The sequence below is a fragment of the Hippoglossus stenolepis genome, chromosome 11, assembly GCF_022539355.2.
Source record: "Hippoglossus stenolepis isolate QCI-W04-F060 chromosome 11, HSTE1.2, whole genome shotgun sequence".
In the NCBI taxonomy this organism is placed as follows: domain Eukaryota; kingdom Metazoa; phylum Chordata; class Actinopteri; order Pleuronectiformes; family Pleuronectidae; genus Hippoglossus; species Hippoglossus stenolepis.
Window position 1 is genome coordinate 6,573,516 of NC_061493.1, and position 246,442 is coordinate 6,819,957.

Genomic DNA, 246,442 nt, shown 5'->3' on the forward strand with positions numbered 1-246,442 from the left:
TTGTCCTTAACTAAACCTTAGACTATTATCTCTTAACGTGTAGGCAGTAAGTTAAATGGCTACAGATGTTTAATGGTGTAACAAGAGAGCGGTATTAACTTTCACTTAGTTGTCAAGGTTTTACATCTATATAACCTATTTAAAGCACCAACCAAATGTATAGTGTTTCTGTTTGCAAGGTGCAATGGTCATATGAACAACACAGTTAGCAGCTTTTACCTTACAGCTGTTCCTTGTAACCTTTTTGCTGCTGAAATCTTCACACACGTGCATATTTTTGTTGTTGAAAACCTCAAAAACACAGGTGAATACGTCTGGGTTAAAATTTCACCATCTACATTATGTTTAAAGATTACATTCTGGACTCCAGTCCAACCTCATGCCTTGATTACTGCAACAGAATGTTATCTGGTCTTAATCAGAAAACCCTGAAACAATTGCAATCTGTATCAAAGTCAAGAGCTATAGGATTTTAACTAGAACTATGCGATATGATCAGCTAACTTTGTAAGTTTCAAACTGCACACAAACCATTATGCAAAGATCAAACATACAACAATGAACAAAACACGTAGGCAGGAGAGGGACTTCAAAGGTGTAATTTTATCATAGATTATTTAATCATTATATTCATTCAAAGCAAATAATTTTCATATCAGCATATTCATTTTCCACGATGTATACAGAGCAGGCATTAGGCACAGAGCCACAGCATATCTAAAGCTGTAAACAATAACAATTTACATTCAATTTACTGTATGTGTGTGTTCTTTCTTTTGACCTCTTGTGTGTGAATGTGAGATCTCTTTGATTCAGTTGATCTTTGTATTAAGGGCACTGCTCTTAGCTCACTACGTTCATACCTCTCCAACAGAAATAAATCTGTAACTCTCAATAACTCTACTTAATAGATAGCTCAGCTGCAATGTGTCCCTCAGGGATCCATTCTTGGTCCTCTTTCATATTTATTCATGCTGCCTCTTAGCCAGGTTAACACTCAGTAACACATGTACATATGAATCTCCAAAGACTTTATTCAATTTAATAATGATAAGTCTGAGGTCATTCTGTTTGGTTCCCCAAATGCCATCAGACGTGCTGGTGCTAATCGTGGTGGTCTGTAAAATGATAAGAAGACTGATAGGAATTTAGGGGTAATATTTGATACTAACATCTGTTTTAATCATCAAATCAAAAATTATGTTCAGTCATGTGTCTTCGAGCTCAAGGCCATTTCTAAAATGTGGTAATTTTCTGTCAACTCCTGAATAACAGCAAGTTGTTAATTTTATTTTTGACTTGATTTTCATTGCATTATACTTTGGTATCAAGGTTGCTGATTGTAATAGTGGTAGTAGAAGTAGTATATTTGACAAATTATCTGATTACACTTAGTTATTACTCTTGACTCTCATCATTTATCACCTATGTATTCATGAGAAATAATATGTGCAGTTGCTTTTTTACACATTCATGTAAAATTCATTTTCGCAGCAGTAACATTGAGAAATATTTACCACATCATGTTAAAGTTACAAACTGTTTGAGTAAAATTACATTAATACCTCTATTAAACCAGTAAGTAGGTATAGGAATGTTTTTTAAACCCTGGTGAACCCTCTAAAAAAGGCGATTGACTCATTTCCCATTTCCAGTATTGGACTTTTCCTTTTTTTTTCTGGTGTGTCATGTTAAATATCACAAACATGCCAAAAACTGAGGCGCTCTCTCACCCTGCTGTCTTCCCAAATTAGCCTAATCACCAGGGTGTCATGTTTCTATCACAGCCGATTGGAGCTGACACAGGAGTGAATGCTGATTATATCCATTTCAAATGTAGACAAAAGCCTACGGAGCCCCTGGATTCCCAAAAGTTTATACTTTTTTATTTTGTACGCACAAGTTATTATCTTGCACGCACACAAGATAAATAAGTTGTTAATATCTGTTTAGTAAAGACATGTCTTTACTAAACAGATATGGCCGATGCTTTGAAGACATCACTGAGTTGCGTTTATATCTTATCTTGTTCGCACAAGATAAATATCTTGTGCTCACAAGAAAAAGTATATCAACTTACAGGTCTTCAGGGGCTCCGTAAAAGCCAGATGCTACTTGGTGACCAGTCGAAAAGGGCCTCGAAAACAATATTAGCTGTTATTGTAACATCATTTTCTTGTACTCAAGATGTGCTTTTTGAAACAATGTTAACATGATTTCTTTAATTCTCGAGACATTTAAAGTACTTTTTTTTATGATACCAAGAAAGTCTATCACCCAAGCAGATCATCCATCCAGCTGCTGTCTGTGACCGTGTTTCCTGCTGCTTTCTCAGTATTTTTGCTTTCTGACACCAACAGACTGTCCATAAAAAAAGCTGCATCACTTGCCTCAGAAACTGGCAGCAGCCCTGGTCCTGATGCAAAGATGTCATCACCAAATAGATCAACCTGAGCTGAAGGAGCGCCAGTGGAAAACACATCTGAACCAAGTATATCATGCAATGAATCAGAGGTGGCTGAACTGCTCTGTAGCGCTGCAAACACATCTGTACGGTTTGAGGTGTCACTCACTCCAAAGATATCATCGGACAAGGTGGATGTTTGGGTTATGGAAGCATTAGCAGGCGGCTGATTGAACAGAACATCATTAAGGCTGAATATGTCAAGATCAGTTCCCTGCTCCATTGTCTGGTTGTTTGTGAAGAAAGAATCTGAAGTTTGAGACTCATCTTGGTTTAGAGGTGCTGCGCTGGGGACAATCGGCTGATCTGCCGAGGTGAGAATCTCTTCATTCTCAGTTGATAATGGCTGCGAGTCAAGCAGGGTCGGACTTTCAGAAGAAGCACCTGTTGACAAAGGTGTGTCGCTCACAGAAGATGAGAACACATCACCAAGAGCATTCCCTAAACACCCCGGATATTCAGATGAGACAAAAAGTTGGGAGGAATCTCGAGGAGGTTCCTGGTTGTTACCAGAAAATGCTCCACACTCAGGTTTTCTTGCTTCATCGTCTGGTGTATCAAACAAGTCATTTGGACTTTGAACGCAGCCGTCAGTGTTTGTCTGAGTTACCACTGGGGGGACAGGGACAGGAGTGACACTGTCTCCAAAGATATCATGATCAAACATGTCACTCAAAACTTCTTCACCACTTTTCTCTGCTGTTATCTGACTGAGTGACTCCTCACATGATTGGTCGACTGACTGGACTCCTGCAGGATGATCTCCAGACTCAGTTATTCCTGGTTCAGTAACCTGCAGACCTTTAGTCTCACTTCTCTGTAAATCAGACTCTTGATTATTTGAAGCTGTATGATGATCACCTGTTTCCCCTGTTGATGTTGTGTGCTGGTTGGATGGCTCTGTAGATTTGTTTCTATCATCATCCTTGTCACTATCTAGTGTGTTCGGCTCAGCAGCATTTGATTTCAGATCCTCTTGTATCAAAGGTGGGACTTGCAAGTCATTTTCCTTCTGCATTTCTTCTATGATGACTTCCTTTACCTCCTCTGTCTTTTTGTTGTCATCATGTGTTTTGTCTTGCCTTTCACCTGCTGCAGCGGATTTTGTGATATCCTCAGGCTTCTCTGAGGATGACTGAAACAGTCTACCAAAAACTCCACCGCTCGGTTTGGTGTCTGGTCTCTTGGCATCTTTCTGTTCAACTTTGTTTGCAACACTCCCACCTGACGTAAAGAGCTTAGACAAAGGACTCTTTCCTTTGGACCAGGAGCCCAGTTTTCCCTTTGTCTTATCAGCAGGTTTTGCAGAACCCTTCAGAGAATCTGTTCTGGCAACAGGCTTCTTCTGAATATCGTAATTTTCTTGATCATTGGCTGAGTCACTCTTTTCATATGGATTTTCAATCGCCTCGTCTTTGTTTTTCTCTCCTGCAGAGCTGTACACAGTATTTGCTTCCTGTGATTCCCACGGATTAACTGAGCCCATTGGACTAACATCCAGTTGATCAGATGACTTTTGATGTGTCATAACATCTTGGATTGATTTAAAATCTTTCATATGACTTTCATGCAATTCGTTCTTGTTCCCATTTGGTATTGTAATATTATCTTGGGAACTCACTTGAATGCTCTCCACTTTAACATGAGGCTCCTGGTTCGATGTTCTGCTTGTTTCTTCGTGATATTTATCATCAGGGATTTCAAGGTTCGCCTCACATTTTTGATTCAAGTCATATGTCAAACGATCAAAGTTGTTTTTGTCGTCTTTATTATCCTGGGATATATTTTCTTGATTTTGCTCACGCTGATCTGAGACCTCCTCCTGGTGAGCCACTTCAACATGAGGAGAAAATCGTACAAACTTCCTGCTCTTGTCCAGCCTCTTAACTGTTGGATTATGGTTTGTTCTTGAGGTGGGTGCCGTGTTTGTCTGCTGTGCTTTCCAATTTGATACAGTAAAGCCCTTTACTATGGAGGGTGAAGAAAAGCTGGGCGCTGTTGGAGAGATGCTGTCCTGCTGGATGCTTCCAGCTCTGGTTGGCTCACTACAGGGGTTTGGTTTCTTTAAAGGTAATTCAGCTGAGTTAACTCCTGCCTTCTTTGATTGTTGCTCGACCCTCTTGTCTTTCATTTCTCCTCGTTGGTTGATCTTTGATTGGTTCTTCTCACTTTTAACATTCTCTGTAAAGCTCATACCACAAGTAGCTGCTGTACTAATGTCATGTATCTTATTCCTCAAAGTTGGTGTATGTGTTCTCTGTAAAGTATTCATGTCTGTATTCTTCTTCTCAGGTGGCCAGCTCATTTTGAGTTTGCCCTTAACATCAGCACCACTGTTAAACCCCGGCTCTCTCACAGATGACTTTGGAACAAACGCACCGGCCGAGAAATCCCTGGAGCCATCAGGAGTGTTTGAGTTGGGTTTTGTAGTTTTGGGAGTGGGCAAGTTGTCGGGCTCATCTATTCCTTTATTTTTCTGAATCCAGCGGTCTTTATGTTGTTTGTGACCAAATCCCTCATCATAATTTCCCTTTCTTTTAAAAAGCTGTTGAAAGTCAGTAATGCAGTAGAACTCGCCATAAAGAGATGAATAGTTGTGGATGCTGAAATAGAACAAAGCAATTGTGATATCAAACTAAATTTTTAATGAGATGGTGTTGATTTTTTTCATATGATTTGTTAACCACAGTAGATCAGATTCGTAAGTGTATTAATTTACAAAATCATCAATTACAATGTACCTCATATACGTTATAATTGCCAATATAATATATAAACTTTACTTGTGTTTAAAACTAGTGTGCTGATTAGGATGAGTATAGTGGATTTGAGTCATTTCATCATACTGTAAATAAACCTCACCTGAGTTTCTTCTGACAGTGTTTACAGCAAAAACACATGTTGTGCAGGATAAGTTTATTGGCCACCATTTTTTCCATTGGATAGACGGGTGTCAAACAGGCAGAGCACATTTCCTTGGCAGGTGACTGGAACTATGATATTGAAAACAAAGTCATGATTGTCATTACAAGAGCTTTCTGCCATGTTGTCATTTCTCCAGTTGTCACATTGGAATGATTTGTTATGATTTATTTTCCAAGAATAGATACTTGTGCAAGCTATTCACAATATTTATACATTTAAATATATAAATATAATAATATAAATTTACGTCAATCAAGAGAGAAGACTTTGGAACTGACCGTCTACTGAACGTGCGAAAATGACATTTATAGTGATGACACTGATATGTTAATTTAGATTCAAGACTTGATGCAAATTCATAATGCAAAAGAGTGATCATAGAAACACACAATGACAGCTTTGTCATCTGACTGAAGATATTTCTGTCCACATTTTGAGAATATTTCTTCAGACAACTTAAAGGAAAGGTTCAAAATTTTGGAAATAAATAACATCAGTCTATATTTTTTTAGTTTTTATTTCTCAATTTACACAACAGAACATACAATATTAACTTTATGCTAAGCTTTAATAAAAAGAACTTGGTTACAGTATAAAATCTATTGGACATGTTTTTTTTCAATAAAAAGTAAACATTTCGTGTTATTTTAGATCAACATTATGACTAACAAAAAAATTGTATTATCATAATGTGATGAACACACAACTGCATTCCTAAAAAAAAAAGGACTGGGAAATACACTGTCTGATAAGTGGCTAATTTAGTGCTTTTCTTTTGGTTGGCTGAATGTGACGAACACTGTCCCCTCCTCCTTGGGGTTGCTCAACACTTTGTCTTCAAAAGGGCGACCAGATCTTCGCATTAATGGGGATGTCATGACTTCATATCTGGTTGGACTCCCAACTACTTCAAACAGAGCAGATGATTTAGCCTCAGCTTGTTTGGTGACAAATGTGGAAGTTGTAGAGGAAACAAACACGTTGCCAAATCCATCCGTCTCTTCGTATGTTTCACTGACTGTCTTTGTGCCGACTACTCCTGCAGGTTGCTCTGGAACAGTTTTCACCTCAAGCACACTGACTTTGCGTTGTGCGGGACTGGGACTGTTTTTTGAGCATTCAGCAGCAGATTCCTGAGAACTTCCATCTGTTTTTGGTTTAAACGTTGAAACGGGCAGCTTTGGTTGTTCGGCAGGCTTTCTGGCAGCTGAGTGAATGGAGATGAATGAAGGGGAGGACTGGGAAGAGGACTGTCTGATGAGTGGCTTATTGTGCACTTGTCTGGGCACTTGTTGATTGGAAGGATTTGAATCCGAAACCATTTGCAGATTCACGTCAGCTGTCTCTTTGGTTAGACCTGATTTGGCCTTGCTTGACACAATACTTATTTTTCTGATGTTGTTGGCAGGTTGAAGGTTTTGCTCTGAGTTGAGAGATTCGTCAAATAGTCCTGACAATCCTGCGATGTCAGCCTCAGACTTCAGATTGGAGACAGAGTACAAAGCTTTTTTTATTGTCTCTTCAATCTCAATAAGTTTTGCTAAAGTCTCTTGCTTCAGATTTATTATTTCTTTACTTGCCTTTTCCAGGTCTTCAAACGCAGTCTCGACTGAGGAGATGCTTTCCAAATCATCTTCCTGCGTTTCTACTTCAACTTTCTTTTGCTGTGTTTTCCTTTGCTTTGCATTTGTGCTCGGTGTATCCATCCAATCAGGGACATTCTTGTACAATGTCTTCAAGGATCTATTGTCAACACTGCTGGTGTCTTCCTCTATCTCTTCAACCTGCGACAGGATTTCTTTGAGTTCCTCTCGTTTTCTCAAATTTTCAAAGATTTCCATGGCTGCCGTCACATTTCCTTTCATGATCTCCTCCTTGTGGACAGAAAGCCTCTGTCGCCGCTGGTCCTCTGTCTCTTTCACTTTCTTTTCTCTAAGAACAACTTTATCCTCAAGCTTGTGATGCTTTTCATTGAGGTCAGTATGCTGTGAATGACATGTGTCAACCAGACTCTTGGTCTCCGACGTTGGCACCTCAGTCTTGCTGCGTTGTTTTTTTGGATGTTCGGGATTTGATTTGTGTTGGTGAGTTGTGATTTTGTTGATATAGTTACTGTCACTATCATTTGTTACTTTTACCCTTTTGGATAACTGTGGGACTCGTCTGTCCAGAGCCTCACGCTCCTTTTGTTCAAAGTTCTGCAGCGCAGTGTGCAAGCTCACGTTCATTTCATGTTTACCTTCTTCTGCATAATTCTTCATACACATCTGAATCTCCTCAGCTGCATTAATTTTCTGTATTACATTTCTCTCCATTTCCACAGTGCTGTGTTTTACTTGGCAGTCTGATTTTTCCTCGGTATGTGGTGTTGTTATTTTTTTCTTCTTGGATTCCTTAGTCTTTGAGTCCATTGATTGACGTTCATTTGCTTGATTTGAATCTTTCACCATCACACATTTTTGGTGGTGTGTTTCCTTTAAGGTTTCCATGTTGATTTTGTTTTCTTGTAGTTTATCTGTAAAGGGCTTAGGAAACTGGTTGCTTTGGTTTGGAGGAATCATTGCACATTTTCCATTGTCTTTGATCAGGCAATCCAATTCGTGAGCAGAGGGAAGTGGAATATTTGGTTCCTCCACGGTCACTGATTTCATCCATAGAGGCTTGGGTGGTAAGGATGGCTTCTGCTCCGGTGGTTTCTCACTAATCTTTTGAGGGAGTGGTGGTGGAGTTACACTCTCAGATCTGGGTGATTTTGAGCTTCCATTTGCAACAGGGCTGGGTGTTGGGTTCTGTGTTGAAATGGATGGTTGTCCTTCACAGGTTACTGAAATTGAAGGAGACAGTTTTGTGTCAGATTGAGGCATAGACACCACAACACACTGCTCTTGAACAGTCTTGCTCCTCCCTGAACAAGCCCTACCTGAGTTCCTGTATATCATTGCAGCCTTATAGTCTCCCTTGGATACATTTACACTAGATTTCTCAAGAGACTGCAGAGCCAATTGAACATTTCCTCTTACAATATCTTCTTTATCTAGGAGCTTCTGCTCTGTCACTGCAGTCTGCAGCGACCTAATGGCTGCCTTCACATCTCCTCTGATTACTTCCTCTCTCTCTTCTTCTGTTGTTTGGCCATTGCATTCATAACTTACAAAAGGTGTCAGTGAGTCTGATGCACAATTACTGACTATAACTGCTCTTTGTTGACATGCCTCAAAGGGAATATGGCTTTCTTGATCTTTCACTGCATCACTGACCTTTGGATAAGTCCTGATTTGCTGACATCTGGTGGAGGATGAACTCGTGGATTGCTTCACTACTGATGAGCTCTCCTCTTGTGCGGAGACATTCAGGTTGTAAATATTTCCAGGAACAATGACTTCACGCTCCACATGCATGCTTTGCTGCTTCGCCATTTCAAGGGACCTTTTAGCCGCTTTCACATCTCCGGATATAATGATCTCTTTTTGTGATGTGCTTCCTTCTATTTCAGGACCTGCGGCTGACAAATCCATGTCATAGATAGTTCCAGGTTTAATGATCTCCCGCTCCACACTCATGCTCTGTTGCTTTGCACGTTCTAATGACTGCATTGTTGCCTTAACGTCCCCAGCAACTACTTCCTCTTTTTCTACCATGACAAGTTGCTTTACTGCAAGTTGTTGCTTTGCTGATGAGATATCTCCAGGAATTATTTCTTCCTTTGGAACACAGTTTTCAACACTGACAGTAGCCTCTGATGAAAACACTTTTTTGGCATTCTCTACATCTCCTGGCAAAACATCGGAAATGGTTCGCTCCACTTGATCTTTCTGCTGGCAGAGACTCCTCTTTGCTTCTTTCACATCCCCCTGAACTATTTCTATCTGTTCTTTAGCAAGAAGGCTACAATCAACTTCATCTCCAGACAACTCAGTATGAAGACTTTTCAGGTAGTGCAGATCTCCTTTCTCAATGCAGCTTTTGTACAAGTTCACGTTTCCCTTTTCAGTTTCATCCACTCTGCACGACACTGCAGTCCTCTGACTACTGGCAGTAGACAACAGATTTCCAATTGTAGACTTCACATCTCCTTTCTCTGTGGCGTGAGTCTTGGCTTTGGTTTCATCATTGCAGATGAGTGAATAAACGGTCATCTCTGCTTGTCCTCCTGCAGTCTCTTGCATTATGATTCCTTTTTTCAAAGCCTTATCTTGAACAAGCACTTCCTCAATCATCTGGACAATATTTTGTATCCGTTGATCCCTCTCAAGGTTGATTGTTGTGGCTGACTGGTAGACCGGAAGTTCTATTACAGTGGTGTTCACTTTCCCCTTCTCCACCTCTCTAAGAAGAGTAACTTGGGGCTTGAGAGTCGGTTTAAGTAGCAGTTGGAACATGATGTTCCTGATGTTCCCCCTGATAACCTCTTCCTTCTGGATTTGCACACCTTCATTACTTTCAACCAGATATTTAGCCATGTTAACATTTCTACTCTCATTTGCTTCTATTATGATGCCACTTGAGTGAACAAAGGACATTTGGTAGAGATATGATAGGTCGTCAGAAACACTGTTGGCAGTGATTTTGTCCAATGGAGTTGTCTCAAAGAGCCAGGTTGTGCACTCCACATCAGCTTTTGGTATCTCCTCCTCGACACCTTGCTCTGAGGTATCCTCTGGCTCCTTGATTTTGTCTAGTGGCTGGGATTCAAACAGCCAAGTGCAGCGCTTCACATCTCCTTTCTGGCTGTCTTCTCTGTGGACTGTTTTTACTGGACCTTGCTCCTGATGTTCACCTTTCAGACTGTCAATCGATTGGTTCTCGAAGAGCCAGGTGGAGGTCCTGACATCACCGTGTTGGACATCAGTGACACTAACCATTCGCACAAACTTGTTGGATGACTGTTCAGATTCAAATAACTCTTTATTGAGCCGCACGTTACTGCTTCCAAAGTCTTCAGTGACCCTGACAGAAGACTCCTCGTGGCTGGTGAGAGAGTCCAAAGGTTGCGTCTCAAACTTCCATCTGGCTGATTTGACATCGCCTTTCTTGACATCTTCTTGGGTGACCGCTCGGATGACAAAAACTTCATCCTCTGCCTTGATAGCATCAAGTGGTTTTGTTTCAAACATCCACCTCGCTCCTCTTACGTCAGCACTCATCACCTCCTCTTTTTTCACAGTTGTAACCTCATGGAACAGTCCCTCTTTGTCTCTGATGGCATAAAGCGGCAGGGACTCAAACATCATGGTGCTTGATTTCACATCCACATTGCTCACAGGCTCCTCTACAGGGCCCAATTTCTGCTCAAGGGGTTCGTTGTGGATTTTGTCCAGTGAGGAGGTTTCAAATATAAACTTTTTGTTCTGGACATCCCCACTCACAGCATCACTCACGCTCTGAATGTTTGCATCAACGTTTTCGTTATTAATGAGGTTCATGGGACAGTTCTCAAACATCCAAGTTAACTTATGTGCCGAACCTCTTTCAATTGGTTCACCTTGGTTCTGTTCATCACACGTTGTCTCCATTTCTAATCCTATTTCATCAAGTGACTGGGATTCAAAAAGTTCTTTGACTCGTGAGACATCTCCTGACTGGAAGTCGACGTGGCTGACACATCTCATGTCTTTGTCTGAATTTGCATCCTGTCTAATTCTGTCCAAGGTTTCTGTTTCAAAAAGATATTTGACTGTTTTAACACCAACCTCTGATTTAACAGAGTCCTGCACAGTGCTGCAGAGATTCAAATTGTACTCCTCCCCATCTTTAATGGTGTCAAGAGGTTGTGATTCAAAAAGCCAAGTAATGGACTTGACATTGGTGTTGTCAGTGGCTTCTTTATCTTTGACATTATCTGATTTGTTAGACACAATGCCCGTTGACTGTGTTTCAAATAACCATTTACAATTCTTGACATCACCTTTATGAGGCTCCTCTTCAACAGAGACATTTTGCTCTGTCTGGTTGAACTTAGAATGGATCCCATCTATTGTCTGCGTTTCAAAAAGCCACTTTGCCATCTTGACATCTCCCTTCGTATCCTCTTGTCTCGTGATGCCTTTGATAACCTCGACATTTCCTTTTCCTTCTGCAAGCTCGTCCAAAGGCTTGGTCTCAAACATCCACTTGTAGTTTTTGACCTTGCCTCTGATTAATTCTTCTCGGCTGACTGTTGTGACCTTGTGGAGGTTTCCAGAGCTGTCCTTTATTGCGTATAAATGAGGTGTCTCAAACATTGCTCCGTTACCTTTCATGTTTCCTGCTGTAGTGGCATTTTCCTTCTCAATAATCTCTTCATCAGAATGAGCAATTTTGCTCAAAGGAATTGTTTCAAAAAGATGTTTGAATCCCTTGACGTCCCCCTTTTCAATCTCTTGTTTTTCGAATGAGGTGTTCTTCTCAGTACTGCAGCTCTCAAACATCCTCTTTCTACCTTTTACTTCTCCTTGTTCATCAGCTGAAAGGGTAATTTTCTTCAGACGTCCAACTTCATAGGTATCACTAAGAGTCTCCATGGGTTGAGTTTCAAACAACCACAGAGAAGTTTTGATGTCCCCTCCAATTATTTCTTCCTTTTCCAAAGATTTTTCTGCTGAATCTCCTCTCAGTGACGCCAAAGGCTGTGTCTCAAAATACGTCCTCTTGTTGACAACATCTGCCTCTCCACTGCATTCATCCACTGTTCCTTCAAACTTGTCCACGCCTACAACCTCTTGTATTGTGCCAAATGGCTGAGTTTCAAACATCCACCTCTTTTGGTCAACTCCACCTCTGTGCCCCTCTTCCAGTGATATCCCTCGAATGATTTTCACTCCATCAGTTCCCTTATTAATCAGGTCCAAAGGCTGGGTTTCAAAAAGCCAACGGGTAGTGCTGATGTTGTTGCTGTTGATCTCTTCCCTGCAGATGGATTTAATTTCATGCATATTGCCACTGTTGTCTCTGATGGCACAGCAAGGTTCTGTCTGGAACAGTTTCACAGTCTTCTGGACGTCTCCTTTCTGCTCCTGGAGCTCAGATTTCAGTTTCAGGAAGCTATAATCTTCTATGGAGTTGCAGCGTCCCAAGTCACTCAGTGATTTTGACTCAAAAAGCAGCCGAGTCCCGGTTACGTCTCCTGGCTGGATGGGTTCTTTCAGCACTGCCTCCACCAGCTCACCTTCTTCTCTTTTTGATTTATTTAGAGAATCTAAGGGCTGGGTCTCAAACAGCCATGTTGATGTTCTCACATCACCTCTGACAGAGGTCTGTCTTTTAGCAGACATTTGTTGGGTGCTGTCAATCTGCTCAAACATAGAAGATGTGCCTCTGACATCTCCACCTTTTAACTCCTCATCATCCAACATCTTCTTGGTTGAATGAGGGTCCCCGATGTTGGCCAGATTCCAGTTCTCAAAAATCCACTTCATGGACTGCACTTCACACTGATAAGCTGCATCTGCTGCATCAGTGTTTTCTGACTGCACTGCCTCCATTATCTCATCATCCACTACATCATCGAGACTTGCCCGTAGGTCAGGGTGGATGTGTTTAAAGAGTCTCTTCAGTTCACTCTTCTGCCGTTGGTGGTAGAACGTGGAGAAGGTTTCTTTAGGTGGAAGGATAGGGAGGCTACCACATGTAGGAGGCCCTTCATAGTCCAGGGGTCTAGGTGGTACAGGAGGAGGTGGAGGGATAGGGAGGTCATCTTCATCATGAGAAGATTGTGAAACTGTGACTTTCCTGGCTGCGTCAGCCATCTTAAAGTGGAAAACAGATGGGAGTGATATTGTTAGGATTTAGTTTTCATAAACAGTATTAGTGATGTTACATGCAAATAATAGAATGGCATGCATTTGACAAGTAAAGCAATACTTTACCTTTCTCTGTGCTGACTTGCTGTTTTTCACTGCAAACCATCCTGTCACCACCATGCCATCATGTCACACCAGGATTAACGAAACACTTCATAGCTGTTAGTAGGCACACATTACCCGGACACATGCACTATAGCGTAAGTGTGTTAAGTTACTCTAATAACTTTTATCTCATCTTCTTTTTTTATCCACAGAAACACATGGATATACAAGTCTTGTAGTAGTTAAATTTGTAATTGTTTGGCAGGTTAATTTTGGCTCTGATTTCCAGGATTATAAATCCAAAATGAAACAAGAATTCTGAGGGTAAAGTGTTGACACATTTAGTCATTTGTTTAAACTTGCATATTGTTGGCCACTTGGGGGCAGCAAACACGACACTGAGATTTTATCACATTATTAATAAATTAGCAAACTGTTGCCTAACAGACCCAGTAGATCCAGAGAAACATAAACATTATTTTTTACTTTTATTAGAATACTCTCCTCTGATTTGTTCTGTAACCGTTGATCCATAACAATGTAGCATACATCACTATCCTAATACCCTTCCTTACAGACTGTGCATAATATTTGAAATATAAGGAAATTATTTGTCAGGCAGTCATTCTAATCTTCAGTTATTGCCGATTGAAACTTACATTTTCAGGTTTTAAAAAAATGATCTGCCCAGTGTGCTTTGATTAATCACTGAGAACACTGTTGTTTGTTTATTAAGAGGTTAATGTGAGATAAGTCACAGTTAATTTTAATGTGGTAAAAGAATATTGTGTAGACTAGATGGTAAATCTTTCTGTTTAATTTGATCAAAATGTATATTTTTGTCATTGCTTTGTTGATTCTTAATCACAAGGTCAAATGTTAAGTGTCTTTGATCATGCAAGCAAAGTAAAATAGTGAACTACCACAGCACACATTATTTAACAGCAACCACACTTTTTTAAGGGATGAAAATGAGACAGTACCTTAATGCTTTTCGACCTTGTTGCTGGAGCACTAATAAATTCCTGTTGAACAAAAGAAACATACAGTTAATAAGTAGTTATCTTCATTAAATAATATAAAGGTACTAATACTTTTCTATATCAGCACAGTTCTGCACATGTGCTATACATTTAAAGTATGCAGTAGATTAAGTGTAAAATGTTGAGTGGCTCCCATATTGTGACAGAGCATAGTGGCCATTCCCTGCTGACGCCCTTGACCTCGGTGTGTGGAAAGGAATGAGAGGAATGTTAGGAACTCACTGGCTGCGTTGAGCCTCCTGTGGAGTCGATGGCTGCTCTTGACAGATAAAGAGCGGATCTCTCTCTCACTGAGGAGGAAGTAGATATCTTGTCTCTGGCTGGTCTTGTCGGGGAGACCCCTGTTGTCGGCGGCAGACGGGTTTTATCACCTGTAATAGAAAAGACAAAGTAAATCCAACAAAAGTAATCTACTTAGTGATGCAACAGTTACTTACGGCTGGACAATATGGCCAAAAAAGGGCAAAAGTGTTCAGATCATTTGTTATTGATAATCATCACGATAACTGTCACATTATTACTTCTGTTAAGTTTAAAGACTGATTTTGGCCCATGAGTGAAGGTTGTAGATTTAAACTCCTTTTATGAGCAGAGAATGACAAACACTTGATAAACGGCAAAATATTTTACAAATCTGAGGACGATTAATTATGTGTTATACCTCCTCACTGTGCTTACACAATACATAAGCAATACATGAGTATATATTGGACTTTTGTTATATTGCTATTGATGAATATTATATTGTCATAGTTAATGATATTGCTTTATTACCCATCCCCACAATAAGTGTAATAAAAAAAAAATTGAATCACTTTTGCTTATGTATAGATTCATTACGCTTGTAAAAGCAGGACACATGCTGCATCCCAAAATAATCAAAGCAGAGTGTCTAGTGCCGGCAACAAGTTTATTGATAACACTGTGTGTGTGTGTGTGTGTGTGTGTGTGTGTGTGTGTGTGTGTGTGTGTGTGTGTGTGTGTGTGTGTGTGTGTGTGTGTGTGTGTGTGTGTGTGTGTGTGTGTGTGCCTGTGCCTGTGCCTGTGCCTGTGTGTGCCTGTGCCTGTGTGTGGGTGTGGGTGTATTTATAGTGATGCTCATAGTGTGTGTATTTATAGCGACATTTGAAGCTTTCTTATCACTGTTAACTTGTGGAAACAATTTCCTCTGCCGCAAGGCCGACAGTATGGCATCCTCACAGTGGCTTTGAGTAGGTCGGAGCACATTATAAATGGTTATAAATGGTTTGTATTTATATAGCACTTTATAGTCTTGAAGACCACTCAAAGCGCTTCTGATTTATTGTGATAAAGAAAAACCAATGTAGCAAACAAGTCAGTTTATGAAGGCTTTGATCCTGGAGGCTGACAAGACAAATAGACCCCCACAGCCTGCCTGCTGCCTGGGACCGCATCAGACCGCATGCCATGGACCGACCATGATGCCCAAGAAGACAGTGGGAAAAAAAACAGCAACTGCTAGCTCAGCTGGAGTGAAACAGATTGTTTGCACATTGTTTATGTGAGCTCCCTGCCTTCAAACCGTCAACCCCTGACCAAAGGAATGTGACTGCCTGACCCCATGAAAAACATGGAAACTATCTCAGCTTTAACCTGCTGCTGAATGTTGCTACTATAACACTGTCAGCAACTAAAAGCAAATGTCCCAAAAGCTGCTGAAACCATTTGGAATCTAATTGGTCAAGAAGGTAGCAGCAATGACACATGCAGAAGCTATTTGAACAACAGCACAGTGAACAATATGGCGAGAGCACAACAGCTCAGTATGTTGCACAGGCCACCCAGCTGTAACTAATGTCCAGATTTGAGCACACCTCTCCTTTTCACACACTAAGCCCTCATGGGACAAAAGGATGGACCAGCTAGCCGGCGCCTCTCACGAGTGCGGACTTAAAGCATTTTGTATAGATGGGCGAGCAGACAGAATGAGGCCCCGCACGTACGTCCTCGCCCACTAAACCGAGGGGTCAACTTCATCACTTGTCATCCATTCATCATATCATCAGTATCAACAGCTGACACTGATTCATAAGAAGTGAATCAGAGACATTTCCTGTTTCTTTTTTAACATCTCTTTGAGCTGGGTTAATTCTCATGAATGAAGAGGAGCTATTAGCAGCACAGTAATGTGAGGGCGTTTTGGGCTGAGCTGGCAGCTGTACAAATGATGGTGAAATGCAGTTGGTATTTGTTCTTCATCGCCACCACCTTCGCCGCCATCAGCTGTTGCAGATTGTTGCCACATTCACAGACTGTAATGAAAACCTGCACGCCAAAAGGTGGCTCATGCTGGAGGGTCTGAGACCCCCCAAACAGCACGCACCAGCAGACTATCAAACCCTTTTTTATATTTCCTTTTTTTAATAACCGCTTATTGGTCAGTGATTTACAATCAGACTTGTCTGATAATAGAAACAAGGGAAAAAACAACTATGCCAGCAATATAGTCACAACAGTCCAATTTTAGACCCTTTCAGAGGTGAAAAGAATTAGATGATACATCCATTCGTCAATCAACACAGATATCAAAGGCAACTGCTTTTATCATTCAGAATTTCAGAGTCAATTATTCCAGTGTCGTAACTGTCGGGATACGCTCCTTCTCTTTGTCATGTATCGTTATCACGTACAGATTGTTCACCTATTATTTTTACAATATACTTTGACATTTTATAGACCAAACGACTAATCAATAATCAAAGTAATCATTAGTTGCAAACTTAAATTGTTCCTTCTCAGTTTTTATCCTTGTAATTCATTTTTGTAATTTTATTTTAGTATAGTATAATAAAAGTAAAGAGAGTGTCGTGGACACTCTGCTTCACTACAGAATCAAACCATATTGGATGAACCACATGACTGAGAAACAAAACAATGTAATATAGTAGCCTTACTCTATTTCCATAAAGGTAATACTCACTGAAATACAATCCAGCGTCGCTCTCACTCCCGTCCCTGTGTATCTCCACTGTGTTGTGGATAAGTGACTCTCAAGGCCTCTGCGATGTGCGATACAGCCTGTCTCCTCTCTGCCCGTCACTTCTCTGTGACTGAACTCTTTCTAGTCCTGTGGCTTCAGTGACAGCTGATTTTTATCAGAGCCCACTGCCTCAGTGGAAGACTTTGGCTATTTTTGGGAGGGTGGGCTGGCGGCTGAGTCAATCACCACTGTTAGTCACTGAGAGACTGGGGCACCCCTCCACCTCCCATTCCCACAGATACATTGTCACGCACTATAACGGGCACTGGGTGGACTGACAATATGTGTGTCAGTGGGTGCTCCGAGGACAAAAAATAAAATGTGAACAGGCAAACACTAAAGGTCCTAATTTGGAAAGATCAGTGGAATAAATCTGGTTTAGGGACTGTTTTTTAACACTGTCATATTTTAATCTGTATTTTGTAAAGTACAAAATCAGTCAGTAATGAGTATCAGTAATCCAGTCAGTAATCTATTACACTCACATTCCTGCCTGTGTCTCAAAGGGTCAAAACATCAATAGTCTGCAGTGATATCAGTTCCAGGACGCAGTGGCACGGCTCAGGGGGCCAAGGTCTGCGTCATGGTCAGAACCGTCAGCGAGAGCCTCACTCCTATCTTAAGCATGTGTGCGCCAAACACATAGTTATGTATTTACACTCTGACATCCTTGTCTTTATTTAGCTTATTGAGGATGCATCTCAGGGCCGAAGAACACTCTGTCCGGATCTACAAGGTGACACTTCAAATACCATTTGTCTCTTTGGGAACTTAAAACAGATTCATGTGATATAGTGCATTTGTAGGGGTGCTCGAACACAGTTTTTTGACATATGCTGATGAATCTGTCATATCTCAGCCTATCTGTGTAACTCCTCAATAGTCTACCAGAAACAAAAAACTGGCAGGAATACAAACATTAAATGGCTGGAATGGCTTGATTTCACAAGTTTTCAATAGTGATTATGAAATATGGCCCCAAAATACAACAGTGACCTCACGTCTGTGACGGAGCCCTGGCACTGATCCCACCTGCCACATCTCAGTGACTGTTAACATGAAATACGGCACCGCTGCTCACCGTGTGAGTATCTCCACATTTTGCTGTTAGACTCTTGAGGTCCATTCCCGACCTTTCCCCTTTCCGCCTGGGTTGTTCCCTGTGGATCAACAATATATATTAATCACATATATTTTAGTTTTTCTTCAGTTTTAAGTGGGCATAGCCCCATAAACTGTGTTCCCCTGCCTCTGGTCTCTATGCTAAGCTAGGCTAACCACCTGCTGGCTCTAGGTATTAAGAGTTGATATAAGAATGGAATGAATCATCCAACTCCTAAAAATAGAACTATTCCTTTAAAAACATGTTGTGCTAGCTTGGTTTCAGATTTCAGAAAACATTTTTCTTTTTTCAGGAGCTGAAGGTATTAGTGTTTCATGACTAACTTCAAATTAATTTTAGAGCACCAAATCACAGTATACATTATTTCAAGGTCCTTTAAAAAGTAAAGTGAAGACCTTATTATAGAGAAACCCAACAGTTCCCACCACGAGCAAACGTGGCGACTGTGGAGAGAAAAAACTGTGTTAACTGGAAGTGTTAAATAAAGTGTTGGGGCCCTGAGCTGTCTGGTGCTGGAATTGGAAAGTTTTTGGCATGGATCTTCATCAGAACACTGATCACTAAATTATTGCAAACATCTGGTTGAGTAATGTTATGCGATCACATTATCTGTAAGTCATTTGTCTTTCTGTGGATCATTGAGTTGCTGTGACACTAAAGCACCAAGAACCACTGAGGACCATCAGTTCAGTTAAACACTGCATATAAAGCCCACATTACGTTCTCTCATGCATGAAGCAGTGGCCATAACTTCCACACCTGAATAGTGGCATCCTTTCCCGGGCTGTTATGGCCTCTCTGGTCCTGCAGAGGGCAGTCTCCCCTTGTTTTACTGCCAGCAGCAGACTTGGTGTCCAGCCTGGTGCTGCTGTGGAAGTTCTGCTGCAGCGAGGCCTTGGACTCAAACAGGGCACACAGAGCTCTGGTGCCTGAGGACTCCTTCTGAGGGAGGCAGTCCATGGAGCGACTCCTGGACCGATTGGAGCTTCTTCCTGATCCCCAGAGGGCCATGTTCTCCCTGCTCTCTGTCCTCCCCCGCTGACTGTCCACACTGCTTTCTGTCACCTGGAAGGCAGCAGCTGAGTTTTGTGTGTGTTTTTTGACTGGGTTGTAATTTTAGTGGTTGTCATATTATTACTAATGATAAAAAAAGAAATAAAGATATGCATTACCTGAAGTTTATGATCCGCTTTTTCAAGATTCCGTAGGTCACTACAGCTTTGGTATCTGTTTAAACAAATTTATTGGCAAATTTATTTACGATGCTCCTTGTGGTTTGAACTCAATGATCAGCTGGGAATTTGTAATAGGTAAAAATGAATTAAACTGTTTTCTGTGCCCTTATAAACAAAGGCAGTAATTCTTAACTTTCATTCCTCATTCCAGAAGAGGACAATACAGAGAAGCTGGAGGCAGCATGAGGCAGGACAACCTGAAGCACACTCAGTCAACTCAGCTTCTAAAGGTAAGTAACACTGAACATGTATTGTTTCAAACTCACTGTTGCACCAGCTGCGACACAGACTTCCTGTTCCAGTGGCTTGAAGCTGGCCTGACCCATGACGCCTCCTGAACCCCAGACAGACACCTCAGGGACTGGGTCCTCCTCAGCCCAAAAGTCTCCATAGTTGGTCCCTAATAGACAGATCAATGAGAGATCAATCACTCTATCGTAAACATGTTTGAGTTCACTAAGCCTACAACAGCATATTGTTATATTCAGAGCAGGAATAAAATAAATCCATAAAATCTTTATTCATTTATCTTTCTGAGAATTCCAGCACTCAGCTGAGCTTTAACTCAATTTCATTATGCAATAGATTGACACACTGACAGTCATAAGACTCTGTTAATGTTTATGAGGATCTGCACTCAGACAGCAAATGCTAAATGACACCTCAGTCTGACTCTGCTCTATTGTATGATAAATATATGATTATATTTTTAAAAGAAATATATATATATATACCCTGTCCTCTAAATAGAAAATATCTAACTTTAAACAGAGAAACTTATATTCTAACTTATATTTCACACATTTCTGCAGGTGAAGAAAACCACAAGTTACAAAGCAGAACACAGTTACAATATTATCATTTTAAATAGGTTGATGCTGTTCTGTTTGCAAAATTAAGAATAATATTCAACCATACCTGAAGAGAAGCAGAAGAAGTCACCTGTGCATATCGGTCTGTCTGGCAGTCTTGTGAGTTTAAGAGCATCTCTCACAAGACACAGCAGTTTGTGGCGAGCAAAGTCCTTCACAACTTGTGATTCAAGCCTTCCGGATATGAAGAATTGCTGCAATAACTTTACCTTATACATTTCTCTGACACACCAATAAAAGTCACAGTGACACAAGATTAGTTTATTATGCAAAGCACATCACAAACTAAATACATGGAATATGTTGTTTTCTGTCCAATGCTGGTGATGACAGTATGGGGCATGAAAAAATGCAGACAAACCAGAGAGCAGAGCTGGTGTGTACAATGACAGCTGGTTCAGTCAGATGTCAGTTTTGACATGCCTGGCATAGCCCCTCTGTTACTGTATCTCATGAGCAGCAGCATTTCATCTCCACCTCACATGCTTACTATGAGTGACCTTACTGCTGGAGCAGGAGTCACATTCATTCACTCATTCACTTCACGTGCCAGTATTTCTTGATGTGCGTAGACGATAGTGTGTTAAGCTGCTGGTGCTATTCTGCCGGCACAGGTCTCAAAGTACAGGAAAAAGATGATCACAGCCAGAGCTCAAACTGTCAAGTTACAATTCTGGCTTAATTGTGGCACAAGACGTTCAAAAGGGAACTTTATATTTTACTAAACTAGGTACACAGGAAACATGAGGTAGCCAATAACTTTAAAGATTCACTAGTGTGCTGTTTATTTAATCTGAAATATGACAGATAAAGTTCCTTTAATCCAGAATTAAGTAAATGTTTGTTTGGTTATTTTGATATACAGTTACAAAATGCAAATAAAAAATACTCATGGCCTGTTCATTGCATCCCCAAATCCTGTTGTGTAAGTTTTTATTGTATTGTATATGGTCATGTTAAGCAGCTCTATGCTGATTTCAGTTTTAGCCTAACCTTTCTAAGCTTTTTAAAGAACACTATTTGCTTGAAAAAGTTATTTTCAAAATATATTTATGATGTCTGGCTTTGCGCAAAGCCATATGGCCAATAGTAAACAAGGAATAACTTAAACTGAATCAGGAATTGTGTATGGATGTTGGACATATAACTGGCCCCTATCTGTAAGTTGTGGCCCCTTTATGGCGCCTGATTTAGAAAAATCCTAGATCCGCCACTGTGTAGACGAAGTGTGAGTATTGGGCTTAAGGTCATCAGGTACAGAGGAAGACGAGTTTCTTCTTGTGAGCTAGATGTGTATAAGCTACTGTTTGCTAACAAGTTATTATATGCTGATCATACAAAGGACATGGAAGGTGCTATCAGGCATCAGTTTATATAAGCTGTATTCTGACTTAGCTGCCACTTTCATGTTTTGTATTCTTAAAGGCCCTTTTAAAATTCTTACAAATTTAGACATTTTCATCAGTCCACTGATAACATTTATTTTATTTTATGTTATTGTTTTTTATATTAAAATTAACCATGCCATCATCGAGCATGGTTAATGACCTCATGTAAAAAAAAAAAAATACATCTATTTCCGTGTCAATGTTGTTTTAGAACCAGGAGATGGCACCAGAGCAACACACCTCCTGTCATCTACAAAAATGTGGTTAAAGTGGTCATAGCTGCTGGTTTGCTGACAGAACCTTTGTTGTTGCACTGACCACCGAGGTGAGCACACATGCACACATGGCAGCTGTTTGCAGCACTAAAGGATTATTGGATTGCATTTGTTCAAAACACATCTAATGCAACTTTAGAGTATCATAGTACACATTAGTGCTGTCAGACTCAGATATCAGTGATAGCAGAATATTGCAGCTGAGTTGTGTCTCAGTTGTGTTATCAGCCATTAATGCATGTGCTTTGCCAGCTGCGGTGGAAAAGAGGCAATCAGAGAGGGATTGAGTGTGTCGTGGGAGGGGTGGGGGGTGGGGGGGGGAGTCAGACAGTCTCACCCACACTGCTTTACAGAACAGTCAGTACTGGCCTGAACAGCTGAGAACAGAGCAGGTCTCCTTCCTCCTCCTGCTGCTGCTGCGTGCTCCTGCGAAAGCCTCACATGGAGTCACATGTGACAGCCAAACACCAACAGCAGAATACACTGTGCTGGAGCTCAGAGAGCACAGGAGCTCCCACTGCAGGGCTGACAGCCACACACAATCTGAGGCACAAGGAAAACAGGAACACACAATGTGTGTGCACACTTATACAACTTTGTTTGTCTGTTATTGTGAATGTGTAGTAAAGCAGCTACAACAGAGACATAAAGAGATGTACTCTGATACGTATATACAGATGATATATATATGGCTGAGCAGTGCAACATTGTACCATATGTTCCTTCAGGGAAAATGCATTTTGCATCCACATAGCGACACACAGGCTAGTTTGTTAGTGTGTAAGAAAGGTCACCACAGCTCCCTGGCTAATGTTGACAAGAGACTCATTGTTGAAGGGGGAATGTCAAAGCCAATCACACAGCTGCTTTGCTGTTACAGCTTGCACTGCTCACATGCAGAGACAGATAAGATCACTTCTGTTCAAAACTGTACTTGTGTAACCTACTTTGCACTCTCAGCTGCCGCTTGTCTTGCTTTTGCTAAAATACTGTAACAGTGATCACACATGGAGGATGTTTGAAGAGGCTAAAATGGGTAAAAAATGCCCCTTAATTAAGAAAATATGTAAATTAAATCATATTAGTTTTAAAATGCTATATCTAGAGTACATAGCCATATTGTGAGTGTAGCAGCTTTGAGCCCTTCTGTTCCTATAGCAATGACGAGGCTGAGAAGCGAAGGCATGTGAATTATACATTGAGGTTCATCTCAGTACATGCTCTGTGTATGCAGGTTACTCTGCGTTATATTACAGATCACTTACAGATACATTTTTCAGTCTACATGTTGCACAGAGGGCAGCTTCTTGGACTCCAGGTTGTTGAAGCCCCACAGAGATGTGATATCACCCCTGGAGAAGGGCCAGCATTAGGCAGCCGTACCATCGGCACAAGGCCAGGGCTTACCATTAGGGTGTCACAGGAAGTTCTCCGGTGTCACCCCCCCCTGAAATGATACCACAGCACAGACAAAAGGATGACCGTTCATGCATCACGTAAGGTGTCACTGTTGTGACATTTTCTTTATCTGATGGCATTTCCTCAGCAGAGAAAGTGAGGATGGTCTCTTTAATAGATGTTAGGCACAAAGTTAAGTTTAAAGCCCCTAATTCTAGTTTCTATTCAAGATTTGAACCACTCACAGGAGGATTCTACACGAACACAATGTTTTCTGCCAATGCGAGAGCAGTTTTCACAACATAACCATGTGCCTGGATTTACTTGCATTCTTCTCACTGGTTTGGGTTAGGGTTAAGTCAAGCAACATTTGATTCAAAATGTGATACCTGCTGTGAGGTAGGGCTGTAGAGATTATATGTGAGGAGGACAAATTCTCCATGTAATAAAATAAAGAAAGATCTTTCCAAGAACCCCTCTATCTTCCCCTGAACTCATGTGCCTCTTATGTGTGGCCCTCCTGTCTCCTGCTAAGTGAGGCATGTCAGTTGCTGTGAACACGTTTCTGAGGGCATGGTAAGAATGGAGCCCATTCATTGGTGCACTGATTGTGAAAGTGTATATTATATTATGCTATGTTTCTTCTATTTCAAAAAGATCTGTAAATAGACCAAACATGGACAACTAGTAGCTACACATCAGGCTTATTATCTGACATGAGGTGTTAGATGTTAGGGGTTTACAGGTGGGGAGTTGAGGTTTAACCCAATTGTCTGTTGTTATCTTGGCAGAAAAAAAGCAGTTAACATATTCTCTCCCTGAAACATGGCCACAACCAGAGCTCAATCTGTCCCCGATCACTTTCCTGCTTGAAGCCATCCACCATGTTTCCACACGGAAAGAATTAATTATATTATATATTATATTATATTAATGTTGTATAAAATACTTATTTAAAAAGGCTACATGTTCATTGACAGTGAAGCAACCGTGATTCGTAGTCAAAGCATCATTACATAAGCATTTGGTAGCTAACTGCCCCAAGCTCCCCCTGGCTACTGAAGTGATTTGCTGATTAATTCACCGTTACACATGACCTTACAGTTATTAACAGTTATTAAATATACCAACTTCCAAAGGATGGACCACAGTAAACTATGACTAGTCAGCAACATTTCAGCAAAAATGTCTTTCCCTTTAGGGACAAATAAGGCAGTTTATAGCATAATCAGATGTGACAATAATGATTTATGGAAGTACTGTTGTTTAGTTTTTCCAACGTTTATATGTGTTTGGAACTACTCTATTTTGGCTGTCCCAAAATGAAGTTTGATGTTATAATGAATTGCTTAAGATTTCATGGGCTTAAACCGGGAAAGTCTGCACATTTAAACGTTTTTAAAACTAGAAACATGACATAACTGCTTCAGACATATAAATGCACAAAGTAAAAAGATAAGTGAACCTGAATTCACATAAAGGATAATGCATAGAGCCAACACCTGTGACGTAAAAACTGTTAATAGCAGTTTTACTGCTGGTGATGATGATGATGATGATGATGATGATGATGATGATGATGATGATGATGATGATGATGATGATGATGATGATGATGATGAATACAAAAATACAGCTCCACTGCCTCCCTCTCAAGCCTCTAAAATAGAAACAGCTGGGCGATATTTGCCCCTGTGGCCATGGTGATGACTGTCAAGATATGACATCAGAGGCTATGTACAAAAAAAAAGGAGCAAGCGTGTGCACATGTGACATTTCCAAGAGAAGTTGTGGAGTAAGAGAGAGAGAGAGAGAGAGAGAGAGAGAGAGAGAGAGAGAGAGAGAGAGAGAGAGAGAGAGAGAGAGAGAGAGGGGGATGAGAGATAGATATCTGTCTATCTGTCTGTCTGTCTGTCTGTCTGTCTGTCTGTCTGTCTGTCTGTCTGTCTTTCTATCCATCCATCCATCCATCCATGCAGATATGGATATTACATAATCAAATGAATGTACATATATTATATATTGCATATAATATTCTATATTTTATCTATGATATACTGTATATAATAGTTATTCTATATACATTTATTCTAAATATACGACTGAAATTATGTTGAGTGTATTGATTGGTAATAATTTTAACCTCTTTTACTTTTTTTAAATGTTTCTACATTGTGTGCAGTTTTACTTCAATTGAGTACTTCTATCATGACTACTGTATATTTGTCTGTCATGTTTGATACTGTAGTCAAGGAAGTATGAATCAGGAAAACAAGATTATCTCCAGGCAGCACGTGGGTCCAGTTGGCACCTGACATTATTACCTGACTGGAAAGCAACAACGCACACACTCCGACACTACCTGATACTTCCTGCTGTGCCCAGGAAAACTGAGAGTGGTCATTAAAACGAGGCTTAAATCCCTGAGATAGAATCCATGGGAAGGAAGGAGAATCTGGGGCACAGTTTCACACGCCTGAAGCTTTGTCAAACTCCGTCAGTATATTGCTGTATGTGGGCCATTGCTGGCACAGCTTGACTTAGGAAACGGGGCCACGAGAGCCAGTGGCAGAAACCTGAGAGGCTGCCAGAATGTAGGTTAACCATAAGTTCAGTCAGACAACTCACGTTCAAATGTTTATTGCAACAGTAGAACAGGTTAGTGTTTGGCGTCTAGGCTCCGACTTAATCATTCCCCCAGATATGATTACATAGATATGATGGGAGTGATGAGCAAATACTTATAACCCCCCCAGCAATACTGACACAGCAGTAGGGCAACCAAAGGGGGTGATGTGAAATTTTTCTCTGCTTAAATAGACCGCCTAATAATGTGGGTGTGTATTATGGATGATTATGGAGAGTGAGGTATGTCACATGATGTATGTCACATGATTGGAGCAGCGCAGCTCGAGTTGGCTGCCTGAAGTAGCTCGCAGGCGTCGCTCCACTTGTGTAACACAGACTCTGGACCGAAATCAGAGTAATATTTTACTCTCACTGTTGTGTGATGGTACGAGCAGTGAAGAGGCGGGATCATCAGGCAGTGAATAATAAGTAATAAACCTGTTCTGTGGCGCATTATGTCACTTCTTCATTCTTATGACATGTGAATGGTATGATAAAGACCTCAGGTTAGTAAAGTGGGTCATGCAGACTTCGATAAAGTGATTAAAGATATAATCCATCTGTATTTACACTGCATGCTAAACTAAAAAAATGACCATTGCAGTGTTGTTCAAGTGAAATGTAAATTGTCCTCCATGACTCATCTCCATCTCTGTGAGTGCAGCGTGACGAAGAGTCTGGACCAACCTCCGGACACACAACAAAGTCCTGCTGTGCGTGGTAGCAGCCAGCAAAGGGAACAGGAAACTCCAACTGTATTGCACAAATGTATTTTTGTCCCCACAGTGTGATTGTGCCATAAATAGGCCCATAGCCTCACGTAGCACTTTGATCATGTGTTATGATGAGTAAGACACTCTGAGACCTCAGAGACTGATCATACCCTCAAGCTGCATGGAAAACTTACACACTCATCATTTATTCACAAAGTCCAAGTTTGGTTATATTTTGCTCTGTATTAATCCCTTCCTCTCTCCTCTGCTGTACATTCTCACTTGTGTTTACTACCCACACAGGGCAGTGGAATAGAAAACACACACATGCACTGCACTGACCCCAGCCAAAGTGGGTCGCACTATTCGTACACACTTCCACTCAGAGCTGAGGTCAGGACGAGCAGTCCCTCCTCCGGCCAGAGCCACAGACCCACAGGTATTTTGGTTTTAGTGCAGTTTTTGTTTTACTCCTCGCTGATGTGTGCCAACACAGGGGTCAAAGCTCAAGCTCAAGAGTGTTTTGGTCTGGTCTGTCTGTCCGTTCATCTGTCGGTCCATCTGTTAATCTGACGCTCTGTTGGTCTGCCCCTCTGTGCGCCAGGCGTCATGTCCATCCCAGTCGGGGACGCAGAGTAGCCTATGATTATCTTTAAAAGGAGAGACACTGGAATGTTAATCCAGCCGCTTTACTTTTTCTCGGACAGGAGACTCCCTGCAGAAACTCAGAGGTCAAAATGAGTGTGTGCATACATGTGCATTGATAAACTTCCGTTAATGCTGACATTTGTTTATAAGAAATGGAGTAAAAGCGTGGAAGCAGGGAGGAGGATTTTTTCTTTGAGCACAAGAGGCAGAGGCTTTTCACCCAAATCCATAATCCTGCCCATCTAAAGCTCCTCTTCGCCTCAGGGAGTTTCCTGGAGTTTAGGAGTGTCAGAATAAAATCTTCATCACAGAGGAACACCAATGAGTCATATTACAGTAATGTAAGATGAATACCAAGGAGTGTGTGTCACCTTTAATGGAGGTCTGAGCACCAGTTTCAAAAGAGGTTTAAAGGCCGTTTCTGCAGACATGAAACAGCAGACTGTCTATGGAAACAAAGAAAGGCCATAAAATAGGAGACTTACAGACAACTTAACACTTAATTGTTAAATTCAACCACAACTATTTTGTTCCGTTGAAAGTATTTCATCTTACTTTGGGGCCTTCTGCTCGCTTTGTCCACCCTCTAAGTTTAATTTGTTTCTTTTAATTTGAATAATGATAATAAAGGAAATGCCCCTCTAGCCCAATTACATGGGCCTCAAGTGGCAGTTCACATGTCCTTCCTCTTTTATAATTGTGCCTGATTTCCTTCTGATGATAATCACCAGCTGGATGTTTACATGTGATCTATTTACCACCATCATCACTGTTGGTAACAGTGCAGTGTGAGCACAACAGACAGGAATGTGTGGAGAGCAGCGTCAGTCATGATTTCTGCCTCTCAGTGTGTCACTGTCTGCGTCAAGACAGACAGGGGAGCTGCAGAGAGGAGGCGATGCAAGAGGAATCCCCCCCTAATCCCAAAGCTAGCATTAGCTTAGAGGATGTAGCATAGGAAATGTTTTGGAGGTATGTGGTTGTCTCATATTTGTACATGTTATCTGGACGATGTTCAGTTGTTAAGATTAATGAATTATGTTGTGTTTGAATCTGTACAAACAATGTTAATGTTTCATGAGGTGAACCATGTCCCTGTCATACAAAAAGAGCTCGACAGCAGGATTTTGAATCAAATGTTATATGGTCACAATTCATCTCGTAGCTGGTCGGCATGATTCCATACTTCCAACTCTTTTCATCAGTACTTCTTTTACACGTCAATGGAGAAAATAAATGGGAAATTTACACTTACACTCTATATAGCTGATGTCCAGAGGTGGGAAGTAACAAAGTACAAATACTTGGTTACAGTACTTAAGTATATTTTTTAGGTATCTGTACTTTACTTGAATATTACTTGGACTTATGTATTTACTTTTGCTCCCTACATTTTAACACAAATATCTGTACTATCGACTCCTAACATTGTCAAAACGGGCTTGTTAATTGTGTTTTTTGTGGTTAATTATTACCATTTCCAACATCAAGACAGATTTCAACCTTAATGGACATTAACACAGGAAAGACGACCTATCGGTGAATATCAAGCGCAACATACGTAACGACGTAAAGCACGTATCAAGACGAAACAGACAAGAGAGGGAGAATCTATCGCAGAGAAGAGGATCAGCACAAATGTCCTTGACAGGGAGTAATTACATGGAAGAGAGTAAAGAGTTTGCCATCATCACTGATAACGTTGATAACATCTATGACGAAGCAGAGCAACAAAACTTCCATCCCCTGAATACTTCATTCAATACCTCCTTGACAGTTTTTCATGCTCACAAATATTGTCTTGCTTTAACCCCTGTTGTAGTAATTTTTTATTTTTTATTTTAATTGAAGTAAGAGTGGTTCAAATAAATAGTCTTCAAACTGTATTAATGTGACATGAGTCTCAGTTTGCTTTGCACAGATAAAGCCGGAGGAAAAAACAAAGTGCATTTCAGAACCTGTACTTTTCTACTTTTACTTGAGTAAAGAGTTTGAATCAATACCAACACGTTCACTGGAGCCCTTTTTAACACAGGTATCTGCACTTATACTTGAGTACAGGTCGTGAGTACTTTTACCACCTCTGCTTATGTCCAACAGAAACTATAAGGAACTAACTTGTTTTACTGCCGGTTGTGCGCATGCGCGAGCTGTGTGTGTCGGGATCAGGGGTGAACTATCTTGCCTCTGCATGTTGTGTCTCTGGCAGCTCTCATGTACACACTAGTACAACTGTGTATCCTCATACACACACACACACACACACTCACACACACACACACACACTGCTCAGCTGCTCTGAGGACAGGACGATCAACCCGCGTCTCTTTCAGCTCCTCTGTTTATTATGCCTCTGCCCTGGACTTGGTGAGTTACTAACTGACTGATGGTTAATAATCAGCAGGAGATCGTTGTCTGATCACTTTGTGTTGACTTTGTGTGGGAAGCTGCTTTACTGTGGAACCTGGGAACTCGTGGACCTTCAGCACCAATGTTTCAACTGTGGATATTTCAGGTTCACGCGTTCTGTGTTGTTGTGTCACCAGAGACGGGAACGAGCTCTAGTGTCGGAGCGAGTCCGTGTTGTGGAGCAGCGGAGGAAGTTTACTGTGGTTGAAATGAGACTGTGGCTGTAAAGACAGACAGGAGGGAGACAGGAGGGAGACAGGAGGGAGAGAGACAGGGAGACAGGAGGGAGAGAGACAGTGGAGAGAGAGACAGGAGGGAGACAGGAGGGAGAGAGACAGGGGATAGAGAGACAGGAGGGAGAGAGGAGGGAGACAGGAGAGAGAGAGAGAGAGACAGAAGAGAGACAGGAGGGAGACAGGAGGGAGGGAGGAGGGAGACAGGAGGGAGAGAGGAGAGAGAGAGAGACAGGAGAGAGACAGGAAGGAGACAGGAGGGAGAGAGGAGGGAGACAGGAGGGAGAGAGACAGGGAGACAGGAGGGAGAGAGACAGGAGAGAGACAGTGAGACAGGAGGGGAGACAGGAGGGAGGGAGACAGGAGAGAGACAGGAGGGAGACAGGCGGCAGGAGGGAGACAGGAGAGAGACGGGAAGGAGAGAGGAGAGAGACAGGAGGGAGACAGGAGGGGAGACAGGAGAGAGGCAGGAGGGAGAGAGGAGGGAGAGAGGAGGGAGACAGGATGGAGAGAGGAGGGAGACAGGAGGGAGAGAGGAGGGAGACAGGAGGGAGACAGGAGGGAGACAAGAGGGAGACAGGAGGGAGACAGGAGGGAAACAAGAGGGAGACAGGAGGGAGACAGGAGACAGTCAGGAGGGAGGGAGGGAGGAGAGAGACAGGAGAGAGACAGGAGGGAGACCGGAGGAAGGGAGACAGTCAGGAGGCAGGAGGGAGACAGGAGGGAGACAGGAGGAGGCAGGAGGGAGACAAACGACAAACAGGAAACTCCCTCTCTCCTGTTTTTCTCCGCACCCCAACCGGACGAGGCACGTGGGTCCCGCTGGGTCTGGTTGTGCTGGAGGTTTCCACCTGTTTAAGAGGAGACCCGCTGGGTTTCTCTACCATTTTGTTGTTTACAATGTAAAGTGCTTAAGATAAAGTATGTTGCGATTTGGCGCCATACAAATAACAATGTATTGAACTTAATATAATTGAAGAGGACTCTGCTCTCCTCCAATCAAACCTCTAGGTGTGACACTCCTGTGGGGATTTAAAGATTGAACAAACACATCACTGATATTATTGTAAACATATTTTGCACTCATTTATCCCCCATAAAATAAGATAAGGTACAATGAGATAATCCTTTATTAGTCCCACATTAGGGATATTGGTGTTACAGTAGCAAAGAGGATAGTCAAAAAATAGACCAAAGTAATGAAAGGTAAAAATGCAATATAAACGCATGAAACACAAAAGAATTATAGAATATGAGTAATATATACATTGTAAACAGATTGCACATTGCACAAGACGCCTATTGTTAACTACTCCAGTACATTAATGCAGTATAACCCCACCACTACCTCCTGCTCCACGTGAACGCGCACGTGCACCAAGTGCTGCTGCTGCTGCTGCTGCTGCTGCTGCTGCTGCTTTGAACCTTTAAATTATTGATGTGGTCTCTGGGTACCCACATGCACAGTAGAGTCTCTCTGCTCTTGTCAGATATTACATGTAATACATGTGATGTAATTGGGACAGGAGACGGCCACTGCGGTGGAGAGCTAATTAGAAATGCTGTCATTTTCTTTTATTTTTAGGAACGCTGAAGAGTAGCGCGGATGTGTTTTCAGTGCAGATAAATCCCTTTACACCTCACTGTCTCTGCAGCGCAGGCTTCCACTGTGTAAACTGGGAAATGGCACAATAAGCTGTCTCTTGTTTCACCTCTTATTTGCTGATAGATCCAGGAAGTTGCTCACTCAGACTGCACACACGCACACATACACACACAAACACACACACACACACACACACACACACACACACACACACACACACACACACACACACACACACACACACACACACACACACACACACACACACACACACAGCCTCATTGGTTTTTAAGTATTTGCTTACTACAGATTATCAGAAACCCGCTTGTCTTGTAGATGCCTGTGTATTAGTGGCAGAGTACAGGCTGTCTTGTGCAAACACAAATGGCAGCCACTGGTTCATACCGCTTCCTCCTGACCAGGAGAAATGTCACTGGTCACCTGGCGTGCTCTTTCTTCATTTAGTAAATGCACAAGCTGTACTGTTTTCCGTGGCTCATGTTAAGTTGAACGTTCTCTTCCCTTCTCTCAGGGACTTAACAGAGGGTCAGTCTGAATCCGGGTCAGCTGCTTGTATTATTGTTGCCTATACTGGAACGAGTCCACACAGATTTGTCAGTATCACTTCCAATGAAAAATCTAAACCAAACTAGAGCTGAATTGATTAGGCGATTGACAGGAAATAAAATACCAAGAAATGTGATGAACAATTGTTTAATTTATTTTTGAGGCAAAATGCCTAAAGCTCTAATTCCAGCTTCCAAAATCTTTATTCTTATTCCCTTACATTACTGTGATATTTATCTTTGTGTTTTGGATCACATTTGAAAAAGGTTATACTAGTCTAATAACAGTTTTTTTTTGCTCTGCTTAGATTTTCTTTGACTAAGTAACTTTCAGCAGTCCTGCTTAGCTTTGTAACCCTGAAAATGACTCTTCTTTGGATTTATTTTCCCTGTACACATCCAAAAATAGCAGCCAGTTGAACATTACACCTCCCAGCCCTCAGCATATAGCCATTGGACGGTCTGTTTCCACATATTCTTCACAAAAAAAACTTGAGGAATCATTGGAATGTTAATTACTCTACAGGGGAAAGAAAAAGAGCTGTTGATTTTTTTTTCCTGTTCTCAAGTGCTCAGCTGGTTGTATGTGAAAGCAGGATTTCAGCTCACACTTGCACACTCATGAAACATCAGTTTGTAGGATAATCACTATCAAGATATAATTAGCCTAAACAAACTCGTGGCCTGAAACCGGCTCGACCAGCAGAGCTGCGGCTTTCAAGGGGAAAGATCTGTCATTCCTCCGGTTGTCATTTTCAATAGATGTTTTAGAGTACAGACTTGTTCATGTGTTACTCAGTTGTTATGTATTATCAATTTGTTGATTTGTTTAATGTTTCATTTTATGATCTTGCTGCCTGGATAGAGACACACAATGTCAGACTTATATATTTTGCCCCTCAAAATATTGATCTGTGGATTTATCACCATATAATGTGTTAAATGTCTAAACCTTTTTTCTTTGTGTTCTTGCAGAATGTATATCAACCACCACAGCCAAACAATGAGAGGCATACTTAAGAGGAAGTATGCCGAGGTGGATGACAACCCCTGCTACTCCTCCTCCTCCTCCTCCTCCTCCTCCTCCTCCTCCTCCTCCTCCTCTCCTCTGTCCTCCCTCTCCTCCCCTGCCAACTCGGAGTGGGAGTCCGACGGGGAGAGCAGCTCCTCCAACAACCAGGATTTCACCCCTCATAGATTGTCTTCCATAACCAGTCCAACCAGTAAGTCCCCAACGGCCGCTGTCCCCCCCCCCCCTTTCCAAATAATGCAAACCTCCTTATCTGGCCGTTCTCCCATCAGTGTTTAATAGGAGTGTCTCTTATCGCCCTGCAGCAGCACCGCGATGACTCGCTGATATGAAAACGCTAACCTAAGGGGCAGTTCTAGATAATGCGCCCAGAATGACTTGTCTCTGGACTGTCTGTCCAGTGGCGTGGAAGATCATTTGCCTGGGCGATAGAGCATTGTGGAATTGATTTGAATAGCAAGCTCCCTTTGAAGAACTCATATCAAATGGCCTGATACTGATATCACAAAGCCGCACACAAGGGCTGCAATGACAAAATACTCAGGTATTGTTGTGCACTCTGAGTGTGGTACAGTTTCAGTCTTATTTGTTTGAGTTACCAGGACTCACAACCGGTGCAAACAGTGCCCCAGTGTGGAGCAGCTCGGACAGACAGAGCAGCTGAGACAAGATTAGTCAGCTGCTCTCTGTTGTTTACTGACCTTTGCAACGTGAGTTCAGCCTCAGTAATATGTGAAGGTTGGACAGTTTGTCTTCAACAAACTGTTAAACCAAAACAGTAACCTGGGGGATATTAACAACTAAACCAGCAGAAAGAGTCTGATTACGTTCTGGTAAACCTCCAAAGAAGAGCAGGTATAGCCTGGTTCAATCCGGTTGATCCGTCCCATAGAAGGCTGTTTTTCAGTCTTTCTTTTCCTCATACATGTTCAACTATTGACCCAAGTGACTCTCGTGAAGTAACTAGTGTGTCACCTAGTGGCCATATGCACGTCATGATTCTTTCACACATTAACTACTGTATGACAGGTGAATCGCATCACAACCTGTACAAATAAAATTTGTATTGGATTAAAAAAAATCGAATGCTTATCATCATTGCGAAATGTTTAAATGAATATGTTATTTAAATTTGATGATCTGTTTTAGTTTCTTTCTGATTATTAAATTATTATGCTTTTAACTTTTAAAGTAGCAGATGATCAATCCTGACAGTGGTTCACTTTTTCTGATGATATGTGTCTTTCTTCTTACCCAACCAGTATGCTCCATCCTGAAGAGGCCAAAGCTCGGGGGTTCACAGAGCAATGTGCGCTTTGACCGGGTGACAGTGTTCAGTTTCCCACGCTGCCAGGGCTTCACCAGTGTGCCCAGGCGAGGAGGTGCCACCCTGGGTATGGTGCGGACGCACAGCACTCTTCAAAGCTACACCGTGGCTGAGCATGCACTGGAGCAACAGCACAGACGTGGAGAGAGGCTCCGAGAAAACCGAAGAGAAGAGATGTTCCAGGCATTAAAGCACACAGTAAGTGCACTGCCTTTTTACATTAGTTTGTATTAGAAGGCTCATCTATGCTTCAGTCTTCTCACTCTACCAGTTGTTTTGATTCCAGCTGATCACCAGCGGAGCCATGGACCAGATAGAAGCAGACAGGCTGACTGTGGATCAAATCCCAGAGGAAGACAGCGACATCCACATCAGTGATGCAGAGCTCAAGGACGGAGGTTTCCTTCAGCCGTACTCCTCCAAACAGCGGCAGGCGCTCCTCCAGGCGGCGGGGGTGAAGCGCGTCGACAGGGAGGAGAAGAGACAGCTTCACTTCCTGCGTCTTTCTAGAGAGGCGTGTGGATGTGACTGTCAGGGCTTCTGTGAGCCAGAGACCTGTGCGTGCAGTCTAGCAGGAATCAAGTGCCAGGTACGACTCTTATAGATACACATGATTACTTGCAGTGAGGAGGATTGATGTTTTCTGCACCTGAAATTTGGACAAATGATACCTCTGTTACATTAAAACTAGCAGGTTTTTAAAAAACAATATGTTTTTATGTAACTGAGCATGTTTTGGTTGGTGTGGGTCTGTTTGCTTTCATTCTAAGAGTAGCAGAAACTGGAGAGACTGGACTGTTTATTTATTCACATCTTTTAGTTATCTATTCCAAACCTTTTTACTTTACTTTTAGTGTTTTGGCCATTTATCCATTACTTTATATCTTGTTATGCTAAACTAACATCTTAATCTAATTTCTGACTATATATTAATTTTGTGGTGTAATATTGCATATACTGTAAATTTATTGGATCCAAATCGCAGTTTAAAACTTATTTTACCGTACCACAATCCCTGATTTTACCTAATCAGTCACACGTTTTTATATATTTACTTATTCTTCTATGACTCTGTTATTATTTGTTTTCAAGCGCTATACAAATAAAGATATTATTATTTTAATCACCCATCCCACTGGGTAATATTAGTTTTTTTCTAGGAGTTTTACTAAAAGTATTTTACTTTATAGTGTCAGTAAACGTTTGATTTATCAGCAAAAAACACATTTCACAAGCATCTGTTTTTCATCATTTAACATTGTATGCATTAAAGTACCCACAACACTCTTTTTTTTACACATACAGGTGGACCGCTTAAACTTCCCATGTGGCTGCACTAAAGACGGCTGCGGAAACACTCATGGACGCATTGAGTTTGACTCCAGACGCGTGCAGACCCATTACATCCACACTGGTATGAGGCTCGAACTGGAGAGACGCCTGCCCGATGAAACACTGTGCCGAGAGGACCAGGCGGAGCTTCCTGAGGACCTAGTGGAGTATGAGGACCAGGGTGAGGCTTGTGCAGTGCAGAGTCCACAGGAAAAGAGCTGCCCCTTTGGGTTCACCATGGAGGAAGACGGCCTTCCTCTCACTCTGCCACCCACCCCTTCCTTCCCTTTCATCCCCGAGCGGTTAGTCGTGGAGGAGAACAGCTGCAGCAGTGACATGACCGAATCCTCCTGCACCTCCTCTGACTCTGACGCAGGAGGACGCCTCCCTGGGAGTCAGAGTCACTCTAAGACATATCCCTGTTCCCATAGTATCTGTGAGTCTGAAAACAATAACTACTCTATGTGCAATCAGCTGAGGCACACAGGGGAACCACTGACACAGCACAGCGGCAACATGGCCACACACAGCACAACTACTGACAGTACGGGACCACTTACAACCAACACACTCACAGACAATGTAAGCAGGGCCTCGCTGACAGATTACCTCGACGAGAACGCAAACCAAGCCACAGACTTCTTTGACAACGATTCTCTCGAGGGCTTCCCCAACACGCCCTCCCCCACCCTGGACTATTCCTCAGGGAGGTACATGGACCTGAGTCTGTCCTCCGACTCCGACCTGGAGTTCTTCGACAGCGACTACCCCTCTGGACTGCTGCACAGCTCCTTTAAAGGATACAGACACCCCGACAGCATTTGCAGCCTACAGCTGTTCAGCTCTGTGAATCTGCCACAGTACGAGTCGAGCACCTACCTCCTGGAGTCTTTGATCGGCCTGAACGAACCGAGCCCAGATCAGGTTTACTCAGTCGCAGAAAATCAGCTTTTTTAGGCGATAAGAAACTCTAAACATAACAAAAATCTATGTGAGAGAATTTTATGTACAGAGCACTGCTTTTATATATTTGTAAGAATATTTCAATGTACAAAGAATGATATATAAAATATTTTTTTCCAAGTTAGATATTTTCTCTATTGCCTAAAAATGATTTGCCTTTGTTTCAGAGAAACTACACTTAAGTAATCTAATATATGTTCTGTTTTTTGTATTTTATTTAATGAATCTATCAAATGAAATGATATTAATATCTTCCATGGCCACTAAGAATATTGGTGAATATTCGATGAATGAAGGGTGCACATTAATTTTCAAAGTTAGTGTTACGCAAAGTTACCAAAGGGTCAATGCAGAGATACAATTTCAAGACCATATTTCTCAAGACATCATTAAAATCATATGTATTGTAATTGGCTGTTTGCCGTGGTGCAAACAGGATCATCCACTTTGACTAGTGGTTCCAGCCTTTATTTTGTGAATTAGTTTAAATAATTGCCACGTCACATTGTGTTAAGAGTCCCTGTATTGCAGTAATAAAAGGAAACTGTTTTATTTATTTTTTCACTGATTTCAGATTTGTTTGATGAGTGGTAATTTTGTATCCTCAGTTCTTAGGTGAGGAAACTAATACTGCACAGACATAAACACACACACATAACAAATATTAATGGAATCAGTTCAGTCTTCAGCATCTTCAGCATCTAGGTTTGGCAAGTGCAACAAAACATTACTGATTTTTCCATGGTTAAAAGTTCCATGACACTCACAAACAAAAACAAAGTAATTCTCAGCAGAGGTGCAGCAGATTCAAGCAACAGAAGTGATGCCCGACCGACCTGACCCGCTCTCCGTCTGACGCTCTCCCCTGCTTTCACACCTGGCATTTCAATTTACAGCAAAGTCTGTACAGGCAGCACCAGCACCATTAAACAGGGAGGCCACATCGATGCTCCCACAATGCATTTAGACAGGATATTTACAATTCAGCCTGACCAATACCTACACTTTCAAATAACAAATTATTGATCCTTAATACAGATTAAATAAATTGCAGAATAAACAGAAGACTGGATGCAGTGCAGGTGTAGCATGTCTAATATTGTTGATAATATTACCATTATTTTAAGACTTTGTTTTACATCAAATATAAACATAATACATTAGGTTCTATATAGAACCTAATGTATAACAAATTATTTTAATTATAAATATAAATTATATGTACTTTGTAGTATTGAATGTAACAAAACTAAATACATTTAGGCTGTAGGTCTCTGTCTTGACTCCTCAGCAAAATGGTGTTGAAAGCTTTTCATAAATGTAGTTTTTGATTGATATTTGTCTGTGATAAAACGATATATATATATATATATATATATATATATATATATATATATATATATACAGTCTATTGTTTTAGGTCATTGTGTCAGCTGATACGTTGAGCACTGTAACTACGTGCACGCCAACGCGCACTCTCACTATGTTCGATGGCAGCAGTGATCGATTGGTTTGGACTCCAGACAAGATGGCCGCCAGCTGTGAGCCTTGATCATTCTTACGCTCCTGTTATCTTCTTGCAATATTCATATTTTAGAGGAGTGAGTGACAGAAATGGGTTTGTCTCAGAGTTCAGAGGTACCTGAAGGAGGAACGTATGGATACCACGTACACGGAGTAAGTATTATTCTTCTGGTGCTGGAGCAGCGTGTGCAGCAGCTTATCATGAAATCTTACTGTATGCTAACAGATAGCTTAGCTGCTGCTGCTCACCCACCGGTTCTACCTGACGATGTGGCGACTTGACCTGTTTGTACAAGCGGGCAGATTAATGCCAGTGCAGCTTTCACTGGTTTATTTAATGTTTTAAGGAATGCGCTTTAATCCAGACTATAACTCGCCTCAAAGAGCTTCTTCCTGCAGGTCCGATACATTAAACTACTTCACTGACCAACATGAAACAAAGAGGTTTCCAGGAGCTGATGTTTCGACTGATTCAATGAATTACAGAAAATACGTTTAACTGATGAATCTCCTTGCTGCAACTCTTCCTAGTAGCTTAGTGACGTTATTAGTCGACTAACTGAACGATCGATCAAGAGAGATTAATCGAAAAATGCCAAAGGTTCATTGGTTCAATCTTTATAGGAAACATTCTTTGCTTTTCTGTGTTTTATGACATTGTAAATAGAACCGGTAATGTGACGTTCTTGGCCCCTGGGAAACTAAATGATGATTTGAATCACGGGGCGGAGCCAAATTACTACATGTAGTACCTGAGTGAAGGCTGTGGTTTTAAACTCTTCTTTATCAGGATGACAAACACTCGATAAACAGCAAAACATTTTACTAATCTGAGATAGATGATTTGATATACCTCCTCACTGTGCTTACCCAATGTATAATCAAAATATATATATATTGTATAATTCATATACTTTTTTTATCTTGATATTATTTCACTCAGCACATCAACAAAATATGTATACATGAATCTTTAATAAATAGCAATAAATTGTTCATTGATTTTAACAATTTGACAATTATTTCCCCAAATAATATTTAATATTTAATATTTTAAGAAATTAAATTATGTAAAGATGAAGCTCAACGTGTTATCTAAATGTTTGTGTCTGGTTTTGACAGGTGCAGCCGGATTCCCCTGCAGAGTCGGCCGGCCTGCAGCCCTTCTTTGACTTCATTCTGTCTCTGGACAATAGGAGACTTGTAAGTTTATTGATTACATTTTAATAAGCACTGAGGTCACTTAGCACAATGATGGTGATACATTAAGCATGTACAGATATACATGATAATTAAAAATGCATGCGTACACTATACTGCGTAGGAGCAGTATAATAGATAGTTTTACTCTTGACCCCTTCCACGACAGAATGAGGAAAACGACCTGCTGAAGGAGCTCCTGAAGACCAACATGGAGAAAGCAGTGAAGATGGAGGTGTACAGCACCAAAAGCACGAGGGTCCGTGAGGTGGAGGTGGTGCCCAGCAACATGTGGGGAGGACAGGGGCTGCTGGGGGCCAGTGTACGCTTCTGCAGCTACCAAGGAGCCAGTGAGAACGTGTGGCACGTCCTGGTCAGTAGCTTCAATGAGAACCAGTAAAACCCACTGACCTTTCTCTGAACTGAGCCTCTTTCCTCATGACCTCATCACATAGTAGCTTCATATTTTGTTCACTCTGTAACTGAAGTGTCTTTTCTCCATAGGATGTGGAAGTTAGTTCACCTGCTGTTCTGGCAGGGCTCCAGCCACACACTGACTACATTGTTGGAGCGGATCAATTGTTGCAAGATGTAAGACTTGTTTTGATATCATACATCAGTGCATTAGGAGATCATTTGTGGGATTTTAAAAGTTGTGTTTAATGTGATCTTTGAAAGCTGAGTTGAAGTTAATTCAGAGCTTCTGATTTCCAGTCAGAAGACTTCTTTTCACTGATTGAGGCTCATGAAGGGAAACCCCTGAAGCTGCTGGTGTACAACATACAAACGGATGCCTGCAGAGAGGTGGTGGTCACACCGAATGGAGCGTGGGGAGGAGAGGGCAGGTATGAGGCAGCACACAGATCAATAAGCGTGGATAAGTCACAGTGACACCCTGGAGAATACCAGTGAATTCATCTTCAATAAATTCATCTTTGTGGTTCAGGAGTATTTGATGGATCAAGATGGCACTCGCCACTAAAAATAGATAAGAACTTTCTTCACAACATTGTTGTGATGCTAAATGAAGACAACGGTGAATCCAGATTCATTCTTGTGTTTGCTTCCTAATGTTTACAGTTGATTTATTTTATTTTTTAAATCATTCATCATGAACAAAGTCAGTTGTCCTTTTATTTACATTGAGTCTGTTTATGGTTACTTATACATCATTACTTAATATGTTGTAAAAATGTGTATATATGAAATTGTAATATGTATTGGTATAAAAATGTTTCCTCCTAGTTTGGGTTGTGGCATCGGTTATGGTTACCTGCACCGAATCCCTGCAAATCCAGACATATCAACTGCAAATCCTCCCATCCCTGTTCCTGAGGAGAATCCCTCTCCAACACTGCCTGCACATGGATTCACAGAGGTGAATGTTAAATTCACGTCATTTTTATTTATGTATCTGTTTTGATTGAGTAAATGTTTAATTTCAAAAAAGTCAAAAAAATATTCCAAGAGGCGAAGATTACATTTTTAGATAGTTTAATATGTTTTATTATTATTATTATAGTTTCCTGAAGAAACAACGCTCTAGATATTCATACTAATTGTTTAGTTCATTTCTGTTCTGTTTTATTCCAGATTAATCAATTTGCAGATTAAATGTATTTAATAGATTTCAGAGACAAGATAATAAAAGTTATGATCTATGTTGGTATTTCCTCAGTTTCCCTAAACAACCACATTGATTTTCTGATAATGTTCAATGAGATCGAACAGTTAACCCATGTTTGTTTCCAGGCGCCTTTAATGGCACCTTCAGGCCAGAGTGAAGATGTGTTAGATGTGGAGCAGGTCACCCTGCAGGAAGCTCCTCTACCTCCTCCCATCCAGACAGTCCCAGACCCTGGTCAGTTCAGATTATACAGAATTTATGAGTAATAAGAACGATAATTTGCTGTCATCTGATGGTGTTGCCCGTGTATTTAGGAAAATCACAGCAGCCGTTGCCTTGTTTGTTTTTACCTGCTTTCTCAGAGTCTGAAGTGGCAGTGATGAACCCTGATGCTGCAGATGTGCTGGACAGGCTGGATCTGTCCATGTCATCCATAGACATGACCAACACGTCACTGACTATGCATGAGGAGAAGGACACTGACATCTCTGGCATTGGTGAGTTATCACAGCAGCAGCTCATTAAATTGTCCAGCTGCTTTCATGTAAACCTTTGTCAGATGAAAATGCTGTTCTGTCAGCCACCTATTCCTGACTATATTTGTTTCCCTGTTGTACAGAGGAGCTGGAGGACAGTGTACTGCTGTCATCATCAGCAGACGACCAGAATGATTCACAAGAGCTGAGCTCGCAGGTAGTCATGGAGCTCACCTCTGCTCTCGCTGCCACTGACATTATGTCTGATTCAGGCATCCCACCAGCGGAACCACATCACCCGGTCACAGAGTCCACTGAACCACAAAGCTTTCTCATGGAGTCTAATGAGAGCCCAAGTCCACCTATGGGTGCGTTGTCTCTCCCTGTAGACACACCCGAACCTTCCGTTGAGCCGTCTGTCCCCACTGAAGACCCTCCCTCCCCACTTCCCGTTGATCTCCTCCAATCCCCGGCCGCTGATGAGTCGACAGCAGACGATTCACCTGCTCAGGCTGTCGAGGATGCAGCACAGTCAGCGGAGGAGCCAGCGGAGGAGCCTGTGGAGGAGCCTGCGGAGGAGCCAGCCGAGGAGCCAGCCGAGGAGCCAGCCGAGGAGCCCGCCGAGGAGTCATCCAAGGAGCCTGCGGAGCCTCTAGATGTGGCTCCTGCTCAGCCGTGCAGCCATGAGCACGATGAGGAGGAACCAGAAGAGACACCCGCTGAGTAAGCTTGTATCAGGCTTCAACACAAAGTACAAAAATGCAAAGTAAGCTGACAATCACCTTTCTAAGAAACACTAGAGCGGGAATTCAGGACAGACAAGGGAAAGCTTCCTGATTGTACACTGATAATCTGACAGGACTGTATACCATCAGGTTAGTTTCACTACAGGAACCAGCTACGGCATTAACATGTAGACACATACTTTGAATCACTGTAGGAATATCCTGGTTTTTTTTTTACATGTGAGAAGTTTAAGTTACAGCAAATTTTTTTAGCCAAAAAGGATGTAATGTTGTCAACTCTTTAATTTATCTAGTGCAAGATTAGATTTTACTTTGTGACAAGTTTTTTTTCTGGGACGCTAATGTGATGAATACTTGAATACTTCCAAAGATAAGCATGTAATATATGAAAAAACACGTCAGGCATCTACTACAGTAAAAACAGCTGTACTTTAATATTCGTAAAAGGTTTTCAAGCTACAATATCATTTACAGTTTAGATAAATTGCAACTCTCAAGGTGCAGAGTTATATCTATTGTTGGTGTGCTTTAAAGAAGCATTATCTATTAAATGAGTCTCATAATAGAGCTTTTAAAAATGGCAAATTTTAAGAGGAACATGTACAATCGTTGGGTTTTAGAGTGTTCAGTCTGGGGATGAGGGAAATATCTGTCCACTTAAATGATGTTTAACCAGTTAGCACAAGCTTTTACAACAGATCTGATGATGTACATTTTATATGCTTGTCTTTTATTTTATTTAATCTTCCATAGTCTGTGATCAGTTTAAAAAACATTTGACTGCTGATATTATGTCCCCCATGTTTTACTTTACACTATTTTCACCTTGTAAACTATGCAACAGTACACAAGAACTGACTGTGACTTTACAATGTGTTTTATCATGTAAATTCAATAGATAAGTCTTTTGAGATATGTATCTGGTAACGTGGTAATTCTGCTGTTGGGTAATAGTTAGTTTTTTTCTAGGGAGCTACTTCATGTTTTTCACTGTCAAAATAGGTGCTAGTGTGTAAAATAAGGAAAAGTATTTTTGCAGATATTATCAATGGTTTGTATGTTTTATTAGGAATGAGTGCAGAGTCTTTTGATGAATGTGAGATGGGTGAATCTTAAAAGGTTAAACAATCATATCACTTAAAAAAAAAAAAAGGAATTCGTTTGTTCTTATTTCACACTCATCAGCTGAACACATTACAACTCAAGAAAACATCCATTTATAATTACCATAAATCTGTCATTGTTAAACCATTCCAATTTATTTCTCTGAATGCCTAAAATATACATATTTCACAAGTTATTACAACAGGGATATTGCAGTGTTATGGCCTAATTATGGTACCCATCCTGTTTTGGCCAATTAGAGCTCACTCTACGCGTCCCCCCACGACAGCTTTACACACACTCACTCCTCATTACAAAATTAACTCCAGAAAATGTACAATGAAAGGATCTGTTGTTCTGCTTGGTGACACACCAAGAGAAATGGGAAGTTGCGTTTATTTCACTTTGGTGAATTTCCCACAGTGGTTGAATGTTCATATATTCTCTTGGATGAGATTCCCCCTTCAAGTTACATATATTTATGTTTCATTGAACTCCTATTGAATCTAAAGGAAATGTACATTAGGAAAAACCCTCACTGTCAGCAGAGTCACTGCTCCTGAGCTGAGTACAGAGTGAGGAGTAAGCATTAGTTATTGTTTAAGATATAATATGCCTTATATATAATTTCCCAATCGCTTAGATGACTTGAACGACTACCGACATTCTTAAAGAGTAAACTGCAATTTCTGGGTTGTAGCGAATACAACAAATGCAATTCATAACATCCAAGTAAAATTTACCTTCATGACCACGAATGTGCTCTAGGGATTTTGAAAAATAACTAATTTTTTTTCTTTTTTTTAAAGTAAACTGTACATCAACAGAATAAAACTGCAGCAACCCCCTTACACCTCCGAACAAAATCAAAAAAATGTGGTACATATATTTACAAAAAAGAACATTCAGTCCATTGAGAACAGCACAGCTAACAGAAAAGACAAAGACAAGTGCTGCTGTCAGCAAAGTTCAATGATTAGACGTCTAAGCCAAGGTTAAGTTCAAGTTCAGATGTACGATGTCGACAACAGAACGAAAGGATTGATTTTGAGGGATTGTGATGCTACCCAGAGACCAAGTGTACTCCTAAAGTGGTGACACTGCTGAGACGGCTGTGGAGTGTTTGTAGAACAAGGACAGTTTCTGGAATGTACTAAAACAGTCTACTACATCCATGTGCATATACACACGCACGCACTCACAAACATGATCGCTTCAAAACAAAATGGCAGTCAGGAGGAATGAAACAAACTTAGCGGTCAAATTGAGAGAAGAAAAAAAACCAAACCAAAAGAAATAACCCAGTAGAGTCCGTTCTTCAAACTTTAAAAAAAGAAACATGGACCACTTGTTTCCCCAGGTGTCTGTTGGCTGCTCGGGCCTGTTCTGGTCAGTTCCCTATGATACACCATGAGCCACGTCCTCACATATGTTACTGGATTCTCATTGATACGGCGACTCTTGACCACACAATGGGGTTTAGGGTACTACATGTCAGAGGAGGGTGGTGATTGGCAAATGACAGAGTTCTTGTTTCAAAAATGATGACTTTCACGTGGACTTCTGCCTATAGTGAAGCGTCAAGTCCCCGCCACTCTTCCAGATAAAATGTTTAACTGTTCGCAGGTCCATGTTGGGATCCAGAACCTGGGTCAGAGATGAAAAACAAATAGGTTAATGAATGAACTAAAATTCAGGGTGCACCAAATCTACTCATATCAACAGCTGTGTCTCAATTCAGGGGCCGCATCCATAGTCCCATTTCGAAGGCTCCTTCAAATGCAGCTGACAAATGCATCCTTTCATCCCAGAGAAACAAAGGCTCCAATGGGTGGACCCTATCCCAGGATTGCGACATTGATTATCATGCTTCTACTTAACCACACAGCCAACGCGTTATAAAACCAAGGGGCATTAAAACGTTCTCATGTTGTTGAACTGCAGCTCTGTCTCTAGGCAACAGCAATCAGGGTGGGACAAGCTGGTGATGCCGATCACGAAAATCCCCTGTAGAGCAGACCATCTCGTTTCAGACCGTCAACATGGCCCACTAAGACGGCCTCCTTCACGGGCCAGGTAGACCGCATCCTCTGAAGGATGCAGCCCCGATATGGACACTCAGCAAGTATGTAATGTCAAGGACGTTTTTGTGCTCACCTGGTCTTGACACATTAGCTCAATCTTCTCCTCGGCGAGCATGGCCATGTCCTCCTCCTTCTCCTGCTCCCCGGGTTTGTCATTGGCCGTGGAGCTGGTGGTCTGCGACTCGTTGTCAAGGTTAATGATTTTTTCGTAAACATGCTCCATCACCTTCCTAACCTGGAGCATGTCACTGGCCGAGAGACGGTCTCTGCAGAGTGCACAGGAGGTAAAATCAGCTCTCAGCAGACCTGGTGTAACATGCTGTAGACCTTTGTGGTTCTGCTCAGTGCTTCACGTGTTAGAAGAAACACACATTTTTACAAATTCCACAACAACGAAAAACAACGAGGAAAAGAACTCACTTCTTCAGAGTTTTTGCACCAGAAGAGGAATGGGGCTGGAGGTAGAATGGGATTTTATTGAACTTGGGCATATTTTTCTGCAATAGAAGGATAAAACAGTACATGTAAATATAATGCATTAAAACATGACAAGCATGTGGAAGGCCTTAGAAAATAGGGCCTTCCACCTAGAGAGAAACCCCCCTTCATGTTTAAATTTCAGATTCGCAATTTTTCAAGATGAAGGCAATTCATAGAATTTCAGAGAAGTACAGCTGTAATATTCAAAATCGACTTAACATTGCTGCATTTATGGCTAAAATCGTAACACAGTAACTGAAAGTCAATTTGGCCCCCCCATTTAAATCTCAAAACTTAGTAATTATTTGTCTTGCATACATAGCCCTGAGAGTTTTCCCATAAACAACATAAATAGCGCCAGATTTTCTCTGTAGTTAACATGAAATTAATAATAAATCTGATACAAGATTGTTTCAACCTTTGCTGGAATTTGAAACTATAAATGCCAATTTTTAAATCGCCCTCTGTGTAAAATAAGCTTCATACATCAAATATCTGTAGAATACACACAAAACAGTATGCACACAATGTATAAACACACATTAGCGTCCTCATTTAAATGATAGGTCGCACAAGCCATCTAAAAAAGAAAGAAGGGAGCAGAGAAAGAAGTTGGAAGTTCAAGCATTTCGCAGAAGGTGAAGTTAGAGGAATAGAAAGAAAGAAAAGAAAAGCAGATGCCACACATTTTCTGAAGAGACTGTACCTTATTAACATGTGTAAGGAGACAGAAATAATACTCACATCTACAGTTATGTCAATAACCCACTGTGGGACTGTCTCATTCAGCAGCATAGATTCAGTCTCTCCACCGGAATCTCTACATAGCAACCTGAAAAACACAAGACATGACATGAGAGACATTTAGGAGCTGATGCCATCAGCGAGTCAACTATTAACATTAGAAAAACAGTCAATATGACAAGTGGGAGAACAAGATGATACAAGGTGACACAATGAAGTGCACAGCAGCACTTTTACATTTATTCTGCATTGACAGGGGAAAGTCTAACTGAACAAATACCTAAACAGTGTTCTGCCTCCTGCTTCACCAAAGATTACTGGTGTGTGTGGTGGCACCTGGAAATATCCATTTCCTTTCTGGACCCGGTTCTCCTGCTCTCCGTTCACTGTGGACACAAGAACAATCCTGCTGTAAGTAAAACTGAAAGTATGCTTGGACAACCAGCATTCATTGACGAAAGTAGGGAGTGTGTGTGTGTTTGAGGCAAAGAAGAACAATGAAAGAAAAAGCCGATTTAATTTATAAGATCTCCTTACCATGGTTCACCTCGTTCTCTTCCTCGTCCATGGGGTTGATGCGAGTTCTGGGCCAGAACTCCAGCAGAGCCTGCAGCAGCAGTCCACCCAGGTTCACTGTGAAGACCAAGAGTTAAAGTCATGTGAGTTACAACCTTGGTTCTGCACTATTTCATATGCATTTGCATATAACATGTGATTTCATCAGATATCTTACATTTTGGATCAGATCCATCAGAGCTTGAAAACCCTGCATCCTTTGCAGACACCCAGGCAGCAAAGCAGTCGCTCTCATCCAATGTGATAGTGAGCATCTATTCAGCACCAAACAAACAACACACAAATGTAAGACTATAAACCAGGTTCAGAGAGGAGCTGCAACTGCTTGACAGATGAAAACTTCTATTGTAACCAGGTTTGTAACTCACCCCAGTTTTCAGGTCAACAGAGAACCAATTTGGCACATAGACCATCTTGAAACGCTTTTTAATCTCTTCATCAAACTCCACTTTCCCCAAGTCTTCGCCCTTGCAAGCCTGAAGGTAAAAGAAAAAAGTAACATCAATTAAAACCACAGATATCACCAGGTTGTTAGATAGCGAGTTTGTTTGTTAGTTTGTTTTATCATTTCGAACACGTTTAAAATAAAAAATATTTATACAGGCAAATAAGGTAAAAAAGCACAGCAAACAAGTGAACTTAAACAACAAACGTTGAAATAAATAAAGTGTCTGAAAAGGTATAGAAAGAATGAACACTTATCAAGTACGACCCGCTTTTTCATATATCATAATATTTTGTGAAATGCCGCAATATTCCAGCTTTCATCCTTAACAGCTGAATCACGATCAGCAAACTTATACTTTCATGAGTTAGTGAGAGCAGATAAGTACAATTAAAGCAAACTAAGAATTTATACATCGTACATCCTATTCCCTGTCGTAATGTGATACTTCCCCTCCACAATCATCCATTTCACACGTTTTTAGTATATTGGTTTTAAACAATTATTATAATGTATTAGGGCTGTCAAAATTAACGCGGGATGATTAATTTGTGGAATTAACGCCCCCACTCACCCGCTCAGAGCGACACACGCAGTGAGATCAGAGCTCGTTCACGTGAAGCAGCCGGTCAGTGACTTTGTAGAAGAACAGTGAAATACAGAGTTTCTCTGGACTCAGTTTCTGGTGTTTGTTTGATTCGCTCCAGAGTTTGAGGAACCATCGATTCATCACCAAACACATGACCGTACATTTGTCACCTAAATCATCCCAATAAAAAATGAACTATGAATGTGAACTAGTTCATTTTCGTCTGCATGAACTGAACTTGGAACTCGTTCTTTTTAAGTGTGAACTGGCTCAACACTGCTTCTAAAGATGGGCTCAGATTCAGATTTCACTTTTAATTGTGTAAAGGTTTGGTTGTTTGTTTGATTTAAAAAAGAAAAGAAAAAGGTTTTATTCAACCATCCTATATTTGGTTAAAAAAAAAAAAGAGCAAAGGCTAAGATGTCCCAATTGTTTAGGATAAAGGTTCTTTGAGTTTGATAAAAAAAAATAAAGTTCTAAATAACATCATCCTATGTTTGCTCTGAGGCAAAGCAAAGAGACAGCCACATTTATTTATGGTGTGGTATGTTTTAGTTTGATTTGATTTGATTTTTCAATCTTAATAACTATCATTTGGACTTTATAACAAATGTATATATCTGCATTCTGTCATTTATCTTTCCGTTCCCACAACAATATAAATAGAAAATGGGGCTTTTTCAGGCATTTAGAAATGGTGATTAATCAGATTAATCACAGCTACCCTGTGATTAATCTGATTAAAAATATTAATCGTTTGACAGCCCATAATGTATTTAATGTTAGCCATGTTTTCATTTTGTCATCAGTTGTTCCATACTCTAACCCCTTTGATTGTAATATACGACTTTTAGTATTAGTTCTCACCAATTGTTTTCTTGAAGATATTGATTCCTCTCAGAGTGGCATGTGTTGTGATTAACAATAATGTTATTGTAAGTTTCATTATGAATTGGATGAAAGCATGAGAGATGCAATCACGCTCTAAAATACTTAGAATAGCATGGATTTACCTTTAGAACATCCCAGAATGCCACGTTGTTGTTGGTATCTTTGGTAAGTATGTGTCTCTTGTCATTGAGAATGTGGCACTGGATAATACTGGCACCTCCTGTGAACGCAACAGACAATTCTACTAAAAAAAACAAAGACTGATTTAGAGAAAACTAGTTTCAGATAGAAGAAAAACACACGTTTACCTTTAATGACTTGCTCTGGCTGAGTACACAGTGGTGTCAGAGGGGTAGTGCAGTCATTGTCATACTCCCCTGATGATCTGAAGTTGTGCATTCCCTTTAATGACTGCACACAGAACATAATAATTATCAGAGATTGTCCTGGATTTTAACAATCGCTTCCTCTCTCTCTCTTCTTTCGGCAATATCTGTGATTAATGTAATGCAATTATCCTCCGTGTATAACCCCCCACTAGCAAATCTGGTTTAAATATCTACACACATTACAAGAGGATTACAGCCAAAGAGCATTAGGTGTTGCCACATGCACGAGTCTGTATCTACACTGTGTTCAGGTCATTACGTTGACAGTTGCCCAGTGATCCCAGAGGTGTCACGCATGCTTACCCATTTATTAACGGATGACTTAGTGGTAGAGACCCAGATTGCAGGAGGTGGGTCAGCAGATCTGTCCAGTTCCATCTGAGCAAAACAGAAAGGCAGCAAAAAGGTTGGATGACTCCTAACGGTTAGCTACGAACACACAAATGACGGAGGAGAATCCCAGGTTTATTATTCTGACTTCTTTTTATCTTAAAAATGCAAGTCAGCACAACTTTCTTTAAAACAAGTGCTCTAATTGCCCTCAAAGCACAGATATGACAAGCCTCACTGAAAAAACAAGAAATCCATTCATTTGAAATGAATACCTGTCCAGTTACATGCACTTGTGGGTTTCTATTGCTTAACCCATTTTGACCAGATGAAACATATGCATGTACGAGACATGTTTGAGGAGGAGGATGAGAAGGAGGAGATCTTGGCAAGTTTGCCGGCTTTATTGGTTTTTGAAGATGTTCCTGAAGTTCAGTAAAAAAACGATTTACAAAGAAAGCCAAACATGAAATAAAAAAAGGTCATCAGAAAACCCTCCGGTTTTAGATGGTAGTTTTTTAACAACGCTCAGGTTTTAGAGTATGTTTTTACTCCGCGCCTTAGGTCTTAGTAGGTTAAGAAAGAGCAAGTAACTTGTAGCAGACAACGCATGCTAAAATGCAGATATAATTAAAGGATAAAACTCAAAACTATCAGACTCAGTATTTACATCAACCCTGTGCACAGACACCAGCTGAAAGCAATGGTCAGCATATAAACAAGACCTGTACATGTTACTAATAAAATTCTAGAAAAGTTACTTAATATTAGTCCATTAAATACTGTATTTTATTTACACCATTTTTGCACAACAGATCATTTGTTGCAGGTTAGTGTGTTATGTTCTCTTACTTTGAGCACTGGGGCCTTTTCCTCACAGATGAGCACACGGATGTCTGGGTTACGCAGGTCAGTGCAGTAGATCTTTTTGTCCCTGCCTCCAGAGTAGACGTGTGTAAAGGCCTCGTTGACCTGCAGGGCCCACACCCCTTCATCGTGCACCCGGTAGGTGGCGATACACCTCTGCTGGCCGAGGGACCAAAGGCGGATGGTCCCGTCTGAGCTGCCTGACAAGCACTAAGGGGAAAACAGACAGGAGCTGATTAACATTCAGAATATCTTTGTTAAGCCGCTGCCAACCACTGGTTAAGTCACACAATTCACCTGAGTGCCATCTCGATTCAACAGCAATGACTTGACGTTGTCCGTGTGACCTTTTAGCTTCATTAGTTTTGCACACGTTCGAGGATCCCACACTCTAAGAACCTGACGGGGAAAAAGAATGAGAAAAAAGCAAAGGTCGTAAGAGATTAGTGTTTCATTGTGAATTAAAAACTGCAATATATACAATATTTCAATTTAAGTGTTTCCATGTTTCATAATAACTGGACTTCTGTAGCCACAATTTTCCTTATTTCTTGAAGTGTTTCCCCTGTAATTATCAAGACTGTTGAGAATGTAACATGCCATATGAAATGAACTAAGTGTCACAGACCTTTTCTGTTGATCCAGACACTATGACTGTGCCCATCTGGTTCATAGCCAGACTGTAGATAGAGTCCTTGTTCCCACTGAGAGAGGAGGCTGTGGCAAGCAAAACAGAATACGTTGTAGAATTTCTTCCACTCGAAAAATGCATGTACACAGCCAAGTCCGCGTACAATTGTAATCAAAACTGTAGTTCGTTGGCAATACACGCAAAGCTGTCACACAAGCACTACTCACTGGTTACAGTGTTATTGGAAGCAGTGAGCGCTGTTAGTGTGTTCACATCCCAAAGAAAGATCTGCCGGTCGAGACCCGCCGACGCTACCAGCTCCTTGTCCTTGGCGTAGGCCAAAGCTTTCACATAGTCCTTGTGTGTTCGTAACGTGGACATGCAGAATCCTTTATGTGCATTCCATACTTTGACTGTTGTATCCGATGAGGCAGATATCACTAAAAACAGAAGAGAGTCAATGAGAAAAGCAGAATGTAAAATTCAGAGCTTGAAACTAAACTGCACAGTGTGTAAACTGTAATTAAAACAGCTGCAAGTCATGAAACTCACATGTTTTTCCATTGCAGCAGAGAACAATGTCATTGACCCAGTCTGTATGATGCTCCATTGAGGCAATGTACGGGTCCTGCTATGGGGAAACAGAGGAAAACTTAGATAGATACTTTATTGATCCCAAAGGAAATGTAGACATCCAGTAGCTTAAAACACACACATGGGACAAGAAAAGCACTCAACAATTACAGGAGTACAGAAGTGTGTGTCTATGGAGTCTGTGCAACCAGTCAATACCGTAAGAGATGGACAGTGCAAAATGATTATTAGTGCAGGATTGATAATACTACACATAATATCGAATACACATTTCCATTTAATAGACGTCAAACGAGTTATTCAAGCAAATTATCACTAATATATAAAAATACTGAACACGTAACCCTGAAACCAAACATAGGGGCCAGTAACAATTACAGGAAATAATAGCACAGAGGATTTTCCAGTTTCACACAGATCCGGAGAAAGAGAAGTGTTACCTTGTGCTGGTAGACGCTCCATATCCGGATGATGGAGTCTCTCCCAGCGGTGAAGAGCCGGTTAAGAGCTGGGTCGAGCTGGAGAGCATTCACCCCATTTCGATTGTACTTCTCCACCTCATCTCTAATGACATAGGACACCTGACACACAGAGAGGGGAGTGAGCGAACCAGCTGTGCACGTTTAGATGCTCTCACACGCTGGCTCTCATGCGCCTGCACTCAGGACATGCAGTTTGCTAATGAAACATGTAGCCTAAAGCTAAATGTGATTTATTTTAGGGAATTCAATCATCGTAGAATTATTGTAAGTTTGGTGAAATCCGGTACTTGTAGTGTGCTTTGATTCGGCCACAATGCACAGTGGCGGGCTGCATGACAGAACCACGGCGGCACGTACGTATTCCCAGCAATTAGACCGAGCCCGGACAGTGTGTTGCTAAGCTATGGTTAACGCGGCACCAGCATAAAACTGCTGCTGCAACAACACATTAACAGCCTTTGCTAAATAACGAGTGAGCCAGTTTTGTAATAATGCATTACACGTGTATTTATGTGCGAGTCATTTCCAAAAGCATGAGGTCATTTGGACGCTAATGTTAGCAGCAGACGCCAACACCTAAGCTAAGCAAAGCTAAGCTAGCTAGGTTAGCCGGCTTGAGTCATGACTCGTAACAGCTGCGCTGCCTTTCCCGGCTGGTTTTTGCTCCTCGTCAAATCTCTACAAAGCTCAGTCTAAAGGTGAAACCCTCAGTGGAGCCGTCACTGAACAAACTGCACTAAAGCAACTCTGATAAATCACCTGTACTTTTCTCCGCCCAGCAGCATTTTGCCTGTGATGCGTGGCCATCTTGCATGTTGACAGTTAATTCATGTGATGCTACATCCGGAAAAAAGAAAACATATCCAGCAAAGCTTCATGGGTAATGTGGTTTCACTCTGTCCTCCACTCCCCCTCAGGATTTGTTCCCTTTCCAGGTGCCTGTCACGATGACCAGGGCCCTGGGAACCAGAGAAGAAGACCTCTCCAACAACACTATGCACCTTATCTCTGACCTTAAAATAGGAGCTTCAAAATAAGTGTGATGGTTCATTGACTTGGAAAAAGAGAGATCTATCAGGATGTAACTGTATCAGGCCCAAAGTTAGAGAAATGCTAAGCTATAGATTAATTAAAAAGTCTTAGAAGTCATTAAAATACAGCATTTATCTCCAATATTCAGCAAGGACACTTTTAGAATATCAAGAATAGTTCTTGTTGTATTTGTTACAGCAGCAGCTCGTCTGGTTGAGGTAGCCGGAGAACGTGGTTAATATCCAGCATTCAGCTGTGTTTCAGTTCAGTGAGTGGGACCAGTCAGTCAGAGCTCTGGTTAACACATTGATTGACTTGGATTTGTCTCTATATGAAAACCACCCCATTGCTCGGACAAGGAGCCCAACAATACCATGCATGGCTGCAGAGGGAGCTGTTGCTCAATAAATGTTACATAGTGTTACTTTAAAGGGATAGTTCACCCAAAATGAAAATTCACTTATTATCTTCAAACATAAAAAAACAACCAATACAATTGTCATAAAATGCCTCTATACTGCTCCTGTGGTGTCAACAATTTTTGGGTTAACTATCTCTTTAACATAAACCGTCAAAGTGGTACAGGGACCGGATTTTACCATTAGCTAGCTGGGCCAACAACTCAGCTCTTAACCTAAAGGGCCTTAAATGGCTGTGGCTGTACTATGATGTTGAGTATAAAATTTAATTAGATTCCTATTTTAACATACATCAACATAGTCCCATTTAACTTACAACATGCCTTCAGAATGCATATTTTATCACTGCCAGCGCTAAATCGGCAAACACTCACAGGTAGGTGATCTTAAAATGGAATGACTCAGTATGTGAGTATAAAAAAGAGTATCATATAAATATTGCGTCATACTGAGACCAGGATTTTAGAAATACTGAGGTCATGAGTCAAACTCAAGCATTTTTGTTTTTATTTCCTAGCATGAAAGCTCCTTAGGGAGCCAGGAATAAAATGTTAGTGAAAGAATACATGGTTACATCATGAGGTGGGACGAAACTTTGCCTACAGTAGCAGAATTATCCAAAAACGGTGTAGGCTGTGTTGTATGGACTGTAAAATCCCCCACACATATCAGAACTAAATCTCAGTGTTCTCTATGATAGCTAGGTCTCCTATGGTGGCATCAGTATGTTGCTTTTCTGTCATAAAAAAAACCCAACTTGCTACCACAATGACCTAAGCCTCCCCTACATAGATAGTCTGTTATTGGCCGCTAGAGGGAGCTATAAGATACCAACACAGTAGGTGAAGACAGCTCAGATAAATATTGTAAAATCATCAGCTCTTAACTTGAAACACACAATGGAAACACACCGATAACTTGTCTTAAAAAACGAGCAACATAGCTTGATTTCACAGGGAGATCACACAGCAGGTGATTTCATTGATACATAATAAATATACCGATGTAGGACTTGGTTAGCACTCTGGAGTATCAACTTTTTAAAGAGCACCATATGCCCTCCACACCCCGAACAAATTCATACAAACATAATGATTTTATGCAAATGAACAAAGGACAGTATATTGGATCATTGTTTATACATTGATATATGTTGTAATTTTTGATAACAACCAACCCTCTGTTGACAGGATTAATTAAATAAAGGTTTGTTTATAACGGTCTCTCTCCGTCTCTCTTTCTCTCGCTTTGTTCAGTTAGAGAGACCTCCCTGGCTCTCAATTTATGATATTTATTCATTCATTTTTTTATTATTATTATTATTATTTACACGAATCTGTGTTGTTGTAACTTCTGGTAACGGGAAATTACCCCCCTCTCTCCCCCCCTCGTGCTGCTCTCGGGGCCACATCTATAGGTGTGTGTCTCCGCCTCGCGCTCTGCTCTGCGGCTCGTGACCTCTCCTCTGTGGGATGAACACGGAAGAAGCGGAGCAGTGGAAGAGGGGAAACTTCTCCGCCCCTCACTCCCCCTGTGGCGGGTTTGAAAATGTCCAGTGTGAGGTGATGAGACCTGCGGTGTCAGCTCTGAGCCTCCTGGTCACTCCTCCTCTGCCCTTCATGCTGACTGACTGGCTGGAGTTTACGTCCACGCTGAAGAGGAAAAAGTGTTGAGAGGAAATCATGGATTTTACACGGAGGGTTTGGCTGCTCCCTCTCCTGAAACCCGAAGAACTCAACTCTGGAAACGATGCTGTAAATCTCAGAGTTTCATATGTGAGTACCTCTGTGAGGATCTTCAGAATCTGACATGAATATTTAGCATGTAACTATATGACCACAGAGGGAAAGAGCCCTAGTTTAACCCGATGATGATAGAGAACAATTTAAACATATAAAAAACAATTATGATTTTAAAAAAAAGCTGTGGTTTTATGCTAAAGATATGTTACAAAACGGCACTTACATGGCTATATACACTATATAACATGGTGTAGTCCTAAAAAAAGCCCTATGAGGCAAATTGTGATATGTGAATATGGGCTTGGGCTATACAAATAAGATTTGATTGATTGAATTTGATTGATGATTTATTGACTGAAATATCACAAAACCATCCTGTCTAATAAACATTTTATGTTTTATTTTTTACTTTTGAGCACAACATGTAATTATTTTCAAAACTGTTTATAGAGCCAAAGATAATTATACACACACTGTGGTATCATTGCTCATTTTCAAGATATAAAAGAATTATAAAATTACAATACCATACATTCATGAATATAAAGCAGGTGATATTTATCAGATTGTACCCAGGGACGGACATTATTATTAAGAAGAACCTGCCGTTGAGCATTAAAGGCTCACATTTATTCGTCACTCATATTCATGACATTCACTTCTAGTTCTAAAATTTACTCACACAGCTCAGCACAACTTCCATAATTCATTAAAGTGCAATGTGTAACACATTACATAATGATATGTGAGGAAGTGGTGACACATTTAAGATCAAATTTCCTTATTTTTAGCTTCTTTAAGTTGCCATCATCTTCTTGTCCAATGTAGCGGATGCAACTCGGGATTAGTTTTAAGATTCCACAGTCTTTGGAAAGAAGTTTAAGCATCTCTGAGTCAGAACCAGCAGAGCTTATACAAATGATCATTTCTCATTACTGCAGCTCTCCCATCATGATAATACTTTCACCACTGTCTCATTCTGTAGGTCTATACCTTCTGTAACCTATGCATTTAAGCTATCTGCTGCAATTACATTGAAAGGTTTTTGCAAAAGAAGTGGGTCATCAGATCAGCCAGTGCACCTACGATCAACATTATGAAGCTCTGAGAGGGCGACCGATGCGCAACATTGCCCTGTAAGAACTAACAGAATGTTCGCTTATTCTGTGGTGGAAGTTTGTTTTTGACATTTGTGCTTATGGCCAAAAGTCTTGTCTTTTTCTGAATTTGCTTGTTATTCAGTATTTGAAAACAGAATGGAATAATATAGTATATAGTATATTCAGAAATGAAAATTATAAATGAAAATAGCAATATGTGAACACATAAACAAAATAGTCCTAGATGAAACCACTAATTTGAGATTATATAATCTATCACCATGAGTGAGCAAACACCGAAATGCTTGTTGGGTTTTCCAATATCCTAAAATAACCCTCTTAAGGCTCTTACCTCATAAATCCAGCACACAAAACCATAAAATTAGAGTGAAAGTAGCACAGCAGCACAACGTCCAAGATACCAGTTTTACATCACCTTTTATAAAATAGTCTGCTTGTATGACCATCATTTGTTATATTTGGCTGAATTCTTAGTAATGACCATAATGACAATGAGGTGACCAAACTTTTCCTTTTGAAAAAAACATGAAATCCAATTTATTGACAGGAAATATTGAAAATGTGTTCTTCTAACTTTTAAACATTTAGAAAATATGATTAGACAAAATCCCAGATAAGAAAAACCAGTGGCAGCCAAACACAAACATTTCAATAATTTGATAAAAAATTACTTGATTGATAATCAGGTGCAATGAAACAAATATATGTCAAAGTCAGGTCAGGGGATCTGGTCCACAGCCAGCATAGAGTACTAAGCTTTGGTTTGTATGTATTAACAATAATTGTTTTCTGATGAAGTTGTAGCAGACTATAAGCTGACACAGCACAGTTATTACAAATAGTGAGTTTAACGAATGTAGAAATATAAAAACAGTTTGTTTGCACGGATGTGATGCAGCTGAAGATCTGCTCACCACTCTCCATTACAACAAAGAGGAATATTTGATAGAAGACAGACAAACCTATTCTTGTTGACAGTTAATCATCTGGAAATCTCCTTAGAGGCACATTTTACACTTCATATTCTCTTTACATGCATTCAGGACTATTACTGCATATGTGAACAATTATATCTTTTAGTTTTGTGCATACATTTTCACATTATAATGCAGTTAATCATATACTAATTTAAACAGAGCAACTTATCTGATCCGTCAAATTGCCCGTTATGGGACTGAGTGATGAAATGCTGAAAAATGAAAGATTCAGGTTTAAATCTATTTATTAATTTCAACAAAAACAGCACAATCAATTTCATTTCATTTTAAGAGATCCACTGTGTGTACTTTTTTCTATCTTACAGCGATATATGGCACCAAAAATAACAGCAGTGTCTTAAAGGTTGAACATTTATTGTTTAAGACATTGCATTTTTTCCAATTCCTAAGAATAAAAGGAGGTTCTTCTCTGGCCAACTGTGATAAAAGCAGTGATAGATTAATTCAATTCGTTTCACTTTTGCATTAATACCATTCATGTCGTATTAGAGTTGTTACACCAGGAGGACCGTAAATCTCTGCAGGGATACATGAAACTACAACAACGTCCTCATGTCTTCTTCAACAATTGATTGAATGATCCTAAATGATGTGGTGGAGTTTTTGAGATGTGTGGCAGAGGTAGATGTGTCACAAAGCTGTTTTTTTTATTTTATTTGATGTACTTATTTCTATTCACCAAGGCTGAGTGTTCAGTCAGTGTTTATCACGTCTCAATATGTCTCCACGTGTTTTAACTCAGAATGTGCAATTAGATAGAAGTAAGTGTAGCCTACTTAGTGTTGTCACCTTCATCATCATCATCCGAGTTCATCATCTGTTGAGTTTCACAAGAAAATCAGATGGACCCAACTGCTGCAACTAAACTGGGAAGTGGTGCTTTCTCATTATGTAAAATATATGGGTTTTTTTCAATGACAAAACATTTTAAATATTTTAATACTACTCAGTCAATAACTGATTTGTTATTATTACTTTATAGTTTTGCTGGCTCGAACCATAATTACTATTACCACCAGTAAGTATTTTTTTTAACACTCAAATAACTAAGACCACTTGAATTTTCCTTTCCCACCAAATGAGAAAGAGTTGAAACATACAGCAAGTCCTTTATTTGAACTTTTGATTTCTCGTACACCTGCTGTCATAGTGGGATGATGGACACGAAGCAGCTGGGGAATAAATACCTCGCTCATGAACATATTAGTGTTAGCTGCTGACCTTAAATATTTACACATGTTGAATTATTTCTGAGCTTGCAGTTAGGAGAATTTAAAGCACTAGTATTGCAGAATGCCTGGGTTTGTGTGTGTGTGTGTGTGGGTATTGCGTGCGTGTCAGAACTGCCAGTCCTGTGCTGCTCTACTTTCAATCTAATTATCGTAATTATTTGCTGTGATGATGATGATACCACATCTGGCTGTTATGGGAATTAAATTTCATTCAACTAAAATATTTTTCCCACTGTGCTAATTCTTTGTTGCCACTTCCTCTCACAAGTGGCGTGCAAATTGAAGCTGTGTACCATTGAAGATGTTTTTGATAATCTGCATATATGCATATATAGTTTGAATATGTAGGCTAAGGTGTGTAGGTCATAGTCAGGTTTTTTCACATTTACCTTTAATAGAAGAAATACTGTGACTGCCTATAAATAATTTGTCCCATCACGACAGAAATTTCATCTGAACCCGTTTTATCTGCTTTGTGACGCTGCAAATTGACCTTAGCCTATTTATTTTGATAGCAAATGGGAAAGCACTGGATTCAGTGTATGAGATGAGCTCATCTGAGATCAACCTGGGCCAAATAAGCAGATCAAGTGAAAGCAGATAACTAGCGTCTGGCTGGACGTGTGAAAGGATCAATGCATTTCAGGACAGGAGGAGATGGAAAAGTCAGAGCCTAGTCAATATGAAAAGGATACAGTGGTTTTTTCTCTTTGAAAGGGGGAACATAGCGATGTAATCCTCTCTTTGGAAAGCTTTTTCGCTTATTAAAATATCACTCCGTCACTTGCTAAAATGAGGCAGTGAATATTTGGTAGTGGAAAGGCCTTTGGTATTGTCTTTATTTAGATTGTGGCTTTGGACTCTGATCAGAATACCTGCATACTGCCTTTATATTTTGATTTAGTCCACATAAGGAGAGTTTGAAAAGATCAGAAAGAAATCAGATGTGCTCTTTTAGACAGATATCCGTCACATGGCATTTCTTATTTAAAAAAGAATGTGTACAACATAAGTCTCACAGTTTTTTCCTCCTTCCCAGATTTTGTGTTTTTTTTTTACTATTTGGTGAACATAGTGGAGCTTTGAGAGATGGTGGAGACCAAAACAGAGCTAAAAGGAGAATAAATGTTGGACATTTCTCAGTTGGCTGAAACATGACTCCAAATTACTGCTAATGTGACCTCAGTTTGGCTGGATGTGTAAATAGCCAATTGGATGTGAAGATGTTCACCATCCACAGCTTTTATAAGGCGATACAAGTTCATTGTGGTATTTTCAGCTTGGTGCGCTGATCCCAAGTGGCTAGAGAACTAAAAGCCCAAAAGAAAATGTATGTTCCACAGAGTACGACTTTCAGGTTTTTTTGCAGGTTGACATCCAGGCCCGGCCGTTTCCCTCAGTTCAGCAGAGGCAAACAAGTGATCACCATGCTAAATCATGGCTGGTGAAAGCCGCTGGTCAGGGCTACAGACCTAATCCCTCTGATTCAGAGCTATGGCTGCCCTAGTTTGACAGAGTTGGATAACAGAAATCTAGTGGTCAGTGGGAAGGGTGAAGAATTCATGTCTTGTCCTTCAGCCCCATCTTACAATCAGAAAATCCAGGTTTTGACTTTAGCTTTTGATATTGCAACTACACAATATTTGAAATAGAAAACATGAGCCATATTTTCAAACCTCCAAAGTGCAACCTTCAAGTTTACCACACACACATGTATGCAACATAATGGATGCAATGAGCACAACATTTTCATTGCTTTGAATTAGATATCTTCTTTTTTTCTCACACCTCCTTTCCTCTGTCATTTCCCCATGTCTTTGCTCCTGTAGCTGTAAATAAATTCTAGTACAGGAGAATCAGGATGAAAAGATGGCAGCCATGCTGTTACCAACGGGTCCTGATGGCTTGCGGCGGTTCACTCGCGAATCCTTGGCTGCCATGGAGCAGCGGATTGCAGCGGAGCAGGCCAGGAACACCAAGGTTTGCCAGGAGGCTCACAGGAACGCAGAGCCACTCAAACCCAGGCCCGACCTGGAGGCAGGCAAGCAGCTGCCGCGCATCTTCGGTGACATCCCTCCAAAACTTATCGGGATGCCACTGGAAGACATTGATCCGTTTTACTACAAGAACCAGAGGGTGAGAGTCTCCGTCTATGTGATCTTTGGTAGCTTGAAAGGCACTATATAAATTCAAGTTGTCATTATACAATTAAAGACACCATTATAATCTCAGGGTATTTTTCTTGAAACTTTCTGATTTAAAACCAATTGTTAATACTGAAGATTATAATCTTTCTGAGCAGCTCACAAACCTACAATTCATTTAAATTGTATTTACAATTAATTTATCAAACAGCTATATACTGACACTTTAAGAGTAAGTTAATAGTGCATTTGTTGGGGGCTATTTTCAGTTGTGAGTTAATACACATTACAACAGCAAAAGAGCAAAGAGTATTTACAACAGCACAACATGTGGGTTTGACTAAATGATAAACTACAGTGCCCATATTCATGGTAATGAAATCTATCACACTGCACATTCATGTGTCACATTCATGTTTTCAATTCAAGTAAAATGGATCAGATACCGACTACACTTGTAATGCTGAGAAGAATCAATTAATTGTTGGTTTGTTCTTTTTCATTTTTGTTGTATGGTTCATATGTCAGAAACCTAATTGGTGGATATTACAGATGATGTGTTGAGGGGACATTCTCACATTCATCTTTTCAGCAAAAAATACCCAGAAGTTAAAGAAAAGTTGTTTTACTCAATTCGTGACATCGACAATTAAAATTGCACGCATAGCACGGATTTGATTCACATATGATTTGTATTGATGGACGAGCTGTATATTAAATGATAAACTACAGCTCTCATCTGTGCTTGTAAACATGATACGGTAGCGATCGTCCAGATCAGCTGATGTTTTCACTGAAGTGGTGTTTTAGAGCAGCTTGCTGAGGCGCAGCAGTGACTGCATCTCTTTAGATCTCTTGTGGATGCAGAAATAGGATTAGCAAGTTTTGATTTGCAGAGTTGGTAGATCAGGCTGCTACCCATTAATGGGCCGCTTATGGAGAGATGAAAAAGGTCGTGGCAGTCATTCTCAGGGTCTCTTTGTTTTGGCATGTGATGCGCTGCTGGATGGGAGGATTATCCAAAGAAGAAAAAAATATTTAAATAAATGTCACATCTGTTGGGGAGAGGTTCAGCTTGCTTGGAGTTGCCTCCATTAACTCAACTGGCCTCGCGGGCTGTGCGTGTATCGGTGTTCGCCGCTTTCTTGGGAGCAGAAGTGCTTATGGTGGAAGGCAACACAGATGGTAGACAAAGATGCAGACTCAACACAGAAGCTATAAAATCCTGCCTGCTGGGTAAAGAAAAGGCCAAACTGCTGCTCTTAGCTGCTGTCGAGTTTCTCTGCAGATGTAACACAAATGTTCCTGTACTTGATTGGACGATTAGTTTTGGAAAAATATATCTATAATTTGACATGTCCTGTTGCAATTTATTTTATGTACAAATTGTGAACACAAATATTGAAACATGTTTTTCCCCATGAATGATTTCTGTTTGTTTCTCTCTCTTTTGCAGACTTTTATAGTACTTAACAAAGGGAAGGCCATCTTCAGATTCAGTGCCACGTCTGCAGTTTACATATTTACTCCATTTCACTTCATCAGATCGATTGCCATGAAAATTTTGGTCCATTCATATCCTTTTGCATTGCCTATGTTTATTCCTGCCACAGCCATTTAAAACAACCACGGTTGGTTACTTCTACATTTGTGAGTTAGTTTGTGTTTTTAAGGGTGATGTAAAATAAAATTTGAAATGTAGCAATAATGGGTCAACATCTTCTGTGGGTAAAATGACTGACATATAAATAAATTTATATATTTATATATATTCTTCCAGAACAAAATCCTGTGAAAAATGTCCCCCAAAATATAATTTTTATGTCCTAGTTAATTCTAGACACACCTCTTTGCATCACAATCTGGCACATAAGCCAATTTCTAATATTTACTGATTCCCCCCCATAGATTTCTATTGGATTTTTCCATAGTCCCATTTTGGAAACAGCTTTGTATTGGTCATCTCTGGCTTCACAAAACAAATCCTCTCATATCCCTCTTTTAATCTCTGAAATGAAATAAGAGCAAGGCGATTTCACGTCATGTGACTGCTGCCTATTAGTTTCCAGATAGCTGATTTGCACTTTACATGCAGGGGGAGGTCTTTCCTCTGGATCTCATGCAATGTCATAGATTACACAGCATCAATTGATCAAATTATCTGTTAATTATTCTCTTAAACATAACATAAATAACTAAAAGTTACAATTAAATAGTCTAAGAGTCCAAATATCAAAACTGTGTGATCATTTTGCAATAAAATTCACATTACAGAATTTAGTTTATTGAAGGACAAATTGATTATTCTGATTAATTTCCAGTAATTTCATCCAGATTCAAAAGAATATATATATGTTTTAAAGTTTGCTGTTTCTTATGGTTTCATTTATCCATAGGAGAGAATGATATCATTTTCTGTAATCTGCATGTCCTGTCATTATAATGCCATTGGCACGCAAAGTTTATCCTAATGGATGTGTGTCATAGGATTATGGGAAACATTGTGATTGTGATTGTGTTACTGTGTTGGTGACAATTACAGATGTTTTTTTTCTGTAACTGACTGTAAATCAGTATTTTGCTGTAAACTTTCCTTAACTTCTCCTCCACATTGTTTAGCCTGTTCATAATGTTCACTATACTGACCAACTGTTGCTTCATGGCCATGTCCGACCCGGCACCATGGACCAAGTACCTGGAGTAAGTACATACAGTACAGTCTGCTGTGAGTGTGGGACAGAAACTGTGATACGTGTTCTAATGTGGAGCTTTGCTGGGATTTGTTGCTTTAACAGCGATGACTGAAGAATCAGTTCACATGTAAGTAAGATGAAGCATGTCATATTTCCTGTAGCCCCCAAACAAAAGCATGCAATGTGGAGTGAACCTCACCAGTGAAAAGTCTCCAGAAATATTGTGCTTTGCATGATGTGGAAGGTGCAACTCAGCTGTCATCATCATCCGTGGGTCAGAGGAATGTTTAGCATGTAGCATAGCATGCTATCTGCACTCACAAAGACTTTCTTCCTTTTAATTTTTGCATCTTCATAAAGTAATATACAATACATGTGAAAGGAAACAAAACAGCTGCTGCAAGTGAGATTTGTGTGTGTTAAAGGTTCAGTGTATAGAATTTAGTGCCATCTAGTGGTTAATTTGCATGTTGCAGCTGAATATCTCTCCCCTCACCCTCCCCTTCCAAACATGAAAGAGAACCTGTGGTGGCCTTCAGTTGTCATAAAAACTCAAAAGATGTTTAGTTTGTCCAGTTTGGACAACTGTGAAAAACATGGTGGCCTCCATAGAGAGGACCCACTCCTGATGTAAATATAGACTATTTAAGCATAAAGGCTCATTCTAGGGTAAAGAAAACAACCCATCGTACAATTTAGATGAAACACACTGGTGAAAACATCACTAGGATTATTTTATATTCAATTTATGCCAATAGATCCCTTCCACCTAAATCTTACACACTGGACCTTTAAATATGATGCTACAGCTGGTATCTGAGTGGCTTAGCTTAGCTAGCATCCAAGATTGGCCCTCCGTACATCAACAGTCGTGAAAGTTGTATTTGTTATGGTGTTATTATACGCGAAATGCAGCATAAGGCGTTGTTATGAACTGGTTTTGCTAACAATGGCTAGCCATCGTAAACATTGTTCCTGTGCAACTAGAATACTATCAACTCGGGTTATTGGGGTGTGATGTCTTTCCGAAGGTCGAGCCCAGAGGTGTAATGGAACGCAGCGTTAGTTTAGCTCAAAATGTGAAAAGAGCTCGCCCCGTTCTGTACAAAGGTCACCATGAGGCTACCAACCAGTAGAGACTTCAGGAAGTTACTGATATAGATAAAGAAATACTGCGGCATATAGACCCCCATAAAACCATAAGTGGTCTTTCACATCAGTTATATATACAATTCAGATTGAACTAACAATATATAAGATGTTCATTTTGAGCAGTAGAGGTCATAGTCAGCAGATTTTTTTACCTTCAGAGCAAACTGGTTACTGAAAGATTTATATTTTCACTATACCTGAGAAAGAAACTGTAAACAAGCACAAATCAGTTCATACTTTATGTTTTGGTACATGAATGAATCCCTGGAGTCTTCACCATGTCCTTTTTGCTGTGAAAAGCTGAATTTGAACTAGTATATATATTTTTTAGGTTATTATATTATTGATATAGTCTGACTAATACGTTTTTATGAGGGCTGATGCTAAAGATAAGAAATGTAATTAAGTTTTAGTATTTTACAGTTGAACCATAAACTTTATATAAATAACTATACATTCTTATTCAGCTTTCTGTCCTTGCATAATGCTTTTTAGAAATTGGTAATGTTGAGCCTGAAATGCATGAAGAAAGGCGATTTAGTTTTTTTTTAAAGCCCAATACAAAGTGACCTGTCCCAGCTCAAATTCAGGCAGAATTTTCCTTTTTGACACAAAGAACACTAAAAGCTGAGTCATGTCACCTCTAAAGATGCTTTCTCCATCCTTTCTTATGGTGTGGTTAGAAAACATCTTAAGAATTACAGAAAGGATGATTAAATTGATCTAATATGTAAAACAGATATTGGTCACATAAGTCAAAATTGCAATTTCAAGAATGTCCAAGATTTTCCCCGAAATTCATCATTGAAATGTCTGTGAAATGATCGTTTTGGCCGATAAATGAGTCGGGCTCTAGTTATTTATGACAAACCATTAACCATGAACATTTATGTCATGCACAGTCAGCGATACTTCTCAGTTATTCAATACTACAAATTATTTGTATTATCCAATGAATTTTGAGTTGATAGTGTTTGTCTTCCATTGTCAATTCTTATTTAATTTCTCATAGTATGTTATGTTGTGGTTTATTTGAATGCTCTGTGTATCGTTGTACTGAGTGATAACTTTGATTTGCTTCCTCCTCCATGAATATTCTCCAGGTATACGTTCACTGCCATTTACACCTTTGAGTCAGCGATAAAGATATTGGCAAGAGGATTCTGCTTGTTGCCGTTTACCTTCTTGAGAGACCCATGGAACTGGCTGGACTTCAGTGTCATTCTCATGGCGTAAGTAACAATGTCATGACTGATTGTTAATCTCACCTGACATTTATTTTCCATTAGCTGTGGCTACATTGTGCACATGTGAGGGAAATCTAATTTAAAAAGTCATGTTTTGTGGGATAGTTTTTGTGCTGTAATATTAGGCAGAACCAAAACCTGTCCCATCTTTCAGTGTTTTTTAGTAATGTCAAAGTGACCGTAGTCAGTCAGTCATCCTGAGTGCTGATTTGAAACACCATGAACGATAAGCCTATTGTGGAGGTCGCAGGTAAGTGTGCCATGATCCCATGATGCAGGTAGAAGATTAGACAGGTGACCTCTCCATGCTGCTGCATTGTCTGAGACCAATCATCCTGATAGGACGTTTGCTTTGTTTGGAAACAGCGAGACAAAATCACTTGTACTGGTTACACTCTGAAAGCTGTCACTACCTGCAGTGATTAATCTGTTTCTGATTAATTATGGTTCATTCAGCTAATTCATCTGTCATTTCCTCTCACGGACACAGAGCACTGGCTACTGTGCTGTTTGAACTCTCAATGACACTATAATCAATGTTTTTATCTTAACAATGGATCACACAACTACATGCATGTGTAAAAAGTTGTTAGGTTATTATTATTATCAACCAGTAATTCTCTTACAACATGAGTAGCATTGTTTCCAACCACAGCAGTTTTCTACTATTTGGCCAAAGCACATTAAATGAAGACCTTTTCACTTTGTCCCTTGTACCAAACAGAAGTCAGACAAACAAAGAACCTATTAAGTTTAACAAAAAAACTGAGCTGAAAGAAGAGTGAATATTGATCTTTGTCAGGAACATTTGCCAAGTGGATAGAGACATGATAGCAAACAAGTACTAATGTTCTGGATATATAAATAGGCAACTGTTAGCCGCATCAAATAACGTGTCAGTGTACTATTTACAGCTTGTTGCTTTTATCCTTAGTGTCAAAAAAAAAACATGGAAGATGAGTTAGTGTAGATTTATTTAAAGCCACTAACTCATTCTATGAGATCTTTACATTGTTTGTTTATATATGTAAGTCTACATGATTTTTAACAATGACTGATTGAAACCAAGACTTTTACCTCTTTTAAATCGAAATGATACCCAGATTATTTAGAAGTAAACTGGGTAAAATATGTGATTGACTCTTTTTCCATTACCAGGAGATGAGTTTGCCTTTACGTTTTTTCCCCTTGTAGGGTCATGTTGGACATCACGAGCGCACCAACAACTGATGTGCTCTCTTACCTTGTTGTCTTGCCAATGTAGCATATTCACCTGTGTGTCTCATTTCCATCACCACTGATGGATGAACCTGTGTCTACCGTAATCATTTGACCCTGGACTGAATACAGATTGTTTCCATTCCCATTGCAGACAAAAGCCAGATATTACTGGATGTTAATAGGTTATTTGATCTTTGGAAAAGGGGCTTTATTTATTTGATTGAAATTTATTTATGAAGATATGATGAAGTGCTTTAAAGATATGTTGTTATGCTGGTGTTGCTGCTGATCATATAGAAGACCTTCTTTATTTAATCCTCTTTCTGTTCATTTACAGATATGTGACAGAATTTGTAGACCTTGGAAACGTCTCTGCATTGAGAACCTTCAGAGTTCTACGAGCTTTGAAAACCATCTCAGTTATCCCAGGTAAGATGCCCATCACATTAAACCTCCATGTTCCTGTGTCAGTGTAAAACCAAAGTTGAACATATTGTCTTGTGTCCTCCCTCAAGGTCTCAAGACCATCGTTGGTGCCCTGATCCAATCCGTGAGGAAGCTGGCAGATGTGATGATCCTAACCGTCTTCTGTCTCAGCGTGTTCGCCCTCATTGGCCTGCAGCTCTTCATGGGGCTCTTGCGACAAAAGTGCGTCCGTAATCTTGCACACTGCGTCAACTCCTCCTACAGCGCCAACGCCTCCTTCATCTGTAACAACAGAACCTGGAGCTCCAGGGATGACTTCCTCAGCAGTGAAGGTCAGCTGAAACACACATCAGACCTTTTCAGACAGAAAGTTTGCCCTTCAAATATGAAGAAAGCAGCAGGAGATTGTCTGGGTCAGACACGTTCACAACTACAACATTCAGGCGAGGGGTGGAGCTTGGGTAGAGCATGCAGGAGGAAGGACATAATGTATACACTCTGTTTCTTTATTTTGTTGACAGCAGATCCACACTGTCCTTAGCCCTTATTACCAAAAGCTCTCGAATCTTGCTGTTTTTCCAAGTTGACATTTTCTTCAGTGTCTTCTACTTGTATGGCACCTCTTTTTCATCCTGATATATTTGTATTATTTATATTTTTCAAATTTGGAATTTTGCGGACATTTCCCTGCTCTATTTTCACAATCTATTACTGTACTAGGGGGCTGGCAGGAAAATGTGTAGAGCAACTGACTCGGACATTAGCATTGTCACATTTAGCTCCTTTCAAAAATAGTCAGTGCATGTCTGAAAGCAGCTTTATATTACCCACATGTACAATGTGTAGTGCCAGTATTATCAAATTAAGTTAAAAGAAAAAAATTATACTGTTTCTTTAAACTTCCTATTTCCTTTTTTTTTTAGATAATTTCTACAAAGTTGAAGGAGCAAAGGATGCCTTAATATGCGGATATGGAAGTGATGCAGGGTAAGTGAGTGTCCTTCTTACTGCTTGTTAATCATCTGTGAGCTATTACATAATATCACAATGTTTAGCGTCTAATGGCTTTTGATACTGTGCACGTCATGTGTACAATTGGATTTAGCCGCTTGGGCATCAGGCTCGGTGCTAAAATAGTTTTCACAGACCTACAAAAAACAGACACAACAACACATGATACACTTTCGGCTTCATATTTTCAATCTGGGACTTAATGTATAGAGCAATGATCCCACCAGAGGGAGGGGTGGGGGTAGCGTGAGAGAGGGTGTACACAAGACGACATGTGGTGTGGATAATCACCCAGTGGAACTGGAACCCTTTACTGAGAAACATGGAGTTGCCAGCTGGAGAGGGGGGGGGTCTGTAGAGATTTTATCGTCTCAAAAGCTCTATGACATGATTAGGTGAAACAGGGCGAACTGGATCACTTCAGATTGATATTCTGTTATTGTTGAGAGGAGACGGTGCACTCATTTCTTCACGTTTAAAGCACCAGAAACACTTGGACACAAACAAATTCTTAAATGCTTTTTCATGATTAAAAAAAAAACAGATTTTAACAGAAGAAAGTTAAATATTAAGCCTCAGTATCTTTCTCAGATGCAGTGTCTGTAAATGTTCACATTTTATGTGTAAATTGTTGCACTTTGTTCCCTATCAAAGGCACAGTGTGAAACCATCCAAATACTGCTACTCAGCCTTACGCGCTGAATAATCCTATAAATCCAAATGCTTTTGAAACAAGCACAACAGGATGACTCTGCCCCTGCCAGGCCCAGTTCAAGGGTTATAGTGAACTAAATACCCATCTGTGTGAATCTGAAATCCTGCAGCTTCAACAAATGGCTTCCATTAGATGCTCCAGTTAATGATACATGATAATGCCTCAATGACAGCAAAGGTAGTGGTGTTTTTGCAGGGATTTTTTTTCTTCACTCTTAAAAGGTTGTTCTATATAGAACCTGATTATGTTTTTATATTTTGGTAAATAGTAACACTTACAAAATAATACATTATGGAACCATTTTACACAGTTAAACCCTGGGATTCTTTAAAAAAGCAGAGGGGAAGTTTGCATCAATTAATAGTAGCAGCTTTAACAGATTAGGTTATTTAGGTATAAATCAAAAAACGGATTTAAGTATAAACCAGCCTGTGCCTCTACTCAAGTTTCAGTAAACCTTGAGTTCCTTCTTGAGTATTTTTATGAGATATTTCAAGTGTGTATGAGACTTTTAAAATTTGAATTAGGTTAATACTAATTAAATTCCCTAGTTTTAATAAATTAACAGAGAAGGTGTAGACACAGTGGAGGTAGTTGCTTATTTTTATTGGCTTCACAGTGCGGCCAGCCCTTTATTTTTTTCATCTCCCCTGCAACCTGTCCTGCAAAAATACAGGGATTTAATCCCTGTATTTTTGCAAGAGGTAAAAAATTGGTTCAGTAATTTTTGTTCAACTCAGGGCAAAAGCGGATGCATTCGAGGGCATTCAAGGAGAAACAATGTCATTACACTCCCTTAAATAGTGGGTCAGTAAGATCATACTTGTACCAATATTACCGATCCAGCTGTCCCAGAGTTTACATACATGTCACTGTCATTTTATTTTAGATTTGTGGGATGTTTTTGTGTTCCTGCCAGTTTTCCTGTCTAAATGGTGTGATAATTGTAAAGACTGGGACACGGTTTGGACTTAGATGCATGACTCGAAACAGATCAGTTTTACAAAATCACAGTCCACCGAACAGTTTGGTAACAGGCAGGCAGTCAGCCCGAGCAAACAAATTCAGAGTGCAGAGGCAAAAGGCAGAGTCCAGAAGATGAGCAAAGGTCAAAAACACACAAAGGAAGAATGCTCTAACGCGAGACACAAAGGAACAAAGATGTACTGGAGACAAACTGAGACAAACTGTGTCTGAAATCACTCACTAATCACTATATTGTGCACTATATAGTGAGTTCGCCATTTTGTAGTGGTGTCTGAATGCTAAGTGAAGTTTTTATAACCTATAGTGCACTCATTGTTTCCCACAATGCATCATAAAAAGTAGTGCACAACCGGCGTTCACCAACCGAGCATCATAAACCATCATGCATTGTGCTCGTGGAGAGACGAGAGGAGCGAGAGCAGCAGGAACAGCCGGACCTGTCGTATAAATGTAAATAGAAGCAGTGCAGCACAGCACAGCAGGGCGGCAAACAAGTTTATTTCTACGTTTATATCTGGTTTTTTTTACCTTAAAGTATAAATAGTAAGTGCAAAATAAACACTTAAAATTGAATGTGGGATTTTCATATGTCATAATCCTATGTGACGTTATTACTGGCGCAGAGAAAATGCACTGAGTAGTGTCCAAAAGCATTTTCTTCTTTTCCCAATGAGCTGACTTTGTCGTGCTCTATATAGTTATCACTATATCATGGAGTAGGGAATAGTGAATGAGTGGGGGATTTTGGACACAGCTACAGAATATATATTCCAGCAGCAGGTGATTACCAAGACACAGGTGTAGACAACTAGGGGGGAAACACATGAGGACCAGAGGGGAAGTTATCTGAAACGAGAAGAGAGGTAAGTTACTTATCAAAATAAAACAGGAAGTGACAAAAACAGAAAAAAAACATGACCTGACATCAGACAATATGTGATATTAATAGCTGTTTAGATAATAAGAGAATGATGATTTGTCTCAACATTGTTCTGTTGTGTCAAACAAAGTGATATTTATTACATTTATAGGGTTTTTCTTTTGAATTTCTTTGCCGTTTGCCAATTGATAACAGCTCAAAAACCGGATGACGCTGTATGACATCGCTGCCAGGTTATAGGCCAAAGGAACCATAGGGTAGCTTATGTTTTTGCTGTCAAAATGAGGCCGCCTTTTAACTTGTGTGACATTTCAGATGGAAGTTTCTGAGGCTGGCTGTGGAGATGGGCAAGATATTAAGCAGGTCAGGATGGAGGACGTAAAACATAGAGGATGCTTAATCTTTTGAGTGTATTCCAACAAGTAATCCCTGAGTAGATTTCCAAATTAAAGCTTTGGATACATTATGATGACACACACTCACACACAGTCACACACATGCACACGAACACACCCAAGACACAAGTGGGGACGCATGCACACGCACATATTATAAAAAGATGTTTTCTGACGAGATGGTTAACAAGTTTGTGATAAATGATTTGCTCAAAGGTCCCAGCTGTTTCTCATTACGCCTACTGGGGAGTTCAGGCCAATGCTGATCCCCTCACATCTTAAAGCCACTGTGCATCCAGGATTATGACTGATTGTATAGACACTTTCAACTTTTACCCTTGACTATTGTGGGCTTGGAAACCCTTCACCTCAGACCTTCCCAGGGTAGAAAGAAAACACTTTGTTGAGCTTGACAGATGTCCTGCTGCTGTTCTCTTACTTAAACTGCAGGAAGTGGATTGTGCACTATTAAAGTATGAATATAAATATAAACATGTTAAAGAGCTTCAATAGCTATAACTAACACAGACTGTGATAGTTTGGTTACATAAGATGACTTTTATGAGAATGTCAATGACCATACTTTATTATTTGGCTATTATTATCTTTAACTCTGATAGGGCTGTACGATAAAGCTAAAAATTATATTAACATAAAAATGTTCCTATCAGTCAATCAATCAGTCGATTATCAGCATAAATGTCATATTATTATTTCTGTTAAGTTTAAAGACTTAACAGGATGTGTTTTGGGATGTGGTTTTAAACTCTTTGTGGGTTTAAACTCTTTTACCATTTTACAAATCTGAGGTAGAACAAGTATGTTTTATGCCTCCTCTCTATGGCTTTGCAATTAACAGAAAATGTATTGAAACGGACATTTATAACCTCTAATCAACTTAATCTTGCTCATGTTGGTTAATTCAGTTAATACTTTGCCCAATGCGTGCATTCATGAACTGTCCACTGTCCACTACGTTCTGTGTCGTGTTCCTCTGCCACATGTCCTCCCTCCTCCCTCCCATGCTGACCTGCGCTCATTTGACATTTTAACAATAAACTCCATCACTAATCAGAAGTTATTAGGACAGGACCCAAATAGTATTTAAACACAGAAAAAAGTCACCATTTTCCACGCATGCAGTTCACCTGCCACACTCAACTCGAGACGTACCTCGTCGTGCACAGCCAGAATATCAGGGTTAAAATGACCGCAACGATCCGGATTCTTGATTCGACACCAATGATTCATAAATAAATATGATTGTCAGTTTGTATGAAGAGTGACAGAGACGAGCGCACACACACACACACACACACACACACACACTTTTAAGTTTTTTACTTTATGTTTTTGAGTGTTGATTTCAGTTCATTTCTGCACAGTATGAAATGACTTAGCAAACTCTGTGTAACTTTCTTGACTTGACTATTCTGTGTTTTTGTCAGTTACATTACAGTTATGAGGCAATGCATTCAACACTGCACCAATTTGATGATATAAAAGCAGGTTTTAAGAGTCTGAGAACACAGTCTGAGTATTGTAGCTGACTGCATTCTGTAACTGCCACAATTAAACATCCTCCAGCTTGATAATGTGTCACAAAACAAAAGTTGTCTAAAACTGGCCTCTTGAACTTGACAGTAAGTTGCATTTCAGTGCTATATCCCCAGCCACCAGACATTTGAACAAAGAATACCTGACATGTGGTAGAACAGGAGATTTACTGCATGAATGTGCAGCTTTGCAGAAATTATGTGATGCAAACACGTTAACATGGAGCAGATATTGTCATCCTCTACGCCACAAAGAATTGACAATGTTTGAGAGCAGGACGTGCCCAGTAGTAGTGTGGTGTAATAATATTTTTAGCGAGTGTAGTTTTCTTATTTGTAGTTTCGGATTGAATTGGCTCAAATGAATTAATCCTGAGTAATACACGTAGTATATTATTACGAGAACAATTTAATACACTGTGGGATGTACACTACATATTCTGGTCTTCCCTTTATGCAGCCGTCACCGCTTGATGCTCTGGATGTTTTCAGTGTGGAGACTCATCAGATCCCACAGTGGGTTCATGCAGTTCAGCAGTTCTCCTTGAGGACTGTTCTCAGGAAAAACCCATGCAGTCTCCAGGGCTGTTTTTTTACAGCAGCATCTAATTGCAAGAGAAGTCTCATGTTCATATAGTTGTTAAAGTGACAGCAATGGCTAACGAATAAGATTAGCAACCATGACACTGGATGTGTGCTTTATGTTTACATTGCATGTTAGGCAGCCGAGGGTGACTTAATTTATACCTGAGAGAGTGAACTCAAACCTGACATTCTGAATAAAAGGCTACAATAATGTTTAAAATAGAAGCAGAAAATAGGAAGTCGATTAAGGGTTAATGCTGTAGATAAAGTTTTTAATTAAAGCTGTGTTTTTTCCTTAATTTAAACTGATCCCCTTGCAGCCGTTGTTTTCCATTGGATAGCAATAATGTTTGTTTTTTTATTATTGCTAATCAACAGTTAAATTGTACCTGTAAACTGTCAGTGCCCATCACAGGTTCCTGAAGTTCAAGGGGACGTCACTTCTATAAGCTTTTTCGTTTATTGTAACATAGGACAAAGAATAGCAGCAAATCCTCATAGCTGAAGAGCTTGAACTAGAGGAGGTTGTTGATATTTTTTCATATTAAATGACTCAGTAGGTTAATCAGTAAATACTGATGTGGGCAGATTTATATTCAGTTGATCAACTGAATATCAATCAATCTTGATGTGATTTTTGCCTAATGTTTTGTCATGTTGATTAAAAGAGGGGAACAGATAGATGACAGGCAGTGCTGCAAAGGGGCAGAGGGAGGGGACAGCCTGACAGGAAGATGTCGCTGGCCTCACGCAGCCTCTATCCTCACTCCTGCACATTACTGAGCATTCCCGCTCAGCTGGCCGCTCGGTGAGATCTACAGCTGTTCCCACAGCAGCGCTCTCCTGTCCAGCTGTTTCCCAGCCATTATGAAATTATTCTGCACTCAGACTGACATGGCAGCCCAGCTTGTTCTCAGCTGCTGGACCTAAATATTTGCTGTAATGCCACTATGCTGACAATGAAGATCAGAAACGGAGGCATCGAGCTGACATTTTTTAGAACTGCAATTTGATACCCATCTGGCTCGGTGTAATCCCTTTTTCCACCAGTGCATTATAGTGCTCCTGCCTGGAGTGAGTTTCAAGTGCCCTCTTCAGTTGAAATAATGGTGATGGTGGCAGTGTTTGTACTTACTGACTCATCCGCTTCTCTCTCCTGTGGAGTCAAATGCCACGGGGCTACATAGATACTGGAGATGTATTTAGCTCTGGTAAAGCAGCCTGCACGCCACCACAGCCATATCTGTCCCAGCTTTTGTTTATCAGTCCTGTCTCCAAAGCATCTGTCTTCTGCATTTAAATTCTTTGTGCTTTACAGGAAGTGTCCTGATGGATTTGACTGCCTAAAAGTAGGAAGAAATCCAAACTATGGCTACACCAGTTTCGATACTTTCGGCTGGGCTTTTCTGGCCCTGTTCCGACTAATGACACAAGACTACTGGGAAAAACTCTTCCATCAGGTGCAATTTAGTTTTAATCTACCGATATTCTGTGATGTTTTTTGCTTGCCTAGAAAAATTATCTATATATTTTTCAGTGGCCCACAAGTTTTTACTCAAACATGTAGAATAAATCATGTTTCAAGGAAATGTCATGTTGTTTACCTGGTTAATTGGAGAGAAACACATGGGACACAGCGGATTAACATAATCTTGCAGTGTAGTACATACAGGCAAACAACCTGAGCAGTCAGACAGGATTTAAACAACTCTCTAATCCAACCATGCCATTTAAAGAAGCTACTGTAAGAGTGAACAAATGCAGAATTTCTGAATATTTTCTTTTCAATTACTACCTGTTATGTGAGAAGATTCAATCATAGGGACAAACCCACAGAGAATTATCATCTGCAGGTTCCTGCACATGTAGAGAGAGTTTTAGCGTCTTGTTTTGAGTCCACAACTTGACTCTCTCATTAGAGTCTTTGTTTTGGCTGTAATGACCCACAGGTTAGACATTTCAGCTAACACTCACAGCTCTCACCCTCACCTCTAACAGTAGGAATCTGTTGCCAGCGAAAAGACGCAACTAGTTGAGCAACATAATGGAGAATTTAGCCATGTATTTTAGATTGAAGAGTTAGGACCAAAAGGGAGCAAAAGGTAAACATTCATTAGTGCTAATGTTGGTCTGTATCAGTCTGGATGTGTCAATAATTAAAGGCAAGGTTCGTAAATTCAGTTTCTGAAACACTTTTTATCTTGTTTGTTGAAATACGGGATTGGTTAGCTGTTGCAGGACTAGGATTAGGTATAGGCTACCACCCCTATCTTTAAGTGTTACATGACATTTTCACCATAATTACTTAAAATAGTAAATACTGTGAGAATGTTGAGTATACAGCTTTTTCCGCTGTGTCCAGGGATTAACTAAATAATCCAGCTTCAGTTTAGGCATTAACTCTCTATACTTGTACAACATAGTACATGTACATTATGTTTGCCTGAGCAACACAGTCCGGCAAAATATAACCAACTCCCAATATTATCTATATCACTTACTGTGGCTGTAAATATTGGTAAAGTTTTTAGCTAAACTCTCTGAATTCTAAATTGATAATTAAATTTTACAATGGCTATATCATGTATTTTCTTCTTCGACGGAATAACTATTTCAGATAAATATTGTAAAACTGTAGGATTTCTTTACCTTTAATTGTTAAACTGTCTGAAATTATGGAGTAAACCGTTTCCCATAATAACCATACACTATATTGTGTATACAAATATGGCAGCTTTTCAGAAGAAAAGTATTTTCCTTTTCCTTCAGCTTGACTGACTTTATGTCTGTTTCCTCAGACCCTGCGCTCTGCAGGGAAGACCTATATGATTTTCTTTGTGCTGGTAATCTTCCTGGGGTCCTTCTACCTGGTCAACCTGATCCTGGCCGTGGTGGCGATGGCCTACGAGGAGCAGAATCAGGCAACCATCGCTGAGGCCTGGCAGAAAGAGAGAGAGTTTCAGCTGGCAATGGAGCACCTTCGACGAGAGCAAAGAGTCAGTGCATCACAACCAGTCACCAATTTCCATGGGTTTTTTCGACTTTGGACAAACAAAAACATACATTACAATATCCTGTAACACATTTTATTTTCTCTTTGCAGTTGGCGGGAAGGAGACAAGCCCAGGAGACAGACTCAGTGTTGTCCCCAGAGCTGTCTCCATTCTGTCTGAAAACAGGAAGTATACGACGAAACAGCAGCAGAAGAAGAAGATCTCACAGGACCTTGTCAGAGGAAACAGAGGAGGAAGCTGCAGAGGAGAAGTTTGAACCAATGGACGAGCTAATGGTACCTCACTCAACATGCAGCACTCCTGATTGTCTTTTACGTTTTTTGGCCAATGGAGTTAATGTGTCCTCTGTGTCTCCTCAGCCATCTCTGTCTCCCCTGCCTGTCCACTCTCTGCTGGCCACGCTCTCATCTCACCCCCTCAGCACGAGGAGAGAAAGCCAGATCAGCATGTTCAGCACCTTCCGGGCACGCAACAACTCGGAGGCAGACTTTGGGGACGACGAGTATAGCATTCATGGGGAGGCCTTCAGGAGTCGGGCCAGTTCCACAGCAACACCCTGGAAGAAGAGAACTGGCAGTGTGAGGAGTCACTGCTCACAAGTCTTCACCCCGAGCCTCACCGTCAATGGTCGTCTCAACATTTCCCTGGACCAAAATGGGGTCACCACTGTCGGCTTGCACACTCCCACCTCCATCCCTGCGTACAGCATGGAGAGGGGCAGAGAAGACACAGTGAGTGATGGATGCTAATGTGTAATTAGGAAAACTCATGACAATTAGCATTTTAAAACTTGCATACTGAAGTAACTTAACATTGATCTAAAATAACAGCTCACTAAATAAAAAGGGAGATGGACGCTTTGTATAAAATGTTCTCCGTTCTCTGTGTGCCAGAAACCCACCAGTGCAGAGGACCCAGTTCCCAGACATCTCCTCCAGCCTTCTCCGACAGTGACCGAGCCTCCAGTGCACAGGAAAAGAGGCCTGAGCTCTGTCAGTTTCTTCAGTGATGCCATTGATGGTGAGTCCTTTTCAATATCAAGGGAATAATTTGGCATCCGTGGAAATGACGCCTATTTGCTTTCTTGCTAGATGAGCAGATTGTTGTAGCACTCTCATATCTGTTTGTTAAATATGAGGCTCTTACCAGCAGTTTTCAGACATGCACTGAACTATGAACACTTAAATGAGAGAACGCATCTGTCGGAGTCAGTTGCTCGGGACATTTCTCAGAACTTTTTTTGCCAGCCCCCCTTGAAAAATGTGTGTGTGCCCATCTGAGAATACAGTAGGAAAATGTTTGAAAATTCACAGCGAGCGAGTGGGTGTGTCGATGACCCCAACAAAAAGATGTCTACTTGGAAAGTCAATGAGATCCAAGAGCTTTTGGCGATAGGGGGCGACATTGGTGCCGATGTACTGTAAAGAAAGTGATCTCTGCAGTGGAATTTATACTTCATACTCTGCCTACTGCATGTTCTACTCAGGCGCTACCCCTCACCTGAAGGTTCTGGACAGTTTCCTGTTTGATTTTGTGAACTTACCAATCTCCTGCTGCATTCTCCATGTGTGAAAGGCAACATTTTTAAACTGTCCGGATCCAATTTTCCAGACATTTTCCGGAGTTCATGTCTGAAAACAGTAGCAATAGTAGGTTTAGGTCAGCAAATACTGGGAAGGAATGGCAAGGTTATCAAATCCACTCACCAGAACTTCTAAAGCTTAATAAATAATAGTCTTAATTTAGTTTTTTAATTGTTTGAAGTATATAAACATCAGGCATAAAAATGGTATCATCTTCTCATCCAACTCTCCACAAGAACCCAAACTATTCCTTTAAACTTTGCTCTTTTGATTGAGACACAGAGGCCAATTACAGTTTGAGGCAAGTGGATGCTTGGGCTTTAGATCATGACCACTGGTATTTAAAAATAAATTAAAAACAGCATTAGGGTAGGTTTTAGAGGAAATTTAACAAAAATTCGGAAGATGAATCGTTCACCTTGGTTTCTCTTTGCAGAGCTGGAGGTGTCGAGGCAAAAGTGCCATCCCTGCTGGTTAAAGTTTGCCAAGAAGTACCTGATATGGGACTGCTGCTCCTGGTGGCTGATGATGAAGGACTGGGTGAAGTTTATGGTGATGGATCCTTTCCTGGATCTAGGCATCACCATTTGCATCGTGCTGAACACCCTCTTCATGGCCCTGGAGCACTACCCCATGACTGAAGAGTTCAACACCATGCTCTCAGTGGGCAATCTGGTAAGAGGGGGTTTTAATGATAAGGGCTGAAAGATATCCAGGTTTTAACACACCTAATTCTAAGTGTTGTGAGGTGTTGGATGAGCAGTCAAGAGGGCAGACAGATTATATTCAGATAATGTATTTCTATATGAGACACCTGTGTTTTTATAGCCTGTGACAGTGAGCTGGAAACATTCTGTTCCTTTGTCAAATGCTCTACTTGTGATTAACTTTGGTAAGTGTAAGTATTTTTAGAGGGAGGTGTTCTGATTCCCTCATTTGCATTTCGTCGTCTCCCCCTACTGGTAAATAATAGACCCTGCCATTGTCCAAGTTGTTCACACACTTACAAGAAGAAACATAGAATAAATACTTTGTATTTCTATTTCTTCCAGCAGACATTTTTATTTTTCACTCATGTATCCCTGTTTGTTAGCTTCAGCATATCCTCAAAATCTGTAATATGGATTTGGTTGGAAGTTACGTCAATTATAAAACAAGTGATTACTTTTTGTAACTCAGTCAGGATATTTTTTTATGTTTTGTCTTGATTTCCATCCAGCCATCTGCTTTTTATCTGGAGTTATCGAGACGCCCCCTCCTCTCTCATGAACTTTTATTTTAACTTAAATTATTTTCATGAACTATTTGTTCAATGAATCTGTCATGCAGTCTACCATCAGCCCAAGTTTTCACTCTAGTGCTCTATAGTTTTTATGCCTCTGCATTATGTTTCCAGGTTGTTTGTCCAGCTCTGCCTATCTTGTGAACAAAATATCTCAGTAATGCCTTGAGGTTGTTTCTTGAGTGAACCGATTCGATTTTGGTGGTCAAAAATCAAAGATCAAAGGTCACTGTGATGTAGTCCTACACAGTAGTATAACCCAGAATTTATTTGTGTTTTCCAGGTGTTTACAGGGATCTTTACAGCAGAGATGGTGCTGAAGCTGATCGCCATGGACCCTTACTACTATTTCCAACAGGGCTGGAACATCTTTGATGGCGTCATCGTTTGCCTCAGTCTGATGGAGCTGGGCCTTTCCAATGTGGAGGGGCTGTCTGTCCTCAGATCCTTTAGACTGGTGAAATAACATTTTATATCTCACTTATGCATTCAAAAAACAGATTTTAACTCTTAAACATCTCACTTCTTATTTCTGTTATCAATATGTCAAACCAAGAGTGATTGAAATATGGTTTACGATTGGATGACATGTTTTATTATAGTCAAGTAATTGTTTATATTATTATAGCACTGCATTTTCCTGTTTCTTTTTGCATTAGTTTTATAAATAGGCTACATGAATTAATCATACTGTTAAGACTGAGGATGGGTTGAGAATTCAATAAGACTGAACAATTGCACCTCTTATTCAAAACACTCATTTGATAACATAACACTGGTTCAAAGATTGTTAAAGGATTAAATTCAGAAGTTTAAAACATTTTACAATCAAGCATCAGCATCAGACACAGTTTCCTGTAAAGACGCAACGTCATTCATCTTCTTCACCTTGTTTGCTTCTCAGTTACGAGTCTTTAAACTGGCGAAGTCCTGGCCCACTCTCAACACTCTCATCAAGATCATCGGCAACTCTGTGGGCGCCCTGGGAAACTTGACGTTGGTGTTGGCCATCATCGTCTTCATCTTCGCCGTGGTTGGCATGCAGCTGTTTGGCAAAAACTATCAGGATTTTGTGTGCAAGATCGCCATCGACTGTCAGCTGCCTCGCTGGCACATGAAGGACTTCTTCCACTCGTTCCTGATCGTGTTCCGGGTTCTTTGTGGCGAGTGGATCGAAACCATGTGGGATTGTATGGAAGTGGCGGGGCAGCCCCTGTGCATCCTGGTCTTCATGTTGGTCATGGTCATTGGGAACTTGGTGGTGAGTATTAAATTGGAAATTTTTACATGATTTAAGTTGTAATAACTAGGGCTTGGCAATAAAGCCAAAAAATATATAAGAAAAAAGTTGTCATATTAGTCGATATTGATAAATTTCACAATAATTGACAGATTTTTGCTACTGAGTGATGGTTGTAGTTTTAAACTCTTCTTTATGAGCTGAGAATGACAAATACTTGATAAACAGCAAAACATTTTACAAATCTGATGTAGATTAATTATGTTTTACTTTTGTTATATTGCTAAATTATTCTGCGATAATTATTGATTTAGTTTTATTGTCCAGCCCTAGAAATAAGAATAAATCTGGTGATGTATTTTTCTCAATGTCAGAAAATCCTATGAAAAGACCAAAAGCAAACATGTGTTAAACCTATTACAACTATGGTTTATCTTCTTCCTCTGTCTCATAGACCTCCATTGTTTTTAAACAGCTATTAAAAAAACATCAATGTACTATGGTACTCGGGGAAATATTCAATTTTTATGATGAACACAGGCACTTTAGCGTATTCTTAGTTAACCCCACATACACAGTCCTGCTGCTGTAAAACCAAATCTTGGTGGGCTTTTGTTGGATTTGTTGGAAACAACAAAAATATTGTGTTTTATTGAGAATTACCAGCCTAGTCATTTAACAGTTTATGACAACCGGATGTCTGGATAGAGAGAAATTCAGTTGCACGTCAAAGCAAACAACTGTAACGACTGTCAAATCCAAATGGGGATGTTAAAAGTAATCAGGGATTGCATTGCACCAATGAGAACTGGTGAATCCATATCAGGAGGATGGGACCTACTTAAAAGGTGTTTGGTGCCTCATTGTGACAAAACTTGCAAACCCTGCTACCGTGTAGCTACAATGGTTTTAAACACACACTAATCACAGAGGACGTGGTTATGTCACAGCATCATGCTAACTGTCCTGGAGATTAGCATTAGCAGACTTGCAAACAGATCAAGTCTGGACGACATATAAACCATCTGTTGTCTCTTCTTAGTCATACATGTATTATCTGCACTTGTTGTCGTGCAAAGTGTAGCCACAATATACACATTGTACGGCAGCAGCAGCAGCATTGCTGTAGCCTCGTGTCGACAGGGCTGGATATTTTATCCACAGCACAAGAATTAAGCCTCACAGGGTTAAATTGTGACCTAAGTTTTGTGCAAAAGATCAGCCAAGGTCACTGAGTGTTCTCAATGTAGCTCCAGGTATAGATTTTTTACACTGGATGAAACGCAGCCAGTACATCATTGCATGCAGCCGTTTCTGTTGAAAAAAAAGAAAGAAAAAACGATTAATCTGTTTGACAATTCTGTTTGTACACAACAGCCGTCACTCAGTCACATAGCAAGGATACGTATTGGTCCACCCATATGGTGATTTGTTGTCCAGCTGTGTCCTGTAAGCTAACGTTAATGAGAACAGATCCCGGAAGAGTCAGCGATTGCGGAATGTATTTATAGTCAATGTCTTCTACTTCAAATGTGGCATTGTTTTAGTGCTCATTGATGAAATATATATATAATCACATACTGAAGGGTTTTTATTTGAATATCGTTACTATCATTTTTGATAATTTCCTAGATTTTTTTCTCTCTAACAGGAAATAGCCAGAGATTGATATGTGTAGTTTTGCAGTTTTGTGTTATCTAAATCCAAACAAGAGAAACATTAGAATACTACAATACACTGAAATATGAGCATTCTCTACACCACAATCAATTCAGTTCTAAAATCTATATCAGTTCAATTCAGTTTTAAAACCCTGGCAGGCTTTTCTTTTTTTTAATGGAGCAACAAGGCTTTGAGTGTGTAGTTCATGTTGGATATTGTTTAAACACCTGTTAGCAGGCCAGCATGCCCTCTGCCAATAAATGCTTAATATTTTGAATGGTCTTTGTGCAGATGATGACTGTCACTGTATCGAATGCACATCTACTGACATAAATATTTGAACTACAATGTGGAAGCAGAGAAGCGGTTCTAATAGGTTCTGTATCTTCTGATAATTTGCAGCGTATGGCAACAACATTTGGTGGGTGGTGTCATATTACATTTTAAAACATTAAGATACAACAGAGAGAGTGTAAGGAATGGACAGTGTATTTATCTCTTCAATGTAAACTGCAAAAGTTAGCATGCCATGCTAACATTATTGTCAAAGGCAAAGGGCATGCTGCTTTAAACTTTTAGCACAGAATCCTTGCCTTGTTCATAGTTAAGACCCTTTAACAGGCTCTTTGTTTTAAAACAACTCAGAAATGGACAAAACTCAAAATACATATTTTTCTCAAAGATGGTTTCTGTCATTTTAGGTTGTTCTTATTACACTGATGTATGTTCAACTCTTAATTTTTTCCGGTTTTTAATTGGTTATTTAATGCTATAAAAACGGGGTGAAACATCATGATTGACAGCTGAGACTAGGGTTGGGCAATGTCAATTTAATTGGCATATGACAATGACATATGGGGGTTAGGTTGTCTTCCTCGCAGACACACACACATAGACACACACACCGACTCAGCTGACGTGTCTGACCCGCTACAGTTTAAACGTCGATTTGCTTGGAATCATCGCCACAGTTTTCTTAAATGAGTAAAATCGTTCTTCATAGCTATACGAATTCATTCATTCAGCTCGTCCTAACTCTGCTCGCTCTCTTTTTGTCTCTCGCGCTCACACACACACACACACACACACACACACACACACACACACACATTAGCCCAACCCTATATCTGAGACTGACTCATGATTGGTCGAGCACATCTTTCGACAGGACCTCACTACCGCCCGATTGTTTCTGCGCAGTCTCTGGCTCCAAATGTGCAAGATGGTGGCGTTCGTATCCGGGATGTTTTAGCTTAATCTCTGCATAATGGCAGGAAGTGGAGATGTGTCGTCCATCTTTATAGACGGTCTATGTGAGCAACAGTCATCTTTTCAGCCAACAAGATCCATGTCCATTGTTTGAAATTACGTTAAATGTGTTACATCTCCCATTTTTTGTAAAAATGCGTGATGGCCGATGTCAGGGCCCAAACTGGACAGGAGAAGCTACAATTACTGAAGTGATGGCACTTAGTGAATGGTGAAGTGGAAAATCACCTTTCTACCTCTAGCACCACTGTAGATTTAACTCTATCTTTTCAGCAGCAATGACAATTTAATGTGGTGGGTGATGAAATTACCTTAACAGCAGGTCTTGTTATACACCTGCTGGACACAGACACATTCAGTGGCCATATTGCCTTGTTAGGGCAAACACCAGATCACAACAGTGCTCCTTATGGAGTTAAAGGACAGAAACCTTCTCTGCACATGTATCGTGGGAAAGCTGTTTATCCAAGGGATTATCCAGGATGCTTAGGGGCGAGAAGGTCGGAGGGCATTCATCACTAATCATCTGCTCATGCTCTCCTTCTCTGACTGGCTCAGTGGCTAAAGATGATCCTTAGCAACTGTACCACATCACACATGCACATGGGTAATGAGCACACAGACCACACATATACAGAGTGTCACATGGGAGTTGGAAACTGGGATACTTGATTTCATTGTCGCTGAAAGCACCAGTGTCACAGCTTGGTAGAATATCCTCTTGAATTTACAATGCAGTATTTTCTAGTGTTGACAGAACATGTGGGATATCATGTGTAGGTGTCATGCATTGGTGCACTTATACTTCAGCCTATGGGTTAAACATGGGTGACTGTTGACATACGCCCAATGTAAACACAGTCAGATGAGGTGGTCATAAGTTATAACAATCATCTGATCATTTCTTCAAATCAAATGTAATGTAACATAACATCTGTCTGTAAACAGGTGCTGAATCTCTTTCTGGCCTTGCTGCTCAGCTCCTTCAGCTCCGACAACCTCTCTGCTCCGGATGAAGATGGCGATTTGAATAACATCCAGATCGCTATCGCCCGTATCCATTCCGGTGTCTCCTGGCTGGCCACAAGTGTTGGCAGACTCTTTAACCGCAGCTCGAAGCGTGACAAGCAGAAGGATAGGGAAGCCAGTCAGGCCATCAAGCTGGTTGGCAATCACGTGGAGAGCAATGGTGGGATTTTTGTATGCTATGGAGATAAATATATCATCCCAGAGGAGGACAGCTACATGACCAACCCAAACCTGACCGTCATTGTTCCCATCGCACCCGGAGAGTCAGATGTGGAGTTTCTCGAAGAGGAGGAGATTTCTGAGTCGTCAGAGGATGAAGACAACAAGCCGGTGAGTTTTGTCACGTGTAGAACACATACTGGCTTTTAGAGGTTATCTATCAACACAATCACATGCTGCTCTACATGTTGCATTTCTGGATTGTGGCCACAGGTGCAACATGTACATACCAGGTGTTTTTCCTTTGACCACTGATGAAAAACACATGCTGTGACATTACTGCTTTTGATGAGGCAATATGCAGCCTTCACAAAAATATCAACAGCGAGAGGAAGCCGACTTTGAATGTCCTTGTTGTGTTTCTTGAAGGTCTTCAAAAACTGGAAACTCAAAATGAACCTTGCTTTTCCTGCTTTCTGCCCAGAACCAGCTGTGATAACTCCATGTGCTGGCAACAACTACAAAAATGATCAATTAGTTATATATATAAATATTTTAGTAAAGGTAAAAGTGACCCAACGACTAATGCTTCATTTTATGTCTGGATTTTTCTAATAATTTAGTATTAATAATACGTTTCCTGAAAATGAATACTGTAGGTAGGTGATTTGGTACGAATAACAGGAGAAATTCCTTAAAGAAACAACTACATCCAAACCAAGTAAATATTCATTCTTTGTATGTTTATTAGTAGAAAGTTTATTTTCATATATTTAAATTAAAGCGCAGCTGCCTTGCTGTGGATTTGCTAAAAAATTATCCCATTTAGAACCAAATGACATTTGACCTTTCATGAAATATCTAGGAAATTATTAGGTAGATATTAGAAAGCTATCGGCGTACAAAAGTGTTGAATAGTGTTTTGTGACTTGTTTGAGTGGCTGATGTGTGGTTTGTTTTGACAGCTGCATTGTAACTACAGGGGATTTTTTAAAGTAATGGAGTGTATTTTTAAGCTTAATTCTTTTCATTGTTGTCATGAACATGTTCACGGTAAAAGTATGTGAAAAAGATATCAAAAGAAAGGTAGCGCTGACTGTTTAAAAAATGTAGATCCTGGAACTTGTTGAGGACCCACATGGTATTAGAGGCAGGTTGTTTACTGGCTCTGTGAAGATGTTGTCAGAAAATGTTCTTGAAAGTTCTTAAAGGATTCATCTGTTCAGCTCTGTTTGTTTTGGCTCCTAGTTTTAAGTGAAATAACATCCAGCAACAATATCGCCAGTTTCCAGTCCGCAGACTCTGATTCGCTGCTCCTCATGTCAATCAAAAGTGCAGCTTATTGAGGGGTTGATGAGATGACAGGGGGAGGGACATTAGGTGTAGCAGGGGTGGGGGTGGGCTGTGAAGTGTACGCAGATGTGGAGGCTTTCCGGACGCATAAGCTGTTAATCTGTCAGGCAGACAAGGTGAACTCTGATGGAGACTAGTGCCCTGGTGGGACAAATAGAAGTTGGAAATCCAGATGTTTTATTTCAGTTTAAGTTATTAATAGTTAATGTAGCATCACGCATTGAACATCTGGCAACATTTTCTCAGAAAGCTGAATTATGTGGAGAAAGGATGACCATCAAACAAGATATAAGTTTAATATATTTGCAATTATAATAACTGGCCAAACGATACAGAGAATATTGTTTACAGCAAATGCCTGGAGAAGATGATGTAGGGATGGTTCATCTGGAGTTATATAAACGTAATCATTGAAAAAGTAACCACCTTGAACCAGTTGTAGTCTCAGAGTCTCCTACCTCAGCTATTTTTACAGTAATATCAAGTTATTACGCTGATCAAATGTTCAAGGAGCTGTTTCGCTGACTCAGAATCCAGTCTGTGAACCCTAACTCGATCAAATAGTCTGACAAACATGTAGATTCAAGACTTGACTTGGCCTGATAAAGGTCTCTTTTTAGTGTAAACACTCAAATTAATGATGGTTGCATTCCATTACACTGCTCCAGTGTGAGGGTGCTGGTGTTGTGCTTACTACCATGATTTACTGGGACTTTAGAGACACTGTAAATGTTAATCCTATTGTTAATGATGCCTGTAGTATTCATGGTGTTGGAGGTTAGTCAGCACTTCTTCTAACCACACTAACTAACACGTTAACAGTGTAATTTATACCGAAGTCAGTCAAGCAAAGCTGGTTCTTCCCCACACACCTGTGAGAATGTCTAAACCTGTGTAGGTGGACCATGGATGTATAAGGGCTTTCAGGGGCTCGGAACCACAACACCAGTAATAATTAAGTATTATTTGTAGAGCATTATTAGACATTTAGCTTACAGACGACCACTGGCGGAACAATCTATAATTGACGATATAGTATTACAATTTTGGGAAGCATATTTATTTGTAAGATTATCTGGTAAGACCAGGAGATCTATTTCACTCTCATGTGCGTACTGTGAATATGAAGTTTATTTTAGCACAAACACAGGGAATCACTTAGCTTTGCTCTGTGAACAGGAAACATAATCCACCCACCTCAGCTCTGAAGCTCACTAATTAACATGTTATATCCTGTTGGTTAAATCTGTACTAAAATGGCCAAGTAAAAACAACAGGTTATGGTTTTGTGCTGGACTATAAGGCACAATTAGTCTGGTTGTCAAAGTCAGGTGACACTTTTTATGTGTGAATTTATATGGATACAGATACATGTTACAGATAATTAGTGAACTTTACAGGCTGTATAAATATGAATATGAATGGAGCAATATGATTGGTTGTGATAATCAGTAATGTATCACCATACCCAGATTATAGGAGAACCTGTAGGAGAACTCATTGGTGGAGGTAATGTTTTCCCTTGTCTGTTTACTTGTTGGTTTATATATTTGTTTGTTTGTTTGGAAGTAAGATTACATAAAAACAACTGGACGGATTACCACAAAACCAGGCGGAAGGGTGCAGTATGGGTCAGCGAAGAACACATCATATTTTGGTGCAGATCTAGGAATTTGTATCACTTTCTTTAACATTGTGAGATCATGATGTGAAATTAGATGCACATTGAATTTAAGGGGGCTGCTTGGTCTTCTACTCAGTGCTATTCTAGTTTGACCTGTTTTAGTTTAATGTGCTGCCTTGTAATTCAGTCCCTCCTGCAGCTCCTCTGTCTTATGTGAGAATATATAATATAATTCTACGCGCAACGGAACTGAAGGAGGTCAGCCATGCTCAGCAAACATGCTAGACCTTACAATCCCTCTGCCTTTCCTCCAAGTCATCCTTTATCAAACTCCCTGTTTCTCCCTCTTGCCTCACGCTCATCCCCCCCTCGTGTTTCTCCTGTATTGCTCCACCACTTGACGTAGAGTCGGTTGGGGCTTTATTGAGGTGGAGGGTGTGTCGCTCCTGTCCTCTCTGGCAAGTGGACAAGAGCAGGCCAGATGTGGAGCCAGGCCCTGCAGAGCAGATTAAACTGACATAGCTGAACAGAGCCAGGCAGGGCCAGGCTGAGATGAGCAGGCTGCAGTCTGGCGCTCTCTCGCCCTCTTTGCCTGCCATGCTCCACTCTACACCACACCAGAATTAGGCATCAGGGAAAATGGAAATGAAAAAAAACAAAAACTCTCCTACAGCCCTCCATCAGCTTAACAGGACATCAGCAGCTGCTCAGCAGTCTGGGAGGTTACATTTTACATTTGAAGAGCTTTAAACACAAGAAAAATGACAAGAATGTAATTATTATTTTGACAATTGTTGCTCAATTTCATTACAGATATATTGAGCCACTTTACAGCAAAGAGCAATCAGCCGATTGTTTGCATGTATTACAATGACATACATGGGGCAGTCACCAGTGATCCTGCTTTGATATTCTCTGATCAGTCAGAACATTTTACCAGTTTTAATGTTGTTGCTGATCTGTGTTTAATCCTGAAGCATCAAAATGCCCTGAGCGCCCGTTCTCTTCACTCTGTCTTTAAACACTAAGATGGTAATGCTGGTAATCTTGTTTCCAGGTCCCGCGAATAGTCTGTAATGCTGGATTAGACCTCATACCATTTAAAGGATTGAAACTGCACCTCTGTCCTATGAATCATGTTAAAATATGTTGCTGTTATAACACAAGAAAATCTCATCAGAATTGTATTAAGGCTCAGGAGAGATTGAAAGGCAAATACAGAGGAGAACTAGAAGGACACACTGAGAGCAGGTACCTCAGCTACGGCTAATGCTCTATATCTCGCCATGTTAAAGGAAGTGAAAAAAATGTCCTGTATCTGCCTGTTTATTGTGTTTATCTACTACAAACTTGAATGGGTTCTTTCTTGGGTCATGCCCCACATCTCCACAAAATTTCATAGAAATAGTTTTCTAATGTATTCCTTGACAGACACACAGCAATGCATGGTACTAAGGCCCAAGGCCCAACAGTCCCAATAAATTCAGCTAAGATGTATCAAATTGCACACACTCATAGATATCACTTCCCTCAATATGTCTGATTGTTTTTCATCAAGACCCATGAATTATTCTCTAATGTTAAAGAAAGTAATTCCTGGATCGACCCCTTGTCCTGATCCATGCTAACATTTAGTGTTGTTGTTTTATTACCCATGTCCTATCCCTCCACCAAGTTTCATTGAAATCATTTCAGTGACCAAAAATAAACAAACAGAGGGTGAAAACAGAACGTCCTTGGCAGAGGTAAGAATGCTGCTGCACCGCTCAGCTCATGTGGAAACTTGAAAGCACATCAGACGTCTGGTAACAACCCAAACAGAGATGACACAGCAGGTGTTTGTAGCTCTACATTTTGTGCTGTATGTGAATAACATCTTTGTGTCGGTGCATAAACAATCTCCATGTGCAGCAGACAGGTCCAGTTGGGTATAGACAACAGATCTACTACTAAACAGAATATACTGACTTGTCATTTCTCAGGAGATGGTCAGCCTGTCAGAGGGCAGCACAGTGGACCTGAGGAAGCCTGGAGAAGAGATAGACAACACATCAGAGCTGGCTGAGGAGAGCATGGAGCCAGAGGAGTGCTTCCCTGAATGTGAATAGAACATTTTGTAACCATACCAACAACTGCTAACATACTTCGCTGTGCTTCGGTGTGTTCACCTTCATGTGACTGGTTTGTTTTCACTTTAACTCTCAGTGTGCATGAGGTACTGTAAGTGCTGTGAGATCGACACCAGCCACGGTCTTGGCGAGGCCTGGTGGAGGCTGAGAAAGACCTGCTACCAGATCGTGGAACACAGCTGGTTTGAGACCTTCATCATCTTCATGATCCTGCTCAGCAGCGGAGCTTTGGTAAGGCCGATAGATAGACAAATAAAATTAGCATAAACTTTATGCATTTTCTTTTAATTCAAAGCACAGTTTTATAAAATGTGATATCCTTAAGACTTCAGGCCAGGTTGATTAAGCAGAACCAGTGGCTCCTGTTATTAACAGCAGGTTTTATACAACAAGTCCCAGAGTTGTGTAGGTGGCAAACACTCTTTGAGGAGCTACTTTGTCAGAAAGAGCGACTAGTGTATCTGTTTACAGTGCAGTTGTAACTTAATACATACTTTCATACAGCTGTATGAGGGCGGACAATAAAGTGAGGCTGTTATCAATGACATGAAATGACAAACAGTAAAAATGGTGCATTCTGCCACTAACAATGCAAACTCCTATATTAAGAGATTATTAACTGGTGAACACATATAAATGTAGACCTTTTATAACTTCTACTTGTATAATAAAAGCATATGATATCTTACATAGTAATTGTTGATCTAATTTTTTTTTTATTTGACAAGCAATGGGCTTGTATTCAAAATTGCCTGAAAGTTGGAGTGGAATTTTTTGGTTTATTTCAATGTCTGTATCAGTTTGCTTAAGTGTCTGATCATAATATTGCGCCCTTACTACTGAAGCTTTACAGCTGAGGTTTGATAACAACATTCCTGCAGCAGTCCCCAGCAGTAACTATTTCCACTGAGTGATATGGAAGAGGCATAAAAACTGTTATGCTAAGTTCTTATATCTAAAATACATGACTTCTAAATCATCATTGCACTTTAAGATCAAAACACAGAAGTTTCCAGACGCATGTTTTTTTTTTTATGTCAAACGAACAGCAGTAGTGTATTGAAGTTGTGTTTTCTCACACTGCTCCTCCTGAACTGCTGCAGGCATTCGAGGACATCTACATCGAGAAGAGAAAAGTCGTGAAGGTGGTGCTGGAGTACGCTGACAAGGTCTTCTCCTACATCTTTGTGCTGGAGATGTTCCTCAAATGGATCGCGTACGGTTTCAAGAAATATTTCACCAACTACTGGTGCTGGCTCGACTTTCTAATCGTGGACGTAAGTGGACATTGATCTGTGCCTCCTGTGTTTTTGTTGCACTACACGAGAAGATGCCGTCAATTGAGAATCGCATAGAAACTATAGTCTGTGTCATTGTAGCAAAATAGTTTCCATGTTTGTAGGATTCAAGTGTCATCACATACAGGAAAGCACTTGACAGTTCATTTGTACTTTGCAGAAACTGGCCATTTTTCTTGACTGATACTGTTCTAAACCCATCTCTTACTCCTACTGCTGAACCACCCAGACTGCTACATCACACACAAAACAGTCGTCAAATCGTACATTTGCTTTTATGCCAGGATTTGACTTGACAAATTAAAATTCATTTAAAAGTCATCAGAGTCACGTAACACTCTGTGAACATGTTTGGGTAAAATGGATGTGGCCCTGAAGCGTATAGTCATCCAAAGTGCCCGCGGCGCTCAGCCCGAGGCCTGACCTCTCCTCTGATCTCACCTGCTGTTACACAGATCGCCACAGACCGCTCTATTGTTAGGGTAAGTTCTAGTGAGCAGGTCTCAGGTGAGTATGGGCTGGAGTGGGGATTGGAAACTCGCATCTGCATCTCAATTGCTTTCTGTGTTTCTTCACTCGTAAGTGCTTTCTGTTGTGATATCAAAAGCCACCGTCTTGATCCCAAACAAACGTGTATCTTATGAGATTTCTGTCTTTTGAATCAGTTACTTCAGGACCTTGGCTTTTATATCAAAAACAAATGCAGTGCCATGTACTCTGAGGTCTATCTACAGAAGATCTGGTGTAGCCGATTCCACATATTAAACCTACAAATACATAATTTATCTTATTTGCAATTTAGAAAAACACTGGTTGAGTTTATGTCTTAAATGCTGTGTCTAATCCGTGCACTGAGTGTTATTTGTTATGTCTGTTCTTAAAGAAATTATAGATCTTGTTGATCATTGCAGCTACAGTATCTTTTCTTTTCTTACTTTTTTTTAATGTGCTTTTTGTATTTTTGCGTCTTCTGGAGCCAAACACTTCTCTAGTCCTGAGAATAAACTTTGAGTATCTTCTTTAGATATATTGGACAAACACGTGTGTAAATAGACTTTTATAAAGAAATACAGACTATCGGGACCTTATTAGTCCAAATTGTTTTTAATGAACTTGTTGGATTAATCCGATGCAAATTGGGATATAAATTTGGCAAAGACAGATACAAATTCTTTATAAAACTCACTCTATTTGATATATATACATATTTCATATGCATATATAGGTGAGTATGCGTGCATGGACTCCATTTGTCCATGTGTGCATACTTGTCTGTGTTTTGTCATCATCGATCATGACATGGATTTCTCGTTTCTTCCATTTATATCATGCCATTTTCATTCATAGCTGTCACCCAAGGGTCATTCAACAGCGGAAGACCATTTTGTTTTGTTTGTTTTGGATGTAGAATAGAGTGGAAATCTAAATTTGCGTAAAGATGATACAAGAACCATACCAAATCTAAACCTCAAAAGTAAAATAGTTGTGTTCCAAACTGTGGAATGTCCCAAAATACACAAAGACAATCAAATATGGCTCATCAGATGTTTTTTTAACTAGTCTTTTATTATCTTTTATCGAGCTTTCTTTTCTTTAAAATTTATATTATTGGTTAGAAAATATGTGCAGTTCCTTCGCATATGCGTTCTACTGTCTTATGTACTGTAAAAAATATTGCGAATTTTCCTCCAAAGGTTTAAACCAGGATTATTAACATACACAGACATTTAAATTCATTTTCTGATTCTCCCAGTCTACTTGTCTTCCTGTGCTCCCTGCAGGTGTCCTTGATAAGCCTGGTGGCAAACTCACTGGGATATTCTGACTTCACTGCCATCAAGTCCCTGAGGACCCTCCGGGCTCTGAGACCTCTCAGAGCTCTGTCCAGATTCGAGGGCATGAGGGTGAGAATTGTCACACATTCTATTTTCAGCACTGATCCTGTTGACTGCTGACTAAGTATTTCCTCCTCCAAAGAGGGTTTCATTTACATTTGTTCATTTATTATTTTCTTTAAACAATTCTCATTTAATAGGTTACACCAAGAATATGGAATTTCAACTGTTCAGTGTTAGTTTCAGAAAGGTTACAGGAAAAATTAATACTTGAACATATATCAGCTTGATAAGAACTACATAAAACTGTAGCCCTCTTTGAGAAAAAAACATTTGGCGTTTAGTTTGTAGTTTGGGCCATGTTCCAACCACTAACATGGAGGAGGCAGGATTTATTACCTCTACTGCAGTTAGCCACCAGGTGGCGATCAAAACACTTTGGCTTCACTTTTTAGGAGCTGTCATTTCGTCCATCTTTACATACAGTCCATGATGGTGACACACCAACTTTAGCATTTAGCTTGAAACACCACAGAGGTGCTAAAATGGCTTAAGATTGGTCTTGTATTGTCTTGGCTTGTAACTAAGAAACATAAGAAACAGCACTGTTGGACATGTAACATGTATGTTTCTATGTTACTGGAATCTTCCTTAAAATGTAGGTGATTTGTGTTATTTCTTGAGTAAGTTTGACAAAAGTGGAGTGACATTTCAACGTGAAGGAACCCAGTCAACACAAAGCTATTACAGATATTATATATTCATGCTTTAATCATAGATGTCTAATTGTCTTATTGAGGTAAAATTGTGTTTCATTCAGTCAACAATCTGAAAATAACATGGAAAAAGCTTGAGAATCAGACTGTATTTCCATGGATCACTAAAGAAATCAGAGATTTATCCAGTGATTCAGAGGTTGTGAAAATGGTGAAAGGTAAGTGGCTTTAGAATGATGAGTACTCATGGGTAAGGCCAGTACCTGGAAGTGCTTATGTCTTTCAAACATGAGACAATGGGGATTGAGGCGCTGGAGTCGAACAAACATACACAAATGGTGTTTTCACTTTTTGTGTGTATTTCCACCACAAGTTTGGTCTTTAATTTAACTTTAAGTGGTATTAAAAGGGTCTTAAAGTCTTAAATTAAAACTGTTTATGGCTGTAGACTCCCTGCAACAGCACGATTAGGATAACTCCTGCCTGTGAGCCTGAGCTGCATCTTGTCTGTTGCTCACCAGGTGGTCGTGAACGCTCTTATTGGAGCCATTCCCTCCATCATGAACGTGCTGCTCGTGTGTCTCATCTTCTGGCTCATCTTCAGCATCATGGGAGTCAACCTGTTCGCCGGCAAGTTCGGCAAGTGCGTGAACAGAACGGGCTTCATCCACAGTATCACCTTGGTCAACAACAAGTCCGAGTGCCTCGCCATGAACGACACCCAGTTCTACTGGACTAAAGTGAAGGTTAACTTCGACAATGTGGGACTTGGGTACCTGTCCCTGCTGCAAGTGGTGGGTTTCTCTGGTTTTTCATCAGGAATCATGTCAGTCAGAGTGACATTAATATAGTTTGAGACGAGCATGTTGTTTTTCAATAGATAAAGCCAATGCTTGACAGTGTAAAGCAGTGCTCAAGCCCTAACGTTGTGTAATGTATTTCATTATAGGCCACGTTTAAAGGATGGATGGAGATAATGCATGCAGCTGTTGACTCAAGAGGAGTAAGTGTATCTTTGTTATTGTACAGCTGACAGCATATCATCTGCATGTTAGTGTAAGAACTTATAGAACTGCTTGTTTTCAGGTGGAGGAGCAGCCCATCAGAGAAATCAACCTCTACATGTACCTATACTTTGTCGTTTTCATCATATTCGGCTCCTTCTTCACCCTCAATCTCTTCATTGGTGTCATTATTGACAATTTCAATCAGCAGAAGAGAAAGATGAGTATTAACAACGCAGATGTTAGACCTGGATCACATGTTTTTTATGTTTACTTAATCAGGAAGTCATTGAGTTTAAGAGACACCTCAGAGAAAGAAACCATCACAAAAACACAATCAACAAAATCAGGATCAGAATCAGAAAAACTTTATTAATCCCCGGGGGGAAGTTTTGTTAAAGTAGCTCCAGCCAAGAATAGAAATATATACAGACCAAAAAAATGACAATAGATAGAAATACAAAACATAATTTCGAGTACAAGATTAAGAGTTTGTACAAAAATATGTGTGTTATAATACAGTACATAAAAAGAAGCCAAATAGGAAAGAAAACGGTATATACAATAATACAGTGTATACCATGGAAGATAACCTATTATAAATAAAGTTTAATGTGCTGACAGGGTGAAATATGCCTTGGGCTGGTCTATTGACTCAGTGTCTGACACAGACTCATAGGTCATCCTCCAATTGAGAAAAAAGACACTGCAATTATACAAAACATGGGACCTACTTCTGAAAGTAAAAATAATTCTTGACTTTTTTGTAACCTGCACCACAAGTAATTCCTCTTCCTCTGGCACAGGAATATTTACCACATAAATATAACCTAGATCTGGATGCAATAGGTTGTTTTAACTAACTACATTGAACAATATAAAAGTTATTTCTGTCAAAATAATGTAATTTTTTTTTTGTTGTTTATACTTAGGTGGACAGGATATCTTCATGACCGAAGAACAGAAAAAGTACTATAGTGCCATGAAGAAGTTGGGATCGAAAAAGCCACAAAAGCCAATACCAAGACCTGCGGTAAAATGACATAATCCTCAAAAAGAAATTAAAATATTGCCGTTTTTTGGATGTTTAGAACATATTTTTTGATATATTTACTTCCATAATTAGTTTAATGTTTTATATTACTTTAATAGCCCCTAACCCTGCACATCGACCTGTCCACTAACGTTGTTGATAATGTATTAACGTTTCTCTGTCCTCTGACTGAATCACTGTTTGTTTTCCTAATCCACAGAACGTTCTCCAAGCCTTCTTCTTCGATCTCGTTGCCAAGCAAGCCTTTGACATCATTATCATGATGCTCATTATCGTCAACATGGTGACCATGATGGTGGAAACAGATGAGCAGTCCGAGCGCATGGAGTCCATCCTCAACAAGATCAACCTGGTCTTCATTGTGATCTTCACCACCGAATGCCTGATCAAGATCTTTGCCCTCCGTTGTTATTTCTTCACAGTTGCATGGAACATCTTTGACTTTGTGGTGATCATTCTCTCTATTGTGGGTACGTATAAAAGTGCAAAAGGGCGGATCATTTTTCAGTATCATTGGTTTATCTGTTTGCTGTAAGCAGAATATCATTTTAAGATTTAGAGAAATTCTACGAGTTTTCTCGTGGAGTACATCTCAAAATATGTCTGAACATTTTCTTTTGTCTATATAACACATCATAAACTAGACTCAGTACAGTGCATACTACTGCCAAGGCCCAAAGGTCCCCTTAAATTCAATCAAGCTGCAGCAAATTGCACACACTCGTAGATATCAGTTCCCTAAATAAGATTTTTGTGTTATTGATCTTGCTTTCAAACAAACACTCAAACAGACAGGGGTAAATGTTACCTCCTTAGCAGAGATTAAGATTAACATCTTGCTCTTGTTCAACGAATGAAAGCTTTAGCACTTCCAGGTTCTGGCTTTACCGATGAGTACTCTTCATTCTGAAGCCACTTACATTTCCCCATATTCACAACCTCTGAATGGATAAATCTCTGATTTCTTTAGTGATACATGGAGTAACAGTCTCCGTTTTCATCAACTGCTAAAGGAAATATCTGGGTTTTAGGTTTTAATGCTTTGTTATATTCATGAGCCTGAGCACACTTTGGTTGTCTGTTGTTTAGTGCTGAACAGGAAGCCTACATCGGGTTATTAGAGCTTTTTCAATGAAAAATGTTTATGAATGAGCCAAAGCACTCACATTGTAAACAGGTAAAAGGATGAGAGCTGCTGTGTCACGTGAAAGTATTTTGTGTGCTTATCACTATGAATGACAGTTTTATAATAGACAGTCATTTGATCCATTGTTAATAGAAATATTTTAATTAGAGCAATTTTATAGTTGTGTTTAAGGAGGTTATGTTTTCATCTGCATTTGTTGTCTACATTTTATAAAATAAACTGGAGGGATTACTATGAAACTTGGTGGAAGGATGCTGGATTTGTCAGGAAAGAACCCGTTAAATTATATCTATGAGATATCTATATGTGTATGCAATTTGGTGCAGCTTGTTTGAATTTAAGGGGAGTGTTGGGCCATTTCTAGTTTTGAAAATAGAATAGCACTCATTGCATACCTCTGACAGTCCCCTTAAATTCAAATAAGCCTTATAGCAAAGGCCACATTACTGTTCTCAGCTATACACTGATGGGAGTTACAGGTGTAAGTATGACATCAAACTTGATCCAGATTTTTAACTAAAATGTTGAATAATGCCCTATCTCTCAATGTTAAAGAAAGTGGGAAATAATTCCCAGATCTGCACGCTAATTTGGATCCGCACAGAAAATGTAATAGGTTCTTCCCTGACCCACAGCAAATCCTTCCACTAAATTCCGTGGTAATCCTTTGAGTAGTTATTGCGTAATCCGGCAAACAAATAGAAAAACAAATGCAGATGAAAAAAAATAAACTCCTTGGTGGAGCTGTTGAGACAAACCTGATCTTGTCTTTGTGTTTCTCTCTCCTTTCAGGGATTGTTCTTGCAGACATCATTGAGAAGTACTTTGTATCTCCGACCCTGTTTCGAGTCATCAGACTGGCAAGGATAGGACGCGTACTTCGACTTATACGTGCAGCCAAAGGAATACGAACTTTACTGTTTGCCTTAATGATGTCCATGCCAGCACTGTTCAACATCGGCCTCCTGCTTTTCCTCGTCATGTTCATCTATGCTATCTTCGGAATGGCAAACTTCGCCTACGTGAAAAAACAAGATGGGGTCGACGACATGTTTAATTTTGAGACTTTTGGAAATAGCATGATCTGCCTTTTTCAGATCAGCACCTCCGCAGGCTGGGACAACCTCCTGAGTCCGATCATGTCCAACTCGCCAGAAGAGTGTGACGTTAATTTTGTCAACACCGGCACCAACACCCGGGGAAACTGTGGCAGCCCGTCATTGGGCATTGCTTTCTTTGTCAGTTACATTATCATCTCTTTCCTCATTGTGGTAAATATGTACATAGCTATTATTCTGGAGAACTTCAGTGTTGCCACGGAGGAAAGCACAGAGCCCCTGAGCGAGGACGACTTTGAGATGTTTTATGAGGTTTGGGAGAAGTTTGATTCTGAGGCGACACAGTTCATTGAGTTTTCGATGCTCTCAAGCTTCGCTGACAATTTGTCTGAGCCGCTGCGCATCGCCAAGCCCAACAGGATCAAGTTGATCTCCATGGACCTTCCCATGGTCAGCGGGGACAGGATCCACTGCCTGGACATCCTGTTTGCCTTCACGAAGCGTGTCCTCGGTGAGTCGGGCGAGATGGACGCGCTCAAGCAGCAAATGGAGGAGAAGTTCATGGTGACAAACCCCTCCAAGGTTTCCCACGAGCCCATCACCTCCACGCTGCGCCGCAAGCTGGAGGAGGTGTCTGTGATCATCATCCAGAGGTGTTACAGGAGGCACCTGGTCCGTCGGCACATGAAACAGGCGTCCTACCTCTACAGACAAATAAACTACGAGACTGTGGTGGATGTGGAGAACGCTCCAGAGACAGAGGGGCTGATAGCCTCCATGATACAGCACTATGGGCTTGTGGGGGTGGAGATTGAACAGACAACAGAGGACACTCTCTTGTCCTCACCACCATCGTATGACAGCGTTACCAAGGCAGCCAGCGACCTCTCGGAGGTCGTCAGAATAATATCCAGAGACTCTGAACTTGGAGAGCCTGGTGAAAAGTATGAAGAAACTTTTCTTTGAGACTCGACGGTGTGGAAAGAGATAGTGTGGTTTTATATAGTTCAAAATATCTCATGGTCAAAGAGATAACATTTTATATACATATATTTATATGCCGAGGAAATAGGCTTTATTTTTAAGTAACTCACAGCCTCTGTTTAAACTGAACAACCCACAATTACAGTTACTACCTTCATCCATTAGAGGAGAACAGCTCCGTCCTCACTCACCAGAAAATAAAGAAATCTCTGTTTTTAATGTCTGTCTATATAATACATGAATAACAGGGGATTACATATGTTACCTGCATGGAGTATTTTCCTCTCTTTATTCAAGAGTGTGGTCAGTAGGACTTTTTGATTTCATGTTCAGAGTTTGTAATACTTTATCTCAAAACCCTACGCTCGCACTCAAATAGCCCCTGCTTCTACTCAGATTCACTCTGCTTGTGCTCAAACTGTGCGCATACACTCAGATTTCCTGCGCTCCAGCTTCAGCTCTTCCCCTCCCGCTGCTTCAGTGCACGAGTGAGACGTCTGCCCTCAGAGCGCTTTCTTTCACTCTTTCCGTTTGTTTGTTGGTTGGTTTCTTTGTAAATTAGTTTGTTTGTAAGCAAGATTATACAAAAACTACTGGATGGATTTTCATGAAACTTGGTGGAAGGACATGTTATAGGTCAGGAAGAATCCATACAATTTTGGTGTGAATCCAGATCAGAGGAAGGATCCAGAATTTTTGGTCACTTTCTTTGCGAGATCAGGTGAGTTTTTAAAAGTTTTATTGATTTCTCTTAGAATAATTTATGCATCTTAAGCAACAACAATGTATTATTCCTTTTGAATAACACCCTATCTTCCCATGTTAATAATTCCTGAAACTGCCACCTGATCTGAATCAGCACAAACATTTAATGGGTTCTTCCCTGATGCAAACTACATCCTAGTTTAATGGAAATCTGTTCAGTTGTCTTTGTGTAATCTTGCTTACAAACAAACAAACATACGAACCAATCAAAAGACAGCAGTGAAAACATGACCTCCTTGGCAGAGGTAATGATAGAGACACGGGCTCAATAGGATTAAATGTATTCATTCCATCACACAGAAACATGAAAAAAACATACTTTACAGTTATTGCTCAATATGTATCACTCCATACATGAAGAAATTATATATATATTGGAAAGGTATAATTTGCCATTTTCTGGTCAAACATAGCACAAGTTTAGCTTTAATGTATTTAATAAAATGAAAGGTTGTGTGAACTAATGATCCCTGAATTATGTGCCTGATATTGATTGTCGTCCGCACACTTCTCTCAACCTCTTTAGACCATTGAATCTGATCTGATGGATGTGGAGTGGAGAAGCATGAATGCACTGAAAGCTCATTTTGTAACTGACTGTATAAAGGGGCTGTGTAATGTATGTAAAGCTCATTTCTACCTGTTTTTTTGTAATGTATTTATATTGAAAGACGATGTCAGTGATTCATGATAACACAATATGATGAAATTATATAAATATACTGTGTTAATTTTTATATAAAAGACTTTCCTTCAGAACCAGATGGTCTGTATTTGTATTTAGATCGATCACCTCATGGGCTCTTTATTAAATGGTAATAAAAAATGACTATTTTTTGGTTTTCCAACTGTCAATGTAGCTCAAATAGATTCATGTGTGGATTATTCTGAAAAGTAAAGTTAAGGATCTTTATCTTCAAAATAACAAAGCGAGGCAAAACTGTGCAGTGTCTCTGTCATTTTCACATGAGGAACCAGTTAGCTGATTTGACCTCATTACCAGGCAGGGCACCGTTAAATCTCTTTCTGAGTACATGTGTATAAAAAACAGGACAGATGTGCGCAAACCTCTGCATCTCCATGGCTGTCTGTCCTTGCCCTTTAAAGGTTGAGTTTGTTTATAATGCCTCCACAAATGCATGATCTGTGCCATTAATGATTCCGTCTATTCATTGAAATATTCATTGAAGAGCAGGTGCTCTCACACACACACACACACACACACACACACACACACACACACACACACACACACACACACACACAGAGAGGGAATAGTACCCAGTTATTCTGCTGCATGATCTATCACCAAACACTCTACTGCAATCATGGAAAATTGAAAAGTAGATAGTGAACAGCCATTGAAGAATATAATAAATCCAAGGAAACGGCAGATAAATATTTGGGACATTTGTGTGTATAGAGCAGGACTGTTCCTTCCTCAAGACTTCAGTTAGTAATAGGACAAAAAGGTTTTGTAATATTTCAATTTTGGTGCCAATCTCTAAGTTAATAGCTGAGCACTCCAACATTTTCAGTTTGGAAAAAAAAATCATCAAGGGTGCCAATTTGGATTTATCCCCAAAGAGATTTCCTCTCTCTGGTTGTCGGGGTGGTCAAATCCAACTCTGACCAGCTGGGATAGAGGGATAATCTGTGTGTAAAAAAAAAAATCACTTGTTTTAATTACACACTCTCAGACACACAAATGCACGCACTCTCTCTCTTTTACTCTCACCCACACACATGTACACACATGTACATACAGTTAACATGTGGTCATACATGCATTAACACGGCTACTACGCCAACACGCACCATACTATGGTCATCCATCCCCACGGCAGACAGATGCTTATTTAACTCGGTTTGTGAGTGAAGTGGCAGAAAAATGTGACTTGACTGAATGTGACTTGGTAATTGATCTGATTTTTAAGCGTTTGGACATGTGGTGGAGATTAAAGCTTCATCAGAGAGAGAAAACATTTTTAAAAAGATTAAAAAGGCACTATATCTAATTGCAAAATGCACCAGCACACAGTAAAACACAAGGCAATGTCAAAGTAATGCATTACAAACCGTCTACATGTAATGTGGATATGGTGAACGCTAATACAAAAGGTTTTTGATGAATTGCATGCTCCATATATGTATTTATTCACATACCATTTAGTTAAATAAAGAGTCACGTCAAGTCTCGTCGTCTGTCAGTCAGAGGTCAGTGGGATTGTTATTTTTCAACACAATAGTATTTGTGTCTAATCTAATCATAGGGCAGGTTGTTTTTATGGAAGCCCATTTCTACCAAGAGAAGAATATATTAATAATTACTAAATCAAAATATGACAAAATCTTAATACTTTACATTTTGTATGTCAAAATGTTGACTATTGTTTTGAGTTAGACCTGCAATAACTTGGGGACAGTGTAAGCAGTCCCTCGGAACCAATACAGACATTTTACCGAGTTTGAATTTGACCAAACTTGTTGCAAAACAGTTGCACAACCAACAAAGCCACATCATCATTCATTTGGAAACGTGTCTGTGAAGAAGTCCAATATTCACTCTCCTCTTTGCTCCATTTTGGTCTCCACCAACTCCAGAAAGGAAAAATCTGTCTGTTTAGCTGCTCAGTGCTTCACTGTTTTCAGACAACCAGCTGCTGCCATTGCCTTGTCTGCAGTTTGATGCTGTGTTTGAAGTCCACAGTGAGTTTTTAGAGCCGCACAGTCGAACAACCGCTGCCTTAAAGTCTGGTGCAGTTTCTGCTCAGCTCAGCTCAAATTCTTCTCCACTATGCTGGAAATGAACTGGTGATTCTGCTTATTATGTTTCTTCCAATGGAATTAAAATGGTTATTGGGGCAAAATAAAACACCTTCACATTTTTAAAAAAGGGCCATAGAGGTTTTAAACATTCAAAATAAAAGGTAAACCTGGACAAGGTATTTGGCTGCTGGTTGCCTTGTTGTCATGACAACATAAAAACCGAGCTTGGCCTCGCTAAAGGGTTGTGAATCAAAAAAAAACAGGAGAAATAGGAAGCAGCCTTTTTAGGTACAAAAGGCAGCATCTGTCAATCACCATGCATTGCAGGGATTTACTTAGTCATGGTGGCTGACACTGCCCAGATGGTCTGATGAGGCACTATCTAATTACTTCTGTAGTTCTGATGAAGCAGGCCATTGCAGTCAGAGATCCTTCACTGCCACCACCAGGGCTTCCATGCATCTACAGATCAGAATATATGGACTACATGTTTGCAGCAGGGGATTTTCTGGCATGTGTCTTCTGGCAAGAAGAAAATATGTCAGGGGCACAGAAAGGCCAACAGCATGTAATATTTATGTGTTACTGAAGCACATGTGGTAAAGATTTGAGAGGCCTATTTCTTTGTTGATTTATTATCTCTAGGATTTCCCGTGTTTTATTCTTCCCCTTGAAGCTCAGGTTTAACATCAGCCTGACACGACAGACACTCCTAAAAGCAAGAGTTTCTCTTAAGGTGCAAAATTTAAAATTCATACCGCAGCTACAACCAAACTCCCCTCCTTCAGCTCAGACTACAGCAGAGTACACACTTGTGTGTTGATGCATTTCAGCATATGCAGTGATCACAACTTCAAAAGCTTCCATAAGCTTTTTACACTGTTCCGTTTGCTTCCACACAGGTATCATAACATGGAAAACATGGTTGGTAAAACACCTAACACCAGATTTCACCTGGGAGCTCAGTACTTCTGACAATATAGTCAAAGGAAGGTCTGCCCTAACTTCGATCCCCAGGTCCCCAGTCAAAGTTTTCTTGGGCTGAATCCTGAATTGTTCCTGATGCTTGCGGCAGAGTGTTAATGTGTAATGTGTAATTGACAATAGCAGCATATAGTAGCACTGTGTATGTGAACGGATGAATGTGACTTGTGTCAAGCACCTTGAGAGGTTATTTAAATCCAGTGCATTTATCATTTCACCAGGTTTCTGTCGATTGAGTCCCTGTGTGAGATGATGTGGACTCAATCATCAGAAGACAACAGGTTGGTTAACTGGTATTTCGCAAAAGATTTGAGCAAAGAGAGAAGAGAAACACACATGTGGGTCATGCAGGAGAAGGTTGGTCAGTTTCCCTGTATGAACAGAAATGATGAGGAAAAGTATTTGTAGTGTGAAAACCAAAAGTAGAGGCTCTTTAGAGGGAAAGACACCAGAGTCTGGAAGGTCATTGTGAGATATACCTTTGTGATGACAACCGTCTGGGAGAAGAATTTCATATTTAGTTTGAAAATAGGAATGTAAGCATTATGAATTACAGAGAAAAGTATCTGCCAAAGTTCTAATGAAACTGCCCATCTATGTTTAAATTAATTATTTTACACTAGGTGCTTTTTGAGGAACGTCCTGCCTTTGTTTGAGCAACATTTGTTCAGCCATGTTTGCCGTGTGCCATTTTTCTGTTTGTGCGCCACAGCATACTGGACGAAGTGTGGGAGTCACCCTGCTCCAGTAGAGGGCAGTGGTGCAGCATTCTGGGTGCAACGCTGCCTTTTCCTGAGAAGAAGAAGGGTTTGTCCAGCTGCATTTAGTATCAAGAGGAAAGTGTGGAGGAGTGACAGTAAAACTTTGTTTTCTCTGCTGGTCGCTGCAGGAGGAAGATCTTTTTAATCAGGACACACTCCTCTGTTGACACTCAGCTGGCACAGGTCCTCTGGAGTGAAATGGGTAAAGTTGAGTGTTTTCCTGGTGTCACCATCGGTTTGTTTTGGTGTTAGCATGCCTGCTAACATTACCGTTATCGCTTTGATTACTCAAACATAATAATAATCATTATTGCTGCAGGTTTTTAATTAAGATATAAAACAATACATAATATGATTTTAAAAAAAGATCTGTGGCTTTATAATAATAATAATAATAACAAGGAACAAACCCAGTTAAACCGAATATTTAACAAACTAAATAATACTGTTGGCACCTAAAGGAGTTATTCCTACATTAATTTTATTTCATATTGAGATGATTTCTGAAGACATCACCAAAGACTGCAAACATGCATCAACAGGTTCTCCCACTAAAAGAGAGAAAACTCGAAATGAATCACTTTGCCTCTTTTCTTATATTTGGCCTATGACACCAAATATCTTGCAGAAAGATGAGTCTTTGTACTTTGTCTCTGTGTCGGATGTGGAGTCTACAGTGGAGAATCAACAAAAAATTATCATGGGGAAAATAAACAAGGACGATCTCATTTCCTGGAGTCTCACTCCTGGAACCCAAATCATGAAGTAATCTTATTATAAAACTATGCAACTCCTTCAAACAACACACAGATGTAACCAACGATATACTGTCGCCCACTACCAGACATTTCCTCCTCCTAAAAAAAGGCCATTTCCTGTTCGGTTCTTTTCTTAAGAATAGGCAGTTTATTGCAGGAAGAAGTCTGATACTTGTGATAATGTGGTGCTGATGTGTATTATGTTATTTGTGAGACCTTAAGTAAAGTAAATTAGGCTATAACCTAATGAAGTTACTCCACATTCCTCATTTTAATGAAGGCAACAGACTTTATTCTCATTAAATTGCAACTTCTTTAATGTATAATTGCAACTTTACTCACATGATATCACGACATTGTTCTAGCAATTGTTTTATTCAACTTTCCCCGAATACCCAGTTGTAGTAATCCACGTCCACTGAAGGGAGCTCATGTTTTCTCCGCACAGCTTTCTGGCACTGATTATTATTTTTATGCAACAGAGAGATGTGTGTGAATGGATCAGTTTACTGTTCTAATGCTGCCTCCGTCTCTCTCCCCTGGCAGAGGGTGCCCTGCCCCTGTCCTCACTAAGGCTCCTGGCTCCACCTCTGCGGGTGATGCTGGCTGTGATGTGGAAGGTGGTTCGTCAGAAGAATGTAAAGCATTATAGGAAGGTGGTGGAGTTTGTGACCTTGGTAACTGAGGCCATCCCTGACATATTGACTGACAGACAGATGAGACTGCTCACTCTGGGATTAAGAGCAAAGGTAGGAAATACAGATCCACCATACTGTATATCATTAAAGGGTTAAGGTCAAGGTAATGCTGATATCAGTCCAGTGTTATCTTCTAGTGATACAACTTATTTTTGAAAGATTTCAACCAGATATCTGGTATCCATCTTGTAGCTTTTCTTCTTTATTACACATCTTGGGAGAACAAAACTTTATTGAAAGAACACAAAGGTCTTTACAGGAACATGAAAAATGATTCAGAGGAGGGGAAATGTATTGACAGACAGTGTTTTTCAACCCAAAATAAAACATTTGAAAATGAAATAGTATTATGCATTATGTTTTACCGTACTAAAAGACACCATGACCAATGTGCATTTTGTTTTAGTGAGGAGTTTTCTGTTCAATCTAAAATGTGGTCAAAGAGCCGCTGTAATCAATATGGACGCATTGCAGTCAAGAGAATTTCAGCTCAAGATGTATTAAAAATTTCAATTCAATAATAATAATAACTTAATATGTGCAAATCACACATTTTACTAGAAAGAGCAAATTATCTTTAACAATGTATATATTTTTTTTTTTTTGCTAAATTGTGGGCTTTATCTTCACGACCATGGTTTATCAGTGTTTTCATGAAAATAAGTCAAGTGGAGTCAAGTTTCTTTTTTTTCAGTCAACACAACAGAATATATGTATTATGGTTGTTACAGATGAAAAATAAAACAGTTACCTTGTGATTTTAACCTGCATTTAATAGTATAGGCCAGAAAATATCACATAATGATTTTTGCATAAAATCTCCCAATTATCAGCTTCTGTCTTTGGTTTTCTCTTGAAAATGGATGCAAAGCTTGTTAGAACTGTCTTTACCCACAACAACTTTTAACTTTACACTGAAAGTTTAAACTGGTGTAAACTTCCCTTAAAGATGTATTCATTATTATCACATTCATTGTTGATACATTCGGTGGATTAAAACCAAATCAATCATATAAACGAATTGAGTGGACCCTGAATGCATTATCTATCCCTATATTCTTTTGATTTCAGTGTGTAAGCAGAAAGTTAGATTGTATAGTTTAACACTATCACTGGGCTGGTTGCAGCTACGAAGAGGGATTATTTAGTTTCTTTATTGTCTGTGTCTGTGTCTTTTCCAGATGACTTTCCAGATGTTACGTTCTGAACAGTCAGAAGATCTCAGACATGTTAGAACACACTTAGACAGCCTCCTGCCAACCAGCTCAAAACAGGTGTGTGACGTCTTCAGTCGTGGACATTAAATATTGACTTGTTTTCCCTGGTCCTGCTTATTTTAAATGTGCATATTGTACTTGACAGCTTCAGCCACAAACTGAAGCCCTCGAAGACAACTTTGTCCGACTTATTCAGAGACTTCTAGAGGACTCAAAAGGGAGAGAACACTTTCTCGAGGTACTTGTTTGCTTTAACATGAAAAGGGGCAGTTTTTTTTGTTTGTTTGTCAAATGAGGCAGTGCTTTGAGACTTCATATATATATGATTAAAATGTTCTGCCTGACAGAATGTGTTTCCCGTGGAGTACGGCCCCAACTTTGATACAGCACTGGAGACGATGGTTTGTGATTTCTTCAGCCGGCTGGAAGAGCTTCTGCTTATACCAAACTTTAAACAGGTAAAGAGACTAAATTCTGCTTTATGTATTAAATTCCCCAATGAATGTTCATATTTCCTGGTCCAGTCCCTCAAAATAATAGTTTTATTAATTTGGTAAAGACCGCAGTATGGATCAGTGATACATCCTCTGTGCTAGAAGAGTACATGCAGTGTGTGACCACTACAGATGACCTCAAAGTTTTGCTCAGAAGCAAGGTGCCTCATGGTAAAATGGCCAAGATGGATTCCATTGGTAAGTGTATAATTTATCTAATTTATAGACAAAATGGTTTATCAATTGACAAAATATCATCAGATCAATTTGTAATGACAGTAATTATTTGTTGCAGCTCTCGTGTAGATATATTCCAACCACTTTGAAAAAGTAAATATACAAACAGTGAAGTTGTTTTCTCTTTTCTGTTTTCAAAAAGGGCCCTCTCCATCAGAGCAGCAGCTCTTCTTATCGTTATCTCTCCCTCCTTCATTGAGAGCAACCAAGGACATGGAACCAAAAACACAGACATTAGAAAACCAAAGAGAATCTGAGGCGACTTCTCCTCAGGAGGTGGGAGACACGATGGAAAAGGATGGAAGATGGTCGGATGAGACGCGACAGAGCAGCACAGAACAAACAACAGGAGAGAAATGCAGTGACCGTGTTCCTGATGGTCACATTGTGGAGGAGTGTGATGACAGAGCTACCTCTACATCTGCTCAGAGCCCTGTATTGTCCGGATCTTTAATCGGCCACCCTCGGCTCAGAGTTGCACAGAAATGCAGTCAGTGTGCGAAGTGCTTCATTTACCGTTATGAGCTCCTGGAGCATCAAAGACTGCACACTGGAGAAAACCCCTACAAGTGCTCTCAGTGCGGAAAGGCCTTCAGGAGGACGTCTGACCTGTCCACTCACAGACGGACACAGTGCACGAAGGCCGCTTATATTTGCATCAAATGTGGAAATAGCTTTCAGTCTATACAGGAGAGATTTAGACACCAGTGTATTGAAAGTGTCCAAAAGTTTGACTGTTCTCAGTGTGGAAAAGTTTTTAAGAAAATGTACCTGCTGGATAAGCATGAGCTGACTCACAGCCAGGACCGCATCTTCAGGTGCAAACAGTGCAGCGGGGTGTACCCCAGCATGAGCGAGCTGAGATCCCATCAGAGGATTCATCCTCCCAAGCTGTCCAATCAGTGCATGCAGTGTGGGAAGATCTTCAGCTCTGCTGCGTGTCTGACAGCTCACGAGCTGCGCCACAGACAGCAGAAAACGCAGATGTGCATGCGCTGTGGCAAAGCCTTTAAGAACAAGCATGACCTGAGTCTGCACATGCGCAGTCACACAGGCGAGAGGCCTTTTCAGTGCACGTACTGTGGGAAACGTTTCTCAGTGTCCGGAAATCTCACCGTACACATTCGAACTCACACCGGAGAGAAACCATATCTGTGCTCTGACTGCGGAAAGGCTTTTGTTTCAGCGGGCGAGCTGCAGATACACAGACGCACCCACACGGGGGAAAAGCCATACAAATGCACTGTGTGCGAAAGAGGATTCACCATGGCCAGTAAACTGACACTTCACATGCGTGTTCACACCGGGGAGCGCCCGTATGTCTGCTCTGTGTGTGGGAAAGGTTTTTCACGTGGCGGCGAACTGAAGAAACATACCATGAACCACACGGGGGTTCGACCATACGCTTGTCAGCTGTGTGCAAAGACTTACACATGTCTCAATCACCTGAGGAGACACTTAAAGACTCACAGTGTGCTCCAGACCGTCTGATTAGCATAAAGCATTTCTTTCAAATGAATGTTTGGACTTCGTGCACTGTGTACAATGTTTCACACACCCCCTCACTTGTGTGGACTTTATGTATTGGCTTTATTATTTATCGCACTTATTTATTAATCATTGGAGTGAACATCATTTGCAATCGATCCCGGCTGTTTAACAACAGTATTCTGAAGTAACTTATTTGTTCCTGACAGAAGCAGAATTTCTGATTATATCCCAAAATAAAACATCTTGCGGTGGCCTTCACAATATTAGTATTGGAAGTGAGTGAAAAAATTATAATTTAAAGAAATAAAAACTCTTTTTCAAAATATACATCTGTATATCCTGTTTGAATTTTTCTGAACGTTTCTGGAAAATAAATTTAGATTTTTTTCTGAAATAAAACACAATTTTTTGTTTATGTTCAGAATTTTTTTTTCGTTTTCTCTTATTTTTAAATGTAGCTATCAATAATTATTTTAAACATTTTATCTTTCAGTTCTCTGTATGATTAAAATCTCATGAGCCATCAGAACATATAGTTGATCAAGTAGCTGATTAGATTTAGTTATTTGATCGTCTGGTGAGGCGGTGCAACTTACATTGACATCAGATGAGACAGGAGTCCCTGTATCCGGGCTAACCCGCACAACAAAACGAACGCTCATGTTACTATCTGACACTGGCTGGACCAACGCTCTTATTATGAACAACGTGTTTCAGGAAGAAGTTGGCGCCTGAAGCCCCGTATGCTGTTAGCCTGCGCGCTAACGAGACATCTCGCTGTAACGCTTCATCTTCCCGTCGTTATTGAAGGGTAGCAGAATGAACGACATGGGTATGCATTAGCTCGCCAAGCCTTACACAAATATTTATTTTCTTTGCTCCTTTTACAGCTAGCCGAATAGCTAAAGCAAAGGATTAGCTGAGGCTCAGCAGGCCTCGACTAATCCCTGGAACAAGAATTGTTTTGCCCAATACTGAGTCGGTTTTAACACTAGCGACCTTGTAGCTAGTATCTTAACGTGGATGCTTTGTTGTGAGCACAACTCTTAAATAAAAGCTTTAAAATGTTATCAGACGCGGCGTAGCGGATGGGTCTTTTCAACAGACCGTAGCTTCATTTATAGTGAACTGACTGATGTTATGCTAAATGCTAGCGCTAGCAAACAGTTCACGTCCACGTCCCATCCGTGAATTAGCCACTCGCTTTGACTCCTGTGCAATGCAACATCAGCACATATGCGTTTGTTTTAGTATACCAACTATTCGAGCTGGAGACATTACTCGAGCAGGCTGCTCCGTGGGAAGCCTGGTGCTTCAGATGGCGGAACATTATCTGCTGTGTTTGTAGCGTTAGCATCACAGATGCAGTGTTTACCAGAGAGTGAAGGGTCAGTCCTAACCCCAGTGGATGGACTGGCTTTATAGAAAGGTGCTGTAGCAGTACGAGAATCCTGTCTAGTCTTCCACTAGCACTGGATTCTTTACCACTGTAGAAGAGTTGGCATTAAAGACTGTTCCCATATATAACATTTAATCCAGACTTCACTGTCAAAACATATTCAACACCAGTGATCTCTGGGCTCAGGTTGTGTAGCTTTAAACTTAAAAAGTAGTTCATCCTCTTTGTATGGACATGCATGTAAATATTTTCCAGTTTTTTTTATTAGATATTTAGCCTTTCACCTGATTCTGGATGTTTTTTTCTTCATTATACCGTATCAATCTAATATACCACATATACCCCTTGTGACTAAACATTTGTGAAGATTTTTCATTGTTGGGGAAAAAATAACAAGTTATAAAAGCCTCTGGGTTTATTCAACAGCAGCTGCACTGAACACGGTTCCGATATTGTTTAGTTTTGTTTAAGCCAATCCAATTTCTCTCTGAAGAATTCAGCGTCCCCCTGTCCTCACTGGCGCTTCTGGTCCCACCGCTACGACTGATGTCAGCAGTGATGTGGGAAGTTGTTCGCCAGCGCAACATAAAGCACTATGGGAAGCTGGAGGAGTTTGTGTCCATGGTAACAGATGCAGTTCCTGAGCTGATGAGTAAAAGGGAAGGGAGGCTGCTTTCACTGGGCCTTAGGGCTAGGGTAAGTAATTAGTGATGTTTTTGTGTATGATAAGTCGTAACTGAATAAGACTTCAGCAGTGTTAGAAAACATTTCATGTGAATGTTGAAAATGGAAATTGAATTTTCTACAGACAACTCTTGAACTGTTGCGTTCCGAACATCCCGAGGACCTCAAGGCTGTTGAGACCCACCTTAACCGAATCCGGTCTTCTTGCATTGAGGAGGTGAGCAAAGAATGTTTTTATTGACCAACTGTAGAAAATCAATTATTAAGTGATTAAGCAATTAGCATAACACTTTAATAGATTGATAATTGTTATAATACATTTATAAGAAACAATGGTAACAAGTTAACAGGTTCCAATTTGTGAGATTTCATGATTTGCTGCTTTTTTTTGTCTTATGTGCTAGTAAGTTTGATTTCAATGAGATTTTCACTGTTTGTCTGACAAAACAAACAATATGAAGACATCTGCTGGGCTCTGGGAACTTGTGTTAATTTCTTACAATTTCCATACATTTATTTATAAAACACTAAATTGATCAGCAAATTGGTGGTTTTATATTTTATTCTGACTGGTGTTTTTGTTTTCCCAGACAAATGATCCTATTATTGAAGCACCAGAGGCTAACTTTATGAAGCTGGTACAAGGGCTTATTGAAGACACTGACGGCAGAGAACATTTCCTCAAGGTAAGATTAATATTTGCCTTTTATTATTGTGATGTAATAAAATGTATGATTCCCCGAATTTCAAATCTCATAAGACGATTTATCTCAAATTTAAATATTGAAAATCTGAAATATGTAATTTTGATATTGTCTGTCTGATCATTCCAATCACATCTTATTCCGAATGTGTAAAACTCTCTTTTTTTTTTTGCCCGACAGAACGTGTTTCCTGTGGAGTATGGCCCCGACTTTGACACAGCACTGGAGACTTTAGTTTGTGAATTCTTCACAAGACTCGAGGAGCTGCTGCCAATTCCAGATTTCAAACAGGTAGAGAGAGGATTGCTACAAAGTGACCAAACCTTTTGAGCGCTTTGAATTTGAATTTCAAAATCTCTTACTTTTGTACAGACTGCCTCCTGGATCAGTGCTGCCCCCTCTGTCTTAGAGGAGTACATGCAGTGTGTCTCAAATGGAGATGACCTTAAGTTTCTCCTCCAGAGCAAACAGTGCCATGGAAAACTGGCAAAGAGCAGCATTGGTATGTGCACGTCCACTATAAACTACTCAATGACTCAGCGCACTCAGCTGAACAAATATGAGACCAATATGACTAATTCTCTTTTCTTATTTTCCACATAGCTCCGTTTCAGTCAGATGATCTGCTCATTCCCTCTCTGTCTCTCCCTCCATCGCTGGAAGTAGCCATCGCTTCCCACCCCAGTGCTTGTGACGATGAAAATAGCGACGTTCCTCAGATTGTTATGTTCGATGAGGAATTGTCTACAAACCCTTCCACCTCAACTGACTTTCCTGAATCACCAAAACGGACTGACATCCCATCGTCTCCTCAGAGAAGACAGCAGTCAGCGATGCACAAATGCACCGAGTGTGACAAGTGTTTCAAGCATCACTCTGTCCTCATCGAGCACCAGAGAGTTCACACCGGGCTGCAGCCTTACAACTGCTCCGAGTGTGGGAGGGCTTTCAGAACAGCCACCCTGCTGGCCGGTCACAGGCTGCGCAAATGCAAAAATGCTGCATATCTGTGTATTAAATGTGGGAACAGTTTTCCAACCTCGCTGGACAAATTCAGACATCACTGCCCGAAACGGGGCCGTAACTATGACTGTGGGCATTGTGGAAAGAGATTTCAAAAGTCTAACAGCTTGAAGGAGCATCTGCTAACTCACGTTCAAAACCGGCTTTTCAAGTGCAGCCATTGTGGGGTGGGGTTTTCAGGGATTGGTGACCTGAAGTATCATCAGCAGGTAGATCATGATAAGCCATACCAGTGTAAACAGTGCGGAAAGAGCTTTATCACCTCCAAGTGTCTGGCCAAACATCAACAACGGCATCAAGAGGTTGGTGAAATGGAGACGGCCAAATTAATGAGTGGAGGTAAACATAGAAAAGGTGGCTCAGCTCACCGCACATCTTTAGCCTCTCTGTCGTCCAGGAAGACGTCTAACAAATCCGTCTACCCTCGCGGACGAGTCATCCATAACTGTCCTCTGTGTGGGAGGAGCTTTAAGTATCGCTTTGAATTCCTGGAACACCAGAGGTTCCACACGGCAGTGAAGCCATATAAATGCTCCCAGTGTGGCAAATCCTTCCGCACTGAGGTCCACCTGTCCGGACATAGGAGGAGAAAGTGTAAAAATGCTGCCCACATCTGCACCAAATGTGGCTGTCAGTTCAGGTCTCTACACGATCGCCTCCGACACCAGTGTGTGCAGCTGCTGACAAAATACGAGTGTTCTCACTGCGGGAAGACCTTCAAGATGGCACACCTGCTCAGGAACCATCAGATGAGTGATCACCAGCTTCCCTACAGCCCCAACCATCGCTTCAGGTGCAGATACTGTGAGGAGACTTTCCCTGGGATCAGCGAACTGAAGTACCATCAGAGAGTTGACCACGAGAAACCCTACCAGTGTCAGCAATGTGGCAAGTGTTTCCTGTCTGAAAAATGCCTAGCCAATCACGAGCTGCGCCACAACAATGACAGACCAGAGAGCTGCCTGGTCTGTGGCCGCGGCTTTAGAAACCGCTATGACCTGAAGCAGCACATGCGCACCCACACGGGAGAGCGACCTTACCAGTGCACCCACTGTTCGCAGTGTTTCTCCACTGCAGGAGGACTGAGGAGTCACACCCGGGTTCACACGGGCGAGAAGCCGCACGTTTGTCCAGATTGTGGGAAGGGCTTCTCCCAGATTGGAGCAATGCGCACGCACAGGCTCACCCACACAGGAGAACGGCCATTCAAGTGCACTGTGTGTGGCAAAGGTTTCACAATGGCACACAAGGTAACGGTTCACATGCGCGTCCATACTGGGGAGCGGCCGTACGTGTGCACCCAGTGCGGGAAAGCCTTCTCAGATGGAAGTGTGCTGAAGCAGCACATGCTGAACCACTCAGGAGTGAGACCATACCACTGCCAGATCTGTCCCAAGACGTACACGTGTCTGAACCACCTGAGGAGGCATCTGAAAAGCCACTCTAACATGAACTGAGCCACACATGAAGAAAACGTGGAGCACAATCCAATGACATTTTACAAATATCCTGAAACACTGCCTTTGACAGGGTGGCTCATGAAACTGCAATGTACTGACGTACTCAACCAAGCAATACCTGAAGGACTATAGGAAGATGTTGTACAGTTGCTGTTCAAATTGACTTAAAAAGTTTCATTTTGCAGTTCTTGTCTAACTTTGCCATTTGTTGAGGACTATTGAAAAGTAACAAGTGAACATTTTGGCTCTGTGTAAATAAGATGAAAGACAAATAATGTGAGTGCAAAGTTAAAATTGTGACACTGTCAATTCAAAATGACATCACTTTATTCCTCTTGGCCTTTTATATCCCAACTGTGGTTTGTGGATTTCAGATTAAATGACCTTGTTACACCCTGTGCATGTTAACTGATTTAATTTATTCGAGACAAAACACTGCAATAAAAAGTATTCATCCCTCTGAGTGGAAAGTGGAGGTGGAAGTTGTACTTTCAATCAGAATAAAAAGTTTCACTAGAGGGCAGAAGGTGACCATTAACCATTTCCCCTTGATCCTCTATCAGGCGGAGCTGTGACCATCTCTGATGGTGGCCTTAATTGAAACTGCATGCAGTAAATTACTGCTTATTTAAGTCAAGTAGACAAAAGACCTTTGGGGACACTAGAGATTGATGAGGGACTAATGCAGCGGAAGTTAATCCGACTCATTTCCTGTCATTAACTTTATTTTTGGTGTGGCTCGGGAAATCTTGATTACGCTGCAATTTTCTTGTTTTTCCAGGCGCCCATCAGACTCCGGTTTAAACGATAATAAAGAGCAGTTACTTTAAAACAGTGTTTTTTTCCCAACAGTTAAATAAGGTGTAGATGCCACAAAAATACAGTAAATTACTTTAATTAAAAACCATATAAAAACCCTAGAGTAAAAGTTGAAATCTAACTTCTCAGTGATCTCAATCCCACCTGCCTGCACGGTGTAAAAAGCTGTAAAAAAGTACACTGCAGTAAAACCTAGTGTGGAACCTGAAAACAATACTTTGCCAAACGAATACTGCACCACCCTGCCTCACACAAACTCCCAGAAAACTCCTTTTCTCTGAAGGCCTCTCCAAGATCTGGACACAAGGAGCAGTAGATGGCACTGTGTCTCTTCCTGCCTCAGAGGAGAGGGGAGTGAAGACCCCCTCCACCTCCTCTTCCTCCTCCCTTCCTCTCCTCTTTCATGTTCACGTCTGAACACAGAAGTGATCCAGATGCATTGAAATTCCACAGAAAAGAGACTTTCTACAGAAAAGAAAGAGGATACAGGATGTGCTTCAGCTGCTTTTCATTAGGCCTGATGAAATTACTCCAGTGTGCATCTATTCAGGGTTTCAGTGCTTAATTTTCTACATGGAAAACTTGAGATACAACTGTGAAAATGAAACATAAGTAGCTTTTTTCTGGTTTCTGCAGACATTTTCTGAAATTATTAAAACACGGTCGAGATCATTTGTGCGTGCACTCTCTCCTGCAAAGAGACAAACATCATCTGTGCATGTCGGGGCCTCGTTTACTCTCAGGCCTGTTTATTCCTGTGGATCCACTGTTCCTGTCTCCTGTGGAACAGCAAACATATCTTGACGATATCTATCTCCTCTTCCTCTTCCTCCTCTTCCTCCTCCTCCCTCCCTCATCACCGCGCGCTCTGGGTCTCGCCTCGGAGAAACTGCGGCCGAGAAGCTGGAATCAACAAAAAGTTTTCGTCGATTTTTAAGAAGTAGCGGACTTTAGGGGGGTCCGGTGTGTTCGTGTTGTCTGGGGGGAACTGGGTGGTTCTGCTGTGTATCGTTGAGTTCTCAGTTTTAATCGCAGTTTGATCATGGAGACTCTCAGGGGGCTCCTTGCGCTGCTGTGCGTCCTCCTGGCTGGAGCGCAAACGAATAACCAAAGAAACAAGTTTGCGGGTAAGTTTGCTTCACCCCTATTGTACCTTTTACATGTTTTTATTTCAAATATGCGGTGTTCATGGCATTTGTTTGCCTGTAAGGGGATCTGTCTGTGCTTGAATATACTGTATTGATGTTTGCTGCAAGAGCGCATCCAGATGTTCGTTGTCTTTGGGCTGCATAGTTGTGAAGGTTTTTCCTGTAAATCAGCAGCAGAGACGCAGCAATAGGAGAAAGTAAGATGTGATGATGACAGTAGCTTAGCCCACCCTGAGCAGGCCCTGGGTCTGTCCTGTGGTTTTCTTAATGGCAGTTATGCATCCCCACCAAGGTGCTGTTATAGTTCAAGTGTATAAGCAAACTAACAGTGTACAGTCCTGCAATTGTCACAAACCTACATGTGTGAGGATGGATCAGGTAGAGCGAACCTATGACACCCACTGTGACTGTAGGGTGCTGTAGGCCTCCAATACTGCAGCAGTGACACCCATGCTGACGTCACTTGAGTTGATGGGTAGACTGGGTATGTTGACTGTACTTAATACTTCTATGTGTCCAGGCGCCACCGATGTGGCCGCGTCCTGACTTGGAACTCAGGAGCGCTGCACTACAGTGACGAAGTCATCATCGTACGAGAGCTGAGTGAAATGGCCACACATCGTCAGGACTTGAAGGATGACATCGACACCATCAACTACATCGGCAAGGGCACATACACCGACTGTGCCATCAAGAGAGGCCTTGCTGAGCTGCTCGTTGAGTAATAATAACACAAACTGGTACATTTTGGCAGATTAAATGATGAGAGCACTGATATCATTGTCAAGTGTGTGTTTGTGTGTGTACCTGCATTCAGTGGCTCCCACTACCACGAGAACAAGTACATCATGGTGGTGACTGATGGTCATCCCATCACTGGGTACAAAGAGCCGTGTGGAGGCGTGCAGGAGGCGGCTAATGAAGCCAAGCAACATGGAGTCAAAGTGTTCGCTGTCGCCGTCTCACCTGACCAGGAGGTAAAAACTCACACCTTTGATTCTACCCTCATGAGGACCCACATACCCTCGGCCCCTAACCTCAGATTAACCAGCCCAACTACATGCACAATTCCTATAAATAGTAAATGATAAGGAAACCTACTTTTCTCAATCACTTTCTGAATATGAGTAATTGGTTCCTACATGAACTTACTGCCAAAGTCATAAAAGTTTTGATTATTTTGTAGACAGAGTTCTGTCTTGGTTTTTCTTTTGACAAGGGTATGGTGATGTCATATACTTTCATGCATGAATCAGAAATCAGAATTTAATGACAGTTGATTGACTTTTCTAGTCGCAATCAAATGCGACCAAACCATAACCTACACAGTATGGATGAAGTTGCTTTGCTGTATGGGGAAATTAACTCTTCATAAATAAAACCTTCAGATGTTCAGATGAGGTTATTATTATTTCATTTTGCCATCAAAGTTGACATATGAAGTTATTAGAAGCTTTTAAGATTTGTATATACATATTACATTATCTGTTGTCTACTTGTGTACATTGTCCAGAGTGGCTGGACAGTGGACACATTTAACCTGAATGTAAAAGATGTTGCACAAAGTCATGTGTAAAAATAAATTTCAAATTTCAGAAACACAAAGGCATTTCAACTAACTCCGCCCCCTGACAACCTCATATTTGCTTCAGCCAAACTTTGAAATGTATTTTTGCAGAGGAATTACCCTTTAACCTTGAACTATATCTAATCTTAAATTTAAAACCAAATGTCAAACTGCCCTGCGAATTACAGTTCACTGAAGTACAGCCATGTGTAGTGAAGTGCAGTGAGGCGATAAATAAATAAAGTAAATTAAAAGTAAGTGCGGTTCTGTAAAGTGTACTGTGAAGTGAGTTGACATTAAATGAAGTAAGTCAACTCAATTGCAGTTATGTGAAGTGAAGTAAGGCGGCATTAAATATATTGAGTAAAGTGAAGTGCAGTTATGCAAAGTGTAGTGAAGTCACATTAAATTAATTGAGTAAAGTCAAGTGCAGTGTAGTGTGATGTGAAGTGAGGGGAGGTAAAAATTAAGTGAAAAACCTTCACTTTCCAAAATAAAACTTTATTTAAAGATTAAAGTATTGTTACAGTCATTGAAAATAATACAATATTTGAACACACTTAATGATTGTTGTTTATGTGACACTGTCTGAACTGAGGGGAAAAAAGGAGGTGATCTACATTTTAGTCTGATGCTCAGAGAGCAACTAAACAATCACTGTTCTTGATGTTCTACGTGGAAGTCTAACTGTAGATAGTCCGTTATATCTAATACAAAAAGGACTAGTGACAACATTGGCTGAAGCTAAGTGAGATCCTACAAAGAACACTGTCGCAGAATAAAGCTTTTAGAGATCAGTTTTAACAATCGGAAAACATAAGCGTGTTGGTGTAGGTGCTACTTTCAGGCCAGTAGCTGATGGTATGTTTTGTGTTTCACCAGGAAACCAGGCTGTCAATCATCGCCACAGACCACCAGTACAGACAGAACTTCACCGCTGCAGACGACTCCAGATCCACCAAGATGGAAACCATTCGAACCATCATCGATATGATCGTATGTATATTCTCTTCTCTCTTGTGGACAGAATTATTTTATTTTTATTTTAAATTAACCTTTGTTTTCTTTCCTTCTTTTCAGACAAACAAGACAGAGGATGTGGTATGTGATTTTCACATGTTTCTAAGGAAATATTTTCATGTCTGTTGGCTTACTACTGTTGAATATAAAGTAGAATGTCCACAGTAATTGTGTGAACATAAAAATTATGGATTTTTTTATTACAAGTCACCGGAAGCTGAAATTATCACTTAAACAAATTAAGAGTGCTGCGACGTTCAGGATTCTTGCTGTGTCAGAATCTCCCATGAAATCACTGCAGTTTGAAGTTAAATATTAGACTTGTTGAATTATCCCTACTGTCATCTGACAGTTGTACTTTCTGCTGTTAAGTTCAGAAGACTCCACTGTCTGTTATTATTTAAGTCTTTCATTTTGAGACCAGCACAGAAAACAGGATCGTATCATGTTTCCTTCTTTGATTTGAAGATAAAGACAATTTTCTGCGTTAATAATCTTTCTTTTCTATTTTTTTTCTAGTGTTGCTCTTTTGACTGCAATGTAAGTATGCCCTAGTACATCTATGCAAATTCAAACCATACTTGGAGCAATCAGAAATCGGGTCAATGGTTGTGTCTGTTCTGTTTTGTATGCAGGCTAAAGGAGGGGTTAAAGGACCAGACGGACCGACTGGCGGAAAGGTGTGATTATCATTTGAATGTATTTGATATCAGAAACTCAACAGTCAGTGCATTCCGTTGCACAGGTAAATATTGAAAACTGAACTAATGAACTCTTGTTTCCTTTATTTTCTCAAAAGGGAGAAACAGGTAGACCGGGTGCAGAGGTAGGCAATTTCCACAATCAGCCTCATACACAACATAAACACGAAGAAATACACAACAATCACCATATCTGCTCGGATTTATCATGGAGCACAGATGATACAACATCATTACATCATGTCACAGTGGGATTTAATGGAGATACCGCACTGAATTATCCAGCCAGATGAATGGACTGACATGGTCGGCACTTAACCTGCAGGGGAACAGTGTCTTTGATGTAACATACCTGTGTGTCATGCATCCTGTCTTATAGACATGCAAATGTATACTGACAGGTGTTTCACATTGATCATAATATGAATTACCCAACCCCCACAACCCAGAAAAGATGCAACAACGTGTCAATGTAACTACATATTTTTATTATTAGCCAATTTTGGCAGGATTGGCTAATATGGCAGGATTTTTTAGTGTGAATGATTGTAGGTGTTGCACTGAACAAAATGCGCGAGATTCCCCTGGTTCCCCCTACCTCAGGTTTTCAGTGGAAAGAATGAACCTTACCCACACTCCCTCCCTATCTCCCCTAGGTCACAAACTGAAACTAGAGTGCCCACTTCAAAAAGGTCTATTGACCCACAAGGGTGTCAATGAGCGATAGAAAACCAATTGTGTGAATGTCAGCATTTGCCGCCATCCCGGCAAGATTCAGTTCTGTGCAGCTGCCCATGTCTCCATCCTCCACTGTGCCACAAATTTGAAAAAAGTTTTTTTTAGCTTCACATATTTATTAGCCAGACATTTAAGAGTCAAATTGATTTATGTCTCCAAGGTCTGGTCACTCTGAATGTATTTCTGCTTATTTGATGTTGTTTATCTCATGATGATCACTGACTCTTTGTCAGACTGTACTCACCTTATCAGTCACCACCATGCTGTTTATTCTGATGATGGTAATATTGTGTGCATTTCTGTTACCAGGGAGACCGCGGTTCCAGAGGAGAGAAGGTACGAACACATCAAACTCAAATATTTACTCTTAAAAAAGATTCAGTAAATGTTGGGTCCTGTATGATTCATGACTCACTAATGTGGTCTGTGTTTGTTGCAGGGTGATAGAGGAAACAAAGGCTACAAGGTGAGCTCTTCCTGATCGGCGGATCCTCAGATGGATACTCTTTCAAATTAATGGTTAATTTCTTCTTCCATCACTTTTATCCTCATTCATTCTGCTTCTGTTTTTGATTTTTCTTCTCAGGGAGACAAAGGACGTGTCTGAACCACCTGAGGAGGCATCTGAAAAGCCACTCTAACATGAACTGAGCCACACATGAAGAAAACGTGGAGCACAATCCAATGACATTTTACAAATATACTGAAACACTGCCTTTGACAGGGTGGCTCATGAAACTGCAATGTACTGACGTACTCAACCAAGCAATACCTGAAGGACTATAGGAAGATGTTGTACAGTTGCTGTTCAAATTGACTTAAAAAGTTTCATTTTGCAGTTCTTGTCTAACTTTGCCATTTGTTGAGGACTATTGAAAAGTAACAAGTGAACATTTTGGCTCTGTGTAAATAAGATGAAAGACAAATAATGTGAGTGCAAAGTTAAAATTGTGACACTGTCAATTCAAAATGACATCACTTTATTCCTCTTGGCCTTTTATATTCCAACTGTGGTTCATGGATTTCAGATTAAATGACCTTGTTACACCCTGTGCATGTTAACTGATTTAATTTATTCAAGACAAAACACTGCAATAAAAAGTATTCATCCCTCTGAGTGGAAAGTGGAGGTGGAAGTTGTACTTTCAATCAGAATAAAAAGTTTCACTAGAGGGCAGAAGGTGACCATTAACCATTTCCCCTTGATCCTCTATCAGGCGGAGCTGTGACCATCTCTGACGGTGGCCTTAATTGAAACTGCATGCAGTAAATTACTGCTTATTTAAGTCATATGCTCTGTACTGCAGCCAAGTAGACAAAAGACCTTTTGGGGACACCAGAGATTGATGAGGGACTAATGCAGCGGAAGTTAATCCGACTCATTTCCTGTCATTACGTTTATTTTTGGTGTGGCTCGGAAATCTTGATTACGCTGCAATTTTCTTGTTTTTCCAGGCGCCCATCAGACTCCGGTTTAAACGATAATAAAAAGCATTCACTTTAAAACAGTGTTTTTCCCCCCCAACAGTTAAATAAGGTGTAGATGCCACAAAAATACAGTAAATTACTTTAATTAAAAACCATATAAAAACCCTAGAGTAAAAGTTGAAATCCATAAATTTATAAAATGGTAAATTTATTTTTTTACAGGATTATTCAATTGCTTGATAGTCTTGAATGTTAAATTACATAAAATTATGTTTGAAAATACAAACACAGTTTTTCTCACTATTGCTTTGTTTTATTTACTGTAATTTGACAAAGTGTTCCACATTGTCAGTTGTTTACTGTTATTTACTTGTTTTTATACAATGGTTCTCTTTCCCATTTTTAAAAACCTGTTTGCATGATTCCACTGAAGCTCAGTTCAGTGAACAGTACAAACAAACTCCTGAGTCATATTGTAACGGCCTCATTGGGATTAATCTCTTCCATCTGTGCTGACTTTTATGTTTTTGCTGGAAAAGCAAAGCCTGTTCTTTTTTTTTTTTCACCCTCAGTCTTTCCCTTGTTTAACGCTCTTGTTTCATCTCATCATGCGCTCACATGCTTGGTGACTATTGAATCACATTCTCTGAAACAAACTCAAATCTGTTGCCATTCACAGGGAAGCACAGCCCCAGAAATGAATGTGGTGGTTTGTCAAATGTTGAAAAAAACCACAAACATAATAATCCTCAGACTGGACACACTGGCTGCTCTCAGTAGTATTTCTTCAGTATTTCATCTGTGTCTCTGACTCAGAAATGCTGCTAATCTTCTCCAGTGAACATCAGAATCCTGTGGAAACTCATGCTGCGTCCTGTCTGCCATCAGGCAGTGCCCAGGACATTATGCAGAACCCCTCTGTTGTAGAGACAGTCTGTGTTACTGCTGTTCTCTTGTCGTAAAGACCTGTTTTAAGTTGTCAAGGACATGACCTGTGTGTCTGTGTGTCCTCAGGCTGAAAGAATCTAACTTCTCAGTGATCTCAATCCCACCTGCCTGCACGATGTAAAAAGCTGTAAAAAAGTGCACTGCAGTAAAACTTAGTGTGGAACCTGAAAACACCCCCAGCTGCTTCTCCTATGAATCCCACACGACTTTAATGGAGTATGGAGTAATGTATTTGTGATTAAGGTTGTTATTGAGACATCTTGCTGAATGCATGTTTCTAGATTTAACACACCCGCACAGCTGCCAATAAGCCAACAGAATTACTATGAGAGCCTGCTAATAAACAGAGATCATTACCAGATGTACCCCCTCCTCATCCCTCCTCCTTCCCTCTCTCCAACACTGAAACAGTGATCTCAGTGGAAACTCTGAGTCCAGGCCCAGAGCTTCCCTACACCCCGGAGCACATGCATGTCCACAGCCGCCTGCAGGAACATCCACCCCCATTTATACTTTGCCAAACGAATACTGCACCTCCCTGCCTCACACAAACTCCCAGAAAACTCCTTTTCTCTGAAGGCCTCTCCAAGATCTGCACACAAGGAGCAGTAGATGGCACTGTGTCTCTTCCTGCCTCAGAGGAGAGGGGAGTGAAGACCCCCTCCACCTCCTCTTCCTCCTCCCTTCCCCTCCTCTTTTATGTTCACGTCTGAACACAGAAGTGATCCAGATGCATTGAAATTCCACAGAAAAGAGACTTTCTACAGAAATGAAAGAGGATACAAGATGTGCTTCAGCTGCTTTTCATTAGGCCTGATGAAATTACTCCAGTGTGCATCTATTCAGGGTTTCAGTGCTTAATTTTCTACATGGAAAACTTGAGAAACAACTGTGAAAATGAAACATAAGTAGCTTTTTTCTGGTTTCTGCAGACATTTTCTGAAATTATTAAAACACGGTCGAGATAATTTGTGCGTGCACTCTCTCCTGCAAAGAGACAAACATCATCTGTGCATGTCGGGACCTCGTTTACTCTCAGGCTTGTTTATTCCTGTTGTTCCACTCTTCCTGTCTCCTGTGGAGCCCTTTTAAGGAAGCAAACGTATCTTGGATTTTGTGTAAACTCCAGGTCCGTGCGCGCTCTCGTGTAGTATTCCCTACTCACCATCCCAGAGAAAGCGCGTGAGCTCTTTTTCTTCTTCCTCCTCCTCCTCCTCCTCCTCCCTCCCTCCCTCCCTCAGCACCGCGCGCTCTGGTCCTCCTCTACGCGCTCTGGGTCTCGCCTCGGAGAAACTGCGGCGGAGAAGCTGGAATCAACAAAAAGTTTTCGTCGATTTGTTTTTTTTTTAAGAAGTAGCGGACTTTAGGGGGGTCCGGTGTGTTCGTGTTGTCTGGGGGGAACTGGGTGGTTCTGCTGTGTGTCGTTGAGTTCTCAGTTTTAATCGCAGTTTGATCATGGAGACTCTCAGGGGGCTCCTTGCGCTGCTGTGCGTCCTCCTGGCTGGAGCGCAAACGAATAACCAAAGAAACAAGTTTGCGGGTAAGTTTGCTTCACCCCTATTGTACCTTTTACATGTTTTTATTTCTAATATGTGGTGTTCATGGCATTTGTTTGCCTGTAAGGGGATCTGTCTGTGCTTGAATATACTGTAGTGATGTTTGCTGCAAGAGCGCATCCAGATGTTCGTTGTCTTTGGGCTGCATAGTTGTGAAGGTTTTTCCTGCAAATCAGCAGCAGAGACGCAGCAATAGGAGAAAGTAAGATGTGATGATGACAGTAGCTTAGCCCACCCTGAGCAGGCCCTGGGTCTGTCCTGTGGTTTTCTTTATGGACCTGAGTAGTGTAGAATAGTCTCTGGGTGTGATGCAGAAGAAGATACAACGGTGTGGATGCCAAAATAATTTATGTGGAGAAGAATCAAAGCAGGTTATGAAATGGCAGTTATGCATCCCCACCAAGGTGCTGTTATAGTTCAAGTGTATAAGCAAACTAACAGTGTACAGTCCTGCAATTGTCATAAACCTGCATGTGTGAGGATGGATCAGGTAGAGCGAACCTATGACACCCACTGTGACTGTAGGGTGCTGTAGGCCTCCAATACTGCAGCAGTGACACCCATGCTGACGTCACTTGAGTTGATGGGTAGACGGATGTGCACCCATTTTGGATTCACTGGTTCTTGAAGAGAGAACAGATTTAAATTGATTCATGAAATTTATTGACAGCCATCTTTGTTTGTTTCCTCTGTGAGCAGACTGTCCGGTGGATCTTTACTTCGTGTTGGACACGTCTGAGAGTGTCGCCCTCAGACAGAAACCTCCCAACTATTATATCAACCAGATCAAGACTTTCACCAAGGACTTCATAGATCAACTCAAGGAAATGTAAGACATAAATACACACACACACACACACACACACACACACACACACACACACACACACACACACACACACACACGTTTTTACTCTTCTCCATGTGAAAATCCTTTTTGGCATAACGACAGTAACCTTAACCATTAAAGTTAATTGCATAAACCCAACCCAAAGCTACTCCATTGCAGAGTCCGCAATTATTCAATCAATTAGTCAAATGATAACACCTCCATTCCTAATGTCGAGGTGCATTCTGGGACACTGGGACACAGGTGCAATACTGCCAACTGACCAAACCCATCACTGATGCTGACTACGACATTTAAACAGTATTTTTCAGCCTGGCGTAAAGTTAATAAAAATTACAAATATCATCAGCGAAATACTAATGTACCGAGGTTAAAGGTACTCCCTGTGCAGCAACACATCACAGCTGCTATAAAACCTTAATTTACAAAGTATTTAGTAACTGCAACTGTCAGATAATTGTACTGGAGTGAAAGTGTATTTAGTAGTATTCGCCTCTCATATTACAACTACAAGTACCTCAGACGGTGCGATGTAGCATAGTGATGTTGTGTTAATGTGTTGACTGTACTTAATACTTCTATGTGTCCAGGCGCCACCGATGTGACCGCGTCCTGACTTGGAACTCAGGAGCGCTGCACTACAGTGACGAAGTCATCATCGTACGAGAGCTGAGTGAAATGGCCACACATCGTCAGGACTTGAAGAATGACATCGACACCATCAACTACATCGGCAAGGGCACATACACCGACTGTGCCATCAAGAGAGGCCTTGCTGAGCTGCTCGTTGAGTAATAATAACACAAACTGGTACATTTTGGCAGATTAAATGATGAGAGCACTGATATCATTGTCAAGTGTGTGTTTGTGTGTGTACCTGCATTCAGTGGCTCCCACTACCACGAGAACAAGTACATCGTGGTGGTGACTGATGGTCATCCCATCACTGGGTACAAAGAGCCGTGTGGAGGCGTGCAGGAGGCGGCTAATGAAGCCAAGCAACATGGAGTCAAAGTGTTCGCTGTCGCCGTCTCACCTGACCAGGAGGTAAAAACTCACACCTTTGATTCTACCCTCATGAGGACCCACATACCCTCGGCCCCTAACCTCAGATTAACCAGCCCAACTACATGCACAATTCCTATAAATAGTAAATGATAAGGAAACCTACTTTTCTCAATCACTTTCTGAATATGAGTAATTGGTTCCTACATGAACTTACTGCCAAAGTCATAAAAGTTTTGATTATTTTGCAGACAGAGTTCTGTCTTGGTTTTTCTTTTGACAAGGGTATGGTGATGTCATATACTTTCATGCATGAATCAGAAATCAGAATTTAATGACAGTTGATGGACTTTTCTAGTCGCAATCAAATGCAACCAAACCATAACCTACACATTATGGATGAAGTTGCTTTGCTGTATGGGGAAATTAACTCTTCATAAATAAAACCTTCAGATGTTCAGATGAGGTTATTATTATTTCATTTTGCCATCAAAGTTGACATATGAAGTTATTAGAAGCTTTTAAGATTTGTATATACATATTACATTATCTGTTGTCTACTTGTGTACATTGTCCAGAGTGGCTGGACAGTGGACACATTTAACCTGAATGTAAAAGATGTTGTACAAAGTCATGTGTAAAAATAAATTTCAAATTTCAGAAACACAAAGGCATTTCAACTAACTAAGTATTTTTGCAGAGGAATTACCCTTTAACCTTGAACTATATCTAATCTTAAATTTTTACAGTTCACTGAAGTACAGCCATGTGTAGTGAAGTGCAGTGAGGCGATAAATAAATAAAGTAAATTAAAAGTAAGTGCGGTTCTGTAAAGTGTACTGTGAAGTGAGTTGACATTAAATGAAGTAAGTCAACTCAATTGCAGTTATGTGAAGTGAAGTAAGGCGGCATTAAATATATTGAGTAAAGTGAAGTGCAGTTATGCAAAGTGTAGTGAAGTCACATTAAATTAATTGAGTAAAGTCAAGTGCAGTGTAGTGTGATGTGAAGTGAGGGGAGGTAAAAATTAAGTGAAAAACCTTCACTTTCCAAAATAAAACTTTATTTAAAGATTAAAGTATTGTTACAGTCATTGAAAATAATACAATATTTGAACACACTTAATGATTGTTGTTTATGTGACACTGTCTGAACTGAGGGGAAAAAAGGAGGTGATCTACATTTTAGTCTGATGCTCAGAGAGCAACTAAACAATCACTGTTCTTGATGTTCTACGTGGAAGTCTAACTGTAGATAGTCCGTTATATCTAATACAAAAAGGACTAGTGACAACATTGGCTGAAGCTAAGTGAGATCCTACAAAGAACACTGTCGCAGAATAAAGCTTTTAGAGATCAGTTTTAACAATCGGAAAACATAAGCGTGTTGGTGTAGGTGCTACTTTCAGGCCAGTAGCTGATGGTATGTTTTGTGTTTCACCAGGAAACCAGGCTGTCAATCATCGCCACAGACCACCAGTACAGACAGAACTTCACCGCTGCAGACGACTCCAGATCCACCAAGATGGAAACCATTCGAACCATCATCGATATGATCGTATGTATATTCTCTTCTCTCTTGTGGACAGAATTATTTTATTTTTATTTTAAATTAACCTTTGTTTTCTTTCCTTCTTTTCAGACAAACAAGACAGAGGATGTGGTATGTGATTTTCACATGTTTCTAAGGAAATATTTTCATGTCTGTTGGCTTACTACTGTTGAATATAAAGTAGAATGTCCACAGTAATTGAGTGAACATAAAAAAGTATCCCTACTGTCATCTGACAGTTGTACTTTCTGCTGTTAAGTTCAGAAGACTCCACTGTCTGTTATTATTTAAGTCTTTCATTTTGAGACCAGCTCAGAAAACAGGATCGTATCATGTTTCCTTCTTTGATTTGAAGATAAAGACAATTTTCTGCGTTAATAATCTTTCTTTTCTATTTTTTTTCTAGTGTTGCTCTTTTGACTGCAATGTAAGTATGCCCTAGTACATCTATGCAAATTCAAACCATACTTGGAGCAATCAGAAATCGGGTCAATGGTTGTGTCTGTTCTGTTTTGTATGCAGGCTAAAGGAGGGGTTAAAGGACCAGACGGGCCGACTGGCGGAAAGGTGTGATTATCATTTGAATGTATTTGATGTCAGAAACTCAACAGTCAGTGCATTCCGTTGAAAACTGAACTAATGAACTCTTGTTTCCTTTATTTTCTCAAAAGGGAGAAACAGGTAGACCAGGAATGCCAGGAGAGAAAGGAGATATTGGCGCGGAGGTAGGCAATTTCCACAATCAGCCTCATACACAACACAAACACGAAGAAATACACAACAATCACCATATCTGCTCGGATTTATCATGGAGCACAACCTCACGATAATGATGAATTCTTCTGTTGTGTTACAGGGTAACTTCGGAGATTCTGGTCCTCCCGGTTACAATGGAGAGAAGGTAGCGTGCACTTCTACCACTAACACAACATGGGGTACATATCTGAAAGGGTAGAATCATGAATGAATCATTGTATGCTAATGAGATTTAGCAGTTGCATCTATCATGAAGCTGCGAGTAACAGATGATACAACATCATTACATCATGTCACAGTGGGATTTAATGGAGATACCGCACTGAATTATCCAGCCAGATGAATGGACTGACATGGTCGGCACTTAACCTGCAGGGGAACAGTGTCGTTGATGTAACATACCTGTGTGTCATGCATCCTATCTTATAGACATGCAAATGTATACTGACAGGTGTTTCACATTGATCATAATATGAAGTATGAAGAATTTTCCCAAATGATCGTATATTGCTAATTACCCAACCCCCACAACCCAGAAAAGATGCAACAACGTGTCAATGTAACTACATATTTTTATTATTAGCCAATTTTGGCAGGATTGGCTAATATGGCAGGATTTTTTAGTGTGAATGATTGTAGGTGTTGCACTGAACAAAATGCGCGAGATTCCCCTGGTTCCCCCTACCTCAGGTTTTCAGTGGAAAGAATGAACCTTACCCACACTCCCTCCCTATCTCCCCTAGGTCACAAACTGAAACTAGAGTGCCCACTTCAAAAAGGTCTATTGACCCACAAGGGTGTCAATGAGCGATAGAAAACCAATTGTGTGAATGTCAGCATTTGCCGCCATCCCGGCAAGATTCAGTTCTGTGCAGCTGCCCATGTCTCCATCCTCCACTGTGCCACAAATTTGAAAAAAGGTTTTTTTAGCTTCACATATTTATTAGCCAGACATTTAAGAGTCAAATTGATTTATGTCTCCAAGGTCTGGTCACTCTGAATGTATTTCTGCTTATTTGATGTTGTTTATCTCATGATGATCACTGACTCTTTGTCAGACTGTACTCACCTTATCAGTCACCACCATGCTGTTTATTCTGATGATGGTAATAATGTGTGTATTTCTGTTACCAGGGAGACCGCGGTTCCATAGGAGGGAAGGTACGAACACATCAAACTCAAATATTTACTCTTAAAAAAGATTCAGTAAATGTTGGGTCCTGTATGATTCATGACTCACTAATGTGGTCTGTGTTTGTTGCAGGGTGATAGAGGAAACAAAGGCTACAAGGTGAGCTCTTCCTGATCGGCGGATCCTCAGATGGATACTCTTTCAAATTAATGGTTAATTTCTTCTTCCATCACTTTTATCCTCATTCATTCTGCTTCTGTTTTTGATTTTTCTTCTCAGGGAGACAAAGGTCACAGGGGAAATGATGGAGTGGATGGACGCAAGGTGAGTTACAAACCCCAACATCTGATCAGTGCAGCTCTTGCTATCAGTCTTTCTTTGATAAAGTTAATGAGTTTCATTATCTTCCATGTTTCTGTGACTTTCGTCCTCAGGGTGAAGCTGGTTTCCCTGGTCTTGCCGGCTGTAAAGGATCTCCCGGATCAGACGTGAGTCATGTATCTCAAACGGAGGATAATCCCACTGTTATGGTCTTGCATTTTGGCTGCGACAGGAGTGACACTCACACAGTGTTGACAGTATAACTCCAGATGGAAACCAGTCATTAGATGTTTACACACATTGACATCAGGTTTAAGGACTGCAAATATACAGTAATTCAGAGCTACAGGTGTTAGGAAACAAACACAAACTCACATTCTATTTTTGTGTCCTGATTTCTCTCTTCTCTCTTCAACACTTCAACACACTCAGACGAGTCACTTCTATATCTGCCTCGGGCTCGTCTTCATTGTTTACACATAAGCCATTGGCCAAAGTTGCGTGTTTAGGAACGTTGCTGTCGGTGAGGCAGACGGACTGAGGCACTGGCTCTTTAATCACCACTCCGTTTACATTCTCTGCTGTCAGGTTGTTTAAATGAAGCCATATAGTCACACTGTAAACAAACACACTCGCGTACATGAGCATACATGCGCAGCGACCTCTGAGATGGAGTGTTGGGCTTCAGCTGGTCTCTGTGTTTTATGTTTGCAGGGTCTGCAAGGAGAGCCAGGACCAAAGGGAGACCCCGGTCCGTACGGACTGAAAGGAGCAAAAGTAAGATTTAGGAAATCCTTGCACTGTCAGTGATTGTTAGATTCTGCCTTTTGTGCTCTGTGATCAGACCTTTTGTGCTTTTTTCAGGGAGATGGTGGAAAAGACGGCGAACCAGGAAGGTCTGGAAACTATGGACCTCTGGGACTTACGGTAAATCAGTGCAAAGACAAACAGAGGAAAACGACAGGCAGCAGAGAAGAGATATGACTCCAGTTTTCTATCTTTATTGTGACAGGGTGGCCCGGGCCCTCGCGGAGCTGATGGGGACAAAGGAGAGCGTGGGGATGATGTAAGTAATAATTCTACTTGACAACATTAAGAAAATATCAACCTTGTGACCTTTCATGACCCATCTAATATCTTGTGTGTTTCAGGGCGCGCCTGGAACGGATGGATCACGCGGCGAGAGAGTAAGTGAAATGGATTAATATTGACTTTAAATTTGTTTGTTTGTGTGTGAGAGCTGCCAAAGTATACATTTACATCTTTAAAATGTCTTGTAGGGACAAGTTGGAGAGAAGGGGGAGCAAGGTTCCCGTGGAAACAGAGGGACTAGAGGAGAAGGGGTAAGTGATGATACGGATGATGATGAGGAGGGATGAAGAGTCTGTGGTCTTTCTAATTTCTGTATCCCTTCCTTCGAAATTCATGGGAAATGCAGTTTGGCACTCGTACTGACTAGACTGCAACCACACTGTTCTTAATGGGACCCATATGATTGTTCTTACTCTCTGCTCTTACTTAGCTCTGTGTGCACTGCTCTGTCTGTTGTTGGACTTTATGTCGCCTGAAACCTTTAGTGTTCTTCTTTCCAGGGGGAGCCAGGACCCCGTGGAGAGCAGGGAAGGGAGGGCTCAACTGGCCCCAACGGAGACCCTGTAAGACACACACACACACACACACACACACACACAAATTGAAATATAACACACAGAAATTGAAATAGGTACAAACAGGAGCTACGGGCTGTGTTTGGTCGCTGGCCTGAGTTTCAAGAGGCGGCACAGCCATAAAAACGAACCACCCACTTTTCTCTCTGGCAGCATCCTTTTTTCCAGTCGGAGAGGTAACGTGCACACTGCATCCATACTTCATTTTGAGGGGTAGCACAGTGAGCAGAGGCGAACCTGGCCCGTGCCCCAGAATGCCGCCCACTCCCAAATGCTCCAGCTCCCCTCTCCTCTCTCATTCTCATTTTTTTTACCTCTCCTGGGAACATCGACACTCACTCTTTCCCCTCTGACTCAGTTATTCTCTCCGTTCGCTGCAGCCAAAGCCTCAGTAGGGTTTTTCTTAATAAGGCTCCGGGCACTGTAATAATAATAATACGTTACAAGCGTTAGTTGTGGTAACCTCCGTGATGTCAGTGGTTTCAATGGCTCTTTTGTGCTTTCGACTGGGCCTCCGTTCCTCATCAGAACTGAATAGTACAGAAAACATGGAATAAGTGACTTGTTGGGCCGACCTCATACACTCAGGAAAAACTGTATCCTCACATGCACTTATAAACTGCACATCGTTTGCTGTCATACTTTTACTAACATTAAAAAATAGCACTTAATTGCAATTTGCTTGCAATTTTTCAAAGTATCTTTGAAACTTTTGCAAACGTTAACTCTTTCTTTTTTGCTGTGCCAGGCTCAGCTCGGTCCATCCAGGACATAGACAGGTCCGGCTGTGATTAAGCTTGGTTGTGCTCAAAAACAGGAAACAAAGAAACATTAACCCTCAGACAAAACAGAAAAACAGTTCTCACGAGAGCTCCTTTACTTTGCCCATAGCCATCAATACATTCATGAGATTTGTTCCGTTTCAGCAGTGTGCAAAGAGTGACCGTCGGACTGAGCTGCTGCATGTAGCAGCTGGGTCCAGCTGTTGTCAGGACTTGGCAGCAATTCTATATAAAAAAAAACTTCAGATCATAGGTCAAATTCACAAGATATATTGTGTAAATCAGACACAATTGGATGTTTAAAAGAGATTACTTCCACATCTAACAGTTAAACCTTCTGTGTCCACTCTTTGTTTTGAGTGAGGCAACATCACTACAATAGAGCCAACCTATGAAGTCATTATTCTAAAATGTTGGGGTTTTGCATTTATCTTTCACAAACTGTGTGAGATAAAATACTCAGCCGCTGATAAGTACAATTATGCTAGTCGCAGTACTTTGTGGACACTGTTACACATTGACATACTCTGATCTTTTTTTTATGTTTTCTTACTGAATCAGCATTTGACATTTTAGCTGGAAGATTGGTATAAATACTTACAAATAATTACTTTAAAGGGGACATTGTATGCCCATTTCACCACAAGTTGATATGGTTCCTTGGGGTCTTAATGAAATGTCTGTAACATACTTTGGTCAAAATACCACAAGGATCATATAAAACAGCACCCTTTTTACCCTTCATATAAAACAGGATGAGGTGGGGGGTGGGCCAAGGCCATGTAGGGAGACTTCCAGTGCCTTGTTACGACACAATACACAGGAAGCTCATTCGAGTCACTCAAGCATGACGTTTCTGACTTAGAGGAACCATAAGAAAACGCGCAAGTGTATTTTTCCCAGAGTTTTTGGGTTGGTAGACATGCCAGATACCCACATTAACCTGTAGAAGCACTAACAAAGTGGAATTTGCATGCTATGTCCCCTTTAACACATTGTGAATCACTTCAGATCATCAAATCTTAGCCATCACATTGACAGAGGAGGATTCAGTCAATGAAGAAACTTTAATTAACGTCATCACTGTTTTGCAGGGTGAGCCTGGCAGGACCGGATCTCCTGGCTACAGAGGAGATGAAGGCTCCCCTGGACCTGAGGTGAGTCCAACAGCACACACACAGATTATCAGAAATCAGAAGTTAATGATTGGTGGCTTGTCTGGTCACTGTCAATCAAACTGTCCTGATGAAGCAGTTCAGTGTTGGATTATTAAACTTTTCATGAATAAGACCACTATATTAAATACCATTTTCTTAAACCTGATACATTTAAAAAAAAAAAAAAAGTGATTGGTGCTTATTCTGTCATGAATATTTATAAAACTATGGCCTTTAGGAGACTTAAAACTACAAAGCAATGTAACCTGTAACCCACAGATTTAGCTCCATTGTGCATATAAAAGTAACGTTTTGTGCATGAGTCACAGTCAAAAACCCATTATCATCATTATCCATGTATAATAAAAGAATAAGCAATCATTACTACAACATATTTAAAGTGCTTATGCAATGTAGTATTGCGTAAGTAGTTAAAAGTCAGTTTGCAACATGTAGAATTCAGTTTAGAGTTTTTATTCCCACACACGACACAGACACACACAGTGTGTGTACACGCTACATGTCATGTAAAATGTCATATGTTTCTAATCTTATCTTTCCTTTTGTCTTCAAGGGACCCAAAGGACCGAGAGGAATCAAAGGAGCTCCGGGAGACAGAGGCCAGCTGGGGGAGAGGGTGAGTGTGGGAGACAGAGAGGGGAACTGAGGAGAAGAGAGACAGATGTGTGTCATCCATCATAAGCCCTGTCATGAGGTTTGCATATGTGTGTTTGTGCGAATGGATCTCTAAGTGTCTCTCTTTCTTTGTTTCAGGGAGAAGATGGTGTCCCAGGAAATGGCACTGCAGGTTGTCATGGTTTCCAGGTGTGTGGTGGTAGTTGTTAATGGTCTGTAGGTCATGTATGATACATTTACGATTTTACATGTTGAAAATGTATGTCTCTTTTAGGGTTATCCTGGGCCTCGCGGAGACGCTGGTGAGACGGTAGGTCATCTTTAAATTTCCTTAAACTTAGGAATCAGGCTGTTAATGAACTATAAGTAGAGGTCAGATACTGTGTATGGGCCTGTTTAGTACTGGTACTTAAGGGTAACATCAGGACTGAATATAAGTTTTCTTGCTATAAGTTAATTAAAATCAATCTCATATTCCCTCATGACCCCTAACCTTTTCTGTGTGACCTTCAGGGTGGCAAAGGAACTCCTGGACCCAAAGGAGATGATGGAGAGCCCGGAGACCCAGGCCCCGATGTGAGTCTCCATTTTGAGTTGCTCCTCGCTCTTGATCTCATTTGATGTTTTCCTCAATCCTTTCTTGGCAGACAGCGCAGACAGGATGTGAATCACATGTCTCGTTTTATTTGCACATTTACATATTTTTCTTTTTTTTTAATGGCCTTTTACTTGAAGTAAAATATAATCATATGTTTCGTCTTTTGATCTCTGTCTTTCATTTTGTTTTTCGGTGTTAGACCCTCATACTTTACTGCTCTTTTTTTTTTTTATCCGTGATCTCACACTCTCCTTCTGTTCTGCAGCTGGAAATGCTTTCTTGAGTAGATCTGAACACATCTTGTGTGTGCGTGCGTGTGTGCGTGTGTGCGTGCATGCGTGTGTGCGTGCGTGCGTGTGTGCGTGCGTGCGTGCGTGCGTGTGTGTGTGTGTGTGTGTGTGTGTGTGTGTGTGTTACTTGGGAAGAGGGCTGTGATGTGATGCAGCTGTGTATATGTCGTTGTCAAGGATACCAGGAAATGAGTACAGACGATGAAGGAACTGCATTACTCTCTCTTTTAATGTGTCCATGAGTGAATGTGTGTGTGTGTGTGTGTGTGTGTGTGTGTGTGTGTGTGTGTGTGTGTGTGTGTGTGTGTGTGTGTGTGCGTGTGCGTGTGTGTGGGGCGACAGTACTGTGACCGTGCCAACTTTAATACTTTAACCCCCGGTTCAACTTGGTCGTGTTTATGTTAAAATTATTTGGGTTTCATGACTGAAACCTGAACCTGAGCTGATTCTACAGATGTGTTGCTGCCATAAAGTGTTGCATCATTTTTGAAGAAACTGTTTTGGAAGCCTCAAAAAATCTTCTTGATTTTAAACTTGTAAGAGCCACTTGTTTGTGACTTTTTCAAAGACTGGTTCTTTTACTGAAATATAAATAATCAACGCCAAGCCTTAATCAGTCTGCAAACTTTGGGTAGTATTTGGGAAGTGGTTTGGCAGGAGAATGGACTAAAACTTAAAATCAACATTTGGTCCTCTAATGAATTCCACGTTTACATTTTCTAGACATACGCATCACTAATGGTGAAATGGTGAAAATCTTTAATGCCAAGAGGTAATGAAAAGGTTTATACCACTTTAGGCTATAGCAAGCAGCCAATTAGCTTAGCATAGCACTAAATTTGAAATAGTAGGTAGGAGAACTTGCTTCCTCTACCTTCAGGTATTATACTCAGGCTACTAACACCTTTAGAGCTAACATATTTAATTTATGTCTCAAGAATTCTTGGAAAAAGAGTATTAACGACAAGCAGCAGTTTTATGTGAGTTACTGTAGGTGCCAGACTATTCTCCTGGCTGACAGCAGCAGTAACTTCTTTAAGTCCGTCACATTGGCCGAACTACAGACATAGTTTGTCAAATACATCTCCATAAAAGTGCAATTCTTCATTTTTATATTTAAAATTTTGCACTGATTAAATTTGATAGACTTTAGAGGGGGCCAGTCTACCTGTGTCAGGTTGTGTCCAGTTTTTGTACAATGCTAAGCTAACCTGCTGCTAGCTATAGCCTCGTATTTAACGGAGAGATATATATCTAATGCTTGGCAAGAAACTGAATCAGCAAATAGCCCGAAAATGTTCTTAACTTCTGCTTTAAACATGATATCATTGTTAATCTTTCATCGGCTGCTGTTTCATTGTCCATAACCAAGCCTTAAGCAAAAATACACAAAGCCATATTTAATGGATCTCTATGGAAAAAGTGAATCCATTACATTCCATGTATCCCTCATTTGTCTCTTGTCATATTTTTTTCTCTCAGAACAGTCGCTTGTTTGTTTCCACTGTTTTCTCTCTGAGCCGTTCACTATTTTGGACAGTTCAGTGGAATCAGTTTGGCTCAAGTTCACGAGACATTAAACTGGTTAACAACGTTTTCAGAGAATATAAGGTCACTGGCCTCATTGTGATTTTTGAACAACTGGATGTCTAATTTAAATAGTTTGAAAATGTCACACTGTGCAGACATGTGTGTTGACACCTGTCCTGTCTCTCTCCGGCTAGAGGGGCAGGGGGCGGACACATCTGTGTGTCAGAGAAGATAAAGGTGTTTGACTTGTTAGCTAACATACTTAAAAATGATAATATGCACAGTTACAAGGTTCGACACTGACCTTTGGCTGCGATGTGAAATAAGACGCCGTGACATCAAGGTCATCACATGTGCGAATACAATGTGTGTGTGTGTGTGTGTGTCTGTGTGTGTGTGTGTGTGTGTGTGTGTGTGTGTGTGTGTGTGTGTGTGTGTGTGTGTGTGTGTGTGCGTGGGTGCGTGTGTGCGTGGATGAAATGACGCATGTTTTTTACATCATAGTGTTTGATGTTGAGTGTGCAGTAATTGGAAACGTGTGTGTTTGTAACTCTGTGTGTGTGTGCCTGACATTACCTTCGCTCTCTCTCTCCCACTCTATTCTATCCTCCACGTAGTTGAGCAACAGAAGTGTAGATCTGCTCGTCGGCTTCCAACTGAAATATCAGTGAAAGATTTATTTTTAGGATTTGTGTCCTCACTGCATCTCATTCTGTCTGACTGTAAAATTGTTTTTAGGAGACAGCAAATCAGAATAAACTTGGAGCAGAGAATTTTAGGTTAAAGTTGGTCAAATAATTCTAATTAGTATTTTAAGACATTGGGCTCTATTTGAATGATCTTAGCACATGGTATAAAGTGCATGGAGAAAATGCATTTACGTCCATATCCACCTTTGTTAGTTTAACAGCATGGCTCACAACGTACAGAGAACGTTGTACTTCTCTGTATGTCTCTTAATCAATCATGGGTGTTTTTTGGGCGTAACATGCAATAAACCAATCAGAGTGCCAACGCCCATTCCCTTTAAAAGCCAGGTGGCTATTATTATTAATGGAAAATTGTAAGAGAGAATGTTTCTCTGCAGAAGAAACACTTTCAATGTGCACAGTGGAGTGTACCATGCAGAATGTACGTAGAATGTACGTTGTGCAATTGACATTGTATGTAGACTCATGTTAGTATCTAGTTAATACACCCTTAAAGTTACATTGTCTGTGCATTCCTGAGCCACTGACTCGAGACCAGGTTTTTTGTCAGTTTCTGCTGCCTTAAGAAAGCAATTTGCCAACAATATATTGTGATCAACTCACCCATGGGTGCTCTTTTGGGCCTTTGCTAGTTAAACAACATGGACACTAGACGAGAAAATGTGTGTCGTTTTAACACTAGCAAGGGACCTCTGACATGAAGAGAATACATGCATTTAAAAACTAAGTCCTGAATGTGTCCGTTTGCATTACTTTTTTACAAATTCTCCAAAGCTGCCGACAGTCTACCTCAAACCAAACTGCCCACATTAGTTAAAAGTGTGACACAGTATCTGTGGGAACAAGGACCTTAACGATGAGATAATTGTCCTAAATTGATTTACAGTGTTAAGCGCTTCATTTTCCATACTTGTGTCGTCTGAGCCATAATCTCACAGTGATCAGCAGCAGGTCACAGAGAAGCAGCTGCAGGGGCTTTAGCTGCTCTCTGTTCCTGCAGCTGCACTGATGTGGCAGATAGCTGGACAGAAAGAGTCAGATCTGGTAACTATTAAGATTTGAAATGGGTTTAGAGTCTAAAATGATACCCCTTCTAAAATGATGTATGCAATATATGGCTATTTATTTGTGTTGAGTGGGATGAAATACAGCAGGATATTGAGTGACATTTTATAAGTAAAAATACAAATAAATAAGTGTGAATAAAAGTCCAAAGTAAAAGTTTTCATAGTGTTGAAAAGACGACTTTTCCAAATGTTTTTTCTTGGATGAGCTGAAAAAAAGACCAAACAGATCCCTGTTGGGAAAGTAATTGGGAAAGTAACTAAATGAAAATTGTCCGAAGAAAAATAATATTTTTTATTTCTTCGTTATTCTTCTATTCTTATTCTTCTATCAAGCTCGCTCGCCTATAACTCATTTGAAAGCCTGATGACCATCTTATACTTGCTTCTGTGTAATTCACGATGTTATATTCTTTCCAATGGGAGTACATCAAGGCTCCATATTAAGGCCATTAGTTTCTAACTGTAGATGCTATTTGGTAACCTCCTCGAATTTTATGTCGATTTTTATATTTTAATAAAAGTTTAAATGTTGCCCAAAACACTGCAGCATAAATGCAAAACAAAATATTTAAACACACAACACCAATGTTTGTTATTTAAAATTTCTTTCCTTGCTCTACTTCTATGGAATAAGTTACGATGGCCAAATATAGGAAAAGGCATTATCGACTTTTTTCCATTCATTTTCACTGCATCTATCAATATATATTTATTTATCACTAAGTACTGACGCATATTTATTTCAAACAACTGAACAGATCCTATTGAAGTTGAATTGTAAACCCTTGGATGTAGTTTGTGCTGATAAACTTACATGTATGATCTTTTAGATGAGTAGAGAAACAAGTGCACCCAGCTGGGCTCTCCCCTACAAACATTTGAACCCTCTTAATCTATAAAACATACACACAGGACACAAAGCTGTAAACTTGTCATGAAAATGAATTTAACATGGATACTGCATTTCTGTCGTATGTATAACTAAAACATTTGTTTCTCCTGTAGCAAAAAGTGTATCCATTTATTTAAGAAGAAAATTGTATACAGGCGTGGGCCCCTCTCTTAATCTCCATGTCATTTTCTCTTTTAACAGAACAACCAACCAGGACCTTCAGGATCCAAAGGGGCCAAAGGTCACAGAGGACCTGAGGGCAATCCGGTAAGAGTACCGTGTGTGTGTGTGTGTATGTGCGTGCGTGCGTATGTATGTGTGTGTGTGTGTGTGTGTGTGTTAAGGGCTTGTATCCAGATGTAAGCAAGCTGAGACACCGAATGTGCTGCAGCTCACATTCTGTATGAAAAGAATGTAAAGAAACCCCTGCCCGCCTTCATGAGTATTTGCGGCACCAGGACATGAAATAGAATAAACCACAACGTCCTTTTGTTCATGGTAATGAGGCAACATGATACTTACTACGCTGTTGTGGCTCACTAATGTGTTTTAAGAGATTTTGAACAAACAAAGAGGTCTATTTGGCTGCAAATCAATTCATTGTCGACTTTGGTCTTTTTGGTGCATTTGTTGATGATAAGGAGTAAAAGGAAAATCGGCAAACTCATATTTTACAGCACGAAATAGTGAATAGTTTGGTGCAGAATTTCAATGTGCCTGACTATTCACATAAAGTGCGACAAGATTTAGCATATAAATCTATCCCGATTTATTTTTAATAGAGGATAGAAAGGAAATGCATCTCGGAAAAAGAAAGATGTAATCTACATGAAGGGGTGATGGTCTGGTGCTCCTTTTATTAAATAACAAGAAAAAAGATGAAATACCTGGTTACACAATAAAGACATTCACAGGTTGGTTTAGAAGCATAAACTGTACCACATCAGCCTCAGTCCATATTTCAGGATGTTCCTGAGAGAACTGCTGCAACAGCTGGAACCAAGATCATAGTTTTTTTTATATTTAATTTGAGGCAGATCCCGTTTGTTTCTTAAGAGTCTGAGCTGTGCGTATTTGGTTAATTTATTCTCTTCAACCGGAGTTGAGGTGCATGTTGCTTGAACCTAGCTTCAAGTTGACTACAGTATTTCCTTTTAAAGACTAAAATAACAGTGAGCAATGGTTAAAGACAAATGTGTTGAATAAAAAGACAAATAAACTTTACACCAGACTGAGGAGGAAGTTTTTCTTCTTCTATTATACTGTTCTGTATTATACTACAATGTGATTTTGTCAACAACGCTTATTCTGATTGGTTAGATGTGTACGCGTCAGAAGTGAAACCTTTGAAAATTTGGCCTTGGTCTGAAAAAATAAAAGCTGCAATATCGCTCAGCCAAAGACCGTCACTGATGTGAAAAATTGTAACGACTGGATACAGGTTTGAAAAAACGAATAACTTGAAAGATAATCGTAGGAAAAAAACGTGTCTAGTGTGCGAAGGCCTTAACAGATTGGGCAAGCAAAACCTTGAGCACTGTATATTTCACTACTTGTGGGCAGAGGTTGCTTCAGATCCCATAGAGATCCAGTAACTGAGCGCAGATCACCACTCATCATAACAAACAAACCACATGCCAAGACCTAACAAAATGGCATCCCTGTGTTTGGCTCAGTGTAAGAAGGAAAGATGTTGTAATTCACTAATTGGCAAGTGAAGCTTTTGGTATTGGATCGTGTGAAAAAATGAACAAAGAGAGGATCTAAATATAACGCCGTGTATAAAGGCTTGTTCTCTGAGGCTCAAACTCAACATCCGAACTTTCTTTCTCCTCCTCCTCCTCCTCCTCCTCCTCCTCCTCCTCCTCCTCCTCCTCCTCCTCCTCCTCTCCCCTCTTTCCTCACCTCTTCTTTCTGTTCCTCTGTCTTGGATCTGTGCTGCATATTTTATTTTGAAAACTTTGCTTCATATGATTCTCAGGACAATTTCTCTCAGTCTACAATTAACGGCTGTCCCTCTATTTTTCTCCCTCTCTTTCTTTCTTTTCTTTCTCTCCCTCTCTCTTATGCAAGCTACACTGGCGTCTTAGTCACAGAAAAGAATGCTCTTAAACTCAGTTTAATGTCTGTTAAACCAAAACAGATGGTTTTCCTGCAGCTGAGCAAAAGAAAACTTAAATGCTGTGGCAATGAACTTTTGGAGGATCCACATGTTGTTGCAGAAAGATAGCGGCTAACACAAAATGTGTGGGTGTGGATGTGGGTTTTGTGACTGAGGGATTCTGGTTTGCAGTCAAAAGAGGAATAGTTTTCCAAAGAGTCACCATGTCTTCCCAGTTAAAATAAAAAGGCTCCAGGAGTCTGTCACCCTGAAGTCAGACCAGATAAACTTTTGTTTGGCCAGTATTTCCTCAAAAAGATAAACATGCACATCTATCAGGGAGATGAATCAGTTTCCCTTTGCTCATATTCATTCTCTCTCTCCATTCAGGGACCTTCTGGGCCTCCTGGACCACCAGGAACTGATGTGAGTATAAATTAATTCAATCAGTCTGTTTAATCTGAACCCCTGCCCTCATTTGAGCCACAGACCCGAACCAGGCAAAGCACCGCAGAATAAATTCCCCCTTTAGGTTGCGCTAGTTTAGAACCTGAAACTGATACTGTATGTTCAATCGAATCCAATTTCCTGGAAGTGAAGCCCATAGCCACTCGTCAACCAGACGTCAAAGTAAAACATCACCTTAGTCATAATCTCTTTTTCTTTTGGAGCGGCTTGAAACCGTCTGGGTCCGGGCTATGTGTTGTCTTTGAAAGTTTTGTAATGTGATCTACCAGAGCTTTGCAATAGTCCAACGTACTCCACCTCTCTCTGCAGGAATGTGAAATTCTGGATATCATCATGAAGCTCTGCTGTAAGTTAGACACTCACGCTTTGACAAACAAAGAAATAAAACCACATGCTGTCTTCATTTAACGCTTTGCCCTCTTGATGTGTGATTAGCCAAACATGTAATCGAAACCAGAAGAAGTAAAGTAGGTTACTTTTTGTTATGTCTTCTTTTTTTTGCACAGTCAATTAACTTTGATTTGTGTTTTTTTCCCATCCTCTGCCAATCACTTGGCAGCTTGTTGTGGTAAGTTTGAACTCAATCTACAACACAGTCATTATCACAATTATTGAGTCTACTCCATGGCTAATCCGATCCTTTGTGATTTTTGTTTATTTCTCTCCTTTTAGAGTGTAAGTGTGCACCTCTGGACCTGGCATTCATTGTGGACAGCTCAGAGAGTATCGGTTCCACAAACTTTGCTCTTGCCAAAGACTTCATCATCACAGTCATAGACAGACTGATTAAAGACCAGCAAGTCAAGGTACAATAAATTCCTTCCCTGAATTTATTCTGGCTCTTGACATTTGACTACGCTATATTTCATATTCATCCCATATCTTTGCCTGACATCTGCAGGATAACCCATGTTTGACCTCTGTGCAATGTGTCATTTACACAAATTGATACCAATGATGTTGCGAAAACTATTTTTCTGAGATGTTAGGAACTTCTCTCCTTGAGAACAGCCCTCAAAATAGAAAGTGTGAATGAGAGAAATTGTCTCTGGTTTTGGAACTTACTTTAATGTCTCTCCAGTGACTTCTTCCAGTTTGGATATAATTAGTCAGGATGGGTGGGGACGCAGAAATGTTGACAGAAGAAAACACGTGGTTTTGGACATAACACACAGACCAAAACACATGGTCACCATGCACTGTTTTTCTTTCCAGTTTGTAGGCAACGAGTCCCGGGTGAGCGTAGTCCAGTACAGTGGATCAGAAGCTCAAGAAGCTGTTACCAGCATCTCCAACAGCCTCACCAATTTTAAACAGTGAGTTCACTTGCATGCGGTCACAATCCCGCCTGCCTCAATGCTTTTTCTGTGGCTTGCTCTTTGAATGTTTAGCATAATGGTGATTCATAATGAGTCAGTATAGCCACAAGTTTGGTGTTAATGTTTCAGTTCAGGTTAAATCCTCTCCAAATTCCAAAGACAGTATTTTTAGAAATACATGATGCTCATAATCAGATTAAATCTAGCCCCCGCCATCTGAGATCCACAATTACAGGACGGAACACAGCACTCCGACATCTTGATACCAGATCTTAGACCCAGAAACAGATATCACACGTGACAACTTAACCAAAATAGCTTAGCTTAGCACTACATCCAAGGTTGATTTCTTTCCCCAATAAGTTTCTCTTTCATTCTAGATAAGGCAGTAATTAAGCTTATTGTGTATGTTGGAGTGCTTGTTTTCAATGTCATGACTTTTGCCCAAAAATCGATTATTGTGACATCCAATGTCTCTCTGTCTGTGCGCAGGAAGGTGAGAGACTTGAAGTGGCTGGCCGAGGCCACATACACAGGCGAGGCCCTTGAATATGCTCTGAAAAACACAATCCAAATGATGAGGACAGAGAACCGAGTTGTTCTCGTCCTCACTGACGGACGCTCCGATATTTCCAGGGACAAGGTTCCCCTTAACGTACTCTGTGGTAATAACATCCGGGTGAGTAACTTGATAGACACTACTGATAACGATGCCACATCCTTCGCCCTTGAATTGACCTAAGAACCTCCTTCCTCATCTCTAGGTGGGTGGTTTAGGAGTGAAGGACTACTCAGGTCGTCAGCCCAACCAGGAGCAGCTCGGAGATGTGGTGTGTAAAAGTGACCCCAAACCAGGCTTCTCCTTCGTCCTGGAGAACTTTGCTGAGCTCCTGGATGACACTTTCTTGCAGAACCTTACATCCAAAATCTGTCAAGGTTAACACACACACATACCTGCACACAAATGCACATCCTCGGAAATTTGCATCAACTGAATAGTTTGTAGCAGCCCAAAATAAACTGACTAAAACTGTCTGTTGTTCCCTCATCCAGATAAGAAATGCCCAGACTACAAATGTCCCAGTAAGTCGTTTTTTCTTTAACAAGTGAATTGAAAATGTATTAATGCTATTTGGCTGTGTTGCACCTTGTTAGCTCTCTTGTCTGTCACTAACCAGCAGAAACTAATATATTGTTGTCTGTTTGTGTGTATATTGCAGTCACTTTTACTCAAGCTGCTGATATTTTGGTGATGATGGACAGCTCAGCCAGTGTGGGCCAGAAGAACTTTGAGACAAGCAAGACCTTTGTCCGGCGCCTGGCCGATCGTTTCCTGACCGCAAAGAAAAACGCGGGTGCTACTGTCAGAGTGGGTGTGGCCCAGTATAGCCGAAGTGCCCGCATGGAGCAGGGGCTGACCACCAATTTCACCCTGCTGTCTCATAAAGTTGAAGAGGCCGCCTACCAAAATGATGGCACCAATGTCTTAGAGGCCATGGACTTTGCTGTTAAGAATTTACGAGGCCGTGGGGATGCATCGGGAGGCATCAAGAAGCTGGTGCTGTTCTCTGATGGCAGGTCTCAGGACATCACCGGGCTTAAGCTGGATGTCCGCAAGGTGGCAGACGCAGGGGTGGAGCTATATGTTATTGCTGTTGGCAGCCAGGTCAATGAAGTCAACTTGCGCACACTGGCGAGCGGGGGGCGGCAGGACGACATCAGCTACGCCCAGCGCCACATGATCCGTGTCCCAGATTACCCCTCTCTGCTCCGCGGTGTCTTCGCCCAGACCGTTTCCCGCAGGGTGTCCATGCCCTAAATGCAGGGCCCCAAACAACAGGACCAACGTGCTTTAGATTTTTAATCCCATTACGAATAATCAGTCTCACTCATTTACTTTACACTGTGTTCAAGTACTAAAAAAATGTCACAAAGACAAATGATTGTGTGGCAGACAAATGGAAATGTCTCCATCAAATCTCCATGGGACTTTTTTACCCTGAGTAGAGCCTCCAATGAAGACCATCTCAGGCTGTGTACCAATTCAACCATCTATGTTTAAATAATTATCCAATAACCCAAGTGATTCTACGATTTTAGAGTTTTAGAGGTTGACGTGACAACAAACAGTTGAAGGGAACTATTGGGAGGTAAAGGTCAGGGTGAAAATGTCCCATAAAGGATTACTTCAGTCCTGAGGTCTCTCCAGGACTGGAGCTCCTTCCAATTGAAGGCTTGTGTTTCGGGTCTAATGTGGAGTTATTTTCGTAGCTCTTACCACTCTTTCAAGAGGTGCCTGATGTGTAGTCTCACACTTTTTCATCTTAAGAACACAAATGAACCAACCAGAGGTGTGAACGTAAAAATTCAAGATACAAATCCTTTGGTGAGTGACTGCTGTAACTAAATGTCAGCTATATTTTCGGTTTTGCTGTCATGAACCTTATGGAAAGATGAGTTAGAAATGTCATAACATGTACAGGACTCAGTGATAACCTACACCCGACATCACTTGAAAGGAGACCAAACCGACTGGGGAAACCGGATGTGACATCAGGCAGACACAAACAAAAAATCCATCAGAACTTCAACCAGGTAGTGATTAGGATGCAACAGCTGGATTCAACATGTGTGAGTCTGTCCGAGTGTGTGTCTGCGTGTGTGACATATAGGTGTTTGGCGGTGAGGTGTTTTTTGTAGCCCCGGGCGATTGCTCTATAAACAGTTGTGCAGGGGTCAGTGGTTCAAAAGACAGAATGACAGAAACCTGTTCTTTAGTGTCTGTGCAACACATCAGCCTCTGTCAAACACACACACGTACACACACATCTTTGTACTTAATCAGTAAGGTAGGAAAACATCTGTCATAGTTGGAGACTGGAAAACAAATCTAAAGGGACTGATGCTGCGAGTCCCTCACACCCGCAAACACACACACACACTATTTAGTTCCTCTCAACTGTAAATTCTAGACCTTAAATGTTGTCATTAGTGGCCCAGGGCTGCTGTACTGTTGTTGTTATCTGTGGTGCTATTAGTCTCAGTGTATCAACCTCTACCCATGATGTAAAAGAAGATATTTGTCCTGAGGATACACAGCCTCAGTAGTGTTGTAAGAGCTCCTTCAATAAAGGTTGCTACACTAAACTGTCTCGACTCACTTTTGTCCAAACTCACACGCATCAACACATTGAAATCTCCATTTTATAAGCCACATTTTCATGTGTACATAATGATTTCCCTTTAGCATTGATTTACTTTCTTTGATTCACTCTATGAATCGCTTCCTGTGGCAAATCGCAGCGTGGCTTTGCTTAGACTTCAACTTCGGTGAACTTTGACCCGGGACATACGCTTCTCATTCATGCTCTTGTGGCGGGTACACACCAAACGCGAAGCAAGTTCTTCTCTTGATGAGATTATATACAAAGTCAATACAGAGACACAATCAAGTTGAAATACCCAAACACTAGCGAAAAATTTGTGTGATGCAATTTTGCGAAAGCCAATCAGCGTCGAGAATGAAACTCACTTAAGACAGGTCCTGGCACCGATCCAAGCAAGCAAATGATCAAACTGCAGTTACTGCCAATGTTTCTTGTTAAATTAAAATTGATATTCAACTCTAAAAATAACTAGAGCTAATCTAAGTGAGTTATCTCTTATAAAAACATTGGCATCTGGCTCGATGACAAGTTAGCTTTAGGTGTTCATACTTATAGCCTCTTGAAAAAAAAAAATGTTGTTTTCCTTTTACTGCTAAAAGATTAGTCTCAAGTATCTCAGTATTATGATGGTGATGTAATTTATATGTAGCGTCATCTCTTTTTAAAAGAAAATAGATGTAGTTAATCATGGTACGATGCAGCTTGTAACTGGTGAGGTCATACACATCATTGTAACTTATATGTGTAACTTATGTTTCCTAATGGTCTTCACTGACTTTAAAGAGAAACCCCTTTTTTTTTGTTTAATTGCAAAAACTTTACAAGGTAAATTACCGCACGGAATATCTACTTTGCTGACATGTTGCTCCAACACCTCTAACATTAGATCATCAGAGGAAATTCATCTCGAGGTCCCAGCCACCCGAGTAGAGCTGGCTAAATCTGCCTTTTCCCCTCTTGCAGCGCAACCTTGGATTGAGCTGTAAAGTCATATTTAACTTGGAATCCTTACACTCTCTTGACATTATTTTATATTCTGCAATTGCTCATTTTTACACAATATCTGTGCTACTTTTACTTTTAGTAGACTGTTTTGTCTGTTTGTCGTGCTTTAGGCTGATTTATCAGTTGCACCATTTTTACCATTGAACTTTTTTATCAAATTTTCTACCCATCCTGACTAGCGCTCCCTGGCAGAAGACATATTGTATCTCAATGGGACCATCAATAAGGGATAAAAAAAATAAAATATTATTAAAAGTTAGACCCTGGCTATAAAGAAAATCTGTACTTTACTTTAACCAAACACTTAGGCCCAATCCATTTTACACCTTGGCCCTACCCCTACCCCTTGTTTTAGATTAGATTAGATAGAACTTTATTGATCCACACATCGGGGAAATTCACTTGTGACTGCAGCAGGCAGGTCAAAATGAGATAGATATTTTTCGAGGGTTATCTTGCCCCTTGAAACGAAGTCACAAGGGGAAGTGGTTGAAATCTTCCCCTACGAATTGGGACAGCCATTCAAGAAGCCGTTACATCATCAGTAGTCCTTGCGAAAACCCAACACTTCATCAGTGGTCGTCGATGTTATCAGACGAGACAAAAGCTTTTGCCAGGGATGTCATTGTAATGACATTGTTGAGATCTTAAATAAACCAATGCTATTGTTTGCAGTTACTAAAGTGACCAACCTATATTATCCAAATAGCATCTGTGCTAATGCAGGTGAGTCAATGACATTTTAAAATTGAAAAGCTTGGATGCTCTTCATTATTTCACGTATGAATCAAAAGCACACAGGCTGCTAGCAGTGGTCTGTAAGCAACCATGCCAGGATGCTTTGTTATTAGAGGAGCAGTTAAGTTCAGTAGCATCGCTTGTTGTACGCTTGTTAAATCAAGTGCATCGTGTATCTTCAAAGAGGGGAGATGAGACAGGAACTTATGTGAAAATACCGGATTATATCGCAAAAAAAGATCGCTAACATTCTAACGCTAGTGCGGTCGCAATCTTTTGCTTTAAGGTTCTTGTGAAAAAAGTGACCATAACACATAGAAATTAAATTAAACTAAGATATTACAATCATTATCGTAATTCTTAAATCCTTAATTAATTGAGAAAATACTATATTTGTGGGTCTCTCTCCCAGCTTGCCGATGATTCGTAAGGCATTCTGGGTACCTCTAGGGTTGAAGTGTGGGTAATCTTCGTTTCGAGGGCTATAAAGCCCTACCCCTTAGCCCTTCCCCTCCGTCCCAACAGGTACTGGGAAAGCCTACCCCTACACGTGAACGCGCAAAACGAAGGGGAAGGGGTAGGGCCAAGGGGTTATGTGAATTGAGCCTTATTCTGTGACAGCTATGGATGGAGCAGAGTGATCGTCTATAGACAGACTCACTTCAACACAAATCCCAAGTCCTACCCACTGCAAGAATCTGCCTGTTAATGTGCCCTTGAGCAACACGCGACCTGTACCAGTATCTGACATTTCACCTCGCTGATGAAGCCAGACAAGAGAAGAAAGAATTCCTCTGTCAGGGGTCAATGGTGTATCTCTACAAACATCTTTTTTATTGTATTTTACTCTTCACTAGTGGATGTATGAAACAATATACACAGTTCACAGACATGCAAAAGTTAAATTCTCTTCCTGTGGCTCAATGAGAGACAGATGTTTTATATTAAAGCTTCACACTCAGACTGCAGCTGAATTCAGTAGATCTGTCTCAGTTACGAGTTATTTTCCTCCTTTTTTTCCTTTGGTCCAGATTTTGAGTCACTGTTTCGATCTTGGCTCAATGCATTCGTGTGTGCACGTACATGCACTTTATTTGTCTGATGTATTTCTTCCTCTGTCTAAGTCATTTTTGAAGGTTGGGCATGTGTGTTTGTTTGTTTGTATATCTGTGCATGGATGTGCCCGCTTGCATGGTGATGCATTTTTCCATGGATGATTTGCAGCATGTCGGTGTGTGTTCGTGTGTGTGTAAATCGGTGAGATTTGTATGCATGTGTACATATGTGTGTGTGTGTGTTCGTGTGTGTGTGTGTGTGTGTGTGTGTGTGTGTGTGTGTGTGTGTGTGTGTGTGTGTGTGTGTGCGTGCGTGCGTGCGTGTGTGTGTGCATGTGTGTGTAGGAGATTGTTCGTCAGAAATTTATCTTGGCTCCAGACTCTGTTTCCTCCTTCCTCCTGTTTTTTGGAAACGCGGCAATCAGAACTTTCCCTGCCATCTTATTCTCAAACCTCAGCTTAACGTTTCCACCGAAATTCACTGGCAATGACATAACTTTCACACAAGGGCTTGACCATGTGTGTACATGATGCGTGCATGACCTTGTGTGTGCATGTGTGTGTGAAGTCTGAGTGTGTGTGTGCACATGTTCATGATGCACTGGGGTAACTACTCCCAGCTGCCTTGTCTGAACACAGCGCACATCTGGTCAAAAGGAGGGAAAATAACTTAGAAAAGAAGCAAAGGAAAAGGGCAGTTAATGTGAGCTTACGATAAGTTTCATGCAATATCCTCTTTGTTCTTTAATAAAGAATTTCTGATTCAGGAGCTACACGTCAGAGCATCTGGAAGAAGCAGATCTGTTGCATACAGCCTTGTAACTAACCTTCAGAGCCATTACTTTGCATACGTGCATGTTGCAGATAGCTGATTGGTGCATTTACATTTGGATGCACACGCTTGATTTGCTTTTGTGTTTCTATTGTCAAACAGTCTGTGTCTTTGTTTGCATGTGAAGTTGACTGAGTCGTTTTTTGTGCGTTCACTGTTGAACACTGGGAGAAAAGTTGCAGCAATGTTGAGCTGTTTATGATAATGGAACTGATTATGAAATCCCCCCAGACTGAAAAACTCTTTTAGTCCATGTGAACGAAGTAAAGAAAAAGTGTGTGTGAGAAAGAGAGAGAGGCAGAGACTGGTTTACTCTTATTGGGGAGGGATGTCATTCCGATTCTATGAGTCACAGTTTTAAGAGAGACCAGAACTCCCCCTGCTTGACTCCCTCCACCTCCACATCTCTCCATCACGTACACACACACAGAAAGAGAGAGAGAGAGGGGAGAGACATATTGCTCCACTTCTCTCTTCTTCTCTTTTTAAGGAAAAACTCTTTCCCGGCCAAGACAGAGAGAAGAACTCCACAGTAATAACTCTGGTCAGCAGCTGGCCTCCTCCTCTTCTTTTCTTTCTTATCCCCTCTCCTACTTGGTTCCCTAAGCAAAATGCTGACTGCTGCGTCATCTCCTACCACCTTTAGATGAAACGTAACCCACTGTACCATCATATAAAGGGACGGAAACAATCTCTAATGACTGTAAAGGTCAGATCTGGGTTCTTAATTTTAGTAAGAAACCTTCACCTAAATTCTTTGAGTTTCTTGAAGATATGACTCGCAAATGTATCCATTTCTGGTCATTCACATCAGCATTTTTCATACTGGTCTAACCCAAATGACCTCTTTATCTCCTTCTCCAACCTGATCCTATCATGTAACGGATGTATACTTGGATGAAACCCCTGTTCCATGACATGGCCTCCTGTGTACTGGGCTGGATAACACATTAGTGGCAGTGTTACTGGTTAATGCACTGGGAGCTCTGCAAGCCCACTTCAGAAAATCTCAGCAAATCGGACTCTCTGATATGTTCTCATTGCTGCAGCTGCTGCGACCGGCGGAGTTCCACCAACAATGAAATTAAGTGAAAACTGCTTTACATTGACAGGGTAAATATTGGTAAATATGAAATGCAGAAGTGTACTGGTAAATCCTCTGGAAAGGAGACCTCCCATGTTGCACTGACTTTAACACATACAAATAGGCAAACGGGCGGCTGAGGCACCTACATGCATATAAACATTGTGAGCAGACTCATGGACAGCCTGTCCATGTTTATGCTGAGTATAAACTCCTCTAACTCGGCCTACTAATTGCAACCAGACCACCAGACCAAGCGAGGGCCGTTTGTGAGTGTGTGTGTGTGTGTGTGTGTGTTGGTTTATGAGTATTAGTATGGGGGGTGAATACGTTTGCTTTTCATCCTGTTCTTTTTCATTCTGACTTACAAAATGTAGGAGAATAACTGTAAAGCCTCCCAAATGTTCTATCCCAGGGACATGAAAGCTCAGTGTGGCCCCCAGGCGTGGTGCCATGTTGTTCTGCTGGGGGGCCACATCCATACTATTGTCATGTCCTGATGCTAAACAGGCATTCAAATCTATTGGTGGGGTTTAAGGGGAGTCAGTTCAAAACCCCAGCTGCGCTTTGGCATCTGTTTCTGCTGGTGCATGGCATCAATACTTGTACAATACACTATCTGTACACGCGCAAGCGCTCAAACACGGGTTCCGGCGGAGCCACGGCGCCTCCAAGCGGACAGTGGTAGGCACTGGGGGTACGCCGTGCGCGTACAGGAGGAGGGATCACAGAACTGTTGCTGGGGCTGGACCGGGACAGGAGAGCGAGCGCACGGGTCTTCTGCTTGAAGTCAACGCGCATCCAAGGCTTTATTTCCCATTTTTCTCATCCCGGGTGCCCTTTTCTTCCTGTGCTGTCCCTCCTGCTGAGATGAGATAAGCTGCACAACATCAGCTGCCCACGAAGTTTTTGAAGCTGTTGGAAAGAGTTGAGGTATGTACAGCTTTTACGCACAACTTTGCTCCGCTGTCCTCCATATGTATCTCTCTCCGTCTTTCTCTCTGTTTCTCCTCATTCTCTTTGCATGTCCTGATTCTAACTCTCATCCACTGCATTGGCGTTTTTTTCAGCCAAACCAAACTGTTGCCCCACCAAACGTTTGATGCGTAAATTCTTTTAAATCCAAAACTTGCTTATGGAGGTTGTGAATGCTACAAGTATACCCATTATAGTGGGGGGGGGGGGGTTTCAATACAACTTTTCATGATATTAACCTGCAAAAAGCTATGGGGACTGCCACTCAAATCTTCAGGCCTGGGCAGAGGGAAAAGAGTGGGGCAACTGCAGGAGCGACTCCTCCGCAGATCACAGCTGTTTGTCCGCTAGAGGGAGCCACAGCAAACAGGAAAGTTTGCCTTTATGGGCAACGGTTGGCATATGGTCCGGTGACATGTTGCTTGTAGTGTCAAGTGTTACCTGGGTGTGAGGGCAGTCATCTGTCCTCCAGAGGCCTCCCAGTCAGACCCTCAAGTGCCCCAAAGGCCTTGTATTCAATGTGAGTTGATTGTTTTTTTGTGATTTTATTGATTACAATTTTTTCTTGGGATACTCAAATGATAAATGGTCTAAGGCAAAGTACCAGAAATTACAAACATGGATCAATGCACTAAGACACTCCTTGTGGGATAATCGGCCATGACGTCCATGGAAACCTGGCGTAGTGTGAGTGCAGGGAAATCCTCTGGGGGGCAGCAGACTGTGGCCTTGTGAAATCTTGTGGTTTCAAACTGAGAGGTAAGACTAACTATGTCCTGTCCGGAAAACGTCATCAGGCGCCAAAATGTCATCATAGTCATCCTTTTATTTCATCAACCAGTAATATTTGAATAGAGGTGTTGTATTATGTTTTGACAATTTGTTCCAGTTTTGGTCTTATACGTTTTATTTGGTCAAACAGTGAGACTGTTGATTACTCATGTATAGATTCATTGGTTGTGTTGAGTGTCTATAGTGGCTCATAGGCCTTTGTCCTGGTTTCAACATGAATAAGCTATATTGTAGCAAATGTCATGTATGTTGATATCGAGTCACTTCTTCTACTTTCGCTGTTCAAATTTGTACGCATGCACACAAAAAAAGAGGAGCCGTGTTCGACTCATGGCATGGCCCCAAAACCCATTACGTAACAGTGGCAGACATTTTGTTCCCTTGGCAACAGTCAGTAGACATTTGTTTTTACGACTTCGCTCAACTGATGCCAGGTGCAGAATATAGATGAATTTGTTATTTGGGAATTGTCTCAGAAGTTAACAAATGCTACATGACAGTAATAGTTTTATTGCTTTATTTAATTTTTGGTGCATTAGCTTGTTTAAATTTGCAATTTCACTGCATCTATTTTCAGTTTTTATAACTGTGAAGAACTTTGTATTTGTGTGTTGTGCAATATAAATAAAGTTAATCGTTTTCGTTTTCATTTTCGTTTCCGTTTTCGTTTTTGTTTTTGTTTCTTCTTCTTCTTCTTCTTCTTCTTCTTCTTCTTCTTCTTCTTTTTCTACTTCTTCTTCATATTATTATTATATTATTATTATTATTATATATTATCATTATTTATTTTTATTATTATTGTAGGTGAAATGATGAGGAAATTCCACAAGTCAGACTATATTACTGTATAAGGCTACGACAATAATGTTATTTTAAAACACAAAATTTGAAAAAAATGTCTTGATTGATTTCCTTTCCATTTTTCTTTGACATTTTCCCCACATTTAATAGAAAAAGAAACAAAGTTATTGTTGGCTCAAGCATGTACCTTGTTCCTTTTTTGTGTCAGACAGGAAAAGGGGAAGATGCTGGGGTTAAAGGTCATCGTGCTCTGTCTTCTGTTTGGAGCCCTGGCTCATGGCCAGGCAACACAGTGCAGCAGTGAGTGTCCCGAACCTGAACTGTAGTTTTTTCACAGACATAGTAACATGTCAACACAGCTTTACTGACATTTGTGTGTGTGGTCCCTTCAGAAAAGAATGAATGTCCCATAGACGTGTACTTCACCATCGACACATCTGAGACTATCGCCCTGCAAGAGCCGCCCCCTGGATCACTAGTGGAGAGCATCAAGGTTACTCGTTTATTTGAAATTGTATTGAACATCTACACAAAATATCCTGTTTGTGTTGGACCAAACTGTATTTGACTTGATGTATAAGGCCTTGTGTCTTGTTGTAGAAATTCACAGAGGAGTTCGTTCAACGTTTAGAAGATGCTGAGTTCAAAGGTGCTGTGCAGATCAACTGGAATGTCGGCGGGCTGCACTTCTCCCAGAACCAGTCAATAATCAGTCCCATCGGATCCAAGAAGGATTTCATCACTGTGAGTGACGCACCATCACATACACATACTGTACATATCACATGCACCCAGCTCAGACTTAATTTTAAGTTTTATGTGCATAAATAAGTCATTAAGTACTGAAATAGAGGTATTTGAGTTTGACCTAAATCCTTAACACTGGTTCATCTTGTGTTGGCAGCTCTAAATGGAGGGAAATGTTAAAATTACAAAACTCAATAACTACAGAGTTCTGCATCTTCTTGAATATTTCTGAACTGTGACCCAATGACAGTTTGACACGGGAAAATGTGTTGCCTTTGGGAAACTTTGCTTAACCACAGATTCCAAACTAAAAAGCTAGATTTTTTTTTAAACTAGCTATAAAAATTGACACGACTGTGGCTGGGTTCAACTACTGAGGGGCCCCGGGGCAAAAATCTACAATTAGCTGTGGATCCACTAAAATAAGAAATTTAAAACTATTACTACTTACAAATAGTGTCGAAGCTATTTGTACTGCAGAGCTAAACCATGTAACTGCAAGATGGACATATAGTCCTTGTGGCCATTTATTGTAAATAAAGATGAACGGTGCACCTGCATTTCCGAATGTTTTGCAAAAATTAAGCTCAATTATCTTGAATACGAGTGTTGCCATCTAGTGCTTTAGACATCATTTGAAACTAGAGTCTGCAGAGTAGTGATGGTGGAGTTTCACCGTTTAATCCTGTTTTTATAGCATCAAATAACTTATCAAATCCAAACTTATCAGAAACATGAACACTTGAACTTACATCAGTGTGATAAGAACTACAGGAAATGACAGAAACTATCTTCTAAAAAAAATGATTTAACTTGACCATAGTTTTGTCCATGTCCACCAACATGGAGGAGGCGAGGTTTGTGACCGACACTGCAGCCAGCCACCACAAGGGGGAACAAAATGATTTGGATTCCCCAAAAGTGAAGTACTTGTGGCCTAGTGGTTTAAGATGTGTACTATGAGACTGCAGGTTTCCCAATTTGATTCCATCTATGAACCTTCTCTCATCTAGTGTTTCCTGTCTCACTGCACTGGCTTCATCACTATAATCGTGATTAAAGACTCAGCCTCAAGCAAAATGTTTTGTACATGACAGCGTTAAGAAAATGCCCCAGACCGTTTACATTAATAGATTAGAATTACATTTTTCTTCATTATGTTTCAGATCATTTTTTGTCCTGGGAAAGGTACTGATGAGTAAATCAGTATCCTTCTCAGAGCTGTCCATTTAGAATTAGTCTACAGCCACAAATGTTTAAATGACAATATTGCTTTTTATACAGGATATTTTGTTGGACTCTTTCTTGGCGGGGAGCAATAATTTCCTAACAACTTCACATGTTGTTCTCTTGGCAACCGCACCCTGCCTGGAAATAGCAATCTAGCACGCAGCCCCCTTTAAAAATGCAAATTGTTTTTTTTGCACTTGGGATTTGTGTACAGATTAAAAATGTGTGGGTCTTTAAAGGGTTGTGGTAGACAGGGTTCCTTTCCCGTAGACACAGCTAGGCTAGCTTTTGCCACTGTTTATGCTAAGATAAGCAAACCTGCTGCTGGCTATAGTCACATATTTCACAGACAGACATGTGTATTACTTCTCTCATCTATCTCCAATCATACAAGCATACTTCTCAACTTATAAGATATCCCGCCTTGAAGACAACTCATTTACCACTATTTCCAGGGTGTCAGAAACATCCGCTACCTGGGTAAAGGCACCTACATCGACTGTGCCCTCGCCCGCATGACCAAGGAAATGCAAAGTCAAACCTCGGACAACGCGTCCCTCCGATTTGCTGTGGTCATCACTGACGGCCATGTGACCGGAAATCTATGTGGAGGCATCAAGGTGGCAGCAGAGAAGGCACGTGACGAGCTTATCCGATTATTTGTAGTAGCAGCAACGAAGAACGTGGACGAAACAGGTCTGAGGGAGATCGCCAACTCTCCTGCGACGGTCTACAGGAGGGAGTTCATGGCCGTGGACCTGAGCCAGGGGAGAGCCAGCATACATATACCTACCATCAACCGCATCATTAAGACTATGGTAACACACAGACACACACACACACACACAAAGGCACACAGATAACTATTAAACATGATCTGTGCCTCTATATTTACACCTTGTCTCTTTTGTCTTCACAGAAACAAATGGCCTATGCAGAGGTAAGACTGCAGTGAGAGCAAATAATCAGAAATGTGAATATTTATGTTTCAGACAGTTTTATTACTGACTGTTTCTCTTCATTACTTATTTAACACAGTGCTACAAAGTTCCCTGTCTGGAGACAGAAGGGCCTCAAGGTCCAATAGGCCACAGTGGACAAAAAGTGAGTTTCACACACACACACACACACACACACACACACACACACACACACACACACACACACACACACACACACACACACACACACACACACACACACACACACACATACTCGCGCACACACACACAACCTTGCACTTCTGTTTAGTGAGGATACTCATTGGCATAATGCATTCCCTATACCCTTACCCTAACCTTTATCATCACAACTAAACCCTTATTCCAACCCTAATCTAACCCTCAAATGGCCTATTGAAAAGGTGAGGACCGGCCATAATCTCCTCACTCCATAAATTCTAGGCTATGGTCCTCACAAAGATATTTGTACAAGTACACACATACACTCATATACACACACAAATAGACACAAATAGACACAAAAAAACACAAACACACACCTGTGTATTTTCTATGCATCAGTCACTTTTGTCCTCACAGACATTTTCTCCTTTTAACTCATTGACTGCAGGGGGCTAAAGGTGACAACGGCGACCCAGGTCTGAAAGGACAGAGTGGTCGCCAAGGAGACCCAGGTATCGAGGGTCCAATTGGCCAGCCCGGTATCAAAGTAAGACTCAATATTTTTACTAACCCACCACTCACTGCAACACGTGATATATACATGCATAAATTGTGTTGAATTATTTTCCTTTTTTCCCTCTCTATAGGGAGAATCAGGTCATAAAGGCGACAAGGTCAGACATCAATTCACGTTTATTTGTATCATCATTTGTCTTAGTAGCTGAGATTTTGATTAAATGACTAAGCTTTTAGATGAATGTATGATTAGTTCCTATGGTGATGACATATGAATCTGTAAATGGCGGCGCTTTGACTCATTGCACATGAAATGACTGTTGATCTTCTGTTTGCCCACAGGGAGAGATTGGATCTCAGGGTAAGAAGGTACGTCTTGTATTGTCTATGTCTAATTTACGAACAAATATGTCAGTTATCCCTCATCCTGGATAGTGATTGTCTTTTCTGCTCTAATTGTCTCTCTCTTTGTTTGTTAGGGTGTGGCTGGTATCTCAGGACGCAACGGGACTGATGGACAGAAGGTAGGACATTTAAAAGACTTAATTTTGAAGACCAGCTTATGTTGAACAGTACTAATGTTCTAATCTGAAATTTCAAACAGTGGATGTCTGATATTGAACAAATCTTTTGCCTTTTCCTATTTTTTAGGGTAAAATTGGAAGGATCGGTGCTCCCGGCTGCAAAGGAGACCCAGGCGACAGAGTATGACATTGAACCAGATTTAACACAATTGGTACATCCATACTGTGTTGTGGCGTATCTATGATTTGTATTTGATGCTTTGCAGGGTCCCGATGGTCACCCCGGAGATGTCGGCGATCGTGGTCTTTCTGGAACTGATGGAGAGAAGGTAAACTGTCTTGTCTCCACTCAAAACACAAACCATCATCTGTCCAACATATGATTCAATTGTGTTTGTGTCCTGTCTTCAGGGAGATCCCGGACGTCCTGGTAGACCTGGGCCCCTTGGCCCGTCTGGAGAGGCTGGCCCAAAGGTAAACCAGCCCCTTTCCTGTGACAGAGTAGAAGGCCAAAAGTCATGTTTAGTTGTCAGTGGTGGACATAAAAGGCTAACATATGATCTTTCTTCTACAGGGGGAGAGGGGAAGTCCTGGATCACCTGGCATGCCTGGAAAGACAGGAACCCCAGTAAGACTAAGTCCATCACAATGAACAGAAATATATCAAACACGTTTGTATGTTAAGTGGCTCACCTGTGTGCATTATTTGTTAGGGAAAAGGTGGATCTGCAGGAACCAATGGAGAACCGGTAAGAAAACATGACTCACCCAATGACCCATTCTTCTGTTTTTGTCTATCTTTGTGTTGCCTGATTGCTCTCTGTTGGCTTTTCTGTTCTAGGGGAGGAGAGGGGACTATGGGCCAAAGGGTGGTGTAGGGCCAGATGGAACTATAGGAGACAAGGTATAATTTCATGCACACAGTTGCAGTCAGTGTAAACCTTTTCTGCACTGTGAAGTTTTTGCATCGGCTTAAATGATTTCTATTCAGATGTACTTGAAAACATGATTCCACCACAAGAAGGCTCATTGCTCATTGTACTTTGTTTTAGGGTGAAATGGGGTCAGAGGGCCTGAGAGGGCTTGCAGGTGAATTAGGAAACAAAGGTACAAAGGTAAGAAGAATTCAATTACAATCTCTACAATCTGTATATGTTCATATGGATGTCATGATTTTTCCTCCCTTCCACTGCTCATCTTGTCAACACTCTTCTCTGCTCTGAAAAGGGAGACAGTGGTCTGCCAGGCCCCAGAGGATCACCAGGAGCACCAGGAGAGTCTGGGAAAAATGTAGGTTAAAGATAACATGTGGGCATCATATCAAAAAGTGCCTTAATTAGCTTGTTTTAACACTGTTTGTATGGTAGGGTACCAGAGGTGACCCTGGTGATGCTGGATCTAGAGGAGAGTCCGGACAGGCTGGACCGAAGGTGGGTTTCTGTGTTCAGCTCAGTTCAGTACTTTATTGTTCCGTTCGGGAAATTCAGAGACAACAGAGCACAGATAAATCAATAAATAACAATATTTGCATACATAAATAACAACAATAACACATAACACAGCAACACATGGATGGATGGATAGATACAGCAAAATTACATATATGACAACACCAATTAAAAAAGTATATAGTGTGCAATATAATAATGCAGCATTCAAAAGTGCAATGTACAGGTGGCAGCAAGGTGTATAAATAAATTATTAAATGATGCCAAAGAATATATCAAATCTTAAAGTGTGTATGTGTGGCGGTATGTTCCTTGGGCTGTTTTTTTTTATCTCTTTGGCTGCAATTCTTAGTCTTTATTTCATCTCAATTCAGGGAGACTATGGAAGACCTGGCTTTAGCTATCCTGGAACGAGAGGACCATCGGTAACATACACACGCACTTCATCTCCTTCAATTTTGCCATTTGCAATAACACACTCTGCTAACAAAGCTTCCCACCGCTCTTCTACAGGGTGACAGAGGAGAGAAGGGTAACCGTGGACCTCGCGGCGGCAGGGGAGATTGTGGTCAAAAAGGCGGACCTGGAGTTAAAGCAGGTCCAGGAGAAGCAGTGAGTAACCTGCTGTAGTTTGATGTACTGTGTGTTATTACTTAAGGAAAAAATAGGTGTCGGTATAGTTACATTTTTCTAAATGTCTTTGTATATAATAGGGTGAGCCAGGGCCTCAGGGTGAACCTGGAATGAGAGGACCAAGAGGAGAGCTTGGGCGTGACGTAAGTACCGCACCTACTATGCATACATGTGCTTTCCCGCTCACTGACTGTCAAAAATCCAGTTGCATCCAAACGCTTGCATGTTTGTATGTTTAAAGTCATGAGCATTATCAGTTTTCAGACATAAGCTGAGAGACAGGATGTGATTTTGTGTGTTCTCCTCCTCTACAGGGAGATCCAGGTCCTGAGGGAGACCCTGGCCTCACTGTGAGAACTTCTCCTCTAACCCCTGATTCATCACTGGCACATCAACAGAAACACAGAGATGATACAGTGAATATATGATGTGTTTTATTTTTTCCTGCAGGAATGTGACGTCATGAACTACATCAGGGAGACATGTGGCTGCTGTGGTGAGTTTATCCCCCATTGCATTCCCACTCTTGATTTGAGCACATTCTGATAGGCTGACAGATAATTACAGTTTATGTTTTTTGTCTCCAGACTGTGAGAAACGCTGCGGAGCCTTGGACATTGTGTTTGTGATTGACAGCTCAGAGTCTGTGGGCCTCACCAACTTCACCCTGGAGAAGAACTTTGTCATCAACACCATCAACAGACTGGGATCTCTTGCCAAAGACCCTCAGTCAGACACAGGTGAACACGCAACTATAATCATGAACATGTTCCCTTCCCTTGTATGTGGTGTCAGAGTCTATCCTAAAAATTTCAAATTGGCTGCCAGCTCAAACGCGTAAACGTGGCTTGTGTTCCCAGGTACAAGAGTAGGAGTTGTCCAGTACAGTCACAATGGGACGTTCCAGGCCATCCAACTCGATGACCCCAAGATCGACTCAATGTCTGCTTTCAAGGTCTCACACACAACAAGATACAAACATACGCAAACAGCTTTGAAGTTTATTTTTAGGACGTAGCACAGACTGTTCTTTTATCTCTTTTGTCCAGATGTTTCATAATCAATCAGGTCAGATCAGACCACATGTGCAGTCCTCACACATGAAGCAGATGGAAGTCATAGCAGTTGCATATGTGTCTGACTATATATTTCTTACATTTACCAAAATGTATATGTAATCTGGGATGCAAAAAGGTAGACCCACCTAGAAGGATAATTGTGGTCATTTTCTAACTTTTTACTTACTTTTTACTTACTTTTAAACAAATATAAGTGCATATAGGTTTATTTGGAATCTCCTACATTCTCTTAATACTCAGGAGCAGAAAATGTGTATTAAGCCACTGCTGAAATATCTTTCCAACAAATGCTCTGTTTATTGTCTCTTAAGTGACTTCTGCTACAAACTATACAACTTAAATGTTTTAGGTAACTACTAGAGATGGAAAAACCAGAAGTTCATATCTACCCTTTGCTTATTGACATAATCTTTCTAAGTTAAATATGTTCCCTTACACTATATTTTACCTTTTTTGCTAACAATGTATCTTTAATAGCTGGAAGACCATGTATGCTAGCCACAGGTATGCTAGCTACACAGCTATACAACTATACATGTATGCTAGCTGTGTAGCTACAAACCTGGTGAAGTTAGCATGCTAACCAAGCTACTCACCATTAATATCTTTTTGGATGCCAATAATGCTTACTGTAGCACATAGAAAGATTAATCTTTTCATGGAGTCTCTATGAAAAACAGCTGTTAGCTGTTGGTTTCTCCTCTTTCCCAACATATCCTGCTCTAGTTCGTGTCCACACTAAGTACTAACATAATATTAAACGACACAGTGAACACATCGCTCACTCACTGCCTTCTCCGCCATTCAGGATGCAGTGAAGCGTCTGGAGTGGATCGCTGGTGGAACGTGGACTCCATCTGCTCTGAAATATGCCTACGACCACCTGATCAGGGACAGCCGCAGAGCCAAAGCCAATGTCACTGTCGTGGTCATCACCGATGGACGCTTTGACCCTAGAGATGACGACTCGCTGCTCACCTACCTCTGCAGGTGCCTGACATCTTGGCTGTATAATAGCATTTTTGGAGGAGACAAAAGTTTTTATCTCATTACTTGTATTTATATGTTGGGTGCATGTGTGCAGTGATCCCAGTATTGATGTGAGTGCCATCGGTATCGGAGACATGTTCGACCAGATTGAGGAGAATGAGAGTCTGAAGAGTATCGCCTGCCAGAGGGACGGCAGGGTGATGGGCATGAGGCGCTTTGCAGACCTGGTGGCCGAGGAGTTCATTGACAAGATTGAACACGTGGTCTGCCCAGGTACTTTTCAGAAACACATTGTGCATTGTGTTCAGATTCGTCGTGAGGAGTTATTTTGGCTTTGACTCGATTGTCTGACATTGTGTCTCTGTCTTTGGTTTCAGAACCTATCATTGTGTGCCCTGATCTCCCGTGTAAATCAGGTAAGAGTTTGAATCTTTGTCCATCAATAAGTTTTGGCTTTGCTCTTCAAAGTTCATACACATTGCATCATGATTTTATGCCTGGTTTACCAGCAGTATAATGGCGTCAGTATTCTTTCAGCAAAGTGCTTGAAATCAGACAGTGTATGCGCACTTAAGTATGTGGAAGTGAGAAAGGATTTAGGTTTTCTCTCTTTACACAACTTCTTCCATCACAACCAAGTGTAAAATGATGAATGAGTAAAGACTGTCTGAAAGTGTGTACTGCTATCCCCTTTTGTATGATTCATCACATCTTATCCCTCTCTATGATGGCAGGTAAAACATTTTGCCTTTATACATGTCCATACATTTGAAGCATATTGATGCCTTTAATCCATGTTAAGTATTAGAAGCATTGCGTATTTAGCTGAGGTCAATATATCTAATCAATTATGCGGCTATAAAACCAACAGACACAATCAGACTTGCCTTTTTGTGCACCTCGACATACGTTTGGCATCATAGTTGGCTGTGTTGATGCGTCGTGTCTGTGGGACCCCGCCCACAATGTTATTCCGCCCACTTGTTGCAGGAGGGGGCAGCACTGTGGGGCAAGCCCCTCCCCCCTGGAAGCCACTGGCCGAGGAAGGCAGCCCCTCGTTGGTCCCCACCTCTTTGGAGGGTGTGGCCAGCCTACTGAGCGGCCTGAGCGAGCAGCAGTATGGGGTTGGCGTGGCGACCATGGCATACACAGCCCAGAGAGCCAAACTTTCCCAGGGAGCGGACAGGCAGGAGTGGACCCAGCTTTTCATCGAATCCTTCAAATATATCTACGGGGACATTATGGGAGATCCAGAGAAAGCAATAGGACTCTGCTAATGCTAATATGCTAACCATGCTACCTCGCAAAAATGGATGCCTATGACTAATAAGCTTAATGCTGGACATAGAATATATTTTATTAAAACTTTGGGCATTTCTTTTAACTCTGTGGGTGCAATACACACCTGGGCTAATGCAAAATAATTGCATGATATGAAGCAGGCCTCATAACGTTATAAAGGAGCCGTATGTATAGTTGCTCCATATGATAGGCCAAAAGTCAAAATGTGGATTCAATATCTCCTCACCGAGTATTTCTCAATTAACCTACTGTACGTAGGTGGCGCTGTCTCTCAGAAAAGTAACTCTGTTAATTATATGATACATATCATTTCTTCCACCTTAGTGGATGAACATATTCCATTCACATGGAAAGCGGATGTCATCCATTTGTTGGAGACCAATTCCTCTATAGAGCCATTCATGTTGCTCCTGTAGGGAACAGTAGCTCTTTGATGAAACCTCATTTCCACTGTGAATCATCAGCCCGCTGACTCACTCTTCCTTTTTTTTTGCTATTTTGCACATATCCATGGTTACGGCCTTAATGTTTTTTTTCTTGTGTTCTGTGAATGACTCATGTTGATGAAAAGGCCATTACATGTGGAAAATATCTGTTTTTATACATGTCACAGTATACTGTATATGAGTCAGAAGTTGGTATATGTGGTTGGTTTGATGGTTAATTTACTTGGCACTGACAATGAAGGAACTATTGTATGTTATGCCCTAATTGGCGCATGTTTTGTTTCTTGCATGTGGCTTAGCTGGTTAAGTAAGGTGACTAGTGGAAAATGACTACAGAGCTGCCATAACCAAATATAAGCTCTTTGACTGCAACTTGCCGATTTTTTTGTATAAAATGGAGTGTATTCTTGTACTGTTGTCTCAAGATAATAAAATGGCAGAGCAAACTAAAAGAGCTTTCTTAATGAGGCCACAAGAGACCTGAGAAGAATACTAATTCACTGGGACTAGCATGTTTGAAAGATTAGCATGTGTCATGATATTTTTGCTGGCTTTGACCATTCCAACTGTATCTCACTGAACAGTGTCTTTGATTTAAAAAATGTCATGTGTTTGTCTGTTCCAGAGCCTGCTGTGGCCAGCTGTGTTCAGAGACCAGTAGATGTGGTGTTCATGCTGGACGGTTCTGAGAGGATGGGAGTGGAGAACCACCGCAGGGCCAAGGAGTTCATTGAAAATGTTGCCCGTCGCCTCACCCTGGCCAACGGCCCGTCAGATGAGAGGAACGCCCGCTTGGCTCTGCTGCAGTATGGCAGCCCCATAGAACAGAGGGTGGAGTTCCCGCTCACACACAATCTCACTGTGATCTCTGATTCACTGGGGTCTGTCAAATACATGGACTCCTCTTCTGCTCTGGGCAGCGCCATCATCCATGCTGTCAACAATGTGTTGATTTTACAGGTACGTGTATTACAAACACACTAGCACACAATCTAGCCTGGCTCTGTCCAAAAGTGAAAAATATATCCACACGAAACTCACAAATTTAAGTATCAGTTTGTTTTAACCATACAAAAACTTATGTTTAAAACTGATGAGTTGAGGATTTCTTGGGGATTTCATGTGGAATTATTTCTTGGCCAGACATAGGGACTTCCCACTAGTCACTGCTATCAGCCAAGAATTATTGTGCATTCAAGTGCTCCTCGGAAGGTCTTTGAAAGTCTTATTAAAATTAGAAAAAACATTGCATTGAACAACATCTTGATACAGCTTTCCAATATTTGCATAATAATGAAAAGCAAATAATTTAAAACGTATACACATTAAACATAAAAACGTCTGTATTGGCTAAAAAGTATGGTGTTAGGGGCTTGTGAGAGCCAGACATTAGAAGCTATGCTTTAGAGCTCATAAGTGATGATGTCAGCAACTACTTGGTCCAACTGCTGTATTCTCATCTTAGTTTCTGCAACAAATTAATTATGCAAATTAACAATATTTTAAAACTACTCGTTTAAGTATAGAGCTGGAGCCTGGAGCTTTTTAGTGTAGCTTAGTTAAGTTTAGCCTAGCTTAAAGATTGGAATCAGGAAAACAGCTAGCATGGTTCTCTCCAAAGTTCCAAAATACACCTAACAATACATTTCGTTACCACATTGTATTTCTTTGTTTAATCTGTAAAAGTAAAATCACAGTTAGTAGTTCTGCTGCTATGTGTCTTGATTAAAAGAAAGAAAATAAGTGTATTTCCTAAAAATGTTCTGACTTGTTCTTTAAACGTGGCATGTTGTGTTTGTAGAGGGGAGAGCGCAAGACTCGCCGCAACGCTGAGGTGGCCTTTGTGTTCATCACTGATGGCATCACATCAGGTGAGCAGCTGGATGAGGGCGTAACCGCCATGAGACGAGCGGAAGGCGTTCCCACGGTGATCGCCATGGGAACCGACACAGACGAAGAGGTGCTGCAGAAGGTGTCGCTAGGGGACATGTCGGCCGTCTTTAGAGGAGATGACTACACCATTATGAACAAGCCTACATTCTTTGAGCGCTTCATCCGCTGGATATGCTAGTCAGGAACTGTAATGCTCTCCACCATAGACTTAGAATCTATAGAGTGAAAGAAAGACCTTCAGTGTAAACACATAGAGGCATCAACCAACCTCTGCAGTCATTATCATTATAAATAATGGATATAAGGCACTGAAGCGGCCACATATCCTCTTTTTATTGGTGAAGGTTAATTTACAGAAGCCAAAACAATCCACGTAGGAGTAGCACACACAGATGCAAAAACATAGGCTTGCAATATCATTTGTAACTTGGTTGTATTTGTTCTAAAACCATGGTCAGCATTCCAACCAAAGACACTCATACGTATAGTGGAGAGGTGTATGATTATTGAATGTGTACGAAACAAATTGTATTCTTTATTTTGTTTTTATTTTGTATTGATTTTCAGTTTGCAGAAAAGTCTCTCTCTCTCTCTCTCTCTCTCTCTCTCTCTCTCTCTCAGTCACATTATTTTCATTAAAGGTGCTAAAACAGAAAAAAGGACAAAGCCACCTGACTGGTTCTGCAACTTTTTTGTACATCATGTTAATGCTGTAATAACTGATTGTTTGTTCAGGGGATAAAAAAACACATGCAGACATGTCATCTCCATGTAAACAAAAGCACACATTGATGCCAAACAGGAATCACACATAAACACACACATATAGTGTAGTGTGTTAGACAAACAAAAGAACCCGTTCTGTAAAAATGAAGTCCAAATAAAGCCTAATGTGGTCACCCCAACACTGTGTTTTGTGTTTGCAAGATGTACATATGTATATGGGTTTTTGATCCATGTGCAATTTGTCATTTAATCACTGTAACCTTGACAGCAAAGACGTGCCTCTAGTAGTGACTTAAATCAAGGACATGAAAAATATAGAAAGAAAAAATATGTAGGAAGAAAATACACATTTCCCATTGCTACGATGTTATGTTTATCCTCTCCCCATTAGAGAAATATGTTTTTAAAATGTTGATCCCAGTAGAGATCTTTCCTTCTATGCTTCCTATAATGTTGGCACTCAGTAGAGCACGTACTTCTGCTAAAGCCCAACAGTCCCCTCAAATTCAATGAAGCTACACTAAAATTCCATTTTAGATCTCAGTTACCTAAATGTAACGGATTTGTTTCATCAAGATCCGTAAATTATTCCCTTAGATCGCTGTGAATCTGTTCCCTGTCTAACAATGTTTGGCTCCCTCTGCTGGACAGAGACATACAAAACAGTGTGCTGACATGTCTGCTGCATTTAATTTAAAAGCAAAGGAATGAACCAAAACAGGAACAGCTGGAGGTAAAATAAAGTGAGATAAAAACTTAAATTGCCCTAAGGATGAAAATGAGTTGAGCTTTAGATTGTTCTGTAAGTTTTCCATTGGTAACATGTACATGTTATGTGACGTTATTGTGCTATATAAAGGACGTTTTTCGCTTCGTCCTTTTTGGTTGCTCCCAGCACCTGTACCGTAGCACAGGGAATAGAGGAGCCTCACATTTGAAGCAGCGGCTCATTTGTTTGACCACCATGATTCTGACCATAGGTTCATGGTTCATACACATGACTGCTCACTGTGTCACAGTCTGCAGCCTGTGGAGGGGAGCGCAGGAAAGAAGACAGAGACAGTTACAGTGGGTAACTTAAACCGGCAGTGAATGTCCTGTCGTGTGCGTCAATTAAGAAAGTAAGAGCATCTTTATTAGTTCAAGTTGGGTTTGTATCCTTTGTGGGATTTTTGACTCCACCCCCTCAGCCGCCGGGAAGATCACGTCGGCTGATCAGATCGAACTTACTGACCGAGCAGTTCGTTTACTGTTTACTTTAGTTGTTATATTCTGCAATGAATTCATATTTCTGAGAAGGTAAACAAATGCTCCATTATATATGGAATCAAATCAGAGTATTTACACTGGGGTGTTACTTTGGGAGTATTTATATGGCATGTTGTGGTGACTGATATTCAGTAGTATTGTTATCTGGTCACATTTCATGCTTTATGTACTCGGTACAGATAATATAAATTATACAGTGTATGGAGCCAGAGTAGAGACTGGTGACTTGTCTGTATTTTCAGCTCTTGAAGCAAAATACTTTTCAGTAATTAATCTCCATGTGTGAGTTTACCGATTTGTCTACACTTTTACCTATATACACTACCGTTCAAAAGTTTGGGGTCACCCAGACAATTTCGTGTTTTCCATGAAAACTCACACTTTTATTTATCAAATGAGTTGCAAAATGAATAGAAAATATAGTCAAGACATTGACAAGGTTAGAAATAATTATTTTTATTTGAAATATTAATTTTGTTCTTCAAACTTTGCTTTCGTCAAAGAATGCTCCATTTGCAGCAATTGCAGCATTGCAGACCTTTGGCATTCTAGCTGTTGATTTGTTGAGCTAATCTGTAGAAATTTCACCCCACGCTTCCTGAAGCACCTCCCACAAGTTGGATTGGCTTGATGGGCACTTCTTGCGTACCATACGGTCAAGCTGCTCCCACAACGGCTCAATGGGGTTGAGATCTGGTGACTGCGCTGGCCACTCCATTACAGACAGCATACCAGCTGCCTGCTTCTTCCCTAAATAGTTCTTGCATAATTTGGAGGTGTGCTTTGGGTCATTGTCCTGTTGTAGGAGGAAATTGGCTCCAATCAAACGCTGTCCACAGGGTATGGCATGGCGTTGCAAAATGGAGTGATAGCCTTCCTTATTTAAAATCCCTTTTACCTTGTACAAATCTCCCACTTTACCAGCACCAAAGCAGCCCCAGACCATCACATTACCTCCACCATGCTTGACAGATGGCGTCAGGCACTCTTCCAGCATCTTTTCACCTGTTCTGCATCTCACAAATGTTCTTCTGTGTGATCCAAACACCTCAAACTTTGATTCGTCTGTCCATAACACTTTTTTCCAATCTTCCTCTGTCCAATGTCTGTGTTCTTTTGCCCATATCAATCTTTTCTTTTTATTGGCCAGTCTCAGATATGGCTTTTTCTTTGCCACTCTGCCTAGAAGGCCAGCATCCCGGAGTCGCCTCTTCACTGTAGACGTTGACACTGGCGTTTGCGGGTACCATTTGAAAAGAAGCTGCCAGTTGAGGACCTGTGAGGCGTCTATTTCTCAAACTAGAGACTCTAATATACTTGTCTTCTTGCTGAGTTGTGCACCGGGGCCTCCCACTTCTCTTTCTACTCTGGTTAGAGCCCGTTTGTGCTGTTCTCTGAAGGGAGTAGTACACACCGTTGTAGGAAATTTTCAGTTTCTTCGCAATTTCTCGCATGGAATAGCCTTCATTTCTAAGAACAAGAATAGACTGGTGAGTTTCACATGAAAGTTCTCTTTTTCTGGCCATTTTGAGATTATAATCGAACCCACAAATGTGATGCTCCAGATACTCAACTAGCTCAAAGGAAGGCCAGTTTTATAGCTTCTCTCACCAGCAAAACAGTTTTCAGCTGTGCTAACATAATTGCACAAGGGTTTTCAAGGGTTTTCTAATCATCCATTAGTCTTCTAAGGCGATTAGCAAACACAATGTAGCATTAGAACACTGGAGTGATAGTTGCTGGAAATGGGCCTCTATACACCTATGTAGATATTTCATTAAAAACCAGACGTTTCCACCTAGAATAGTCATTTACCACATTAACATTGTATAGAGTGTATTTCTGATTAATTTAATGTTATCTTCATTGAAAGAAAGAGTGCTTTTCTTTGAAAAATAAGGAAATTTCTAAGTGACCCCAAACTTTTGAACGGTAGTGTACATACACTTTCAAATCTGAATACATATGTGATGATATTTTCTTTACACATTTTCAAATCTGTTTACACACACACACACACACACACACACACACACACACACACACACACACACACACATTCTAAATACGGATTTGCAGATGCAATGCAGTTGTACACGTTCACAAATCTCATTACACATTTGGAGATTCTTTTAAACATTCACAAATCTGATAGAACACAGATGGATTGAGACTCATATTTGTCAATAGTTTTGCTACAATAATGGCCCCATGATAGTGCAACATTGCAGCAGGACTGTATAATAATGCTGATGATGAAACAGTGTATGTATGTACATTTGTTATAACAGTAGTGTCATTATTGGACAAGTTTACGAGTTGAAGCCAGTCATGCACTAAAATTTAATTGCAAGAGAATTGTACTGTATTGTGTGTGCGTGCTCCAGTTGCTGCCAGTATGGGGGAGTAATGGGGAGCCCCTCTCAGCCCTGTGTAAAGGTGCAGGTATTTGAGGAAAGAGTTCAAGTTTAACCAGAGAGTCCAGACTTCAGACTGAGGTGAAGTGTTGAGGTGTTTACATCTGTACTTGGTGTAGGAGTGCATGCATAGTTTGTACCTGTAGTCTCATTTATATGGTTGGTTACAGTATGTGGTGTTATGATTATAATAACACTGAATGTGTAACCTGATTGTTCATGGTGGATCTGGCACATGTTTGTTTCCTGCAGACCATATACACACTCATGCATCCATCCTATATTTACCATTAAACCAATCCTGTTCAGCCTCCTCTGTGTCTGATCAACACTGCCTGGCCACCATCACCTTAACTGAACCATCCAGCCTCACCTACAGCTGCCAACTGGTAAGTCATCTTTAATGACACGTAGCCTCATACATAGTCTACTACAGTATTACTGATTGCTAAAAGAAAGAAAGAAAGATCTAGACTAGAGAATTCAAAATCCGGTGTGTTTGTGGATACTTTTGTAACTTGCTTCATTGTAATATAGTTTAAAGTAGGGCTGAGTGATATGGCCAAAAATATCCAGATAAAAATGTTCACATCAGTCGATATTGGTAATTATCATGATAAGTGTCACATTACCAATATTCCTTTTAAGTTTAAAGACCGTTCTTTGCTCCTAAATGAAGGCTGTGTTTTTAAACTCTTCTTTAAAACATTTCAGTATTCAAAGATTAAAGTTCTTACATAACGTAAAGCATAGCAATAGGACTATATATAAATGCTGATGATGAAACAGTCTATTTATGTATGTTTGTTATCATAACAATAGTGTCATTATGGGTCAAGGATAAGAGTTGAAGCCAGTCATGCACTAAAATTTAATTGTTAGAGAATTGTACTGTATTGTGTGTGCGTGCTCCAGTTGCTGCCAGTATGAATGGGGAGCCCCTCTCAGCCCTGTGTACCCCGGCTCTGGTGGTGGATGTGGACAAAGTGAAGAGAAATGCCCAGAGGATGATTGAACGTTGTCAGAAGCTGGGGGTCCAGCTTCGGCCTCACATGAAGACACACAAGACCCTGTACGAATACACACTCTCACACTCATACAATACTTCATATAGCTCAGTCGTATTGAGTCTTGAGTGTGTGTGTTTCTGTTCATGTCTAGTGAGTGTGCCGACATAATGACGGGCGGATCACGGAGGTGCATCGTGGTATCCACACTTGCAGAGGCCTGTTTCTATGCCGACCATGGATATGATGACATCCTATATGCTTACTCTGTTCCCTTTGATAAGGTTCTCTCAACTCACCTAATATGACAAATATCATGTAGCACATACTTTACATGTTGAATATAGAGATTGCATTTGGACACTGCAGACATTACTCATCATAGCAGGAGCACAGGTGTATGAGGTCTTTACCCCTATTTTTATTCAAGAGCATGGTCTTTCAGTGTGAGAGCCGGACTTCAGCTCCTCTCCTTGCGCTCCGGTTTTATTCTGTGTGTGTGTGTTAAACGTCTTCTCTAGGATTTCTCTTCTGCTCTCTGATTTTTTTGTGCAACATGTCTCTCAAAATTTCCCAACCTGTAGAATGCCAGGTGTAGTTTTCAAAAGTGAAATCGTCCTTCCCTCGTTGTGGTTGGGTTGGCTTTATGCCTTTGAGAGTCCCTGTATGAGCGGTTACTTTAATTGGGTTCATGCACTTGCACACTCCACAGCTTTATTATTACATTGGCTTCCCATTGGTGCACTTGAAAAAAGAACGATGACACCTTCATGGAGCAGGAGTCCAGTAGGTCCCTGGTCATCATGGGGCCGCAAAAAAATCAAGGATCTTAATAAATTTTTTTTACATCATAGAAACACTGTTGCTAGCAACTTTAAAAACAAAATACACGCCGCCCTGTTTTTTATTTTACTCTTACTTTTATAGGAACAGGACCAAAAGTAACCAAATGTCAGGATGCGAAAAATGGCAGACGTGAACCCAGAAGCACGACACTTGAGCAGTTATGGGAGTAGACAAGAGTTCTGGTTTATTGGACGAGCAGAGGTCAAAAACCAGGCAGACAGTCAGTGATATCAAACAAATTCCATAGGGAGCAGGCAAAAGGGAATCCAGGGTCCAAAAGGCAGGTCAGAGCAGAGATCAGGCAGAAGAGTTAAACACGGGATAAAGCTGGAAAGCTAGGAGAAAACACACGAGACAATCTGGCAGAGAACAGAGGAAATGGTATATATACATTGGGTGACTAATGACTGATGGAAAGCAGGTGAGTCTGGGGGTGGGGCAGGTACTGGGATCCGTGGGAACGAGGTGATGCAGAGCAGGGGGGAGTGGCTGAATTCGGAAATGACACGAGAATTAGTACATGAAAAAATAAGATAACAGACAGTGAAAATGTTACGAGCTGACTGAAGTTGTGACACCAAAACAAGGGCGGGGCAATTTCATACACCGTCACTACACCTGGGATTCTATTGGTTGGGGAATTCGACAGACTTTTTACCCCCAATAAATTCAAGAGCAGAAGTTTCAAGTGCACACTGAAGCAGCATGAGCACGAGGAGAAGAGCTGAGGCTGGAGCCTCTGTTCAAGCTCCAAAATATCTGAGTGCAAGCAGACTTTTAGTTTAAACATGAGCAAAGCAGATCTAAGCACAAGCAGAGTATATTTGAGTGAAAACATGACAAAATCTGAATGTGAAATCAAGGAATCCTGCTTTCACACTGAGAGACCACGCTCTTGAATAATGATGGTAAAGAACCCATAACGGGGGAACTAATTAAATGAACTAAGCAACTATCAAAACTGCTGTTTTTCTGCAAATCAACCAATCAATTATGTATATGGTTATCAACATGCAGGTCAGAGCAATCAACATTTGTTTGACAGAGTTTCTTATTGTTATACTTGTTTATTGTAATGTCAAATTACTTGTAATCGTAGTGATTTATGTGTGTGTGTGTGTGTGTGTGTGTGTGTGTGTGTGTGTGTGTGTGTGTGTGTGTGTGTGTGTGTGTGTGTGTGCGCGCACATGCACGTGCACGCGTGCGTAGGTAGAGCGTTGTGCAGCCCTGTCAGAGAGGCTGGATCTCTTCCAGGTTTTGCTGGATCACCCCGACGCTCTAGAAAAGCTCAGAAAGAGACCGCTGAAAGACGGCCGGCAGTGGCACGTCTGGCTGAAGCTGGACTGTGGCAATGGGAGAGGTAGGGGAACCACATCTCAGCCGGTCATCATTGACTGAGCGCCTGCTGATTGTACTTTTGCTCTTTTGTCGTAGCTGGTGCACTGCACTCAGATCCCGCTGCGTTCAGTTTGGCTCAGGCCATCGCTGAGACTGAGGGCGTGCAGCTAACAGGAGTGTACGCTCACTGTGGGAACACCTACAACTGCAGGGGAGAGGAGCAAGTACAGGCTGTTGCCCGGGAAACCACCAGTTTGACTCTACAGTTCGTGGAAAAGTAAGAATCCTGTAAACTGGTGCTGATGTGTACCACTGTTTTTGAGGCAGTGGAATAATTTGTCCCTGTACAGCTTGTTTGCGCGTCATCTACACCATGTTTTTAACCTAAATTAAATTTTTAGAAACAAGATATTATTTTTATTTATCTATAGAGACATTTTTTGGCAGCATAGTTTGTAATGTCTCTGTGTGTTTTAGTTCCCTCTCAGTGATACAAATATTAGAACCCTTCAATAAAACTACAAACAAGACCAATGTGGCACTCATAACAGTCTTCAAATACCCCGGTTGTAATTTATCTCTGTCCACCTGGCTTGGCTGTGGTTTTAATAAAATTGAACATTTCAAGGATTATTCTCTACTAGGCTACTTCACTTTATTTTCAATTATGTGTCAGTGAGAAATCTGGAGCGACACTCAGAACCTTGAATAAAACTTGGAATACGCACAGAATTTCAGCTTTGTGCATCTTGTCACGCACTGAACAGGGGTGTGAGGAGCGATTAGATGCTCCCGAGAGCACTCGTCAAACGGTTGGATTATTTTTCCACGATTTTTAGACATAACTAATTTTCTGATTATTCCGACACCACATGAACGCACAATCAATGTTGTGTTTACAGCTTGTTGGGTCTAAATTGCATTACCCTGCTGATAGTTATTGGCCTCAGCACTTATTTAAGTAAATTCGTCTTTTGATTCATGCCTTATTGAATGCTGTATTGATGCGATCATTAATGAGCTTGTTTCTGACAGACTGAAGGCCGTCGGCATCGACTGTAAATCCAGCATTGGCTCCACCCCCTCTTGCAGTCTCCCAATCAAAGACATGGCACTGCTCAGTGAGGTGCATCCTGGAAACTACGTCTTCTTTGGTGTGTGGACGGATTTAGACGTTGTTGTATTAATGTACCAGTTCATTTTATGTAGGTTTCAAATTGAAATTACCATAATGACCAAAAATAAGCTGCTTACAAACATGCAGTGAACCATTAATAATCTCCTGAAATCCTCCAGGGGGTCTGTATGTGAGAACGCTAATGTCAGAGTCAGTTGCTCCGGACATTCTCTGGGGTTTTTCCTGCCAGTCCCCTAGTAAAAACTCTGCCCCCTGAATGATATGCCCAGGTGCAACCCCTCCACTGAACGCTCTGAAGATTTTCCTGTTTTTGAGAACATGTCTAACTTGGAGAATCTCCTGCTGCATTCTGCATATGTGAAGGGCAAACTCGAGAAAATGTCCAGGCAAAGAATTTCCAGAGCTCACATCTGAAAATGGTTAGTGTCACTAAACAGCAGTTGTCGTTTTTGCTGTTTTTCAGATGTGCAGCAGTCTGTGATTGGCTCGTGCAGTCTGGAGGACGTGGCTGTGAGGGTTTTGACACGAGTCATTGGACACTGTCCTCACAGGAACCAGCTCCTGGTCGACTGTGGATGGTCTGGACTCAGGTACCTTCGTTAGTATTGTTTACCCTGTTTGAATTTGGAGATTGAACAGATAAACCGTTAAATCATTGACAAAATAATTTGTGTAGATCAATAGTATCTAAAGCAAGTGAAGCTAATACAGTCAACTCGAGCTACACTGGTCTAATCATGTGGCATGTCTCACCCCACACAATCCTCTAACATACACACCCTCCCAATTTCATGGGGTTTTTTTAAGCTGCAAAGATTTCCCACCTCTGCCTATGCTTGTCAATGCCTCTGCTGCCCTGTGCCAGTATTACTGTCTGTGGATTCATCCCCTCCACCACCCCAGCATCTACCTGTAGGTTTTGAGAGGGGGGTTAAACATTTTTGCACACCTGTCATTATCTATGTAATCATATCTGGGGAAGTGATGAATTCAGAGCCTCGATGCCGAAACTCTAAACATTTCAGTTGTCTGACTGAGCTGAGTGTTAGCTCTGTATTGGTTGAACATGTCACGGTCCTGACATAACCTTTCACCTGCTGTTTCCCACCACGCTCAGTCTGGATGGAGCTGGAAATCTTCCCACTGGATATGCTGTGATTGAAGGACATCCAAACCTCAAGTAATAATATCACTCTTACCTTTAATCTTAGCACTAAGCTAAAGTGTGACTGAAGTTCTTACAAGGCACTTTTGTCCCTCCAGGTTGTTGTCTATGACCCAGGAGCATGGTAGAGTGGAGCCCATCTCAGGAGAGCTGGACTACAGCAAATACCCCCTCGGCTCTCTGCTCAGGCTGTTCCCCTACCATGTTAGTACTGTTTAATGTGGAGCTAAGTTTACTGCTTGGACAGTTTTATTTGGTCCCTTATCTCTTGTCTGACCATCTCTTTTCATTTCTTTAGTCTTGTGCAACGGCTATGATGCACCCTGTGTACCACGTGCACTCTGAGGGCCGTCTGCTGGGGACATGGACACCTACCCGTGGCTGGTGAACGACTTCTTGGATCAACTTGTGATGCCTGTGTTTGAATTCACAACCAGTATGACTGTAGAATATTCACCCCCTCTTTCTCTGCCCCTCTGGGGGTAATCGAGACATATGAGTAGTAGAATGTAATTCCTATTCCCCAGAAGTCTCTGAAGTGATGTGGGAAAAGAAATGTAGAAAAAATGCACACAAACTTTTAAAATGTCTGAATAAATCAAGGCTTTAGGACGATGTTGTCTCCTCATCATTCCATCAGTATCACTTTGCAGTGTTCTTGAAGTGTGTCGGTTTGTGGATTTAAACAAAACATTGTGTTGTGGCAAGGACAGAGTATAATGCTTCGGCCAATGAGCTGCATGTTCCCACTTAATGTTGAATAAAAATAGTTAATGATCATGCTTATCATGATTATGTCTATTTCTTACATATTACTGATAACACCCTTAGTCATTCCACATAACTTTAATAGAAACCCTTTTTTCAGAAACAAGCAATTTTTATTTTAATATTAATTTCTATTATTATTATTGCGGTTATTACCAATTATAATAATACCATAATAATCATAACATAATCGTTATAACATCAACAAAAACAATAATAACTAGGGCTACGTTGTAGCACTAACGGGCCCGAGCACAGGCATTTTGAAGCCTGTTGCGGTTAGTGGAGAGAGCGATCAATGACCAAGCGCACGTCTCCGCGTTGCATGTGTTTTGCGCACTGCGGCAAGGACAAACGCTTCACTTCCTGCGTCCGTCGAGCGATGTCGATCCTTGCCTGCTAATTGCTCATTACGGTCCACGCTATCAATTGCACATCACACTGTGAAAATGTTATGTAAATCGAATGATAGTTGTAAAACAAAGCTTACTTCCTGTTACCAGTAGGTGGCGCTATGACACTGAGGAAATATTGACACAGAGCTGTTCAGGCTTGGACTCTAATCATGAGACAGAAGTTTGGCAGTGATAGGACTATGCACACTGGAGTTATGACAACATCGTGTCCTTTGGCGAAGGATGATCCTTCGCCGCACCGCAATGTTTACACGGTTTGAGGAAATGTCACGATTCTGACCATGGTCCAATGACTTGTCTCAGCTCATTTGAGCTGTATATTGTTAAGCAGCCAGGAGCAGTGCATCAAAGTATAAAACATGGCACTTCCTGTAGCCAGCAGGTGGCGCTGTGATTTTAAGAAATGATTTCTGTGTAGATGTCATCAGGCCGGGATTCTTGTCTTAGATGTCTAGTTTGGACTCGATTGGACCTTGTATGTCCGAAGTACAGAACCTCATGTTTTGATGGCGTGTAATCAAACTTTGATGCCATGCCACAGTCACACCGTGTGACGAAAAATCGATCTTTGAGTTAGTTTTTATCTCCATCTTGTTGTGATGACACTCATCTCAATTTGAAGTTGATCAGATGAAAGCCCTGGGACAAGTTCGTCAAAGTAAAAATGCATTTACAAAGCAGAAGTTTTGTAGATTAGATGTAGAATCCATTGTTTCACCTACATGTGCTGATCTATCCAAGGAGCGAGGGCCCTTTAATACTCCTCGCACCTTTAACTTTACATTGAAGTTCTTAAACCATCATCAGAAATACAACTTTTCATCACTGTGTTGGGATAGAGTCGTGATTGCCATTTTGTCTGTGATTCAAAGTTTGAAAATGGTCTGTTCGTGTTTGTTTACACCCTCCATGTCTTTTCCTCGTGTGTTTTTTTTTTTTATGTGCCTTTTACCAAATAGAATTTTCCTTAATCTTGTTGATAATTTGCAACAAGAATTTGATCAAGTGCCTTTCTGAAAAAGATCTAAAACTTATAAAATGATATGTTTCCATGTAAATAAACGATGTATTTCATTGGCTCTTTTTGTGAATGTAAATCAACGAAATAACCAGTGTCTGCCTGTGGAATTACAGGATTTAATCTGAATTTGTTTGTTCTCTAAAGCTAATGTCCGATGTTTCCTCTTCACATTTGCAGTATGTTGTCCAACATCAGAGTTTAAAGGTTAACACTGCATCAAATGATAACATGAAGTCAGCTTAGAATCATGTTGAAAACTAAAGAATGTTAAAAGTTAAATTTGTTCAGTTTGATATCTTTTATTTCAGACTGTCAATTGTTGTATGGTCTACGGTTGTAAAATAATCAGATCATTTAAGTCAGATCAGTTTCACTCGAGTCATTTTGTGTCATGAATGGATTCATATAGAGACAACTAACTAACATTATTACGCTAGGGTCAGGCACATCCTCACTGGTTGTAAAATAAGTATCTCCTAAGGTAGGTATACGTTGATACACAACCAGATAATGCCTTGCAGCAACACTAGAAACTAAGTGAACTGCTACCAATGCCTTGCCATCCAAAACATCGAATGCAGTTTAAAGGACAACATTTATCCGCGAGAGGGAACAGGGAAAGAGAGGGCCTCCTCCACTGGCCGGTAGTGGTCAGTTGGAGCAAGTCCGAGACTGGGAGATGCTGGTGGATGTGGGCCAGCAACTTACAGTCCCATCACATATTGTCACTACCACCCTAAGACCTGACCTGATAATCTGGTCTAATACCATGTGCATCGTCTACTTTTTAGAATTGACAGTACCCTAGGTGGATAATGTTGATGAATCAAATGAGAGGAAAAGGCTGTGGTATGCAGACCTTGCATTTGAGGCACAGCAATGTGGCTGGAAAGCAATAGCTTGCCCTGTGGAGGTTGGCTGCACCATTAGGTTGCACAAAGATCTGGAGATCCATCGACAAGCCCTGCGCCAGACCATAAAAGAAACATCACACACTGCAGAACGCTGCAGCCAATGGCTCTGGATCAGGAGGAAAGATCCCAACTGGGCCCCAAGATGCTAGGGACATGCACCCAGGTCTGATCAACCTGTGGTGGGCCTGCCTTAAAAGAGGATGTCTTGTGATTAAAAGACCTAAACACCTGATGACGCTAAGGTACACAACTGAAGATATGTCCCTAACATCCGCTGGTGGTCACTAACATCCGCTAACATCAACTGGCAATAGGCAAATTGCTGCGGTCGAACGTACAAGGAATATTCTCCATCTTGTCCTATGTTCTAAAATGGTACAGAGTTTAGTTTAAAAAGGCTAAAGAGGTAATGATGTCTGATCTACTGAGCAGCCACATGGCTTTCATAGTACTGCCATAATACCCAGCAGCCAGTCAGATTTACCTTTATCCTCAGCGTACCCTCAAGTTCGGCCTGTATCATTGATCAGAAGGTCAAAACACTTGATGACGCTAAGGTGCACAACTGAAGTTATGTCCCTAACATCCGCTGGTGGCCCCTAACTCCTGCTAACATCTAATGTTTTTTTTGTGGTAAGACCTTCAGACGTAAAAGGGATATTCTACATCTTATCCTATATATTAAATCATATAAACTCTTGTTGCTTTTTACATAAGTGAGATATAAAAAACATGTTGCAGTTCCTTCTTCCTGCAGAAATTTAACTCCAAAATTGAATTAGTTGAGCTCTCAAATTTCCTTCAAAATTAAGACAAACACAATCAAGTAACACTGTATCGATTTACGGTGATAGTCAGCAGCAACTGTGTCTTATTCTGAAAATATCTGACAGTTAGATGCTTACTATCGCTATTTGATCACCAGCCATAATGACGTCACTCTACTCTGCCTTATACAGCTTGTTGGAGCTAAGTTCAGGTGAACGTGCTGATGGCTGATGAATTAAAGGAAGAAACTAAACTTGCACCTGTGAAACAGTGAATTTTCAGCTTGTAAAACAGCAAAACTTTAGTCTCAGTGGAATAAATCCTGAGAACAAATTATTCGATTTTGAATCTTTTAATAATTGTTTTAAATATGGGAGGGAACCGGAGCACCTGGAGAAAAGCCACAACAAGACTTAAGTCTGAGTGGAATAAATACTGAGAGCAAATAATTCCATTTTATACATTTTATTCATTCTTATAAATGTGGGGATAACAGGAGCACATGGAGAAAACATATTTAAATTTGAAAGTGAAGCTATCGGAATAACATCATCCACCTTTTATCTCCGGAAGAAGGAAGAGAAGCCTGCTCTGAAAGAGGAGAAGAAGCCAGGCTTTTTGCACAGGCGTCTTTTCAAAGAGGAGCTAATTGATATCTCAAGTTCTGGATCTCTTAAAAGAAAGGAAACCAATAGCATCTCTGGACAAGGCCACTTCTTACACAACTCCTTGAAAATGACCTCATCAAGGATTGTGTTGGGGTTGAAAGTTGAGTCAATGTCTTTGACCTCGGCCCATATTCTCTCCAGCAGATGATGACTTGTGTCTGTTATGTCGACATCAGTCCAGGTCACCTTTGCCTTATTATAGCTTCGTGTGATGAGCTGGTCCAAGAGAACACTGACATACATTTTACATCTGTCTGCTGCCAGCATCTTTGCAATCTTCTCCCTGGAGTTGCTGTCTGATGATGCTGAGTTCTCCTTTTCTTTGCTGACCTCTGATGATGTTGTCTGCTTCGATCTTTTCTCCTCAATGCTGCTGACCACTGCTGGTGTTGACTGCTTCGATCTTTTATTCCCACTGCTGCTGACCTCTGATGATGTTGACTGCTTCGGTCTTTTCTTCCCTCCGCTGCTGACCTCTGATGATGTTGACTGCTTCGGTCTTTTCTTCCCTCCGCTGCTGACCTCTGATGAAGTCTGCTTCGATCCTTTCTCCTCAATTCCGTTGAACACTGCTGGTGTTGACTTCTTCGGTCTTTCATTTCCTCCGCTGCTGACCTCTGATGATGTTGACTGCTTCGATGTTTTCTCCTCAATGCTGCTGACCTCTGATGATGATGACTGCTTGTTTGTTTCCAGTGAGTCGATGGCCATAAAAGCCTCTGACACCCTTTTTGTGTGGCAGTTAACTTGGTTGTTCAGCCACCAGCTTATCAAGGACAGAAAACAAAACACCCTGGTCTGAATGTCTGCATATATGCCCCTGTGTGCATTAGTAACAGCCACCTTTTTCACTGGACCTGAACTAATGTCTGAATTCCTTCCAGGTGCGATGTGCGCATAGATGAGATCTGAAAGCTGTTCTGTGAATACAAGAACCTTTTCAGATGGAGGCTTTTTCAGTGTTGGGAATGCAGAACTTTCATTTCCACCTCCCGGCTTCTCCTTCTCCAGAAGCACAGCGTCAATATTAGCCATCAATGACTGTATCGTCAGCCTCCTATTGACTTTGGTCTCCTCCTTGAATTTTTTCGCAACCCCTGTCAGTATTTGAAGCGTCCCTGCTGTGGCAAAAGTCTTTATGAAAAGACTATTGATCGTCCTCATTCCTTCACTGATTGAGAGGTTTGGCTGTGGAGATTCCTTTCCATTTTTGCTTTCCTTATTGATTGACTCAATAATTTCATCTAAAGCCATATCAATCTCTGGAGAAAACGATGAATTGAGAAAGAGGCTGTCATTGAACTCATTAAAGAAGTCTGTGATGTCAGTCAAACTATTGTTGATTGTTTCCTGGACAAGCTTCTTCCCACTGTCCATACTGCTTGTTGTTGAACCTCCCTCTGAGGAACTACCTGACTTGGAGCTGACTCCTGAAGAGTGGGAGCTTGAAGAGGTCCTACACATCCGAATGGGATCATCTGAAGCGTCCTGTTCCTCTGAGGAAATGGCCTGACTTCGCCTGCGCGATTGACACTCGAGCAAGAGTTGGATTTTTGCATCTGCCTTTAACGTCTCGCAGGCATAACAGATCATCTTCTGGACTTTAGCGGGGTTAATGAGGCGGGTTGGTATAGGCTTCTCAGAGCTCACACAGGTGGAGCTTGCAGACAAGGTGGAGTTGACAGTCTTCGTCACCTCCTCTACAACCAAGTCTGTGAGCTTATCCAAACTCTTAGACTTTGTTGTGCCTGGTGAAAGACTGTCGTTGAGAGTGTCGCCCAGAATGGACCGAACTTCTTCCTCAGACAAGGGTGCATCGGGACATCGCTTTGCAATGGCATTTGAAACGGTCGTCATTAACTTCAGCAGAAGATCTGCCAACATAAATGTTGTAGCTTCATCCGGTTTGCATGACTTCAACAGCTCCCACTGCTCTGCACTGATCTTCGTAAAAAAGGACTCGAAGTACGGGCGGACAGTCTCTACCTTTATATCCATTTGTTTCACTCTCCGAGTGATCTCCATTGCGACTGTTGTTTGTTTCAATGTGTGTTACGAATTGTTATTTTCGCTGTTCAAGATGTGTTTTCCAAATTCTCATGAAAAATCTCTTATCTTCTTTGTTCTACCAATTCGCTGGTTAGTGCAGACTGATTCTTCACTTCTTATTTTTCTGAGATAAAGAGCATCTTTAAAGAATAGAAAGGGAATTGAAGCAAAGGAGTTTAAAGGAATTGAAGCAAAGGGGGTTAAAGGAATTGAAGCAAAGGAGGTTTAAGAAATTCAAACAAAGGGGGTTAAAGGACTATGATGTGACTAATAGATCAAAGGAAACCATAAACTGTTTTGCCTGCTGCCGTCTGGCCGACGGTACCGCAGCATCCGGGCCCGCACCACCAGGCTCAGACACAGTTTCATCCCCCAGGCCATAAGACTTTTAAACTCCTCCAATCTGCAATAACTCCACTAAACCAGCACCTTAGCACAATTGCACTATTGTTTTTTTTCTTTAGGTGTATATATATATACACCTAAAGAAAAAAATCTGTGGAGAAAGGTATTTTCTTCTTCATCATTCCTGTGTATGCTGAGTGAATATTATAGAAGTGACACTAAATCTGATTCTGATTGTGTTGCAAGTTGATTTAGCGCAGCATCACACAAGCCAAGAAGTTAAAACCTGAACAATACGAGCTCTTCACAGAAATATCAGTAGTGGCATATGTACCAACCAGTAACTAACTAAAAGCTGAAGAGCAGGTTCACATGGGGAACATTATGCTGCCTGTACATTCTACACACTAAACCTTTAAGGTTTCTACATTCTATTGGCCAGGTATTCAGTATCCTAAGCATCCACATTTAGATTTAAAGATGGAAAAATAATTACATTACCAGAGTTTAAATTGATAAAAAATAAGAGTCGGGTTCACAACTACTGAGACAACCTATTTGAGAAAATAGGTTTAAGAATAGAGAGGATGACTGTGGTTTTTCCGAGCATGGGAAGTCTGAGTTTAAATCAGTTATAGCAACTCAAAACTAAACTGCAATGTGCTGGATTGGGGAGCGTATGAATGTTGTTTAACTGAAGTGAATATCAGGGACTGAACTAATCTCCAAGTCTCAGTGTCTCCGACTACACCCTGATCTGGACTCAGCTCCACCAAGAGAACAACCACAGCCAGCAGTGGTGCAGCCTGATGACCAGTCGGACACTCAGCTGCTACCGCTGCAGAGGGCGCAGGCAGCAGCTCCAGCCTTCCCTAACCTCTATCCAGACTCCGACCTTGTTGCAGCGGAGGATGTGGACAGGCTTCCAGCATACACCACTCCATATGTGGCAGCCCATATTCCACGGCAAAATGGAAAAAGGACAATTCATGGCCTAAATGCAACCTCGCAAGCACCGAGGGGGCGCTAGTCAGTTATTTTGCCACGCCCATTCCTTAAAACCATCTGAATGTCTGCAGGGGGGGGCTGTTGTTACACAAATGTAGTTTGAGGGAGGTTGAACCTCCAACACCGAAGTTATAGTAATTTCGTGTGTCACGGCGAGTTGATGAACTTTGACGCCACGCCACTATTATGGCGTTTGATGAAAAGTCACAGTAATGTTATGCCTACATTATCAATGTCTTGAGACCCATTTGATACAGTTTGACATGGCTGCGAGCAGTGGGTGAGGAGGAATACCTCCAAGTGTAAGACGTTCCAAAAACAAGACATTTCTTGTTTCCACCAGGGGGCGCTGTGATTTTAAGTCAAGATTTCTGTGTAGATGTCATCAGGCCGGGACTTTTGTTTTACATGTCTAGTTTGGAGTCGATTGGACCTTGTATGTCCGAGATACAGAACCTCAGTTTCAGTGTTGTTTGGTAACGCACAATGCACAAAGTTGTTGTCGTGCTCATGTCCGTCCGTCCATCCGTCCGTCCAAAAAAAAATACGGACAGACAGACAGATGTCCGTCTGTCCGTCCCAAAAAAAAAAAATACAGACAGACAGACGATCAATGACCAAGCGCACGTCTCCGCGTTGCATGCGTTTTGCGGACTGCGGCAAGGACAAACGCTTCACTTCCTGCGTCCGTCACGCGATGTCGATCCTTGCCTACTAATTGCTCATTACGGTCCACGCTATCAATTGCACATCACACTTTGAAAATTTTATGTAAATCGAATGATAGTTGTAAAACAAAGCTTACTTCCTGTTGCCAGTAGGTGGCGCCATCACTATTATTACATACAGACATATAGATCAGTTCAAGTAGGGGCTCTGATGTAGCGTGAGCAATTTTGTGTCAATTGGACAATGTTACCACAACTTAATTTTCACGCTGATCAGTAGGTGGTGGTATGACCCTGAACTAATATTAATATATGGAGCTGTTCAGGTCAGGATTGTGATCTTAGGTCAGTAGTTCGGAGCCGGTTGGATAATGCAGAGTGGATTTACAAAGTACTTCCTGTTTCATGGCGAATCAGTAGGTGGCGCTATGACACTGAGGAAATATTGACACATAGAGCTGTTCAGGCTTGGACTCTGATCATGAGACAGCAGTTTGGCGGTGATAGGACAATGCACACTGGAGTTATGACAACATCGTGTCCTTTGGCGAAGGATGATCCTTCGCCGCACCTCAATGTTTACACGGTTTGAGGAAATGTCACAATTCTGACCATGGTCCAATGACTTGACTGAGCTCTTTTGAGCTGTTTATTGTAAAGCAGCCAGGAGCAGTTCATCAAAGTAAAAACATGTCACTTCCTGTAGCCAGCAGGGGGCGCTGTGATTTTAAGTCATGATTTCTGTGTAGATGTCATCAGGCCGGGACTCTTGTCTTACATGTCTAGTTTGGACTCGATTGGACCATGTTTGTCCGAGATACAGAACCTCGTGTTTTAATGGCGTGTAATCAAACTTTGACACCACGCCACAGTCACACCGTGTGACGAAAAATCGATCTTTGGGTTATTTTTTATCTCCATCTTGTTGTGATGACACTCATCTCAATTTGAAGTTGATCTGATGAAAGCCCTGGGACAAGTTCGTCAAAGTAAAAATGTGAAAAATGTGAAAAATGGCCACTAAAGTCAAAATGGCGGGCTTCCTGTTGCTTTTTTCCAATTGCACCTCTGACCTTTTTTGTTTGTCTGGTCATGATACACCTGGGCTACGATTTTTGTGAAGATCGGTGAAAGCTAACTGAGGGGCTTTTCCTTAGATGGCGCTGTTGAGCAATTTTTCCACGCCCATTTCAAATTACTCCAGAATACAATTACCTTTTGGGGTTTAGAATTCCCTGCAAACTTTGGTAACAATTTGAGCATGTCTAGGCCCTGAAAAAGCCCCAAAAGGGAAATACAAACCCCTCGAAATACAATAGGGCCTCCCAAAAAGTAATTGTTACTTTAACGCATGGCATCGCATGTGAAAGAAGCGCAACGTAACGTAGCGAAAGTGGCAATTGTGGCGACGTGTCGCGTACCTAACGTCACGTCACGTAAATTAGCGTTACGTTACTTTAACGCAATGTAACAAAACGCAAAGTAACGCAACGCAACGTCACACAACGTAAAGTAACGTAATGTCACGTCACGTAAAGTAGCGTAACATAGCGTCGCGACGTAACGTAACGTAAACTAACGTCACGCAATGTAAAGTAACGTCACGGCACGCAACGTAAAGCAACGCAACGTAAAGTAACGTAAAGTGACGTAACGCAACGTAACACAACGTCACGTCACGTAACGTAACGTAAACTAACGTCACGCAACGTAAAGTAATGTAATGTCATGTCACGTAAAGTAGCGTAACATAGCGTCGCGACGTAACGTAACGTAAACTAACGTCACGCAACGTAAAGTAATGTAATGTAACACGTAGCGTAAAGTAACGTAGCGTAGCATAGCATAGCGTCACGTAGCATGCGTAAACTAACGTCACGTAGCGTAAAGTAATGTAATGTCACGTCACGTAAAGTAGCGTAACATAGCGTCGCGACGTAACGTAACGTAAACTAACGTCACGCAACGTAAAGTAATGTAATGTAATGTCATGTCACGTAAAGTAGCGTAACATAGCGTCGCGACGTAACGTAACGTAAACTAACGTCACGCAACGTAAAGTAATGTAATGTCACGTAGCGTAAAGTAACGTAGCGTAACGCAACGCAACGTCACGTAACGTAACGAAAAGAAACGTGACGCGACGTAACATAACGTAACGTAAACTAACGTCACGCAATGTATGTAGCGTCACGTCCGCGCCCAAATAGCGCAGCGTAAAGCAACGCAGCGTCCGCGTAGCATGGCATGCGTGCGTAGCGGATGGCGTGGCGTAACGTTGAAGTAACTAAAAAGTAACCAAAAGTACCAAAGTAACTAAAAGTACTAGAGTAACTAAAAAGTAACTAAAAGTACCAAAGTAACTAAAAAGTAACTAAAAGTACCAAAGTAACTAAAAGTACTAAAGTAACTAAAAGTACCAAAGTAACTAAAAAGTAACTAAAAGTACAAAAGTAACTAAAAAGTAACTAAAAGTACCAAAGTAACTAAAAAGTAACTAAAAGTACAAAAGTAACTAAAAAGTAACTAAAAGTATGAAAGTAACTAAAAGTACAAAAGTAACTAAAAAGTAACTAAAAGTATGAAAGTAACTAAAAGTACAAAAGTAACTAAAAAGTAACTAAAAGTACAAAGGTAACTAAAAAGTAACTAAAAGTACAAAAGTAAAGTAAAAGTACTTTTAGTAACTTTTGTACTTTTAGTTACTTTTGTTTTTTAATTTTTTTAATAAAAAAAAAAATAAAATAAAATCTGTCCGTCTGTCCATCCAAAAAAAAATAAAAAAATACGGACAGACAGACGGACAAAAATCCGTCCGTCTGTCCATCCCAAAAAGAAATACGGACAGCTGGACGTAAAAAAATAAAAAAATAATATATGTCCGTCTGTCCGTCCCAAAAAAAAAAAGAAATACGGACAGATTTTTATTTTTAATTTTTTTAAAAAAATTAAAAAATAATAAAATCTGTCCGTCTGTCCATCCAAAAAAAAGAGAAAAAATACGGACAGACAGACGGACAAAAATCCGTCCGTCTGTCCATCCCAAAAAATAAATACGGACAGCTGGACGAAAAAAAATTAAAAAAATAAAATATGTCCGTCTGTCCGTCCCAAAAAAAAAAATACGGACAGATTTTAATTTTTTTAATTAAAAAAATTAAAATACAAAAGTAACTAAAAGTACAAAAGTAACTAAAAAGTAACTAAAAGTATGAAAGTAACTAAAAGTACAAAAGTAACTAAAAGTACAAAAGTAACTTAAAAGTAACTAAAAATTCAAAGTAACTAAAAGTACAAAAGTAACTAAAAGTAAAAAGTACCAGTAAAAAGTAACTAAAAGTACCAAAGTAACTAATACAAAAGTACAAAAAGTAACTAATACAAAGTAACTAAAAGTAACTAAAAGTACCAAAGTAACTAAAAAGTAACTAAAAGTACAAAGTAACTAAAAAGTAACTAAAAGTACAAAGTAACTAAAAAGTAACTAAAAGTACCAAAGTAACTAAAAGTACAAAAGTAACTAAAAAGTAACTAAAAGTACCAAAGTAACTAAAAGTAACTAAAAGTACAAAAGTAACTAAAAGTATAAGTAACTAAAAGTACCAAGTAACTAAAAGTAACTAAAAGTACAAAAGTAACTAAAAGTAACTAAAAGTGAAAGTAACTAAAAGTACAAAAGTAACTCAAAAGTAACTAAAAGTATGAAAGTAACTAAAAGTACAAAAGTAACTAAAAAGTAACTAAAAGTACCAAAGTAACTAAAAGTAACTAAAAGTACAAAAGTAACTAAAAGTAACTAAAAGTACCAAAGTAACTAAAAGTAACTAAAAAAGTAACTAAAAGTAACTATACAAAGTAACTAAAAGTAACTAAAAGTACCAAAGTAACTAAAAGTAACTAAAAGTACCAAAGTAACTAAAAGTACAAAGTAACTAAAAAGTAACTAAAAGTACAAAAGTAACTAAAAGTAACTAAAAGTACAAAAGTAACTCAAAAGTAACTAAAGTGTAAGTAACTAAAGTACAAAAGTAACTAAAAAGTAACTAAAAGTATGAAAGTAACTAAAAGTACAAAAGTAACTAAAAGTAACTAAAAAGAAAAAGTAACTTAAAGTACAAAAGTAACTAAAAAGTAACTAAATGTACAAAAGTAACTAAAAGTAACTAAAAGTACCAAAGTAACTAAAAAGTAACTAAAAGTACAAAGGTAACTAAAAAGTAACTAAAAGTACGAAAGTAACTAAAAGTAACTAAAAGTACAAAAGTAACTAAAAAATGTAAAAATAAACAGTACAAAAAAAAAATAAAAGTCGTCCAAAAAACAAAAATATAATTAATTAAAAATTAAAATACAAAAGTAACTAAAAGTACAAAAGTAACTAAAAGTAACTAAAAGTATGAAAGTAACTAAAAGTACAAAAGTAAAAAGTACAAAGTAACTAAAAGTAACTAAAAGTACCAAAGTAACTAAAAGTACCAAAGTAACTAAAAGTAACTAAAAGTACAAAAGTAACTAAAAAGTAACTAAAAGTACCAAAGTAACTAAAAAGTAACTAAAAGTACCAAAGTAACTAAAAAGTAACTAAAAGTACCAAAGTAACTAAAAGTACAAAAGTAACTAAAAAGTAACTAAAAGTACCAAAGTAACTAAAAGTACAAAAGTAACTAAAAAGTAACTAAAAGTATGAAAGTAACTAAAAGTACAAAAGTAACTAAAAAGTAACTAAAAGTATGAAAGTAACTAAAAAGTAACTAAAAGTACCAAAGTAACTAAAAAGTAACTAAAAGTACAAAAGTAACTAAAAAGTAACTAAAAGTACCAAAGTAATTAAAAGTAACTAAAAGTACAAAAGTAACTAAAAGTAACTAAAAGTACCAAAGTAACTAAAAGTAACTAAAAATTAAAGGTAACTAAAAAGTAACTAAAAGTACAAAGGTAACTAAAAAGTAACTAAAAGTACAAAAGTAACTAAAAGTACCATGGTACTTTTTAGTTACTTTGCTGGATACTTTATACTGTTACTTTGTTTTAATTTTTTAATTGTCATCTGAAAAACAGGACAAAATCCGTCCGTCTGTCCATCCCAAAAATAAATACGGACAGCTGGACGAAAAAAAATAAAAAAATAAAATATGTCCGTCTGTCCGTCCCAAAAAAACAAAAAATACGGGCAGATTTTAATTTTTTTAATTAAAAAAATTAAAATACAAAAGTAACTAAAAGTACAAAAGTAACTAAAAAGTAACTAAAAGTATGAAAGTAACTAAAAGTACAAAAGTAACTAAAAGTACAAAAGTAACTTAAAAGTAACTAAAAGTACCAAAGTAACTAAAAGTACAAAAGTAACTAAAAAGTAACTAAAAGTACCAAAGTAACTAAAAAGTAACTAAAAGTACCAAAGTAACTAAAAAGTAACTAAAAAGTAACTAAAAGTACCAAAGTAACTAAAAAGTAACTAAAAGTACCAAAGTAACTAAAAAGTAACTAAAAGTACCAAAGTAACTAAAAAGTAACTAAAAGTACCAAAGTAACTAAAAGTACAAAAGTAACTAAAAAGTAACTAAAAGTACCAAAGTAACTAAAAAGTAACTAAAAGTACAAAAGTAACTCAAAAGTAACTAAAAGTATGAAAGTAACTAAAAGTACAAAGGTAACTAAAAAGTAACTAAAAGTATTGTCATGGGAATTTCTGTAAAGTCAAGCACAAATCATACAGTTGTCTCTTTGGTAAGTTTAATTTACACCTGCAGGTGGACTCAGAGTACAAATCACCGGAAGGACATCATACAATGAGCAAAGACTTAGAGGAGAATGAACATCTTTATACACTACAAGCCCCTCCCCTCGAGAAGCAAAAGGTTATCAATAAACTTCTTTGATCTATGATCAAAGTGTATAGACATCGTGTCTCCATCTCTGTCTCAGCCCCCTGGAGTGACCCCTTTCATGTACCATCTGTCTCAGAGGTCCCTTATCTTCGTTTACAACACAAAAGACCCCCTTCCTGTATACACGTAAGGAATCCCTGCACCCCTCTGATCAAACCCCCTTGAGTGACCCCTGCAGTGATCATTTGCTAAGTGTCAAACAAAAGGAGGAAGGCCATAAACATCTACTACCTTTAAACAACACTCATAAAGTTAGTTAAACCCACGAGAATCACATCTGTTCATTCCTCTTTCAACATACATGTCTGTTTCATCCATTAATCATTACACAAGAATAAAAACAGCCATTACAATCCCCCCTTTGAGACTAAAAGGCTCAACAACCTCTAAACATCTTTATAACATGTCATCATCCTGGAAGGGAAGAGTCCAGGATGAATTAGATTCAGGAAGTTGAACATATTGTCCAATCATAGACTTGATTAAGGAAGTAACCATAGTCTTAACACAAGGGACAATAAAACAGGCCAACAACACTAATACACAAAATGAAATCAGAATAGGTGTCAAAAATTTCAACAACATATTTTCCCAACCCGTTAGAGTTACCCATGACCCCCAATTCCATCCTTCAGGAATTTGAGAGTCTTTGTTCTTCTCCTCGAACAATAGGTCATTTAGATGGGAAACTATATGCGTCATATTATCAGAAATATCTGGTATGTATGTGCAACAATCTGTTCCGATTATGTGGCAAACACCTCCTTGACTTGCGAGCATCAAGTCTAAAGCCATCCTATTCTGCAGAGCCACATTTCTGAGGCCCTGAATACTGGGAGAAAGAGATAAAAAAAACAACACTCTTTAAAGCTGCGCTTACAAACGGTGTACCGTTATCACTGGATATCTTTTTTGGAATTCCCCATCGCGGAATAAGTTCCCCAAGCAGTGCCTTTGCCACTGCTGAAGAGTCCTGTTTCGATGTGGGGAAAGCTTCCACCCATTTGGAAAACATGTCAACAACAACAAGACAGTACTTCTTTCCCTCACTTTGTGTTAGCTCAATAAAATCCATCTGTAAATGATCAAATGGTTCGGTTGGTGCTGGATGTGCACTTTGTGTTATCTGGATACCTCTACCTATATTATTTGTAGCACAAATTACACATTTCTGACAGTATGTTTGCGAGTAGTTTGAGAATCCTTTTGTAAACCAATACCTCTGTATCTCTGCTTGCATACCCCCCTTTGATACATGGTCTTTACCGTGTATCAACTTAGCATAATAAGGAAACAGATATCTTGGTAAACAAGGTTTTCCATTTAGCCCACACCAAATTTTGTCAGAAACATAACAGCCTGCTTTCTTCCAATCAGATTTTTCCTCAGGTGTTGCCCTCGTCTGCAGCTCCTGTAAATCAGCAGTAGGTGTTATGGTCACATCCAAAACAAACGCATCATTGACAGGTAGACTACGTTTTGCTGCAGCCTTCGCAGCAGCATCTGCCCTTGCATTTCCCTTTGAAACTGAATCAAGTTCTTTAGTATGCGCTTCACATTTACAGATTGCAATCAGTCTGGGTAGCAACACAGCATCAAGAAGAGCAGCAACTAATGTATGATGTGTAATGGGTTTACCTGTAGAGGTTAAAAACTTCCTATTAGCCCAAAGTCTGCCAAAATCATGTGCCACCCCCCATGCGTATCTACTATCAGTGTAGATGGTTACACTCTTATCTCTAGCATATTTGCATGCTTCAGTTAACGCAACTAATTCTGCAGCCTGTGCAGAATACCGTGATGGGAGTGGTTCAGCCATAATTGTATCATACAAAGTTGTTACTGCAAAACCCACTTGGTTTCTACTAGTTGCTGGATCTCTTGATGCTGAGCCGTCAACAAACAGCTCCATTTCTGCATTTATTAGCGGTACATCCTGTAAATCTGGTCTGGGAGAACAAATTTCAGTTATTACTGCAACACAATCATGTGGCTCTCCATCACCTGGTGTAGGGAGGAGAGTAGCAGGGTTAAGAACAGTGCATCTCTTGACAGTGATGTTTGGCATGTCTAGTAACACTGTATTATATCTGAGCCACCTAGCTGCTGAAAGGTGGGAAGTCTTCTGTTCAAGCAAAATCATTGAAACAGCGTGTGGCACTAATAAAGTTAAATCAGCATAACCCACAACATCACGTGATGCCATCACCGCCTTCTCAGCTGCTGCCACAGCTCTGAGACAGGTTGGGAGTCCTGCTGCCACAGAGTCAAGTCGTGAGGAGAAATAGGCTACTGGTCTCAGTCGTCCCCCATGGTCCTGCATCAGCACAGATGTCATGTACCCACCTCTTTCATCCACAGTCTGTGTAAAGTGCCGGGTACAGTCTGGTAGGCCTAATGTCGGAGGAGATTGCATAGCCAATTTCAAATCAACAAACGCTTTCTCAGCTTCAGTTGTCCAATTGACTCTGTTATTTGCAGTGAGGCCTTTCCCATACACAATTGCTGCTAATGGTGCCTCTATTTCCGCATAATGTGGAATCCACTGCCGACAATATGAAGTCATCCCTAAAAAACTCATGACTTGTTTCTTTGTTTCTGGCTTTGGGATAGTTTGAATAGCTTCAATCCGTTTGGGTGAGAGGGTTTTACCCTCTGAAGTGATTATATGGCCCAGAAAGGTAACTTTTTCTAAAACAAACTGCATTTTAGACAAACTAACCTTATGACCATTTGCCGCTAGATGTTTAAGTAACGCCACTGTGTCCTGTACACATGTTTCCTTTTTGGGGGAACAGATCATTAAATCATCCACATACTGTAAAAGGGCACTACCTCCTGGTAGTTCCAGTGATTCCAGATTATCCCTTAATGCTGCATTAAAAATTGTGGGTGACTCACAAAACCCCTGACAAAGGCGTGTAAATGTGTACATTTTTCCCTCAAAAGAGAATGCAAACCAGTACTGACTGTCGGGGTGAATGGGAATACTGAAAAATGCATTTGACAAATCTACCACAGAAAAACATTTACTCTCTGCCGGAACCTGTGAAAGAATAGTATGAGGGTTTGGAACATTTGGTGCACGAGCCTGGATTGCAGCATTCACTGCTTGCAAGTCCTGCACAAATCTCCATTGCTGTGGTTGTCCAGCTTCCTTCATTTTCTTTACAGGAAAAATAGGTGTACGAACAGGAGAGTTTTCACATGGAACTATCACTCCAGCCTTTAAAAGAGATTCAAAAACTGGTTTAATACCTTCCACTGCTTCCTTTTTCAATGGATATTGATTTTGACATGGTCTATATGATGATTTAGGTATTATTACTATTGGGTCTGCTCCTTTAATCAAACCCACATCATATTTGTGCTCAGCCCATACACATGACGGTACCTGTTTCAATTCAGGAATGTCATTTACGTTTAGCACAAAACTAAATCCTTCATCAATCATATCAAGAGGTTCTCCTACTTGCGGTGTATGTTTAACCTTGACAAAATCTATATCAGGAATAAGTTCAACACTCCTGATTGCATTTATCACTGCAGGAAATCTCCTGCGATTTACCTCCAAACCTTTGTGAAAATCAATATTAGGATCAGATGTTTTCTCCCATCCTGTAGCCGCATTACACCTTTTAGTCCAAAGTTCCAAATCCTTCCACTCTTTTTGTCTGGGTTTTACTAGTGGAACATGGGGATCAGAATTTGACATTTTAAACAAATCTTGTGTGAGTGAGCCAGTCAGAGCTACTGATACAACACAGTGATTTTTGTTCCAGTATAGCCAATTCAACCTCAGTTTGTCTTTACCCTGGCCTTCTCTATACCAATCTTTCTCAAACAAATGATCTGCTCCAACAGAGATGTGTGCTGTACAATGTAAGCTTTGTGCTGTCATAACATCTGTAAATACATCTGTAGTAAGTGCATCTGCCTCTTGCAGGAGGATGCTATTTACAGAAGTGAGAGCAGAGTCTGGAATCTTCCATTCATATACATATATCAAATCCTCTTTACCATACTTCACAAACGCTGATGTTTGTGGAACCCTAGTTACAACTATACCTTGTGATGTTGAGATTAACATAATGCCCAATGAACACATCAAATCTCTACCCATAAGATTTACCGGACACCGTGGTGACAACAAAAATGAATGCTTAAAATTCCCTTCAACCTCATCATGACAAGACAATGGTACAGTGTATCTCTCTGTCACTGTAGTACCTGTTGCACCAATCGTTCTGAGATATCTAGCACTCATTTTAGGAGTAATATCAAACTCTTCACATTTAATGACTGATTCTGTGGCCCCTGAATCTACCAAAAATGTGATGTCCTTACCACTCACTGTAATCGTATGTTCTGGCATTTGTTTGTATGCATCATGTGAATATTTAGCATAAAGCTCAATCTCCTGTTTAAACTCACCATGATTAATAGCCTTTCTAATCATCTGCTCTGTGTCCAACATTAATTTACATGGTGTGTGTGTGTCAGTGTTCTTACGATCATGATGTGAAAGTTGAAACTCTCCCTCCATCTCAGCGTCCGTACCAGATACATCCTTCACCGTTCCCAGCTCCACCGCTAGTCAATCGCACTGTGTGCGCCGATTCTCAGGGCACCTATTTGCCCAATGCCCCATTTTACCACATATGAAACAAGCGTCAGGCCTTCCCCGTCCTCTTTCCCTCCATCGACCTCTTCCGCGCCCGCGGGCTTGGGTTTGATACGCCGCCAGCTGTGCCATCTGCAGTTTCTCTGTAAACTCAGAACTTTTTTTCTTTTTCTTACTGTTAACGAGTTTTTCGGCATGGGTGGCATGTAACTCCACTGTCTCGAGATTCGCAGACTCCCATGCGATGCAGCTTGTCTGCACCATCTCACTAATCTCCGGTCTGATGCCATGGATGAAGCGATCCCTCAAGTGAGCTTCCCACGGAGTGATAGGATTCCGTCCCCCCACAGCATTAGGCCTTATGAGGCCACTGTTTGCAGTGTGAACCTCTGAGAGCCTGTGGAGATAGTTGGTTACAGTCTCATCTTCACCTTGTTTACATACCGAAATTTTACTCATGTCCATTCTTGCGGGAAAAGTGTTTCTTATTTCGTCACACAGGTCAATTATGAAATGTCTATAGTCATCGTTATCAGCATGGTTCCATTCTGAATTCACCAATCTCCGCTCCCGTGCGGGGAAAACTCTCGCCACTTTGGAATACTGAATCCCCATCTGAGTTATCAACAGTCTCTGCAGTTCAGTACTAGTTGGTTTAAACTGTTGACAAAAAGCTTCCAATTGCACTGCATACTGTGTTCCCCCACTTACCACTTGTGGGAGGAATGAAATGGTGGATTCTTTCATTTCGGTGAATGTCCATGGTCTGTAAATCAGCTGAGTGTTTCCATCTCCCGCGGCCACCTCCACCATCGGTGCTTGCATGGTTGTATTTAAACCGTAATCTGTACCTTTTCGGTGCGCCGTGGAGTGTGTGCTGCTACATATGGAATGTAATACGCTGGAGGCCTGTCTTTCCCCCCCGCTGCAACGAGGTCGAGGCCTAGATAGAGGTGAGGGACGGCTGGAACTGGCGCCTGCGCTGTGTGCAGCGGTTGTGGTTTTCCTCTCGGCGGAGCTGAGTCCAGATCAGGATCTAGTCGGAGAAACTGAGACTTGGAGATAATATCAGTCCCTACCTTCTGTTTTCTGTCTCTGATATTTGCTTCCGTTACCCAACATTCATACGCTCCCCAATTTGGGACAAACACTCTTACCTTCTTGTTTCCTTTTTGCTTATCTTCTTTACTCCGTTCCTCTTTCACAAGCAGTTTAACTTTGAGTTGTTGCAACTGATTCAAACCTAAACTCCCTGTGCTTGGAAACCCACAATCTTCCACCCATACACTGAATTGCTCAATAGTACATTTGCCGTAATTCGTTACCATATACTGAACATTAGGAGAAGAAGGCTGAGGTGAATCTACCGAATCTTTCCTCCTCCCTTCTTTACTTAAGTTCAAACCCATTTTTATTCAATAGGTTATCTCAAACGGCTGTGACTTGACTTTTTTTTTTTTTTTACTTTATGGACCCAAGTCCTATTGATATGGGAGAAGAATTTATAATGTCGCTAAATCCTATTTAACTTAACTTTTATTTTATCTATTTATTATTATTATTTTTTTTTATTTGAGTTTTGTTTTAAGATTATTTTCTTTTATTATTAGCTTTAACAAACCCAATTCTATCTCTTACGTAGTTACTTTTTCCTAATAGGAGGTTTTTAGAAAACTCCTCTCTCTCCCCCTCTTTTTTTTTTTTTTTTCTTATTTTTTAAAACAAGTTTTTATTTCTCTTGCTTAATACATTTTTAAATACCCCGCCTGCATCCTAATACTTTCAGAGAAATATCATTCAAACCCTCTAGACACACTTCTCTTTAGTCCTACGCATGCAGGTCTTTAAATACTTGAAAATACCATTACTTATTATAACAGTTATAATTATCATGAGCCCGACGTCTGAGCCCAATCTTAAAAGTGTGTTTAAATTAATAAACACTCCAATATTTATACTTATATATTTACAATGTATACTTTTTGACCTTTTCCTAAAGATCGAAACATGAAGCTTCCTTGATTCTACACCGATTTCCAAAACCTTGCCATGCAGACACGTCTGTCCCTCAATACAATGAATGAGTGAATCTTTTACCATTGGCCCTTTTCCTAAGGATCCTAACAAAATTTCGCTTACCAGAAAGACACTGCTGCTTGCCGTACTTGGTTCGCCAGATCACTTCAGTGAGAGTACTCCCGGTTCTCCAGCATCAAGCCCCCCACTTCTCCAAACTGTTTAGGGAGGTTGAGGTCAGAGTATTAGACTCTTTGAGCATTTGTCACCTTCAGCAATGAGATCCAGAGCGTCCTCTCACGGAGTGATCCTGCCAACAACGCCAAATTGTCATGGGAATTTCTGTAAAGTCAAGCACAAATCATACAGTTGTCTCTTTGGTAAGTTTAATTTACACCTGCAGGTGGACTCAGAGTACAAATCACCGGAAGGACATCATACAATGAGCAAAGACTTAGAGGAGAATGAACATCTTTATACACTACAAGCCCCTCCCCTCGAGAAGCAAAAGGTTATCAATAAACTTCTTTGATCTATGATCAAAGTGTATAGACATCGTGTCTCCATCTCTGTCTCAGCCCCCTGGAGTGACCCCTTTCATGTACCATCTGTCTCAGAGGTCCCTTATCTTCGTTTACAACACAAAAGACCCCCTTCCTGTATACACGTAAGGAATCCCTGCACCCCTCTGATCAAACCCCCTTGAGTGACCCCTGCAGTGATCATTTGCTAAGTGTCAAACAAAAGGAGGAAGGCCATAAACATCTACTACCTTTAAACAACACTCATAAAGTTAGTTAAACCCACGAGAATCACATCTGTTCATTCCTCTTTCAACATACATGTCTGTTTCATCCATTAATCATTACACAAGAATAAAAACAGCCATTACAGTATGAAAGTAACTAAAAAGTAACTAAAAGTACCAAAGTAACTAAAAAGTAACTAAAAGTACAAAAGTAACTAAAAAGTAACTAAAAGTATGAAAGTAACTAAAAGTACAAAAGTAACTAAAAAGTAACTAAAAGTATGAAAGTAACTAAAAGTACAAAAGTAACTAAAAAGTAACTAAATGTACAAAAGTAACTAAAAAGTAACTAAAAGTACCAAAGTAACTAAAAAGTAACTAAAAGTACCAAAGTAACAAAAGTTAAAAGTAACTAAAAGTACATAAAAGTAACTAAAAGTACAAAAGTAACTAAAAAGTAACTAAAAGTACCAAAGTAACTAAAAAGTAACTAAAAGTACAAAGGTAACTAAAAAGTAACTAAAAGTACGAAAGTAACTAAAAAGTAACTAAAAGTACAAAAGTAACTAAAAAGTACCATCGTACTTTTTAGTTACTTTTGTACTTTTAGTTTCTTTTGTATTTAAATTTTTTTAATTAAAAAAAAAATAAAATAAAATCTGTCCGTCTGTCCATCCAAAAAAAAAAAATACGGACAGACAGACGGACAAAAATCCGTCCGTCTGTCCATCCCAAAAAATAAATACGGACAGCTGGACGAAAAAAAATAAAAAAATAAAATATGTCCGTCTGTCCGTCCCAAAAAAACAAAAAATACGGGCAGATTTTAATTTTTTTAATTAAAAAAATTAAAATACAAAAGTAACTAAAAGTACAAAAGTAACTAAAAAGTAACTAAAAGTATGAAAGTAACTAAAAGTACAAAAGTAACTAAAAAGTAACTAAAAGTATGAAAGTAACTAAAAAGTAACTAAAAGTACCAAAGTAACTAAAAAGTAACTAAAAGTACAAAAGTAACTAAAAAGTAACTAAAAGTACCAAAGTAACTAAAAAGTAACTAAAAGTACAAAAGTAACTAAAAAGTAACTAAAAGTATGAAAGTAACTAAAAGTACAAAAGTAACTAAAAAGTAACTAAAAGTATGAAAGTAACTAAAAGTACAAAAGTAACTAAAAAGTAACTAAAAGTACAAAAGTAACTAAAAAGTAACTAAATGTACAAAAGTAACTACAAAGTAACTAAAAGTACCAAAGTAACTAAAAAGTAACTAAAAGTACCAAAGTAACTAAAAAGTAACTAAAAGTACAAAAGTAACTAAAAAGTAACTAAAAGTACAAAAGTAACTAAAAAGTAACTAAAAGTACAAAGGTAACAAGTAACTAAAAGTACAAAAGTAACTAAAAAGTACCATCGTACTTTTTAGTTACTTTTGTACTTTTAGTTACTTTTGTACTTTTAGTTACTTTTGTTTTTTAATTTTTTTAATAAAAAAAAAAATAAAATAAAATCTGTCCGTCTGTCCATCCAAAAAAAATAAAAAAATACGGACAGACAGACGGACAAAAATCCGTCCGTCTGTCCATCCCAAAAATAAATACGGACAGCTGGACGAAAAAAATAAAATATGTCCGTCTGTCCGTCCAAAAAACAAAAATACGGGCAGATTTTAATTTTTTTAATTAAAAATTAAAATACAAAAGTAACTAAAAGTACAAAAGTAACTAAAAAGTAACTAAAAGTATGAAAGTAACTAAAAGACAAAAGTAACTAAAAGTACAAAAGTAACTTAAAAGTAACTAAAAGTACCAAAGTAACTAAAAAGTAACTAAAAGTACCAAAGTAACTAAAAGTACAAAGTAACTAAAAAGTAACTAAAAGTACCAAAGTAACTAAAAGTACAAAAGTAACTAAAAAGTAACTAAAAGTACCAAAGTAACTAAAAAGTAACTAAAAGTACAAAAGTAACTAAAAAGTAACTAAAAGTACAAAAGTAACTAAAAAGTAACTAAAAGTACAAAAGTAACTAAAAAGTAACTAAAAGTACAAAGGTAACTAAAAAGTAACTAAAAGTACAAAAGTAACTAAAAAGTACGATGGTACTTTTTAGTTACTTTTGTACTTTTAGTTACTTTTGTACTTTTAGTTACTTTTGTTTAATTTTTAATAAAAAAAAATAAAATCTGTCCGTCTGTCCATCCAAAAAAATAAAAATACGGACAGACGGACAAAAATCCGTCCGTCCGTCCCAAAAAAAAAAAAATACGGACAGACGGACGACTTTCGTACTTTTAGTTACTTTCGTACTTTTTAGTTACTTTTGTACTTTTAGTTACTTTTTAGTTACTTTTGTACTTTTGGTTACTTTTTAGTTACTTTTGTACTTTTAGTTACTTTTTAGTTACTTTGGTACTTTTAGTTACTTTTAGTTACTTTGTACTTTAGTTACTTTTTAGTTTCTTTGTGTACTTTAATTTTTAGTTACTTTGTTACTTTTTAGTTACTTTTGTACTTGTACTTTTATTTTAGTTACTTTGTACTTTTAGTTACTTTGTACTTTAGTTACTTTGTACTTTCTTTAGTTACTTCATACTTTTAGTTACTTTTTAGTTACTTTGGTACTTTTAGTTACTTTTAGTTACTTTGGTACTTTTAGTTACTTTTTAGTTACTTGTACTTTTAGTTACTTTGGTACTTTTAGTTACTTTTTAGTTACTTTGGTAATTTTTAGTTACTTTTAGTTACTGGTACTTTTAGTTACTTTGTTATTAGTTACTTTTAGTTACTTTGTACTTTTAGTTACTTTCATACTTTTAGTTACTTTTAGTTACTTTCATACTTTTAGTTACTTTTAGTTACTTTTGTACTTTTAGTTACTTTTGTATTTTAATTTTTTTAATTAAAAAATTAAAATCTGTCCGTATTTTTTTTTTTGGGACGGACAGACGGACATATTTTATTTTTAATTTTTTTCGTCAGCTGTCCGTATTTATTTTTGGGATGGACAGACGGACGGATTTTGTCCGTCTGTCTGTCCGTATTTTTTCTTTTTTTTGATGGACAGACGAAGATTTTATTAATTTTTAAAAAATTAAAAAATAAAAATCTGTCCGTCTTTTTTTTTTTTTTTGGATGGACAGAGTAAAAGTACAAAAGTAACTAAAAAGTACCATCGTACTTTTTAGTTACTTTTGTACTTTTAGTTACTTTTTAGTTACTTTCGTAATTTTAGTTACTTTTTAGTTACCTTTGTACTTTTAGTTACTTTTTAGTTACTTTGGTACTTTTAGTTACTTTTTAGTTACTTTTGTACTTTTAGTTACTTTTAGTTACTTTGTACTTTTAGTTACTTTTTAGTTACTTTGTACATTTAGTTACTTTTTAGTTACTTTTGTACTTTTAGTTACTTTTTAGTTACTTTTATACTTTTAGTTACTTTTTAGTTACTTTTGTACTTTTAGTTACTTTCATACTTTTAGTTACTTTTTAGTTACTTTTGTACTTTTAGTTACTTTTTAGTTACTTTTGTACTTTTAGTAACTTTTTAGTTACTTTGGTACTTTTAGTTACTTTGGTACTTTTAGTTACTTTTAAGTTACTTTTGTACTTTTAGTTACTTTTGTACTTTTAGTTACTTTTTAGTTACTTTTGTACTTTTAGTTACTTTTTAGTTACTTTGGTACTTTTAGTTACTTTTGTACTTTTAGTTACTTTTTAGTTACTTTAGTACTTTTAGTTACTTTTGTACCTTTAGTTACTTTTTAGTTACTTTTGTACTTTTAGTTACACAAATGTACTAAAAGTACATTTTTTTAATTTAAAAAAATAAAACAAAATAAAATCTGTCCGTCTGTCCGTCCAAAAAAAATAAAATACGGACAGACAGACGGATGATAAAAATACAAAAAATAAAATCTGTCCGTCTGTCCGTCTAAAAAAAAAATACAAATACAGACAGATGGACGAAAATAAATTTAAAAAATAAAATCCGTCCGTCTGTCCGTATTATTATTTTTATTTTTGGACGGACAGACGGATGGATTTTTAAAAATTTTAATTTAATTTAATTAAATCTTTTCCGTCCGGACGGACAGACGGACGCTCCATATATTAATATTAGTGCAGGGTCATAGCGCCACCTACTGATCAGTGTGATAATTATGTAAGTCCAATTGACACAAAATTGCTCACGCTATTAGTCTGGCAACAGGAAGTAAGCTTTGTTTTACAACTATCATTCGATTTACATGTAATTCTCACCGTGTGATGTGCTTTTAGTTACTTTACGTGCGTGGACCATAAGGCGCAATTAGTAGACAAGGATCGACGTCGCGTGACAGACGCAGGAAGTGAAGCGTTTATCCTTCCCGCAGTGTGCAAAACACATGCAACGCGGAGCCGTGTTCCCGGTCGCCGATCGCTCTCGCCACCAACCGCAACAAGTCCCGAGTTGCGTGTGCTCGGGCCCGTTCAGTGCTATAACGTAGCCCTAGTTATTATTGTTTCCATATCAGTACTTCTACTATATTATTATTGTCATTATTAAGATTATAATAACTTAATATGATATTACTCATAGTATTATTGTTATTATTCTTCTTAATAAGAAGAATAATAAAAACTAGTAGATTTTTTTTTTCAAAGTATAAACAATAAACGTTAATGATCAACAACAATAGTAATTATTATTATTTCTATCATAATTATAGTATATTATTATTAACATTATAATCAATCATTAATAACTACGTACTGTTTCGATTTTTTCATGAATTAATGAAAGTTCATCATCAAGAATTATTTCCATATTACTATTAGTGTTTTATTATTATTATTATTATAAGTAGCAGTAGTAGTAGAAATAATGTTTTTATTCGTGTTTATATTGTTTTTGATAATAAAACTGGATTCATTCTAAATTCGTTTGAAAGAAATCTCAGCAGTGAATAGGCTGGGCTGGCTCGTCTGCCGAAGAGCATTCTGGGAAATGCTGTTTTCACCGAAGCGGCCGCTCTGATTGGCCGCCGGGTGACCTTTCACTGGTCACGTGGTTTAAAACCATAAGGAGGATGGCGCGGGAAGTTGTCACGTCGTCCTCCCGTGTCTCTGTCAGGCTGTGAAGCTTCTGTTGACGTTCCTCCTGATTGTTACTGACATCATCCAGTAAGTTTGATTACGCTTCTACACGTTCTGTAGTTTACAGTCGCCGTGTTGTTGTTGACTGCTCACACAGCTTCTCTCCTCTGAACACACTGTGTAGCGATGTGAGGCCGCTTTCACAAACTCTCCCAGTAAACCCGACTGAGTCACTGGTTTCATTACAGGGGATTCAGACTAGTTTACTCGAGTCTGAGTTGAATTAAGTATAAGTGGAGGTAAAAAGCCCTCATCAATCGAACAGAGATAACATGTCATCATGGCAACCAGGGAGAAAGTCTGGAGCCTCCTTGTGAGATTTCGTTTTTGCACAATATACCTTATGACATGTTGCAGTAATAGTCCTACTGTTTTACACAAAATACACAAGTGTAGGCAAAAGACAGGCAAATAGAAAATGCCCTCTGTAAAAGTGTTTACGGTGCTACAGGTGGACTATTTTGACTTTATTGAAAATAAAAACATACTGACTACTTTACAGTATTTACACTTGCAGGAAATAAAGACTTAAAAGAGAGAAACACTGCATTTATGTGAGGTGATGGGTCAATCAGAAAGGGTTGTAGCATATTATGTCTCTGACTGCAAACATCACACTATAGATGTGTCTCAAATCAGGGGCTGCGTCCTTTGGAGGACGAGGTCTACACGGCTCACAAAGACCCCCTCCTTCATGGGCCATGTAGACCGAACCAAAATGAGATGGTCTGGTCTACAGAGGATTTCCTTGTGTTGGACATGCCGAGAAAGTTTTAATGCTCCTTTAGGTTTTTAACATGTATACCGTAAGCTGTTCAGCTGAGTTGACGCCTGATACTCAAGCGTTGGACGTCTCGTTGCTTACCAGCACCATTACCTCTTTGGAAAACAGTTCTTCACTGAAGTGCAATGAATCCCTGGATAAGTTAGGGTGGGAAGGATCCACCATTTGGAGCCATTGTTTCGCTGTGATGCATTTGTCAACCACATTTGTCAACCACATTTGAACGAGTCTTAGAAATAGGACAGTCTAGTTGCGCCGCTGCGTGGCAATCGGTCTGCAAATGCAGGCTCTGAAGGACGCAGCCTCTGAATTAGGATACTGCTTATATCTGACTCTTCCTTCAGTCTGAACGCTGAGGAGAAACTGAAGGTTACTGCCAGAAGGCAGGTTTTCTTCACAGAGAATGTTGCTATTGTAACTGACTCAGAGTTTGCATCAACTCTGAGTCAACTAACTGAGTTTTCACAAAACTTGCTTTCTGAAACAGGCTTCAGATAACATAAAACCTTATAAGTTCTGGAGTTTGTGTTTGTTGTGTTCATAACACTGTGTATGTTGTGTGTCTCTACAGTCATGAGCGTGTTGGAGGTGAAGTTCATCGGGGATGGGGACGTTCTGGAGCACATTGTGGACAAACAGGAGGGTATGGACAGCAGAGTCACTTCAGAGTGTTAGTTCTTGATACGTTCAATGACTCCTCAGTCTCACTGACCTCCTCCCTGTGTGTGTGTGTGTGTGTGTTGTAACTGTCAGGTGTTCAGAGTAATGGCGGCTCTGTGCAGAAGATGGTAACGTTTAAGAGCCCAGCAGGACGGCGGACCAGATTGGAAGAAGAGGATGATGAGGATGAAAATGAAGTCTTTGACGAGCAGAATTATATTCACGCTTTAGGGGCAGACAATACAGAAGGTGAGTGAGACACTTGTATTCTATGAAAACCCACTGTGAGTGGTCAACCTTGCTGATAGGCATCCCTTTTCAATTTGGAATATACAAATATATATGTTAGATGGATCACTTATTTTCCTATAGTTTTATATTTGAACTTTTTGGACTGAGCCACATAATGCAAAATTAGAATATCAATACCTCCTGCGAGGCCCAACAGCCCCCTTTATAAAACCACATTTAAATTCACTAGCTCTTGATTTTTATCTGTATCTGCACCAAAGTGCACACACTCTTAAGGGACAGTTTAAGGGACTGAAATATCAGTCCCTTAAACATGCCTGATTTTAGTTTTCATCAAGATCCGTTAATTGCTCTCTGAGAAATAAACCAAAGTGTTACAAAATGCCCTGCAATATCCTAGATCTGCCCCCTGTTTGGGATTCACACCATAATTTATGATGTCATTGAACATCATAAATTGTTGAAAATGTATGTCATGGAAATTGGTTAAGTAGTTTTAGTGTAATTTCCTGTCAGTATATAAGGTACAGCCATAGACTGTATATACCTAACACAGTAACACAGTCCTTGCAGTAAAGCCTGGCTTCATCAAGGTTGTAATTTTTATTGTAATAATGCTTTTGAAACCGCTGTAGAGATTGACAATGGTGTTGTATTGTTTTATACTGAGGTAAATGGACTGAAATTATATAGAGCTTTTCCAGTCTTATCGACCACTCTGCAGTACGAGTCACATTCACCCAATCACACACATTCTCACAGCGCTTGGATATGCAGCGTTTCCTCAATCACACCCTATTAACACATCAGAATGCAGGAGGGGGAGCTGGGGATCGAACCACAGACCTTCTGGTTAGTGGACGTCCCTACCTCCCATTTACATCAGCGCAGGAAGGTGGAGGAAGTACTCAAAAGTAAAATAAAGTACCTCCTTTTAAATGTACTTGCATTATTAAAAGTAAAACTACTTCTTCACCAGTGATGCTGCTGCTAAAGTAGGCGGGGTCTAATGTTACCTGCCTGCTCTGATTGGATCACTGGACCCTCTTGTTATTGATTACTTTTAAAGATATAAAAATACAGATAATTGTTGATATATGTAGTGGGGTAAAAGTGAAAAGTAAACTATAAATCTTCTTAAGTAAAGTACAGATGCATGAAAAATATACTGAAGCACAGTAACAAAGTAAATGTACTTTTTTTTCCATCCCAACACTGCATGAGAGGGTAGAATATTATTAGAATTATGTAGAATTATATTATACACATGGTCAACTGCTGTATTTCTTCCTCCTGGTACAGCCTACATTAGCATGAGTGCTGCAGATGATGATATAGAAGTAGTGATTGTAAGTGATGCTGTATTTTTTTCTTGGTTAACAGAGGATGATGAGGGAATGTCCAGAGTGGCTGGATCCTCCATTTTCACCTTTCAGAAAGTCAAACGAGGACACAGCATGGCTCAGACTGGTGAGAACCTCCACAACTCTCACACTTATTATATTGTGTAGCATCAACTAGATTCATCAGATGGTTATTAACCTGTTTTTACAGGCTTTACACAAGTTTTTGTGTTTTTAATCATAGCAAGTGAGTTGGCGCGGACTCCTGGAAAAAGCGTGACCTTCACCAAGACCCCAAACGTTGAACCCTCCACTCCCACGAGAACAGGACGTAGTGAGTCCAGTTACCTATCTCTTTGTGCACATCCTGTCTTTTGTCCATTTACACACAATCAAATCAAAATTCTTCCTCTCTCTCCCTTGCTGTGTAGACCACCGAGGTGAAAGCAGGACACCACAGAGGGTGAGACTCGAAGGCTCATATCTTTTTCTTGTCATTTTTCTCTCAGCTGTAGCTCTGCTGCCTTGTTGAAGATCTTTTTTTTTCAGTGTGACCTTTGTTTCATGTATGACAGAACAAGAAGGTCCAGTTTGTCTCCACAACACCGCACAGGCTCAGGAAGAGAATCACAAGTAAGTTTATGTTAGAATGAAAGTAGCTGCTCTAACACACTGCAGCACTTGACATCTGCATTGTTTATCTACTGCGTCTTGCACATGTCTGTTGTTCACACAGGCAGCATGTTATTTCTTTAAATAAAAGCAGCCTATTTACTCAACTGAATGCCAGGACTGTGCATCTTCTGGTCCTACAAATATTCCATAACAAAAACTTTTTTAAACAAATGAATGGATTCAATCAACAGAAATGCTAGAGTGCTTTTAGTTTGAAACGGGTAGGGGAAGTGTGGAAAACATTTATTGACCTAACCCTATTATGACATTTCTGACGAATAAACATTGAAAGTGTGGTAAGAGATACTTTTTACTGTCTGTGTTGCTGTGAACTGTGAAAAATAGGAGAAACCCTGACTCTCTAGAAGAGGCTGATACACGCAGCTCATACAGGTAGTGTTGCAGCTCTAACCCGATATCATGGATGCCGAAATGAAAAGCCAGACTTTCCACGATGCAGACGCACCTCACACATCCAGTGTGGCCCGGGCGTTACTGATACACTAAGTAATGTATGTTCACTGAGACTTTCGCTGTTATCCAAGTATGTCATCCAAGTATGTTTTTATTTTTTCTGATAATTTTAGATCCAAGCCTTCGCTCTGAAAGCGACAGTGAGCTGTCGCCCTCAGACTCTGGGGAGGACGATGAAGATGAAATGGAAGAAGAGCAGAAAGTGAAGAAAGAGGATAAGGAAAATGTGAAGACTCCACGAACACCAAGTAAAGGTTTATCTGCAGCTCTCTACAAGACTCCTGCCAAGAGGAGCAAGAACACGCCTGAGCCCGTCAACCAGCCCAGTATGGTTGAGGAGTATTTTGAGGCCCATGGTAGTTCAAAAGTCTTGACATCAGACCGCACCCTCGAGCGTTTACACACCCCTAAACTGGACAGGGTCAGTGCACGACAGCCTCTAGCCTACATGTTAGTAAAGCTGCTGCTTTCCCAAATCTGTGAGCTAGAATTTGTGATTATTTTGTTTTAATAGGAGATGTTGGTGCAGCTTTTAGAGGGAAAGCCATCGTGCTACGTAAAAGAGATCCAGCAGCTCCACAGCAAACATGAAAAGCACTTCAGCAAATGGATGTTACAGTTACAGTAAGTGTGATATTCTTTATTGAATACATTTTCTTAGCTTAGTGGATTTTGCTTGTGAGAACTGGTAGAAGACTAAATGTGTGTGTGTGTGTGTTTGCATGTAGGTTGGGCTTCAGTGTGCTCGTCTATGGTTTGGGGAGTAAAAAAGCTCTGCTGGAGGACTTCCGTGTGTCTCACTTGGCTCAAGAGATCCACCTTGTGGTTAATGGATTCTTCCCTTCCATTACTCTTAAATCGGTCAGTATCATAGTAAATGTCTGAATCATAAATTAAAGTCTTAAACTGGAGAAAGAGTGAAACAAAAGTCAAATTGTTGAAATTTCGAAGAAGAAACACAAACAATATTGATCATGTTGGATTATGTACTTTTCTTTATCAATGCTTTCATTGCAGATCTTAAATGCTCTGACATGTGAGATTCTGGAGCACCAGGGAAGTTTCCGAACACCTTCAGACCAGATCCAGTTTATCACACAGACCCTTAAAGACAGTGAGTGTGATTCTGACCCTGTTTAGACCTGGTATTAACAACCGTCCTGAGGGATCCCATCACAAGGGGTCAGCGCTGAGTACAAGTCTGAATGCACCTAAATGTGTCCTAGGATCCGATCACTCAGACCACATTCAGAGGTGGTCTGGTATGCACGTGGCCACATTCTTTTAGCTGTGTGAACGTTAATGTGCCTCTGACTCACTGCAGTTTCATAATGTGCTGAACGTGTTTTTATTCTTCGCAGTGCACATACATTGGTTTGTTTGTGGCCACCACCAAAACAACACTGATAAATGGGTACAATATTTATATATAGCAGAACTGCACACAGGTCATTGATTTCATTCAGGCCCTCCTGACTCCTCTCTCTCTACTGCCATCTCTCTCACTTGCTGGCACCGACACAGACACACACACACACACAGTGACAAAGAAGATGTGTCTTAATTAAGGAACTGCATCCTTCAGAGGCTGCATTTGAAGGTCGATTGCGTCACAGCAGCGTGGCGCAATTAGGCTGTGTAATTTCGAAGGCACCTCCAAATGCATTCTTCCATCCCTGAGAAACAAAGGCTCCAATAGGTGGATCCTTCTTGGGCGAACGTGTCCCAGTATTCATTGTGCTTCAGTGACAAACCCTTTTTTGAAGACGTCATGGTGCGGGCAAGTGACGGGATGTCCCGAAAAAGCCTATTGTACACAAGTTAAAAACCAAGAGACATAAAACTCATCGTGTCTGCATCCCCTGAAGGAGGCCGCCCCTGAATTGGGACACAGCTACACAAACACATCTGTAAACTCACTTCACATCATTTGATCTTCACGAATACAAATGGCATCTATGATTATTTGCATATAGAGATAGGAAGTGATATCAAATCCAAGTTGTCAGAGGAGACACATTTAGGACACATTTTAATACCAGGTGTGAACAGACGAACTTAACCCTAACCACTTATGATCGGATCTTTCAGGACATGTTAATACCAGGTGTGAAAAGGGTCTCTGTCATATAGCCTGTGTCGCTTGGAATTGTGTACCTTACAATGAAGCATGTCCTCACAGGCCCGGATCTTCATGTGTACCTGCTAATCCATAATATCGATGGACCGATGATGCGTGGAGAAAAGATCCAGAGTGCACTGGGGCAACTGGCATCCCTCCCCAACCTGCACCTAGTGGCTTCTTTAGACCACATCAACGCTCCATTGGGTGAGTGTTTGTTAGTGTGTGTATACTGCAGGGTTAATTATGTTGTGATGGACGCTTGCAGCTGAATCTGTCCTGTCTTTCCAGTGTGGGACCAGTTTAAGCAGAGTCAGTTTAACTGGCTGTGGTGGGAGTGTGTGACGTTCCAGCACTACACAGAGGAGACGTCGTATGAAAACTCTCTCCTGGTGCAACAGACCGGCGCTCTTGCGCTGTCCTCCCTCACACACGTGCTCCGTAGCTTGACATCAAATGCCAGGTACCACATATCTGATGATATGACGAGCTGTTAAGTGGCTAATGCATTTATGTTTTTAGAGTTCCCATGGATACGTGTCTTTTCTTTTTGCAGAGGAATTTTCAAACTGCTGGTGAAATTTCAGCTGGAAAACAAAGACAATCCTTCATATACAGGTACACACACGTTCAATTCTTCAAAATGTTGAACAGATTTTTTCCTAAAATGTATCTATAGCTGTTTTCAGACATGAACCATGGAGAATGTCTGCACACTTGGGTCTTGAGTTTTTAATAGGAGGAGGAACTCTGGAGAATGACCAGAGGCTCTCACTTGGACATTTATGTTCTCACATACAGCCCCTCTGGATAATTTCAGGAGTTTATCTGGAGTTCAGTTCATGTCTGAAAGCATCTTATATTGATGATTTTAGATTTTTCCTGTCGCTATGTGCAGGATTGTCATTCCAAGACTTCTACCAGCGTTGTCGAGAGGCGTTCTTGGTCAACTCCGATCTCACTCTGAGGACCCAGCTGACAGAGTTCAGAGACCACAAACTGATCCGCACACGCAAGGTGGAGCTCTGTTTAGTTTTCAACTTGGTGTTATAACCCTATTCAGACTCTAGTGTCCCTCACTAACATATATTTCCTTGATTTTCAAGGGTGCAGATGGAGTGGAGTACCTGATGGTTGCAGTGGATGCAAACACGTTGATGGACTTCCTGGAGAATGAGGAGGGCGACTGAAAAGAGGAAGCTTGAGACTGTTAAATTGAGTTCATGAACTGGCTCTCCCAGCAGAGACACTTTGACTGGATCAGTCACTGATACAAAGGCTTAGTTACATCTAATACGAGACATGCACCCAGCTTACAGGCTCTGCACAGTTGAAGTCAAATTACTGATGAACTAAATGTCCCTTTGTAGCATTGTGATATTCACTGTGTTTGAATGTGTACATGTTTTCTGCCAACATCTGTGTAATTAAAATAAAACACTGAAAGTTAATGTATTGCAATTTATTCTCTCTCATTACAGAAATAGATTTACCTTTAGCAAAACATACATTCTTTTGTTCTTACAAGGCAGGTAGGCATGCTACTCCAAAAAAAACAAAAAAAAGCGGAGGAAATTATACAGTTCTCTTCCTCATGCGAAGTGCAATGAAGACATGCTTATTAGAATCAGAAAGAGCATGTGTGCATGTGTGAGGGGGGTTAGGAACATAGACCTTATATGGATGAGACGTCTGCAGCCAGCCACCAGGGGGTGATCAAGATACTTTGGCTTCACTTTTAGGAAGCTGACATGTGATCCATATTTATATACAGTCTATGATTCGGACCATGCTGTTTCAGTGTTGGATGTCAGTAGTTATCTGTGACTGCAATGAATCTTTGAGTGTTTCTGGGTCCAGTGTGTACGTCTGGAGTCTGTTCTGCGTTGCTGTGTGCACAAAGCGAAGCTCCTCTTCTTCCAAATCGTTCAGCAGCAGCAGAACTGCATCAAGGGTGTGTGTCTGAAAATATTATCAGAGCGATCAGTGAATGGCTGACATGTATAGAACATTTAACATACTTTGAGTTTTGTTAAGAGATGAGCGGTTACCTTTTTCATAGATAATTTGGTTTCTTTGGTTGATGGAGAGGACAGAGAGGAGAACTTGTCTATGGAAAGGGGCTTCATCCCCAACCCTTCCCTGATTTTACTAAAATAAAAGAAAGGAATATGTTATCTTAACATGTCAACATTAATCTGGCAGCTTTTTCAGCCAAGGCTCCTACAATTACCTCTGCTAAGGAGGTAATGTTTTCACCACTGTCTGTTTGTTTGTAAGCAGGGTAACACAAACGTCTGAGCAGATTTCTGTTCAACTTGGTGAAAGTATGTCTTATGGGTGAGGTAAGAAGCTATTCAATTTTAGTGCAGATCCGGGGCTTTTTTTCTTTCTTTAACATGGTGTGACTTTCACAGTTTTAACAGAGAATATTCATCGATACTGATGAAAGAAATCAGGCACCTTGAGGGTTCTGATATCTGTGAGTGTGTTTAATTTAGTGCAGCTTGATTGGATGAAAGGAGACAGTTGGGCCTTGGCAGAGGTATGAGCTCTACTGAGTGCTATTCTAGAGCATTTGTGTATATTGGTGATGTTTACTTGGTCTCCTCCATGTTGTAGTTGAGCGGGTCATTCTCTGTCTCTGCTTCTGGAAGTCCGTTTGTAGAAAGCTGGTTTAGGGCGCTGTCTGGCGGCATGGTGACCACATCCCCCTCCATCATAGCGAGTGCAATCTCATCCTCTGTCACTACTTTATACACAATACATCATACACATCACAGGTATGAGCTGTACAAAAGATTCAGAACAGCTACGTAAAGTGCCATTGTTTTGTCAACTGCTGGTTTCAAGGTCAAGAATGAACTTAAAACTCCACCTTTTAAGCCAATATGATAATTTTTTTAAATGACAACTGACTTTATCTTTACTGAAGATCATGTGATCCGATCAGAATCTGAGGTAAGATTGCTTCGCCAACATACAGGTGTGCCTTAACACAATAATGTCTAACCTCATCACGGATATGTGTTTTATCCAAATCACCTGGAATACACCACAGTCATCTGCACACTCACCCTGGTTGTCCAGCCTCTGGAGACGAGGCAGGCAGCGCAGCACAGTAAGCCGATACTGTCTGGACTCAGTTCCACAGCAGGGGTTCTCGGCAAACCAGAGCACCCGGAGACGTGTCAACGGGCGCAGGTGAGAGAGCTCGGAGAGAGAGGGAATCATGTTCCTCCTCAGATAGAGCTCACACAGCGACAGACAGTCCGCCAGAGGAGCGAGAGACGAGATGCAGTTGACACTGCAGAGAGAGGAAGAAGAACACAGCCAGGATTCATTGTTCATGCGGAATAATTCAGTGTAATAGTAACGTCAGTGTCAACGGTAACATGTGTCTGACTCACCTCAGTGTCAGCACCTTAATGTTGGGCATTTGAGAGAAGATTGAAATCTGGGAGGACAGAGTATAAAGGAACATTCATATTATGAACAATAGAGAACAACGGTGCATGGTACCACTGTCGATTCTGTAGATGTTTCAGGCTGAGCTCATTTGAACTACTTTATATACTGTTGTGTAGTTCAATCTACAGCAATCCAATTTCAACACTTAAACGACCAGTTCATCCTCCAGTTTAATCACAAACATTCAGAATTAACACATCTGGAGACACATGGTTACACTGACATCTGAAAACTATAGCTGTCAGACTAATGTAGTGGAGTAGAAAGTATAAATGCCATTACTAATGAAAAGTACAAGCACCTCTAATATGTACTTAAGTACAGTATATGAGTAAATGTACTTAGTTACTGTCCACCACTGCATCTGAATAAATAAGATATCGATCAGCTGTTTTAGTACTCACATCAGTAAGGTTGCATCCCCTGCAAAAAACAAAAAGTAACGTTACCATAACTATAATATAAACAAATGAAAGCTGGAGCTGTCATGAAGTCAATTATACCAGAGGTGTGCTGCTCCGATGTAAACACGTACCAGCAGTTTAGTTTCTTCACGCTGTCCAGGTCGGAGGCCTTCGCCTTAGCGAGCACCAGTTTCCGTGTTAGCTTCATATCCGCTTACTGAGTCCACAATAAATTACAGATCTAATGTTTTATATCTTCACGAACAACAAAAGCCGCATTATGACGAGCGGGCAAACATTTCAACTGAGCAGTGAGGATGTTGTCGTCCAGCACATGAATGCGCATGCGCGGATCGACTGAAGCGTCCCTAGTTACGAGTTCATTCATTTATTTTTTATAATTTTCCAAAGACTTATTATTCATAATTGCACAAACTGAAAAGCAAAGCACGAATAATTCAGCTGTTTATTTTGAGTGAAGTTTTATCTTAATGTCTTAAATTTAGTGTAGCGTTATCAAAAAGACTCCATGTCCCACAATGCAGCGGAATGGAAAATGGTAAATCGCGCCTGCGCACTAAGCTCTCTCTCTTTGGACCCACGTCTCCACTGAAAAGATGGTGAGCGAAGAATGTCCGCGGTGTAATCCGCGTCAATCTAATGGTTTCTGTGCCATAAATGACACAATGAAACATTCTGTGCAATTGTCATGTTCCCTCGTTTACACCCGATTGTTTATTGTGTACGATTAGTGATTGTGTTACCAGGAAAAACGATGTTTTCATTTCCCATTGAGACAGAAATGGCCGCCACCATGGCTACTCTCACCAGGTGTCAGTGCCGGGCGGGCTGTTGGCTGTACGGTGGCTAGTGTTAGCCCACACAGGAGCCGCCGTTTAAAAGTGAAGCGGAATATTCTTCTCTAACTGGAGCCCGTCGTCTCCTGACTCGGTTCAGGGTTGTTTATCTGGTTGAAGTTAGCTTTGAGGCTAACATGCTAACGAAAGCTTGTGTAACATAGCTGGTTGCACTTCTGCTGAAGGAGCTGGTTCAGAATGTGTTCAATAATACAATAAGTGACACCACGTGGTGTTGTCCCCGACTCGTTCAGCTGTAATTTATGTAATCCTTACGATACTGTTTGAGTTTATAAAGAACTTTATTCTGGACACTTACACTTTTTATAGTCCTGTAAGAAACTGTTCTGATGGGAAATTAAATGACGTTGGATGTATTACTATGTGCACCTTCTATAATGTTGCTTATTGTGTCACTGGCTCTGTCTTCTTGTCCACAGGCCAAGCGCACCAAGAAGGTGGGGATCGTTGGTAAATACGGCACGCGTTACGGCGCGTCGCTGAGGAAGATGGTGAAGAAAATTGAAATCTCCCAGCACGCAAAATACACCTGCTCCTTCTGCGGCAAAGTAAGGCTGACTTAAGAGTGTGCTGTACTAGTTGATGTTTTGGAGAATGTGGTGTTAGCGACGCCCTCATTGACTGGCAAATGGACTGAATGTACACATTGCTTTTCTAGTATTATGCACCATTCAAAAACGCATTCACACTGATTCATGCAGCACTTCTACACACAGCAAGTCCATTTTCACGCCGTTCATACACTCAACTGTCGGTGTCTTAGTAAAAGTATCTTGTCCAAGGACACTTGAGAATGCAGACTGGAGGAGCTGGGGATCGGACCATTAGATGGCACTGATCTTGATGTTTGAAGTTGACACCAATCTAAAAGTTTGTATTTTGAATCAGGACAATAAGATGTGTTTATGTGTCATTAATCTGTTTTACTTATATTCACAGACCAAGATGAAGAGGAGGGCTGTTGGTATCTGGCACTGTGGGTCCTGCAGGAAGACAGTGGCTGGAGGCGCCTGGACGTACAAGTAGGTTTCTTTCTAATTCAGTAGGTGTATGTCAAAGTGTGGAGAGAACTTAATTATACAGCGTAAAGTTTAATTTAAATTATAAATTGAATTATAAAGACATGTCCTTGCTAGACTCTAATATGGAAAATGAAGATCTAAAACAATTCAAATCCCATTAAATGGAGTGAAACACAGTATATTTAACACGTTCGAATGAAGCATCCCTTTGATTGCATTCATTTAGTTGTCATTAAGGAACTGCTGTTTGGAGACTTTCCTCAATGCAGGATAAAAATGTTTGTCGTGTTGAGAGCAAGAGGACTTTAGTTTAATCCTGTGTGTCCATATTATAAACTTTGCATACCCTTGAGATTCAGTAGGACCAGGATGTAGAATGTGACATTTGTCATTTTCAATTTAAGAAAAAGGGAAAACATCCACACACCAGATTTCCCAAATAAAATTCAGGGTAGCCAGTTATTAAGAATCGTCAGTTTAAAGTTGGGTATGACAGGATATGTATTATAAAGCCTGTGGGTGTGGGGTTGGTCTATTCATTAAAATGAACCTTTTGTAAGTAATCTTTTTTTTTTTTAATTTTTCAGCACAACTTCCGCTGTCACAGTCAAGTCCGCCATCAGGAGACTGAAGGAGTTGAAGGACCAGTAAACCTGTGAATCAATCACTGGTGGATATGGGACTTAGTTTTCTATAAATTAACCGGCTGGACATGACCAACGTCTCAAAATAAAGCGGTCTGGAGTGGAATCCCTTGTTTGTGTCTTCGTTCATTCACTTTATAACGTTGCACTCTAATTACAACTTATAAGGGGAACATCACAGATGAAAGGGTTTTCGCCTGTCCTGCATGTGGTTGGCAGACAACACCTGCACTGCGCCTTTAGCGAATTTGGTGAGTAACCACAGATTTGAGTGGTGTCACTCTGAGTTCAGGTGGCTGTATTTACCCAGTAACCTCTGCCCAATAAATCTGCAGCAAATTCTAGAGAACTGACTCAGATCAAAAGGGTAGTACATGCTGATAAACTGCGATTATAAACGGTTGTATATCTTAAATGTGGAATACAGATGTTTTTAAATGCAGGTACTGGCTTGACAGATACGAGGTTTAGCATCAATGGCTGCAGTCCATGTATCTGTTCCCAGCTGCTGGTTGACTCAACACGCGTAAATTGTATTACTTATACCAGTGTATTTGTATATGTGACTTAGTCTTTGATGGCACTTTAGTGTGAATACACAAAATCTATTAGACAAACACAAATAAGAGAAATAATTGTGCAAAATAAAAATACAAAATCATGTTGACATTAGAAGGTAAAATTGGTAGGGGGTGTATAGTGATTTTTTTACCAAATATAACATTATTTAATAAACCAACACTTAGATCACAAAACTAAATGCCTTCTAAATATTTAGTTTAAAACTGATAATGAAAAACATTTCAACTATCGAAAGTAGAAAAAAACATCTGAGCATTTAAACCCCAAGAAAAGTTGGTTAAATATGTATTCAGTGTGCTATTTTAGTAAGGGGTAAAATAATCTAATATTTAAAATTTGTGTATAAAAAACATTTATGTAATCTAAATTTAGGCTCCCTATTGAGAAAAATTAACCTTGGTGGTAATTTGTATTTCTTAAGATGGCAGCAAAGTAACACCACAGACATCAATTGCCCCAAAACCTCCGACAGAGGGCCCAGTGTCTGCCTGATGCACTGAAGATGAAAGAGGAACTGGCAGAGGCTGCACAGCTCTTGGGAAATCTGTAGGTGGCAGGAACAAGTGATGCAGGACTCGCATTGCAAAATGTCCTGGAAAATGTTGTGTTCCCCTTGAAAATGATTTCTCTTATTTGCCCAGTAGCTCATTCTCAATTTAAGGAAAGCTGTTCAGAGCTCCCAACAATTGATCAAATTGACATGTGATGAAATTCTTGTGATATGCTTTATTGAATAAAGCGCAACAGAATGTTTGATAGTTTTCAGTTTGTGATTTGTTCTGTTTTTTTTTCACAAAACCCTTAATTATATATTTTGATTAAAGCATGAAGATCAGAGAGCTATTTGTTATATTTTAAGATTTGGCTTTTATTGCCTCCTCACCAAGGGTAAATGTAGGTCTTTCAGCAGCACAAGGTAAGAAATAGCACAGGTAGTTAAAACCAAATGTGAAATCAATGTTGGGAAAGAATAAGTGTATAAAATAAAAATGCACAAGGGAAGCCAAATGATAAACAATCACAAGTCGAGCAATATACATAAGTTTAAATCAACTATTTACAGTCTAAAAGTTAAATGAGTTGCTAAAGTTGCAGCAAAGTATAGTAGATGGTAAATTTAGATCTTGGTACTTTCTACTTTCGTGGCACAACAGAGGGGCTTGCTGTGTATATCATGATAAATAGGCCTAAATATAAGATGTTAAGAACCGTGACAATCAGCGGGAGATTATTTGAATAATGTGGTTTTAACTTAACCATTCCTGCTGGTTACAGTTGAAGTAGCCACATCAGCTTATTGTGTCATATGAAATACCCACAGTTGTCAGTTTTTCATATTGAATGAAGCTGATTGCAATTAAATCCTAAAATATATTATTCTTCAAAAGGGGAATCATGAATGAGACGTAAATTTGAGAAAAACAGACTCAATTTCCGATTGTTCAATTAATGAGGTCTATGTTTTTCACAAATTGATGTTGCTGGACGGAATTAATGTCTTATTTTGACAAAAGAAATAAATTATATTTCGAATATTTATTTACTAATAAGACTGAGTAATTATTATTCAACCAACAAATCGTTGACCGGAAGTATTTGCTCGATTTTATTTGGTATTTTTTGCGTAGATTTCCGGTCCGGAGCCTGCACCGGAAGCGGCCTCACAGTGGAGCTCTGCAGCCAGGCTCACTCTTCCTCAGCAGTGTCAGAAACAAGTATGGCGGCCTCCAGTGTTTTCAGACCGGGCTTGTTTAACAACAAAGTCGCAATAGTAACGGGAGGAGGCACCGGTATCGGTAAAGCTATTTCTGCTGAGCTGCTGGAGCTGGGTGAGTGGAGCGTGCACGGGGCTCGGTCATCTTCCTGTGTTGTTATTGTTGAAGTGAACAGCATCTGTCAGACTGTCAGCAACAGTCAAGTGAACTTCGACACACTTAGAAGACACTTGGTGTTGACGCCCCGACACCGGTGGCACTGTTTAAATCCGGCGGAGGCACAGAATACAGTAAAACTGCTGTGAGTTATATGTGAGTACGATGGAAACATTGACTGCACCTGTCAGCATAACAGACAAATCTTAGTATGGTCAAAGATTGTTAATCACACATGTACTCCACCATTGTTATTGCTGGATAAAGATCATTTTCACATGATGATCTGAGATGATAAAAAAATCCACTGGGATGTCTTCTGTCATCCACATGAAAAGTAGCAGGAGCAGTTATTCATAGAGACTGTGGTGGCTTGACTCCAGAATACGATCTCCTATTTGTCCCAGAGGTCAATTAAAGATCAATATGAGATTTAGATTATTTTCTCATAATTCTTAAATTCAACTCCTGACAAATAGCCTTCCTCTTGACTCAGTTTAACATTTGAAATGATCCTGTTTCTATCTCCATCAGCTAATATATATATATATATATACACATGAGCCTACAAAATATCTGACATTTGTCTTAGTGATAAAACTCAAACCAAAAGAAAACTCAGAGAAACCAATGAGCACAGCAGAAGAACTCCTGGTCATGAACTTTTGTCTTGTTTTTTTATCTTTAATCTCTTTGCTCCTTATTTCACCTAAGGGAGATTTAGGAGAAACAGATCAGAATTTAGTAATGTTCCAAAAAGAAGATGATACATTTCTTATGAGTCAAAGAGGAGACAATTGTGAGCCGCAAATTTTTCCTCTGGGTAATCACAACCCATCCTTATGATCAGCAGCTGCTCTTCAAGACAAACTGACTACGTTTTTCACCTCAGGCTGCAGTGTGGTGATCTCCAGCAGAAAGGCAGAGAGGCTGGAGGTGGCAGCTCAGGAGATGAGACAAAAAATCCCTCCCTCCAGCCCTGCACGTGTCACCCCTGTAACGTGCAACATCCGCAGCGAGGACGAGGTGAGCCTCCCTCCACCCATACACACAGCCTCAGAAACCACTTCATATGTTGATGGTGCCAGTGCGTGATCACCTGGTTGTGAGGAATAATCTCTTTATTTCACTCCGTGTGCTGCAGGTGAAGGCTCTCATGTCCTCGGTGCTGAAGCAGTTTGGCCGAATAGACTATCTGGTGAACAATGGCGGAGGTCAGTTCAGCAGCCCAGCAGAGCACATGTCCTCCAAAGGCTGGAAGGCGGTGATAGACACCAACCTGACTGGAACCTTCCACTGCTGCAAGGAGGGTGAGCTGCAGGCAGCGAACACCAAGTTAGTGTGTTTTGAAGTTCTTCACTTGTGACTGTGTTGCCGTCCTCTCCACACAGTCTACACCGCATGGATGAAACAGCACGGAGGTGTGATTGTCAACATCATCGCTGACATGTGGAAGGGATTCCCAGGCATGGCGTAAGCACCACCTCCCTCCAGATTCACACACAAACATACAAACTCGCACACTCTTTTCCTCTTCTCCTGTAACACCTCTTTCCTGTGCAGCCACACAGGAGCCGCGAGGGCAGCGGTGGATAATCTAACCAAGAGTCTGGCCATCGAGTGGTCTCAAGCAGGGGTCAGAGTCAACGCTGTGGCACCTGTACGTACCGGTCATGAGTCGGTGCAGAATCAGTTTTGGAGTTTTCCTTTGATTTTGTGTCAATTTCAAGCCTGTGCATTTGTCTGGTTGCAGGGTACAATCTTTTCCAAAACTGCAATGGAGAACTACAAGGAGCTTGGACCAAGTCTTTTCAAGATGTCTGTTCCGTATAGCCCTGCGAAGAGACTGGGAGTACCAGAAGAGGTGTGTTACCACTGAATGACACAATAACTGCAACTTAGTAATGTTATCTATCTGTCGGTCTGTCTCTCTGTCTGAGAGAGGTCTTTACCTGCCACTGCAGATCACTTTATCAGTTTCTGAAAGAAAGCTGCAACCTGCGTTACCACAGACTAAACAAACAGCTCATTCCAAACAGGCATTACATTTCATTTAGCTGACGCTTCTATCCAAAGCGACTTACAATAAGTGCATTCAACCATGAGGGTACAAACCCATAACAACAAGAATCAAGAAAGTACAATTTCTTCAAAAAAGCCAAACTACAAAGTGCTATAAGTAAGTGCCATTTAAGTGCTACTAAATTGTTAGTTTAAAATTGTATTCAAGGTATAGTCGGAAGAGGTGTGTTTTTAGTTTGCTGCGGAAGATGTGTAAACTTTCTGCTGTCCTGATGTCAATGGGGAGCTCATTCCACCATTTAGGAGCCAGGACAGCAAACAGTCGTGATTTAGATGAGTGGTTAGCTCGCAGTGAGGGAGCAACAAGCCGATTGGCAGATGCAGAGCGGAGTGAACGGGCTGGGGTGTAAGGTTTGACCATGTCCTGGATGTAGACTGGACCCGATCCGTTCGCAGCACGGTACGCAAGTACTAATGTTTTGAAACGGTAGGCAGGTTTAGAACAGGCTCTGCACTAGTTATCAGTGTAATCATGGCTGACACTGCTTATTAAAAACACCACACTGCAATAGCTGTTGTCTGGCCATGTAATTTCCTCACTGTGTTTCCCTGCAGATCTCATCAGCTGTGTGTTTCCTGCTCTCTCCCGCCGCCTCCTACATCTCTGGAGCCACTCTGAGGGTTGATGCAGGACAGAGTCTGTACCACTCCACATGGGAGATACCCAGTATGAACACTTTTAAGATACACACATCCATTCGTCTACACTTTTCAGTATGAATGCATATTTGCAGTATGTTCTAACTTCTTGTGTGTTTGTCTCCAGACCATAGTTCATGGCCTGAAGCCCCAGAGGGGGAGAACCTGGATGCTCTGAACGACCTGCTCCACCCACAAAGCAAACTGTGATGTGATGCTGTCTGAACCTAATACATTATGGCACAATTAGCCAATAGGCATCATGGATGTTGAGTGTAAGACAGTTATTTTGATTATTACAGTTGTGTACATAATTCTTTGAAATTTTGTAGCAACATTAGTTAATTGTTTCTTGTCTAATGGTGTGTGACATAAATTATGAAGAGCAATTTTCTTTCTCAAATAACTTTGTAATTTTGTAAGTAAACATACTGCTGTTTAAAACAATTGCTAAATTGTTGCAAAGTGCTTCGCAAACAAACAACACAACAGACACGAACAAGAATGTAATATTTGTAAATAATTTTGAAAAATAGCAAAACTTTTGTTTATTTTTAGTGATTTAGTGTCACTGAGACAGTTTCAATAATAAGAGCTGTACAATGTTGAAATCAAGATCATTTTTGTTTGATGGAGTTTTTTTATTTGTCTTTGGTTGATTTTGGATTTCTTAATGTTCCATCAGGAAAGGTTCAGTCATGTATGGAAAACAGAAGCCTTACACTGAATGTCTATGACATGCAGTTATGATGTAAAAATGACACAATCTTTATGTAACTTGTTACCAAACACATCTTTGCACAACATCATGACATGTTATGCTGTTTTTCTTTTGTATTTTAATTTGATGGGGATGATGCAAATGTAAAATTCTTTGTCATTAAAATAAAAAAACATAATTAGGTAAAATAATAAACAATATATTTTTAACACAAAATGCCCATTGGATGCAAATTACTTTTAAAACAGAAAACCAGAAGATTTATGGAATAAGTGTGTACATTAAAAACATTTTGAGTTATCTCGTGGGTTCCTGCATGTTGGTAACATCTTGGATACCATTAATGATAAATGTGTGTTATTAATATTTTTTTTTATTTTGTAATGCTCAAACAGCTTCTGCCTTATAATTTCCACAAATCATCAAACTGATGACCGCAGAATTTCTGAAAATCAATGGACCGGCTCTGCGGAAAAAAACGCGTTGGTATTTTGGTCCTGGCGCTCTGCCGTAGCACTCACGTAAATTGTTGCTATCTGTCGCAACGTTTAGTCCAGCAGCAGAGGTCACAACAAACCGCTCAGGTTCGTGTGTTTTCTTCATAAATCTGATTTCATCATGTCATCTGCTTCACTCTGTCACACTGGCTGATACAACATCTGTTCACACGGAGAAGTACGTGAACTAAGTGTCGGGGGAACTGTTGTATTCAAGAAGCGAAAGATCGTAGCTAACTAGCGTAATGCTGTCCAGCTAACGACGTTCGCCTCCGCTACACAAATTCGAGTTATCACCATTTGATTTCACGATGTATGAAATGATCATTTACTTTATTCGGCACTTTACCTGAGAAATCAATGACAGGGATTGGTCTCAGAATTGATAACGTTAGCTTTGTGTCAGATGATCAGGGACGACCCCCAGTGTCTGCATGTCAAGTTTGCTCATACAGACAGTGAGGGTCACCTCCCGAGGCTTTTATTTAAAATTAATATTTAATATGAGCAGGTTATGATTGAAATGATCAAAATGGAGCCAACTACACCCTTTAAATTTCTTAAATCCTCTGAAACTTGACATACAGATAGTGGGGGTCACCATGAAAGAGGTGGAAGTGAAATATCTGTGTCACCTCTCAAGGATTTTTAATATATAATATTTAATATGATCAGGTTATGAGCGCCCTAATGAAAAAGGAGCCAACTATGCCTCTAATTTTCCTAAAAAGCACACACTCATATATATATATAATGTTCCATTTCATTCTACTTTTTATTTGCTTGTTTGGAAATAAAATCAAACATCCATAATAAGTGTAATTAAACTTTCAACGTTTGTCTTTTTACCGTAAGACCACGACTGGACGAGCGACCTTTAAAGTGCGGCTGGTGTGACCGGGTTTTCACAAGCGCTGGACCACATGATAGCAGTAGTGAACTGTAGCACCGTGGATGTCATCTTAATTTAAAAGTTCTATTTATTTAGAATAATAAATACTAACAACTCTGCGCTAGAAGCATCAGTATAATTGTGTCATAATTTCCGAAACAGAGAATTTGGACCCAAAGATCTAAAAACAGATCTAACATAAACAGTCAACTTTACACACTCACATAACGAATAAATCAGTCAATCCTATTATAGTGTCATATAACACTAGTGATAGTATTAGAGTTTGTATGATATATATTTTTTAAGATATAAAAAATATCCAATTTTCTTTTCCATTGACTCCTCATCAGCTTTAAATAGATGAGTCACAGGTCCTTGCAGCATTTTTACAAACTGACCAGAACATTTAACCCCCCACCTCTTTTTTTACATGTCTGATTTACAGGGAGTGTCACCTTGAGTTTGGAAGTTATATTTAATTTTTGTTTAGTTTTCTGTCCTTCCTGCACATGTGTACACGTGTGTTAAGAGAAAATAACTCAACAAAGCATGGATGGACTTTTGACAAACTTGTTGCCAAGCATTATTACTTGGGACGGTATCTCCAAATGATTAACTTTTGGATTCAAATCATTATCAGTCAAAGGTCAACAAATATATGATCCAAAATACACATTTTACAGAGCCATGGAGATAGTCTAAATTCTCAAGCTAAAATTGATGAAAAAATGATTCCCTTTATATGATAAGCGAGGTCATGAAGAAGTCAGAAAATGTTCTTGAGTATCTCTGCATCCTATAGGACAATATACATCATAATCTTAACAATATATAGACCTTATATATTAGTAATGCATAAACATTTGTTACCAATAATGTTACAATATGTTGACATCATTATGCATTATTACAATACAATTTTTTAAAGAAAGCAGCAGGAGATTCTCTGCTCAAACGTGTCCACAACAAAACAGAAATCTCCTGAGCATTCAGGTGAGGGGTGGTGCAGCAGGCAGAAGCAGGACGTAACGTATAAACTCTACTGCGGAGGTCAAGTGTTTTTATTTACAACACATCAACACCAGTGCATGCAAGTATAATTTTCCTCTCAATGATGTCAAGCTGTGGTGGCTGAGGAAGCAAAAAAAACCCTGGAGTCATGACGCTCCTTACTTCACACTTCACATTGGAGATGATGTGTTTATGTTGGTCTGCAGTGCCCTGTCCTCCTCCCGAGTCCACAGAAGATGTTCCCAGTCGTTTTGTTGTGTGTTGTTTGTCAAGGTGTCTTGGTGTTGGTGCCATGATGTACCTACCATGGTCTCTGTGCCAGGTCAATGATTTATGGATGGTAGACTATTTTCAGACATTATCACCAGCTCCAATGATTAATTTGTATCATTTAGCTGCTATTATGTGCTTCATTTGACCTCACTGAGCACTGGGGTTGGTCTGTGGAGCCCTCTTTGGAGTACTCCCACTTCTGGGCAGAGGAACTAAATCATCTCTGTTTACAGTTTGTCAGAGTGTGTAAAGATAATTATCTCCAGTTTAATGCAAATCTACAACTGTAAGTCTTCTGAGGTCTGTTTTCATGAGGCATGGTTCTCATCAGTTCATAATTGTTATGAAGTACAAACCCAAGATGTCTGAGTGTTTTTCAATGTGGTTTCAAACTCCTGACTTGGTTATTGGTATAGATGATGTTACTAGCCGACAGGTTCACATTCTTTTTCCAACCTACATTGAAAATATGTATCCAATATCCAAGACAAGAACAATACAATAGTTTGTGTGTTATTACCTTCGCCAAGGAGGTTATGTTTTTGTCTGCCTTTGTTTGTCTATCTGTTATTTAGCAGGATTACACAAAAACAAATAGGTTGATTCCCACAAAACTTTGTGGAAGGATGGGTCAGAGAAGAACACATTACAATTTCATGCAGATCCGGATCAGGGGGCAAATTTAGTGGGGGTTCACTGTTTTTAACATTGTGAGATAAAGCGTTTTTCAAATTTTCTTTGATTTCTCAGTTAATAATTCATGGATTTTGATGAAAACAAATCAGGCATGTTTCGGTGACTGATATTTATGACTGTGTTCAATTTGGTGCAGATCATCCAAATAAAAATCTGGATCCAGTGAATTTAAATGTAGTTTCATAAAGGAACTGTTGGTGGACGTATAGTTGTAGTTCACTACTCTAACTTGACATTATATCAGATCAAATTCATTCAGGTCATTCCAGAGCTTCACTTAGCTTTTTCCTACCAACATTTTAATGTCTCCATTGTATTTTCTGGTTGCATGAAGTCATTCAAACATTTGAAAAGATAACATGAAAAGCACAAAATGAAAATCCAAGGGCTGATTTTAATTAAAACCACTAAAACCACTGACAAATTGCCGTTCTGTGTGTTTCAGAATGGGAGGTGACCACGGCCCCAGCAAAATGCCCATGCCAGATTGGCGGCAGTGGAAGGCGGACGGAACACCCCTGGAGTTCACAAACCAGAGGCTGGCAGCCAGGGGCCTCAAGGACCCTTGGTCACGGTCAGCACTTTACTTGCATGAGGTGTACTTGACATTGTCGTGTACCCAGTATGATTCCTGACACTGCTCCCCGTCGTTCTCCCCTCTCTCTGCAGTAACGAGGCGTGGAGATACTCTGGCGGCTTCGCTCGTGCTGTGACTTTTTCAGACGTGCTGCTGAAAGGATTCAAGTGGGGCTTCGCTGCCTTTACCGTGGCTCTGGCTGTAGAGTACGCCCTGTTCCCACCAAAGAAGGGTGGACACTAATGCTCATCGTAGTCCCTCAAAACCCGACCATACTGGAGTGGGATAATATTCTGTTTTCTTTATTAAATGTCTATTTGGTCACCACATGACTTCACTTATTCTTCTTACACACTCTCCCACCTTTAAACCGTGAACATTTAGTCCAGTTTTGTTTTCCTGCTCAGTTTCCGGTAGCACAGTTTCATGCATTTTGCCGTCAGTATTCCTAAAACTAGAGCTACAGTAGCTAGGAGCAATATCACATCCAGGCAGAAGTACTGGATCCAGTTGAGCTTCTGGCCGACTGATTTAAGATGTTTCGCCCCTTTGTGCCGCATCACATATTCTGTCCAGTACACCGCCAGGTCGAGAGGCTCAGTCGGCCGGTCTTTATGGAGAGCTGACAGCTTCTGTATGTTTTCTCTATACCTGGACACATACACATGAAACAGGTGAGTTTAAGATCACAACACTGAAATAAAACAGTTAAAAGGAGACCGAAAAACTGGCAACCACATGGCGACAGCGGCCTTCTGACCCCTCACCTGATGTCATTTATGACCTCATTCAGTGCCTGAAGCAGGATTTCTGTAGTGATAGAAAAAATATCCACCTCGACTCCCACTCCCCTGCTCGCCATTCTCTTAGCGTTGTCAGGTTGGTCCCCGCTTATCGGCAGCATCACCATGGGAACAGCGTGACACAGTCCCTCGAAGACACCATGTGATCCAGCGTGCGTGATGAAAGCCCGGGCTCCAGAATGTGCTAACATAAAAACATGCACAAGGTTAGTCGAATCGGCAAAACACTGGAAGATGTCTGAAGTTATTTGATATGTAACGCATTCACTGACCGAGCAGATCATTCTGAGGCACCCAGCTCATTATCTTCACGTTTTCTGGGACGTTGTCAGGAACCTGACCTGTATATCTCCATATCACCTGTCAAAAGAAGCTGTCAATTATTTTTCTTTCAATGAGATAAGATGCGTGTTCAATTACTGTATATGTTCGTATGCATTTATTCACTTTTTGTGGAATCTGCCTGAAAGCCTCTAAGAAGATAGAGACAGTTTCTTCTGGGAAATCTGATATCATGGTGCCCAGAGTGAACACCACAAACCCGTGCTCCCCTGACACCCAGGACTCCAAATGCTGCAAAAAAAACCAAAACAAAGGAACTCATTAAACCCACACACAACTTTCACTCTTGTGAAAAAAATTATGTTTTCCTAAACATTGTTAAAATGCACTTTAACGTTTTTAAGTTTTGTCAAATTAAAATGAGCATAAATTCACATAATAAAATGTTAATTGACATGCCAATAATAAAAATTAAAAAAACAGGGCAAAACTTAAAAGGATATCCACAGAGCAATACTTTTTTATAATATTTTTTAATTATACGTTTATTGTGCCAAAAATAAAATTATTTTACAGATTCTCTGTTATTTAAAATGAAAGAAAATATTGGGTGAGGCCTGAAAACGGTTTTGTAAATGGTTAATTAAATTTTCCAACTGCATGATCACATTTAAGCATTGCTTAAATATGGTACATTAACGTTAATATAAATTATAATCTTGAAGTAACAGAGAGAAATTCATCTAAAGAAATTTCAGATAACTTTTTTTAAATGGTTAAAACTTAAGACTTGCAGATTAATTTGAGTAATAATAATCGTAAAAATAATAATAAACTTTATTTATATAGCACTTTTCAAAAAACTATCAGTACATTACAAAATTGCATTTGTAAATATTTTATAATGGATATTTATACAATTTTATGTACATTTAAATTTAATTAATATATATATATTAAATTATTATTTATATACATGCAATTATACTTGCAATTATTCTCACTGTTGTGTTTCTCAACTGGCAATATTTAAAAATAGACCTGTTAGCAAATTTTATATATATTTGTAGTATTTAGGATATTTATATATAAATGTATCTATTTGTCCAAACCAGAAACACGGGGGATCTTACCTCAGGGAGAGGATCTCTCACATTGCAGTTGATGCCACCAACTAGAACTACATTTGGCATGAGAGGACGTGGGAACTCCAGTGTGAAGTCCAACCTATATTTGAACACATTGTGAGAAAATGTATCTGAATATGAGTCTGAGATCTATTTGACATTCAGTGGCATGAACGTTCACAAGGAAAGTAGAGCAGTAGTAAAAGTTCCCTGTTTTGTGTTATATGTGACTATCAGGTTGTTGTGTGTTCATCTCCCACATATCAATAAAAAACCCATGTTACCTCATCAGCCAGATATCAGAGTCTGACAGCACCTCAGCGATGCCCACCTCCTCTCCTAGGAACTCATAGGCTATTTTGTCAAAACGCCAGTACAGCAGTCGGCAGAACAGCGGCTCCAACAAAGCTACCTGCAGGCGTCAGGACCATAAACACATGCACAAAGTAAGGTGTTGATGCTTGACAGAGGGGTTCAGTTATTTGAGTTAAACTTTTACAGTGCTGAGCTTTCATAAATGTGAGACATGCAGTTAATCAGTCCAAGTTTAACTGGGCCATCACTGACACCAAGAGCTTCTGCTGCTTTAAACAAACCCATTGAATTAACCCAGGGCAGTTTGATAGTGGTACATTAGTCGAGCCTATCTCTGGCCCAGGATGACAGCACATGGAGTAAAATCGGAGGAAGATTATCTAAATCCACCACAAATATTTCTGTGCATGTTTACTTACTATTACTTTTACTTTATCTTATCTTCTACACAAAGGCTCATTCTACGTATTGATTATTAATAAACAATATTGGCAGAATGTTGCACCAGAGCAGGATGTTAGATAAAAGTGATTGTTTGCATTATTGAGGCACATGTGCAAGATGGCACAGGATTTTCCTTCAGGATTAATAGTCTTATCTTATTTTGTCTTATCTTATCTTATCTTAGTTCAAATACTGAGTCCTCTTTTCTCTATTGCTGTATGCAATAGAGCAGTGGCAGATTAATTCAGGGGCCATAAAGGGCCACAATTTACACAGAGGGGTCAATTATATGTCCAACATCCCTGTACGGCTCCCAATTCAGTGAGGTCCACATTTAAGTCATTCCTTGTTTACTGTTAGCTCTATAGCTTTGATTTACAGCCACACCATTAAAAATATATTTATCATTGTAGCACATTGTGTTTCCACAAAAAAGCTTGGGAAATAAAAATTCTCTATAAATTGTCTTATTTATTGTAGTACTGTTAGTAAGTGACTAAATGAATACTGACAGGACAGACGCATTTCAGGGGCAAATTTCAGCAGGGGCCAGTGCCCCCCTGGCCCCACCCCTGCATGGGGTCCAAGGTTGAGTACGGAAGCTAGAAACTGTAGATAACACCTGGAGGAAGGTTCAGAATATCACTGAGAGGACTATGAGGCGACAGATAGGGACGTCACAACAATGACTCAGCGAGATGTGCCACGGTTCAGATATATTTGTGAATCTGCCTACACATGCTCACCAAAGTGTTGACAACTCTCTGCTTGAAGTTCATTGTATCGGTGAATCCAGTAAAAAAGCGCGGCACATATGAGGGTGGGGCGGGGCAGCCAGCAGATTTTATATCCAAGGAACATGGCATTCCTCTCAGTAGATTAACAGTGGGGATACCTGAAAACGATTCAGCGATTAGAGGGGACCAAACATGCAGATGTAGATAGATATGTACTTTATTAATCCCAAATTGGGAAATGATTGTGTTGTCAAGGACATGTCCAGGGCATTGCACACAGAGCAAAGTAGCAATAAAACAGATACGAAGAATTAAAATAACTCAAAATAGAATGTAATAAACATAAAATGTACTAAAAATTGTACACACTCCCTAAGTAAATGATACACAATAAAGTACTAAGAAAATACAGTAATGTACGAGCACAGAGATAATGCAAGTGGGTCAGAACTCACCAAGTTTCCGAGCAATCAGTGCGCCTGTGGGGATCATCGGGTCTGTCAACATGGCATCGAAGCCCTGCAGAGTGAGGGGACAGGATGATGGGTGAATGTTTTTTATTGCATCTCAGTTCTCATAATCATCTCAAACTCATACAGCAGAAGGGAGGCATTGTGTGTCTAAATCTCACGAAACTCAGCACTGAACTTTCTCAGGCAATTTACAATACAAAATTGTGAAGTCGATAATATGAATGGTTTGCGAGATATGTGTTCCACATATAGACAGATGTTTGTGGAATTAGTAAGTAGATACAGCGTTTCTTCTCAGTAACATAATCACCTACATTATAATGCAATCTGATGCAGCAAGTAGTTCCAGAGTGGTAGCCCAGACAGAATCCTAATAAATGCTGAATTTGTGCAGTAAACATTGTTTTACTGGATTTAACTGTCGATCCAGAGGTTGTGTTCGGCCACTGCATTTGCACTCACCTGCTGTGCCAGATGTGAGATGAGGCTGGCATTGAACAGTAGACTTTCTGCTGTGGTGTGGAACAATTCTATCAGTATCTGTAATTTTGAGAATCGTTTCTCCATCTTCTCCATGAAAGGCTGTGCAGATTGTTGCATCATGTCTTTGTTCATGGACAACACAGAATCAATGTGAGCCTTGTCGTAGGGAACGGGATGAGTCACAGTGTCGTAGTGTTTCCCCGGACCCAACCGTATGCTGACCTCTGGTATCACCACGGTGACCCGGTGTCCACGGCGACCCATTTCTTGGGAAATGGCCTTCATGGTCACCCAGTGGCTCCCATCCATGGGCACAACTAGCAGCTTACCCGAGTATGCAGAGGAGGCAGCATGACTTGGAAAAATGCCGTCTGTCTGCTGCTGGTTCTCTAGCTTAGACGTTTCTGTCTCAGTCTTATCCAAATCACCAATCACCTGCATATCTGTGTGTAGCAGCACGAACATTAACGCTGCTGCTTTCCACATTGTTCTCGTATCGTGTGTCCACACACCTTACTGTGTCCAACACAGAAGTGAGAGAAAAAACAAGTCAAGAAAACAAGCCCTAAGCTGTGCTTTAGTTGTTCTTGTAACCTGATCCCTCCGCTGAACTTCTTGTGTCTGGCCCTGGATTGTTGAAATTCCTGTCAGCTTGAGGTGTCCAAAGTCCTTGTTTGTCAATCAACCGGAGTCCAGTCTCAAAGTTTGCTGCAGTGTTGTGAGTTGTATTAGTATTCTGGAATACTGTGAGCCTGCTGCAGAGATTGTTGCCTGGCCCCTGCAAAATGATGGCACGCAAATTCGTGAAGAGTTACATTGGAGAGGGGATCAGCCTGTATGCAAATTGCAGCCATGATCGAAGGGTGCAGTCATTTACATTCACAGAGCTTTAAAATGTACAACTCCTGAAGATACCTTGAACTGGGTGTCTGAGAATCTTCACAGATATCTGTATAAAACATGTGGTGATAAATGAACAATACACCAGTTGGTCTAATCTCAATTAATTTAAGTAAAATCTCCTTTTAATTTGCCAATGTCCAACTTGTATTAAAATCTCAAATCGTAATTGTCTTAATGTATATACTTTTTTAATAAAGTTGTTAAGAAAAAAAGTTTTGGATCAAACATTAAAGAAGTAAAGTTGCAAAATGAATCATGTTTTGTATGTTCGGTTCTTGCAATTCGGACGCTTGTCCAGCTGGGGGCGGTAGGGTGCCGCTCACTCCCCGCGGCAGAGCAGTAAAAGAAGAATTCTGATCCGCAGCGCGCGCACATTCAGGAAAGTTGTTGTGGAAGAATAAAACTGAGGCTGAGCCCCGCGAGCTTTCTACAGGAAACAGTATGTAAACACATACTCAACATACTTTGAACTGATTTATACTTTCAGATTGGTTTGAACCGGTAAAAGTTACGTAAACTGTGAACGACACGAAGTCCGTTTTAAAATCCCAGTAAACCGAGTTTCAGTGAAGATCAGCAACCAGTCCGATTATTGTTTATTCTGGATCTTAGTCTTGCTAGTTTAGCCGGGATGCTAACGTGAGCTACTCAACACCAGTAGCAGTAGTAGTAGTAATAGTAGTAATAGTAGTAGTAGTAGTGGTGGTAGTGGTGGTAGTAATACTTACTGTACTAACTGTGGGAAGTTTTGAGTCCAGTGTTTGTAAAACCTGGATCATCGTCAGTAATATCTTAACTTTCTACTCCACTACAGTTTTTCACATTGCATTGAGTAACTTAAGTTTTTTATATTTTTGAAAGTAATTAGTAACTGGAGGTGAATAGGTCCATGGATCCAATCAGTTTGAGCCCACCTCCTGCAGCAGCAGCAGCATCACTGATGAAGAAACATCTTAAATGGTTCAGAAGAGGTGGAGACTCTGCTTTAAAGATGTAGTAGACAGATGCATCCTAGAAAACCTGAAATCTACCTTTCCAGTTAATACAATCTGGGTTTAGGTTTAACTGACCAAATACTCAGGGAAATATTTGTATTGACCTGGATTTTTTTCTATGTAAGCCCCTTACATAGATCTCCTATGTAAACTTCTTTTTTTTATTAAATACACTAAGCTAATACACCAAATCTTTTGACTCACTTGACGGCATAATCTATAGTTTCGGTAGCAGGTAGCACAAACATTGATTTAGCCTTCTCATTTCCAGTCTAGAATTGTCAGAGGTTCCTTTTTGTCTATCTATTCTTTACTTTTACTTGTGTAAAAAGTTGTAGTGCCTCCTTCACCGCTGCCTGGAGAACAGGATGTGTTGGAGCATAATTCTGCTTGGTGGCTGGAGCTCAAAGCTAAAGTACAATGTAGCTGCCACATGTGGTCTGCTGTGTGCCCACAGATCTCTCTGCTGCAGCATAACCCACATGTTGAGAGGTTGTGTCTTATTGACAACATTTTAAGCACTTCACAAGTGACATCTAACAGAAACAAGATCATATTTTTAATACGGTGCTGTATTTGTAATCTGTTATGAAAGTGGTTTGTTGTCTTCAGATGAGCAGGCCTGCGTCTGACAGTGAATCTGAGGCAGATGACTTGGAATCGCTCATTCATTCATTGTCTATAAGAGTAGAATATTACAGGTACGACCCACATGAAACTAAATAAAGCAAATCAGCCTATGACTCCAGTGAATTACGATGTATATAATGTATGATGTTTATGATCACATAGAAATGCACAGCACTTTACAGGTGTGTTAATACAGATTGTCACTTTTTCTCTCTGTCACAGGTCGTTTGAGTATTGTCTAAAGTGGGAAGAGTCCATGTATACCACACGCTCCTCCAGAATAAAAAAGGCCTCCAAGAAGAGCTCTCAGAGAAGTCCCAGTCCTAACGAGGAAGACATCCAGCGCAAGTTGAGGGGGAAGAAGAGGCAGAAGAAGACTGAAGCTGGCGACGGCGCAGTTAATACAATTAAGTTGAGCAACCGGGACCTCATTGACATCATCAATGACACGAATGATGCCAAATCTCTGGCTGAGGAGGTTGAGGGAAAGTCTGTGGAGGTCGCTGATAAAGCAGTGGACGAGTCAGATGAAGACTCTGTCAGCAGCAGCATCGCCTCTGGTCCCTCCACCTTTTGTCCCACCAACCTCAAGAGATGGAGTTCTTTACAGAGCTTGTGCTCAGCGTGTCAGAAGCTCTACCAGAGAGCAGAGAAGATGAAAACACCAATCAAAGACAAACTCTTAGACAATGGTGAGTCAATTCACTTCTTGTATAGGAAACAAGATGGAAATGTCTGTGAAGGGAACTTTGGTCACTGCCACAGCAAGTACACAGGAAAGAATGTTGTTAAGACAGTATATTGAATAAGATAGCATAGTGAGGTGGTGCAGTGGTTTGTCGCCGTCGCCTCACAACAAGTAGGTTCCTGGTTCAGCTGCGGTCTTTCTGTGTGGTGTTTGCATTTTCTACCCGTGTTGGCGTGGGTTCTCTACCAGTACTCCAGCTTCCTCCCACAGTCCAAAGACTTGTGGATTGGTGTTAGGTAAATTGGAGACTAAATTGACCATGTGAATGTGAGGGATTGGTTGATGTCTCTCTATGATAATGGATGGATGGATGATAACATAGTTGTATTGTGGTTTATTTGGCATGTCATATTATTTGCCTGGACAGAACAATGGCTCTCATTTGCGGTGGTCAAAGTCTCCACATAACTCAGCCTTAGTTATAAATAACACTTTTTCATTTTGTGTGAACTACCCCTCAAAGTAGCTGCCTGAGAAAATAAGTATGAAATATAAAAAAATATTAGGGCACATATTTTACTGGTCTGTATTCAGTGCACAGATGGATTTTAACATGTTTATCTTTGTGTTTTTTTCTTCAGATCCCAACTCTCTGACATGTGACCACTGGGTACTGATCAAACAGTGGAGACCCAGAAGGCTGCCCAATGCACGAGGGTAAGACATCCTGAGTATGTGTCCCCACTCAGACCTGGTACTAGCATCCGTCGTGTGTGATCCGATCACAAGCGGTCCGTGGCTGAGTGCAGGTGTGAACGCTCCCAAATGCGTCCTGAGATCTGGTCACAAATGAATGACCAACTACTCATTACTTCTTCTGCTACAGTTTCACTATGAAACAAGCATTTTTTTTTATCCTTCTCAAAGTCCATACATCTGTTGGGTTCGCGGTCACAATATCAACAATGATCATCACATAATGACCAATGCTTTCGTTAAATCGGTAAAATCTTTCTTCATACCAGAGCCACACATCGTTTATTCAGCCCCTCGTCACTCTCCTTCTCTCGCTCGCTTTTGGCAACACAATCACACACATTGTCACAAATGACGTATAAGAGTGGTGAAGTGAGATCCGATCACAAGTGTTCACAGGAGACCCATTCAGGACACATTTTAATGCCAGGTGTGAAAAGACGAACGTAGATCTCTCAGGACGGATGTCAATCCCAGGTCTGAACTTACAATTGCTGGTTTCCAGTGGCACGTCAACAACCAGGGTAATTCACGTGCTGCCTCTCTGTGTTGTCAGGAAGCTTTTGACCCATGTGAAGCTGGTTAAGAAAAGACTCAATTCAGGTGTGAAGCGCAGTGAGATGTATGAGACGGAGTCATCAGCCTGCTCGCGACCGCACACTTTCCTACAGAGGTGAGGCTTCTGTTCACAATTAATGCACATTTTCTACAGTATCAAAGCAGGTCAGTCTGTTAACATCAGAAATTACTTTCCTGTTGGTGTGTGTTTGTTCCAGGAACCTTCGGTGCTGTGTCAGAGTGCCAGCGAAGAAGGGGAGGAAGAGTAAGATTAGGAGGAAGAGGGCAAGAGGTGACTCTCAGGGTTCTCGCGCTGCTAAGCAACGACGTCTCCACAGCAACAGTCCCCGCCAGCACCTCAGTAGAAGCTGCACTCGTGGCAGCAGCCCTCAGCCAACCAGCAGTCTCAGCAGCAGTCCGGCTTTTGAGAGATGTGACGATCGAAAAGGCGACAATCAAGCGGACAAACACACGACTGTTGAGGTGACTCCCTGCACGGTCCATCTGGAAACCCTCAAGATGAAGGATCTTCCCCCTGAGAAGAAAACACCAAAGAAGAGTGGATTCGGAAAACTGCTTTCCCAGCTGCGCGGCAACAGCAGCATGATCGTCAGAGAAAAATGTTAGCGAGGTGACTCCGCTTTGTTTTAAACTTCTCTTTAAAGGTTTTAAACAGCTACAGTGTTCAAGTGCTGATGTAGCTTGTTCTTGTGTTGCTCTGTAGGTTTTCAGTGGCCCCGTACACACCTGGTATTAACATCCGTCCTGAGAGATCCGATCACAAGTGGCCAGCGCTAAGTTCACATCTGAAGTCCTGAAACCTGAATGTGTCTCCTGTGACCACTTGTGATCGGATCTCACTTCCCCGCTCTACATGCAAATTCACACGAACGTCATTTGTGTTAGTTAAGACCAAACAATGTTGTTTTGAGCCAGGGTCAGCCATGTGTGCGATGTCACCGTGTGTGTGTTCCTGTACTTCTATCTTTGTGAGGACCATTTTAAGCATAGACCCTACAGAGTGAGGACATTTTGACTGGTGCTCACCTTTTCAATGTGCTGTTTGAGGGTTAAGACTTGGTTTTAGGGTTACGGTAAGGGTTAGGGTAAGGCATTTAGTTTAAATATAAGGTTAGGGTACGGGGCTAATGAATATATTATGTCAATGAGTGTCCTCACTAAGATAGAAGTGCAAACGCGTATGTGTGTCGGCACGAGCACATACACCAATTTAATAAACATATCGATCATCATGTGTTGATCAGTGTCAAATCAGCGAGAAGAGAAAAAATAAGTTTGATTTGTAGTGAAACTGCAGCGGCTCAGAGGACGTCAGCTGAGTAGGAGGTCCTCATATGTGGCCCAGGACGGATTTGTGTTCACACTGCTAAAAGAATATAGTGTGGTTTACTGGGTGTGTACGGGGCCAGAGATTTCTGTCGGCCGATAATAAAGCCGATCTTTCTCAGATATCGGTATCTGTGTTTACTGATATGAAAAGTTTTGTTCAACAGAATAAACAATGCAGAAAAGATGCACATTTATGTTTACATTTTACATAAACAATAATGTTTATTTTCTTAATTCAGGTTATTTATATGTGGTTGTATTTGTGTTTTCTTTTTATTTATATTTATTTATAATAAAGTTTTTGTTAAACTGTAAAATATCAAGCCTCAATCACATTCCTTAGTTATGTTTTATAAATTTGAAGTTGAACTACTTTGATATTCTATAAATCTTAGTGTGAACTGTAAACTGCCCATTACAATCTTTATGAGCAGGGTTTTTGTTTGTTGTTTCCACACAGAAAAAGTGACTAAAAAGTTCAACCAGAACAAACTGTCTGCAGACTAATAAACACTTGTTTTTCTCAGAGTGATGATGGATGAACTTCCTTTTTTTCCCCCACAACGCAGTGCTCAAAGAAAACAGCAGTTTTAATTTGTAAAAAAAATTACAATTTGTAATAAAACGTTAACATGTAAACGGCTCTGGGAACATTCACAGAAGCCGAAATCTAGATATTTAAATGTGGTACCTGCTTTGTTCAGTTAGAAAGTGGTGTGGGATTGTGGCACTGTACATTCTGCCCAAACACTAATTACCAAGTACATTTAAAGGTCCAGTGTGTAAGATTTAGGTGACAGGGATCTATTGGCAGAAATTGAATATAAAATAATCCTAGTGATGTTTTCACTAATGTGTTATTATCTAAACTTGACAAATCGTTGTTTTCTTTACCCTAGAATGAATCCTTTATATTTAAATACTTTTTTATTTACATCTGGAGCGGGTCTTCTCTACGGAGGCCGCCATGTTTTTTTTACAGTAACCCAAACTGAAGGCTACCACAGCTTCTCTGTCATGTTTGGAAGGGGAGGGTGAGTTAAGGGGTATTCAGCTGCAACATGCAACATCACCACTAGATGTGACTTAATTCTATACATTGATGAGCTGCAGGTTTTGGACTTGTGGAAACCAGACTCAACCTCTAAAAGTCCACATGGTGGCGCTATTTCTCTTCACAATCACAATCACCTTGTTATCCAAGAGTATGTTAACATAGATAGAATTGTTCTGGCTTCCATTAGCGCTCGTTGTGCTTCCACACAATGCCAAGCGCAAATACACAGAACACTTCCACAGCACACACACGCACAGTGTTGCTGTTGCTATAAGTCAGTGCAGTCGTCAGCAGGGCAGTGACTCAGACCTGTTCCCCATTAACACACTTCTCCACCTGTCTGCAGGAAAGACCAGGGGAGTGATTAGTAACATTAGCCATCATGTGGTGTCCCAGTGAGCCAGTGTGGACCTGGTTCTGCTACATCTACATCACTATGCAGCAAACTGGAGCCAAATGCTCCATGCTCCATCCATTACAGCTTTAAAACCAATTTGAAAACGTATTTATTCACACGTACCTTTAACCAAACTATATCTGGAGGATTTTGCAGAGGATAAAGCAGGTATGGCTCGTTTTTATAACACCAGTTAGTGTTGGGGATTTGAGGAGCTTTACAAACTAATGTTATTTCTGAGATCTTGGTGCTGATTCCAGTGAATGAGGAGGAAGGGTGGGGAAAAGGAGTAAGAGATAAGGGGCTGTTTACTTGTGGGATTAGTGTATTGTGAGAGTATGGATGGGGATTTAGAGTTAGAACTTCCAAACTAGGAAACGTGTCTGCTGACTGATTCAGCATTACACACAGAGTTTAATTCGAATCAATGAATGCATTGATTTATAATCCATCGTCCATCCTTTATCTATACTGCCTATACTCTGAGGGACGTGGGAGGGGGGGGGTGTCCAATGTGAGCAAAACCTGACATTGGACACCTTTCAGTTCAGATTGAAATTGAAATGAACTGATGAAATAAATACGTCATATCTTTTAATGTGTACGCTCATCATGTTCCATCTCAAAGGGGCATTTGTTGATTTAATGTGAAGTGGAAACTGTAAATGTGAAAGCAGGAAACAATTTTGAGATGGAACGTGATAGATGGACTGTCTCGATAGTGTGTTGAAAAACAGAAAAACAAGTGATAACTTTTTTTATCTATTGTTAATTTAGTTTTAACCTTTTTTAGCTATATTTTTGTATGTTTCTTTTATCCTTTTCTTTTTCAGTTTTGATGTAACATCATTTTATCTGTTGTCTTTAATTTTAGACTTTGTATGACCAGGTCAGCGCCTGTTCTAAATCTGCCTGTTTGGAATGTTCTGTCCTGAGTTGATGCTCTGGGGATTCTTCAGAATTATTCCTTGTCATTAGTGACTTCTCCTCAAACAGTTCTACAATACACGGTCACTTTTTACTGTTTGCGCGCTGGACGTTGTTTTCATCCTACCTGGTTTATCTGCAATGAAGATTTTATAGTCAATGTTTCTCATAACATGAAACTGAATTAGCTTTACTACTGTTCACGTGTGTAACTTATATTACACAGATGTTAGGATAACTTGATTACTTACTTGAAATTACAGATTTTACATGACATTGTATTATTTTGTTTTGTATATTTTACTTTTAATATTCTTTTTATTATTTGTCCTCTTTGTGACGCACTTTGTTTTTTGGAAAGGTGCTAAACAAATAAACATATTATATATATATATTTATATATATATATATATATATATTTTCAATCGGTTATTTTAGTAATTCTTAGTTAAACTTCGTATAAGTCTATAATTATTACAGTGTTAGGATTATGGTACAGACTTCAGAGGGATGTTGATGACATCGGTGTTGAAACGAGACAGAGGTGAAGCTCTGAACACTCACACAAACACACACTAATGGTCCGTTGCCAGTGAAAGACAGTGTTCATGCCCACAGTACTCGCCTGCTGGAATCATATAAGACAGTGACGCAAACACAACAAGTGTGTTCACACTCTGCTGAGAGCTGCTTCTTGTCCTGATTCATCAGCGCATGGAGATTGGAGACACACACACATTACACAATGTTTGATTCTCATCATCATGCTTTTCTTTTGCCAATAGGTCCTGATTATCACAAAGCAAAGGTCTCAGGGCCAAAACAATTCAAGCAGAGCACACACACACACACACACACAAACAGTGGGTATCCTGTGATAGAACCACTATCAGCACCTGACACCTCGAAAACAGGAAAAACGTTTCAGCAGGAACACAGATGTGCTGGAGTGTTTAGGGGAGGAGCATGAACACAGCTATAAAACGCCTCTGGACACGAGTCTGGCTCAACTCCGCTCAGCTGAGAAAGGAGAAGGACTGTCTCCATCATGTCGTACTATGAGGTAAGGCTCGCAAACTTTTATCTAAACACACAAATCTGTGTTTAGGATGCAATTTGTCCACCCATCCCTTCCCTTCCCTTTGTTCCCTCAATCCTCATCATCCATCTTTCTGTCTCCAGCATATCTTCTTCGACTTCGACTTAAATGACACAGGCTCAGGTTCTGGTTCTGGAGAGCTCGGTGTGGATCTGGAGGAGCCCTGCGAGGTGGAACACGTGATGACCACTGATCTTCAGCGGGTTTTCCTGCCCGTGGTCTACGCTCTGATCTTCATCCTGGGCATCACTGGGAACGGCCTGGTGGTCGTCGTGCTGGGCTGCCAACGCAGGTGAGAGGATGGGTGGAGGGTTGGTGGGCGATGACCTTTGTCCTCTGTGAATTTCTTGGTATATTTGTGGCCTTGAAAGGTTGGGAATGGACTGACGGATTTGTGCTCTTGTGTTTTATACACAGGTCAAAATGCAGCCTCACAGACCGGTATCGCCTCCACCTCTCAGCCGCAGACCTCCTGTTTGTTCTGGCGCTGCCGTTCTGGGCCGTGGACTCAGCCCTGGCTGACTGGCGCTTCGGGGAGGCCACCTGCATCGGCGTGCATGTTATTTACACAGTCAACCTGTACGGCAGCGTGCTCATCCTGGCGTTCATCAGCCTGGACCGCTACATGGCAGTCGTCCGCGCCACAGACACCAACACTGGTGGGCTGAGGCAGCTGCTAGCACACAGACTGGTGTTTGTAGGTGAGTGTCCAAATGTTTTATACACCGTATCTTACATCTCCTCCTCTCGTGTCTTCTCATGTCCTCTCATCCCACAGTCCCTCATGTATTTTCATGTCTTCCTCCCTCAGGTGCCTGGTTGCCTGCTGGCCTGCTAGCAGTGCCGGACTTGATTTTTGCCAGGACTCAGGAGGGAGGAGAGGGGGCCACTCTGTGCCAGCGCTTCTACCCAGTAGACAACGCTCCTCTCTGGGTTGCGGTGTTCCACCTCCAGCTGGTCCTAGTCGGCCTGATCATCCCTGGCCTGGTCCTGCTGGTGTGTTACTGCGTCATCGTCACCAGGCTGACCCGGGGTCCGCTGGGGGGCCAGAGGCAGAAGCGACGAGCGGTCAGGACCACCATCGCATTGGTGCTCTGCTTCTTTGTGTGTTGGCTGCCCTACGGAGTGGGCATCTCTGTGGACGCTCTGCTGCGCCTGGAGGTCCTGCCACGCAGCTGCAGGCTGGAGGCTGTTCTAGGCGTGTGGTTGGCAGTGGCTGAGCCCATGGCCTTCGCACACTGCTGCCTGAACCCACTGCTTTATGCTTTCCTGGGGGCCGGGTTCAAGAGTTCAGCCCGCAGAGCCCTCACACTGAGCCGCGCGTCCAGTTTGAAGATTTTACCACGAAGAAGACCTGGGGCCTCTACGACCACTGAATCTGAGTCATCCAGTTTACATTCCAGCTAGTGTTGATTTGTGCTGTTGAGTGTGTGTGTCCTGTATATACTGTGTGTGTGTGTGTGTGTGTGTGTGTGTGTGTGTGTGTGTGTGTGTGTGTGTGTGTGTGTGTGTGTGTGTGTGTGTGTGTGTGTGTGTGTGTGTGTGTGTGTGTGCATGAGAAAGTTTACACATAGTATTGAGAAAGAAGGAGCATACAGTCTGCTGGCTCATGACTCGTCCTCTCCCTCATCGTGGTGTTTTCTCTTGTAAATAGTGTTTTAAAAATGTTCTCAGTTTGTACTATTTTATACATGTTTGTAATAAAATAGAAAAACAATACATATTTGTGAGATGGCTTTCATTATGAACTACATTTCTTACTTCCTACTTTCTAACTTCCTCTTAAAACTTGTATACTTTTAATTGTGAAATTCACCTATTCATATACCTAAATAAATACCATTTTACAGTCATATATTGGATACTATTTTGAATATATATATAATTTTTTACTCATATTCATTTTGTCCACCATACCTGCCTATAAAAGTCTGTATATGTATATATAGATATATATATGTATCTATATATAAATATAGATATACACTACCGTTCAAAAGTTTGGGGTCACCCAGAAACATTTCGTGTTTTCCATGAAAACTCACACTTTTATTTATCAAATGAGTTGCAAAATGAATAGAAAATATAGTCAAGACATTGACAAGGTTAGAAATAATGATTTTTATTTGAAATATTAATTTTGTTCTTCAAACTTTGCTTTCGTCAAAGAATGCTCCATTTGCAGCAATTGCAGCATTGCAGACCTTTGGCATTCTAGCTGTTCATTTGTTGAGGTAATCTGTAGAAATTTCACCCCACGCTTCCTGAAGCACCTCCCACAAGTTGGATTGGCTTGATGGGCACTTCTTGCGTACCATACGGTCAAGCTGCTCCCACAACAGCTCAATGGGGTTGAGATCTGGTGACTGCGCTGGCCACTCCATTACAGACAGCATACCAGCTGCCTGCTTCTTCCCTAAATAGTTCTTGCATAATTTGGAGGTGTGCTTTGGGTCATTGTCCTGTTGTAGGAGGAAATTGGCTCCAATCAAGCGCTGTCCACAGGGTATGGCATGGCGTTGCAAAATGGAGTGATAGCCTTCCTTATTTAAAATCCCTTTTACCTTGTACAAATCTCCCACTTTACCAGCACCAAAGCAGCCCCAGACCATCACATTACCTCCACCATGCTTGACAGATGGCGTCAGGCACTCTTCCAGCATCTTTTCACCTGTTCTGCGTCTCACAAATGTTCTTCTGTGTGATCCAAACACCTCAAACTTTGATTCGTCTGTCCATAACACTTTTTCCAATCTTCCTCTGTCCAGTGTCTGTGTTCTTTTGCCCATATCAATCTTTTCTTTTATTGGCCAGTCTCAGATATGGCTTTTCTTTGCCACTCTGCCTAGAAGGCCAGCATCCCGGAGTCGCCTCTTCACTGTAGACGCACACTGGCGTTTTGCGGGTACCATTTAAAGAAGCTGCCAGTTGAGGACCTGTGAGGCGTCTATTTCTCAAACTAGAGACTCTAATATACTTGTCTTCTTGCTGAGTTGTGCACCGGGGCCTCCCACTTCTCTTTCTACTCTGGTTAGAGCCCGTTTGTGCTGTTCTCTGAAGGGAGTAGTACACACCGTTGTAGGAAATTTTCAGTTTCTTCGCAATTTCTCGCATGGAATAGCCTTAATTTCTAAGAACAAGAACAGACTGGCGAGTTTCACATGAAAGTTCTCTTTTTCTGGCCATTTTGAGAGTATAATCGAACCCACAAATGTGATGCTCCAGATACTCAACTAGCTCAAAGGAAGGCCAGTTTTATAGCTTCTCTCACCAGCAAAACAGTTTTCAGCTGTGCTAACATCATTGCACAAGGGTTTTCAAGGGTTTTCTAATCATCCATTAGTCTTCTAAGGCGATTAGCAAACACAATGTACCATTAGAACACTGGAGTGATAGTTGCTGGAAATGGGCCTCTATACACCTATGTAGATATTTCATTAAAAACCAGACGTTTCCACCTAGAATAGTCATTTACCACATTAACAATGTATAGAGTGTATTTCTGATTAATTTAATGTTATCTTCATTGAAAAAAACAGTGCTTTTCTTTGAAAAATAAGGAAATTTCTAAGTGACCCCAAACTTAGTGTATAGTGTATATATATTATTTTATTTTATTTTATATATATTGAACGGTAGTGTATATATATTATTTTTTTATAATAATTTATAAAATACTAATTTTTATATTTTTTTACTTATACAGTATACATCCTCCTACAACTTTACTTTGCTCAAGTACATTTCTCTACAAATATATATCCGTATGTAGTGAAAGGTGTATAATATGTAAATATTCGGAGTATTTCTATTAGGTCTACCTCATTGTGACTATCTGCTGCTGTAACAAATGAATTCCCCCTGCGTGGGATCAATATAGTTTTATCTTGCACATGAACCTCTCCATCACCACCACACTCTCATGTGGTCAAGTCATATTATTAAATACAGTAGATATCAATAAAAGCCAAATTACTAGAATAATCCAGTCTTTAATCAAGCTAATGGCATTTAGCTTAATCACTGAAGCACATCGACAGGAAAGGTGTAATCGGAAGAGCAACAAGCCCAGAATAAATTAGTTTGATCTCACGCAGGGTTTCATCGTCAGGCGACAGCTGTTAGCCTCTGCCAAGTCCTGAAATAATCTTTTCCTTTGAAAAACTAGTGTTTTAATTAATGTTTGATGTATCCTGGGGCAGAGGTGACGACTCACAGGGGCAGGTTTTATGGGAAAAGTGCATCAGATCACATTCATAACCACTCAGCCGTCTGCCACCTGAATCCACTGATCCAGAGGATGAACATACTAAAATCTGTCTGAGAAATGAAACTGTGCCAAATGAAAATGTGGCGTGTGATAACCAGGTGTGTGTGACTAACACTCACACACACACACTTTTGTGTGTGTATGTGTGTGTGTGTGTGTGTGTGTGTGTGTGTGTGTGTGTGTGTGTGTGTGTGTGTGTGTGTGTGTGTGTGTGTGTGTGTGTGAGCGAGGGATTGTGTGTCAAGTGTGTCAAGTGTTTTGAGGCTGCAGGTAAGATTTGTGTTAACGGTGTAAACAGTTGCTTCTCTTACGTGGGACAGAGGGGAGCATGAGGGGGTCAGGAGGTCCATTTTTCCAGTACTTTAATGCATACACACACACACACACACACACACACACACACACACACACACACAAAGTGCTTCCCACATACCTACTTCCACATGGAAGTGAGAGAAACAGAAGCTGGAAGTTTACTGTGTCCCGTTTCCTGGGGCTGAGAGGAGGATGAAGAGGAGAGTTGTGAAAGAGACTTTAAGGAAGAATACAGTGACTCACAACCACAATGAAGGGTATGACTGTAGCACTGTGACTAACTGTATCATCAGGGTCACTCATGTGGCTGTATGTGCAGAAATATTGAAAGAAAATGTAAAATAAAAACTTACCCGGAACCTGTTCTTTCTCTTTCCTTCATACACACACACACACACACACACACACACACACATGCACACACGCACACACGCACACACACGTACACAATTCTTGTCTATTTATAGTGTATTCAAAACAGGAAAGACTTCCTGCAGCTCATTTTAGGAAAAACAAGCAACTAAAACAATCAAACAGCAGAGAGCTGCAGTAAAGTAAATCACTCCAACAACTTTCAGGAGACATCGAAGGCCACTCAACACTTATCCAGCGTCGTCAGTGACCAGGTTCAATGGAGATGTGTAAACATACAGTAAATCAATACATTATTAAAAACTAGTTTTTATGGAAAATAAAAAACACAAAACGTTCATTTTAACTGACTCCCAATACGATGTGTTTGAGCAAACCTACAGGCTTCATGTTGTTCTTACTAAAACATAAGACTAAAACTGAAAATATATAATGGCTTGAAAGGACCTGACCAAATACTTTTTTCTGTCGGGAGGTCAGTCCACAACTTTGATGCAGAGTGAAATACGCACCAAAACTATTTGACAGAATTATTTGTATAGATCCAGATGTTCAAGATCCCAGGACCTTGACCCCCCCAACTCCCCGACCTTTCATCTCGCACCATGACCATATTTCCAATTTTTTAATTTGCATATATTCATGTTCCCCTATGGATTTGTAATATTCAAGGGTGATTCAGGATCAGACTTTTAGGGGTGCTCAGCCCCTGTGAGAAATGTGACGTGTGCGTATTCCCTTCTCTCGCTGATCTCATAGAACTGTCTGTCTCTATCTGCTGCACAACATCGCGTTGGGACAGACTGTCTTCGGAGCTGTTCCAGCAATGGATGGCTTCATGTTTCTGAAACATGCTTGTTCTCTTTTTCCAATTCTTGACCCCACCATTCACAAATACCTCCTCACTAACATTTTTTTTGAAAATACCCGGCAAGCAAAGCCTTTTTTCTTGGAGGTCAGTGATCCCTTCATTTTTCCCTTTGTGCACAAACTTACACAAACTTTATTAGACAGTGGGTAAACTTTTGGGTGTGATAAAATAATAGGGGAGAAGAAAAACTTAGGTTCCATGTTCAATGTTAAGTTCCAATAGTTTGCTGTTGTCCTGCAGGTGATGCTCAGGCAGCTCTGTTTTCCTACAGACCCAAACTGTGTTTCTGTGTAAAGTGCTGTATCTCCGGCTCTGTTGAGTCATTATGGACGCGAGCACCCATGAACCTGAATGCCTGCACCAACTCCTCAGTCACAGCTTCAGTTCAGGTCCCGTGTGCGTGAGCGAACCACAAAAACAATGAAAACGTGTCACCGTCCGAATACAAATAAACCAGGAAACTACTCGACCATCTCTCCCCTCTTCTCTTATCCTGTTGCTCTCACAACTGTTTGTTCCCATCGTCTTGTTTTCACCTGTTACCACAAACCTGACACCATCAAACTTTTCATCTCTCTGCACCGAGCCAGTTGGGTGCCTGCTGCATCATGTTACTACAGACCCTGTTTGATCTTTACCTGCTGTATGTGTGTATGCAGATATGTATCACGAGTAGTAGCAGCAGCGGTAATTGTACAGTAAATATCTGTATATTTTT

At 40.4% G+C, this 246,442-nt stretch overlaps 20 protein-coding genes and 1 long non-coding RNA gene across 34 annotated transcripts; 15 read left to right on the forward strand and 6 right to left on the reverse strand.

Moving 5' to 3' along the window:
- Positions 1 to 585: 585 nt before the first annotated feature.
- Positions 586 to 5,755, reverse strand: LOC118117344. Its single transcript, XM_035169501.2, has 2 exons — positions 5,327 to 5,755; positions 586 to 5,067 (listed from the first exon to the last, which is right to left on the reverse strand). Exons 1-2 carry the CDS (start codon positions 5,434 to 5,436, stop codon positions 2,274 to 2,276), a joined length of 2,904 nt encoding a protein of 967 aa, XP_035025392.2. The 5' UTR covers positions 5,437 to 5,755; the 3' UTR covers positions 586 to 2,273.
- Positions 5,756 to 5,886: 131 nt separating this feature from the next.
- Positions 5,887 to 17,375, reverse strand: xirp1 (xin actin binding repeat containing 1). 2 transcript variants are annotated; one of them, XM_047341910.1, is made up of 5 exons: positions 17,197 to 17,375; positions 14,478 to 14,626; positions 14,196 to 14,237; positions 8,647 to 13,113; positions 8,077 to 8,213 (listed from the first exon to the last, which is right to left on the reverse strand). In XM_047341910.1, the coding sequence occupies exons 4-5, from the start codon at positions 13,111 to 13,113 to the stop codon at positions 8,211 to 8,213; spliced, it is 4,470 nt and encodes a 1,489-aa protein (XP_047197866.1). In that variant the 5' UTR covers positions 14,196 to 14,237; positions 14,478 to 14,626; positions 17,197 to 17,375; the 3' UTR covers positions 8,077 to 8,210. The 2 variants fall into 2 exon arrangements, with proteins under 2 accessions (XP_035025391.2, XP_047197866.1); XM_035169500.2 differs by lacking the exon at positions 17,197 to 17,375 and having other exon boundaries at positions 5,887 to 13,113; positions 14,478 to 14,621.
- A 12,376-nt stretch (positions 17,376 to 29,751) lies between these two features.
- On the forward strand, positions 29,752 to 37,562 carry csrnp1a (cysteine-serine-rich nuclear protein 1a). Its single transcript, XM_035171364.2, has 5 exons — positions 29,752 to 29,903; positions 33,326 to 33,573; positions 34,643 to 34,905; positions 34,994 to 35,296; positions 36,013 to 37,562. Exons 2-5 carry the CDS (start codon positions 33,327 to 33,329, stop codon positions 36,994 to 36,996), a joined length of 1,797 nt encoding a protein of 598 aa, XP_035027255.2. The 5' UTR covers positions 29,752 to 29,903; position 33,326; the 3' UTR covers positions 36,997 to 37,562.
- Positions 37,563 to 38,507: 945 nt separating this feature from the next.
- gorasp1a (golgi reassembly stacking protein 1a) lies at positions 38,508 to 43,731 on the forward strand. Its single transcript, XM_035170266.2, has 9 exons — positions 38,508 to 38,679; positions 39,649 to 39,729; positions 39,896 to 40,099; positions 40,231 to 40,317; positions 40,441 to 40,571; positions 40,972 to 41,104; positions 41,479 to 41,587; positions 41,716 to 41,850; positions 41,973 to 43,731. Exons 1-9 carry the CDS (start codon positions 38,617 to 38,619, stop codon positions 42,554 to 42,556), a joined length of 1,527 nt encoding a protein of 508 aa, XP_035026157.2. The 5' UTR covers positions 38,508 to 38,616; the 3' UTR covers positions 42,557 to 43,731.
- Positions 43,732 to 43,812: 81 nt separating this feature from the next.
- LOC118117747 (WD repeat-containing protein 48) lies at positions 43,813 to 53,649 on the reverse strand. 2 transcript variants are annotated; one of them, XM_035170265.2, is made up of 18 exons: positions 53,541 to 53,649; positions 52,740 to 52,880; positions 52,258 to 52,333; positions 51,933 to 52,145; positions 51,703 to 51,791; positions 51,372 to 51,473; positions 51,060 to 51,284; positions 50,181 to 50,255; positions 49,797 to 49,899; positions 49,611 to 49,708; positions 47,932 to 48,039; positions 47,721 to 47,817; positions 47,525 to 47,620; positions 47,268 to 47,373; positions 46,988 to 47,075; positions 46,184 to 46,260; positions 45,837 to 46,029; positions 43,813 to 45,326 (listed from the first exon to the last, which is right to left on the reverse strand). In XM_035170265.2, exons 1-18 carry the CDS (start codon positions 53,586 to 53,588, stop codon positions 45,231 to 45,233), a joined length of 2,031 nt encoding a protein of 676 aa, XP_035026156.1. In that variant the 5' UTR covers positions 53,589 to 53,649; the 3' UTR covers positions 43,813 to 45,230. The 2 variants fall into 2 exon arrangements, with proteins under 2 accessions (XP_035026156.1, XP_035026155.1); XM_035170264.2 differs by having other exon boundaries at positions 52,258 to 52,336.
- A 2,108-nt stretch (positions 53,650 to 55,757) lies between these two features.
- Positions 55,758 to 101,301, forward strand: LOC118117948 (sodium channel protein type 4 subunit alpha). 3 transcript variants are annotated; one of them, XM_035170641.2, is made up of 28 exons: positions 55,758 to 56,007; positions 61,155 to 61,461; positions 62,926 to 63,044; positions 64,080 to 64,169; positions 66,418 to 66,546; positions 68,120 to 68,211; positions 68,298 to 68,540; positions 69,132 to 69,195; positions 75,656 to 75,797; positions 77,136 to 77,333; positions 77,441 to 77,626; positions 77,711 to 78,082; positions 78,245 to 78,371; positions 79,371 to 79,609; positions 80,500 to 80,673; positions 81,121 to 81,477; positions 85,336 to 85,746; positions 90,535 to 90,652; positions 90,758 to 90,912; positions 91,785 to 91,958; positions 92,435 to 92,461; positions 93,761 to 93,883; positions 95,052 to 95,324; positions 95,480 to 95,533; positions 95,617 to 95,754; positions 96,463 to 96,567; positions 96,788 to 97,058; positions 98,528 to 101,301. In XM_035170641.2, exons 2-28 carry the CDS (start codon positions 61,195 to 61,197, stop codon positions 99,757 to 99,759), a joined length of 5,880 nt encoding a protein of 1,959 aa, XP_035026532.1. In that variant the 5' UTR covers positions 55,758 to 56,007; positions 61,155 to 61,194; the 3' UTR covers positions 99,760 to 101,301. The 3 variants fall into 3 exon arrangements, with proteins under 3 accessions (XP_035026532.1, XP_047197971.1, XP_035026533.1); XM_047342015.1 differs by lacking the exon at positions 92,435 to 92,461 and having other exon boundaries at positions 55,759 to 56,007; XM_035170642.2 differs by lacking the exons at positions 55,758 to 56,007; positions 61,155 to 61,461; positions 62,926 to 63,044 and adding an exon at positions 64,265 to 64,289 and having other exon boundaries at positions 64,088 to 64,169.
- A 3,778-nt stretch (positions 101,302 to 105,079) lies between these two features.
- LOC118117750 (zinc finger protein ZFMSA12A) lies at positions 105,080 to 110,278 on the forward strand. Of its 2 annotated transcripts, none has more exons than XM_035170271.2 (7): positions 105,080 to 105,263; positions 106,361 to 106,563; positions 107,694 to 107,786; positions 107,875 to 107,967; positions 108,077 to 108,187; positions 108,289 to 108,421; positions 108,603 to 110,278. In XM_035170271.2, exons 2-7 carry the CDS (start codon positions 106,414 to 106,416, stop codon positions 109,949 to 109,951), a joined length of 1,929 nt encoding a protein of 642 aa, XP_035026162.1. In that variant the 5' UTR covers positions 105,080 to 105,263; positions 106,361 to 106,413; the 3' UTR covers positions 109,952 to 110,278. The 2 variants fall into 2 exon arrangements, with proteins under 2 accessions (XP_035026162.1, XP_035026161.1); XM_035170270.2 differs by having other exon boundaries at positions 105,080 to 105,258.
- Positions 110,279 to 110,553: 275 nt separating this feature from the next.
- LOC118117749 (zinc finger protein 665) lies at positions 110,554 to 122,266 on the forward strand. 2 transcript variants are annotated; one of them, XM_035170269.2, is made up of 8 exons: positions 110,554 to 110,783; positions 111,844 to 112,046; positions 112,159 to 112,251; positions 112,625 to 112,720; positions 112,919 to 113,029; positions 113,111 to 113,240; positions 113,342 to 115,184; positions 121,832 to 122,266. In XM_035170269.2, the coding sequence occupies exons 1-8, from the start codon at positions 110,771 to 110,773 to the stop codon at positions 121,863 to 121,865; spliced, it is 2,523 nt and encodes an 840-aa protein (XP_035026160.1). In that variant the 5' UTR covers positions 110,554 to 110,770; the 3' UTR covers positions 121,866 to 122,266. The 2 variants fall into 2 exon arrangements, with proteins under 2 accessions (XP_035026160.1, XP_035026159.1); XM_035170268.2 differs by lacking the exon at positions 121,832 to 122,266 and having other exon boundaries at positions 110,557 to 110,783; positions 113,342 to 115,684.
- Positions 116,900 to 122,266, forward strand: LOC118117751 (collagen alpha-1(VI) chain). Its single transcript, XM_035170272.2, has 11 exons — positions 116,900 to 117,167; positions 117,709 to 117,909; positions 118,006 to 118,165; positions 119,638 to 119,751; positions 119,836 to 119,856; positions 120,295 to 120,315; positions 120,411 to 120,455; positions 120,575 to 120,601; positions 121,524 to 121,550; positions 121,654 to 121,680; positions 121,801 to 122,266. The coding sequence occupies exons 2-11, from the start codon at positions 117,797 to 117,799 to the stop codon at positions 121,819 to 121,821; spliced, it is 576 nt and encodes a 191-aa protein (XP_035026163.1). The 5' UTR covers positions 116,900 to 117,167; positions 117,709 to 117,796; the 3' UTR covers positions 121,822 to 122,266.
- A 2,553-nt stretch (positions 122,267 to 124,819) lies between these two features.
- On the forward strand, positions 124,820 to 147,125 carry col6a1 (collagen, type VI, alpha 1). The gene is made up of 35 exons (XM_035169742.2): positions 124,820 to 125,130; positions 125,846 to 125,975; positions 126,587 to 126,787; positions 126,884 to 127,043; positions 128,445 to 128,558; positions 128,643 to 128,663; positions 128,959 to 128,979; positions 129,075 to 129,119; positions 129,224 to 129,277; positions 129,409 to 129,453; positions 130,443 to 130,469; positions 130,573 to 130,599; positions 130,720 to 130,764; positions 130,875 to 130,928; positions 131,476 to 131,538; positions 131,626 to 131,688; positions 131,774 to 131,827; positions 131,913 to 131,948; positions 132,042 to 132,104; positions 132,354 to 132,416; positions 134,305 to 134,367; positions 134,942 to 135,004; positions 135,142 to 135,192; positions 135,278 to 135,313; positions 135,517 to 135,579; positions 140,292 to 140,357; positions 142,582 to 142,617; positions 142,969 to 143,005; positions 143,219 to 143,227; positions 143,332 to 143,465; positions 143,875 to 143,975; positions 144,471 to 144,657; positions 144,743 to 144,914; positions 145,032 to 145,061; positions 145,199 to 147,125. Exons 1-35 carry the CDS (start codon positions 125,046 to 125,048, stop codon positions 145,795 to 145,797), a joined length of 3,018 nt encoding a protein of 1,005 aa, XP_035025633.1. The 5' UTR covers positions 124,820 to 125,045; the 3' UTR covers positions 145,798 to 147,125.
- Positions 147,126 to 152,595: 5,470 nt separating this feature from the next.
- Positions 152,596 to 167,264, forward strand: col6a2 (collagen, type VI, alpha 2). Of its 2 annotated transcripts, XM_035169974.2 has the most exons (32): positions 152,598 to 152,792; positions 154,636 to 154,727; positions 154,820 to 154,920; positions 155,028 to 155,171; positions 156,860 to 157,222; positions 157,324 to 157,344; positions 157,443 to 157,508; positions 157,977 to 158,075; positions 158,176 to 158,202; positions 158,387 to 158,413; positions 158,524 to 158,568; positions 158,696 to 158,749; positions 158,835 to 158,897; positions 158,980 to 159,042; positions 159,143 to 159,196; positions 159,282 to 159,317; positions 159,410 to 159,472; positions 159,621 to 159,683; positions 159,796 to 159,858; positions 159,936 to 159,998; positions 160,391 to 160,441; positions 160,530 to 160,628; positions 160,730 to 160,792; positions 160,964 to 160,999; positions 161,100 to 161,145; positions 161,237 to 161,389; positions 161,510 to 161,604; positions 162,537 to 162,718; positions 162,813 to 162,991; positions 163,096 to 163,134; positions 165,092 to 165,426; positions 166,268 to 167,264. In XM_035169974.2, the coding sequence occupies exons 2-32, from the start codon at positions 154,652 to 154,654 to the stop codon at positions 166,535 to 166,537; spliced, it is 3,039 nt and encodes a 1,012-aa protein (XP_035025865.2). In that variant the 5' UTR covers positions 152,598 to 152,792; positions 154,636 to 154,651; the 3' UTR covers positions 166,538 to 167,264. The 2 variants fall into 2 exon arrangements, with proteins under 2 accessions (XP_035025866.2, XP_035025865.2); XM_035169975.2 differs by lacking the exons at positions 165,092 to 165,426; positions 166,268 to 167,264 and adding an exon at positions 163,709 to 164,918 and having other exon boundaries at positions 152,596 to 152,792.
- Positions 167,265 to 168,008: 744 nt separating this feature from the next.
- On the forward strand, positions 168,009 to 176,880 carry zgc:162816 (uncharacterized protein LOC571260 homolog). Of its 4 annotated transcripts, none has more exons than XM_035169350.1 (11): positions 168,009 to 168,239; positions 171,139 to 171,160; positions 171,687 to 171,843; positions 171,933 to 172,062; positions 173,834 to 173,984; positions 174,059 to 174,239; positions 174,998 to 175,116; positions 175,564 to 175,690; positions 176,218 to 176,280; positions 176,364 to 176,469; positions 176,564 to 176,880. In XM_035169350.1, the coding sequence occupies exons 3-11, from the start codon at positions 171,698 to 171,700 to the stop codon at positions 176,651 to 176,653; spliced, it is 1,113 nt and encodes a 370-aa protein (XP_035025241.1). In that variant the 5' UTR covers positions 168,009 to 168,239; positions 171,139 to 171,160; positions 171,687 to 171,697; the 3' UTR covers positions 176,654 to 176,880. The 4 variants fall into 4 exon arrangements, with proteins under 4 accessions (XP_035025241.1, XP_035025240.1, XP_035025239.1 ...); XM_035169349.1 differs by having other exon boundaries at positions 168,009 to 168,206; positions 171,024 to 171,160; XM_035169348.1 differs by having other exon boundaries at positions 168,009 to 168,206; positions 171,081 to 171,160.
- Positions 176,881 to 190,609: 13,729 nt separating this feature from the next.
- LOC118118025 lies at positions 190,610 to 191,539 on the reverse strand. The gene is made up of 2 exons (XR_004697854.2): positions 191,324 to 191,539; positions 190,610 to 191,172 (listed from the first exon to the last, which is right to left on the reverse strand). It is a non-coding gene; the product is annotated as an uncharacterized LOC118118025 (long non-coding RNA).
- An 11,649-nt stretch (positions 191,540 to 203,188) lies between these two features.
- Positions 203,189 to 211,060, forward strand: orc2 (origin recognition complex, subunit 2). Its single transcript, XM_035170973.2, has 16 exons — positions 203,189 to 203,326; positions 204,655 to 204,726; positions 204,837 to 204,992; positions 206,379 to 206,465; positions 206,583 to 206,672; positions 206,770 to 206,801; positions 206,914 to 206,971; positions 207,601 to 207,908; positions 208,002 to 208,111; positions 208,216 to 208,348; positions 208,505 to 208,601; positions 209,670 to 209,816; positions 209,901 to 210,072; positions 210,166 to 210,227; positions 210,508 to 210,626; positions 210,716 to 211,060. Exons 2-16 carry the CDS (start codon positions 204,657 to 204,659, stop codon positions 210,797 to 210,799), a joined length of 1,725 nt encoding a protein of 574 aa, XP_035026864.1. The 5' UTR covers positions 203,189 to 203,326; positions 204,655 to 204,656; the 3' UTR covers positions 210,800 to 211,060.
- Positions 211,057 to 213,829, reverse strand: cfap410 (cilia and flagella associated protein 410). Its single transcript, XM_035170974.2, has 7 exons — positions 213,616 to 213,829; positions 213,485 to 213,503; positions 213,020 to 213,066; positions 212,687 to 212,916; positions 212,211 to 212,361; positions 211,661 to 211,760; positions 211,057 to 211,571 (listed from the first exon to the last, which is right to left on the reverse strand). The coding sequence occupies exons 1-7, from the start codon at positions 213,690 to 213,692 to the stop codon at positions 211,407 to 211,409; spliced, it is 789 nt and encodes a 262-aa protein (XP_035026865.1). The 5' UTR covers positions 213,693 to 213,829; the 3' UTR covers positions 211,057 to 211,406.
- Positions 213,830 to 213,999: 170 nt separating this feature from the next.
- Positions 214,000 to 216,134, forward strand: rpl37a (ribosomal protein L37a). The gene is made up of 4 exons (XM_035170976.1): positions 214,000 to 214,104; positions 214,782 to 214,910; positions 215,302 to 215,384; positions 215,972 to 216,134. Exons 1-4 carry the CDS (start codon positions 214,102 to 214,104, stop codon positions 216,033 to 216,035), a joined length of 279 nt encoding a protein of 92 aa, XP_035026867.1. The 5' UTR covers positions 214,000 to 214,101; the 3' UTR covers positions 216,036 to 216,134.
- Positions 216,135 to 218,279: 2,145 nt separating this feature from the next.
- On the forward strand, positions 218,280 to 222,139 carry pecr (peroxisomal trans-2-enoyl-CoA reductase). The gene is made up of 8 exons (XM_035170912.2): positions 218,280 to 218,439; positions 219,374 to 219,507; positions 219,626 to 219,791; positions 219,873 to 219,954; positions 220,045 to 220,141; positions 220,235 to 220,345; positions 221,119 to 221,230; positions 221,330 to 222,139. Exons 1-8 carry the CDS (start codon positions 218,328 to 218,330, stop codon positions 221,410 to 221,412), a joined length of 897 nt encoding a protein of 298 aa, XP_035026803.1. The 5' UTR covers positions 218,280 to 218,327; the 3' UTR covers positions 221,413 to 222,139.
- A 254-nt stretch (positions 222,140 to 222,393) lies between these two features.
- Positions 222,394 to 226,199, forward strand: ndufb3 (NADH:ubiquinone oxidoreductase subunit B3). Its single transcript, XM_035170913.2, has 3 exons — positions 222,394 to 222,507; positions 225,741 to 225,869; positions 225,965 to 226,199. The coding sequence occupies exons 2-3, from the start codon at positions 225,742 to 225,744 to the stop codon at positions 226,113 to 226,115; spliced, it is 279 nt and encodes a 92-aa protein (XP_035026804.1). The 5' UTR covers positions 222,394 to 222,507; position 225,741; the 3' UTR covers positions 226,116 to 226,199.
- On the reverse strand, positions 225,670 to 231,301 carry LOC118118082 (UDP-glucuronosyltransferase 1A1). Of its 2 annotated transcripts, none has more exons than XM_035170910.2 (9): positions 230,516 to 231,301; positions 230,036 to 230,099; positions 229,590 to 229,738; positions 228,369 to 228,496; positions 228,091 to 228,184; positions 227,123 to 227,248; positions 226,948 to 227,035; positions 226,640 to 226,859; positions 225,670 to 226,523 (listed from the first exon to the last, which is right to left on the reverse strand). In XM_035170910.2, the coding sequence occupies exons 1-9, from the start codon at positions 231,020 to 231,022 to the stop codon at positions 226,253 to 226,255; spliced, it is 1,647 nt and encodes a 548-aa protein (XP_035026801.2). In that variant the 5' UTR covers positions 231,023 to 231,301; the 3' UTR covers positions 225,670 to 226,252. The 2 variants fall into 2 exon arrangements, with proteins under 2 accessions (XP_035026801.2, XP_035026802.2); XM_035170911.2 differs by having other exon boundaries at positions 226,416 to 226,523; positions 226,708 to 226,859.
- Positions 231,302 to 231,784: 483 nt separating this feature from the next.
- On the forward strand, positions 231,785 to 239,760 carry si:ch211-227n13.3. 3 transcript variants are annotated; one of them, XM_035171513.2, is made up of 7 exons: positions 231,785 to 231,878; positions 233,047 to 233,135; positions 233,287 to 233,756; positions 234,394 to 234,469; positions 235,065 to 235,181; positions 235,285 to 235,697; positions 239,583 to 239,760. In XM_035171513.2, the coding sequence occupies exons 2-6, from the start codon at positions 233,047 to 233,049 to the stop codon at positions 235,691 to 235,693; spliced, it is 1,161 nt and encodes a 386-aa protein (XP_035027404.1). In that variant the 5' UTR covers positions 231,785 to 231,878; the 3' UTR covers positions 235,694 to 235,697; positions 239,583 to 239,760. The 3 variants fall into 3 exon arrangements, with proteins under 3 accessions (XP_035027404.1, XP_035027403.1, XP_035027405.1); XM_035171512.1 differs by lacking the exon at positions 239,583 to 239,760 and having other exon boundaries at positions 235,285 to 236,948; XM_035171514.1 differs by lacking the exons at positions 233,047 to 233,135; positions 239,583 to 239,760 and having other exon boundaries at positions 231,794 to 231,878; positions 235,285 to 236,948.
- A 70-nt stretch (positions 239,761 to 239,830) lies between these two features.
- LOC118118351 (C-X-C chemokine receptor type 4) lies at positions 239,831 to 241,585 on the forward strand. Its single transcript, XM_035171515.2, has 4 exons — positions 239,831 to 239,860; positions 239,980 to 240,188; positions 240,314 to 240,597; positions 240,708 to 241,585. The coding sequence occupies exons 1-4, from the start codon at positions 239,846 to 239,848 to the stop codon at positions 241,301 to 241,303; spliced, it is 1,104 nt and encodes a 367-aa protein (XP_035027406.1). The 5' UTR covers positions 239,831 to 239,845; the 3' UTR covers positions 241,304 to 241,585.
- The last annotated feature ends 4,857 nt before the right edge of the window (positions 241,586 to 246,442 follow it).

Excerpts from the sequence above, each read along its gene's own strand:
- LOC118117344 (XM_035169501.2), bottom strand. The coding sequence starts at position 5,436 with ATGTGCTCTGCCTGTTTGACACCCGTCTATCCAATGGAAAAAATGGTG. Across the intron at positions 5,068-5,326 it reads CACTGTCAGAAGAAACTCAG|CATCCACAACTATTCATCTC; the intron begins GTGAGGTTTATT and ends GTTCTATTTCAG.
- xirp1 (XM_035169500.2), bottom strand. The coding sequence starts at position 13,113 with ATGGCTGACGCAGCCAGGAAAGTCACAGTTTCACAATCTTCTCATGAT.
- csrnp1a (XM_035171364.2), top strand. The coding sequence starts at position 33,327 with ATGTATATCAACCACCACAGCCAAACAATGAGAGGCATACTTAAGAGG. Across the intron at positions 33,574-34,642 it reads TTCCATAACCAGTCCAACCA|TATGCTCCATCCTGAAGAGG; the intron begins GTAAGTCCCCAA and ends TTACCCAACCAG. Across the intron at positions 34,906-34,993 it reads TCCAGGCATTAAAGCACACA|CTGATCACCAGCGGAGCCAT; the intron begins GTAAGTGCACTG and ends TTTTGATTCCAG.
- gorasp1a (XM_035170266.2), top strand. The coding sequence starts at position 38,617 with ATGGGTTTGTCTCAGAGTTCAGAGGTACCTGAAGGAGGAACGTATGGA. Across the intron at positions 38,680-39,648 it reads ATGGATACCACGTACACGGA|GTGCAGCCGGATTCCCCTGC; the intron begins GTAAGTATTATT and ends TGGTTTTGACAG. Across the intron at positions 40,572-40,971 it reads GCGTGGGGAGGAGAGGGCAG|TTTGGGTTGTGGCATCGGTT; the intron begins GTATGAGGCAGC and ends GTTTCCTCCTAG.
- LOC118117747 (XM_035170264.2), bottom strand. The coding sequence starts at position 53,588 with ATGGCCACGCATCACAGGCAAAATGCTGCTGGGCGGAGAAAAGTACAG. Across the intron at positions 48,040-49,610 it reads CATTCTGGGATGTTCTAAAG|GCTTGCAAGGGCGAAGACTT; the intron begins GTAAATCCATGC and ends TTTTACCTTCAG. Across the intron at positions 45,327-45,836 it reads AGCTAATGTGTCAAGACCAG|GTTCTGGATCCCAACATGGA; the intron begins GTGAGCACAAAA and ends TCTCTGACCCAG.
- LOC118117948 (XM_035170641.2), top strand. The coding sequence starts at position 61,195 with ATGGCAGCCATGCTGTTACCAACGGGTCCTGATGGCTTGCGGCGGTTC. Across the intron at positions 91,959-92,434 it reads TCGACTTTCTAATCGTGGAC|ATCGCCACAGACCGCTCTAT; the intron begins GTAAGTGGACAT and ends GCTGTTACACAG. Across the intron at positions 93,884-95,051 it reads CCAGATTCGAGGGCATGAGG|GTGGTCGTGAACGCTCTTAT; the intron begins GTGAGAATTGTC and ends GTTGCTCACCAG.
- LOC118117750 (XM_035170270.2), top strand. Across the intron at positions 107,787-107,874 it reads TGCCAACCAGCTCAAAACAG|CTTCAGCCACAAACTGAAGC; the intron begins GTGTGTGACGTC and ends TGTACTTGACAG. Across the intron at positions 108,422-108,602 it reads GGCCAAGATGGATTCCATTG|GGCCCTCTCCATCAGAGCAG; the intron begins GTAAGTGTATAA and ends GTTTTCAAAAAG.
- LOC118117749 (XM_035170269.2), top strand. Across the intron at positions 112,047-112,158 it reads CACTGGGCCTTAGGGCTAGG|ACAACTCTTGAACTGTTGCG; the intron begins GTAAGTAATTAG and ends AATTTTCTACAG. Across the intron at positions 112,721-112,918 it reads GCAGAGAACATTTCCTCAAG|AACGTGTTTCCTGTGGAGTA; the intron begins GTAAGATTAATA and ends TTTGCCCGACAG.
- LOC118117751 (XM_035170272.2), top strand. The coding sequence starts at position 117,797 with ATGGCCACACATCGTCAGGACTTGAAGGATGACATCGACACCATCAAC. Across the intron at positions 118,166-119,637 it reads CCGTCTCACCTGACCAGGAG|GAAACCAGGCTGTCAATCAT; the intron begins GTAAAAACTCAC and ends GTGTTTCACCAG. Across the intron at positions 120,602-121,523 it reads CAGGTAGACCGGGTGCAGAG|GGAGACCGCGGTTCCAGAGG; the intron begins GTAGGCAATTTC and ends TTCTGTTACCAG.
- col6a1 (XM_035169742.2), top strand. The coding sequence starts at position 125,046 with ATGGAGACTCTCAGGGGGCTCCTTGCGCTGCTGTGCGTCCTCCTGGCT. Across the intron at positions 129,120-129,223 it reads ACGGGCCGACTGGCGGAAAG|GGAGAAACAGGTAGACCAGG; the intron begins GTGTGATTATCA and ends TTTTCTCAAAAG. Across the intron at positions 129,278-129,408 it reads AAGGAGATATTGGCGCGGAG|GGTAACTTCGGAGATTCTGG; the intron begins GTAGGCAATTTC and ends GTTGTGTTACAG.
- col6a2 (XM_035169974.2), top strand. The coding sequence starts at position 154,652 with ATGCTGGGGTTAAAGGTCATCGTGCTCTGTCTTCTGTTTGGAGCCCTG. Across the intron at positions 154,921-155,027 it reads CACTAGTGGAGAGCATCAAG|AAATTCACAGAGGAGTTCGT; the intron begins GTTACTCGTTTA and ends GTCTTGTTGTAG. Across the intron at positions 159,473-159,620 it reads ATGGAACTATAGGAGACAAG|GGTGAAATGGGGTCAGAGGG; the intron begins GTATAATTTCAT and ends ACTTTGTTTTAG.
- zgc:162816 (XM_035169350.1), top strand. The coding sequence starts at position 171,698 with ATGAATGGGGAGCCCCTCTCAGCCCTGTGTACCCCGGCTCTGGTGGTG. Across the intron at positions 175,117-175,563 it reads TGGAAACTACGTCTTCTTTG|ATGTGCAGCAGTCTGTGATT; the intron begins GTGTGTGGACGG and ends GCTGTTTTTCAG. Across the intron at positions 176,281-176,363 it reads GAAGGACATCCAAACCTCAA|GTTGTTGTCTATGACCCAGG; the intron begins GTAATAATATCA and ends TTGTCCCTCCAG.
- orc2 (XM_035170973.2), top strand. The coding sequence starts at position 204,657 with ATGAGCGTGTTGGAGGTGAAGTTCATCGGGGATGGGGACGTTCTGGAG. Across the intron at positions 206,802-206,913 it reads AAAGCAGGACACCACAGAGG|AACAAGAAGGTCCAGTTTGT; the intron begins GTGAGACTCGAA and ends CATGTATGACAG. Across the intron at positions 209,817-209,900 it reads CCACATCAACGCTCCATTGG|TGTGGGACCAGTTTAAGCAG; the intron begins GTGAGTGTTTGT and ends CTGTCTTTCCAG.
- cfap410 (XM_035170974.2), bottom strand. The coding sequence starts at position 213,692 with ATGAAGCTAACACGGAAACTGGTGCTCGCTAAGGCGAAGGCCTCCGAC. Across the intron at positions 211,761-212,210 it reads TACAACATGGAGGAGACCAA|TAAAATCAGGGAAGGGTTGG; the intron begins GTAAACATCACC and ends CTTTTATTTTAG. Across the intron at positions 211,572-211,660 it reads CCAAATTATCTATGAAAAAG|ACACACACCCTTGATGCAGT; the intron begins GTAACCGCTCAT and ends TAATATTTTCAG.
- rpl37a (XM_035170976.1), top strand. Across the intron at positions 214,911-215,301 it reads CCTGCTCCTTCTGCGGCAAA|ACCAAGATGAAGAGGAGGGC; the intron begins GTAAGGCTGACT and ends TTATATTCACAG. Across the intron at positions 215,385-215,971 it reads GGAGGCGCCTGGACGTACAA|CACAACTTCCGCTGTCACAG; the intron begins GTAGGTTTCTTT and ends TTAATTTTTCAG.
- pecr (XM_035170912.2), top strand. The coding sequence starts at position 218,328 with ATGGCGGCCTCCAGTGTTTTCAGACCGGGCTTGTTTAACAACAAAGTC. Across the intron at positions 219,508-219,625 it reads ACATCCGCAGCGAGGACGAG|GTGAAGGCTCTCATGTCCTC; the intron begins GTGAGCCTCCCT and ends CGTGTGCTGCAG. Across the intron at positions 219,792-219,872 it reads CTTCCACTGCTGCAAGGAGG|TCTACACCGCATGGATGAAA; the intron begins GTGAGCTGCAGG and ends CTCTCCACACAG.
- ndufb3 (XM_035170913.2), top strand. The coding sequence starts at position 225,742 with ATGGGAGGTGACCACGGCCCCAGCAAAATGCCCATGCCAGATTGGCGG. Across the intron at positions 225,870-225,964 it reads CTCAAGGACCCTTGGTCACG|TAACGAGGCGTGGAGATACT; the intron begins GTCAGCACTTTA and ends CTCTCTCTGCAG.
- LOC118118082 (XM_035170910.2), bottom strand. The coding sequence starts at position 231,022 with ATGTGGAAAGCAGCAGCGTTAATGTTCGTGCTGCTACACACAGATATG. Across the intron at positions 227,036-227,122 it reads TCAGGCAGATTCCACAAAAA|GTGATATGGAGATATACAGG; the intron begins GTGAATAAATGC and ends TTCTTTTGACAG. Across the intron at positions 226,524-226,639 it reads GAGGTCATAAATGACATCAG|GTATAGAGAAAACATACAGA; the intron begins GTGAGGGGTCAG and ends GTATGTGTCCAG.
- si:ch211-227n13.3 (XM_035171513.2), top strand. The coding sequence starts at position 233,047 with ATGAGCAGGCCTGCGTCTGACAGTGAATCTGAGGCAGATGACTTGGAA. Across the intron at positions 233,136-233,286 it reads ATAAGAGTAGAATATTACAG|GTCGTTTGAGTATTGTCTAA; the intron begins GTACGACCCACA and ends TCTCTGTCACAG. Across the intron at positions 234,470-235,064 it reads AGGCTGCCCAATGCACGAGG|GAAGCTTTTGACCCATGTGA; the intron begins GTAAGACATCCT and ends CTGTGTTGTCAG.
- LOC118118351 (XM_035171515.2), top strand. Across the intron at positions 240,189-240,313 it reads GTGCTGGGCTGCCAACGCAG|GTCAAAATGCAGCCTCACAG; the intron begins GTGAGAGGATGG and ends TTTTATACACAG. Across the intron at positions 240,598-240,707 it reads ACACAGACTGGTGTTTGTAG|GTGCCTGGTTGCCTGCTGGC; the intron begins GTGAGTGTCCAA and ends TTCCTCCCTCAG.